A 288,358-nucleotide genomic window follows, 5' to 3' on the forward strand; every position below is an offset into this window, starting at 1 on the left:
GCTTTAGTAGAGCTCAGTAACACTGAGATAAATAACTGATCAGCACAGTGATTTATCAGTCTACTCAGGCTTTAGTAGAGCTCAGTAACACTGAGATAAATAACTGATCAGTACAGTGATTTATCAGTCTACTCAGGCTTTAGTAAATCTCAGTAACACTGAGATAAATAACTGATCAGCACAGTGATTTATCAGTCTACTCAGCCTTGAGTAGAGCTCAGTAACACTGAGATAAATAACTGATCAGTACAGTGATTTATCAGTCTACTCAGGCTTTAGTAGAGCTCAGTAACACTGAGATAAATAACTGATCAGCACAGTGATTTATCAGTCTACTCAGGCTTTAGTAGAGCTCAGTAACACTGAGATAAATAACTGATCACAGTGATTGATCAGTCTACTCATGCTTTAGTAGAGTTCAGTAACACTGAGATAAATAACTGATCAGCACAGTGATTTATCAGTCTACTCAGACTTTAGTAGAGCTCAGTAACACTGAGATAAATAACTGATCAGCACAGTGATTTATCAGTCTACTCAGACTTTAGTAGAGCTCAGTAACACTGAGATAAATAACTGATCAGCACAGTGATTTATCAGTCTACTCAGACTTTAGTAGAGCTCAGTAACACTGAGATAAATAACTGATCAGCACAGTGATTTATCAGTCTACTCATGCTTTAGCGGAGTAACTTGTTATCCAGAAAATGTTTTGAAAACTGTCTTTCTAAAGCATAACAGGCTGAATACAGATACTTAACTTCTGTATTCGTATTCCCAGTACTTGTTTGTCCACAGACAGGTTATGGCTTTTGTCCCAGGGCAGTGATCAATCAATGTGTCAAAGGACATCCCACAGCAGATGATACGTTCTTAGCGATTTAGCTCCACAATAGAAGTGGCACAGAAAGCCATCTGGGCCTTGCATCTGCCTTGGCCTACACTCTCTGACTGACAATACAAGCTCAATGTAGTAAGCTGAATTAGATTCACTTTAACTGGATTTTGTCCGGATATGCTTAATCTACAGCTTTATGTTTTACACACTCTCTGTGAGAAGACATTTTTGGTGTCCAAGGTTTTTTTGTAGCTATAATGCTAATGTGACTACAAAAATGAAAATCTCTCACCAGATAGTTTTTGGGCAACCTAGGACTTAACCTAAGACTTAAATTAGCCTCACAGCTCTCGGCTGACTATGTTTGAGGCGGGGTAATGGGGAGATATTAGCTCTTTGAGAGGCTGTCAAGCTAAATTAAGTGCTGTTTTCCTCCTTCACACACATCAAGGACATAAATTGTTAATCCAGCTTTTTTCTCTTTTCTTATTTGCTGACCACCCTCTGTGCCTTGTTGTGTGACCTTTGCTCTAGGCCTCCTTTGCAGTGTGTTTGGGTGAAAGGTGGCTGGTGACACAGAGGTCAAGGGAAGGACAGAGACAATACAGGGCCTGCATGAGAGATGAATGTGCATGGCCTGGGTGTTCCATCATTCAAAAGCAATATGCCTTGCTGGCCTGGGGGCAGCATACCATAACGCAGCCTACCATCAGCCCTCTCTGCAGTTCACTGTGTGTAGTTCAGGAAGTCTGTTTATGTGAGCTAAGTTCCATATGAAATATGTGGGGCATTAAAACAGACTGGTTCTTGCTGATGCTGACTCTTTTAATCTCCATCCTGAAGGCTGAAGCTGATTGAAATGCTAGTCTTAACGTTAGCGTCTGGCATTCTGTCCACATGACCACACTCTGCTTATTCACACTGCACCTCACCACACTTAAGGAAGAGCCAACAAAAAGATACTTGAAGTCATTTAATACCCCTGAAATCCCCAAGATAGACTTGCTTGGGCTGGTATGTAGTTCACTGAAGCTAATTCACTGGTGCATCAGCGAGACTGCCTCCACATGGGGAACGACTGATGTGGATGCAGCTGGTGCAGATTCATGACAATGCATGGTGACATCACCATGAGCAGTAGTGTAACAAATAAGTTACACATGCAGTTTTACACACACATGCACATTCTATTATTTCAGTTAGAGCTGATTCATGTTAAGTTGGACTGCTTTTCATTATTAATAAAAGAGTTACATATAAGCCATGAATTTCCACTGAGGTATTTTCTTTGACTAGGTGCCATGGAAGAGGTGTTTGCCTCCTTTCTGATTTCCCTTTGTATTGCATATTTTTAAGTCAATGCTTTCCAATCTTTAGATAGCATTCTAAAAAAACATTTATGTGGCCAGCATCACAGTGGGGGAGTGAAGGGGAGAGAGAGTACCATCCTGTCTACTCAGAAAGAGCTCTGGACTAGCTAATGCAAATGTTACTCTATTAAATCCTAATAAAATCATGAAGAAATAATCAATGCTGCCTGTGCAAAATGATGACACTCTAAATGTCACATAGGCTCAGATATTTTTGACAAGGGCTCAGACCTTGATCAGGCCAGAGGCACGACCAATTGTAATTAAAAACTGTCAGCTGTCAGAGTCAATTTTCCATGATTTATAAATACTCTAAATACTTTAAACTTTGTAGGAAGACTCATTAAACTCATTTAGCTCCTCTAAGCAACTGTCTAAAGATCTGAAAAATGAAGGTAATGAATGCCTACAGGGCAGGTGAAGGCTATTAGAAGAGCCAAGCGTACAATTTTTACAGTGTGGAATGTTATTAACAAATGGCAAATTCAGGGGAACTGTGGAGGTCAAAGTTAAGTTCTGGAAGACAAAGAAAAGTCTTGGAGAAAACTGCATGTGTGCTAATAAGAAAGGCAATATGACTGCCAATAACCTGCATAAAAGTTCAGAGGGGAGTGTACTATTCCACATAATATGAGTCCTAAAATGTAGTCTTCCCTGTGACATTATTATGTCTCATGTCTGAAGTATGCTACAGAACATCTAGATAAGTCAGATGGGTTCTGAAATCCAGTACTGTGGACTGATGAAGTAAAAATAGAACTCAGAAAAGATCGTTTTGAAAATATGCTGTGTTTGATTAGCTACAGAGACTGTTCTTACGTCTTTAATTGTAACAAAATTACAAAATGTGTCATTTGGCTAAGGGTGCCTGAACTTTTACACAAGACTATAAACACTATATGGACAAAAGTATTGAGACACCTGCTCATTAAATGTTTCTTTTAAAATAAAGTGTAATTTGTAGTTTGTCCTGTTTTTGTCAGAATACTGTTAGGCAAGGGTTTCCAACTAAGTTTTGGAGCACTGCTGTGAGGCTTGGATTGCAACAAGAGCGTTAGTGAAGCCAGGATGTTGGATGATCACCACCCCAACTCATCCTAAAAGTGTTGAATGGAGCACCTTCATACCAGAGAACACAGTTCTTCCACTGCTCCACAGCTCAATGTTGGGGGGTTTGTACCCCTGTAGCCACACCTGGCGTTAGGCAAGTTGTGTGTTCATTTGGAGACATAGTGTCAGATAAAACTGCTGCTAGCTGCTGCTTAAGTCCTTTTCCTTCAGAATCACTGAGCTTTTATCTCTAGACTGTCAGAAAAGGGACTGGTCTTGTCATTTACAGAAATGATGTATGCTCTGTGCATGACCAAATTAGCTATGTGTTCACTGGTGTTTTGTTAGCTCTTCATCTCCATTTTCTTTCCATGATTTCAGAACTGGAATCATGCCAGCACATTTGCGTCATGGGTTTTTAGATCTCTCCAGGTAAACTGTAACTCATTTCTGCCCCAAGGTGTTGTCACAAGGCAAGATACGTCTTATTTCCACTCTGACTGACAGCTGGGTTCATGGGGAGCAACTCTGGCTTAGCTCTGTTTCGTCTTTTTCCTTCCTTGCTGGAGAAGGAGCTGCCATTTGGACATCATGGTGTATATAACATGATGTCACTTGGCTCAGTGTAGTCTATTGTGTGCCTAGCCAGATCCTTTCCTTCAATTCCTGTGGGATGGTAAATCAGTTCAGCATCTAAATAAGTCTAACAGTATTTGTATTATGTTTCCTCTAAACAAGACTGTATCAATAGCCTCTTTACGCAATGCCCTGAAGACACCCAGTTTTGGGAGCTGGGTAAGTGTCTCTGTTGTACTGTTATTCCCCGATTCATTATGTAACTGTCCACTTTTTTGGGCACTACAGAAAAGGCCCTTGCCTCCCTCCTCCAGTTGTACTCTAAGATATTTAGTTGTGGAGGAGGATGGCAAGCTCCTGCTGCGGCGTAGGCAGATACAGTTATCACCCGCCACTTTCCCACACTTCCAGACCAGTGGTCCTGTACTGCTCGCCAAGCTCACGCAGGCAGTGCTGCCAAAAAGGTGCCAACTGCTGCCAACTAGGAGTTCTGTTTTCAAAATGATGGAGCACAGCCCCAGGGAGTTAAGCCACTGTGTCAACACGTCTGGCACTAACTGGCCTCGGGCCTGTAGAGGGGATATAAAAGGGCCAGAACGACCAGTACAGGTGGAGGACAGCAGCTGTACTTTACCTTCTTGCCTGTGTCAACTTCATTAAGCCCATAGACCCTGTATGTGAGCCCACACACAATTTATAGGCCCTAAAACCGAAACCCTGTGGGACTTTGTGAGATATTACTTGTGAATTGTGAATAATTATCTATAGTCTCTGCATTGTGATGAGAATGGCCTAAACTACTTGTTCATGTATTATGAACCAAAAAGAGGCAAAGCTCATGCACTGATTCATGAGCTTTTCACCACATGTAGTTAATGCAGTGCTGATCATCCCTTTTACTTGGGCAAAGCAGAAGTCTACAGTCACTACTGCGTAAGTCTACCCCACCTGCGTAACAGGGTTGTGCGCTTTTTGGCAGAATATATTTTGGCATGATCACAGTCTTCTGGACACCAACGATGCAACTCAATTTGTAGACGTGTTCCTTAAAGACTTTTTGAATGCTTGAATCACTGAGTAAGTTAACCAAAGCTTGTCACCCTGGCTAAACACATTATTGCTGAGCTGAAAAAGAGCAGCTGGCAGCAGGCTTTGTTAGGTTGCTGCCTCTCTAGCTCTCTGACAGGAGACAGACTCCCAAGTGCTGAGGTGCTGACCAGCTGTCACGTTCTGCAGAACAACTGTTTGCAAGCTCAGACCCCTACTGTGTGGTCAATCATTTACAGACTGCCCACAGACTGTGACTGATTTAATCACAGAATGAATTTGCATAGCTCTGATTGTTAACATACGGAACATCTGATTATATAACATATGTATATCTTCACGGTCACACAAGAACCTTGTATCTCAATGTTTGCCATTTTAGTTTGACAATTTGAATCAGACAGTTGTTCTTTACGCTGTGTGTATAAACGGACCAATAGAAATGCTCAAAAATTACTTGGAATTGAAAAGTTAAGGTCCCATTGAAAGTTAAGGTTTTTAACACATTCTGCAAAGTTTCTATTTTGGACAGATGTGTCTTTTGTGCTTGAACATTAGACTGCAAGAACCTGAGAACAGGAAGAATAAAACAGAAGCATATGGTGAAGTCACAGTTCTTCCATTTTAATCTCTGGTAGGTGTATTAAATACACTTAACATTGCTTTCCAGTTTTTTTTCTAGTGAATTAAAAATTAAGTTCACATTCATGTTAAGCTCATGGTTCTAAACTTAATTAATAACGCATGATATGAAACAGAAAAGCTTCTTATAACAAGGCAGTAGACTTTAAACAATTCATATTTACATAAAATACAAAAAATAGATATATATATATATTCACAAAAAGGCATTACTATGTAAATGTACATAAACCTCCTCTATACAATTACAAATAAATTTCTATAAAAAGCCATTTAAATAATCTTCCAGCTCAAGTTTTCCAGAGGGGGCACAACCAGTACTGACAGTGTGAATATGTATTGTGTGCAAAAGTGTGTGTGCAGAAGTGTGTGTGTGTGTGCGCAAGTGAGACACAGAGAGAGAGATATATTTATCAGTCTTGAGAGTTACATCATAGCTCAGCACGTTAGCCCATGCCACGTTAGCCCAGGCTCACAGCAGTCCAGTGTGTGTCCTGCTGCCTGGCTGTTGTCCCTCGTGTTGGGTCCGCCTCAGGCTGGACCCCACTGCCGTTACTACTCCAGCTCACATGCCTAAAGAAAAACAAGTACACAGAGGGGTCACAAGTTAATGTGGCTTCTTTGGTCTCTAGTTGTCAAGGCTATTCTCGGACTGAGGGGTTCTGCTTTAATGAACAGCCACACTGTAAACACTGCTGCCTAATAAATGTGCCAGTCTGCCCTGCTGCTTCTCACACTAGGGAACGCTCAGTCCATAGCACAGCCTTAATGGAAAAGCCTGTCTGTAGGACCACTGCCATTTTGACATTAACACACACATTCCATGCTCTCTGAGACAAGTTACAGCACTCTGAGCTACTCTACATTAAATGTACCGAGCACATGTAGTGTAATGTGTTCAAAAAATATGATATCAAGAACTTTAACAGTTAACATGCATCTCTTGATCATGTGCTGTCCACAAGCTACCCCCCCCTCCATTACAAAAGCAATGCAGTCACATAGTAATAAAGTTACATTGTTCATGCTTACTTGCTAATGTCTTGTCAAGGTCAGCGATGAAGTCTTCTAGTTCCTTTGTGTCACCAAGTTTAGCTGTAAAGATAATAGCCAAGTGTAAATAAACAATTCGAGAAATTATAGACCATTAGGGATTCACAGCAGATGTGCTACAATTCCTGTAATTTGATCATATTACTGCATTAGTAGCCCTATATTTTCATTACAACTTCTCTTGTCCAATCAGCCATAACATTAATACCATTATACCATTAATACCATGCCTATTATTATTGAGTAGAATCATTCTAGGTATGGACTCCACGAGACCTCTGAAGGTGCCCTGTGGTATCTGGCCCAAGCAGCAGATACTGGAGACTTGTACGTTTTGGAGGTGGGGCCTCCATGGATCACATCAATGAGACTTTTGGTAGGTACTGACCACTGCATAGCAGAAAAAAAAACTAATCTACAAGACCTGACTGATGTTTTGGACCCAGTCATCTAGCCATCACAATTTGGTCCTTGGACTTGACCATTTTTACACCTTTGCCTTTAAGAACTGATGGTTCATTTGCTGCATAATAAGTCCTCCCCTTTGAAAGATGCCACTGTAGATTAAGATAATCAGCGTTTTTCACTTTACCTGTATGTGGTTCTAATGTTATGGCTGATGTATGGTGTATATTTGAATCATGTCACACAGGTAGATGAATGAAGTGTTTGGGTAAGCCCAGGAAGTCTTATTGGCACAGTGTGGTGTGCTCGCCCAGTCTTGAAATCGGCCCCACAGGGACAGCACTATGCTACACTAACCACTATCTGCTTCAAGCTAATCCAGACACATGAAAGTCACGGTTTCTTTTAATGTATTAGCATCGGCAGAATATCGGCAGACTCACGTTTGGGTGACGTGACTAAAGGGCTGGTAGGTGAGGGGGAGAAGACGGTGGGAGAGTTGAGCTTTTCATCGCTGAAGCTGAAGCTGTTTCTGTTGAGCGATTCTGCACCTGTTGGCGAGAGAAAAAGAGATTTAAGCAGATGTCTCTGCCAGGCCCATTTAGCAGGTGAATTTTCAGGCTCCCCAACAGGTTTCCATTTACAGCACACAGACCTGTCAAACTCTGCACTGACCCATAGCCCAGGGGCTTCAATGTGTGTTAGTAGAGTGGGCTGAGTGTGTAATCAGTGCATACTCTTCAAACGACAGCCTTGTTCTCCACTCACGTACACACTTTCAGGTTCAAGCGTCCCACCCACTAGCAGGTTAATTTAAAGCCAAATGCCTCAGAGCAAGAATGCTCCCTCCTGTGTTGAGAAACACCAACCCCTTACTGCTTGTTTGCCCGTTCTTATCCCTGCTTGCACCTCAGGCGTGTCATTACTGGGACACTCAGCTTCAACTGTTCAACTTTTCCCTCAGTGTAGTCGTTCTTCCCAGTGCTGGCCTGAGTTGAGCTTTCTCCATTCGCTCCTAAGTACAGGCCTGCATTTGCTGCTCACAGCTCACTCACACCACAGGTCAAAAACAGCTACAGAGGTGCCAGAAGAGTGCAGGTTGCTCGCGTTCCGCACACGGCAGTAAAAACGGCCTGTTTCACTGCTGAATGACATAATGAACGCTTTGATTTTGCCAAGAGATATTTTAGCCCACCGCAGGATTCAACACATTTGACTGTTTGTTCTGGGAGGAAACAGGAGGATGAAGGAGGTTTTTGTATTTCGCGATTAAGCACAGGACTGCATGGCCAAGCAATGTAAATTTATTTTGGAACATATGGGCGAGAATGCTTCCGAGGCCTGTCCTTTAATCATTGCCCATGGAAAAACATTGTTTTCTGTACAGGGCACGCAAAAGTCCTCTCATTATGCCACTCATAGCAAGGCTCGAGAATCCTGAAGATTTCAGATAGTGAAAGAGCAGCAATTTACCCCAAAAAACATCCATTCATTGGCTTTCCAGTTCACTACTCAGGAGACCGAGAACAGGAGGCTTTAAACTAAAAGGATTCATGTGACCTAAAAATGACACCCTATAATCTCCAGGCTGTGCTGAAACCCACTAGGTTAGTTCTGGCTTTCAATGTAACTGCGTTCTGGTTTCTCCCAAGCCACAGGTCTGAGCTCCCCCTGCACAGCTCTGTGCAGTTCTAACACTGACAGAGTCTGAGCTGCACTGAGCTGAACTGCTGGAATGCTCCCAAAGAGACTACCTGTTCAGACAACGCTGTGAACATCTACTGCTGTTGTTCCAGGCATTACACAGCGCTTCAAGAACCTGACATAATCTGTACTAGCACCACACGGCACCAGGGCCAACTCTGAAATACAGACTGACATGTCTAAATATGTTGTCAAAGGACTGAGTAGAAGGAACACAAGCCCATGCCTTAGATAAACACCAACGGTTTTACAAGGGAGGGTTTGTGAGGCCTTCATCTGACCTCCATTTACCTGCTTTAAGATCACTGAGAAAAACCTGCCACATGAGGGCTTCAGGGGCTAGCCCACCCTTATTTTAAAAATGCCCCAAAGAAAGCTCTTTGGGGCATTTTTAAAATAAGGGTGGGCGATACATCAATACAGGGTACAAATAAAATATTGTGATGCGTTTGCGGAAAAAAAAAGCTGGGAAACACAATCAGATCAGCAGTGCCACATTTACAAAAATCTAATAAGAGTTATGCTACAGAAGTGAAGAACTGCTATCTGCTATCTGCTATTATGAAGTTACACAACACAGGTGGTTGTTTGTGCTTCAGATGGTAAAACTGAAGAACAACCTCTTGGTGAGGAAGAAGAACCTTTTAAAAGTCTAAAGAACCATAAAGTAAAGGTTTTTTTTAACCAGCTTAAATGTTCTTCACTCACACATCTCTATTACAAAAGGGTTTCAGTGGAACCATGGCATCCTTCAAAGACCCATTTGAAGCACATGTAGATATTAAGAGTGTGGGGCGCCTAAAGTCTGTCTAAGTGAAGTGTGATTTTATTCAAATGATATTTAACTTAATGTTTATATGATCTGCTCACAAAAACAGAATTAGTCGATAATGCTGGCATGTGCTCACATTGCCCCGTCCTAGTGTTTCCACAGGCGTTCAGTCACGCATCAGCCACAGCAGCAGCAGCAGCAGCAGCAGCAGCTTTATGAGGGCCCTCACGGTCCACGCAGTTCTTTAATAATCGGATCAGTGATACTCCACAATCCTCTCAGGATAACGGTGTGACTGCAACTCGACACTCACTTTCTGAGTCGCTGATGCCGCTGTCACTGACGCTGGCGCTGCTCCTCCTCTTCATGGTTTTCAGGTGCTCGTCGTATCTGAAGTGTCTCTTCTCCACGGGGGAGGTGAAGTCCTCGATAACGGCGTCGAACTCACACAGCACGGCGTTCAGGTCGTCATCCTCCTCCAGAAATGCTGGAAATGGCAAAAGGGGGAAAAGAGTTAAGACTGTGTGTGAAACCTTTCATAGCTCTAACTAAACCTGTACAGGTCATAAGCCGAGGACAACACACTAAACTCACACTTGCTCGGAGTCTTCATCTTTGGAGACTTCATGTTGGGCCAGGTATCCCAGTGCAATTCCAAATGATCCGATACGCAGAGAAAGTGTCCCAAAGAAAGACCCTCAACGTCCCCCTGTCCTGTCCTGCTCTGTCCTGTCCTGTCCTGTCCTGCTCTGCTCTGCTCTGTCCTGCTCTGCTCTGTCCTGTCCTGCTCTGTCCTGTCCTGTCCTGTCCTGCTCTGCTCTGCTCTGTCCTGCTCTGTCCTGCTCTGCTCTGCTCTGTCCTGCTCTGTCCTGCTCTGAGGTGTAGAGAGTCCTGCAGCTCAGTACATTCAGCCTGAGCGCTTTTAAATCTTCCCCGCCTCCTGCTGGTGGGCGGAGTCAGAGGTGGAGGCGTGAGGAGCGTGAGGTAAACTTCAGATCTGCTGCCTGTTTTAGCTTCACGCTGTGTGCCGTCATTTCTCCTCTATGTCTGAGTAAACTGTCAAAACATGCAGCACATAACGTGCAGTTCCTCTTTATTTTTAACCGTGGCTCAGCTCTTACATACCTTACACATAAACACGAGGTACGGTCACCATTACACTTTATCAGAGGAGCGCATCAGACAGAGGGACGCAGGCTTTTATTAGGAAGCCCCGAACCACAGAAATGCGGTGCCTTTTATATCACTGAGAAAAAAAGAAAAAAAAAAAGAGCAAAACATCCGAAACTTCAGGACTGAAAGGGATAATAGTTCGTTTTGGCAACAGTGTGGGTTAATATGAATACAATCAGCATAGGCACTGCTGCTGTTCCTCAGACACTGCAGCCTACAGCAGGGCCAGCCTCTCCTGAGTTTGTAGAGACACCTGCTGGTGTGAACCGGTAACTGCACTTATGGCTGAATGAATTTTGGGATGAAAAAGGGACCGTTTTTCCGAACGTGATGCATAAGATCAAGACTAAAACTGAGACTTAAGGGTTCACAAAGCATCTTAAGGATTCAGAAAAAAAACTCTTTATAAAGAATTTCGTATTGTGTAAAAATTACATGCTGCATGGACCAAATAAAACAGTCCAAAATGACTTAGAATAAAATTTCTTCCACTGGCCTCCATTGAAACTTAAGGTTTTTTCTTTCTCATGTAGAAAGAAAGTTGCATTTTGAAGGTACAGCATTGTAGTAGATGCATTAGTTTGTAGTTTAAGTCTATATATATATGGTATATATTTTCACTAAAGTGATTATTTAGCAGGAATATTGAAATGGCTCGGTTTTGTATTTTTTCTACCCCTACTGAGGTGTGAAATCCACCACATTTAGCATTTTACTACACCTACATCGTCTGGTTTAGCACGAAGACAAATGGCAAAACACAATGTGTGTTTGCATCTGCACCTTCCTGATGACTTTCAAAGGTGCTGTGTGAGATAATTGCATACGCAGTGTCACGCAAGGTGACAAATCTAACACCTACTGCATGGAGGACAGAGACTTGTTTAGTTCACAGGCCCAAAATGTGGCTTCACAAAGTCCACATTGCTGAGACTGATGTGCAAATGCACACACACAACTTGTTTAGCACATGTAGAAAAGTATTGCAAATAGAGTAAGACTCTCTCAAGCAGATAAACATGAACCTATTGCCACTATGCCTAATGCCAGGCGTGGGCTAGAGGGGTATAAAGCCCCCCAGCATTAAGCTGTGGAGGTCTCTGGAATGATGGAGCTCCATCCAATACTTTTGGGATGAGTAGGGGTTGAGGTGGGGTGGTTAATCATCCAACATCCTGTCTTTACTAACACTCATCATTGAATGCAATCAAATCCTCATAGCAATTCTACAAAATCTAGTAGAAAGCTTTCCTTGGACAGTGAAGTCAATTACTTCAACAAAAGCAGGTAATATCCTCAATTTTAGGTCTCCCAATACTTTTGTCCATATAGTGTATATCTAAACATGCATTCCCAAAATGACTTTTCCATGCTCTTTAAAGAAACAAGACACAATGAGTTATTTCCATGTTTATTTTGACATTGCATCAATTACATACACATTTATGACACATTATTTTTCACACAGTAAAGACTGGGTAGTGTTAAATTGAACAGACTTCCTCAAGAATGACAGACAAAATGCATCACCACCATAAGCTATCGCTTTCCATCATAATAGTCCACGCTCACATAAACAGTATCGTAAAGTATTTTCCTGTTTCATCTGTTGAAAATGGCTCCAACACCACAGACTCAATACTGCAATTTATTAAGCCTGTGAGACTTGAGTGGGATGCTGCACTATACTCGGTTGCCATGCTGATAAAGTGCCTTTTAGAAACATCCTTCAATTTTCAACTTAATTTTGATAAACAGTTATTGATTTTGATAAAAACTTGAGATAATGTTTACATCGATCAATAGCAGCACCCATGCTTGTCTTAGCTGTTCATAATTATGATACGTCACATTTGATCTAATTATTGTTCACTTCACATATTTGAGGCCGTATCCAATACTAAGCCTGTGCAAAAACAACGGGTCCAAAACTGGTCTTAAACGTGCAACAGCCGCCAGTCCATTGAGCTCGTCTCTTCTGTTCTTCTGAAATGATCCAGTATAATCATGTACAACAGGTATGGCACATCTTCAGGGATTGATGGTATGTTGTCTTGTATGAACACGAGTCTGGAGTGACTGACATGAATGTTTTATAACTATCTGATAGTAAGTGATTAAATGATCCACTGAACATTTTCAGTTGATTCCCTTTTAACTCCTAAACTAAGGCTGTATGTTATTTAGATATACTTCAGTTCCTTGTAAACCTTTCAACTGGCCTCAGAGAGTAATGAAAACTAAGGACATGTACAGTCTTTCTGATCTGCACCATAGCAAATTTCTTCATGCTTCAAAATGAAGAAAAAAAAAATCAAACTAAAAAGTCATCTTTTCCATTTAAAAGCACCGAACATTCAGAATCAGTGCCATCTTTACAGCCTCCTCAGGTGTTTCACGATGCTATTAAGGCCACATTAACTCAGCAGAAACAGGACTTCTCCTCCTGCTCACTATCTGGATCCACTGCAACGCTCCCGCTTGGCTGTTTCAGTCTCAGGGGCTTGTGATTCTTTAGCTTGTAGGCCAAGGTGAGGAAAATGGCATCCACATGCTCTTTCTCAGCAGGGTCCTTAGCAGATGTCTCAAAAAGCGGGAAATTGTAGCTGTCAGCTAGACGCTGCGCCAATGAGGTGGGAACCTCTCCTCTTCCCAAGTCACATTTGTTTCCTACCAAGATACGGGGCACCACAGGAGGGACGGAGTGGCGGCTGCATTCCTCAATCCACTCTGGCAGACTCTCAAAGGAAGCGAGATTGGTCACATCATACACAAAGATGACAGCGTGGACATTGCGGTAGTAATGTTCCACCATACTCTTTCGAAACCGCTCCTGTCCCGCTGTGTCCCAGATCTGCAACTAGAAATGGAAAAAAAAAAAAAAAAAACACAAATTTTGAGCATCCATGAAGAAAGCAGTGTTGTTGCAGCTCTGGCTTGAATTCATGAATTGATCTTTTATTTATGATTACTTATAGGAACAGATCCTAGATCAGGGGTTTGAATCAGTGGAGCTGAGCACAGGGCCTGACACTAATCTAGGACCTATTGCTGTCAATCAGGACTTCATAAATGAGAGAGGAATTTGATTAGATATAAGCACCATCACTCTGAGATGCTTTATGAGTATGGCCCATGTCATAAAAACGTCAAAAAGACGGTAAAAATGATCGCAAAAAAACAAAAAAGAAAAAAACGTGCATCTCTATGACCTTTTTTACATAATTTTTTAACCAGTTGTTCTGTAGATTGTGTCAAAATCGCATGATGAATTGATCAATATAAAAACTACTTGGGTTTAAACGTTGTATTGACTTCCACTGAACGTTAATGGGCTTTCCTTCTCCTGTAAAGTTGCCATTTTGGAGGTTTTTGCGTGCTACTAACGAAATGCGGGCCTACGGCTTATAATTCACAAGGGCCCAGTTGATCTCAGCTCTCGATCATGGACTTTATCGTCGACTCTCAGTGGTCTGTAACCAGGGATTGTTAATGTAGAACCCGTTTTAACCAAATGAGCCTAATACTGAACGCAGTGCTGTGTCTAACAGATCTACCAGCGCACTGTTTGGTCTCTGTACTGTTTTTACGCTCAGCCTGGTTTTCCCGAGTCTTCCTCTGTTTCCACTGCACTGTTCTGGTGTAGCGGCGCACAGACTACGACTACAGGACTAACTGAGAGTAAGCACAGCCCAGCCTTAAGCAGAATAACGGTCCAACAGCCTACGGCACTGACAGGGCATATTCCTTATCAAAAAAGGCACACAGCCGCTAGCTAAAATGATCTGACTAACAGCAGACTTCCTTACCTTGATATTTTCTCCATCTAGTTGGACGGTCCTTTCTCTGAAGTCAACTCCGATGGTTGCTTCTGGGTTTTTAAGGAATTTACCTCCACAGAACCTATAGCTCAGACACGTCTTCCCAACGTTGGAGTCCCCAATGACAATTATCTTAAATATTCGTGTTTGAAAGCTGTCTTGAAACGAGTCGTTCGCAAGACTGTCTCTGCTGTGAATCGTGGCGAAATCATTATCGGCATTTTTGTTTTCAACTGCCATAGTTCAGACAGTCCCATGGCGTATCGCGAGATCTCGCAGATCCGCGAGACAAGCGGAAAGGCCACATGGCCACGCCCCCCGATAGCCACCCTGTTCAGCTTTAGACAGACCCACTGTCTTTATTTTAACATGTCAAATAAAATTCAATAAATCATCAAAATAAATACAGAAATCATACCCAACGGACTACAGTAACTGCAGACAAAAGACCTTTACTCTGTTAGGAGCAAACTTATAAATAAGACAAATAAAAGACACATAAATCAGACACAATTTCCACATTCTCATGGAAAAATACTGTTTGTGTGAAAGTATGGAGTAAGAATGAATAAAACAAGAAACGTACGAGACTCAAAAAGAATATTAATACTGCAATTTAGCTGCATCTCTCAAATCATAAATAATGACACTGTGTATGTCGCACCAGCGGTTGACCAAGCCGGCTTTATAATCCTGAGAAAATAGCTATTCAACTTGTCGTGTTTATCATCACAGTACCTTTTGTTTCTATAATACTAATACCATGTAAATTCAAGTAAGAGCCGATGATCTGCACTGGTACACAACTGGAAAAAAGTCACTTATGGTTGCACCAATCATATCAATACAATTCAGTAAAGTTTACACATCCAGAGCAGATGTAGTACCTAATTTATCTCCCACACACAGCCCTGTGTTTGACACTATGACTGCTAAATACAGTGATCACTACCAGTTCTCATCAGAAAAAGAGCTCGAGCTGCCAGAATCCGAGTCTGCATCAGTCAAGCCATCAAAGTCCCAGTCTGCACTGGAGCCGCTGTCATCATCCTCCTCGGTGATGAAGTTCTGCCCTGAACTAAGGCATGCTGTATACACACGGGCAGAGAGGCTTATCGACCCAAACGAGGATCCGAACATGGTCACAACGTTCTTCCATGTATCTCTGGCAGAGTCATACTCATGTATGACAAGCCTGTTTTTGTTGTGATGCACGATGGCAAGCGTGAGCAGAAGCAGCTTATTGTTGTGCTGCACCACCTGGTAGTTGAGGGCGCTGCTGTCGATGGGTATGTCCCCGATGCGCCGCCATTCACCTCGGGCCGGGTTATAGGCCTTCACCACTGGAATGTCACAAAGACAGATGATCTGATCCTGGAAGACACATGCTTTGTGCAGCTTGTTGCGCTTCAAGGAGCCACGCTGAACCCAGTGGTTTCTCTTGGGCTCATAGCAGAGCATTCTTCTCTTGTTCACGACATAAAGTCGTTCGTTTACTGTCACAACCTGCATCTTGCCTAAGGAGTGAGGCAGAGGGGCAACAAACATCCACTGGTTTCTCTGGATGCTGTAGCACTCCACCTCCTTGAGCCTGGCATCAGATACAGGGTCCCTGCCACCGAGAATGTACAAGTGCCCATTGAGGTAGCCAAAATACGAGTGCATCCTTCCCAGCAGTCTCTCAGCCAGCTCCTGCCAACAATTCAACAATGGGTTGTAAACCCAGAAATGCTTGGACAGGTGTGAGGCCAGATACAGGGTGTTCTCTGGTGTGGCACAGACTAAAAATGTCTCCATGGGAGAACGTTTAAAGTTCTGATTGCTCAGATTAATGACAGGGGACGCCATAGAGTAGATCTCTTCGCTGTAAGGGTCATAACACATGAAAGGTTCATTCGGTCGCCCGAAGAACAGGACCATTTCTTTCGCACTTTTACCAATTCTGTGCTTTGTGCGGTTTGTGCCTTTTGAAATCACGCTGCCTTCTCCAGTACTGGCCGATTCGAGGAAGCCAGAAAGGTGTTTCTTTATAAAAGGCTTTGACTTAAGGCTGTCCAGGTAAACCCTGTCTTTCTCTGTGAACAGTGGCCATCGAACACACTTAAGGATATGCAGCACGTCCTCTGTTTCAGGAGTCAGGTTGTTTTCGATCCAGTGTATTGCAACCGAGCACACCTTTCGTTCACAGTCCACATCCAGAGAATCCAAGCTAAGGATCTCCTTCATTTGATTCATGTCCAACTCACACAGGTCCTTATCACTGGCACCGAGTTGGGCAAAGTTCTTTGCTATGAAAGCCTGGGCTGTGCTTTTCAGCTCAAGATTGTCAAACGTGTCAGCAAATTTCAAAACCCCTGTGCAGTTGGAGAGGTCCAGTCTTCTGATCATGAAATCAGCACAGGCATGCCTGATATACTCCAACTGCAGCATGTTAGCAGCTGCGTACAGCCGTTGCACGTTGCCTTCAGTGATTGTCACTTTGCCAGTGTAGCAGTAGTCGATTATAATGGCCATCGAGTCTGCGTCCACGTCGTGGATGGTGATCTTGCTCTGCGTGCTCTCGTACAGCCCCCCTGTAAACATGCTCTTGAAATAGGGACTGGCCGCGGCCAGGATGTTGCGGTTGCATTGGAAAACTTTCCCTGCCTCAGCCCTGGAATCACTACCTGAAGAGGCATCGTAAACCGAGCTCTCCTGCTCCGGCTCCACTTCTATGGTGACATCCACCAGAAGTCGAGAGTCGTAGAAGAATTTCAGTTCTTTCATCAAATTCAGGGCATGGTCTGAGTCCTGCAGCTCCTCCGGACCGCTGAAACAGTTTACTGTGGCCATGTTGAGCTTGAGAGGCATTCAGAAGCCCTCTCCAGCCGCAGGTAGCTAGGAACCCAGGAAAGTTAGCCAGCTGGTGCTAGCTAGTATGTCCTCGATTTCTGTGAAGTCCTCATCTGAACATTCCCAACGGTCGCCGGTGTAGAAATCAGCGAATTCACATTCCCAACCGACAAGCTAACACTGTCCCACGGCAGGAACGGGCATGTTGTCTTTGTTGGCTGATATCGAGATCATGTTTCATGAATGGAGCCGCGGTCACAGTGACCACGTTACTTTGTTTTTCATCATAAATGTGAGGTTTGACGAGCACCGCTCCTCTCACCGCTCCTCTCACCGCTCCGCCGACTCATCTTCTTCTTCAGACAGCGACGTAGCACGGCGCAGACAACCTTGCTAGCAGTAAAGTTGGAACGCAGGGCGCTGATTGGCTACACGCAGTGAGCACCGCGTCAATGGGTTAGGTTGGCTCGACGTGCCCTTGTTTACTGTGGTTAAACCGATCCCGACCGTTCAGCGGAGGGCTCACCCTGCGCCCGGCTCATTCGCCATGAGACCACATTTGGGTCATTTTGTCAGTCCCGAACATTTGCCATGTGGAGGAGGGTAACTAGGCTTTGGGCCAGCAGTGCAACCTTTTCAGTAGGAGAAAAGGTGATTCCACCAACTCTTATATTATATTACATTTAATGGCCATAATATTTATTTATCCTATGGCCTTAATATAGGTTGTTATTTATTGGACCCAGTATATCATCTGGTGGTTTCAATATATTATCTTGTGGCCTCAATATATTATATATATTTTAGGTCACTAGAAACTAAATAGTGTACCTCAGTGTATTATTATTTTGTGGGCATGTCTTATTAACAACAACAACAAAAAAAAAACATAGCATTTTAGAAGCTCAGTAACACATCCAAACTATACCATAACGAAAATAAATACATCCTATGATTAGACTTTTTTTTTTTATGTGGGGTTTTGGAGACGTTACATGGAAGCCTCATTGTTGAGATGTGCAACTCAATATGGAAGTTCTCTTAAAATACACAGTATAAGCCAATGAAAATACTTCATTTACTAGTAAAAACAAACAAAATCCTTCTACAAGTAATTTTGCCAATTTGCCATTTTTATTAAAGTATCAAATGGTTGCTCTCTCTCTCTTGTCCACAGGGAGGAACAGCGAGCTAGTCTAATATAACTCAGATATTATTCAGCTGTAGTTATAGCATCAAATACCTTTGTGTTATCTTCTATAGGGCTGAGTCCAGTGCTTCACAGTATGGCAATGGTAGCCTATCAGGAGAAAGATTTTGCCTATTTAAAAAATTAGTAAATAAAAATTGTATTATTGGACAAATGCACTTCTTTAAGCAACACAAATTGTAATTTTTTTTATTTATTAAAAGTCCTTTTTGCTACCCGCTCCTTTGTCAATTAGCCAGTACTTGCAAATTTGTAAAAAAAAAATGTAAATGAGAAGAAAAAAAAAACAGAAAAGCTTTATTTTGAGAGATTTAACAGATTTTAGAGGATTGGGGTCAATAAAACATTAATGCTGCTTCACATGGCCTGAATTAAGTGAGATCAGCAGCCTATAGCTGCCAGCCTGCAGCATGAGGACCCATAGGGACTATACATCAACAAAAATAGTGTTTAGATTTGGCTTTTAACTATTGGTCTTCATCATTACCTTTATGAAATTATCAGTTTAATTTATTCTGAGAACAATTTCACATCCTTATTTTCAGGGACACAAATCTCTGGACATAATGTTTATATATTTTTTGCCAACAGGTGACATTAGTTGTATCTGCGATTGAGTTCGTTGATTCTACGCAGAGCATCCTTATTGTCTATAGTTTTGTGAACTGTAATAAGAAAAGGAAAGGCAGAGGGAAGCTCCACTCTGCGGCTGAGTTTCTGGTGGCCCCAGTGCAGACAGCGTAGCCTCTCAGCCAGGTCCCGGCGACCAGCTCGCTCTAGACCATCCTGAAGCAGTTTAGTCTTGTTAGGCTTGTCCCAAGACCGGTCGTACCTATGTGATAACACAAAAAATGGAGAGCTCACATAAAGTGTCCTTGTTTTATTGTGAAAAGAGTGGTGGAGAAAGTGTTTTAAACATCAAAATCATTTGAATTGCTACTATTTCAATTGGTCTAAGACACACATTTAATAATAATGAATACTATTAAAAATATTGTCACTGTTGGAACAAAACCTTGTATTTCCAAAACAGTGCCTTTATAAAGAATCAGAAAGATGTTCTTAGCAGTTAGTGTAACTTAATTTTTACAGTACTATTTTTCCAAATAACAATAGTACCAAGTACCATTTCTATTGGTATATTGGTCATCATGAAAAACCAAAACAAAAATGGAGATACAAGGTTTTATTAGGCAAACATTGACTATTTACAGTATATATTCACATTATAGACTGATAAATGTATTTATTGTGTTTGTAGTTAATACCAGGATTCCAGCATGCTCTTGGCCTGAAGCCTCTTCTCTTTAGATGTGGCATGAAACTGCCTGACTTCAGTTCTGGTGAAGCCCAGTTCATACGCAAGAACTGTCCACTCAAAGCCCAGCTGATTAGAGATATCTTGTATTGACTTCATATTGATCACAGCATCCTGGGAGACACAGACGATTTTGTTTATGAAAAACATGTATCTCCTGTAACTCACTTTGTAAATAATTCTAGATAAAAAGACCAATAGAAATGCTCTAAATTATTTTACATTGACTTCCAAGAACATTAGCTACGAACATTTTTGCCTTCTTCTGTAAAGTCACCTCACCCACTGGAGATACATGTTTTTCAGTGGACAGTGGAGACATGGATTTTTACCTCTACTCTTCAGTTCTAATTTTGTCCTTAAATAAACAGATCACACATGACTTACCTCCTGAGCTTTACTTGGCATGTTGTCCTTACTGTGTCACCTTTGCTATCCTTGACTGCTTCATAAACAACAAGCAAAAGTCAATAATTGCTCTGATTTTGCTTAAAATAATATAGAATATATCTCTACTCCAGTTACGACAATACACTGTGGTTACATTAGCTTTTTTAAGGTAGCATTAAACAAGCACTTACTTTTTTTGTCGCCGCACATAAAAGTCAGTGCTTTTGCTCTGGCTTGGAGTCACCATGGAGACTCTCTGACACAAATGTGCTCTGTTAGAAATTAAGTCCTCATTTAGGCCGAGCTCATCCAGTTGAGTCCAGTGAACTTAATGTGGCATTAAGTCATGTCATGTGACTCACCTGCAGCATACTGAGTGCAAGTACTGTTCAGCCAATTAGCTTCTAAGGTACTGGAACTGAAAGTGAGCTTCAGCAGCGACTGTTACTGCAGCCTTTTGTTCATCAGCCCACATGCGCAACTACTCTCTCTACACCGATCTGCCATAATATTAATGCCACCTGTCTAATATAGAGTAGGTCCCACTTGTGTTGCCACAACAGGTCTGACTATTTGAGGCATGGACTCCACAAGACCTCTGAAGGTGTCATGTGGTATCTGGCACCAAGACGTTAGCAGTAGATCTTTCGAGGTCTGTAAGTTGTAGGGGGGCTCTATGGATCACATCAATGAGCCTTAGCTGACCATGACCATGTCACCAGTTTACCGGTTGTTGTTTTTTTTAACCTTTGCTAGGTGCTGACCACTGCATACCAGACAAACCTCACAAGACCTACCTGATATTTTGGAGAGGCTCTGACCCAGCTGTCTAGCCATCACAATTTGGCCCTTGTCAAAGTGGTTTAGATCCTTATGCTTCTTCCTTATGCAACTTAAATAACTGACTGTTCAGTTGCAGCCAGCTAAGTAGATGCCCACCCACTGACAGATGCCACTGTAGATGTGGTGTTAATGTTATGGCTGGTTGGTGTACATCTCTACATTCACTCTGATCCCTTACTTCAAAATCACCCTGTCCTTCCTTTCAAGTCCCTGACTGTCAGGTGCTCTCTTCTACAGTCCTGCCAATAATCTAACACCTCTTCTCTCCTTCTTTGTTACCAATAGTGCAACAAAAACACATTTTGTTCAATGGGAACACATTATTTTTTTACCAATACAAAACAATTTTTTTTACCAATCACCACCCCTTACACATCTCATCTCATCACACTGTGAAGCATGGATTCTGTGTGCACAAAAGTCAGAAGCTGATAATGATAATGGATGGCCCTTACATTCCCCTGACCTAAACATCATAGAAAATGTAAACAGACCTTAGACAAGCGTTTACAAACTTTGAATTCTGCCAGAGGGGGTGTTACTAACTTGTATGTTTTGAAACCTTAACCATATTTACATATAACTGCAAACTTCTTTATTTAACAAAAGCAGTGGAAGTTCATTATTTTATGAAATGGGCCTGCTGAAAGATTCACATTAGGTCTGGGGCCAGTGAAAGCACTGAAACTGAGATCACTTTGTTTAATGATCAACTAAAGCCTATCCATGGTACTACATATCTGTGCTTTACTTTTGTTGTTGTTCCATCTGTAGATACACATTATTGTTCACTCACAGACTAGTCACAGAACCTCTCCACGATGATGATCATGGTCAGTTGAAAAGCCTTTATTTCAATGTTAAAATACACGTCTTTGCATTCCCATCATGTTTTAACAAAAAGTGTTCTAGATGTGCAATTCATCAGCAATGCTCCTTCACATGAGCATCTTGTAAACATACAATTATGCATGTTGCATGTTGCATTAAGAGGCATTTGTATTTTTTAGACTGTTGAATTAAAGAGTAATAATTACTAAGAAATGACTGACTGGAGAGGGCAAGATTATGACGGGAGCTGTAATGTATGTGTAATATTGTGAAAAACCAAGCTGTCCATTATTGACATGGGTAGTTACTGAAATATCAAATCTTTGTATTCACAGTTACAGTTTAATTTCATACTTATCAAAAAGTGCTTCTTTACAAACTTTTAGAAAGGAAAGCTTCAGCAGTACTAGATGTGCTTTGTGAAAATAAACTTAACTGGCACTAATCTGCATGTTCTTCCTCAACAAACAGTAAAAGCGCAATTTGGGAGACTTATGGCATTAAAAACACTTGACATTAGGCACTAAAATGACCAATATTTGATCATTTTATCTAATTAATAATCTCACTTGATGCTTGGTTTCTGTAACAAACAGTAAAAGTCAATGAGAGGGGAGTAATTTGTATGTAAACAATTTTTATGCATAATGCTCTAATCAAAATGTTTGGCCAAAGGGCATATTGCAGGTATTTCTTTATATTGCATTAACGCAATTAACACTGCTAACCTTGTTATACCATCAATTATCACGAAAGTCCTTGTTTTTTTTGTTTCTGCTTCAGTTTGTGAACAACAGCTCTGCCCAGCCAGCTGGGCTTTAAAAAACTGTTGGACGTTGGCGGACAGCAGTAGTTATCCAGCATTAATAGCATCCATCCTTCCAGCTTGCATCACGCAGGGCGCTCAAAGCAGCCATGCTCTTTGGGGGCGTCAGTAAGCTATAATGATTAACAGATATTTTAGAATGTGCAAATAATATTGTACATAATAGATAAATAATAGCAGACAATGAAATAATCCATCAATCAAGCATGTAATGTAATGTAGGTTATGGTGGGAACTGTCAGCAGATGTGATTACCTGCGCACTGGCTGAGCAATTTTGCTGCGGGCGGTCCCAGTGGTCCCAATGAAGGAGGCTGGTCGAGGTAGAGCACTGCGACTCGTAGAGGCCGAGGTGCTGGGTTTACTGGGGAGAGGAATGCCACTGCTGGAGAGAGAGTTTAAGCTAACTGATGAAGGCATTGTGGTGGGACCCTGTATCGTTGGACTGACATAGGCTGTGGCCTTCAAAGGTTGCCGCGTTGCCATTGAGAAGTTGCCTATACTCTGTACTCTTTGCTGCAGCTGACCTGGAGAGGGAACTGAAATGTGGATATCATCAGAAGTGAAAAACAAAATTCAGAGCAAAATAAAGAAATAGCCCACAGAAGTATTAACTGCCCTCTAAATACTAAACATAAGCTGACAGTATTGCCCTCACTTGCAGTCTGAAGCCTGGCAAGCCCACTTGAAGAGTCGAAGCTCTGACTGCTGCGCAGCGCGGACGATGAAGATGAAAACGACGGGAAAGCTGTGGCAGGACTGGCAGGAGCAACAACGCTTGGGACACTGGGCACAGACAGCATGCTGGGAGCTCGTATGAGGTTTGGCATACTTCTCCGCAACTTGTCTTCAAGCACAAAAATACATCAAGTAATGCGAATGGTCAGAAAATAACTACATTAATAAATGTTAAAGCAACTCTGAAGACTTTCTGTTCTTATAAACCCTATTACTTTCATTTTAAACGTCCACTGAGATTTCAACAGCCCCTGCTATGTACTACCTGATCCAGCAAATGCTGTTCTCCCATTTTGACATAAAGATACCAGCATTTGGTGTCCTGGTGGCACTGGCCTGGTGGTCACTCAACCGCTCATAATGAGAAACTTTGCCCAACAATCTGGATACGTGAACATGTGGTATTTAATATATATATATAATATACTGATTGTGTGAATTATGACTGAAAGAAATATCAGTAACTTAGTATAGCCATATAAAAGTCAGAATGAATATGAATTAGTATAATATTTAAAAAAGGAGTAATGATTTACTGGGACAACTGCAGAAGCTATAGAGACACTATCAGCAAAACACTAAAATGTTGTGCTTAAAAATTCAAAAAGCAGTAATTGACTATTGCCTATGTTGTGGAGTGTGCTGACCTGTGCTGGTGCGGTAAGTGTGTGCTTCGTTGGCTGTATAGCTAGTTGTGCTGGAGCTGGGGCTGGGGTTGCTGAACTGCTGGTAGGACAGGCTACTGAGGTACTGAGGGCTGGAGGGGCTGCGACGAGCGTCTCTGGGGCTGGAAAGGTTGTGTGAGTGGGACAGGCTGCGCTGCATTGACCCCGTACGGAAGAGCCGGGGTTGGGGAGGTGGCAGATCATCACAATCTTCCTCTTCCTCCAGGTCCATGGCAGTCCTCCCTGGTCGACGCAAACCTGAGTGCACAGAGAAGCTGGAGCTGCGCCGAGCGACTGTGGCCGAGGTAGTGGCATACTCCTGACGCAGACCTAAATACACACACACACACAGATTAAGAGTGGGAATTACATAGTAAAGATACAATAGTGTGATGGTATGAAGGTATGTCTCTTTTTTCAGTAATTTCATTAAGGGTCACTTCACAGCTGATTCTGTGATACACAGTAGATCTCTTTTTCATGCTGCCAGGTCTGATATAAACATTCTTGTATGGGCATTATCGGGTTATATGCTTGCCCTGTTTACATGACCACTTAAATAATCTTATAACTGCAGAAATCAGATTATGAAGTGCATGTAAACACACTTATGGGCTAGTTAAGGTTTAAAATGTGTGGCCAAATTAAATTCTGTAAAGAAGAGTGGGTCTCCAAGTAGTCTCCAAGCAGTCAAGTAGTCTCCAAGATGTCTCCAAGTAGACTGATCTTTAGTAATATGAAGTATTTAGGAGCAGCTGTTCTTCCTAAAGGCAGCATAATCAGTTAAGTTTAGAGGGGCAAATGCTTTTTTCACATGGGTGTTATAGGTGTTGCAAAACTTGTTTTCTTTTAATTTATTCTTAATACATTTAATGATTATTTAAAAACAGTGTTTGTGTTTGATAGTTCAATAACCCTTGGGTTAGCTTCATATATTATGGCCCTGCTGAAGAGAGTGGTACAGTGACACTATAGCATCAACAGTTCTGAAGAGCTTTTCATACTTCTCAGAAATGTAACCAAACTAAGACCTTAATTACTGCATCTGATATCTCATATCTGCTCATCCTGGGCAGTATTAAGAGAACAGTCTAAACGGCTTGCTCAGCTAAGAAATACTTAGCATTCCTCTGAGAAATGCAAAGAAAGAAAGCTGAGGGGGCATAATTCTGCAACTGAGTCGGCACTGCCTCCTCGCACATCCCAACACCCATCCCAAAGGAGCCTAGCCTTATTCCTATGCTGAAAGATCAAAGCTTGTAGTAGTGTACTAGAAAGGACATACTCTCTTCTTGTAGTCGGGCCATGACCTGCACATCTGTCATGTCCTGAAGTTTATAGTCCATAGAGATTGAGTCATCCTCCAGCTCTGAGGTGCTGAAATCATTTTCCGTGGAAGACTGTGGGCTGACGGCTGCATGCGGACGGCCGTAGTCTATAAGTAAAAGGAGGGTAAAGTGGGTTACATTTGGCAGTTGCGTAGGTGATAAAACAAACTGCATATGACGTTCATACAAACTATGTATGAAGACCTCAGTACAGAATCAAAAATATATTTATACATATATATTTTTGAGTGGCAATTCCATATTAGCTAAACTGCTTGTAAAGCCCAGAGATGAACGATGGAATAGTATGGTCAGGCTTACTGTAAGTAGCCGTGTGATAGAGGAATGAGGGAGACCTCTCGGCCAGGCCACCGCAACTCCTCCCAGTAAGAGGCTGCTGCAGCAAGCAGTGGCTGGATGGAGAGGATGGCACTGGATCAACAGAGACATGAGAAGTAGCTCAGTGTAATGGATTCACGGTATTTGATAACCTGGATGATGAATATGAGATGCCTTCACTAAAGATCATAATGTGTGGCCACTACACATTCATAAAATAGAAGTTCTAAACATGAAAGATGAGCAAACCTTCTATTTGAAGCATATTGTGAAACTTCTCAGGATGCACACGACCATAAGTGCTCCATTAAGCCTGTGTGTAACACTATATGGCTATAAAGTCTTTTCTATAGGGGTACACATGCTCTTCTAGCCATTTCCACAAAAGACAATGTCACCAGACCTGATCAATAATGTCTCACATTTCGCTACGTCTATGCTGAGTTCTACTCAAAGACATCTGATATCTGTTCTTTCTAGAACAAAATCTATACAGATCGTTATGCATTTAGGTCAGCCGTGCATATATAACCATCACATATATCCTAAAGATGTGCAACTGTCATATAATTTAAAATGATTGCAATTCGTTGTTGTATAGTAAGTGCTCTGCACTCATATGAGACAAAAAGCTGGTGCAACTGTAGTGACAGTAGTGTTACCTGTTTGTTCAGTTAGTGTGGGTTTAGTAAGAGGTTTAACAGAAGCGCTTAATGAGTGGAGTCCATCTACAGGGCTGTAAGCAAGGGAGGATGAGGCATAGCCTGAGAGAACCCCTCTCCATCTTTTGGCTAAAGGAAAAAAGGGAAGGGATAGTAGTTAGTTGCTGGCTATATAGGGTACATTCAATCATACATTGACAAAGTTACTCTAGGCTTTCCTTCGATGGAGACACAAGGTTAGAGCACACAGTTATTTATTTAGAGTTTATTTTAGTGAAAACAGTAAGTAACTGCACCAAAAGCATTTCAGTTCCCACATCTGCCCCTCTGTCAATCTTCAATTAGTAATGCAATGGAATGAATTCTGCACAGACCATTTAGCTAATCTGGAAATATTGGTAGGCAAACAGAGCGCTGTGCTTTTGGCTTACCTTACACAATTAGCCCTGCCACAACTGCATGAAAACTAGCATTCAAGGCTGCCCACAAAAACAGCTTTTTAGAGACTGGCTGAACAAAGCTGTATTCATGACCTCCTAGCACAGAGCCAACCTTGCTCAATCTGGCCTTTCAAACAGCAAAGAGAACACAAAGCTCAGCAACACACTCCTCTTTGGATACATCTCATACATTATTGATATAGGGACTGATACAAATGGCCTAATTGATATCGCATGCTATCCTCATGCCTTGCATGTCCTAGCTGAGATATGTATTAGACCTGTGGAAATGCAAGTGCTACACTCCAGTTTAGCAGAAGGGTTAATATAGTCAAGGGTTTCTATGGTAACCCTCTTCTCCTCCATGGTTGCAAAACACAGGATTGAATATTTCAGGTCTAAAGAGAACCGAGTATAGGAGAAGGGTTTAGTCTGTTTCATAAGCAGCAATGTATAAACTATTAGAATTATACATATTATTATCATTAATTATATTATATTCTATAAAAAGTGTAAACATGCATGTATTGTAATGTTGTATGATGTAATATTGTGTATGCAGAAACCAAAAATGCAATAGGCCAGTAAATAATCTGTTCTGCTGCCCATTCTTGGTGCTACAAAACAAGCTTATACAGTAGCTCTTAAACAAAAGCCATTTCTGTGTGCATATCTTTGACTCACTCATCCGAGGCTGCACCATCGTGACCTTGCCTTAGTCCTTATTTGGCGCTTTTCTAGTGTCACTCAAACCACATGGTTTTTTATCTTCAGAGTATAATTATGGACTCTTTCCACAGGAGCATGATTCTATCCAAGTAGACTGACACTTACATAAGTGCATAATCCAAGCTTAATACCAGGGTCCTTCGTACCTTTTGCATATTTCCACAGTAGCTCTTTTCAAAATAAAAAGCAATGGAAAAAAGGAGCAAACATGATCTACTGACAACTGTCTAAGACGTGAAAATTGAAGGAAATAGTCAGGCATGTTTTAGCAACATCAGATTTCCCCGTCACAGCTGATCTCTATATCAGGACAGGCCGACGAAGTAAAGCTGATTATTGCTATCCGAGGTTGAATAGAGCTGCTATTATTAAACAGCTTTTCAAAGAGACTATGATGTCCTGACGATGAGCTTCAAGTCCAATGTCTGATTCTGCTTTCCCTGCAAGAGCAAGCTCCAGTTTTGTTCAAGAAGTTCAAACTTCTTTAGGTGTACATAAAAACACCACTGGTACTGCAGACAGCCCATAATCAATCCCTACTTCCTTGCTTGTATTTTAAGGCTGTGAGAAAGACACCATACCTTGCTCTAGTCGGTAGCATAACGAACGTTTCGCTAACTCCACCTCTGGGCTGGGGTTATCAAGCACGTGTCGACACCACTGCTGAGGACTGAGGAGGGACTGCGGGAACAGCTTTGCTTTTGAAGACACATATAACCTGGAGATATAAGAGATACAAGTCAGCGTATAGAATGCATGGGCTGCACTCGGAGATGTTTAGCTAGATATGGCTAAAAGGCATTTCAGCGGATTGATGGAGAGATTGGACGGACACTTTGCAAAACAATCAATTTGCCTTGCAGATTGACCTGTTACGGTGACACAATTTCAATACGCTGACTATATGTTACTATATAAATGTGTTTGAAGGAAATAGTAAATCTTGTCTGGTTTATTGTGAGCCACACTGTGGCAGCTTTTTGATGAATGGCACATTAAAGAGTAACAACACTTATTTTAAACTAAACTCAGAATTAAACACCTAAATCTGCATTATGTGAGAACTGGTATTTTTTGCTCCTGGGCTCTGCTTACAAATGGGAAGGGTAATTTGTGCTATGAGCACCCCAAAGGACACACTTTACACATGCATTTTTGAGCAAGCTGAGAGATAGAGAACTGACATCTGAAGTGATAGAAGCATGTGGGCTAACATGGTAGAGCAGTATTACAGGATTTTACACAGATATATTTACACTGTTCTCATGAGCGGTCCCCTGCCCGGTTCACCAAAATTACATAGTGCAGTCAGCAGCATACCAAGCCCAGAGTAGCAACAATAGAGATGCTATTCTCCAATGTGTCACACTTCTGGGTCTTCCTCCTGCCTCAGAGTCCAACAAATACAACTCCCATAATTCCCCCCAACTTGAGGACTCCGTTAAGTCAGCCCTCATCCAATCATGAACAGTTTTCCCGTTCATCTCCACAGTACTAATGCTTTTCGGCTGTGTCTAGTATAAACCTGTGTACATAACATGTCTCTTCCAAGCTCACCGTGCTACATATTGCCAACCTTTTGTTGTTTGTCCTCTCTTTGGTTGCCCTTGTATTTGTGCTCTGTTAACTGTCACAAGCTCCTTGTTATTAAACCTATTCTTACCTGTAATTCTAGCGTTACACAATGATTTCAAAGCAGGAATTTTTAAGTAAAAATGCTACGTAATGTTGCTTTAAGATGTGGTCTTATGTAAAATGCACTGTTAAAAAAAATTGAAAAAGTGAATAATAACTGTTTACAGCTGTGGTGACAAGAACCAGACATCTGATGAGTTTCAATTTAAAGCTGTTAAACATACCTCACAGAAACCTTTTCCTTCAGCTTTTCCACTAATCGACAATTTTCAACATATATATATATATATATATATATATATATGACACAGAAAATATGTGTGTTGGTTCACTGGTTGTTTTGGATAGTTATTAAAATGGTTATATCTAAACTATAGACATAATGACCGCTGGTTTCTATCACCACCACTGTATAGAAATTTGAGTCAGTAGGTTTCTCTACAATCAGTTATTAGTTTGTTTGTTTTTTATTAATAACAGGACTTTCCTCTAATTATGTCTCTAAAATAGATCATCCCATCCAATCAGAACGAGGTGGACGCACGCAACTTTGTAATAGTGTTTGATTATCAGCATAGGGATCTGGGCCTGGGGTATGAAGCCGATCCTAGAAGGTCTGTGAGAGGCGTACAGTGTGTGGTAACTGAGAGTGTGGCCTATTGAGAGGTTCCTTTCGAGTAAGCAAATCTGTTCTGCTCATTAAGATGTTCTCCATCAGAACCCTTCAGCCATGAGCATTTCAGATGTAAACAGACCTAACAAAGGACATCTAGAATAACACACCAGCACATCACTGCTGCAGCTGGACTTACCTCAGGGGTCACTAATAAACTAGTTAGCTACATGGTAAAAATAACAATGGCGAGCAGGTGTGTCAGTAATTCAGGTAATATTTCTGCATGGCTCCATCTCCACACAATTACTTTAACAGCTCATTGAAATAAGCCAGCACTGATATGATGTTAAACCCCGTGTAAATGAAGATTAACCCCGTGTTTTAATTACAAAAAACACATTCGTTTAGAATTGGGTCAGTGAAATGGAGCAGGGCTGCAGTACCAGGTGTCTTCAGCCTCTCCATCGATGCAAAGAAGAGCAGAAATGTCCAAAATCTCAGCCTCGTCCAGCGCTGTTTGCTCGCTGCCGTTGTTCTCAGCCTCCCTCTGAGGATGAAAATACGGATAGAGCTCCTCGGTCGTGTGGGGCACAAACGGAGCTGTGGCGGATGCAGGCGACACACAGTAATTCCCCGTGTAGAGCCCTAGCTGTCCAGCTGTGAGGTGTCCGGAGCAGCTCGAGTTTGAGCACAGATGGCCGGCTGAGGTGCAGCTGTTAGCCGTGTTCGCTCTGGTCCTCAGCTGCTCGTTTTGGCGCTCCAGCTTCCGTACGAGCTCCTGGAGCTTTTTCACCTCCAGCTCGGCGTCCATAACCTTACTGTTGCCGTTGACGTCCGCCATCATCTGGAGGTTCATCACAGCGGCTTCCATCGGACACCAACCCGCAAATTAGCCAGGAGTTAAAAATGGTGGCGAGGCTTTGAGCCAGCTTGGCCGAGTCCAGCTTTCACTGCTCGGCTGGCAGCGCCATGCTTCATTCAGATGCTGAATGTGATGTGCTGCTGAACGCAGAGCCTGGCTCTCAGTGTCTCCTCCCCTCAGCTCAAAACACAACACAACACAACACTCTCTCTCTCTCTCTCTCTCTCTCTCTCTCTCTTTCTCTCTCTCTCTCTCTCTCTCTCTCTCTCTCTCTTTCTCTTTCTCTCTCTCTCTCTCTCTCTCTCTCTCTCTCTCTCTCTCTCTCCATTTCTCTCTCTCTCTCTCTTTCTCTCTCTCTCTCTCTCTCTCTCTATTTCTCTCTCTCTCTCTCTCTCTCTCTCTCTCTCTCTCACACACACACACACACACACACACACACACACACAGGAATACTAGCCTGCCAGGCATTTTAAAAGACCTCTCCTATTGTTCAGTTTTTCTGGTGTGGGGATGGAGGAGAACGTGTTACACTGGACGATGCTTGTTGAGATCGTTTCATGGAGATGGCTTTTGCTTATTTGTCCTGTAAATAAAAGTAATTGGTTTAAACAAACATGTATATGTTTAATATAAATATTATATATATAAATATATATATATCAAATTCTTAAATGGAATATAGCATAATTCACAAATTCAATTCAATATTAAATTTTAATAATAGTAGGGGTGTAACAGTAGCACACAGCAATATAACTGCAATCTGCAATGCAAACAATGGGAGTAAAAGGCCTCATCCAAATACAGATAAATACATCCATATATATATCATGTCATGTATACATAATATGTCATGGCAATATTGGTCAGAATGCGTGCATTACATCCATCTTCAATAGTGATCCAGTTATAATAATTGTAATAATAGTTGTAATCATTTGAGATTATTCTGAAGAAATTTAAGGGTTAAACGTCTGTCTTCATTATTCTATCCACTATGTATCAGTTCCACTTATAGCAAAAACATCCCAGATCATGATGCAACCACCACCATGCTTAACAGTTAATACAGTATTCGTGGGGTTAAATGCCTCATCTCTGCTTTAACAAACATACCTCTGGTCAAAGTGACCAAACAACCCAATCTTTTCTCATTTGACCATAAAACTTTCCTCCAGAAGGCTTTTTCTTTGTCCGTGTAGTCAGCTGCAGACTAGTCGAGCTCAAAGGTGTCAACTTTGGAGCAGGGTTTTTTTTTTCTTGGACAGCAGCCTTTCAGTCCATGCTGATGATAAATTCAGTTGACTGTAGACAGTAACACTGCTCTTCTGGCAGCTTCCAATTCATGACAGGCCTGTGCATTGGTGGTTTTTGGGTTGTTCCTGACCATTCTGACAGAGGTCCTTTTCAGCGCAATTCAAACACCAAAATGAATGACATTTAGCGTTTATTTCTTCATTTAAATACAGAACTGTCAAATGGGGGACCTATTTGTGACCCCAACACTTCTTTACAGTTCTTTATTGATAAAACATATCACCATAGAGTGGCTTACAGCAGACATATTGCTCACTTCAGTTTTTAATACAGAATTTGAGGAATACGATAAAATATATAAAGCAATAATAAGGAAACCTCTCACCCACCCCCACCACTCACTGTAAATAAACCCACTGCCCAGATGGTCTACTGCTTGAGAAGAACATTTTCCTTCACCTTATGAAAGTAATTAAATATGTAAATATATGGAATTTCTTAATTTCTTTGCTTCTCATGTTTCAACCTCAGTGGTGACACATCTTCTAACTTCTGCGATGCCACTTTTCTGAAAAAAAGCAAAAAAGCAGATTTAGAAAATACCCTGTTAAAAAAAAACAAAAAAAAAACAGTACACTTATGAGCACTGGAGCACTCCCTTACCCCGGGTGACACCAAAGCAGCTCTCGCACTGCACAGTGCGATGATAGACCCACATGCTGTCTCCCGCCTTCAGGTGGCCCAGAGAACTCTTACACACCTCACACTGTTGCACAGAAATCCACAGAATGTGAGAGTGCTTATTTAATGAAAAGTGAAATGTAATAAAATAAACTAATTAAATGATCACTATCATATTTCAGTGATCTGTTATTAAATAAGTACAGGTCTAAACTAAAATAAAAGGCCTACCTTAAAACAAGTTGCATGACACTGTATATTCATGTCGTCCAGAATCATCTTGATGTCAGAGATCATTGGCTTGTGGCAGTATGTGCAAAGATCCTTCTCAGTGATCTTCCTACTGTAAAGTGATGTGCATTTAACATTTACTGTCCCAAACAAATGCAAAAACATGTAAATAGAGTGCAGGTCAGTCCTACCTGTCAGGTGATGTGTACACCGTTTTGACAGTTTTTGATGTAAGAGTATCATAAAGATGATCCACAGGCCTGCAGAAAAGACAAACCAATCATCATCATGTTCAAATCCTGTTAAATATTCAATTTTACATTGTAATTTAAACATGTATTAATCAGTTGCCCGTTCTCTGACTGTACCTGCTGTCTGTGTAAGTTGTAGTAGTAGTAGTAGTGTATGATGAACTAGAGCCGCCAATACTGCGCCGTTCATACCTTTGCAAAGAACATAAATGAATTCATTTGCAGGTATGGAAAAAGAGAAACTGTGTGGGTACTGCATTGAAAAAATCTTACTCAGCTAATAGTGTGGAAGTTTATGTAGCCAAAAGTGTATGTAAAAAGTATTGATATTTAAATATGCTCAAGCTTATGCAAGATAAAACTAAATGGTTTAACAGATGAAAAATGTACATTGTGTGTTGTGTACGGCACTGTGTCTCACAGGTCCGCAACACAGGTCCACACAAAGACAAATTTGCATAGATGTGGGAAGTGTGATTTCACACTGATATTAAATTACACATCAAATGTGCTGGAACTAGACTGATGGACAAGAAACATAGAAAAAAAGAAAGAAAAAAGAAAAATCCCATTATACATTTAAGGCCTGAATAAAAATGTAAAAAATATATATATATTTTAAATCTGAATATATAAATATCTAAGTAAAATTAATCTCACCTGTCAGGTGTTGAGGACACGGTCTTGACAGATCTGGTGACCACCGTATCAGGAAGGTAATCCTCGGTCCTGCGAAATCGATACAGTGCCATTGTAAAACAGGTGCAGTCTGCAATGTGACTGCGCTGTGAAGTTCCTTGAGCACGCTTATGTGAACACTGGAGCACAAATGACAATGCGTACCTGCTTTTTTTGTATGAGGTTCTGGTGTAGGTCGTAGGACTGGTTACGCTGGTTGGCTCATTGCTGTAAAAGACACTATATGTAAATGTCTTATTTGGAAGTCATCACAAAAGACTAGAGTACTATGGTAATATGCTGACCCCACCCTGCATGCCATACCTGCTGGTGTCAGGTGCGGCGTGCGCAGCCTTGATGGATGTCGGTACAAGGGTGTCAAACAACTGGTCCTCAGCGCTGTGAGACGGACGAAATGTAATGTGCTTACAATTATGCCATTAATATAACCGTGAGGTGGTTGGAACTGGTGTATTGGTGTAGTTATATTGTATAAAAATGCTGATATATGCTGAAAGACGAGCTCACCTGGATTTGGTGGTGATGGTGTGGGTTGTCGTCTTCGATGTTGGAGCATCATCATAGCTAGTATAGGTTTTGGTGCTGAAACTTAAGTTGGAAATGTGATTAAACCATAACCTTAATCCAAGATAATGTCAAAGAATTATCCTTAACATGAGTTGGGTCACCTACATCTCTGGATCAGTCTTCACGGATGACGTTCTGTAAAACACAAATGATTATCATGCCGTTTAGAGTTTGTGGTTCTGGTGTGGGTTGCAGGGGTCGATGTTGGAGCATTATTATGGCTAATGTCTGTTCCAATGCTGCTGATTAGGATAATGTTAAGCTAAGGAGGATTTTTACCTTGTGGTGGTTGTGATGGTTGAAGTTGGTGATGTCACTGGTTTGACAGTTTTTCTGTAATCTCTGAACACGAGAGTGCAAGAGTCAGTGCAACAGTTTTCTCTAGGAAGCTGTTAAATTGATTCAGACTTCACACACATATTCATCACTCACTGAGCTGTGGGTTCCTTGAGAGTAGTTTCAGTGATGATCTCCGTCTTGGAAACACTTGAGATTTTGACATAGATAGTAAGCCACATCAACCGTTATCACATCAATCAAATTTTTAACTTTCGATAATATTCAAATCAGGTTTTCATGCTGAATCATGTTCATACCTCTTGGTTGGAGTCTCTGTGGTTGTCACTTTAGGCTGAGTTTGAGTTTTCCTTTAAAGAGATAAAATGTAGCATTCCAGCTAAAATACCACTGTTTTCAAAATTACACAGGAAAGACAGTGACCTCTCTCCCTATATGCAAATACAGCTACCCCTAGCAGACAGCCGGTTAATGCAAAATGCTTGAGGGTAGATTTAAGATCTTTCACTTTAGGACAGCCAAACAAGCCCTAGGGCTTCTAGTTAACCTGTGAGCTACGTGCAGCAGGATTGTGACAGACATGCTGGCATGCAAACTGCAGACACAGGAAAGTGAAGGTGAGAATCTGATCAATATGGCCGTCTGCTTTCCAGAACAAGCAAACCCACAGAAGTATGAGGTACGCTGCCTATTTTAAGAATGATAAAACAGCATGGAAAAGCAAGCATGCCGTAGGGGGGTCAAGGATGCATGAAATGTCTGTAGTTGTACCGAGAAACACTTACCCGATATTGGTAGTATCAGAGAGGATCTTCTCAGTGATTGTTTCGGTTTTGGTTGGTGACTTCACAGAAGATGTCCTGAGGATATATGTGTAAAAACATCAGCAGTTTAACAAAAAGAGAGAGAGAGGGCAGAGAATGCAGAAATAGTTTTTCTGCTCAGTGTTTCTACCTGGTGGTGGTCACTCTGGTCTTGGGGCCATCTTTGACAGTAGTAGTAGTGCTGGTGCTGAAAGGGAAATGCAGTGTTATTTTAAAAAGTCCTTCTTCTTCCTGAGGGAAGAATGTGCCCCTAAACAGGGTGTGTCAGATGGGTGGGGAGTTGATATTTTAAATGTCTGAAATACTTTTCAAAGGGCAGTTTATTGTGCGTGCAGAAACCCAACAGATATGCATTTGAAAGGATCACGCTGATGCACTGCATGAATAGAACAGCAGCTAAACATGAGAAGGGTCACCTACATCTTTGGCTCAGTCTTCACAGATGACGTTCTGTAAAAACACAAGTGATTATGAGAGCGTTTAGAGTTTGAAATGCTGGTATGAGTTGTAGTCGTAGATGCTGGAGCATTATTATGTATAGGTTTGATGCTGCTGATTAAGATAATGTTAAGATGATTACATTTACCTTGTAATGGTTGAAGTTGGTGATGTCACAGATTTGACAGTTTTGCTGTAATCTCTGAACACGAGAAAAGAGTCAGTGCAAGAGTTTTCTTTAGAAAGCTGTTAAATTGATCCAGACTTCACATATTCATCACTCACTGAGCTGTGGGTTCCTTGGGAGTAGTTTTAGTGATAGTCTCCGTCTTGGAAACTCTTGAGGTCCTGGAACAGATATTAAGACACAACAACCGTTATCACATCAATAAAATCTTTAACTTTCGATAATATTCAGGTTATTAATCAGGTTTTCATGCTGAACCATGTTCATACCTCTTGGTTGGAGAGTCTGTAGTCGTTAGTCTGGGCTGAGTTTGGGTTTTCCTTTAAAGAGATCAAACACAGTGTTCAAACCAAATGACTACTCTTGTACTCTGTTAAACAGGACATACAGGGCCATATTTAAGCGATCTTAGGTCAGCCATCAAGGGCGTGTCAGTGTATCTTTGCTATCGCAAAAGGCGTGGACTAAGTCTCTTAATTATTCATGGGTGTGTTTTGGGCATAGTGTGCAATAAACCAATCAGCGTGCCACTTCCCATTCCCTTTAAGAGCCAGGTGCGGCCTGACTTTGGCGGATTGCTATGTCAATGGTGCATCTTGCACAGTCTGGGAAGGCTTGCAGAAGCGGTGGGGCGCCTTGCCTCTAGAATAGAAACTAGACTGTCGGTAGAGTGTAAGATAGCAATGAGCATCGCGACACACCTTGCGCAGGGTGTAAGATACACCCACAGAATGGTAAAACATAGATACTATAATGCCTTTTTAAAGACTAAACACTAACATAAAAATAATAATAATTCAAGCATATGTTACCCGCGTGAGTCCAGCTCATCCTGACTTGCGCTGAATCTTCAAAAAATAATAATAATAAATCAACAACAAACAATATGATGTGAAAAATATGGCATGAGTTAACACTACTTTACTTCTTTGCATGCCTTATATATATATAGATATTTAGCATGTTGCTCTGTGTACTGCATACTGTGTGGTGAGATGATTTACACAAAATACCTGTGTATTTACTATACATGTGTATGTATTTTTGTCAGCTCTATTACCTTCTAGTTAGGGTCTGGACTGAGGATTTTTCGGGTCGAGTAGTTGAGGTTTTGGTGGTGGTGGTGGCTGAAGTGGTTTTATCTGGAGAGCTATAAAAATATATTACATAATTTATAAAAGGCAGTACAGAGTATATAATCAATGTGCTTGTTTTAATAGGGCAATGTTGTTTTTTTTATAATAAAAAGGGTGAAAAGTTCAAAAGTCATACAGTACCTGCTAAGGTTTTCAGCAGATTTAAATCGGCTTAGAACGGTTCTACCAAAGTTTGAGTCCTGGCTGTAAAAAGACCAAAACAATATGTGGGCTTTAGCACACTTCAGCTTTTTTGGGACCATGAATGTTGTCATTGTACATTTGACACTGTTTATATGACAACACATTTCACTGACAAATACATCAGATGTTTCCCAATCACAAAATGTTTTTAATATATTATAATGTGAAAATGGCAAAACAAGTATTTGACATATATAAAAGTAGTCAATTAATATATTTTTGGAAATATTCAATTTTTTAATTACATTTTAAGTAATTGTTTTAAAAAGCAAGATGTACATCAAATGATCCAACGGGTCTTTACTATGAAACTTGTCTTTGCCATGCTATGTATATATTTGCTGATACTTAACTTTAAGATATGCATAAACATATATGTGTTTAATAGTTTGTTCCTCAGATGGTTTGAAATAAATAAATGTATTTTAAATTTATTTAGTATATAGGCAACACACTGAAAAACCTTTTAGTGTGTGACATGTATTTTGGAATGAAATGCAGTGTATTGGAAATTTCTTTGAAATGTATTTAAAAATGTATAATCATGCATGTGCATATGTTTATTGCATTTGTGGGGAAGTGTGTAGAGTGAGAGTTTTATTTTATTGATTTTTGTTATGTTGGAATGTGAACTCACTCCACTGGTTTATCATTGTTCACATCCTTATTGATCCAGCTGTTGTCCTTTAGAAGAGACTTTCTTTTGCTGTCCTCCACAGCAGTCTTGGTGCCGCTCTTGTCTGCAATTACACCGCATATGTAGTTAATGCATCTGTTCATATTAACAGGCTTTATCTATAGCTAAACTGAACCAATAACCTTCTAGTGGCCATGCCTTTAATGTACGGTTTGAAGTGTGAGGAGATATTGCATGACTGTAGGAAAAGAGAGAACTTTAAGAACTTGGATTAGAGTTCTCAAGAGGCTTCTGCTGTATGATCAACAGCTGGATCCCACTTGATGAATATGAAAAAACTAGGGACTAGGGAAGAGACAAGAAATGGGAAGGTGCAGAGATGGAAAAAATGAGGTCGGGGAAAGTAAAATTTCACCTCAGGATTGTGTTCCAACTGCCTGGGCACATTTTTACTTTCTGGACCTGATGTCGCTTTTGGCCTAATTGTGCTTCCAAAGTTGTATTATGTATTTTTTAATGGTTTATTATGGGTCCTGCAGTTACACATTTTTAGTTCTGGTTTCCAGTTCACTACACATCAAAACATCAGGAATGTCCCCAAAGTGTTCATTCTGAGTGTAAAATTCTGCACTTAACATGTTCTTTATTAAAGCTGAAAGTATCTGTAAAGTGGGACCACGTATGCTCCAGCTTTAAGTGTTGAATTAACAACTGCTGCATAACAGTACTGCCACTAAAAGGGGTCGGTTGATGTATCCTCCAGTGTGAATGAAGACTGCTGCCACATTTCTGACCAGCTGTTTACATATACATATTGAGTGTCAGATGACCAAAACCTAGACCTTTGGTCTAGAATAAAGACCAAAACAATTTGACACGTTATCTCACCTGTTTGGAGAGGGTATGACCTCCTGGTGGTTGTTGCAGACATGGTTTTACAATGGTACTCTGGAAGGGAAAAATATCACAATAACATTATGGATATGATTTACAATTTCTATAAAAATTCTAAGAATCTGTGAACCAAAGCGCAAACACTGTGGGATCATGTCTTGTAACAATGGGCGGTTAAGACTTCACCCAAACTTGTACCACAAAATATTTTATACTGATTAAGATTTCTCTTTAGATTGGTGTGACTGATGTCCTCTTCCTCCTTGATGGTGCCGACTGATCTCTAGACCCACCCAGCAACAATGTGTAACTCAGTGTCCTCCTTTGGTATTCTTCAACTCTCTGTCTTTTACCTTTTTGCAGGCAGAACTTGTCTATCTTGCCCATCATAAAGACACACCCTACTCAAACACACTCCTGGCAGCTCTTCTGGATTGTTCTTCTGCCTTTGATGACAAAGACTACATGGTCATATGCTCCATCACAGATGTTTGTGAGCCTCATACAACGTAGACATAAGAGACTGTACAGAGAAGCTAGATTCTGTCCCTGGATAAGCGAGCAAAGTATCTAAAATGTATCTATAATGCTTGTCAGTGGATTAAAGGGCTTCTGGGTTTCATCCATATTGGTACATTAATGCCAGAGTATACAGAATAATACAATAGACTATGCCAACAAAAATGATGAGTAGGGCCACTTGAACTTGAACATATACTAGTATGAAATAAATTGTATCTTAGCTTAAACCCTACTGTCTATTATTACCTTAACACACTCCCTGACTAGATCAGCTTATTTGCTATGGATTATGTGAATGACATGCAAGGAAATCAGTTTTTATGTCCAAGACATTAATAAAAGGATCTGTTTTAGCATTCAATCAGTATGATAAAATTTGGCAGCTTAATATTCTGTCCATAATTGTCTAGTGAGTGCTGACCGAGTCAGGCTGTACAATGAAAGTAGTTTGTAATATATGAACATAGTCACTCAGTAAAAACACACAGTGGATGAACTTCATTACTGTACTTAACTGTTACCATAGAAGAAGTATTTTACTCAACTGAATGAACTTATACTTATATACGTTTTCTACCTTCCAAGTACAAAGCTCCAACGTCAAACTGTCTATTATCTGTCTATTAACTGTCTATTATCTGTCTATTATTGTCACTATTCTATGTACCACACAAATATACAGGTAAGTGAGAAGTTAGTTATTCTGGATTAAGCAGAGTGTGATAAGCCGGTGCCCAGCAATAGAGTTACTTTAATTAACAAAGAGAGAGAGAGAGAGAGAGAGAGAGAGAGAGAGAGAGAGAGAGAGAGAGAGAGAGCGAGAGAGCAAGAAAATGCATGTCCTTTTGATTTTATGTTAAACCATTTGTCTCTATATATAAACATTTTCTAATGCAGATGTAATGTTAATATGTTTTGATCTTTGCTGAAGTCTGTTTTTGGCTCAATGCTTTTAACTTTTAAAAGCGTAAGATGTTCACACTTTCACTTAAGTACAGTCTCTCTGTCCTAGTGTTCACCCTCGCTCTCAGACAACTCTTTTTCTACTCTAAGAAATAATAATAATAATACTAATAATAAAAAAAAACCACCAATGAATTTGTAAATCAAGATTAGTCCTACCTTACAGCCTCAGGTGTACAAAGGTTGAATGCAAACAACTTTACAGCGTGTGTCTCTGCCTCTGTATTTGACCTGCTGGGAGGGGACGTGAGGGCGGCTAAAGGTGTGGCCTTCACTGTACACAAACCACCACCGAAACCTGAACAGTTGGTTGCAGACAGGTCGTTATGGAGATGTCAGCCTGTGATTAGTGTTCAGGTATGACAGGTGGATCAGTACCGGTGACTCCATAAATTCAGGGATGAGCCAGAAGCCCTTCAGAGGGTGTGAAAAATGCTTCAGCTGCTTCCTGAGTCACTCAGGAAAGTATTTTTACACATTTTTATGAGTAAGCATCTGTTATGCATAGCAGCACCATGTACACTAATTAACATATACTGGTGTTGCACATTTTAAAACACCAGCAAACCAGTCTGATATTGATGTATTTTGCCTTAATGAGCATGACTATGTGATGTGGAAATGTTCTTCAACGGAAATGTTTTGATCCTATCTTAACCTTTGAACTGAGGAGTGAATGCAGCCATGCCAAAGCTCCATAAACCAACTCCAAGTCCTTCATGACGGTTGAAAATGAGTAATTCCATGTTTCCTGTCTGATATTTAATTTTAATACACACTAAACGTATTAAAGACTGATGTAACATCATCAGCTTTCTAAAAAAGACAGACGTGTGAGTATTCCGCACTGATGTAATGTCTGTTCTTATCTCTGTCCACTACAGCAGTCTTTTAATACCCTTTGTACCTAAGATATGCAAATATGCAGTAGTTGAGGAAAAGGAGACAGGAGAAATATGTCTCTGTTATCATTAATATTGAACTTAATAGAATGTGTATTTTTTTGGTACAGGTACTGAAAACATTCCTCTGTGACCTTCTGAGATGTCGGGAATGGGAGGATCGCCAAGTGTTAAACGCAAATATGTCCACATACTCTTGTTGGGTGTGACAGTGCATTTAATTTACACACCCCGTTAAAAAAAGGGTAAGTTATACAGCATGTGGTGAAGAAACTGATAAACATGAGATCTGATACTGTAGAACTGTCTTACAATACAGATCTGTTGAGACATGTTACGCCAGACTACGCCAGGCCTACAGGTGATCCGAATGTCTGTATTTCTTGCAGATACCAACATACAGAACATACTCAGAACTGAGTAACAGTTGGGGTTGCAGTGCTTAATACAAGATGGCAAAGTGAATCAACTATAGCCCTGTCCCTGCATTTAACTGGACAGTGAAATATCCAATATTCCACTCTCTACGTTTTGGGAGGGTGTGCCTTCCTTCTGAACATTTGTGAGTGTAGACTGTCTCCAACTTCCACCACCACTAGATGGTGCAAGTAATGAAATTTACAGAGAAATGATTGTTTTGCTAATAAACATCCGTGTGTCTACTGTACAATTGTTGATCTATTATCCAACAAATAAAGAACAGAAATTCACGCATACACCTTTTATGAAAAATCCAGTATGAATTTCCTGTTTCAGGTGCCATGGGAACAGACGTCCACTGAGATGTTGATAACTGCTGATAAGCTCAATGTTTTTTCGGCTAAAAGTACATTGGTGCGAATATACCATCTTTGTCTGCAACAGTGACTTCAGCTATGACAGACTATCAGATCTGACTAGGCTTTTCAATGCACAGTGCTTATTTAATAATTGCATGTCTTAGCCCATTGTCCACTGAATAAATTTGTTCTCCATGACTGGGCCGTGGTGAACTCCTGCCCAACATAAAGTGTCCCTTCTTGCTTTGCAGACCCAGACCATGAGTGGCATGAAGAGCATTTGAAACTAATAGGGGTTAATTAAGTAACCCTGAGCCTTCTGGTGCTGACAAGGTTGCAAATGCTCTGTGTCGTCTGAGTGTGCAAAGGACAAAAGACACATGAATTAGCATTCTGCATGCAGCTTTTTTTAAATATATATATAATTGCCTATGTATTACTCCTATATAGTGAAATACACTTATATGTCCAAATGTACCTAGATGCCCCGTCTAATTAGTCAAATGAGTTGCACAGGCATTCATTTGCACCAACACAGCTTGTATATTCTTCACAGATGGGACATAAGGACCCTCCAGTAATGGGCTGTGGGGCAGTACAACTGTTTCTCTGGAGTGCTAAAGCACTGTTAAACACCTTTGAGATGAGTTGGAATGGTGATTGGGATTCAGAACAACAGAACCATAATCCAACATCAGTACCTGACCTCAATAATGCTCTTGTGGCTGAATGCAATTAAATCCTCACAGCAGTGTTTCAACATTTAGTGTAAGTGCAGTTCTACTGCTCCATAGCCCAATGCTGTGGGGGGCTTTACACCCCTCTGGACGATGCTTGGCACTGGGCCTGGTGACCTTAGAAGCATCCTATTCTATTAGCTAGACATTTCTATAGTAATTATACATAACAAATTATGCTCATCTTAAAGTAACTGAATTCTCAGATTCTCAGAGTTTTTGTCTTCAGTACACTTGATACGCATATCTAGTCTTATCTAGTGTTCTCTCTCTTTCTTTTGCTCATCTTGCGGCGATGCTCTAGTGTTGTTGCCATGGTTAGGCTTTTACTCAAACAGTCTGGCCCTGTGGGACATGCTCTGGTCCCTGTTCACTTGTGATGTTGCGCTGTCTTCTGCTTCCTCCATTTCCGTGCTTTAAAGAAGCCAGTCAGTGAGACAATGAGCAATTTCTAAATAATTTACACTATGAGTGTGGATCAGTCAGGGCTGAAAGCGCACTAACAGGTCCTAACAGGAGATGCTGACTGTTTTTTTTTTTTTATATCATATTTATGTCTTATGTACATTCATGCTAAATCTGAAGAGGCTTGAATCGATTACTGGCAAATGTACTCTGCTGGAAGAATTCAGGGATGTTGTATATCTATTGTATGCATGTCAAATGTTTGGTCTATGTGCATGTGAGGTCTAATTCATTTCTTTTCTCCTGTGGTTATTCCATGTTATTGCACCATCACACCCCCCATCCCCCACGGCCTGAAGATCAGTTGTGCTGTAGTGCTCCAGTGGTGAACACGTAACCAATTGTCATGTGCCTTTTTGTTTGAAACATCATAAAAGCTGGATTTTGCCGCAACAGGGATGTTCTTCGCTCAATACAGCAATTATTTTTTATTGGTCATATTTGCCTTGCAGTATGATATTCTTGCAATAAAAGTCCAGTTTTAAAAAGACAAACAAACAAAATCATTAGATCTGAGAAAACTGGCACATTAACATGGAATTTTCCTATTAAAAGAAAAGGCCTTGCTCAGACGAAGAGAGGATAAGTGTCTTAAATCCTGTGCATTGAGAAAAATTCTTAAAATCTTCTGACAGGTTAAAGCAAGATTATAAAAAAATAGCTAAGTTTAAATGCTGACTGAGGTACAATAGCTTAAAATGTAAAATAATAACTGTAAATTAAAAATAACTGTAAAATGTAAAATTACAACATGGGCAGACCCTTAATATTTTGTTTGCTAATTACAGGTTAATATTTCTAATAAAGGAACTTCCATTCCCTGTCTTTTTCCCTCAAAGCTAGTCTTTCTGTCTCGCTGGCCTGGAAGTTATTTAACATCTATTGAATGCAGATTTTATAGGAATATTTCAGAATTCCTCCACATTTTCACAATTTGCATCTGAAAGCAAGCATTTGTGTTAAGAGAAGACAAGTTTGTGGCTGAAATCTGTTTCTTTATTTTGGCACTGGAAAGGTAGCTAGCTAAAATTATGCTAGGTCACCCAGAAAAACAGCAAGCACTGCTTGGCTAGCTTACTGACTACGTTTGGAGTAAGTGTAGCTACATTTATAATAATTACATTTTTTTCTGTAAACCATTAAATTAATGACACTACATTTGTGTGACAGCTCGTGCACCACAACAGGGCCAATTGGTAGCCTGCAAGGTTATCCGTGTTAAAAAAAAAAAGCTATGTTCAGATGGTCAGTGTGATGTTAGCTAGCATTTGCAGCCTAGAGGAAAAGAATCGTCGGCCCGTGTGACAATATGGTTTTGATTAGATCTTATATATTAAAACTGAAGACATGAAGGAAGCAGAAGATGCGATGTTTAGTGTGTGTGTGTTTGTGCTGCAGTGAGCGGCGACGCTACGGTAACCCGTTGCCAGTCAATGCGGTAACCCTCATCACTACAGTGTTATTAGGATGGGAATGTATCCCGGCATGCTTGACAGTGAGTCGAACAGGGAAGGATGATGAAGTAAGATGGCAGCGCAGCTAGGGGAGCTGCCTGTCCGGGCTCAAGAAAAATGCAAGGAACAAACGAAAACAACGGACGGCAGCTCGCGTTTTTGAGAGACCAGTATTGAAAATGAGTATCTGGTTCGGTCTAAATCGTTCTTCTCACAGGGGCGAGGGTTAAATCGCTATCTCGAGAAAGCAGCTTATTTCGCAGTTGCAGCCGCGGCTAACGCGTATACCGACCTCCCTGCTGGAGTCGAGCTAGTGGATGTAGCGAACGGTTCCTGGACGGTTTTCCTATTTACATCTCGGATATATGGGGAGGACTGACCGCTTCCTGGCCGGGAGCACCTATTGATCTTCAGCTAGTGACTTATCGGTGTGATATATGCATTGTTCCCCTAAACGATGATGTGTGCTGCTGCGGCAGCTGGAGCCGGCGGTGGGATTCTGTCCTCCTCATCCCCCTCAATGGGGCTGGGTGTCAGGGTCATATCTGGAGCTGGGAACGATTTCTCCTTTTTCGGAGCGGGTATGGGCTCGGCTCCCACTTCGGGGGCTCAGCCGGACTGTCGGAGCCGATACCAGCTTCTGCTGTCAGGGCGAGCTTTGGCGGAAAAGTACCGGAGGATTTACACGACCGCTGTCAACGACAAAGAACAAGGCATAAACCTCGGGAGGTGAGTTATGGAAGATGGATTCGCTAACCTGCGCGATATATGACTGGTTTTATGTAGCTAAACAGCGTAACGTTATCGCAACAAACACGGAGGTTAACGGCGAGCTAAATGGCTAGCTAACGAGAAGCGAAAGCGAAGCCGCTGAGGCAGGAGCAGGGGCTAATCACACCGAGCTAGCGTTGGGGAGGTTAGCTAGCGGGTAGGCAAGCTAACTTCCTTAGCTATGGGAGGCTGAGTTATAATGCTAGCTAGCGTTGTTTTTTTTTTTTTTATTCGTGGCTGTGCTTGAACCGAGAAAAGCCTGTTCCTGGCAACTCCCTTAGCATTTAAAATTCATGTGCTGACACGATAACAGAATGAGGGTAGCATTAGTGAAACCTTCAACAACCGAGACGAGTAGAGCGAGTACAGCTGGATGGGCTAACAGTAGTCTCGGCCCAACAACAACAGTTCATCTAGCTAATAACCCGTGAGCCAGATGGTAATTCTGCACACAGTAGCTAGCTAGCTATAGCTAACTGGGTAGGTTTAACTAGGCCAGCCCGTAACATTAGCTAGCACTAGCTACTATACAACGTTATCGTGCACAGTACTGTTGAAAGTCGATGTAGCTAGCACCGTTGTTTAAACCCAACGGTTGCTGCTGTAACGTTATCTTAATAGCTGGCCGGCTGGCTAATGACTATTCAAGCTAGCTAGCTAATACCATCTTAGTGACAGCGTAGCCGGCGCTAGAGCTTATCCAGCCAACAAGCTGTTCATGCTAGCTAGCTATCTCAATGCAGCACAGATATCAGATATGTTGCTAGCTACGTATTTCCCTATATTTTTTCATAATGGACGTTTTATGTGGTGGCCTGGATGTAAGCTAGATTGCCATAGGTCTGCAGCTGGGTAGGTTCGTATTGAGTTATCAGTGCAAGTCTTTTAGTCCTACACCAGACAGCAAAGTGGAAGGAGGGTTTGGTTCACTTAAAACCACTAATGAAAGGAATCGACAAAATCTGATGTATTTATTCGTGAAATCAATAGCTTACGTGCAGGCAACGCTCATTTTGTTAGCTAGCTTGCGCAGGCTCGAGTGCGTTTGGTCTTACGTCACCCTGTTCACATCAGAGCAGAGCGCTGAAGAACCGGCGGCCTCTACTACGATTTAGCCACTGCGTGAGATGCCGTCTCCATTACACACCCCTGTCCGTTCCGCTCCAGCTAATAGCCACAGTGCTTTTAATACAACTACAGCAAAGAAAACGCCTTTTCGTCATCAGAAAAGTGTAAACAAGGGTAGCTCGCCTGCGCCACCCACATGAGGATGTGCTCTATGATCATTCAGACCAAATGTATGGAGGACGCCCGGTCTGCCCGTCCTGCCCGTCCTGCCCTGCTCGATCGGGGAGAGTTTGCATGGCAAATCTTCATGGCACTGGAGCGACATGTCGTGAGCTAGTAATCCTAGTTGGGGACTGCCCTTGTGACAGCACCCAAACAGATCCACGTAGGCTGTGTTATGCGAGGTGCCAGGCTACTCCAACACGTAAAGGCAATAAGGATGGAGGGGGACCAGGGATTTGGGTGTGTCGATCACGTCATTGAATGCCATTACTTGCATTTGTTGTTAGGCAGTGAAGTGCACTGTTTGTAGCTTTGTTGATTTGTTTACTGGGCATGACTTCATCTCTTTCCTCAAAGAGGATCTTCATCAAAGTAAATACGAACAGGTGCAACAGACGAACCGGTAATTCAGCTTACCACTGAAGCCTTGTTATGTCAACAGTTCCAAACATTTGCAGAATGCTTTACCATATTTCACCATGTTTTAGTAAATCTGGAGTGTGTGTCTGTTCACGCAATCACAGTGTGTGCAAATATTCTGTGCAAAATAAAGCCGTACAGATTTGGTATGTATTTGTATGTAAGATAACAGGTCTAAGGATCCATTCTTGACACTGAATGAAATGTGGTCAGTTTGTGCAGTAATTATTTGCTGGTTCTGTAATTATTTATTACCATAAATGTCAATGATCTAGCACAGCCTTGTGTTCTGAAACCTGTATTAAAGGGTGATGCAAGGCTGATGTTTTTGTTCCCAGAGTCTACAACAGTTGTTGTTGTTGTTAATGTAACATAAACACATGAGCAAATGTTTGTGTCGGTTTGCCAGTGTGCTCAGGGCGTTTCATATCACCACACCCCGAAAAAAAAAAAAAAAACTTTTTAGTATAACAATTATTCTATTCTACAGACAGGCTAGACGGACAGTTTTACAATATAATGTGTGGTGACAAATGTTGGCTAATGTGGCTTAAGTTTGTGTTCGGTTTCTGAAAATCAGCCACCCATGAATATGTTAGCTATGAAACCTGGGTTGCAGGATTTTATGTCCTTCTTGTTGTATGTTTTCCAGATTTGACATACACTGTGTTCTGTCTTAATGTTGACCATCTCTTTTTGTTTTGTTTTAGGGGCAAGAAAGCTTTGAGTAAGAAAAAACTGAAGAGACGGCAAAAAATCAGATCAAAAGTCAAAACAAGAACAAAGGTAGGAGAATTTTCTTTTTCTGGTACACTTGAACAGGAATGGGTGTTTGTCTGGAGCTGCTGATGGCATAGTCTGTAATGTTTCACTTTGTTTCACCTTGACGTTTCTTTTTTTCCTTTGAAAATTAGAACAGGATGTACCACACAGATATAATCTGGCTAGCGGTATAACGGTACGTTTATTTGTCGTGCACCGTATCGGTTTGGTACACATAGCCATGCAAGGATACACAGTAGCAGAGTTTCAACTAGAAACCTGAAGCTGTAAGCTGAATGCTGCAAGTTAGCAACGTAGAATGCTAAGCTTGGCTCTGCTTCTTTCCTCTGTCTTTTCTTTTGGAGAGTTGGTCTTAAGCTTTGAATGTTTAAATGCAGCATTTTATATTCTATTTATTATGTCTCTTTATAACATAAAAGATGCTCATTTGTAGCCAGATGTGATCTACCACCTTTTGGTTTGTAGTTAGCCCATGTGAGAGTGTATATTCACTTATTATATTACTAACAATATTATATTTTTAACAATATTACTGCCTAATACTCTGCAGGCTGTAGCAGGTACCTCTTGAGGGACTCTGCAACACTAGGTTGAATTTGGAGCTTATGGTGGTATACCTGTCTGTTAAAAAAAATAAAATAAATAAAAAGTAACCTAGCCTTATTCATTTGGTGCTTTTTTACCCTTATTGTTCAGGTTTTGTACCCAACTGTGACTTCTATGTACCATTACACCCCTGAATTCGGCACATCCTTATTGTTGGAAATTTCACACAAATTATGAAATAGAGTATTGTTGCTACAAATTTCCTATAACATACGTTATATGCCCTAAATTTGCCCCTGTAATTGCAGGGTTGCAACTTTCAGGCCCGTATTGTCCTCTGTCTGTAAGCCACACATGCACTCGCCCAGCTATGGAAAATCTGGTAAAGGGTGACTCATTTGATCACTTTGTACCCCACGTCTCTGAAGAGCAGGCCTAGTGGTTTTTGCACTATTGAACTATCAGATATACATTAACCTTTGTCATGAGGGGTTAATGCACTGCATCCTTGGTGTTATACTGCATCCTTGCTGTTATAATCAGACTAATGCATGAGCATCACAGGCCTTGAACACGTGCTGCACATGTTCAGTACACATAGAAATAATTTAATTTCAGCACTCATTTATTAGAGCTTTTCCTTCCTCCTTTGTTACTTGCCTAGATATGACCTATAAAATTGTGACTAGCATGTTAGTTTTGCACTAGCATACTATCTTGGAGTTAGTGTTTTAGATCAGGACCTTGCGAATCACAACTTATGTTTCAAATATTGGCTGTAAATATTTACTGAGAAATATACTTTTATAGTGTTTTGTACTTGAAATATTAACATAGTAACAGAAATCTGAACAGAAATGTATTTAGAGGAATATTTCAGCCTTATTTGCAGTATTGCAATTCTGAATTCTGAACTTCATTACATCTTTGTATACATTATATTTGTAATATTTATATTACATTATATTTGTATTATATTATATTATATTATATTATATTATATTTGTATACAAATGTGTTTTCAGAACCTGAAAGAAGATGAATTCTTTTCCACTTTAATGGTCGAAAAGCTTTGCTGTTTATGGGCCAGTTTCTCACACCCAGATTAAGTCTAAGCCTGGACTAAAAAGATTTCCCAAGTGGTGATTTGCCTTTAGCCTTGCTATTTAATCTAAGAATAGGTTTAATCCAATTTTCCTTTAGTTTAATACTGTAAATAATCTGTGTTCTGTGTTTTTTGTTACTTGTCATACGTGTTGCTCTCACCAAGACAAATTCCTTGTATGTGTAACATACTTGGTGAAATAAAGAGATTCTGATTCTGATTCTGATGTCTGGGAAAATGGCTTTAAATAGGGAACTGCTAAATGAAATACAGGCATGTTCAGAGCATTAAACAGTAGCAGTGCCTCCTCTAGTGCATGAGTAGTCACTTTTCAAATAACTCTGACACCAGGGTGATTTGGAGGCCGTGTGGATTTGGAGTTGGGCTAGTTTGTCCGTTTATGATCAGTGTGATTCAGGGCAGTGATGGTAAGATCATAATTCGGGTGTAATCATCCGTGATTGTAGCATCAAGGAGACTGTTTTAATTGGCTTGCTAGAGCGGAGCAGACTCCTGTAAACACTTGTGCACATGGAGGAGGTTGGGGCAGTGACTAGGTCACGATTGGCTGTTGCTGGGCGACCCGTGTTTCACATCTCCACAGCAACAGCTGACTCCATCTCCTGCTCTGAACACTTATAGTGTGCCAGTCAGCAGAGCTTTATGCCTTTATGGAGAGGGTCTCTGTGCATATACCCGAAAGCCCTTATACTAGAAGGTTTTTGCTTCTTCCCAGTTGTGCCTGTGTTTGGATATCACTTTTCCAGCACTTGTTTTCCCCCAGCGAGGGAGAGAATGGCTCATGGGAAAGGGTAAAAGGAGAGTAATGTGATTGTAACAAATAGTGTGCATATGCAGTGGTAATCGCCCACCCTAAAGAGCTGCTGGCTCTCTCTCTCTTTCCTCTTTCTCGTATCTCTCTTTGTCTTTATCTGTCCCTCTTTTACTGCTACAGCATACTGTGGTGGCTCCCAAAGAGATATGGGTGGAGTCTTTTCAGGAGGGAGGGTTTGTCTTGAAGACAGAAGATACAGTTGAAATAAGTTGAGCACCACAGTGTAGAACCTCTCCTTCTATTACGCAAATGATTTATTTATTTTTTCCTGCCAGAAGCTGTGCTTTTATTTCGGGAGAACGGAGTATCATTCTGTCTGATTTGACCTATTTTGCTGTGGGAATCGTTTTGACAGGCTTGTGACAGCAGTGTGCACCACATATTCTCTATGCTTGTGATTATTCTTCCTTTTTCTAAACAGTTCAACAAAGGTCTAAATTAAATTCTGCTGAATCTGATGTTCTACGTGTAGTGAAGCTTTGTGTAAAGAATAAAAGTGTTCAAATGATTTAAAGATACAATGTTTTTCCCTCCGCAGATGATTTGTTTCATGTTCCTTTCTTAATGCCTCTGTCTACTTATTTTTATGACTCCCTTTTTAAAAAAGCCTAATGATGGTCTTTTCTGTGGAGAAGAAACTTTATTTTTTCCTTAGTTTTGCTCAGTTGGATTTGAGTTAGTCAGGACTACATTTGATTTGATTTGGTCTGATGTCAGATTGAGCAAGAGTTAGCGATTTGTTAATATCACCTACTTGGATTCCACTAGAAAATTCTGCTAGTTTATGTAACCTGCAGCTCCCCAGCACACAGTGCGTCCCTAAAACCCAGCAACACCTGTGTTAATCTTGGAAACCAGCATATGTATCTTTTAGAAATGTAACCTAATGTAATCTTATCACCTTAGGATCCCATTTATTCCCTTAAATTCAGAACGAGCACTGCTATTTTGAAGTTATTCGAGTTTTTCTCTAGCTTGTTACTGGAGTTTTCCGTTCCACCTTAAAAATGAAACTGCGACGCTGTTTTAAGGTGGAATTACGTGAACAGCAAACGTTTCCTGTTTATTTCTTTAAAATACATTTTCTATCAGGCAGATCCAGTGATGTATTACATGAATCAAAGTGTCATGAAGTGTCACCACTATTAAAACATGCAAAAATAAAGTAATAATAATAACAATAAAAACCCCACCAGGTTCATGATGATTCTGGGGGTTACGTTGCTAATTTTTCACCAATCATTCTGCGAACTGACATGCCCTTATAGTTCTGAGCAGGCTGTATTTAACCATGTTAAACTGCATTGATATACATGTTCACATTGTTCCTTTTTTTGTGCAGAATCTGAGCTACCTTTTAAAAGATTCTCTCTCACTTTAGTATGTGGTATGAGTAAGCATGTGGATTTTATCTATGGGTTCTGACTTGTGCTCATAAGTGGCACATTGGTACTGTTTCAGTCTTTGTAGTTTGTAGACTAAATAAATGATCATTCCACCATATACACACTCCGCTAGCACTTTATTAGGAACGCCTCTAAACTTACTCATTTATGCAGTTATCTTATCAGCCAATCCTGTGTCAGCAGTGCAGTGCATAAAGTCATGCAGATACGGGCCAGGAGCTTCAGGCAGTGTTCACATTATCCATCGTGATTGGTAAAGGAATTCTTCTGTAACTGCTGATCTGGGATTTTCAGTCTCTGGATGGTGCAATAAAGAAGAAAACTTACAGTGAGAGACAGTTCTGCTCGCAGAAATGCCTCATTGATGAGCGAGGTCAATAAAGAATGGGCAGACTGGTTCAAGCTGACAGAACAACTATGGTAGCTCAGATAACCACTGGGCCTTTGAGGTGAGCAGAAAAGCATTTGAAAATACATGAAACATCCACCCTGAAGACAGATGGGCTACAATCGCAGAAGACACTTGAATTTGGCAGCAACAGCATGAAATCCATGGATCTAAAGCTTTGATAGTGATACCATTGATCACAGCTTGAATGCCACAACCTATTGGAATTTTATTGCTGACCATGTGCATCCCTTCATGGCTGCAGTTCTCCCATCATCTAAGCATAATATATGCATAATGTCAGGATCTGTTCCTTTATAATTACATGCTAGGTGCTAAAAATAAATGACATTTTATTTCTCTCAGCATTTGAATCTATTACAATGTTTCAATCCTAATTAGTCTGTAAACAGTTTAATTGAAATTGAATTTTGCTGGTGTTTTGTGAATTTCATCTTCTGATCTCTACCTGTGGTTAGACCATGTAAGTGCCATAGTAGCAGTTATGCATATGAGAAACTCAAAAACACAATGTGGCGGAGTAGATAACTGTTTACCACAGTAGATGTAATGCTTATGTCTGGCATGTAGGTGTTACTCATTTGTATTACTTTTTTATTGTTCTTTTTTGTTCTTTTAATGTAAAAACCAGTAATCCCTTGATCCAAACCTCCAATGCTGTACTTTCAGTGCTTTTCAGAATCTTTCAGTTCCAATGTCCTTCAGTGTGCCAGTTTTCATTTGCCATTTAAAGTCTGAGTCATTAATGTCTGAATGAGGGTGAATTCGTTTGTCTACTTCCACTTGTGAATCTGGAGCATTACTATTTTTGCCTTGTACTGCCAATAGCTGATCAGCCATACCACGAACAGTGGATTGTGTCGGTAATGGTCTATACACCAGGATGTGATGGTCATTGGCTTTCATGATATTTGATCCATTGGACGACCCTGATTATGCAGAGTGAATATTGTGAGTGTTTTAAGATGAACTTAAGAAGCTAAGCAATGATATTAAGTTGGAAGATTATTCTGTGTAATAATAAAATATAGCTCTCTTTACTAGACCTTAAATATTATTCCTTAGTGCTCAGTAGCTTAAACATTTTGGACACAGTTACTTTATTGATATGGTTACTTCCATGTTTTAGCTAACGATTATTACCAACTTTAATGTACTCTTGAAAAATGCCTGCCCCCTGAATCTTTTGTTCGTATGATGCTACTCTGCAAATTGCATATCCAGGAACAGAAGGAGTCTCCAGTTCCCAATGAATGTGCTGTATCATCTGAGACCTTTAGCTGGATTTTAGTGTTGGGGTTTCACTGCTCTGCATGCTGAGTAAAGGTGTAAAGGTAAACATACTGGTAAACAGATTTTCTAGTCAATTATCAAATAGTCTTTCTAAGTATAACCCATTTTCTACAGAGTTAGTCAGCAAGGGATTTCCCTGTCGATAACATTAATTGCTGCAGCAGTATTACATGTGCTGTATATCTATTTGTTTTAAAACACACTCCTCAAGCTGTTTATTTGGAAAACTACACTAATAATAGTTAGGGCCTTCTTTTGCTCTCAAAACATCTTCAGTTCTTCATGGCATGGATTCCACATGATCTTGGAAACACTCCTTGGAGATTCTGGTCCATGTTGTTCTACCACATCCCAAAGGTCCATAAAAAGATGTGCATGGTCAGCAACAAAGCTCAAATACTCTAGGATTCAAACAATGATTGATTTAGTATTAACTTGCTCAGAGTGTGCACAGAAAACATTCTCCACACTATTCTATTATCCCCACCATCCTGCACTCTTAACACAAGCTAGGTTGGATCCAAGGATTCATGCTGTTGGCACCAAATTCTGACCAGTTAATTTAGCATCCAAGTCTAGAGCTGAGCGGTATGACTGTACTCTTTGTTACTGGAATTGTGGTACACTGGCCATCCTGAGAGGGAATCACAAAAACAAACCAAACTCTACACAAACCGTGACTTTTCAGTGCTTCTGGCTTCTCTCAAGCTTTCAGCTCAATCCAGTTCACATACTTTTCCTTCCTCTACCATCTCTGCTTTGCTCTAAAGGGGCCCGTGCTGCCTCTGGCTGATCAGCTCCAGCTGATCTTAATCACGGACATAAACTGGGTCTGAAACTGTGCCCTGTTCACTATATAGTGCACTACTTTGGGACATCACCATTTTGTAGTGTTGTCCAAAAACACAGTGCAGAGAAAGCGAGAGAAAGCTCTGCCTCCTCATTCACCTAAAGTGGCAGCGAGGTTCAGGGTGTGACACTTGGGGACGTGGCGCCAACCCTTGGTCACACCTTTGCACTTTGACGGTAGCTTTATGGCCTGGTTTGCCGGTCTCTAAGTGTGCATGGTGCCAGCTCTTCCTAACTACATGTTTATTGGCTTAATAAGTTCAGGTTTGTGTGTGTGTGTGTGTGTGTGTGTGTGTGTGTGTGTGTGTGTGTGTGTGTGTGTGTGTGTGTGTGTGTGTCTGTCTATTCTAGCTGATCAGATGTGAGGAAAAATAAATATTATATATTATTATATACAACCATGGTCATGGGATATTGTATTGCTTATCTCTATTTGATTCTGCTTCTTATTTGTTGGTAATTGTTCATTTTGAGAACCGTGACTTGGGTTTTGCTGAAGGTATCCAAGTTCTGGTGTCTGTGGATTTACTGACTGCAGTGCTTTTATTTATTTTTTTGGGTGAATTGGTATATTGTGAGGCTGTGTTCTGAATTAAATTGCCAGTTGTAATCATGTGGTCTTTGTTGGTTTGTTTTCTTGACCCGGATTTTGGCAGCCTGTGTCTGTTCTCTCTGCAGGTGTGGTGAGCGCTTCATTCTCCTGTGTAAATATGTCTTAGGTAGTGTCACTGTGTACTGTCTTACAAAGGGGGTAGTAGGAATTCCCTGTACCCAAGTGAAATCGGTGAAGTTCTCTATGCCTGTTCTTCCTTGCCCTGTGTTCCACTTATATATGTATTTCTATTATTGTGATTAATATATTTTCTCTATATATCTGTCTGTCTTCTGCAGACCGAGAATCTGGATGGAGCCTTCCCAGTGCCAGACATCAAACTCCACAGTAATCCCTCTGCATTCAATGTCTACTGTAATGTACGGCACTGTGTGCTGGATTGGCAGCAAAAGGAGGCCTCCCTGGCCCTGGCCTCTCGGAACTCTGTGCAGAGCGGTGACTCGGACAGTGAGGAAGAGGAGGAGTGCCGGGAACCTGCTGTCAAACTGCCCAAGGTTAGTAGGACATGTCAGTGCATGACGACTGACTCTTGTTCTGATCTATGACAACTAAGGGTTCTTACTGCCAAACTAATATTGTTTTATAAATAGCAGCTTGTTGTCACATAGCCATGTCCTTTATTAGGTTACCAATCATAAAAATAAATAATATATTATTTAGTTATTTATTTTAAATATGAATAATTCATTATTGACAGTTTACCTTTTAGCAAGTGTGTTTTATTTTGATAACAAGGTGCATGTAATTGTGTAATGCAGTGCTAAACAAAATGTAAACAAAAGTTTACATATCCAGAACAGTCTTTATTTAAATCCTTATCAAAGTGTATTGGTCTTGGTCATTAAAACTTGATATTGATCTTGATATTTATGGCATTCCCTAAACAAAGAAATGTGTTTAAAATAATGGCAAAAATAAAATTCGAAAACAGTGTTTCTATGACAAAAATCCCAATCACCAATCCCAAGAAACTTATCACTTATTGTGCTTCATTCTGAAGGAGAACCAATCTGGCAGGTTTAATGCTCTGAGTAAACTAGGGATGCACCGATCCGGCTTTTTCAGTTCCGATACAGATACAGATACATAAACTTTGCATATCGGTTGATACCCGATACCGATCAGATACAATTGTTGAAATAATAAACTGTACACCTCACCATGTGGGAGAGTCTTAAGGCATCAGGATTGACTTTAACATTACTTTACTAACTTTGTAAAACAGAATATAACAAATTAGCACATCGATATAAATGTACCAAATTTGATAGAAAGGAGGTCAATACATGTTAATGGTGACGTAAGGACCTGTTTTCTGACTGGTTGCTGTCTTCCTGCGTCACTGCTCGTTTTCATAAATGATGCAGAAATGAACTACATCATGTCGCTGAGGTCAGTCAAGGACGTGTTGCTGCTCACCTCTGTACGTCTGAAAACCAGTGACTTCCAGCCTCTTTGATGCTTTTGTTTCCTGTGGTGTGCGCACAGTTAATGCTTGATGTAGATGTAGAAGAGTTTTCCGAGATACCATGCTTTTGAGTTCACCAGGTTTACCCTGGCTCCTTTTTACTGTTCTTGTAATTAAATCTACACGATCACAGGCTTTTAGCAGTCCTTGAAAGGATTAAAGGCAGAGCCTTTCGGTTCATCAGAACGCACACCATTGTGACTTTTTGAAAGCAGAGCACGTAAAGCACTCTGCTCTCTCTGCAAGGGAGACCAAAGGCAAATGCCGCCATGCATAACCATAAGCGAATGCAAAATTCAGTTTAACGTCCAGCCTGACTGAAGAGGGATATTGTATAATGACAATCACAACATCAAAGAGCACATGGCCAAGCTACAACCTGGGAGCGTGTGATTCTGTGATTAACTGACTTCATTGCGTTCAGCTTTAATGAATTTAACATAATGACTCTCGTGCAGTATTCACAAACGTCTAATAGGGCTAATTGCTACTGTGATGTCTGCTGAAAGAGGATTTATTGTACCTGTGTGTTGGCGAACATCACACAATCCTTAGGAGTGCTTAGGAATAATTTCAATCCTTGTTTTTAAAGATGTAACACCTGTGTTGGAGAGCTTTCTCTTTCTCTCTTTCTTTTGACAGAGACAGATATGAGAATACACACACACACACGTGTATATATATATATATATATGTGTGTGTGTGTGTGTGTGTGTATATATATATATATATATATATATATATATATATATATATATATATATATATATATGTATGTATGTATATATGTATGTATGTGTATGTGTGTGTGTGTATATATATATATATATATATATATAATGTATATGTATGTATGTATATGTATATATATATTGGCTTTATAGTGAACGGTTCATGTTCCTTCATTGAAAGCTATGTTTAATTGGTCAACGGTAAATGATCTGGGTCAAGGATCTTGTAAGTGTTCTACTTCAGTAGAGGTCCTTTGTTGAGTAAACGGTGGCATTCATATATATTAGCTTGATATCAAAAGATGAATGAAAAGTTTAGCTGCGCAGACTCTAAGTGACCTGGCTGGCATAAAATCAGGCCACCTGTCATGTGGTAGTTAGTTTCAGGCATATTAAGAAGGTCATTCTTCTTCCAGTGCAATCAAGGAACCTACTATGTTCCAAAATGAATAGGTCTCCTATGTCAGATGCAGTGCATAGCTGCTACAGGATAGCGTGCAGGTAAAAGGAAGAATTGGAAAAGTGGTTCTTGCATGTTTCAGCTGACCATGTGGGTAAATGTATTTGTGTGTGTGACACTGTTTTTTTCAGTGATGTAACACTCTGGTATGTTTTTGTTCTTGTCAGATCATTGGCATCGGATTGTGTGGGGTGTTTGAGCTGATCAAGGAGACACGGTTCTCGCATCCCTCACTGTGTCTAAGGAGCCTACAGGCTCTGTTGGACATGCTACAGGGACAACAGCCTGAGAGCTTCCAGACTGAACCTCCAGATGTACTGGGTAAGTCTCTCACTCTCGATCTCGATCTCGTTCTCTCGCTCGCTCTCTCTCTCTTTTTTTTTTGCTTAACATGATTTCGTTTCTCCCCCCCCACAGAGTCCCTCTTCCACTTGCTACTGGAGACAACAGTGCGAAGTACAGGAATGAATGACCCCACTGGTCAGGCCTTGACTGCCCTGTCTTGTGCCTGCCTCTTTAGCCTGGTGGTGGCCTGGGGAGACACTGGGAAGACCCTCCAGGCTGTATCTGCCATCCTCACCAACAATGGCAGTCATGCCTGCCAGACCATCCAGGTAAGAGTGGCAGTGTGTTTAAATGCAGAACGTCTGAGGTGCTCTCAGCTGTCATAGAAACACTAATATAGATTCACTAACTGTTGTCTAGATTAGCTCTGAATAGATATGTTGTATTGTATTTTGTAATGTATTGTAAATATACATTTAAAGCAGATTTAAATGGCTGTGTTTATTTATGTTTATGAGTTGCCGTGGAGCTTGTAAAAAGTCAAAGAGGAAGATTTAGAGAGACTATATGAAATGTCAGTGTTTCTAGCTGAAATGATCTGTGTCTGACCTTAATGAGACAGGCAGACTCTCAGCTGCATCTCTGCATCTGGAGCTCAGCAATTGAATTGCTGAAAATGCCAAAGCCTTCTGAGTTCGAGTCTGGTAACGTTATTCTGCCTGCCAAGAGTGCCTCTGCCAATTACACTCCGGTCTCATTAGAGTCTCTACTAGACTCTGTATATCTGTTTTGTCTTTTTCGTCTAGCTAAATCTGGCTTAATGATGTAGCCTATAGAACGGTCGTTGGATCTACCAGAGTTCTACAGAACTGTCCTGGTGCTGCTGCCTTCAAATAGACAGAAACACACAAAGATCACCAACTTAGTATGAACTTCATCAGTCACAGAAGATGTCTATTGGAGCAGTCAGAGTTATCCTTTGCTGTCCACAGTCTTTGTGTCATCTGTTCTTTTTAGTTTGGCCTGCAAGCCCTTAATAAAACATAGCTTCTTTACAGCCTGCCTAAAGAGTCTACAGACTGACATTTGGCCCTTTAGCCTGGTTGATTTTCTTTAGCAGCCGTTTTAGTAGTCAGTGTAAATGTCAGCGTGCTAAATCAAAACACATGGTTTAACCCTATGAGCCGTTGTTGGCTAATATCTTTGGGCAGTATGCAGCAGACACGAAGCTGAGCTTGGCTTTCACATGGTAAAGCATGCTTTTGAGAGTAAAGAAGCCTGTGAGCTGTGTGTTCGCTCCCATGAGATTACCGCATAGGAAACAAATTTGAGTCTTTAACTAGAAGTTTGTAGCTAACTGTGATACTTGACAGCTTTGACAGTTTTTTTTGTTTAGCGGTTTGAATTTGCTCACACTGTCAAACCCTGTATAAACTTGACATGACTGATCTTGATCTTTATTTGGGAGGGAGATATTAACAAGTGTGGCGCTAGATCTGAGCGGATAATTACCATTAAGGTGCAATACAGGGCTGAGAGATCTTCAACTAGATACTATCATTTAGTGGTGCCTCCTGGCCATTGCTGACTGATGACTGTATTGTGAAAGGTGTTGCTTGTTGGGCATCTTTGCAGCCAAATGACAGCCAGTTTTGAGCAGTGGCCAAAATCATAAAACATATGCATGCTGTGTATACCCAGCATGCTCTGTGAATACGCTGTTGTAAGTGCACGAAGGAGAAAGAAGCCGTTAGCCTTGATTTTTGTTATGGTTTGGTTGTTCCTGTTGTAAGTTTAATGCATAACACGTCAGACCAAAAGCAGCCTTGTTAAAGTTAGTCTAGAGGCTGCTTTGTTGTTCTCATCATTAATAAAGGGTCAAGAACAGCCTGCGGGCTTAGAGCTGTCAGTGGGCAATGCGTGATTGTGGACCAGACAGAGACCTGGGCCTCATAGAATGAATTAGTTTGAAGGGTAATGAGAATGTGAGTCTATTCATAGGTTCAAGGAAGACGGATTAGAAAAGAGAATTAGTCCATTTACGAAAGGACTCCTGGTGCGCCCATAAGTGATACTGAGCTAGAACATGGTGCCTAGGTGCACTTCCTGTTTTGCCAAGCTAGGCTAAACCAGCTACTTTTAAGCCCTGAAGACATTATTCTGATGTTAGGTCACTTGTGAAATGGCAATTTAAGTATCTTGTCCAGTCCTTTTACAAGATTTCCTGTGTCCGTGTGGTCCTGCTTCAATGTTTGTTTGTGTGTAAATGGGTATCGCCGCTTGGTAAATTAAGCTCTTGCTAAGCCGAGACTGTAAAGATAAACACCATCTCCCTCAAATAAAGGCTACAAAGCTTTGCTGTTGGTGTTCTCAGTGATGCCGCCCTATTCTGGTGTAATTAGTCAAATAGCACGGTTAATGAGAGCACTGCTTCCTTCATTTCTGGGCTCTTTGTTGCATATCACAGACTGGAATGCCATTTATCAGAACATACTGATTGGTCCAGCTAAAAAGGTAATAACAGAGATTGGCTAATCATGCAAGGCATTCTGAATTTGTGAAATGAAAAGAGAAAAGAGAAGCAGGTTCATTGCAGAATAGATGCAGGATATGTTCTGATTTGTCTGTTGTGCCACATAGGTTCCAACCATCCTGAATGCTCTTCAAAGAAGTGTGCAGGCAGTGCTCGTAGGGAAAATCCAGATTCAAGACTGGTTTGGGAACGGCATCAAGCGAGCAGCACTGATGAACAAGTGGGTTCTGAAGGAGGTGAGCATTGATGAGGACGAACGCTGCCTTCTGCAGACTGACGGATCCTTTCTTTATCTGCTCTGCAAGGATGGTCTCTACAAAATAGGCTCAGGGTACAGCGGCACCGTCAGGGTAAGCTTGTCTGTTATTTTGCCAATCCTTCTGTATAAGTTCATAAATCTGTGGTGTTCTGTATGTGAAGTGATTTCACCTTTTGGAATCGGTAACAAGGCTCTGTAGTGTTTAAATGGCCCCATATAGGGTTGGGTGGTATCTGCTTTTTAATTTTTTTAATTTTTAAATTTTATTATTTTTTTTTTATGTGCACTTATGGATAAAATGTTATTCTAGGGCCATGTGTACAACTCTACATCACGCATCAGGAACCGAAAGGAAAAGAGATCGTGGCTGGGATTTGCTCAGGTAACATGCTTCTCTCCTAATTTCCTAAAAGAGAGCTCATTTCTTATACCATATATATATGTATGCACATAGGTAGAGGTTAGCTGTATTTGCTCTGGTAAATGAAGACCGTTATTTATTTTTGTTCTTTGTGAGAAGAAATAATTTAGTACATATATAATTTGTTTCATTTCTGTGACCACAAAATCTTTGGGGTTGCCCTATTAGCAATATGTCAACCCAAAACAGCAGCTGTGCAGCCTGAGATGCAATAAAATTGCTTTGTGTGTTTGTAGGGCTCCCTGCTATATCGGGACATGAACAGTCACAGCATGGCAGCCATCAAGATCAACCCAGAAACTCTGGAGCAGGAGGGCACCATCACAATGCCTGGTAACAACATTTTAAGATTATATGTAGATTATACAGAATGTAGAATGTATGTAGTTTCTTTTCCCTTACCACTATTTGCTCTTTGACTGTCTCTTATATTACAGCTCTTTGCATGTGTTTGCATTGGCAGTGAGAGAGCTACAGTATGTGAGTGTGGTGCTTTTTGCCTCAATAACACTGTGTTTTTGGTTTTATTGTAAGGTCTTCAGTCTGATGGGCAGAACATAATTTTTACTGATGGAGAATATATCAACCAGATAGCGGCCTGCAAAGATGTGAGTAGACGCTTGTATTTACATACCTAAGTGTAACCTCTTCAGGCTGATAAAGCAGATTTTTATACCTGTAATTTTTTTTTATTATTATAGCTGTGCAAAACTGGTAGATAACCTGAATGCAAGTGTGAAAGAGTGAAGAATAACTACGTAACATACCATCTTGATCATCTGTGGGGAGCAGTTTCACTGTGGAAGTCATTTGTAACACTGTTATGAGCTGAGTCCAGTGACTGATTTACTAAGACGCTAGGTAACAGAATGATGTAGCCAGTCAAGACAGACCTGCTGTCCAGACGCCTTTGCTGAGCAGCGTGGGGGCAGGGCGTCTGTTCTCTTCGCACTGAAATGAAATGTCTGTAATACAGGGCAAACCGCTCCTGCCACACAACGGTTTGTCTTTTATGGCCTAAAAAAAAGCAGTAGCATCCTGTCCCTAGCTGGAGAGAAGATTTTAACAATCAGTGAGCGAGAGGGTAGCACTGCTTGTGTGCAGGAGTGTGAGCAACCTCTAAGCAAACAGCACGGATATCCTGGGGGAGGAGCATGTGCATTTTGCAATGTCAAAGCATGGAAATCAAAGAATTTTCACAGACGTCTCTCGCTCTCTCTTATTCAAACCTTGTATAATCATTTTTGCTGCTTTTCACTTTTATACATAATTTGAATCTAGCAGTTGTTCTTTATATTGTGCTAAACTTTCATGATGAATGGACCAATAGAAATGCTCCAGAACTTTCAATACAATATATTAATATACATTGACTTCCATTTGCAACATTTGCATTTGAGGCATTTAGCAGACTCTCTTATTCAGAGTGACTTACAAAGGTGTTTCACGGCATCTGAGCATACCTCAAGCTTAGATGCTGCCAAGTAAAGAAGTACTGCACTAGCCCTAAATGTCTAATTATGAGAACAGCTAATTTTCGTTTTCTTTCAAGAATGGAAAGATTTGAAGCCAGGACCGAAAAGAGTGGTGGATGGTGGTTCAAGTCGAATTGTACTCTAAGCTCAAAGGAACAGATCTGGTTTTGACCATTGCCATCAAGTACTGAGAGGCTGTTCCATTTTTGACTTTGTATGCCAGTGTCAGGGTTTTGACTCTGTGGAGGGCAGCTACAGGAAGCCAGTGCAGAGAATGCAGAGGAGTTACATTTCTGAACTTGAACATTTAAAGACAAGTCATCCTGTTGCCTTATTGATCAGTTGCAAAAGTCTGACAGAATGCATTGAGAGACCAGCAAAAAAATGAAGGGATTCGCAGTAGTCAAGCCTTGAAATGACGAGAGATTGAAGAAGCGCCTGATTCCCTGTCTAGAGAGAGAAAAGGTCAATTTTCCGGATGTTGTAACAAAGAAATCTGCATGACCGTGTCACGTTTGCAAGTCTGAAACCGCTGAAACTACTAAGGCTATTAAAGGCTTGAAAGGTATATGTACACATTCACATTTATATCCCTCTCCTTTTTCGGTGGTCTGCAGAAATGACCAGTGTTGGCCTACTGCTTTTTTGCCGCCTTTGCCGATTTACAAGCATTGACTGAGATCATGTCATTCTAATGGTGTCAAATACTTGAAATCTCCTGTGTAGGAAGTTATTTTAGTACTGCTCCAGAACAAACTCTGAGAAACAAAGTCAAAGTGAAATGGATTTGGATCCAAAAGTACTTTCATAATTTTGTGAGAGGGGAAATGGGAAATCTCTTTACATTTAACGTGCCTTAAAAGTCTGAATAGAATGGTGTTTCTTTCTCTTCACTTGAAAAGCCAATTTGGAAGTACAGGATTTATAATGACATTTTATGCCGTAGCATATTTGAATTGTTTAGAGAGGTTACTGCCGAGTTGTTATGTGTCTGAGAACTGGGTGAGCGCAAAGTGCTAATGGCCTAATTAGGAAGGCAGAGAAACTGACCTGCAGTGACGGTCCTCTTCTCATCTATTGAGTGGGTCTGGGATACATTATCACTGGTTTAACACATTCGCCATGATGTGGAAATGTCATGCACAGTGTAGCAGTACAGTGTGCAAAAATAAGTTTTATTTATAGCACCATTACTGCTAAACAGGCCTGCTTGTTGTGTACATGCCATGGAACTTAATTGCCCTATCGCAGAAATGCTTTTTTATGTATGGAAAAGAAACAGAGCTGCTACATTGCTAATTGTTTCCTTTGCAGGATGGCTTTGTAGTACGGATCTACGCCACCAGCACAGACCCAGCCTTGCAACAAGAGCTGCAACTGAAGCTGGCCAGAAAGTGTCTCCATGCATGTGGCATCTCCCTCTTTGACCTGGAAAAAGACCTGCATATAATTAGTGAGTTTACTTATTGCAGTGATCAGAGTTTTATCATACTAATATACAGTATATGGACAAACATATTCAGACACCTGCACATTACGCCTGTAGGAGCTTTTATGACATCCCATTCTAAATCCGTAGGATCCTTTTTTGCAGCTCTCACTGAACTCTGCAGTTATTGAGTCAGTAGAGTGTTGGCCACTTATATGCAATATGCACCTCCACACTCTGAGACTTCCAGCCACTCACAGTTGATCATGGAATGTCTAGGAGGGAAATTTCGCAAACTGCAGTTGGTGGCATCCTATTAAAGTACCACTCTCTAATTCACTGAGCTCTTTAGAATGACCTGTTCTCTCACAAATGTTTATAAAGACAGACTGCCTGGCTAGCTGCTTGATTTTATCAAGGCAACGTGGACTGAGTAAAACACCTGAATTCACTGATTAAAGAGTGTGTCCCAGTACTTTTGTCAATATAGTGTATCCATTTTTTTGATGCTCAAGCCAATAGCAAGCATGAGAAATCTGAGCATTGTTACCTGCTGATGCATCATTTTCTTTTTGTGTGTGTGTGTGTGTGTGTGTGTGTGTGTGTGTGTGTGTGTGTGTGTGTGTGTGTGTGTGTGTGTGTGTTAAATCTATCTGCAATCATGTCCTCAGGCACAGGGTTTGATGAAGAAGCAGCCTTGCTTGGAGCTGGCAGGGAGTTTGCTTTGATGAAAACCGCTTCTGGGAAGGTACGCCTTTAACATCATCTTACTGCTTTCCAGCTCATGGTTAGTCAGTGTTCAGGTAGCACAGCTGTAGCCTTCATTCCTTGCTTGCTAAACTACTAACAGGATTAGAGCAAAAGTAGTCAGGTATGCAAGAAACAAAAGGGGTCATGTTACATGCATATTAACTTTGCAGAGGCTGCAGACTTGGAGAAAGTGTTGAGTGGAATGTCTGTAATGGTGTGTTCAGGGTGTGGATGGTAGAGCACTTCCCTAAGTTTATCACTAAGTTGGACTAATCTGAAGCTTGGCCATATGTGGAGATTATCTAGCCCAGTGAACGTTGTAGTCGAAATAGAACTGGTTGACCCGTGACCCAACAAAAAGCTTCTTCACAACATTGCTTTTCTGACACTTCACCACAGTGCTCGCTGTGTCATAATAGTGCCTCTGAAGTCTTGCAGCATTTCATGTTTTAACCTAATGTTCTGATTAATCATCCTGGTTCTTGTTGTCTCTGGTTATTGTTCTCTTCAGCCGATCTCCCTTTATGGCCTCATTATAGAACCTCAGCTGCTTTAAACCTCTTAGCTGTGCAATTTAGGTTTCAATGCTTTAAAACTGTGGTCACCAACCTTGCTCCTTGACATGAACTTTCCTGCAGGCTTTAGCCGCAACCCTAATCAACCCCGCCTCATCCGTCTAATTCTTATTTACACATGTCCTTGATTAGCTGCATGAGGTGTGTTAGATTCAGGTTGAATGTGAAACCTACTGATCTCCAGGTGGAGGGTTGGGGATCCCTGCTTTAGGCAGTGTTTAAGACTGCCTTGGAGTGGTGTTGCTAGGGTTTAGCATTAGTAAAATGGCCTATAGATGTTGGCCGTAGTCACTTTTTTAAACAGAACAATTTTATTGAGACATATAAACCTGTGTTGGGGACAATGTGACATGTTTTCTCCCCTCTGCACCTTCTTGTAGATATACTACACTGGAAAGTATCAGAGCCTTGGAATCAAACAGGGTGGCCCATCGGCTGGGAAGTGGGTGGAATTGCCTGTAACCAAGTCGCCCAAGATCGTGCAGTTCTCAGTGGGACATGATGGCTCTCATGCCCTCTTGGTGGCTGAGGACGGCAGCGTCTTCTTCACTGGGTCGGCCAGTAAGGGAGAAGATGGAGAGTCAAGTAAGGCTTTGTTAGATGTTTCACCATCTAGGACAAGGATCAAGTTAAATTGTCAGCTATACAAAGACAAGTGCCTTATCTAATGAATTGCAAACATAATTTTCAAAATATTGACAACCTGTGGAGCCTTGCTTAAAATAGGTTAGCATAGTCTTTTCAGGCAATTCTCAGATATCTGCACCTTAAATTTCTTTTGGATATTATTTATCCTAACTGCTTGTGGTTGATGAAGTGCATTCCTAAATAGGCCTTCCATGTTTTAAATTCACTTTTCTTATTGCTTGCTTCCATGAAGTCAGTACACAACAAGATTTTATCCAGCGATTTTAGTTTTAGCCCAAATGAAGATGATATATTTTTTTCCGTCAGCAAAGAGTCGGAGACAGCCAAAGCCCTACAAACCCAAGAAGATGATCAAGCTAGAGACAAAGACCGCTGTATACACAGCCTGCAACAATGGCAGCAGCAGCATAGTTACTAAGGATGGAGAGCTCTACATGTTTGGCAAGGATGCCATTTACAGCGACAGCACCTGTAAGTGCTTATTCCTGTGGTCTTCACCAAAAAAATCATTTTCTGATAAATGATTAAAAATGACGTTTAACTCTGTGGAAGCAATTTATTCATTGTCTTTGCAGCCTGTTATGCTGCCTTTTCTCATTACGTTTTTTCAGATTGCCAGTTATGTTTACTGTATTTGCAGGGAATGACCAGGATTGGCATTGCTTTAGATCTGGCCCTGATCACAAACATGTGATAACGGTTAGTTTAAAGCTTTTGTCTTGTTTATCTCTCCCTTCAGGCCAGGTATCAGATCTGAAAGGGCACTTTGTAACTCAGGTGGCCATGGGGAAGGCCCACACCTGTGTACTGACTAAGAGTGGTGAGGTGTGGACGTTTGGAGTGAACAACAAAGGCCAGTGCGGCCGAGACACAGGAGCCATGAGTCAGGCAGGAAAAGGTAAGAACTGATCATACATCAGTCATTAAGTCATTAAAAGCATAGTTAGCAAGACAAATGAATTGCATTACAGTTCCTGGCTCATTTTGAGGGATTTACATTTTGTTGTCATTGCAGCTTTTGGAGTGGAGAATATGGCCACAGCAATGGATGAAGACCTGGAAGACGAGTTGGACGAGAAGGAGGAGAAGTCTATGATGTGTCAGCCAGGAATGCACAAGTGGAAGCTGGACCAGTGCATGGTCTGCACAGTGTGTGGAGACTGCACTGGCTATGGAGCTAGCTGTGTGAGCAGCGGAAGACCTGACAGAGTACCTGGAGGGTGAGACACACACACACACACACACACACACACACACGTCATCATAAAAACACATTGCTAGTGTGTGCTTTTTGAATGTGCTGTTATGTCTATGGATGTGGTGTTTGTTAATGCCACATGTACGTGCTATTGTTTGTTTATGTACAAGTGTGTATATATCCTCTTCAGAATCTGTGGCTGTGGCTCTGGTGAGTCTGGCTGCTCCTCGTGTGGCTGCTGTAAGGCGTGTGCTCGTGAGCTGGATGGTCAGGAGGCCAGGCAAAGGGGAATCTTTGATGCTGTGAAGGAAATGATACCACTAGATCTGCTGTTAGGTACAACACCAACTTTATCAGTGGCGATCCTGCCTCATGACTGTTTACAGTCACCGTCTACAGCCATCTCTAACGTCTTTTAACACGTTTATCATTTCATGCCAAAGAGCTGCTGTTTCTGTAACACAGTCATCGTTTGCCTGATAACACTAAGTGTGCAGCGTGTGTCTGTGCGTGCGAGCGTGTGCATGTCCACTGACTTACATTGCTTTTCCATGCTCATCATTCACCCTTCCCATGTTGTCTCTCGTTTGCCCCCTCCTTTGGCCCTGCCCATGCTGGACCGTTTTTATTTTAGCTGTTCCTGTCCCTCCCCCTCCAGGCGTCAATATAGAGGAACACATCCAGATCCGACAGGAAGAGAAGAGGCAGCGCATCAATCGACGTCACAGGCTGGAAGAAGGCAGAGGTAAGATGCGCTAATTACTACTCCTACACCCGCACACACACAACACAGCTCTTTAGATTTCCTCACCGGTCAAAGAGTGTCTGGAGCCTGAAGTGAAAGGCTGGGTTTCATCTTGATAACAGTTATGCATCCAAGTTTTCAAAAACTGGAGCTTTATGGATCCAACTGGTTCTTATAAGCGGCATGATTTCTTACATGCAGCTTGTTGACTTGAGAGATGTGCAATATGCCATTGGCTGAGTATGCAAAGTAGCCAAAACTGATGTAATGTATGGCTTAATTAATGGTGTCTATAAAGAAATAAGTGATGCAATGTGAGTGTGACTGCTCCCCAATAATCAATTTCAACGTGATGAGTAATGTGGTAATGTCGCACAGAAGACTCCTAAAACTGTATAATTCAAATATGGCCACAGACGCAGTGTCATTTCAACCGACCAGCACTGCCCAGCTGCTAAGGCTTCATCCAGGCTGTGCTTGGGGATTTGATAAACATATTACATTATGATCATGCTTTTGGGCAAAAATCCTTCATTTTTGATTGAGCCAAAATGATGCTTTAATGAGCTGTGATCCACAAAGCTGCTGCAATTACATTATCCTTCACTTGTGCTTGTGCTCTTTGGTAATGGTTGGATATCTTTTACTGGTGCTCCCCTTGCTTGTGTATTCTATGATTTGCCATGTGTTGTATACTGTTATTTTTCCATTTGTGAGATGCTTTGCCCATGCATGTGAAAGTTTCTTTCTCCCCCTTCATAGGCCCCCTTGTATTCCCTGGCCCCCTTTTTATGAACCAGCGTGAGCAGGCCCTAGCCAGACTAAGACCCCTTCAGGCCTTTAAGCTAATGCGGGACAAACTCAAAGGTACTATGGCCTTCACTACGGACTCCACTTGGAGACAAGCTGCCCCTTCTGTGCCCTCACTAGGCACTGCTCCTCTTCTCTTTGTGCCTCTTCTCTTCTTTTCTTGCCTTTTCTCTTCTCGCCTCTTCTGTCCTAATATCTTTTCTCCTCTTCTCTTCTCACCTGTGCCTCTTCCCTTTTCATCATGCCTCTTTTATTTCTTGCTTTGTCTCACCTCTTCTTTTCTTGCCTCTTCTCTTTTCCTTTTGCCTCTTCTTTTCTTGCCACCTCACTTCTCGACTCACCTCTTCTCTCCTCTTCTCGCGTCGCCTTTTTCCTTCTTGCCTTTTCTGTCCCCTTCTCTTCTTGTCTCGCCTCTTCTCTTCCTTTCTCTTCTTACCTCTTCTCTTATTTTCTCACCTTTTCTCGCCTCTTCTCAATTTTTTTTCTCGTCTATACCCTTCTCTGCTTTCCTCCTCTCCTTTCCCTCTGCTTTGTACACTGTAATAGTAGAGGAAGAGAAACTGCCCTATTATGGTTTTTTTTTTTTTTGGGTCACTTTCTGAATACTAGAACCCAGGTCTCACTATTCACTATTTTTTACTAATTATTGTTAATAGTATTTGTTAGTCATGTATAACCATGATTCATACAAAAAAAGGTTTGGTAGGTGATATGTTTGATTATATGAAGAACAGTATGCATGTGTGCTGAAAATAGAATGAGGAGCTGTTTTGTATAATTTTATGCACTGCATCAAACATCACTTTCACTTTAAAGCAGTCGTATCAACTCGAACACTTTCATCACCGGAGATTTCTCTGAAAATAATTCCCAGGGCACGGTCACTATAAATAGAATGTGGTGCACATGATGATATTAAGAAGTGTTAAATAAATGAGAACTCAAACTGTTTTGCATACCCCCTTATTCACCCAGTCAAACCAGATTTCTTGGTGGTGGCTAATCTGCTTCCTTTTTTGGTGTGTAGAAGTTATTTTTGTACTGAGTGGAAGGATTCTCACTCATCCACGCTTCTCTGATCAGGGCTAGGACAGCAAAAGCACGTCAGCTGTCTGTCTTCTCCTGCAGCGCTGGCATGAGTGTTATGGTTTTCACCGTCAACAAATCAGTAACTGACCTTTTGACCTTCCAAATGCCTGCTTTTTATGCATTCACCTCATGCGATGTGGCTTCTCTGGTGTCTTTTATTTGGTTTTTATTCACTGTGCATGCCTTTTATTCCCTCATTTTATCATTTTTCTCGAAGCTCCAGCCTTTTCTCCCAGGTGGCTGATGGCCCTTAGCCTCCCTCGCTGGTTCAGATATCTATCAGTGTTTGGCTGTCCTTCTCTGCCCTCTCTGTCCTTAGCAGCATCTAAACCTGTTCTGTATTGTAGATGGCAGCAGTGAGCGTGGGGACAAAGATGCCAGTAAGATCACTACCTATCCTCCGGGAGCAGTGCGCTTCGACTGTGAACTCCGCGCTGTTCAGGTCAGCTGCGGTTTTCACCACTCCGGTAAGCTAGAACTACACCTGACTACACGCTTTTCATGAATGTGATTACATACATATAATAGGCTTTATAGTGTTTCTGTTTCATCAACGTTGAGCCTTTCCTAGCTACAAATTGCACTACATCTATTGTGGTTGGTATGTAATTGTTTGTCATTCTATTACAGTGGTTCTAATGGAGAATGGAGATGTTTACACCTTTGGCTATGGGCAGCATGGTCAGCTAGGACATGGTGATGTCAATTCCAGGTAGAGATGTTGCACACTTTGTGCATCGGTATTAGTCATAAATTGTTGTCATAACTTGTGTAATTGTTTTGTTTTACACATCTACTAGTAAAATATGCTAAATTTGTCCCAGGTTGTTCATGGCTATTATGTTTCTTTTTCACAAAGGGGGTCTCCCACCTTGGTGCAGGCTCTGCCTGGCCCCAGTGTCCAGGTGACGGCAGGCAGTAACCACACTGCTGTGCTCCTTGTAGATGGACAGGTCTTCACATTTGGAAGCTTCTCGGTATGTTGTTCCAGTATTTTTTACCTTATTAGAGTCGCAGCACTGAGGTGTTATGAAGATTTGTAAGTTTGTGACTGCTGGATAAAAACAATACATGAAAGTTCATACTCCGAGACAGCAATTGCAGCACATAATCTTGCAGTTTTAGGAGTTTCTGTTCCATATTTACAATACTATTGGGAATGAGAAAGAAATTGCTGCTAAGAAGAATTTGTTTGGATCCGATCCTCTATTATTTTGTATGCTGTTGAAAAAATCTGTTGATTGGTCGCCAGGTGCCCAGGTCTTTGTTGCTTGTTATTAAATTATGGCTAAAAAATGCCTGCTAATTGGAATGCAGGGTAAGGGCTTCTTGTATTGTCTCTGTAGAAAGGACAGCTTGGTCGACCCATTCTGGATATGCCCTACTGGAATGCCAAGCCTTCGCCCATGCCCAATATCGGTGCCAAATATGGCCGCAAAGCCACATGGATTGGTGCCAGTGGAGACCAGACCTTCCTGAGGATTGATGAAGCGCTAATCAACTCCCACGTTCTGGCAACCTCAGAGATCTTTGCCAGCAAACACATCATTGGTAGTGTCCCTGCATGAGTCACTCCTAGCATTGGAAGGCTCTTGTCTCTAAATGTTTTTGATGAAAAATGTCCTCGTCTGCCCTAATCTAATTTTCGGTTCTCTTTAGGGTTGGTTCCTACCTCTGTATCTGAGCCACCCCCCTTCAAATGCCTACTGATCAACAAAATGGATGGAAGCTGCCGGACCTTCAATGACTCAGAACAGGAAGACCTTCAGGGCTTTGGCCTCTGTCTAGACCCTGTGTATGATGTCATCTGGAGGTAAGGATCTGGTTTCACTGTCTGAACTAGGGTAGCTTTTTTTTTTTTTTTTTTTTTTTTTTTTTGCTGCAGCCAGAATGTTCTGGTAACTGCAGTGAAGATGAGAATGCTAAATGGAAACCTTACATTGTACACATAACTATTGTGCGTGTCAGTGGCAATTCAGTAACATGCTCTTTATGGTTTGGATCATGAACAAGAGTACAGTCTGTATACTGAAGAGTAGATTATTTCCATTTTAGATTATTATTAATAGATTATTTTTTTTCTCACTAGTATGTGAAGCCATTTGAATTAATTTAAATGTGGCTTTCTTTCAGTCTGCATTTTTATTTATTTCCATAATTAATCAACCTAAACTGTTTTCTCACTAGGTTCCTACCTAGCACTCGGGAGATGTGGTGCTACAACGCTGTGATTGCAGATGCTCGCATGCCCTCTGCCTCGGACATCCAGTCTCGTTGCAGCATCCTGAGTCCTGAGCTGGCTTTGCCCTCTGGCTCCCATGCCACAACCACACGCTCCCACGGAGCTCTACACATCCTAGGTATGCCATCATCACAAACTCCAATCAGTAATTCTCTCTTTATCCCTTGTCACTCTGTCACTCCCATTCCTTCAGCTTGACTTCCATTCCTTCAGCTTCACATGCCTCTCATAGCCATCTCCTCCTGTCAGCCTTTCAAATTCACCACATGAATGATCGGATAGCTGCCACTTTTCATGGACAGAATTGAGCTATTATGTAGCCATCTTTTGTAGCGTATGTCTGTTTTAAGTTATGCTCATTTGAAGTGGACTCAAGGTTGAGGTTTTAAAAAGGCAGTAGGATGATGGAGAGGGATTAATGAGATAATGAATAAAAATATATACCTTTTATTTAATCAGAAGAATATCACTAAAACAGAAAATTTCTTTTACAGAAGTGTAATTGCCAAGATGGGCAGCAGCACATCTAAGAAACTGTTCTTACATAGACAGACATTGCAAACACTAGGCAAAAAACTTAATTTCAAAAGCATTAATGACACATTCCCTAAATTTGAAATGTTCCTGAATCACATTCCATTCAGAATGGAGTGCTTTGTTTTCCTAATTCAGTATGCACAACAGCTCCCTTTAGAAGATTTTTGAGAATGTACACCATAGTTACCTAATTATTTAATTTAAAATGATCTAAGTAAGAAAGTAATAGGCTGTGTATGGATTTTGTAAATTATACCAATGAATAAATCTGTTATAGCGAGGACAAAGCTTCTGCAAAGCAAACTGTTTTATAGAGAACACTGGTGGGTCACGATCCCACAGTTGGTTATAAATCTTATGTTCATTGGACACGGAATATAAAGGAGGCGTGAGATACACAAAGGTGCATGCATATAGATAACTTTGACATAATGAATTTTGTACTAAACAAAACAATAGATCTGATTAACCATTCATCCATCCAGAAGTCTTCATTGTACAAAAAAAAACATCCTGTAAATTACATTTAAACTAAACAATAAATGTTGGTATCATCAACATGGAAATTATTACCAAGAATAAATTATATATGTTTATTTAAAAAAGATTTTTTTGCATAAATTTCAAAGCAAAAGATTGCGTCTTCAGATAATCTATTGCCTAGATTTCATTACAATGTGATCTACTGTGAAAAAGACTTTGATTAATTAAACACAGTAGGACCCCCCTTTTTCAACAGTGGGACAACAGTTTCCAAATGAGTGTAATTTCATGTGTAGCTAATAAAAGATTTCATTAAATGAATCTTAATTAAATACGCTTCTAGCTTATCAGAGCCTATTGAGAGGACATTCCTGGATAAATATTGATACAAAATGACTCAAAAATATAATTGTGATTGGAGAGACACAAAGGGAAATGATAACCTATTTGTAACTCTCTAAAGGTTGTCTGGATACGCTAGCAGCCATGCAGGAGTTGAAGATGGGTGTAGCCAGTGCTGAGGAGGAGACACAGGCGGTGATGAAGGTTTACTCCAAAGAGGACTACAGTGTGGTCAACCGCTTTGAGAGTAAGTTTGCTCACTATGCTCTCAATTCTCATGTTGACCCTTCAGCAATACTGATCAATTTGTAAGCAGTTTGTCAATGTGCTGCTGTGTTATTGCTTGGTGTTCAGGTCATGGTGGAGGCTGGGGTTACTCTGCCCACTCTGTAGAGGCCATTCGCTTCTGTGCGGACGCTGACATCCTGCTGGGTGGTCTGGGGTTGTTTGGAGGCCGGGGAGAGTATACTGCCAAAATCAAGGTAACCTGTTGTTTATGATCAGAGCTCATTTATGCCACCATTTAAGCTTCGTTTTAGTTAATCTAGATTAGGTTAAGTATTGACAACCATGACCATATTGTGTGAATGCCCTGCTGCATGGTTTGTGATTTTCTTGCAGCTGTTTGAGTTGGGCCCAGATGGAGGAGATCATGAGACAGATGGGGACCTATTGGCTGAAACTGATGTTCTGGCCTATGACTGTGCTGCTAGGTAGTGAGCTAAATATTTCTGTTCTTTTTCTACATACACTTATTTTGTCAATTGAATGGTTTTCTAAATGACCAGGATTGTATATCAAGTATTGGGAGAAATATTTTGATAAAATATAGTTGATAAAATTGATTATAATCAAGTATAATGGAGAATTATGTTGTAGTTATCCAAGGAACAGTTTTAGAAGATGTATTATTGCTCATTTTTTCTAGAACTCCTGGCTGCTAGTCTGAACGTGTTTATGCTGCTGTGTAGTTAATGCCAGTGCTGTGTTGATCTGGCTAGTTCCATGTATTTTACACAGACACAGGATATGTAAGTTTGTGTTGGTGTATGTATGTGATTAAAAGAGCATGCAAAAGACTTGGGCCTTTGTCATCATTAAGAATCTGGACTAACTTGTATGCTTGCAGGGAGAAGTATGCCATGATGTTTGATGAGCCGGTGCTATTGCAACTGGGCTGGTGGTATGTGGCTTGGGCTCGAGTGTCTGGACCCAGCAGTGATTGTGGATCACATGGCCAGGCGACTATAACCACTGATGATGGGTACTAGTCTCTTTTATTCTTGCACCAAAATGGAAGCGTCAACCCTGCAGTATTAAGTCAGGAGTGTGTTTGTGAACTACTGTTAGGAAAGCGGTGGTGACTTTGTGTGTCTCTCTGTGTTACTTTGCAGCGTGGTATTTCAGTTTAAGAGTTCCAAGAAATCAAACAATGGTACTGATGTGAATGCAGGGCAGATACCTCAGTTGTTATACAGGTATGTGATGCGAGTGCTACCCTGGTACCCTATCTTTTGACATTTGCCTCAGTGACCGCTTCAGCTTATTTGATTTCTTAATTTGAATATTTCTTTTCAGGTTACCATCAAATGATGGTAATGCAGCAAAAGGTAAACAGCAGACCAGTGAGCCTGTTCACATTCTGAAGCGCTCTTTTGCCAGGACTGTATCAGTGGTATGTTTTTATATCTTAATGAAAGAAAAAAAATCTTGTTTAATCTGCTTTCACTTGCCTAGAACTAGTAAATGCATTCAAGTGGATTACAATTTAATTTGTTTCATTAATTTAATCTTTTGTGTATTTTGTATTGGAATTGGATACAAACAAACCAACAAGAAAACAAGACTTTGTATACTAATTTGCTAGCCAATAACTATGGCTGTAATGCTTCCATTTCAGGAGTGTTTCGAGTCTCTGCTAAGTATCCTCCACTGGAGCTGGACTACACTGGTGCTGGGGGTGGAGGAGCTGAGAGGACTGAAGGGTTTCCAGTACACAGCCACCTTGCTGGATCTGGAGCGCTTGCGCTTTGTGGGCACCTGCTGCTTACGGCTGCTCCGTGTTTACATCTGCGAGATCTACCCTATTTCTGGTACTCTTAAAGATGTTTCTATATGATCAGAACAAGAAGGTTCTGTGTATTAAAATAACTTGTATGTTGTTCAGGGGGTTCTGCCGTACTGTTAGCATTTTATTAGCATTTTGATTAGTGGGTTTTTTTCTTCTCAAACATGTTTGACCTTAGAGTGTGAGGATGTGTATAACCCATCCTCTTTCACTTTACACTCATAGGGTGCTCCCATATCACACTGTGAATGTCATATATAATTATATTTGTGCTTCATCTTATTCAGCTAGCACCAAGGCAGTGGTGGAGGAGTCAAGCAAGCTTGCGGAGTGTGTGGGAAAGACGCGCAGCCTGCTGAAGAAAATTCTGTCTGAGGGCATGGACAACTGCCTGACTAAGCTGGACAACGACCCGCAGGGCTACCTCAGCCAGCCACTCACACTGCTGGAGGCAGTGCTTCAGGAGTGTCACAACACCTTCACAGCCTGTTTCCACTCCTTCTACCCTACACCTGCTCTGCAGTGGGCCTGCCTCTGTGACCTGCTTAACTGCCTTGACCAGGTGAACACCTTGGGACACATAGTTAGTCATCAGTACTATCCCATAAATACTGTGAGCTGCTTCTGCGTTGCTCAACTTTACCATCAGTGTTCGTGGCAGAGAAAGACACAGTAACAATGACGACTAGACTGTTATGCTTGATTGTGTCAGTATGTAACAATGAAGGAGAGAGACAGTTATCACCCGGCCTGTTTCTTGTGGAAATGGATCACTTTCTAATCCGTCTTACCATCTGGTCCCAGCTGGCCCAGTTTTGATTTATTCAAAGTCATAGAATTCTGACCTATACTTGAACTACAGTAGAGCATCTGCTAAATACATAGGCACAAGTGTATACAGTACAGTACCTCATCATTACCCTTGTTGATTTTTCTGAATTGCCAACTACTTTTGGTCCTTGGGAAACTGCACCATTTTTGAGTCCAGTATATGTAGAAAATAATCATCTGACAGATTTAGGTCTGATAGGCTGGTGGCATGACATTGACATGCTCATTTAGATGTTTACTCTGAAAATGAGACTCTGAATTAGGAAATAATTCTCAGATTTCTCTGCTTCACACTTCAAACATTTAACATTAAATCCAATTCTGATCTTCTAGGACATCCAGGAGGCCAACTTCCGCACCTCAAGTAGTCGTCTGCTGGCCGCAGTGATGTCCGCGCTGTGTAACACGTCGGTTAAACTGACCTCCATCCTGCCTATTGCGTACGACGGAGAGGTACTGCTGCGCTCGCTCGTTAAACAGGTCAGCACTGAGAATGACTCGGCCCTTGCTCACCGGTTCCCCCTACTGGTGGCTCACATGGAGAAACTCAGCCACGTGAGTCCTCATAAGCATCTTACTTATTCAATATATCTACTGACTGGAAAACGAATTGACACAGACAAATACAGAGCTAAGGCATTATGTATGTACATAATGAGTTATGTAAGATTTCTAAATTGTGTACTTATATTTTGTGCCAGTATATAGTCTTTTCCTTTTATTTATTTATTTATTTAATATTAAATTAACATTTCTTATGTTTTGACTTGGCCAGACGGAGGAGAATCTAATGGGGATGACGAGTTTCCGGGAAGTTCTGGAAAAGATGCTGGTAATAGTGGTGCTCCCAGTGAGGAAGAGTCTGAGGAAAGAGATGGAGCTTTTTTCTCCTCATTTGGTGTCGAACACCTGTGGTCTGTTGGCCAGCATCGTCAGTGAGCTCACCGCCTCTGCTCTTGGCTCTGAGGTTAGACACCCACGTTTCTCTTTCTTGGTTTCTTCGTCAAGCTCTTTTTCTTCCTGACCTCCAGTCTGTTGCTTTTTTTTTCTTCTTATTTTTCATCCTTTTCCCAGAAAAAAAAAAACATGACCACTTTCCCACTTCTGCATAGACCCAAACAAGCTCTTTCCCCCACTCTCCTTTAATCTTATTACGACAGCCTGCTGGCCATAAATAGACTTTGGCTGCTGCTGGAGAGATGATATCATTCTGTTTATCAGAGATAGCCTCTCCTCTCTGTTTCTGCTCCCTCCTCTTTGAGTATGTTGCTGTAGGAAGCTGAGTCATGGGCACAGGTGTGTTCTCAACAGGACTGTCACCCCTGTATTGTCTGGTCCACTGCAGTCGGTCTCCCTTTTGCTTAGAAAACTGCCATCGACTGGTTGTCATGGCAACTAGTCTGCCATGCTGTTAGTCTGCTGGCTGTTAAAGGGAAGAGCCATTTTACTGTCCATTTCTGTCCATCTCTGTTTTTTTTTTTTGGAATATGTGATTAATCTACCTAATTGAATGACCATGACTGTTTTTACTAATTTCTTAAGGATGGTTGTCATCCAACCTGTCAATAACAAAAACACCCACCTTTTAGTTTACATTACTGCCACCTAGTGGGAAACTAATGCAATGTCACAATGCTATGATATTTATCATTACATGTCTTTCTTCCCCCAGTATTACATCATTACTTCTAGCTCTTTCTAGTTTATTTTATGGATAGAGGATTGGTGTTTTAGGTAATCTCCACAGAGCTGTGTTATGCATCTTTAAATTACGTAATGTTCAGCATTGCATTTTTTTTCATTTCTGAGTTGTACCTTATGTGTTCAGGTGGATGGTCTGAATTCATTGCACTCCGTGAAGTCCACGCCCAACCGTTTTACTAAGACCAGCCAGGGCCGCAGCTGGAACACAGGCAACGGCTCCCCTGATGCCATCTGCTTTACTGTGGACAAGCCGGGCGTGGTGCTGGTGGGCTTCTGTGTCTATGGGGGAGGGGGCATCCATGAGTATGAACTGGAGGTTCTTGCTGATGATGTAAGAACTCTTTCTTTGTTTCAGTTTTGTAACATTTAAGACCATTTTAAGTGTATCTCATTCCTCATATTGATTCAGTGATGATTGTCTTTTTCAAGCAAGCTTTTAGGAAGTTATACGTTGGGGGAGAAAATACAATTCAATACTTACTTTGATGCATTTCAGGCCCAAACAGAACATCCTGGAGACTCTGCTCACTCCCACCGATGGACATCTTTGGAGTTGGTCAAAGGTACCTACAGCACTGATGACAGCCCCAGTGATATTTCAGAGATCCGACTGGACAAGGCTGTACCTCTGAAGGTGATTAACTTCTTACTACTCGTCACGCTCTCACGCTATTCATTTTGCTTTACGGGACTTTGATTCAAACGTACAACATATGAACATACAACTGTTATGATCTCGTACCAGGAGAGTGTGAAATACGCTGTCCGTCTGCGCAACTATGGCAGTCGCACAGCCAATGGGGATGGAGGGATGACCACTGTGCAGTGTTCTGATGGTGTAACGTTCACCTTTAGTACCTGTAGTCTCAGTAGTAATGGAACCAACCAGACCAGAGGCCAGATCCCTCAGATCCTCTACTACAGGTTTGACATTTCATAATATGTTCCCTTCTTCCATAAATGAGCAATATGTTACTTTTGGATCATGTGTGATTCCAGAGCTCTTGTATGAGTCATCATAATTCACATATTGGGGGGATTGTTGTATAAATCTTTCTTTCCTTGCAGATTTTTATGCTGAATATATATCTCTATATATTTTTCTTTCCCAGAAGTGAATATGATGGAGATCTGCAGTCCCAGTTGCTGAGCAAGGCCAATGAAGAGGACAAAAACTGTAGCCGTGCTCTTTCAGTGGTTAGTGCTGTAGTACGGGCAGCTAAGGACCTCCTCCATCGGGCTTTTGCTGTGGATGGTGAGATTCATTGCTTTGCGATTGTGTTCTGTATTTGTGTGTGTTACTGTAACTAATTTTGTTTGACCTACTGCAGCTGAAGACATTCCAGAGTTGCTGAGCTCCTCCAGTCTTTTCTCTATGTTACTTCCCCTCATTCTGGCCTACATTGGCCCTGTGGCAGCCTCAGTACCAAAGGTAAATCTCTTCTGTCCATATCATTTATTTGTATTTATTGTATTATTAATAGACATTTGTATCTTATGAGATTTTATTTTACATCAGGTTTTAGGAGAATCTGTTGTAATTGTGCCCCTATTTTAACAGGCTGCCGTCGAGGTGTTTGGTCTGGTGCAAGAGCTTCTCCCTGCTGTGTCTGCCTTGAACCAGAAGTATGCCCCACCTGCTTTCAATCCTAACCAGTCTACTGATAGCACCACTGGTAACCAGCCTGAGCAGGGTCTGTCAGCTTGCACCACCTCCAGCCATTATGCTGTTATTGAGAGCGATCATCCCTACAAGCAGGCTGGTGTCACTCAATACAAGGTTCCTCACTCTTGTATCACTGATGAATAAAATTTCAATTGAAGAATACATTTAAAACAATTAAATGCATAATTTAATTATGATTTCTTTTTTTAATGTAGGTGTCCTTTCCAGACTGTGTGCGCTGGACCACCATCGAGTTTGACCCCCAGTGTGGCACAGCCCAGCCAGAAGATGTTCTGCGATTGCTCATTCCTAGTCGGTCACTGCACTTTTCCAGCCTGAGTTCGAGGCCCCTGGCCCATGAGACCATCAATGCCTGGACAGAGCTCAAAAAGTTCTCTGGCTCAACTGGCTGGCCCACCAATGTACTTGTACTTCCAGGTAGGAGCTCAGTCTTCTTAAAACTTTGAGTGCTGTTCAGACTAAAAGGATCCCATTCAGGTCCTAACCTGTTGTCAAATTTTACATTGAAATCTTTTCAGCTGACATTTTTTTAAATAAAATGTTGCTTATGATGTGAGACAAGACAAGCAAACTTTTGACCACTAGTGTAAATGTACCATTTTTATACATGATCATTTTCTCTACTTCATCATTAACGTATTCATCTTTCTCACTTTAATTTAAGGTAATGAAGCCCTCTTCTCCTTGGAAACAGCATCAGATTACGTGAAGGATGAGAAAGCCTGTTTCTATGGCTTTAAATGCGTTGCTGTGGGATATGAGTTTAACCCTGGAGCCGATGAGGTAAGGGATCAGTTGCTTAGGGAGACTTTGATTGCATTTCTTTTTGATAAAGCCCTGAGTGACTCTAAATGAGCTTGAATCTCATGATCTCATAGTTTTCATTTTTACCTCTTTTCTGAATTTGTATGGTTGGTTTTGGTATGCTAGCTACTTGGAGTATTAACTACAACAAGGCTTTATGAGCCCTTCTATTGCATGTTAAATTATAAATCTTTGTCATCTTCATGTGTGTCTCAGGGCATCATACAGCTAGAGAAGGAGCTGGCATATTTGGGAAGTGTGTGTGCTGCTGCTCTCATGAAGAAGGATCTAGCTTTGCCTATAGGTAAGAAAAGGCTGATTTTATTTATCATAGCATCTTACAATTGTGCTTTTTTTTACTGATGTCCACATGCAGCCTCTCATTTTTGTTAATTGCGTTATATTTTCATGTTTCACAGGAAATGAACTAGAGGAAGATTTGGAGATTCTTGAGGAGGCCTCCCTCCAGGTAATGTTTATAAAACATTAGTCAATGTATTACATATTTGGACTCCTTACAGTTGAGGCTACAGAATGAGGCTGCAATCTTGTTCTGGGATTTTGTGTATTAGGTGTGTAAAGCTCATTCAGGGATTCTGGGGAAGGGACTGGCTCTTTCTCACTCTCCCACCATTCTGGAGGCTCTGGAGGGCAACCTGCCTCTACATCTGCAGAGCAATGAGCACTCCTTCCTGGAAGACTTCATCACTTGTGTGCCCAATTCAAGTGGAGGTCGTCTAGCCAGGTCAGTCTTGAAGAAGAAGTAATCCCTGTGTAATTGAGGTTGAGAAGTGAATTATTTACAGGTAAACTGTGATATATGTTAATGTATATATGTTGTTTCAGACACAATGTAAAGTCAACAAATATTTAGAGAAGGTGAGTTAGAATGTGTTTACCTGCCTCTACCATCAGGTGGCTTCAGCCAGACTCTTACGCAGACCCTCAGAAGACCTCCCTTATCCTCAATAAAGATGACATCCGTTGTGGTTGGCCAACTACTGTGGTGGTGCAAACCAAAGACCAATATGGGGATGTGGTACATGTGCCAAATATGAAGGTATACAGTGTATTCATACAAAGTAACTTCTGTTTCAAGTGAACTCTATGAAAAGTCTTTTAAAACGTGTTCGTTCTGGTTTGCAGGTGGAGGTGAAAGCTGTACCTGTGTCACAGAAGAAGTCTATGCAGCAAGACAACATGAAGAAACTACAGCGATTACCTGGCAGCCCATCTCACTCTGCATCAGGCACAGACCTCACCTTTGGTGGATTGCCAGCACCAAAACTGGAGGCTACTTATGAACCCATGATCATCAAGGAGGCCCGCTACATTGCAATCACTATGATGAAGGTTAGCTTCTAGTGTTTACATGCACATAATAATTGGGATGGTACATACATGACATGTAACCAGGTAAGTCCATATGCATTATTTATTTGGGCTGTGGTCTTTTTTTTTTTTTTTTTTTTTTTTTCCTCCAGGCATACGAAAATTATTCCTTTGAGGAGCTGCGCTTTGCCTCACCCACGCCGAAGAGGTAAAGACTGCTCTTGTTATGTTCGTTATTCTGTTAAGTGGTAGCAACATTCTCACAGCATCTGCCCCTTTTCTCATCAGGCCCAGTGAAAACATGCTCATCCGGGCTAACACAGATGGCACTTATAGCGCCAACTGGACTCCTGGCGCTGTTGGCTTGTATACCATCCACGTCACCATAGACGGCATTGAAATCGGTAAATGGTCCTAAAAACAACCTTAGCATAGATAGATCATCGGCAGCAGTGTAAAGCAAGGGAAGAGCATTCCATCTGGCTATAGGCACTGGTAGTTTTACAGAACAGTATTAATATAAAAATCTTAATTTAAAGCTGCATTAATAAATCAAATGAGTGCTAAAAGCATGAGGTGTTCTACAGATGCTGGTCTGGAGGTGGAAGTGAAAGACCCACCCAAAGGGATGATTCCGCCAGGCACACAGATGGTTAAACCCAAAGCTGAGCCCCAACCAAGCAAGGTGAGATCAAGGCCTGGTTGTTTTGGTTTTGCAGTTTTTTACAACAGTTTTGTTTTATTTTTAAGTTTTTTTTTTTATTGCAGTTGTTTTGTTTTTGCTTTTTATTTTGGCCTTCTGTTTGCTTGAGTTTTAAGAACAGTATTCATACTTCGTATGCCGTTTCCTGAGTTGACTCTGTGAAGATCTTTTTAAGTGCCCCCTCCCCCCCATGTGCTTATTTACTGTAGGTTTAAGCTGGGAAACAAGCAACACATCCACAGCTGCACATAATCATGCAAGCTTTTTGTATCTTGCTGCTGGGCTTCACATTTCTTTTTATCTAAAAACTCTCAGAGCTTAGTTTAATTGGCTAAGATCTTTACATCAGATGAGCGATCTGACAAGTTGGGTTTAGAGTGGAGCTCACACTTTCTCTGCTACATATCCCTGCTGTGTGTTTGTCTCCCTCTCTCGTGATCTGCGGTGCTTTGCTTTCTCCTGCCATCTGCTCGCCTGTCTCACTGTCTCCCCGTCTCTCTCTCTCTCTCTCTCTCTCCGCTTCTCGTAGGTGCGCAAATTTGTCGCCAAGGACAGCGCAGGGCTGCGTGTGCGTAGTCACCCCTCCCTGCAGAGTGAACAGATAGGCATAGTCCAAGTCAATGGCACCATCACTTTCATTGACGAGGTAAAGCACTCTAGACTAGGGACACACTTAATCTGTCTGTAATGTTTCCCAGTACTGTGTCCTTTCCCCCCTCTTGTATTTCCCCTCCATTTGATCAGAGAGAGCCTGATGACTACTTATGTTTAATTGTATTATGATTCCTCCATTCTTAAATCACAAATAATATTAATCCTTTTAAAATTAGATCTGCAACTCTCTCTAAGCTTTTTTTTTTTTTTTTTTTTTTTTTTTTTTTTTTTTTTTTTTTTGGTTAAAACATTTCTTTGCCTTTCCTTTGCTTCACACGTGCAAGAGACTTTGAGGCTGCAGTTCTGTCCTTAGCTTTAGTCACAGGGAGTGCATCCATTTGAATTTAAATCTGACAGCTGTTTTAACATACTGTCACGTCTTGGATTTTGTTTTTTCTTGTGAATATGTCTATCATTGGCAATATATATTCAGACATTGCAGATGGATTAGTGAAATTCCTCACCCTGATTGGTAGAATCTTCTATTAGTTATAGCTTCTGTGTTCTGCAGCCTCTAAGGATCATGCAAGGGCCTGTTAGCAGTTACAGGAGGGCATGGCTCCGCTCTGTTGCTTGTTTCCCATAGATCCACAATGATGATGGTGTGTGGCTCAGACTGAATGATGAGACTGTAAAGAAGTATGTTCCCAACATGAATGGGTACACTGAAGCCTGGTGCCTCTCTTTTAACCAGCATCTGGGCAGAAGCCTTCTGGTCCCTGTTGACGTAAGTAAAGGATGCCCCTTTTTAGACAAGCTGGAGCCCCTATGCTGCCCATTTGGGATCGGGCATTATGCCTCATAAGCACCAAAGTTCACTTGAACACTGTGCCAGTGTGCTCAGTAATACTCAGGTCTTGTCTTCTCTCTTAAGTGCACAAGTGCACCCAGCAACCCAGTCCCAAATGCCCACAAGCATGAAGCGCTGATGACTTCCAAGTCAGCAAATTTTCTTGCATGTTTTAACACAGTAACAGAATAGCGTGTCGTTTGTCCTTGAAGACTTTCACTAAGACATGCGGACATCTGTTTGAAAGATACTAACACTTGCACATTTGGTATGTTCTCCATCATGTGTGGTGTGGGAAAAATGGCTTCTTGATGTCAGTGCACTGTGTAGTACTATTTCCTGATCATGGTTAAAAAAAAAAAAAATGGATGAGCTGTATCAATGTGACTTCATAGCTTCAGCTGCCCCTGTGACCAAACCCCTACCCCTCTGCATTCACAAAACCTGGCACAACTGCATGCAGTTCAGTCTGTAAGTAATGTTGTTTGTTTTAGCTCTGTACTCAAGCACATTGTGTTAAGGTCAAGACTGTCAGTTTCTCATCAGATGGGGTGTTTAGGAATGACACAACTTTGTGTACATAGTCCTCTCACTTCAGGAAATTGCCAGCTGTGTGTTTGTGATTACTTAAAAATCGTGAGTCTGGGCCCGGGAGTCTGGGCCCGGGAGTCTGGGCCCGGGAGTCTGGGCCCGGGAGTCTGGGCCCGGGAGTCTGGGCCCACTCCATTAATAGGGGACAACACATAATTTTTATCTGTGGTTAGTACATTATTAAGGAAGATCACTACATACAACACAGAGCATACCACCTCATATATAAACCACAGTGGCACTGGCATGTATGACATGCAGGACCGGCTCAAATTTCTTCATTTGTTTTCTATCCGATTCAAAGTATCTTAACTGCTCAGATGCAAGTAAGTGTATCAAAAGGTGATCTTACTGCTTAAGCAATTGTGGGGATTTTAAGACATCTAACCTGCTTCACCCAATACGGTAGGTAAGTATTTTGAGTATGTGGGAGTACAGAGCTCAAACAACACCCCCCATTACATGTCTAATTACTTTAGGACTGAACTGTGTATCTGAAGGTCATCTTACAACAGAAGGAGATTCATTTGCTTCATGGCACAGAAACCTTTGAATCAGATCTACTGATCAGTGACATTTGGTGGTCTCTTTGTATCTATGTACATTTAAGGATTAGTCAACAAAGGAGCCGGTCACACGTTGTTAACTGCCATGAAACAACTGGCTGTCAGAAGCCTGCTTTGCTGTGAAATGTGCCCTGATTCTCAAAGCACATTTTCTCACGGACTTGAAGAACTTTCATTAGGAGTCTCAATGTAAACAGCATGACACACCACAACTTTTTTGGAAGATTGTTAAAATGGTGTAATTGGTTGTTCAGTGACTCTTAAATAACTGGAGCATTTCTTTTGTTGCTTTGTATCTCTTATAATGCAGGAACTAATGGGTTGTAAATTGCAAGTGGTGATAGTTTCAGTAGAATTAACCTCCTACAAATCTCAGTACAATATTTTACGAAACAATATTTTGAATGCAAATAAAATCAGAGAAACAAACAGCTCTCTTCCAAAAAAAGAAAATCCATTCCGTCAGCGCCTCTTGTCTTCGAAGTACTTCCCTATCATGATTTGACTTTCTTACAATCTGTTGCTCAGAATACCTTTAGCACTAGCCAAGGAGTCAGGGATATCGACTTTTTGTCTTGGACGACCTTATCTTGTTTCCCTCAGGTGAGTTGTCACAAGGAGAGAGAGAGAGAGAGCGAGAGAGAGAGAGAGAGATGTGTATGGCTTGGCTGCTTCCTTGTTTTCCACCACTGTTTGTCATTAATTGTCCTCTTGAAATCTTGTCAATTCCTGCAGTTCATATGTAAAGCCTCAGATGTATTCTATGACGTATAAATGCATGTTTATTTTATTTTTATTATTTATTTATTTATTTATGTATGTCTGTTTGAATTGTGTGATCTAGGAATACCCAAGATGATGTAAAGGACAGCTGCAATATTTTTGCCGTTGTAGCTTATGAAGGATTATTCTTAATAGTCTTATAATGTGCTTTCGGGTTGTAGTTGAGAAGTCATCAGCATGATTGTTTACTAGAGTAAGAAACCGAGAGCATATGATAGCATGTCTTGTTTTGTTTTTTGTTATCTGTCCTAAAACATAAGCTAGCATAGTTCGGTGGAATCTATTTAACAGCATGCCTGCCCAGCCCTTCTCTGAAGTAGACCGAAATATCATTATTTTTGCACAAGTGAATGTCATTCATCCGCTCTGAAAATCCGCACTGACATTTTGCTGTAACATTAACTTCATACCCATCTGTGTTGTGGGTGGAGTAGTTAGGGAGTACAGTAAATATGTGTGTATCTTATTTATTTACTTCCCAAGCGCACTCACTGAGTTAGAACTACATCAGCTGGCTTTTGAGCTTGGATTTTTGAATTGATGACGGCCTGTTTGAACTGCCTAAACGTGTGTTATACAGTAGGGTACCATTTGTTATTGTGATGCAGATATTGACCTGTGATCTTTGGTTTTGCAGGAGGCCAGGCTCCAGTCAGATGAGTGTATAAGGGAGACCAATGGCCGCCCCTCACACGAAGCCCCCATGCGCAACCTGGACAGGGTGGGCCTGGGTGGCGGACCAGGTCTTTATAAGGTAGTGAAGACCGGCCCCTCGGGTCACAACATCAGAAGCTGCCCAAACCTTAGAGGTATCCCCATTGGAATGTTAGTTCTGGGGAACAAAGTCAAGGCAGTAGGCGAGGTATGGACTCCCAACTGTGTTCTTTTGGCTGCTAGTAAATAACTTAGTTCCCAGATTTCGTGCTGTCTTGCCAGTGCTGCAGTCACGGCCAAACCAGTTTCCTTTTCTTCTCTGTGTCCCTTAAAAGACTAGAAATTGACTTGTGTGTAACTTCCTCTTGAAGAGACAATACATTTATATGCCTCTGGTGTGGATGTGTGATCATTCTATGCATATTAAAATTCTCTCATAAGTAACACGCATGGCTTCAGCTTTTGCTCACGTTCTCTTTCAATAACAATCCAGTACATCTATTTGAAACCGGGTGAATGATACGGTGCATCATGTGATCTCTAAACCTTATGAACCAAAAGGCTGAAGTCATCTCTTCAATGACCTTCTCTGCCCACTCTGAGTGTTTCTTCCTTTAGCACATTTGAATGCTCTCCATGCTTTGCCATGGAGGTGGCGGAATGTGCCTCTTCCTGCTCAGTCTCTCCTTAGAGGGTGTGGTGTGTCATGCTGTCTTCTAATGCCCCTCCTCAGAACCACTGGCTGCTTCTCAAGTGTGCACTTACAACTTGCTTCACCAGTATTCCCCTCAACAGTCACATTTAAAGTAGAACAGTGTCCTCTGTGTATTTGTAATAAATCACTTGATACTGATGGAATGAATGGTAGTTACCTTACCTTACCCTAATGCATTTCATTTTTTAGTGTCCGTGTCATTTTTTTTTTTTTTTTTTTTTTTTTTTTGTCCTTTGAGAACCACCTTTTACACCAGTTTGAATGGTCCTGTGTTGTGAGGTGAGGTGAGGAAATAAATATGTTTTCTGTGTATCAGGTAATTAACTCTGAAGGTACATGGGTGCAGCTGGATAAGAATAGTGTGGTGGAGTTCTGTGAGAGTGATGAGGGAGAGGCCTGGTCCCTGGCCAGAGACAGAGGAGGAAACCAGTATCTACGCCATGACGAAGGTAAACACCACACCGCACCCACAAAGGAAGTTGTGTGTTAGAAGTACATTCCTAAGCCAGCCTTAGGCATACAGTACACAGGTCTGGTGGATAGGAATTGTTGGATGTTAAACATACCTTTTTTTTTTTTTTAATTTACAGAGCACGCCATCCTGGAACATGGTGCTCAGACTCCTCCTCCTAGCCCTTTCTCCGTGCAGGCCTTCAACAGGGCTGTGAGCAGCAGTGGAGGCTTTGATTATGGCATCTCCAACAACAAAGGTGAGAAAAGAGGATCTTGGGAACACAAGAAAAAAATGTGGTCTAATAAGGAGATTACCCTTAATTCTGCCTGGTTAACACTGCATAGCCCTACCTATTTCTATGCAAACCTTTGTATGTTATTTCATGACATCTCTCACCTCTTCAGATGATTCTATTATAATTTTTATTCATTATTTGATATTTGAAACCTCTTAAACTTCATTAAACCACCGGCAGCTCAAGAATTACATATCTTTGCATCTGTACCTTATGCAAATAATCTCTCTCAATAATCATTAGGGTGCAAGAAGGATCACAGAGGGTAACTAGTTTACCTGTTGTGTAGCACAGTGATCTGGGTGATTTTTTTTTTCTGGATATTGAATTGTTTCAACTAAACCATTTTTGTTGTGTGTATTTTTTTTGCTTGTTTTTTAATTGTAAAGCTCTTGCCGCCAGATTAACATACACAAACACAGTGGCTAATCTTGCAACCACTGACTAGCGGATGTTTTAAGGGTTATGTTTATAGTGTAAATTAAGTGACGGTGTAAATTGACAGCTCTAATTTTTCACGTTTCTTTATTACCCTTTCATTTATTTGTTTATTTATTTTATAGTTATTTATGCCAATAAGAGCAGGTTAGGGTAAAGTATTTATTACTGTATTATTCTAACTTGCACATTCTAAAATAAGTCTGTAGTCACAACCGAATATATAAAAGCAAGGAGAATGTTTTTGTGATTGAGGTCATCTGCTGCTACTGTAATATTTATAATATTCCAATTTCATATTTGGAAGAATGGCTACAAATCACAGATTACTGTGTTGGTACTCCTCCCCCCTACCATTCCTACAGTGATCCTTTGTTTGTTTGTTTTTTTGTTTTTTTTGTTTTGTTTTGTTTTTTAAACACAGACTAGATTAGCATTTATAAGAAAAGAAATGTGTGATTCAATTACACTATACCACAATTACAATTACACTATACCATGACATATATCGTATTCCTAAACATCTGATGCCACATATTATTGCTTTTTAAAAGGAATAGCATTTACTTGAGGGAAAACAGATAATTTTCTCGGGTTTCTGAAATCTTTTACTTCTGTTGTGCATGCTCATGTGTCATTGTGTGCCATGGCTAGCATCAGTGCCGTGTATAGCGTGCATGGGCAGAAAACTCTGTGTGCTGCAGTCAGGTCTTACCAAGTTTTGCCCCATCGCCTCTCTCAGCTAAAGACTTGGATTAAGGCCTGACTCTTTTCATACTTACTTACTTTCTTCATTCACTGCTGCTGAGTGGTGCTCCCATAGACCCTTGCTTTGGTGTCTTATGGGCTTTTCATCACTGCATTGAGCTTAGGTGTCACAATTTATAGTTCACGGTGATAAGCTTGTGATAGAACCAAAGTTAAACATTTTTGCTCTGCAGTTATGCCCTGCTGAGTCAAAGATGTCAATTAATTCTGAACTTCTCAAACAAATGTAAACCAGCAATGAAATTTGATCCACTAGGAAGTGATGAAAGAAAAGCTAAGAAAGTGTTGCAAAGGCCAGTGCCTTATCCTTGGCCTGGTATATACTGTTGCTGAACTTTCAGAGGTGTGATTCTTTTAAAGCCGTCTTACTGTCCCCAAACCCTTTACCTATTACCCCATAGTTCAACTGACCCACTGACACCCCCTTGTACTGCCAGTGAGTGTGTCTGTGTGGGTCGTTGACTAGCGTTTTTTATGGTTCCTCTTGAGGATCGTAAAAGCTATAGTCTTCCCGTTGTCTTCCACATTACAGGTGACCGGCTGAGTGCCATACTGAATTCCATTCAGTCTGGGCCTTTCCTCCCAGCTCCCTCCGTATTTGAGCAAGCCGCCAAACCTCCCTCTTCCCTTGTCCACAGCCCTTTTGTGTTTGGACAGTCCCTTTCCCAGCAGCCTCAGCCACAACCACAGCTTCTGAGTAAGTCTGTCTGTCTGTCTGACAGTGGTGGTGCTTGCTTGCACAGGTGCTGCTTGTATTTGTTTTTGATTTAGTGTTTTGGTTTCTGGGTTATTTGCATTCTGTTTAGGCTTAGGTCCCCTGCTCTTCAGTCTGTCTTACCCCTCCATACTGGCTTGCTGTATCTGCTGTATCATTAGGTCACACTTTTCCTTCTCATCTTGTAACCATTTGAACCATTTATTTTCCCCCCTAAATGTCTCCTGCTGTTATATTTGCTTTTTATTTTAAAAGGTTGTATTCACCTGACTTATTACACATCATCAGTTTATTGCTTTTTTGTTTAGTCTGATTTACAGCATATGCTTTCATTATTTCATTATATATATATTTTTTTTACATCCGACTTTTAACAGGATGAGGTATTAGACATTCTAACTCTCTTTGGTACTAAACCATCCGCTACGTAGTAGAACCGCACAACACTAATACTTGGTTTGAAAGTGTGAATATAGTAATTAGCTAGAATAGGTTTGAATTGAATTGATTGAATAGGTACGAGTCTGTTAGGTATGAGGTGGTTCTTCAACCAGTCGTTGTAGGTTCATGCACAATCTGAGATCTAAATACCACCCTACCCTCCCCTTGGCTTTAGTGTTTTCTTTCCCTTCCAATGCTTATATGCTCTTTTCTCTCCTCGCTTTCGCGGTCTCTCGCACTCTCTCTACTTTTTTAGTCTTCCTTCTCTAGTCTTTCTCCTCCTGTCTACCTGTCTGTCTTGTCCCTCTCCCTCCCTCTGATAGTTTGCTTTGGTTCAACCGTTGTTGCTTACTCTCCTTGCAACTGTTTTCCGCTGTAGATGCTTCATCACGCAGCCTCGCTTCACGTGAGCGTGTGCACAAAAGCAGTGTGACTGGGCCTGGCACCGCTCTCTCATCTCTTGCTCTCAGACAAAAGGGTGGGTAATGCATGCCTTTCCTGGGAGCACCCAGGGGACTCACTACTGGGATGGGCCTCGTCTCATCCACTGCTCCATGATCTGTGTACTTTCCCTTAGGTATCGGTATGGAGTATATAGCCCGTTATATTTCTACAGCATTAGAGGTACTGGCGCAATACTCAGCTCTGTCAGGGTGCGCTCTAATGACTGTAGAAATATTTTTGCGTCATTTAACTTTGATTCATAGAGTCGCAAATACATAATGTCATAATTAAATGCGAATGAATGAACTGAAGGTCTAACTAGGGTTTCGGTGGGTTATTGTCATGTTCCTCTCATTTCCGTTTTTTCATGCTTTCTGTCCCTCATGTTGTTTACAGTTTCCTTTTTCCCCCTTTTCATTTTCAGGTGTCATTTTATTTTAATGTATTTTAGATTTTATTTCTTCTGCCAGACTGTGAAATTTCTGAAACCGTAAAAAAGTCTATATGCTGTGGGATTCCTTCCCACATGTGCATATTGTATATTTTGGTAATCGTTGGTGTGTTATGGCATTTAGGTGAGCGAGGGAATGCAGCAGCACGATCCATGTCTCCATCAAGCAAGCACCATCAGGAGAGTCGCTCACCCAAACTTGACAGTCGCTCCAACCGCACTGCTGACCAGGGCAAGATCAAAACCATTGACGGCATGTCCGCCAGTGAGGCTCTCATCCTCAAATCAGATACAGGCAAACTGCGTTCTGACTCTCACAGCCGCTCACACTCACCCAACCACAACACTCTGCAGGCCCTGAAAGCTGATGGTAGGAACTCCGGCCTTCGAGCAGAGTCTCCAAACCCAGGTTCTCGTTCTTCATCACCCAAACAGAAGACACTCAATTCAGGCAGGTCAAGTCCCTCTGGCACAACTTCCCCACGATCTTCCTCTCCACATGATAAGAACTTGCCACTGAAAGTCAGTCCCTCCTCGAAAGCCCGTCTAGACCCTCCCCGTGAGCGATCCAAATCTGACTCTTACACCCTGGACCCAGACACGCTGAGAAAGAAGAAGGTACCCCTAACGGAGCCACTCAGAGGAAGGTCTACATCACCCAAACCAAAACTTCCACCCAAAGAGGGAAAAGGGGGAAGCAGCAATGCGGAAAACCGTGCCCCATCCCCTCATGTCGTCCAGGAGAACCTCCACAGTGAAGTGGTAGAAGTATGCACTTCCAGTGCACTGTTGTCTAATGATGTCAACGACGAAAATGCAGAGTTGCATAATGCTGAAGAGGGCTCCTCTAAAGTACACTTCAGCATTGGAAAGGCTCCTGTCAAGGAGGAATCGGAGAGTCGTTCTTCCCCCAAAGTCAGCCGCAAAACCTCTAGCAGACACGTGCGGCCAAAAAAGGACAAGTCGGGTCCACTCTTTAAGGGGGAGACTGTGCGTCTTACTGAGCCTGCCAAACAGGCCATGTCACCCTCTGTGGCAGAATGTGCTCGAGCTGTCTTCGCAGCTTTCCTCTGGCATGAAGGCATTGTACATGATGCAATGGCTTGCTCCTCCTTTCTAAAGTTCAACCCTGATCTCACCAAAGAGCATGCACCCATTCGCAGCTCCCTCAGCTGCCAGCAAGGCCTGGATGAGAAGGAAAGCAAGCTGAAGAACCGTCACTCCCTGGAGATCTCGTCTGCTCTCAACATGTTCAACATCTCACCTCATGGTCCTGACATCTCCAAGATGGGCAGCATCAACAAGAACAAGGTTCTCTCAATGCTTAAAGAGCCACCATTACCTGAGAAGTGTGAGGATGGGAAAGGTGACCTTGTATCGTATGAGATGGCCAGCCACTCATCCATGAGGTCTAAGTCTCTCCTGCCTCTCACTCTCCAACACCTGGTGGCTTTTTGGGAGGATATTTCTATGGCAACTATTAAGGCTGCCACGCAAAATATGATTTTCCCCAGCCCTGGTTCTAGTGCCATTCTGAAGAAGAAGGAGAATGAGAAAGATGGTAAGAAAGCTAAGAAGGAGAAGAAAAAGAAGGAGAAAGCAGAAGTCCGCCCTAGGGGGAACCTCTTTGGGGAGATGGCACAGCTGGCCATGGGAGGCCCGGAGAAAGACACCATTTGTGAGCTGTGTGGGGAGTCCCATCCATACCCTGTTACCTACCACATGAGGCAGGCCCACCCAGGTACAGCAGTGGCTTTTTATTCAAAGGTCCTTGAAAATATTTAGTATACTAAACCATTTTGTAAGAAGAGAAGTGGTGATTGGAGGTGGATGTTGTGGCTTCTAGTTGATTTTGCTCTGAACTCTTTCAGGCTGTGGGCGTTATGCTGGAGGCCAGGGCTATAACAGTATTGGCCACTTCTGTGGTGGGTGGGCAGGGAACTGTGGAGATGGAGGCATAGGAGGGAGCACCTGGTATCTGGTTTGTGATCGCTGCAGAGAAAAGTATCTGAGAGAGAAACAAACTGCAGCCAGAGAAAAGGTAAAGCTCTCGTTAGTAAATTTCTATATGCACACTCAGCTTGAATGTTGTATCTGTGCACAGTTTAAGATCTCATACCAACAAAGTCACACGGTTATAGTCAATAATGCGGAGACCCTCCTCACATAGGAAATGTCCTATTTCTTCCTTTTGTGGTGACACAAAATCTTAGATTGCTTGCACACAGACCAGACCTCAGGACTCTTTTTGGTCCTCCATGGACTGAAAGCAGCACTTAATTGACTATGATTCATATTGGACTGGTCTGTCTGCTAGAACACAAGACAGGAACTCTTTAGGGTTAAGTATTGAAGAATGTGACCCTGCTGACCCTTGTGCTACTACGAAGCTAACTGCCAGTCTGCAGTACCTTGACTACGGCAATTCAATTAGCTCCAGCATCCAACCACCCCCCCATAGAGCTGTAGATGGTTCCCTTAGCCTCAGCCGCTCTCACACCTTAGAAGAAGTTAGAGGGCTGGGACACATCTTGTTGACCAACAGCAGTTTTTTTAGGTTGGATAGTGAATACTTTTTTTTCTATAAATATAGTATGAAAATATTTAAATTATAGTTTTTTTTCTTTAAGCTTTCTAGGCAGTGGCACAGTGACACAGTAACTGTGTGATCTCAGAACAAACAATTTGGTGACTAGGAATTTAAACAAAACAAACTCAAACCATCTCATTAGTTTGGAAAGTTCTTCTGGTTTTATACAATTGGTGTTATTTTAATGTTAAGCCCTCCCAGAGAAGTAGATGTTGTTACAGCAGCAAAGGTTAATACTGTTACTATTTAAGAAAAAATGTTGGATGAGTAGATGTCTTTGCTTCATTCTGTTTCTTCTAATAGCCAGAGATGTATACCAAATACCAGTCTCATAGTCATTGCCTGTAATTTGTGTTATACCTACAACGTTTTGTGGGTTTTCCTTTTTTCTTTTTTTTTGGTTCAGGTGAAGCAGTCCAGGAAGAAGCCTCTGCAGGTGAAAACTCCTCGGGCACTTCCCACCATGGAGGCTCACCAGGTGATCCGTGCCAATGCCCTGTTTCTACTGTCCCTGAGCAGCGCAGCTGAGCCCAGTATGCTGTGCCACCACCCACCCAAGCCCTTCCACACACAGCTGCCTAGCCTCAAGGAGGGTGTTTCTGAAGAACTGCCCAACAAAATCGGCTGCCTGTATCTGCAGACCCTGGCTCGGTATTTACCATAATCCTGTTATTACTGGATTAAACGTTTCTCAAACATTTACTCAAAACGTGACCTGGTGCCTGACGTTTGCTTTATCACTTCTGTTGATGTCCTCTGTTGCAGTCAACACACTGAGAATTTTGGCGCATACCAGGACGAAAATCTGTTTCAGGATGAGATGCGCTACTTGAGATCGACTTCTGTTCCAGCACCGTATATTTCGGTCACACCGGATGCTTGCCCTAATGTTTTTGAGGAACCGGAGAGTAACATGAAGTCTATGCCACCTAGGTAACAGCCATGAGCCCGCTTAGTTATTCCCTTTACTACATGAAGCAAAGATGAGCTTTTGATGTAACCCTGTTAACCCCACCCCCCTTCACTCTTTGGTAGTCTGGAAACCAGCCCCATCACAGACAGTGACACAGCCAAGCGGACAGTGTTTCAGCGCTCCTATTCTGTGGTAGCTTCTGAGTATGACAAACAGCACTCAGCCTCCCCAGCACGAGTGAAAGCCGTGCCCAGGCGGAGGGTACACAGTGGAGATGCGGGTATGTTCTATGTGAAATCACTGGCATGTCCTTAGTACTGTTACCACTGGTTTATACATCAGTATTGCTTTCTTTTTTTAGTTTGCTGTTTACATAAAGGGTCATCTGATGTGCCACTAAAATTATATTTGATGTTTAGTAGTAGTGTAAATGGGAGAATTTCTGTGCCAATATTTTAACTGGTCATAATTTAGCTAGTTTAACTAGTTTAATACCAATAGATGTAAGTCCTGTTATAGCTGACCGCCTTTTTCCAAAATACACAGTTTCTGTTTTGATGACAAATGCACTTGGAGATTCAGCCTAGCCTGCCCTTATTTGTGCGTTGCCTTTAAATGTTTAGTATTCACATATCCAAGAAGCTGACTTCCAGCTAACTTCCAGCAATTTAGAGGAGTGTGAGGACAAACTCCCTATCAATTCACCTGACTTTAGAAGAAACATTTTAATGTGTACGTCTTTCAGTTTAAATATGTGTGGGCGTTGGTAGATCTAGGTGCTGATGATGTAAGGTATTGCTGGATATTATTGAAGATTTAAACAGGCTTCGCTCCAGTATGTTCACATTTTAACCTCGTTAAAAACGATAGGAATTACAGGTTCCGATTAAATGCATGCAATTGGTTTAGTTAAGTAAACATCCTCCAGCTTTAATTATGTTAATGTCTTTTTGTTCATGACCATCTATGTTTTAGTCAACACACTGATATGTGAATATTAAGAGCTTTAAATGTGAGGCGTTTTAGGCATTAACTGCATTTAGGTTAACTGTATCATTCCCTTTTCTTTAGAAGTGGGCTCCTCCCTCTTGCGACATCCTTCTCCTGAGCTCTCTCGTCTGATCTCAGCCCATGGCTCCCTCAGTAAGGGTGAAAGGAATTTCCAGTGGCCTGTGCTTGCCTTTGTCATTCAGCACCATGATCTGGAAGGCCTCGAAGTGGCCATGAAGCATGCTCTGCGTAAATCAGCCTGCAGAGTGTTTGCTATGGAGGTTAGTGATGACTTAGTCACATACTCTGTCTATTAAGGGGTACATTTAGCAACCCTCCTCCTTACTTTAAGCATATCCTTATTCTTGCCTTCACGTTGTACAGTTCCATTAAGTGGATTCTCTGTTTTTCTTGTCAGGCATTCAACTGGCTTCTGTGCAACGTGATTCAGACCACGTCTCTCCATGATATCCTCTGGCACTTTGTGGCATCTCTCACCCCATCTCCCTCTGAACCAGAGGAGGAAGAGGAGGAGGACAACAAAGGGAACAAAGAAATTGTGGAGCAGGTAAGGCAGATTGTTAAAACACTAGTTAATTCTTAGTCTTTTCGGAATCTAAAATGCTGAACATATTTTCATCATTTTGTGTTAACAAGAAAAACAAACAAACAAAGAAATGTGTTGCCCTAACTGCTGCCTCATCTGTTGTGTGTCAGGAAAAGGATTTGGGTGTATGTGAGCATCCACTCTCTGACATTGTCATTGCTGGAGAGGCAGCACATCCACTGCCCCATACTTTCCACCGGCTCCTCCAGACGATCTCAGACCTGATGATGTCTCTACCCAGTGGTAGCTCTCTCCAACAAATGGCTCTCAGGTAACTGGTCCTCTGCAAAATACTGCCGTGTAGCCACCCATGTGTTCTGTGCAACTCAAATCTCTTGATACTGAATTTTAAATTATTAATAGGTGCTGGAGCCTCAAATTCAAGCAGTCAGACCACCAATTTCTGCATCAAAGTAACGTGTTCCATCACATCAACAACATTCTCTCTAAATCGGACGATGGGGACAGCGAGGAGAGCTTTAACATCAGTGTGCAGTCAGGATATGAAGCCATCAACCAGGTTTTTTGATTTTCCAATCTGTGTAGCATATAGTTAAAGCTCAGTAGATTTACCACAATTTTGACTGTATAATATTGAGTAATATTATGATATGTAATTTAATAATACCGAAAATCAAATCCTGACCTCAAATTAAACATCTCAATTTGAAAATGTGTCGTTACACCCCTACTAATAATAGATGTCCTGAACATTTTACCTTATTTCTTTGGACACAGGAGCTGTGTGTGGTAACCTGCTTGAAGGACTTGACCAGTGTGGTGGACTTAAAAACTTCCAGCCGGCCAGCTATGATTGGCAGCCTGACTGATGGTTCCACTGAGACTTTCTGGGAGTCAGGGGATGAGGACAAGAACAAGACTAAGAACATCACCATTAGCTGTGTGAAAGGCATCAATGCCTCTTATGTGTCTGTACATGTGGACAACTCGCGTGACATTGGAGTAAGTTTGAGACATTGGAGTGGTCTTATAGTTCTCCCCTGTTTGTAGAAAACACAGATGTCCAGCTAGTTGACAATAGTGTGTACATTCATGTTCTATTTTTTTTGTGTCCATTAGAACAAAGTTACATCAATGACGTTCTTGTGTGGAAAGGCGGTGGAAGACCTCTGCAGGATCAAACAGGTATGTTAAATAATATTCACTTTATTCCTTTAATAGCAGGCCTGAATACCTATCTAAGCCAGTAAGCCCTTAGCTGTGTGGCTGTATTCACATTTTCAGAATTTCAAGGCAAAACCAGCAACTAATGTCAAAGTTATTTCATATCATCATATCATCTCTGTCCTTGGTGTATTCTTCTGCTGGTTTTTCATGATCTTTTTAATCAGTGTATATTTGTTGTTTCAGATTGACCTGGATTCAAGACACATGGGTTGGGTGACCAGTGAGTTGCCTGGAGGAGACCACCATGTGATCAAGATTGAGATGAAGGGTCCTGAAAATACACTGAGAGTTAGGCAGGTCAAAGTGCTTGGCTGGAAGGAGGGTGAGAGCATCAAGATAGCTGGACAGATCTCTGCCAGTGTGGCCCAGCAAAAGAACTGTGAAGCAGAGACCCTGCGTGTGTTCCGTCTTATTACTTCACAGGTTTGTGTTCAGATAAAAAATAAAAATAAACATCTGAAGTTTCTGAACTGTAAAAGCATGCAGCAATATTCTCTAGCTGTGCCATTACTTCCCCTTACGGCTCGTAAGATGCCATGACGCAACAAGAGTATTTCTCTGCATTTATTTGTGCCTTCAGAGTAGTAATGTTTGTTGCATTGTTTCTGTGTACTTCACTTCTGGTCTTAAAGGATCAGAGTCCAGCACAGTTTGCTGATATTCACTGCATAAACACACTTAATAGGTCTAATTATGTGTGTTTAAGGAAAGGAAATCATCAAGCTGTGTTGGATTTAACTTGTACAATAATTTGAACTTTTGAGTCAAACCAAAACATTCAGTGTTATTTTATAGGGGGAAAAATACTGAAGCTGTTTATGACCCCCCCCCCCCCAAACACACACACACACACACACACTTGCTTTACACTCGCACATAAAATAGTTCTTGATTAAAAATTAGAAACCAATGTCATTTGTGTAGGTGTTTGGGAAGCTGATTTGTGGGGATGCAGAGCCTACTCCAGAGCAGGAGGAGAAGAACCTGCTGTCATCTCCTGAGGGTGAAGATAAGGTCAGCATCACAGTCTGTCATAACCTCTAGAACTAATCTAACTGATTGTGTGTACATTTATTTGAATGTGTTTTGTTTTTTTGCCCCCCTCCCTAACTCACTCAGGCACCATCTGACGCTGACTTGAAAGAACACATGGTTGGCATAATCTTCAGCAGGAGCAAGCTCACTAATCTGCAGAAACAGGTACAAGATCACATTAATGTTGTCTGTAAGCTAATATCTTCCTTTTGTACCACAAAATTAAAAAATGCCAAATCTCTTCCACCTTTAATTTGTCCTCAGGTATGTGCCCACATTGTGCAGGCCATTCGCATGGAGGCTACACGTGTGCGAGAGGAGTGGGAGCATGCCATCTCCAGCAAGGAGAATGCCAACTCCCAGCCTAGTGATGATGATGCCTCTTCAGATGCATACTGCTTTGAGCTGCTGTCCATGGTACTTGCCCTCAGTGGATCCAATGTGGGCAGACAGTATTTGGCTCAGCAACTCACCTTACTACAGGATCTCTTCTCACTCCTTCACACGGCCTCACCACGCGTCCAGAGACAGGTATGTCTGGGTTCCTGACTTTATCTCGCGCTCACCTGAAACTAGCATAGTCAGGTTTTAGGGTTCATAACACTGTACTCCTCACAGGTGACCTCCCTGCTCAGACGCGTCCTTCCTGAGGTCACTCCTGTGCGCTTGGCCAGTGTGATTGGAGTGAAGGCTTTGCCACCAGCAGATATCAGTGATATCATCCACTCCACTGAGAAAGGTGACTGGAATAAGCTGGGAATCCTAGACATGTTCCTGGGTTGCATTGCCAAGGCCCTCACTGTACAGCTAAAGGCCAAAGGCACTACCATTGTTGGCACAGCTGGCATGGCAGCCGGCAAAGGCGTCACAACTGTCACATTGCCAATGATATTCAACTCAAGGTAAGCTAGTCTTGAAGTGCTACTTTAATCTTAAAAAGATTTCCAAGATGCAAGTCTAAGTTATGGAATGAGCCTAGATGTGTTAATAAGGATCTCTTTTGTTTCCCTTTCTGTTTTGTGTAGTTACATCCGACGTGGGGAGAGTCACTGGTGGATGAAGGGCTCCACCCCACCCCAGATTGCTGAGATCATCATTAAGCTGGTTAAGGATATGGCTGCTGTTAGTATTCATTCTCAAAATGTTGTTTTTTTTTTTTTTTACAGACTTGTTAATTCCAGATCTTGCTAGGTGGATCACTCACACACATTTATTCTTTGCAGGGTCATCTCTCAGATGCCTGGTCTAGAGTGACCAAGAATGCCATTGCTGAAACCATTATTGCTCTCACTAAGATGGAGGAGGAGCACCGCTCACCAGTGCGCTGCATTGCTACCACGCGGGTATGATTAAGCTTTTCATTACTCAGTTCATTCTGTTCCACTTGAGTAGAGGTCAGATTAGTTGGTGTTCTTTAGCAAATCTGGCCACTGAGCTGTCAAGCATGGGCTGGGTGGAGTGCACTGCACAGATGTCCTGTGTATCCTCAGTAGTATCAAGTATGGAATTGTAAACACCTAAAAGTCCTCAGTTCCAACAAAAGTAGAATGTTAAAAAAGCAAAGACTGGCAGCTACAGAGGTTGTCCTCTTTTAATAAAGATTGTAAATCTGATGTATTCATATTGTTTATCCACAGCTTTGGCTGGCTCTTGCCTCTCTGTGTGTGCTGGATCAGGACCATGTGGACCGGCTGTCCTCAGGCCGCTGGATGGGCAAAGATGGCCAGCAAAAACAGATGGTACAGCACACAAAGTCTAACAGGCCCCTGGATGAACAAAGAGCCATTAAAAAAATAAATAAATTATATATATAATATATATATACATATACACACACACACACACACACACACACACACACACACACACACAGTTACTTCATAATCCTACTGCTGAAAACGCCTTTTACCCTCGTTTATGTTTGTTCACAGCCTATGTGTGATAACCATGATGACGGAGAGACCGCTGCCATCATCCTGTGTAATGTGTGTGGAAACCTGTGCACTGACTGTGATCGCTTCCTCCACCTGCACCGCCGCACACGCTCCCATCAGCGACAAGTATGCTCTCATTCATGCTAGAACTGCATGAAATGGACATAACATTCAGGTCACATTACCAAAAAAGGAATATGTAAATGGCAGAGTGCGCGATGGAGGGTCATTCATGACTCCGAAAGTCTAAAAGTGTGAGAAAATTTCAGAAATCAGCTGAGCAGGGTAGCATGATGAGTAAAACTATGCTTACAGTCTAAAGGTAAAATTGTGTGCTCCAAAAATACTTGTTTCAGCCACAAGAAACAGAACTTTATCTCACTGTATGCTTTCAGCAGTGGAGATACTTAAAAATGCTGCCTATACACACCTGGTTATTCTCCTTTCACACTGGGTGAGCTGCTTCACGTAGCAGATGCCCTGAATGTATTAGTGTGGGTCAGTAAAATCCGATATAGTTATATGATTTTGCAAAAAACACAAACTAATTAATTTTTACTTCATTATTATTGAACAAATCCTTGAAATGGTGATGTATTGTTCTTGTTGAACCAGTCTAACCTAATTGCTAAAGCATTTATATGTAGATATTATGTTTCTGCTTCTATGGTAATTTTTTAAGGGTAAAACAGAAAATGAAGCACAGTTAGTATTGCCATTACAATTAACAACCTTTATATTGTGTAAACTCCCATCATGTAGTAAATTAGTATCTTCAGTAAGTACTATGATTTAATACTAGTGGAACTGAGGATTGTATTGTTCTGGTTGATATATCATCTGGCTGTTTGCAGGTCTTTAAGGAGGAAGAGGAGGCCATTAAGGTTGATCTGCATGAAGGATGTGGAAGGACCAAACTCTTCTGGCTCATGGCACTGGCTGACTCCAAGACAATGAAGGCCATGGTGGAGTTTAGAGAACACACAGGTATGGTAGCCTGATGCTTAGTGCTGGTGGAATTGTGTTATGCTGTATTCCTATGATGTGAACTGTTTTATGTTCACTCTTATGGCAATGACTCCCTCTGTGTCTCAGGTAAACCTGCTTCGAGCAGTTCAGATGCCTGCCGCTTCTGTGGCACCAGGAATGGCACGGAGTTGTCTGCTGTGGGAAGTGTCTGCTCAGACCCAGATTGCCAGGTACAAAGCTTTTTTTTTTTTACTTTTCTAATCATATTTATTTTAATAAACATATGGTGTATTTATTAATATGACCTATTTCGTTAAAATTACATTCCTTCATGGCATCAATGTATAGGTCGCCTGTGTAAAAATATTAATCTTTTACTTTTAAATGAATTAGCAAAACCCATGTGTTGGGCTGTGCTCCGCTCTCCCGTACATTGTAGTAGTACTACAAGTCTGTGCCAAATAAAACAAATGCATCATAAGGATCTGTAATTGTAATATGACCATAGTGACACCTTGACGTGTGATTGTGTGCGTGTGTGTAGGAGTATGCAAAACTGGCCTGCAGTAAGACCCATGCGTGTGGTCACCCTTGTGGTGGGGTGAAGAATGAGGACCTGTGTTTGCCCTGCCTACATGGTTGTGACAAGAGCACTGGCTGTCTCAAACAAGATGCTGATGACATGTGCATGATCTGTTTCACTGAGGCTCTGTCTGCTGCTCCTGCCATCCAGGTACTGGATTTCTTGTAAAGAAAAACAACTATTGCCACAGAATAAGCATCTGTGTCATTCTTCATTACAATGTCACAACTGTACTGTAGTTCTTTAAATGTTTCTGTCTGTTCTCAGCTGGACTGCAGCCATGTGTTCCATCTCCAGTGCACACGTAGAGTCCTGGAAAACCGTTGGCTTGGGCCCAGGATCACATTTGGATTCATGTCATGTCCTATTTGTAAGGTATGTGATAAGGTATAAACACATGAAGTGAAGAGTGAAGAATTTCAGGACCATTTGTAACACTTTTTTTTGTTGTCTTTCCAGAACAAAATTAACCATTCAGTGATCAAAGATCTGCTGGATCCCATTAAAGAGCTCTATGAAGATGTAAGGAGAAAAGCTTTGATGAGACTGGAATATGAGGGCCTGCACAAGAGTGAGGCCATCACAACACCTGGAGCCCGCTTTTACAATGACCCTGCTGGATTTGCTATGAATAGATATGCTTATTATGTTTGCTACAAGTGCAAAAAGGTGAGTTCCTCATGGTTCTAGATATTTAAATATTAATTTTAAACTATAACCTTTTAGGGACAGTGTCCCAGGCAGAGATTACGCCTAGTCTTGTACTACAGAGGGTTCTAAATGGTAATTCTCCATTGAAAGTAAAATTTAGTTTAGGACTAGGCTTAATCACTTTCTAGGAAACCAGCCCTTAAATTTGTATGTTTATTCTGGTCCTTTTAGATTCATAAAACATCAAAGTAAATATACACATCCATATCCCAGTACTATAGACCATAAGGCATGTTGTGAGGTTTAAAAAAAGCAGGGCATCACTTTTCTTGAAAGTTTTGTCATTAACATTAATTGACATTTAGGTCAGTTAAGGTTAACTACATATTGCAGTGCATTAAGCAAATTCTCAGCTGTAGTTTTATTATTTCGGCTGAATTGTGAGCTGAATGTTAAATATTCTGCAGGCCTATTTTGGCGGAGAGGCACGCTGTGATGCAGAGGCGGGACAGGGTGATGACTACGACCCCAGTGAGCTCATCTGTGGAGCATGCTCAGATGTGTCCAGGGCACAGGTTTGTGGGAAAAAATAATTATTAGTAGATTTTCAGACACGTTTGGGCTCCTGAGTAGTTTTATTAAATGGGCTTCACTTTACCTCAAGCCAAAGAAACAGATTTCTGATTGAGAGGGAGGGCTATCCTTTCCACCCAGAGAGAGTGAAGCGAAGTTGTAAGTCTCTCTGGGATTCCTGGCCAAAGATTGCTGTGAAATCATGGGGTATCAAACTGGTGATCTTACCAATGAAAAGGTCAATGCTTAGACAGCTGCATCACTCATGAGCCCCAGGCTACTTTTTAATTTAACAGTAGAATCCCTTCATTTTTAAAATTTTGCATAGTGTGACCCATGTGATAAATTTTATCAGCATAGGAATTAATTTTTAACATTTTTCTATGTAGTATAAAAGTGTGCACTCATTGGTCTTTGGAGCAGTATTGAGCTTTGCAAAGATATTATTTACCATTGTTGTGATTTCTGGTCACACACGTTGGTCTATTGAGGGTCATATTGAGAACAGTTTCTTTTTTGCAGATGTGCTCTAAACATGGGACAGACTTTCTTGAGTACAAATGCCGTTACTGCTGTTCCGTCGCTGTGTTCTTTTGCTTTGGGACCACGCATTTCTGCAACGCCTGCCATGATGACTTCCAGAGAATGACCAGTGTTCCTAAAGAGGAACTGCCACATTGTCCAGCTGGTAAGCTTCAGTCTATTTTCTTTGGAGAAATACACAATTATCCTCCATTATATAATGTATAATCTCATTACTAGTGAAGAGTGGGGGGCAGATTATCCAAATATTTAATACTTTTCTCTCCTTCTTATCTGACAGGTCCTAAGGGTAAACAGCTGGAAGGGAGCGAGTGTCCCCTACATGTTGTGCATCCTCCCACTGGAGAGGAGTTTGCCCTGGGTTGTGGCGTGTGCAGAAATGCCCATACCTTCTAAATAGTCAGGCCCAGTTTGACTCCCTATTTGAGCCCCTCTTTTACCTGTCCTGCTAAAACGGCAGACTCCTGCACACGCCTGGCCTGTGAGCATTCGCCCTGGATGTCTGGTTCTGAGGAGGCAGCGATGAGCCATTGTGCTTCAGGATTCAGTTTCTCTGTGTCAGTGGACCCTGAAGAAAATAGGAAATGAAAAAGAAAATCTATGGAGAAAACTTGTGTGACGTGTTTGCATGCAGCCGTTGTAACCCTCGGCTCCCATAAACGTTGCACACCACCCGATCACTGAAGTGTAACAATATGTAAACTGACTCTTTTTCGTAATCCTGTACAGTATTCTCCACAATTGAGTGCATCATTGCTTGGCAGAAATGATTCTGGTAAGATTATATAAGTGGACTGTCAAGAATGTTATGTTGGGAGGAAAATAGTGTACGATTTATCTAATCTTGTATATAATGATAGTATCCAAAATAGGTGTATTCAGATGTTGCTACTTTACACTTCAGTTTTGTTTGATATTCTGGGTTTTGTTTCGAGCCAGAACTTTTAATGAAGTGCAATACTGGGTGTGCCTCCTATCTTGCAGCTGTAAACATATGGAATGTATGTCAATAAAAGCCACTGTACATTTTTATACAGTGATACACGCCGTTGTGTTTTCCCCTGGCAAGTATAACATCGTCTCTGTGCTCAGAAAACGTGGATGGGCCCACATCTGACATGTCCGAGGGTCATTGTGAACCCTTTTAACTCTGCAATGGTTTAATGTGGTACAAACCCTTTTCTGTCTTTTCAAAAACGTTAAAGGTGAGTATGTTCTACCATTGTATTGTAAGAACAACACAGAATATTTGGGCTGGGGCCAGTCTTCACACCAAAAAAAAAGAAGAAAAAAAATAGAAATTGTGAATCTTTTTGGAAGTGTGAGAATGTGTGGAAGTGTGATGAACAGCTGCTGTAAAAGAAAAAACTGCTAATTGTAAATCTGCTCTGTATTATCTGTGGTGGATAGAGTTGGATGGTAATAAACCAGATTCTCTGTTCTGCAAGGTACATTACAAGGATGTCTTGTGTGGTTTTTCCCCTCCTTGATACAATAGTCATTCGTGTCATTTTCAGGAATGAGTGCCCCTTGTGAAGACAAATTATTTTTTTATTATTATAATTATTTATTTTATCCATTTCCATAGCTAATGCTTTCCTACGCTATCCAACACTGTTGTTCAAAACAAGGATATGGTCTGTCCCTGTCTTTCATATAGTTTTATACCCACTGCCTTTTCGGTGCATTAAAATACTCACTGTAGTTACAACACCACTTGAACAAAGTCCTGGGTGGTGCTTTACAGCACAGCTTAAGCAAATCAAGGGTCGTTATTAAATTCCCAATAGGTAAGTCATGCTTTAACCCATCTTCAGGTGAAACTGACTAGCAGTAGGTTTTAAAATCAACAGTGTTTATATATGGGTTAAATAATGGTTAAATGGCAAAATTGACCAAATATCATGCTACTCTAATATATATATAATTAATTTATTTATATATATATATATATATATATATAATTAATTTATATATATATATATAATTAATTTATATATATATATATAATTAATTTATATATATATATAATTAATTTATATATATATATATATATATAATTAATTTTTATATATATATATATATATATATATCATTAATTTTTATATATATATATATAGTTCATTTGCTGTATCATTCAACTGATTAAAGCTCCTTTCTTCGGGGTATTCAGTATTTCTGGTAGTGAGTAAACACGCTCACAGTGGGTCTCAGCCTCTCAGCACAGCGCCTGTCTGAACAGCCCGCCTCGTGTTTGAACACTTCCCATGATCCTTTGCTCGCCGTCAGAACAACATCGCCATTTTCAGGTCGGGGGCGGCAGCAGAGCTCCAGCGACGGATCGCGGGAATTAGGTCAGCTGGTAACGGACACGCAGAAACGGGCTCCCAGCAAAACAACACCTTCACACCAGAAGATTAGAAGCGTCCGGTTCTTTAGCGGACATCCAATGCCCCGGGTCTCTCTGGTTCGGATGTTTTGGAGTGTGGGTCCGGGCTGACAGCACAGTGACCGGGTTTCACCGCTTCAGATTCAGCGACGTCAACTGATTATAAACAGAGCAGGTAGCCGATGTTTATGAGACACTGCTTGACAGAAGGACCAGCAGAATGACGAGCTAGGTTAAACAGTCGAGCGGTTAATGTGACTAAATGTAGCTAGCAGATTTATTGAGCGTTGGATATGAAGGTGAGGTGAGCTAATGCTCCCCGGCTGAGTGGTTAAGCTGTGTGTCTCAGCCTCTGGCAGCTGGTCTCAGCCTGTGCGGTCGTTACGTGCAGTAAGCGCATGTAGCTCGCGCTAGCTGTGCTGGCTAACCTCGCTAGCTCGCTAATTAGGTACAGACAGTGCTGCGACTGACGAAGCTGCCCCAGCCAGTCAGTCTGCTTCACCAGAACTAGTGCTAGAAGTTTAGTTAGCCAGCTGCACATCTTATTGGATATGTAGCCAGTAGCTAACGTGCAAACTGTGTAAAGGGGTTATTCAGGCTGTTTAGTAAAGTCAGTGTTTATATGCGGAGGAAAAGCTGTGCATGGTTCAGGTGGCTGCAAGTCTTCATCTTTTTTGCATGTTTGACAGTTCTTCACATTGTATCATGACATATACACCAATAGAAATTACTTGGAATGTATATTTTTACATGTGCAAAGTTGCCATTTTGTGTAACATATTTGATATAAGCTGTATATTTTAATTTCCACATTTGTTTTTGCTTGGTTAGTTGTTTTTTTCCATGGTAGAAAACTTGCTGTACGTCGTTAGGAAATAGGTCTGTATGGCACACAAAAAAATGGTTGCTGTTACTGTTATTGTGTCTCTCTCCTAATAACCACTATTCTTGTCCAAAAATACATCTGTTCAGGTCAAGACTCAAGTCTGCATTGAAATGTAAAGAATAAATGTCTTTATTGCTATTCTTGTTTCACCTAAGAATGAAAAGAAGACTGAGCAGAGACCAAGAGGGCGGTAGCAGCTCCTGTGAGGAACTGACGGAGGTTTGCAAAAGAGCTAGATGTCCTAGTGAGAATTCTGGAGATCTGGCATCCGACTGGGCGTGGCTACCCCAGGAAATACTGCTGCGCATCTTTCAGTACCTGCCACTCCTAGACCGAGCCTTCGCTGCTCAGGTGTGTCATGGCTGGAACCAAGCCTTTCACATGCCTGAGCTCTGGAGATGCTTTGAGTTTGAACTCACCCAACCTGCAAGCTCCTACCTAAAGGCCACCCATCCTGATCTCATCAAGCAGATCATCAAGAAGCACTCGAATCATTTACAGTATGTCAGCTTTAAGGTGAGAGGGTTGTCAAGGTATTTCTTTCATGATTAATATAAAAAGGAACACTAGAAGGAATGCAAAAGTATACCATAACAGCTCCACAGGCTCAGGATACGTTCTGACTTAGCATGCGTTTTGTCTCCAAATTTTGCCGGATTGTATGTTTGCTTTAGTAGATTTTTGGTCCCAATGTTGCCTTCTGATTGTTTATTTTTCGCACTGTGTAAATTATGGACCATGCCTTTTTAGGTGGACAGCAGTACAGAATCAGCAGAGGCGGCATGTGACATCCTCTCTCAGCTAGTAAACTGCTCACTAAAGACCCTCGGGCTCATTTCTACAGCACGGCCGAGCTTCATGGAGTTACCCAAGGTAAGCTGTCATATTAAAATAAATGCAAAAAAAAAAAAAGAATGCTAGATGGCATTTTTTTGACCGAATCGCTTTCTTCTTAATATCCTCAGTCCCACTTTATCTCAGCGCTGACAGTGGTGTTCGTCAACTCCAAGTCTCTGTCGTCACTCAAGATTGATGATACGCCAGTTGATGATCCATCCCTCAAGGTCCTGGTGGCCAACAACAGTGATACACTTAAACTGCTGAAGATGAGCAGCTGCCCACATGTCTCACCTGCTGGTATGTCTTATTATTACTGATTTACTAAAGAAAGATCACTTTGCCACAGAGGCATCCCACAGAGTTTCTTGCAGTACATCATGGTTACATATGGTTTACATACATTACATCTCTTTAAATTTTATGTCATTAACAGAATTGCAAATTGTACCTTTACTGCTGTCTTCAGGTATCCTGTGTGTTGCTGATCAGTGCCATGGCTTGAGGGAACTGGCGCTGAATTACCACTTGCTGAGTGACGATCTCCTCCTTGCACTCTCCTCAGAAAAGCATGTGCATCTGGAGCACCTTCGCATTGACGTGGTGAGTGAAAACCCTGGTCAGCAGTTCCATACTATCAAGAAAAGCAGCTGGGATGCCATGGTCCGCCATTCCCCAAAGTTCAATCTGGTCATGTACTTCTTCCTCTATGAGGAAGAATTTGGTCCATTCTTCCGTGATGAAATTCCTGTCACGCACCTCTACTTTGGCCGCTCAGTCAGTAAGGACGTGCTCGGTCGCGTGGGCATGAACTGCCCCCGGCTTGTGGAGCTTGTGGTCTGCGCTAATGGCCTGCGGCCACTAGATGAGGAGCTCATTCGCATCGCTGGACGCTGCACGCACTTATCCTCCATCGGCCTGGGGGAGTGTGAAGTGTCGTGCAGTGCGTTTGTTGAGTTTGTGAAGATGTGTGGCCGACGCCTCTCACAGCTGTCCATCATGGAGGAAGTGCTCATCCCTGATCACAAATACAGCCTGGACGAGATCCACTGGGAGGTGTCCAAACACCTTGGCCGTGTCTGGTTCCCTGATATGATGCCTACCTGGTAAAACCTTTGCAGGCCAGTTCACTCCTTTGCCCTTTAGGCAGTAAACCATCATCCGCTCACCCGTTTAGTTTTAAGAAGTACTGTGGAACTTCCCTTCATGTGTTTGAGATCTTGATTTTTATATCAGTGGCTTTTGTGTTACAAAATTGAATCACAGCTTCTCCACAGGATCATGCTCTTCATTAGAATTGTATTTGTGCTTGTTTTTATGAGACTGCTGCAATTGCTGTGAGTATATGCTAAAAAGTATAATATAAGCTTGTATCCAGCTCATAATGAGGAAAACTACAATGTAGTAAAGCTTTTGTACTGTAATTGAATCACATAATAGAGCACACAAAAAGGCCAGCATAATTTTTAACCATGTTAGGCTAATCGTTTGTGTAGTCCCAGTGTCCACATTTTTAGTCATTCTTCTACAGCCTAAATTTAGGATTTAGGAGTGTTGCTCTTGCCTGACTCCTTGGGTTTGTATAAATATTGCAGTTTTCATTTATCTATGTTGTTTCAGATATTGTGGGGAGTGAGTTGTTGTCAACGATAGTGGAGGAATCGAGGATTTATTTATGAATTATACTGACCTTGTCCAGAAGGTAGTGCTACTGAGCAACCATCAGCTCCAAGCCAACAAGTCATGGGATTTAGTTTTTTGATAAAAAGTTGTTTTTTAAAGCGAAGCTCAAGGCAAGGAAGTGTGACTGGCTGCTTTCTTGGCTTTGAATAACTGTGGTTGACACAGAAGTGCATAATTTTAGAACGTTCTTTGCTCAGTAGCACCTTCTGTCTTGTACCATAAACATTTGCAGCTTTATTGTACTTGCTCTTCCTGCTTACATTCTCATTTGTTATTGTGTGTTTTTCTTCAAGTACATTATATCAGTCTCCTTGTGCTAAAGGGACGAACTTTGGCAAAAAAAGGTGTTTCCAAAAGCAGACTATTTGGCCCTGTTTTGAATGTATGGCTGTTGCATTACTAGTAGTGCTAAAACATGAAGGTAGGAATTGGAGAGAAAAGGCTCATTTATACTCCTTTATGTTTGAAAATGTACTGCCCACATACTTGTATAGAAGGGTTTATCAACACAGATATGTGCGCACAAGCAGGGGGCAGAAAGCAGCCTTCTTGCTGGAGAGCAACAATGACAAGGAGTTGGGAGCGAATATGGATAGAAAAAGTTTAATATTCCGAGGGGATCCAAAAATCCCAGCTCCTTAACCAAAAATCTTAGAAGATAAAACATATGAAACACAGAATAAAAACAGATCCAACTCTGAAATTGTATTTAATTATTGAGGTAATAAGAATTTACTAACAGTGCGAAATCTTCATTGATTACAGCAGCTGACTAATGTTACAACCTGCTGTTGTTTTAAAATCGGTTTGTAATCAGGAAACCATGCATCTATTCATCCTTTAGGTTGGCATGGATGACAAGGAACACATCCACTAGAGGGCAGTTCAGAGTCAAATATAGGGGCATTTAAGCCATGTCCGTTTTTTTAATGTTGAGCATAAATGAGCCTTTAATGAGGGTAGAAATAGCATAGTAAGTCATTTTGACTGTAAGGCCTGTATAGATCCACCATAAACAAAAGGAGAGTTGGGCTTAAGTCTTTGATGCACACAGAATTCAGATACTACCTATGAATTTTGTAATCTAATTTAAACAGATTTCCTCCTGCTAAGGCAGTGATTTTTGTACGGTTTTGTACAGTAAATATAAAGCACCTTAAATGCAAACCAAATGAATCATATATGATATGTATAATATCTAAGAAATTATGGTTTTGTTGGTTAATCTGTAAGTAAGCATTGAGTTCTCTTTGTCAGGAGAGCGTATGAGTGTAGCAGCAGTACGTAGTGAAGCTGAGGCCGCATAATAACACCCTCAGTTCAGACAACCTGAGAGAGTAGGGTAAGGTCATTTAACTTCGAAGGAATTTGAAAGTGTCTTAATGAATTTGTGGCATCTAGAACCAGTAGGTATGACTTTGCAAAACCAATAGACCAAGTGTGATCTAATTCAACATCTTGCATCTTGAACCTTGTTCTGGTTTTGTTTCACCCATTAAATAGTTTGTAAAATAGGAAATGTGTTCTGAATCTGACTGCATGTTTCAACATTGTTTCAGTTCAAGTAGCTCTCGTCGCTGGATTGAAGCACATCTTTTTTTTTTTCCTTTAAGAAGGAAGTCCTGTTATGTCTGTATATATAAAACGCTGTGTGTTTGATTATGAATAGAAATGTACTTTTATTTCTCTTGCATCCAAACTCTGTCAGGGTTTGAAGTTTTAAAGCTGATCTTTCGTTTGAGTGAGAATGCTTCTTAGGTAGATCTCCTACCCTTCCTTGTAATTAGATTTAATTATTTGTATAACTTATTCTTAAACCTTCATATTAATCAACCAATTGCATTATAATGTTTTCATCTTTTCAGAGGTGGTAATAGAAGCTTAAATATGTTGGTTTCTGTTAAGTTACACTTGATGAGTATACCTCTGTAGAGCTATCTGGTAGAATTGGATTTAGTCTTATGTTCAGTTTGTTGAGTCAAGATCAAGTTTGTCGATGCTGTGCTTTTGCCCACAATCCCAGCTGTCACTCTGTACATACCGATTTACGAGTGAAATCTCTGAAATTGACTCCTAGCCAGTGTCATTTAACATACACCTATAATTTTCAATTGTTCTAATAAATCCATCAAAAATAAAATTCCAGATGTTTAGACTGTTCATTTCAGAAGATACCAGATTTGTGCAGTTACATTAATAAAGCAGCTTGGATTTTTCATATATAGCAAAATATCACTGAAATATTACTCCAACAATAATTAAAGGGCATGAAAAAACTCCTCCTAGCTTTTAATAGTAATATGTAATATGTAAACACTGCCAAACTGTCCAAATGTACCATCCACTCCACAGCCAAACAATGGAAAAAAAAATAAACTTCATTCATTGTTTTTGTGATGTAATGAAGGCCAACACGTCACATCTTCAACCTTTTTCACTGACAATGTGAATCTAGTAGCTATTCTCCACATAGTGTCAAAATAAAACATGATCAATGGACCAGCTGCAATGTTTTGTGATTTAAAATAAAATTAGTTTACATTGCCCTTCTTTCAAAGCTCAGTTTGTTTCCCTTCTCCTGTAAAGTTACCATTTTGGAGAAAAGAGATTTTGCATATTGATGTCCACATACTCAGCATACAGCATACATAGCTAAGCCCCACCCATTTCCTCTGACGTTATAAAGAGCAGACTGTGTTTAGAACAATGCAACACAATGCAGCCAATCAGAACAGTGCTTATTTACTTATTAGTCTTAAAAAGCACAAAAACAAGCAGTCTGTTTCATTCTAAGGGCTAAAAAGTGATGATGAAAAATTAATAATCTGGTTTTGGTATATACAAATTGTCAAATATGAGCCCATTAGTCTGTAGTTAGTCAGACTTGTTAGATATTCACAATTAACAAGTAATTCACACAGCGTCTTTCTGACTGTAAACTTACACCATGATTATCATCCAATCCTGGCAGTAAAATCCTTTACGTAAAAAAGCAGTCATTAGTGTGGCAAAGGAACTTCCTCATAAGTAATTTGGATGTAAGGTGCCTTCATTGGTAAGTGCCAGTACTCAAAGTTGTAGTACAAATAGAAAGTCTTCTCCAGTACTACTTTTTTATAGGCTTCCATCAGGCTGAGGACGAACTGAATCATTGACTGATGAGGCTGGAAAGAGTGGTAAAACTTTCTGATATCTGCAGCCAGAGCTTTCATGGAGGATTGACCGAAGATAGTGGCTTCATCCCCGAGGTAGGTCGGCTCTCCGCTGTACAGGTATATTTTGGTGTAGTTTGTCTGACTTTTGCTCGAGAGCTTGGCTCCCAGCTCTTGTATTTTCCTGTATGTGCGATGCACAAACTGTGAGCAGTCATACGACTCAAACCATGTAGTGGAGTTGGGCTCTGGGTCTGACCGCACTGTCCATGTCTCATAATAAATCCCTGTCTCATTGTCCTCCTGAACCCATCGTGCCAGATTGTTAAACTGCTCACCTAGAAGAAAAGAGAAAAAACAGTGACCTTTGTTGTTTAGCAAGTGAACAGCACGGTTAACTCAAGGCACTAAAATCCTCTGCACTGAGCGCTGTACCTGACATTTCCCCCACTTTCTCCAGCGTTCCGTTCTGTTGCCAGTGCTCATCATCTATGCCCTCGAAGAAGCAGGCAGCTCCTTGATTACACCAAAAAGGAGCTGGTGTGTCCTCTTTTTCGTGAGGAAAAGTGCAGTTTCCAAGCTGGAAGAGCTCATACCATTCCATAGTATAATTTCTTTGCGTCTCTGAGCTGGAAAACCCAATGGCATCATGCATTATATGCTAAAACAAAAAAAACAGAAGCAGGGTATTCGTACCAGCATACTGTGATCCATGATATCCATGTTATCCATGATATCCATGATAACTTGTGTTATAAAGACTGTAAAATATCAGTGTCTGTGTGGTTAAGTAAGTTAGGTAAGTTAATGACATTAACTTTATCTGATCATGTGATCTCTCATAACAAACGCAATCTAGCTAACATGTCATCACTGTTATGCAAAAATCTCATATCTCCAAAATGGCAACCAGCATGTAGAAAGGAAAAAAAAATCTTCAGTCTAATTTAAAGTCAAAGTAACGAGACTTTACTGCATTGGAGCATTTCTATTGCTCCATTCATCATGACATCTCGCCACCATGTAAAGGAGAACTGCCAGATTCAGATTATATCAGAAAGTAAAATGAAGATGAAGATGCAAGATTTCTGCTTCACAGTAATGATACGTTGTTGTACTGAATATCTTCTGCATGAGGAACTTACAAACTTTCCCAAAAGATCCCCGTATTTAAATTCCCACACCGGAGTCTGCAGACGAAACACCGAAATCACATCAGAGTCCCTCATGTAGGGAATACGACCATCTGGGTCCCCGGTGGGACAGAAGGGATAGAGTGCTTGACAGTATGGGTCAGTGTCTGGACGACGGTCAAATCGCCTGTAAATGGGCCAACAGAGAAACACACAAGAGTGTGAGTGAGGCCTGTAATCTAATACAGACAAGAGCGCTTCCTCAGCCAATAGCAGCATTGTGGGCGACCTGACAGTGCAGGTCACTATAACGCCGGTCAGCTGAGCTGTGGACTATAAAACAACAGGCTAAGTATTGGTATTGGACTGGTTGAAAGATTAATGCTTATCTAGAGTGATGTTAAAAGTCCAGGTTAAAAAGCAGAAGTTACATCGCTGCAGAAACACAGCTCAAACAGAACTGTTAAGATAGGAGATAAAACACACAGTCAGCGCTCTTACCTATAAGGAACAGGCCAGACTTGCATCCCATAAATACTCTGAGAACTGATCAGAGCAAGGACCCAAACCTGGAAATGCGAGCAAACAGCGGACGCTGGACGTTTCATGTTGGACTCCGTGGAGCGAAACTTTCCTCCACTCCGTCCTCTCGCTTCCTTGTTTCGCTAAATGACAGCGATCACGTGGTCCTCACAATCTAATCAACATGTGTGTCACGAGGGCCTCCCTCCCGCACGAATTCCCTTAAGCCCCGCCTCCAGCTCCAGGATTGGCCAGGAGCTCAGTGTAGCACTGTAATTGGTAGGATTGTTTATGAATATTAATTACATAGCCACGCCTACGGCTCAAAGCGGAATATTTGTCAGAATACTAGATAATAAATAATCCTGTTATTTCGTGTTACAGAGAGTTTTTTTTTTAAATATATGACAGAATAAACACAGAAAACGCAGTGATATGTTAGTTACTAAAGTTGCTAAAATAACTCAATGAAAACCATGAAAACGTATCCATAAACGAGCTGACTTTAAAAAAAAAAATGTCTCGCAGCTGCACGTCTAGTCGGAGCAAACAGTTTAACCACAGTAGCAGCAGGTTAAAAATATCCTTTGGGGTTTTAAATGAAAGAAATGAAAGAAACCCCCCGGAAAAAAACACGGCTTCTGCGCATGTCTGTTGTAGCCCGTACACGCGCATTGCCATGGTAACAGTAAACGTTTCTCTAACGCTCCTCGACTGCCGCTGCTGTTTAGCGAGCACTAGCTCATTATTTCGCTCTTCTGTTACCTGATAATAAACAATGTCAGATTCCGGATCGGAAAACTTAGAGGATGAGCGGACTTATATTGGAGTAAGTAGCTAGCACCAGCTCTGTCACTTTCAGTAGTTTTTCGTCAGTATCACCAGATCTGGGGGTGATTACAGCTAGTTGTGTTTCAGGAGTATGAAGGTGAGAGGAATGAGGCTGGGGAGAGACACGGGTCTGGGAGAGCAGTGCTGCCCAACGGAGACATTTATGAAGGACTGTATAAACACGGGGAAAGATCCGGTCGGGTAATTTCTTTTGACACTTTAATCATGCATCAGCAAAGCGTGCATAGAGGATATCTAACTTCTAACACTTCGACGAGTTGAAACTTAGACCCCTTTACACTCAGTTTTACCCACTGATGAAATATTGGTGTAAGCAGGCTTGTATTAGTTACTGTTTACTGATTTTCAGGGAACATACAAATTTAGGAGCCGGGCTCGATACATAGGGGAATATTACATGAACTTGAAGCATGGACAGGGTATTTTCTACTACCCAGATGGTTCCAAATATGAAGGTGAGAGGTACTTTAGATTCGTCAGAATAAGGAAAGCTTACGACACCATAGGTGAATAATACCAACTATCTGGTTTGCTTCCTTTCTTTTCTCTGTTAGGCTCCTGGGTGGATGACCAACGGCAAGGTCACGGCATTTATACATATTCTAACGGGGACACATATGACGGAGAGTGGCTGCAGCATCAGAGGTAAGACTGTTTACTAGATGGCCATCTTTGCAATGCTGCCAGACAGTTATTTCAGTTATTTCCAGGCGTCTACCTCTATTAATGAGGAGAGACTTTTCTTGTCAAAAATCACTGATCAAATCTGAGCAAAACGTCATGAGTAGTTTGTAGAGTTTGGCTTAAAAAGGCAGTTTGAGGGTGGTTCCTCCACTCGTGGTGTAACCAGCATGCTGATTAGCTCATTTAGTTGAAAGGAGGGACTATAAGAGTAGACATGATGAGCGTTACAAGAACTCCCATTCATTTTTCAACCAGTGGTTGGTCTCTTCATTTATAATGTCTCTACAGATCACATACAGAGATGTTTTGGTACTTTTACTTGCTCAAGCCTGTCTGATCTGGAAGAGAAACTGGGGTTGTTCTTAAGAAGAACATTTCTCTTAAAGCCCACTTTTCACAAAGACTGTGACTGTCACCAATGTTTATTATTTTGGATTTGTTCAGTTTCCTTGGACAATGGTATTCATCATAGCTGAGAGTAGCTGCAAACAATTCTGAGGGCCTGTGACTGACAGGGCCCAAAAAATATTAGAAATGAATTTTTTGAAAGAAATTATTAACTTACTATCTTTAATATACTGTACTTGTAATGTACTTGTAAAACTTACCAATTCGTTTCTTGTTTTTGGAGAGAAAAGTAGCTCTAAATCAATGTTTATCAATACTAAATCACTAAATATATTTTATCTATCTATCTGTCTCTGTAAACTGTCACTGGGTAATAATAATAATAATAATAATAATAATAGTAATACATGAAGAAAAATCTCTACAGATCTATTAGACTATTCGTTATTAGACTTAGGATAAGTAATGTTAATCCATTTCTTCTGAATGAAAGTTTTATCCGCTGCCTTTTCTTAACCCTCCTTATCTGTCTGCCTCACAGGCATGGCCAGGGAGTCTATACGTACCATGATACAGGCTCTAAATATGTTGGCACATGGGTTAAGGGTAAGATGGAGTCTGCTGGAGAGCTTATCCATCTAAACCATAGATACCAGGGCAACTTTTTCAACAACTACGTAAGTCAGTTCTTTTCCTATAACATTCCCTTTGCTTAGAATGGATACATGTGTTTCTATTGCATCATTATTTCATTTTTCCCAGCCCTTAGGTCCAGGGAAGTATGTATTTGACAGTGGCTACGAACAGCATGGAGAGTACTTGCAGGTGGAGCAGGTCTGTTTTTGGCTCAGTACATATGAGTTGTATGGAAGATATTTTTTTTGTGGCTGCATTCCAGTCAGTCAGCTTTCTTCTCTGTTGGATTATGATGACTGAAAGTATGCACATGGCACTGTGAATTCAGCCACATGAAATGAAGACGTATGTGACCTAGTGAAACAATAATATAAACAAGATGCTGTCTTTCAGATATAAAGTATGGTGCACTTGATACATGTTCTAATTGATTAAAGTGTCTTCCCCTGCTGAAACTCCAGCCAGCACTAGACGAAGGGACCGTTAAGGATGGGAAGGCCTTGATGTTGCGTTCCCAGCATTCTCTTCAGGCTGAGCGCTATATCTCCATAACAACCTTAGGAGATGAGGTTCTACGCGACCAGATCAAGAGACTGTTGCTGTGCCTCTCTGTTCTAGTGTAGTTTGACTGTGGCCTTTGTGCATGCCAACAGAGGCTCATGAAAGTAGAAGATCTACCCTAACGTGCTTATTTCTGTCACTGCTAGAAGGTTTGGCCTTAGTGAATCCTCTTAGTTGAAGTTGGACACTGGAGTTTCAAATGTTTTAAAGTTTGATGTGTGTGTTTTTTATATAATTTATGCTTTACAATATCTACATTTTGGTCAACATGAGCAAACATACACATCAAGCCTTTTAAAACATATAAGTATCTTCCAAAAAACTGGAACAAAACTGTGTGAGTGCAGTAAATAGTAATAGTGTAAGTTTGCATTAGTTAAGCTCTTCCTGAATTGATCATCTTTGGATTGCAGGAGAAAGGAAATGCAGAGGAAGAGGAACCTGTCACCACCACTATACTGAAATGGAAACCCAAAGCTGTGACTTGTCTTTCATTCTGTACCTCAGCTAAGGACGACGTCTCTTCTGGTACACACATACAATACACACATACAGGAAACATCTGCCGTGGTTTGAAGTAGCTGAAGTTAGTTTGTATCTTGCTTTTATCACTTCATCGACACAGTCAACATGTGGAGGCCTCTGCAATGTTTAGAACTGATTGTTTATCATCAAATAATTTAAAGCATGTCTCAATTTAAAGCAAATGCCCATCTCTGGTTGTTGAAGACACATTGCCCTTCACATTTTAGTTCTCCCTATTTTAACACACCTGATTCAACAAACCAGATATCATAAAGGGCAAGGGGTGCTCCAGGATGCAGGATACTCTGCGTTGATGTCTAGAAGCAATTCTTGCCTGGAAGTGAATCGACTTTCATTCGCAAGGCATGGAACACGCCAGCAGTCCCTGTCTAGACTGTGTGGACTACAGATTTTTGCCACTGCTGGTAGACCTGTATGATCGTACGCTTCCACACACCTGCAAATTCAGCTACTTCCTTCACTCTATGGGCTTTGGCACGCCCGAATACAATCATTCATTGTTGATTCTCACTTTCCACACATCGAACGAGACATTCACTGCACTGGAATTAAATCTTTGAACCCCACAGGTATTTACAGTACGATCATCCTTGTGCAATGTCATCTGTAGGAGCCTATTGTTACTACCACCTTAAAACACACAAGGGGAGCTTAATAGAAGCCTGTGCCACTGAAAAAAAGCTTGGCAGAGATTCCATTACATTAGCTTTACAGCACTACAGCAATTCTTAGACACTAAACATGTATTGACTGATCAGCTGCACTGTGTTGATTTGTTCCCAATGATTTCTTTGAAAAGCAAAAGTCTTTGTTTTCCTTGTAGGTCAGGGTTTGTCTGAAGAGGGAACAGAACAGACCACTTACGAAGAACAAAAAGAAGAGCAGAGCCTCATTCAAGAAACTGAATAATCTTCAGGCCTAATGCTTGAGTGACTGTGTGGGAAATAAGACAACAGTGTGTTTATTTTTTCTGATGGTGGATATTAAACTCATCTTTACTGTCACTAGTGCCTGTCTGTTGTGTAGCTGAACGCAGGACGTGCACAGAAGGTACCCATGAATTTGTATGCTCTGATACAGATCAGATGCCAGTGGAAGTTGAATTGTATCCACCATCACAGAATATTCCTAATACAGTCAGCAGGGGGAGGCATTTACTACCTGGTGCCTGGTGGTTTTATGGGTGACTGTTTGTTTACTCAACAGTACAGCACAAAATGCTATTAATCACTCACATGCTTTTACAGCCTGGTTTCAGTTACCTACAAAATCCATATTTTATATTTATTGTTTAACAAATTACTGACATTAGCAGTAACAAATATATCAGTGACATGTACAGCATGTACACAGATTAATATACATAGAATACAACTACAGTTTTAAATGAAAGTCATTCGCTGTGCTCTATGTTAGAAAAACAATAATCATCCTTGATTAGATGGCTGCTTAGAAAGCAGGTGGACTGGCCGGGATGTGAATGTGAACTGGTACAAGTTTGCATTATGACTGAGTCACCATGGAGCTATGGTGGTGTGCAAACCTCGGTTACACCTTTCTTTACTCTTAGTACAATTTCTGCTTCCTCTTCAAGCAAGTCCTAATAACTGTTTGCAATACAATCACTAACAATTTACCTAAAGCCTGTTCCTGTATTACAGCAGCAAATGAAGAATACAACAAAAAATGATCAGTGGCAGATGCATGATTTATTTGTGCTAAAATAAAAAACCCAAATACAAAAATAACAGAAATAGCTTCTCTATATATGTCTTTACAATTGCCATTGTCACAAAGTTGCTTTACAGAGATCTCACAGATGTCTGCTAAACTCAGTTCTCCTCTGGCTGACACTGGATATCAGAGCAGGCAGAATTTCCTGAAAAGTAGGAAAATAGTAAGCAATGAAAGGAACATTCAGATTAATCAATGTTAAATAAGAATGAATATGAGCAATAAATCCATGTATGGACAGAATAGGATGGTTTGAACAGATGGGGAACTTAGTTTAGTATAGAATGTCTATGACTGAGGAGTTTTAGTGGGGCAGTCAAACCAGGCCCAAAAGTCCATATTATCCAGCTGCGGATAATAAAGATATTTGCAGGTGAGGCAAATAAAGTTGTCTCTGATGAAACTAGTTTACAGAACAGGCAAGAGGGAACACCCGATGAAGGTCTAAACTGGCACCAGCATCCGCCATGGTTGGAGCAGCCAATGATTCTGGAATGTCCTTGGAATCCTAGAAGTAATGACAACTGCTGAAAACTACTGAGCTACTCAGCTTGTTATAGTCATGGATCTATTGCTCATACTATTGTTAAACAGCCTCTAATAGTCTGGAAGATCAGAACTTTCTAAAAACTGCTCTAGGTTTGCTAGAAAGACAAAAACTCTGGAGTTCTGTGGACTGATAAAATATTTTGGTAAGGTATGTTCATGAAAAGAACACCTCTCCAACTGTTAGGCATGGGGTGGAGTGTTCAAGCTTTGGGCTTGTGTCACAACCAGTGGCACAGGAATCATTTCACTGGTAGAGGGAAGAAGCCTGTAAAAAGACTAGAGGCTTCTACAGCAGAATCCTTCTACACACACCTCAGAATCCTCATATGACTACCCCAGGGGCCCCTTAAAGGTTTCTCACAGTCCCAGACTTAAACTTCACCAGAAACCTTTAAATAGACCTCAAAAGATTGGCTTCCTGCAGCTGCTGCCCGCATCAGATTTAAAACCTTGACGCTGGCCTACAAAGCCAAGAACGGACCAGCCCCTCCATACCTGATGGCAATGGTCAAAAGCCGATCCACACCAAGAGCCTTTTGAGCCTCGAGTACGGCTCGGCTTGACCAGCCATCCCTCAAAATCCACGGAAGACAAACGTCCAGGCTTTTTTCTGTCCTGGCACCAAAGTGGTGGAACAAACTTCCCCTGGGTGTCTGAACAGCCGAGTCGCTCGCTGTCTTAAAATGCAGACTGAAGCCACCTCTTCAGAGAGCACTTGGACGAATAGTAGAGTGGTCACCTTATTGACTTGTGTTTAGTAGAGTCTAAACTTAGAGATATCTTAGAATTTTTTGTCTATTCAAACTAGCTGAGGTTATTTTTGGCTAAATAGCAAAGCCCTTTTGTAAGTGGCTCTGGATAAGAGCGTCTGCTATATGCCTTACATGTAAATGTAAATGTAAGAGCAGAGCAGCACAGGGGTGTTACTTTTTGTCAGTTTGGTCAAGTACTGACCAATCAAGGGGCTCGACTAGAATGAAACAAACACACACACTCACACGTCAAATCAAAAGCCAAGTTTTTAAATGTCTGGCAAAGGGGTACATTGAACTTGACTGCCCACCTTTTTGGGGTAAAGAGTTCAGCTACCACTGAGACACCACTCTACTTTCTGTAGAATATACACACAGTATTCATTACAGATATTCATTTGCAGTGATGTGATCATGTAAGGCTGAATGGTCTTTTCAAGCTGGTCTGAGTGTGTTTACACTTAGTCATTGTTTACATTTTTCCTTGCATGGTTTCACTATCCATTTAACATCTTCCCATGCCACTGTGACGAGAGTAGGAATGAAAGCAAGAAAGACAGCAAAGACAGAAGAGTTCGTTTGAAGGGAGAGTTATGTGGAAGTTCACAGGACTTGTGCTTTTTGGTCTAGATGGCAGTACAAGAGTGAAGAAATCGGCTTTCTGATAGACTGATCTCCCCTTATAACATCCCACTTCTCTTTATTAGAGCTGCTGGTTATGTTATCTAGACCTGAATGAAGAAAAACAGTGTGCGTTACTCTGTTCTGCTCTTCTGCTTATTTTGCCTCCTACTCATTTATCTATTTCTACAGAGGAAAACAACAATTTTACTCATTTACACTCATTTACACTCATTTTAACATTTTATTTGTGTCCTGCCTTTTTTCAGGTTGCCTTTGTGCAATGTTCAGTCACTGAAGAGTCACTGTTGTACTGCTCTGGTTCTAATACTGTCTGTCTTTCTTCGCCTGCTTTTCTTTGCACACACTCTTGGTTCATAAGCACAGCGGTGGTGATGAAGAGCTGGAGAAAAAAACAAAGAGGCTTTTTGAAAGATTTCCAACTATAGTTTGATCATTGCTGCACTGTTTTCTTTCCTGATTTGAATCCACTGAATGCATGTGAAAGCAAACATCCATGTAAAAGTTTGTAAAATCCTCTCCAGGTTTCTGTTTTCACATTCATAATTTGAGCTATTTTGAGATGCCAGGCAGTTGGAACACAACACTGGGGTGCTACTTTCTGGACCTGAACTACCCAACTCCATCCAGACCATACAGATTTGCAGAGTATATTTACATCTTTGTTTTGGTGGAACTGGTACATAAACATGAACACATACAGCTAAAACCAGAGGTTTACATACACTATATAAAAAGACACATATGCATTTGTTTCTCAGTCTGGCATGAAATCAGAATAAACGTTTTCCTGTTTTAGGTCAATTAGGATTACCAAAATTATTTCTATTCACTACAAATAATGAGAATCATTTGTATTACTTATTAATACTCAAAGTCAAACATTTAAATACATTTAATTAATGTTTGGTACCATTGTCCATTCCTCCTGACAAACCTGCTAGCACATGCCTTTTCAGCTTTGCCCATTAATTTTCAAATGGATTGAGATTGAGAAAACATTGACTTTGTTCTCCTTAAGCCACTTTTGTAACCAGTTTGGCAGTTTGCTTCGGGTCATTGTACACTTGCAAGCCCCATTTGCGCCCAAGCTTTAACTCCCTGGCTGATGTCTTGAGATGTTGCTTCAGTATTTCTACCCCGTGTTTCACAGTTGGGAAGGTGCTCTCAGGCTTGCAAGCTTCTCCCTTTTTCCTCCAAACATAACAATGGTCATTATAGTGAAACAGTTTAATTTTAGTTTCGTCAGACCACAGGACATGTCTCCAAAAATTAAAGTCTTTGTCCCTGTCCCTGTGTGCATTTGCAAACATTAATCTGGCTTTTTTATGTTTCTTAAGATTCTTCATTAAAATTCTTAATGGATAATGACACAGCTTCAGACAGCATCTTCACAAGGTTTTTTGCTTTTGTTCTTGGGTTGAAATGCACATTTCGGACCAAAGCACATTCATCTCTGGGACACAGAACCTGTCTCCTTCCTGAGCGGAATGATGGCTGGACATTCCCATCTATCAAGTCCACAATTCTCTTCCTGATATCTTGGCTGATTTCTTTCGACTTTCCAATGATGTTACACAAAGAAGCAGTGTGTTTCAGGTGTGCCTTAAACTACATCCACAGGTGTGTCTCTAATTAACTCAGATGTTGCCAATAAACCTATCAGATATCAGCTGTCCCAGTTTGTTTAAAGGCATAGTAATCTTAGTGTATTTAAACTTTTAACTTTGAAGAATGTAATAAAAATTGCATTACAAAATCCCCTCTCATTATTCTGGCATTTAGCAAATATAAATAATTTTGGTAATCCTAATTGACCTAAAACAGGAAAAGTTTATTCTAATTTCATGTCAGACAGTGAGAAAAAAATGCATATGTGTCTTTTTATATAGTGTATGGAAACTTCTGGTTTCAACTGTACTTGGTCAAAAAAGAACATTAAAAACAAACAAATCAAGTACACAGGCTTAAAGACGTTTAAATGAATCATTAAAAGTTTTGGTGGAATCAAATTGTTCTAACCCCCAGTGCAAATTAGGTTTGTTAGCAAAATTGACAAACTTTAAGCTATTTGCAATAAACCAACGAGACCAATTTAAATGTCTCAATACAACTACTATAACAAGTTCTTTCTTCAAATTCAACACATTTGCAAAATGGCAAATCAAGGGCTTCATTAACTACATCAGGTGTGCTTCAGATAAAACACATCAGATAACCTGGACTGGCTCAGGGTTTGTGACGCTTGACTGCATGTTAGGAATATGGCTCAGTCAAGAGAGTTGTCCAAAAAGTTCAGAGAAGAGATCATTGCTTTGCATAAACAAGGAAAATCATACAAAAAGACGTGGCAGAAAGAGGAAGCCATCACCGGCTGCCACTAGATTCCTGAGGAGGCAGGTGGTCAGAAACACTTGAGTGACTGCAAAAGACCTGCAGCACAACTTGGTGGCACTAAGGAGGCACTGAGGTTCACAGTAAGGCACAAACAAATGAATGAAACACAGCTTTTTGGGTGTATGGGTACTCTGGGGCTGCTTTGCTTCCTCTGACACAGGAAACCTATTTTGCAATGGGGGTTGAAAAATTTCAACTGTTTGATAAACCTAAATCTTCAAACCTCAATTGAACATATATAAATGCAACAGTTTTCCATACACCGTTATGAGGAGCAACGCTACTGACACTCCTCAAACAGGTTTGCCCAGTTGTGTTTCTTAATTGCGTACTTAAACACCTCACATTTAAATCTAGTGTTTGAAAAAGACAGAAAAAGCTAAAGAGAAGCCAGGACATTTATGTGTGTGTGTGTGTGTGTGTGTGTGTGCTGTGTGGGGGTGGAGTGGGGTGTCCTCTGCTGTATGGACTGAGGAATTTGAAACCCTGTCAGAAGTAATCAGAACAGTTCGATGAGCTTATTGTTGCATTAGGTCGCAACAGGTCCAAAAAAAAAAAAACAAGCAGCGCTTGGGCCACTACATGCACTCTTCCTGAGCTTTCTGTGTCACTCCCACTCCTTCACAAAGCCTAACAAGCTTCTCTCTCCATTGGTTAAACTGAACTCTAGCGGTGGCAGGAGGTGTGGTTGCAAACTAGCTCTACAAGATTTCCCAGCGGTCTGGACTGTATAACTGACACTAGCTGAGCTGAGACAGACATTTTTACCTCTGGGAGTTTCTCTAAATCCAGGCTGGAGCTGGGAATGTCTCTCTGTGATCCTGATTGCTACAAATTCCAGTTCCCTTTACAAAATTGTCTGAAGACATCCATGGTTGGGTGGATATTTGGGATGAAATCTGGGGCAGCTCATGATGATGCAGCGTGATTCAGTCCTCCAGGGCCTGAGGGACAAGAGGTAAAAACTTTTATTATCTATAGCACACAGGCTTAATGGAGGACAACAAAATATTCACAAATCCACAGTGTTTCAGTGTGTATCTACTGTCTCATTTTTCACTTTATTTTAAAAAGATGATTCACAGTAGTCTTTCTAAAAGTGATGAAAGTGTAACTATACCACAGAGCATCAAAACAGCTGAATGTAGTCCTATAGTCAGTGCTTCTCAATTGGTAACGAAAGATGTTCTATAATCAGATATTCTATAATTATCTTAATGAATCAGATCATCATAGTAGCAAATAAACAAAATCAAGTGAATTAAAAGAATAAGAATATTCTGTTCTGATCATAATCAAGCAGGTGGTTTGACTAGGACTATGGACTAGTTTTACAATCCATGCTTTGTTTAAGAATTTACTGATAGTACAACTCACTAAACATACCTAAACCCAATTCATCCAAACTTAACATATGTCCTAACAGTCTGTCCTTACACTGACAAACCAGCCCACAGATAAGATACAGCGTGTAAACACTAGGAGACTTTGTATAAACATGGGCAGAGGATCGTCCTGTGGGAGGTTGCAGACCATTTACAATTATCCATCATGAACTGTAAACTTAGTTTGTTGTAAAAATTCATGGTATTTAGAGCAGAGCCTTGTGAACTGAACGCTAGCAGATTTTGTGAGCGGTTGAATAACTTTTCTTGGCTATGTGACACTGCCTCAGGAGGCCTCTCACCCAGTACCAGAGTGAACAAAGCCCACTCTTATATTCATAAGCTCTACCTCTAAGGGGATTGGGTGGGCCACACACACACACACACACATCCACACATGCATACAATGCATTTTCAGTCTTGCGTGCTAGTAGTCCATCTAGTAATTGGATAGCTACTGCTTTGCACTGCTCTGGTAAATTTCACATTTTCTGTTGTCTGTGCTACAACATGCTACAGCTGTGTGTGTTGAAACTGAATAAAATGCATTAATGCAGTATTATAGTTGTTTTGTGACATACCCACTGTTGAACACTGCTATTAAAATGCTTCAGAATGCTTATTCTATTCATCTGGAGGTGGTGTGCTGCCTGTCCCTGAAAACTGACTAAAAGTAACTAAACTTCTCCCAATATGGATGTTGCATTTTGCAGAGTCAGAGTTTTAGGGCTTGAAAGGACGCTTGCTATTGGGTTGGCTGTATGTACATTTTGGGAGTGAAAAAAAAGAAGTGGCCCGTTTTACAGCTCTGATTTGATTATGCCAGAGTTTGAGGTTCATGGTACATCACTTCTATGTACCAAACTCACCATGATTATTTAACTACACAAATGAAAATACAGTAGGGAACCTTTAAAAGGTTTTTGAGAATGTATTTGGAAATGCCTTTTGCACCAATATTTTGGCTGTAAATGTACAAGGGTGAACTTAAAAAACACACTGTATGTACAGTGGGGCCCAAAAGTCTGAGACCACATAAAAACCTTTGTCCTCTCATGCAAATAATATAAATCATAATGAAAATATTGCTGCTGTCCAATGAAAAACATGTAGCTCCATTTTTGTCTGTTTTTAGTTTTCTCCATGGTTTGAACCCTGTAGCTGTACACTGTGTAAACAATTCTGTGTGAATAGACCAACAGAAATGCTTGAAATTACTTGGAATAAAATCTTATTTTCTATTGACTTCTATTCAGAGTCAAGAACATTTTTGCCTGTAAAGTTACTGTTTCGGAGATCCGTGTTTTTCATTGGACAGCGACGACAAAGGCTGTCCAATGAGAGTTAACAGCAGTCGATCATGTCTGTAAAGTATTTGCTCACTCTGGTTGTTCATGTTCAAGGTGTGCCTGTGTTCATGGGCATGCTCATATGTTTTCTTCTTCTTTTTGTCTGTTCAAATACAGAACACAGGCTGGAGGAGATTTCCAACAGGAACGCACCTCAGGCTCAAGACAGCTCTGCTAACATTCTCACCTACGGCTCCCTCACCGCATTGTGGCCATGAAGAACCGCATAGACGAGCTGCGTCAGCAAATGAAACGCAGTGAGGGACAACGGGAGGATAATTCCTTTACCCAAGATGAGGAGGATGACCCGGCCTTCTCTGTCGCTCTGCAGGCTGTGGTGTTTGAGGCCGAGCCTGTGCTGGATAACTTCCTGGAGGAGGCCAAGCGTGTTCGGGACAGCCTCGATGATCTGGAGGCCGATGTGAAGAAGTTCAGCCAGCAGCAGAGGAATCTGGTGGCCACCATGCGGCGCCTCAGTGTCATGAAAAAGGAGAGCAGCATCACCCGGGACATTAAGCTGCGGGCCGAGAGCCTGCGTAGGAGGCTGGACACCCTGTCTAAGCAGGCCAAGCGCAATGAAACCGAACTGGGCCCATCAGCTGCCACAGTCCGCATCCAACAGGCGCAGCATGCTGTGCTGTTCCGCCAGTTCCAGCAGGTCATGCGCCAGTACAATGACTCACTCCTCAGCAAGCAGGACAAGTGCAAGCAGTTCATCGTCCGGCAGCTGGAGGTGTCTGGCCGAGAAGTTTCAGAAGAAGAAGTGGAGAAGATGATGGAGCAGGGCAAGTGGGACGTTTTCAATGAGAACATCCTGCTGGACCTAAAGATCACGCGCTCGCAGCTATGCGAGATAGAGCAGCGCCACAAAGAGCTGCTCACCCTCGAGAATAACATGAAGGACCTGAGAGACCTTTTTCTAGATGTGTTCATGCTTGTGGAAGAGCAAGGGGTGCAGATTAACAACATTCAGGCCAATGTAGAGAAGACTCAAGACTATGTGATTGCCACTAATGAGAAATTTAAAATGGCCTCCAGATACAAGAAAAAGAACCCTCTACGAAGACTGTGCTGCTGCTGCTGCCCATGGAGATTTTGTTAGCGCAGAAAAGGGCTCAGTCTGATTAAACCCAGTAAGAATCACTGGAACTTCTAAAAACCATGATCACTCTCTGTGATAAAAAGCAATGTACTTCTACAGAGCAGCAGCAGCAGAAGTGTAAAGCAGTGAGGGCTGAGTGTGATAGAGTAGCTATCAGTATCTCATGATAGACTTATTTAGCTAATCACGTCACAAGTCTGTAAAATTGTAATTATACACAATTGATCTTATTTATTATTATATTTATTCATGAGAGAGGTGTGTTTTACTTCAACACTGATATATGGGTAAGCAAGGCACAATCTATCCTTGCTTTTTAAACAAGCGATCTGCGCAACTCTGCTACAAATGAAAAAGTAAACTAGACCAATTCAGCCGTGAGCAGCAGGACTGCAAATATTTGAACACCACCCATAGACAGGGTTTTCTTGCAACTGTCGCTAGAAAAGTCGCTTCTTATCTGTAAGTCTGGAGCCTAATCAGAAACACTGATAGCATGGCAGGAAGACCCCCTAGACCTGGGGTGAGCAACAGGGGGCCCGGATTCCAGCACAGTTTGCCGATTTCCCTGCACTGTTAGACCTACTAAACCTGGCAATTAACAGGTGAGTTGAATCAGGTGTGCTTGAGCAAGAAAAGCACAAATATTCTGCCCAGAGGCCCTTTAGGACCAGAATTATCCACCCCTGGCCTAGATAGAGCGCCAGTCAGTCAGTCACAGGGTACCACACACACACCCATTCACACCCATGGGCACATTAATATACAACCCCTGCTGATACAAGGATAACACACCAAACTTCTCACCTCACTGTACATATATGTGTGTGTGGGGGTGTGTATGAGGGGGAAAAAGTCAGTCTGGCTACCTACTTACATACTGTATTTGCCCTGCAATAGCTTATGCCCCGCTCTCTCCTACTTCATTGTGGTCAGACTCATTTCAGTTCCAGTCCTAATTCTAATCAGTCAGACATATACGGCACAGAGTTTTACAAAATATAAGGAATCATAATCGCAATATTGGCCTTTGTGATGCTAATTTCACAAAAGGCCATGATATGCAAATGAGCCCTCTAACCATTCACATAATTTTTTCACTGTGTGCTGTGAGCAGCTCAAACAATCTCAGGTGTTCCAGAGAAATGTTTTGGTGAATCAGCGCTTTCCCAATGCTGGCCAATCTTTAAGGCATGTTCTATCATGCATTCCTCGCAGTGTTTTAAATATACTGCAAGGCATGTCCGAGTATGAAGCAATGTAATCACAGAAAGAGTTTCGTCCTTATCATGCAGTCCAAATATGCCGTGTGTGCACAACCTCCTATTTAACAATGTGTCAAAGAGTGATAAACGTTTTTTTCCCCGTCATTGTCTGAGCAGTTTCACTATTCACACAAACAGGCTTCTGATGAACAAATGTGGCTGTGCATATGTGAGTGTATATTGTCAAACCGAACAATAACTTCATACAAATAAACGTTCTAGGTCAGGAGAGAGTGGTAATATAATAAACTCACATGTCTTTATTTGTCCACAGTTAAATCTCCATTATTCATTTAACTTGAAAGAGTGAAACTGGTACGTCACATGACAGACGGTATATTGAGGACACGTTAGTCAGCAGGGCAGGTGTCTAATGTCAGGGAAAACATTCACAAATGGGGATCTGGGTGTGTCTCTCTTTCTGTCCGACACCTGTTTGGCAGGAATATAAGGAGAACAATATTGTTCAGAGATACCACAGGGAAAAGTCAATGCTACTGTGTATAAACAGGGTAAGTAAACAAATTAGCCATTAGTTTTAATCCTCATCCTTACAAAGTGAATAATTTAGTACTTTTACAAAGCAGACTGGACTAAAGTCCATCAGCATTACATAGATTTCATGCTCACATAAAAAGTATAAGCTTCACATAATACTGATTGATTTTGGCCCCATTCCAGTTCTCTCTCTCTCTCTCTCTCTCTCTCTCTCTCTCTCTCTCTCTCTCACACACACACACACACACACACACACACACACACACACACACTAATATGTTGAATCTAATTCTAAAAAATTGCTTTCCTTTATTGACCGAATAAAATTGTGTGAAGTGAATCATTAAATGAAAGTCAATGTGCTTCACTTGAAAATCCTAAATCAATAGGCATTTGTCAAATTGTAGCAGAACTCTGCCACCTGTTGGCCCAGAAGGTCAATACCTGGGTCAAACCTAGGTTCCTCTCTGGTGCACAGATGACCTGCAAACCCTGGACCGCACTGCATTCACAACCTACAAACACCAGCCTGTGAATTTCTCCATAGCAATATTCTACCACCTGGTTCAAAGAAATCTTAGCTTGTGAATTTCCATGGCGATACTGTGGTGATTAGCAGTAAAGAAAGCAGTAAAGTAAAACACCGTTACGAGAAGAGCTATTAGACACTTGAAGACACACAATTCAAAGCATTCTGTTTCATTTTCACATTTTATTTGAATATAAGAAAAGAACATTTATTTAGAGTATCTGTTGTTTATAATTCGTCTATCTTAGTGTGCAAATGTGCAATAAATATTATTGAAATATACCGCATTGTAATTGTACTTGTTTTTGGTTTGATATTCAGCTGTTGACTACATACAATGTTGATGTAACTACTAGGCTTCTTCATTATACAGTGCATAGCACTGAATCATAATGCTAATTAGATGTTATGATATGCTGGACCTTGGCTTGAGGAAATTTCTCTAACTAGACCTTATTGAATTTTAATTCAATACCCCTGGTAGAAGTAACACTTGAAGTAAAGCAGTAACACTTGAAGTAAAGGTTCTTTACTAATTTAAAGGTTCTTCAGGCCCACAATTCTCAGTTACAAACATTTTCTTTAATTGGACCAAAAGTGGTTCTTCTATGGCATCACTTAAAGAACTATTTGTATCACCTTTACTACCAACAACAACAACAACAACAACAACAACAATAAAAATAATGTGTAGCACCAAAAACACAGCTCCGGTTGCTTCACAAATACGCTTCCATACTTTAACTGTGTCCCATCAAAGATTCAGCAATGCGTTTTCAATATACTGTAAGTTATATTTACTATGGTATATAGTGCCTATATATATCCCTAGCAGTTACTTTCATTTAATTTATAACAATATTCACATTGGAGAATTTGTGCTATCTGCCATGCGCTACAGTAGAAAACTACAACAGAAAAGGGAAAAATCAAACAGACTAATACTAAGAGGATTGAGACTGAACCCAAGTGTAAAAATGGATAAAACAGCTCAGACTGTGAGAGAAGAAAGACTACCCACTCATACTCAATGGAGGGTAGAATTGTGTGGAAGACATCAAAGACCTTTGAAGTATCCCCAGCTGAGGTCAGCATGCAGACAGAGCTGTCCATATTTTACAGCCTCATTTTACAACTGACTGTCAGAGGAACACCGACATACAGTGGAAACCTAAAATACAGCCTGTCGTAAATCATCACCTGAGTCAAAGAGGTTACAAGGGCCCGATCTGAATCGCCTGGCAATGTGAACCTCTGCACCTAAATAAAGCTACTGTATACAGTCTCTTAAAGAGAGCAGCTGCTGAAGACATCCAGCTCCAGAGAAGAGCTCCTCAACGCTTTTGACAGTTACTGTCTCTCTGCAGTCTTCATAGCTGAGGAAAAACAAGAAATAAAAAAAGGGTGAAGAAAAAGGTAATAAAATGAGTAGAGGACAAATTAGAAACACAACCATCAACTCAATGCAGCAAGTAAAATTCACATGTTCGCCAAATTTAACTAATTCGCCACCACACACTAATTCATTCTCACACAACAATATACTGGAATACTTGATCTAAACATCCCAGCTTAGGATTGTCAACTCAAGCATTTTTCTAAGGTAATGTGTATTTAAATCATTTTAAGTCATAGAAAAAAGACCCTGAGCAGTTTATAGCTCTCAGAAATGTTTTGCTGTATATTAAGACCAGTGAATCTTTGGTTTACAGCTTTTCTTTTCAGATATCTAGCTTTTAGATTTGGATCTCTTTGGAGCTTCATATTTCACTTAATATTTGCGTCAACAGCCAATCAAGTGGCTGGTGGCAGTACTTCTATGTAGTTCTAAAACTGATGAGTACTCCTTAACTGATTCAATGTATGGTTACATTTGTCAAGCTAACAGCAGGTGGCGCAGCAGGACAGGATGTGATCTGGAGTCCCACACTGGAACAATTATGCCTCACAACTCTCAGCTCTCTTCTAAACCTGGTAATGCTGATTCTGTGGATTAGGGAGAAAGGCAAGGGGAAGCAATATGCTTTAAATTAGCTTTAGAGTTAAAAAAAATCTATTTTAAATCCATTACTGTTTCTATGCTGAAATGACATGATGCCTGTAAATAAAAAGGTTTGGGTCTAGACAGCTAGAAAGCTGCAACCCATAATTTAAGCAGTTCAGTCATTAATCACAAACTCTTGCCATCAACTCAGTACGTTTTACCAAGACGTAAACCTTAGAAAAGTTAGATACCGAAACCCTGCCATCATATTCTACTCTTGTTTAATCCAATAAGACACAGATTTGAAATTGAATTAAAAAGCATTTACTAGAGCTACAGGCTATTGACATTTTGCTTCACTTCACCTAGATTGATGACCCAACAATATCATCAATCCATCCACAGCAAAAAGACTACAAGCCACAATGGCCTTTAATTATATTTACCCAACTGTGTAACTCCTTTAGACTTGGATATGGAATCAGAGGCAGTGGGCAGAGTGTACTCAGCAGAATTTCTGCTAACATAATCCCTAAAGAAATCTTACAGCCTTTTAATATCATGTAAGGCTAAACCTTAGCGTAATCGTCCTTGCCAGAGGACAGCAAAGTTCAGAGTATTCTCTCATACCCTGTTAATGCAGAAAAAAATAGAGGAGGAAAAGGATAAAAGGCTGTGCACTTCATAAAATGGTAGCTGGCTCTTGCAGGCCAATTATAATGAGGATCTGACCCATTCTGTGGCACAAAGTATACATTACATTCGTAATATGCATCTCAGTAGACCGAGTATGATTTCTAGGCGTCATCACAGGACAGTATTACAGAGCTAAGTGACCTTTTCAGCTTCCCGCTTCACTTGGGAGAACGGTCACTGAGCAAACCCTCATCCTCAACATTGGATTACATCTAGCGGATCTTCTCTGATTCCTCTCTTTATAAAAGTACATCAGAAGGTTAATAAACTTTCACAGGCTGACCACGGCACCATGGAATGAATGAAGTTCTCTGTCCTATGGCCTATCAGTAATTCTGTTGGCTGGGTGTGTGGGGCGCTGACGTGGTTCATCAGCGAGGCAGATGGCGCTGTACCTGGAACAGGGCTGGGAACAGATACACAACATGAGCCGCTGGAGCCCAGCTGGTCAGCCTGATTTACTGGGACTGGTGACACCCTCCATCTGAACCATGACTATTTGGGAGTGCTGTATTTTCCAGTTTCCTCTCATTAGGTTCCAGGGAGGCCCCAGAGAGGACTCCACGTTCATTAAGGAGCAGCTTTGGAATTGACTCGTGCAGTGGATGTCACCTGGGTGATGCTTTTCCCACAGTGTAAGAAAATGCCATTACTTGGCTTGGCTTGGCTTGGAGATATAACTACATTGTGTTTCCTGAAGCAATTACATTGATTAAAATGGTAGATAGTGTACTCAGAAAATTGGCAGAATTGAGGATCTTTAATAAAGAGCCATCTTCAATGATATATAATGAGTAATATGGCCACTTTCAATACAGCTTGTGAAAGCACTGAATGTAAATGTATGCATTTCTTTTTGTAAGACTTCTGTGACCAGACTGTTTGTAAGGCTACATTACCATTGGAATTGCCCCCTTTTTTTTACACACACTGGATTTGAATTCACACTGACAGGACAGGCCATAGAAAGGAGCAGTGATATATCACCTCCTCAATAGGCCTGATAGCGTGTCACAGAAAATGGAAGTGGAAAATGCTAATCGTGAAACAGATTCAACATGACAGAGAAATTTTATTTACAATATATCCTTTAGGCCTTTGATGGAGTTAAGGAGATTTCTGATGGGAACTGCATTTAGATCACTGTTCAGCCTTTGACTGAGCCTAACAAGGAGCACAGCGGCCAAGATGACAGTGTACCCATGATGGCATAAAATGGCTTTAGTGGGTAGTAAGGTAAAGGCAATAAGCAAAGCAATTAGGATAGAGACTGTGAGGCAGAAAGTCCACATGCCTGGTATCCCATCAGCAAGAAGAAAGAGAGGAAGGTGATGGTTTCTGAAGGAGTACTGAGGAGCAGATCACTGCCATGCTGCCAAACTGGGAAGACAGTGGGAATACTGAAGTGACACCACAGTTTGACAACTTTCTTAGCCATGGGAGAACATCACGAATAACAATGAGCTGCACACAGCATTTGATTGGATTGTCAAGGCTCAAGGGGCTTTTGGCACGTCACACAGAGATATGTTGGCCTTGGGCTTCTTGCCACTCAAGCCTTGAACTTCCTGGGTTTATCAATATTCCTCAGGCGCCATTCCAATAGATACGAATGAGCAGAGCTGTCCTGGAATTATGTTCAATTTACAGCTCCCTTCACTCCCTTGCACTACATTTCTTTGGTGGATGATTCCCGTTTAAAACATCAGATAATGCTTTTGTTAGATAATTCACATGAACGTGACTTGTTAAATTGCTCTTGAACTGTAGGTGCTGGAGGCAAAACCCACATACCGTGTGAGTCGGCAGGAGAGGAGCAAGCTGCATTAGTCACATGTTGTCCTCACTCTTTCCCAGCCTGTTCCTCTTCTCTCCCAGCAGGCCAGCAAGGCCAGTGGCTGCCCCAAGAGGTCAGGATCTGCTAAAACGCAACGTCTCTATCCCCCGATCCCCCTTCGTCTGAAGGCAACTGGATGCACAAGGGTGCAGTTCCGCCTGCCCAGGTTTGGGAGAGTGATGGAGTCTGGCTTCCACACTGAAACTGATACTCATGAATTCCAAGTTGCAGTCTGAAGACCATAGCTGTGACATTTTGATGTCACAGCTGCCACAGTTGTACTTCTTAAATTTCTTATTCAAGCAACACTCATAAATATTGGCTGGACATGTTAACATTCCTGCAGCTGTTTTTCTGTTACAGCAGCATTCTTCCTCAAATGTTTTTAAGCTTTGTTCACACTCACACTCACTATCTTGTGGGGACATTTTACTACAACACTGATAAAAGCAGAGGACACAGTTCCACCCAGCAACTGAGATTTCAGACACTGTTTGGAAGTCTTGATAAACCTGAAGTGGGGTTTATGTCCTGAAGAATTCTGTTCAGATTTTATCATGGGACAATGTTTACTGTTGGCCTGCATACTTGCATCTCAACCTTCTTCCATACTGTAACAGGCTGTAACTCATCTTGACGGTTAAATTGAAGAATCTTAATGGTGTAAATCAAAACTTCCAGTGACCTCAGTCTCTCTTTTCATACACAAAACTGACTGCAGTGAATCATTGTGGCCAGTGGCAATGCATGAATAATTTGAACTGATGCATTTATTATAGCAACACATTCAACCCATCAGTCAGATTACAGCAAGAGCGAGACTGTGATTAAGTGGTTCTGTCCTTTTAGGTCAGCAGGAGATCAGTTTCATGGTTTCTGTGGTTAAGGAAAGGATAATCTTTAAACCTAATCTAAGTCGTCTACTACCGTAATTCCATTTAGTGAATTACATGAGACCTGTATGGCAGTGCAAAATTGGAAGCATGCTATTTAGTTTTGGCAGGTGGCAGTGTATGCAGCTAAAGCTAAAATAAAACCATCATGACATTCATAAAAAAATGACAATGCCATTTACTACATATTGCTGTGTCTCAAACAACATCATTGTATAGAAGCTGCACATAAATCACTGTGTGAAACTGCATAAGCAGTGTTATACAGCTTCCAATAATACAAGCGCCAGTGTGAATGCCCCACCTGCACTGCCGATATGTGTATGTGTATCTACAGCATGTCTGAAAGGGGTACACAGGGCCTGGCCATAGGAGACATATCACAAATAGAACAGGGATAAATATATAGAAATAAAACACAGTGAAATAACAGTGGAGCCTTGGGATTGTGTGTTCGGTTGCTTTTTGAAAGGCTGTCGTTTCCTCTGAGCTCTTTTTCTGCAGGCTGTGTTGGAGGCAGGCAGTGACAGGCAGGCAGCACTCAGGCTGCTGCTGTTGCTGCTGCTGTCCCAGGAGCACTGGAGCTTCACCTTCACACCGCCCTGCAAATCTGACTGACAACCCTTGCGCCAGCCAACCCTGCTGACATCTGTTTGCCAACAGCGGCCATGCAAACATCGATCAGCCGCTAGCTTGTGTCCAAATATTTCAGAATGTTGTATATCAAAGTTGAATCAAAGCTCTAACTCAACACAATTACTTATTTATGGGCCCATGAATTATTCTCCCTGATATGAGCCACAGTCACGTAATGCTAATTTGAAGACGGTGCTGTGGAGGGCCCAGCGCTGCCTCTGCTGCCTGCGAGCCGTAGCCTCGTCCTAATGCTTTTATCCGCATACACACAGCCAGGGCTTTCCTAGATACTTAATGGCTAAGAGCACCTGGGAATATTACTGGATTTTACCTTCTTAATTTAGGTCACAATAGAGCGGACTGCTTTCTCTGCGAGGTCTAGATTCAGCATGCTAGCATGTAGCTGCTTCCCAAGCCTATTAGCAGAGCTGCTGGAATGGGAACAAGGCTTTGCACGGTTTTGATGTTTCTGCTCATGTATTGAAGTGGTAAACTAACCAGAAGTATTAAATCTGAAAAAGGAAACCCCACAACTTCTGCTGACTAATAAAATGCGGTTAATCTGATGCCCTTTGTTTTAATCAAATGAATTATTGCCTCCCTTAATGTATAGAAAACCACTGTCTTAAATGTTTAGTAATTGGGACACACATGAATGTTCAAAACATTGAGCTTTCCACAGAACTAATTTGTGCTATAATTTCCTTTTTACTGAACTCGTAAAATATAATTTCAAAGTTCTTGTTTTAGGATTTTATGTCTCAAACATTGTATTCCTGTCATGCTAATTAATTTATATGACAATAATCCTTGGTAAAGAGGGGGCTAATCAAACTATGCTTTGTGCTATTTACCAAATGATTCAGCACACAAACCCTTCAACAGTGCACATAAATGTATAAAAACAAAAGCCTTTTTTAAAAAGTTGATTTGCACAAACTAGTTGTCCTTATCTTGACTCCTGGTCCCAATAGACTAATACACACTCCCAGTTTTAAAGGCATGAAATATCAGCTTGTGTATTTACTGTGGCAGGAAAATGAAGAGTTACAAGAGAATAAAAATTCCTGTAAAAGCTTTAGTCCTACCGCAGAGTCTTTAAAGCTCGCACTTCTCTTTCCCAGACTGTCTGACTCTGGAATGACTCTCTCACAGCTCCTGGTCACACACGGATGGTTCTGTTAGGCGAAATTGAGCTCTCATTGAGATAATAATGTTTGTACATCCTTGAAATGTATAACATGCAAAATTACAGCAAAGTTAAAATAGTTTGATATTATGGCTTGAACCATTTTGACCATTAATATGAGACATTTCAGAACAGATTTTTTTAGGCAGAAATCTTACTTTTATTTTAAAATCACAGACACTTGAGAGCTCATACAAATACAGATGTATTACTTTTGAGTAGTAGCACCCAAACAGTAGCACCTTTTACCTTTCTGGCAGGCATCTTCATGTCTGGCATTTTGGTTGATAGTCCCAATTATTACAAAAACTTACAACTCAACCAACCCAGGCAATGTTTAAATGTTTAAATTGTTTGTGCTAATGAGAAAAATAAGAAGATAAACCCACCCCCAAAAATACAGGTATATAATATTATATTAAATAAAATTCTTAAATACTTTACATAAATAAATAAATAAAATACATAACTTTATATATCATAAATAATTATGTATTTTATTTTGTACATAAATAAAATACATAAACATTTTTTAAAACATCCTAAACATTTATAATTGTATTTTTGCAGTAATCTTCTTTTACATATCATTATTATCATATTATATAATTTAGGAATCAATGGCCTGCTCACATTAAGACAGTAAAACTGTTTAAAATTGAAATACTTGTCAAATCCAGTAGAAAACCTGCATATTAAAATGCAGAAAATGTCCTAGTATATTTCATCTGCTGCATTCCTAGTATGTTTCAACCAGGAGACATGTGACATTGTCGTAAATAATGTCTAGCAAACACACAGAAAAACATGCCGCTGCTGACAATAAAAGTGAAGTTCAAAACAACAACAAAACAGAAAAGAAAAGAAAAAAAAATAAAATTAGCTTTAATGAGAGTTTTACTTGTATGGAAACACACAAACATCCAAGCGGCTTTTTAGACACTCATTTGTTCATGAAACGATAAAGCTGCATTATGAAGTGAATAACAGTAACAGGCTGAAATATGAACATCTAATAATGTGTTGGCAAATTTAAATCCTGTAAATATGTGTCTAGAAATAGTACATCTTTATACCAAAAGATCTTTTTTACTATTTCATTTGAATCTTGTTTAGTTAATTGCTTTAAATAATGATGTCACGTGTGTTGACATTTACATACACTGATCCTGCCAATATTGTGACTTTAATGTTTTCCTTGATCTTTTTCTGTTTCAGATTGAGTGTGCAACACATCTTTAATAGAAAAATAAGAAGTAGGTTCACAACACAGTTTCTGAAATCAAGAACCCGTCCTCTCCTTTAAACTGTGTAGCTCAGTGTAGTTGGGTCCAGTTATTTACTGAATATTATTATCATACACTTTCAGCTAGCTCTGTGCATCTGCCTTTAAATACAGTCAGTGTATTTAAAGGCAAAAACTGTATATGAGGCTGTCATTCTTTTGGTAAAATCTTAAAAAATGCCATGTACTACATAATCACCACATACTTTCAAAACATAAATCATTGTTAGGTGAAATAATGTGCTTCCTACCTTGACATGCTATTTCTTTACCTGAAAAAATGTGTTATACAATTAGCCAAATTATATTAATCCTACTCAAATCAAATATCATTATTAATTTAATTTACATAAAAGAACAACTTGCAGTAATGTTGTCACTTGTTGATAATGAGTAGTTTTATCAAGCTGTGAAGAAACAGCCAAGCTTGCCACATAGACATGCTCTATATTATTTATAATAATATTTGATTCCAACTTTAGCTAAATTTAAACAGTCTACTACAATCTGCAACAGATTGTTAGCAACAAACTACTCAATTTACACAGGCTGCATTTGATTTGAGTAGTACACACCAATATTATAAGGTAAATACTATATACTTATCTTAACAATGGGGGTTTGGCAGGTTAGTACACAAAGTAATTACATACTAACTTGTTTTGTACTAACAGAAAGCGATAAAGTGTTGCTATGCAAACATACATCACTGTAATTTCTCCTGCCGCCACTGCCTCTTCACTGGCATAGTTATCTACCAATTCTGTCCTTTTTTTTAGATTTTAGTGGCTATTCTGAATGGAAGTTCTCGTAATGCTCAACATGGCATCTGTTTACAGACAAAGTCCCGCCTTTCAGCAAAAAGATCAGCTTGCTGGTTACACTGCAAGTGGAGGAGGGTCCATGCGCTAGTGTGGAAAGCCCCCCTTGATGTGGAGATCTGCGCAAGCTTAAAAAAATATATGTTTTTGTACCTTTTTAAGCTGAACGCTACAAACCATTTATGTTATTAGATTATGTTTGTCAGTTTTTACGTCAGATTTTATCAATGATTTAAAATATAAAACAATAATTTGCCTTTTCCTATTTATGCAGAGAGGGGCCTGGTCTTGTGTGACTGGAAATAACTGCCCAGCAGCACTGCAAAGATGGCGGCTGAGTGAACGGACTTGCCTATAAGTCACAAAATGACAGGTTCTAAGCATGCATCGTGAAGTACTTGAGTATACCATGCTTAGCATTACTTATTAGTACACAACTAGGATGCACCCATGGTCTAAGCTAGATAGGTAGCCAGCTGACTCCATTACTCGCTGGGCAAGATGCCGAAATAAATATCTTTTCAAATTGAAAATTGGATATTTAACAAGACTTACACTTCAAGGCAAATACTTTACTGAGTAGGATAAATGATTTTTAATGACTGAAAGAGTTCCATGTTGTTGAGCTGGTTGGCATGCTTGGAGTCGACTCTTGCAGGAGTATTTTAAAGGAGATGTGTGTAATTTTAAAAAAGCTTAACTACCAGACTTTGATACCGGACCACTGAATATGGGTAAGATGAGTTTAAACTACTGGTCAGCTGTGGTCATTTCATGATCTGTATTAACTCAACAAATTGTGCTGGAAATTTTGGAGTCGGAAAGTTTCCTAAAAATTTTTATTTTTTTTAAATAAGGAGTTTCCTTAACTTCACTTTTTTAAATTCCAGTTCAGTCAGCTTGTCTGTTAGGAGTCTGTATCATGAACAGAATAAAGACAGCTGGGCCAGTTAAACTGTTGTTAGCACTTTTTTAAATTGGCCAAACATTTAGTATTTTTTTGTACAATGTATCCTGAGTAAAACTTTCTCAGTAAAATTTTCTTTTTTATGTTTATACAAGTATGTAAAGAAAACAAACACACACACACACACACACACACACACACACACACACACACACACATATATATATATATATGTGTGTGTGTGTGTGTGTGTGTCAGGAGATAATAAAGCAATCATCTTCTGGATAACTGTTTCTCCAAATGCTCATCATGAGAGGAAATGGCTGCACATTTCATTACTACTTCATGCATTTTATCAGCATTAGCGATGGTGTTAACTTGATACATTCATTTCTCAGATGATGAGCATTTACAGAGCAGAATGGTGAGTGGGACATTAGTTCTAGTTATACATGATTCTGTAATGTGCTGTGAATCTTTCTTCTCCTGAGCTGCCTAATGGCCTTCCTCACTTTATTATTTCATAGCACGTTCTCCAACCTGTTGAGATGAATGGCTCAGTTCCTGAGCTTCGGCTCTATTTGGGTGGGTAGCAACAGGCTTCTTTGAGCTGAGAGTGAGAGGAGGCATTAGACAATGCAGCGGCTTAATCTCCGCCGCTGAATAAAGATTGGGTCATTTTCCTGCCTGCCCACAGGCCGTCTGGCTGAAAAGAGTGCTTTCACATCTTCTGTGATTGAGATCATGCTGGGTGTCAAGTGGTCTAAAACACAAAGGTGAACGAGCAGAGAAAGTTATTATAGGAAACCAACAAAGTCTTGTGCTAATTTCACGTAGCCAGTGTGCGAAAGCAACAAAAATAACTAACCTATTTAGAAAGGTATAAAGGTTTACAATTACATATTTGTCTTTCCGTGAATTTGTGACGCCCTCATTATGTCACGCAAATGATACATGCTTCACATCAGTTTTTCTTGCAAGACAAGTGATATCATGGCTCGTTTGAGTAGGCCTATTTTGCGCCAGGCGTTTTATTCTTCCCCCAGCAGTGTTAAAGGCATAACTCAGCAGGCTCACTCATTTTCTATGAGGAGTTAAGCCAAGCTGTGGAAACGCAGCCCCAGATATAGGGCTGAATTTATACACTCCCGAGTTACTACTAATACACTCCATGAATAAAGTGGCAGTGGTGTATTTGTCAACTGTTAGCTTGGGCCTGAATAAATAAAGTGTAGTGTGACTGGCACTTCCAATGTTTTGAAACAATAACTGTGAAGAAAAGTTATTTTAATAGCTCTGTTTAAGAGGAATTTCTGGATTATTCACAGCCTTGAGTTTGAGGAAGTTACAAGAAAAGGGTCATGTAGAAGATCTAAATCACAGAGCAATGTTAGAATCCTCCCCCGGAATCACCATAAATCTCAGTCATTTAGCCTCATATGGATATAAAATGAATTTTAATGATTGCCCCGTAACCTATTTTAAGAGGAAGTGTTGGGCCAACACCATGGCGAGAGCTGGAAAAAAACCACATTTAGTGGATGCTGGGACTATAATTGAGAGTGGAAAACTGTTAGTGCTAATAAAGCCGAATGGCTCAAAAGCTCATTTTAGAACATAATGCCATTCTGCCGTGCTAAATAGAATGTGGGCTGATGGTCTTAAGAGAAGATTGAATTCTCAGATCAGCCCTTTTCTCCATGGGAAATGACACTTTCAGATGAAACTGCCCTTGTTCTCAAACACAGACTATGTGAGCTGCCACCTAATCAAGAGGCTTTTAATTAAATGGAAATGTCTTCATTGAAACTCTGATTACAATAACATGTGGAGGGCAACTGAGAAACAGAGAGTCCTCATACCAGGGTTAAATGGTTTTTCTTATTCATTTATTTACTTATTTATTTGTGAGAATAAATAAGTAACCCTCAGAAAGGGTTGGAACGCAAGCTTTCTTGAGTGGAAAGGTAGTCATCATTTGAGATTACGAGCGGGGTACAGATATCATGTCGGGGACGAAGTGCCAGTGAGTCTCTTGAGAAGTATGAACAGTTTACTTTGGATCTTCATTCAACAGCTGAGAATGTAGAGGGAATGCCCTGCACCAGTTTGGCCCGCTTCATCATGCTGCCCTACAGGAAAAGGACACAGAGATGCCATACATCACCACAATATCTCAGTGGCTCCCCTCACTCATCACCTGAGACACTGACAGCCAAACAGCAGGAAGCTGGAGACAAGGTACTGCTCAAATCCACTCACCCAAAACACATGCTTGCAGTGTTGAAGTATCAGGGTTTTCCAGTAATGCATTTACTGACTTTTACTTTACCACAGATGTTAATTGTGAGCGATCATGGTGATAATTTATTACAGTGGATGTCAGAGAGCACACGCTACCCAGCTGCTCTTGACTTTGAGGAGGCAGAACATATTGAGCATGATTCATTTCAGTTATCAGTCTCACTGTAAATATAAAGCAGGAAGATCAGCTGTGCTCTAAGCTGCACTCTAAAACAAACAATAAAAGTGCGCTGCAGAGACAATAAAAGAGTGTCTCTGACAGGAAGCATGCCGAAAGTGTCATGTTTTAGGCACAGACATCTCCTGACGTTTCCAAACTCACTTTTGATGGATGACCCACAAACGGCACCCATGGCTATTGAATGCAATGTTTGAGAGCTTTTGTATGTCATAAATTAAGTCTGGTCGGATGTACTGAATAGCATGTCTGCCTTCTCGAATTGCGTCCAGATGTCACTGCGTTTCAATTAAATACAAAGGCAGAAGTACGTGTTTCATAACCGTCGAGTTTCCTGAGCAGGTGCAGGATGATCAGAGCGTTCAACAAGGCACCGGAGAGACTTGTTCTGCGTTGCCCAGTGATGACCAAAGACACAGGCCTCTCTGACTCAGTGAAATCCAAACCCACACACCACTCTGCACATGGGCATTCTCACGGATCAGCCTTTACAGATCTTTTTATTTCTGTTGTATTTTTGTGTTCCTTCTTGGAATTTTGTTGTGGTTCTAATAGCCATTTGGGCAAAAATAAGATTTCACTACAGAAATGCTCATTTCTGTTCTGTTCGTGCAGGGTTTAGTATTAAGTAGCTCCATGTTCTGTTGATGTCTGAAGTTTGTTTTCTTAGATATACGTAGATGAAAAGCAACTGAAATCTGAGCCACCAAAAATGTAAATATATTAAAGGTGCGCTAGAATGAAAAATGGTATTACCTTGGCATAATTGTTTAAGGAGAGTTGGATACATGAAAGGGACTATGCTGCTGCTTCAAATGCAAATCCTTCATAAACAAACAAAGGCAGTAAAACGGGCCAATCCCAAATCCCAAACTGTATTGTAACAATCTGGACTGATTATATTTATGTTCAGATACAATAAACTGTGGAATGTTGAAGGTACTGTGCGACCCAAGAGCTGGCTGCGAAAGGGTTTGGTGAAAGTGATGTGAGAAGAAACTATAGTGCTGATATCCAGGCTGTGCTAAAAGCTCAGCCTAGCTATATCTCTTCTCCTCTCCAACGTCCACTCCCTCAAAAACTGACTGGACTACCTCAGACTACAGCTACCCACACAACGTGAACTCAGGGACTGCTGTGTTTTTGATTGATGGTCTATTTTTTTTTGGCCTAATTGCAACATTCCACATGATGCCAATCAGCTATCCAGGCTAACCACACACATTTACAGACAGGATAGCAGCACTATCCAGTACGACTTGTGTTGGGGGCTTGCATGTTTACACTAGCAATAAAAGGTTTAAGGGATAATTACAAAAAATACAATTTAAGTTGACATGCTGATTCTGTGTGAGTCCTCACTGTGCCTCGAAATAAAATAAATGACCCTGTAAAACTGAACCTGGCTATTTATTGCCCCAGTCAATCTCACATGCTTTCTATGCAGACATCAGAGAACAAACACTAAATACATGCATTCTATGGTACCCTTAATCTCATACCTCCAGACTGGTGGCAGTTTTAGCTTGTATGGCACCACTCCGCCCCCACCCTCCAGATCCAGATTATGTCCTAACTGTATTTGTAATTAAGATATTTGGGACAAATAATATGCTAGTTAGGCTATATTTGTTTTGCTGCAGGACACAAACACATGTGTGACATTTTATCCAATACCCTGTAAACTAGTTTTCCAAAAAACATAAAATTATTATATTACAAATGTATAATTTGTTATAGCAGCTGCATACCTTCATCTTTCCTCTTTTTCCAAACTGGGCTTCTAATTGCTTAGTTCTCTTATCCATTTTAGTTTGACGCTCGAGTATCAATATAGCAGTACAATATAGTATAACAGCCCCCAGCTGTGTCAACCAGCAACTGTAGGACACAGCTATAGTTGTCAACCAAGAGTCAAGACTTAACCAGTTCACCTTGGTGGTGTACCAACTACAGACTGGTTTACAGAATTCTTATCAATTTCACACAAACCAGAGAAAATAACACCCTGACCTACTCCAACAACTTAATGAACGAGAACCCCCACTGTGACAAGATAATACTGTGGCACTGGAGAGCTCCCATGATGTTTTGGGGTACAGTTTCAGTTTGTATTAAGAATACAAAAGGACTTTTAGCAGTAGTTTTGTTAAGCATTGTCAAATATGTTATTTCATGTTCTAACAGACATTTTTGTGTGTTTGCTGGGTGTTTTGGGGGAGTTATGAGGGTCATCACAATATCAACTAAGCAGAGATGGGGCCTCATACAGTCTCAGCCTCAGTCTCTCCACAAAACATACAACATAACTGGTGCAGAAAATTCTAAAAGCTTCTCATGCCGCTCTCAGCGACTCCAACATCTTCTATATATAATTCGTCACTTCTTTAGCGCAAAACTTATCTGGCAAATTCTGTAAGGACTGTGGTGAAACTTGGACACTGAAACTAGTGCCAGCTGATCAACTGTGTTCGAGGTACGGGGGCAATTAGATGTGATTAGTTTTTTTTCCATGATACGTTTACTGTAAATACACACTGAATTATGCATCATTGTGCTTATGGTTTTAACCATTAACCATTTTCATTTGCTGACCCTAAACATTACCAATACAATCATCAAGGGTGAATGAATCTTAAATACTGTAAGTTAGTATTATAAACAGATACACAGTAAATCGAACACTTACTTGGAAACATAATCAAATCTTTTTGATATACCCCTGATTTATGTCCGTTTGCTGAGTGCGCTGTGATTCCCATGCTCTCCTGTGCTGGTCTCCAGACAGGCTCTTCATCATGGAGCCCAAGCCTTGGGAAGAAACCAGATTTGTTGCTTGTTAGTGACTTTGTCTCATGACCCCTTTCTTCATGACACATCATACCTAGAATAAATCAAGTCAATGAAAATTCCATTATGCACTTGCACCAGTGCCCTATAACTCAATAAGCAAATGTGAGCCATGCCCTTGCTTCTCTGTGCAGGAAGACACTTGGATGCAGCTTGTTACAAGTGCTCTAGCCTCGTGCACGGCCGCATACAAATGGGTAATTGTGGGACTGCTGTAGGCGATGTCACCAGAGGTCTCGCTCTCCTTACAGTACAACGCAACTTAAACAGCTAGACAGCCATTTTAAATCACAAATTCTTTCACACATGCACACACACACACTCCCACCGGTGAGTAGGAAATAAAGTGCACTTGGGTAGCAAAGAAAACACAATAAATTACGAGCATTATTCCAGAGTTAAGCTTTCACTTGCTCATACATAATGTGGGATTACCATTTCCAATCCATACATCACACCGATGGAGTCATTCAGCGAGCAAGCCACAACCACTAATTCAGGCCCACAAGGCAAAAGCCATACATTAAAAGCTGTGACGGAGAATGTGTTTGGAATGCTTTGCTGCAAATGTGTTGCAGTACTTGTTATGCATTCATATTGCAGTATATTACAACATATTCCTCCTACATGAAAGCCACCATATTGGCTTAAATCAACCAGCCACTCCATGCAATGTGCCCCACTTGACGAACGTATTCGGAGAGTTCAGAGTAGTCTGTGCAGTTCCTGTAGTTGAATCTCTCCTCGTCTATTGTAGCAGTCTGATAGCAGTGTCCTTACACTCACGTCATCTAGGTTTGTCTAGCTGGACAAAGGCTGGACAGATGACCTTCTGCTAAGATGTGTGTGCAGGCTGTGATTAGCAGCTGCAGAGCTATGTGATTATATGTGGTTAATTGCAGAGACCTGGGCTGCTCTCTGCACACTCACCTCATTCCCAGCTCTACCTCTAACCACCTGCTCTCCTCTGTCCACTGCAGCGCTTTCAGAACTCAGCCCACCAGTGAGCTACGGCCAGGTCAGCCAGTCACATCTGCCCTGAAGCAGGATGGGCAAACACCGGACAGGCACAGTCCAACCTGAAAAAGGAAAAAGAAGGAAAATGTTTAGCTTGTATTTGGGCAAAGGGACACGAAGAATACTTTTTGGCTGTAGTCTCAAGCTCATTTCCATTCATGTAGGATTGTATAGTTTTCTGTACTTGAGTACATTATAGACTTTAACATGTTTCTATAATGTAATATGTGATTTGTTGGAAGTTTATTCCAAAATTGAAAACAGAAATAGAATATTTGGAGACGTTTGGGACGTCCTGATCCGACCCAGTGGATTGGGATAGAGATCGGAGCGACGGCGCATGCGCATACCTTCAGGCAGGCGTGCGTGTAAGATGCTGGCTACGCAATTTGAGCAGCGCATTTGTGTTGCTTTACGATAGAACCCAAATCCGCACGATATGCGATAGATGGAGTTTTGTGCTGCAAACGATGGTAAAAGAATTCAAATGCTTTGATATTAAAGCCAGTGCGCATGATATGTATGCATAGTTATGTGTTGTCTGCTTTGTATGCTTATTAATTTCCTCTGTTTAACACAATGTTTGTGGGTAAATATTACACACTGTTGAATAAATTCAGCTTAATATTCATCTTAATTCAGCTGTATATTACTGGGAATTATTATCATACATCTAGAAATACGGTCGATTAAATGGACGACCCAGCTCTTACAGCTGTAATAAAAACGTGCAATAATCACACTGACTCACAAAAATACGTGGACTGTCGCCAGGTCATTCAGTGACAGGAATTGCAAATATTGACCTTTATATAGTTGCCAGTGCAGTTAAATAAAAAATGTTCAAACCAGCACTTTATTGTTATAATACATGGAGCATATGAACACATGAATTAGAAAACCACAACACAATACTAATGTACGAATGGTTGAACGCACTGTTTAGTGAATACACTTTAAGTATAAATGCTTAAATACATATTCGCATATTCATACATTTAAAATACATCTTGAAAGTGTACATGGAGAAACTTCACTGCTGTGTTTGTTTACTAAACTCAAATGCGCCTAAAACGTAGCTAGCTACCTCCGTGTACGCATGCGTGGTGTACGTCCAAATCAGGCAGGCCGGGCAGATCAGGTGGTGACAGAGCCATCTGGTGTCCTCGAGACGCAATGAACGGACAGATTCCCAGTCGGCAGCAGAAAGGACATTTTCAGAAGGTAAATAAAAGAGTTTAGAGTCTGCAGTGTGGAGCTGCTTTACAGTGGAACATGAAAATATATCATATGATATCTGAAACTAAACGGAAACGGCAGAAGTTTAACCTTTGTGTTTAAACCAGCACTGAAGCGCACATTCAGAAGTGGGAGGGTGCTAACGCTAATGCTAATGCTAACACACACACGCTGTAGAAACCCAAATCAGAGCCCCTTCACCTCATTGTAAAACATCAGTACAATATTTCAACAGATATAAGTACAAATAGTCGATAATAAGCTAAACAAATCAGTCCAGAATGTCTCATTAGCTATATAAACTCTTACTAAAAGAAAGTGATTTTACTTAAGTATTTATTTGCAGCTCAGCTTATCTAAACTGTGGCTGGTGTTATTGATATATATACACAAAGATACTTTAAGACACGTGGATTCGATCAGGGGACAAAATATCTGGACTGGGACATCCCTACTTTAAAAACCTATTATTATAACCTAACTATTTTGTGGTTATATGAAGAGTTTAGATCTGAAATGCATGAAATGCATTCTTACATTTTCAGAAAAACAAATAGTTCAGATCTTCTCATCAAAGAAGCAAAAGCGTGTGTCATCTGTGTTGCTGGGTTTTGTGTGTCTTGCTCATAATTTGTTCCTCTACTGCATTCCCTCCCTGATTGGTGATGATGGTGATACTTAATGTTACAGAACTTTCCAGAAATGTCCAGATTCATTGTGGAGGTGCGGTAACCTTGAAGGACAGTCGTGTTGGCGCAGAGTGAAAGTGTTCGTCACGTTTTCTGAACAATGGGGGACAATCAGGCCAGTGGTGGTGGAAGGTCAGTGTCTCCTGCTTTCACACATGCACAGCCATCAATTTCCCCCTACAGGGGCCTGCAGTTGGGCCTCCAGGGGTAGGCACAGATGCCTTAGCTGATGTCACTGCTGGCCACACATGAGCAACTCTGGGGTGAAGAGGTGGCCTTTCCTTAGCGTGGGCCTTGAGGCAGGGAGCTGCAGGACAGACTGGCCTGCGCTGACAGTGATGGCCGAGCCTGTGCAGGAACAAGTTAAGGGCCTGACTCACTGAGCCCTGACGTGGTGATCAGGACCTTGACCCAGGTCAAAAAAAACAAACAAACAAAAAAAAAACACCCCACACATAAACTGAATACAGATATATTGTTTTGATTATTAATTCCAAATGTGTTAGTTTCTTTAATCTCTATAATGTCCCTAGATTATTACATCCAAGGCTTCAGTATTTACACAGAAAGGAGGCCTGGACATGCCAGCTGGCCATTCAGGGTTAAACCTGAGCTCATTAACAAGGTTTTGCGAAGAATAATCAAATATTTAAATCTCTGTTTTTAGTAATGTAATTGAGTTTTTCCTGTGGTAAGTGCACCATATTGTGGCAGATTGTTTTTGAGGCTGCAAAGTCAAGCCAAGCTGCTCTAAACACATTAGTGTGAATGAGGTGATCAAACTCGAACTAATTAAATTGTGACGAAACAGAGACTTCAAAGCTCCCACAGAGAAGAGCTATTTTGCGGCCTCACAGCGGTTGATGAATATCAACTTTAATTCCCCTCATTTCTCCTCCTTTATTTTTAGACCTTCACCAGGGACTAATCCAAAGTCAAATTATTTACCACTGCTGGCCAGAAGAGGGCGATCTAGCGGCATGGCTTCTCAAGCCACTGGCATGATGGACTGTACGTCTGCTTAAAACAGTTTCATCTACAAGAATTTTCCTCTTTAGAGAAATGTGAAACGGACAAAATAACCAACCTAAAAATTGACCCCAATCTAAATCTGAGTCCCCATCACAATCGTCGCAAATACGTAGTCCTTAGCTACAGTTTACAGCCACAGCTTTTTACTGCAGAGCCAAACCTGATTGGTAGCTTTTATTTGAAATGAAACTACAACTACAGAATACTGGTAAAATGAGAGATGGCTTAAACAGAAAGTGTCTGCCCCAGTCTAGCTGATTTAGCTCCCCCCTCCCTCTGAAAGAACGTTCTGTGTTAAAATTCAATGGTGATAATTAGCTCTACATTGTGTTCTTCCGCCCCCTCCCACTCCTTCTCGTTCCTCTATTCTGCACTCCCTAGCTGGCCCAAGTTTTCTGCTGAAGGGTTTGCAGATGAGATTAATGGTCTAGAGGAAGAATAAGAATGATATGCAGGCCTTATTTGCACCGAAATGGCCTTGAGCTCACACCACATCTATTCATTACTGCATCAAAGGGCCTCTCCTCTCTCCCTTCTCTGGCATAGGTAAATAGTTGGTTGGCTTGCCCTTTTGAAATGAAGAATTGAATAATTTCTTCTCTCATCTCAAAAGATTTTACTTTTTTTTCTCTGCCAAAGCCATTTACCTCGCTTCTCTGCCACTGTAATGGTGTCATTTTGTGTTCCAGGCACTTTAAAACAGCACTTAAAGTGGAGAGGGTAGATAGTGGCAGAAATCAGGAATATATTTTGGGATCACATATAGATTTTTAGTGTGATTTAATGGGTTTGCTCTTAGTCCTTGCTGCAGTCTTAAATATGATGCTACAATTTGGCAAATTCCTATCCTTATTCTTTGAGTAGGAGATTCATTCTGGGCTCAAATAAATGTCTCAAAAGAATATGAATGCTCAGAGCGCAAATAAATCATTTTCACAGCAGCTGAATAAACATATCAAAACAACAGTCCTGAACAGGTTTTGTCAGGTGTGTCTCGCATACTTTGAACGACAAAAAATCTACTAGAAAGTCCTTTCAGACTCTACTATCTATTAGAGATTGTAACACATATGTTGTGTGTAGATGAAACAAGGTCAGCCTGAGCACTTAGCCTGAGGAGAACATACAGTATCTCTGTGACAGTGCTTGCTACATTTCAGCTTGAGGGCTGTAGTCAGTTAACTAGGTCAGCGGTGGCTGAGTGTACAGAATATAGCCTTCCTGCATGCTGCCTTTCTGGGAAGAAACAGAGGAAGGGGACACCTTGCCAGAGATGACCCCTGCCTTGTTCTAACAGCAGGAGAGGGCCGCATAAGCTGACCTCACTTGACCACAGCACCTTTAGAGCCTCTACATATAGAAGCTGGACCACATCACAGTGGGAGCATTATGCCAGGAATGCGTCTCACATGATTTTTTCCCACCGTGTAATAGCACGTAACAATCTGTTTGATTTGAACAGCAAAGGAAAGAAAGAAAGCATTTTCAGTGGCCATGGACTGTTGACTTGTATTTCATTTTTCAAACAATATCTATTAAATACCTTGGCATCACGCTAATCCTGTGCTACTACAATAATGAAAAACAGAAGCTGTGCTAGATTGTCTAACCTAATCATTGGTGCAGCTGGTATTTTACTTTATCTTGCTATTTACTTATCTCTATAGACACTAGTTTGACATCCACGGTGGATTTACAGCTCTGATATGTCGTATTTAAGGTGTAAAGGGACTTGTAGCCCTAACCCTCCAATAGGGAATGGATGTTACTTTTCTTGTACAATCTTAAGAAAGGTAAGCCTGGGTGACTTTCATTACGGGCCAAGCCGATTAACGCAGCGCTCTTATCGGATGGAAGATTAGCTGTGGATCTCGGTTTCTATGTGATGTCACAAAAGAGCATGGAGTGAAAGGTAGGATTAAGTCAGACTCGAGGAAGAGCAAAGAAAGAGAGAGAAAGTGGAAGGAAACAGCGTCTCTGTTCTTCAGCGTCTCTCTCTAACCAGGTTCAGGCCAGAGCTCATTGCAGTCGTAGCACACTCGTAGGCTTCGCAGACTCAGGGACACAGAGCCACATGCTGTCTGTCCAGCCCCACACTGCAACCAGGATCAGATAACACGGAGAAAGAGGCCTGCCTTCAACTCGCCATTGCAGAGAGAGAGAAAGCACTTTCCAGACCTAGCTATAAGCTTAAAACCAACATTTCAGAATGATCTAACCTCAAACTACATGTAGCCTTTTTGACTCCCATGTAAAACTTCACTCTTTCATGCCCTCCCACTTCATTAGCACACCATAAAAGTATGTAAGCATGCCTGTGTTGCTGTAAATTAGCCCAAAGGGCTTCTGTTTTCCTCCAGCTGAGTTACCTCACCATCCCTGTTGCTGGAGGCAGCTGAGACAGGACCATATATGCCAAGCTTGATTACGGCCCCATGCAGCTGTCTGTGTTCAGAACAAATTTAATGGCCTCCCTCCATGGCTAATGAGCATAGCCGTGTTACGAGCGTGGACATTAAGATGTTGTAATTTTGGAGATAATTAGTTTGCTTGTCAGTTTTATGTTTGGTACCTCCATGGCTTTTGGAACAAGGCCTCGGAGACACTCTTTGTTGTTTGTGAGTCAAGCGTCAGGGGATTTTACAGTTCTATTTAATTAGCAATGTCTATTCTATTAGTTTGGCTATTACTGTCACCGGTCCCTCTGACAGTGGATCATCCTGTGTTAAAGTCTGACATGGTTCATGGTTTATTTTACACATTATCAGCATAAAAATGCCTGAAAAATAAATTAAATAATTAAAAAGGTCCAATAATATATATATTTTGGTCATCAACAGTGGTCATTACTAACCTTTTTTTAAATAGTTAAAAATTGGTTGAATTGTAAAATTAAATTTTACAGTCTTTGAAGAGAGAGCAAGAGAGAGATCCTCCCATTTCTGCTAACTTGAAAATCAAAGCACTCACTGATTTTACTGTAGGCACATGATCAAAACTCATGGTACCTCCAAGGGCGTCCTGTGGAATCTGACACCAAAGTTTTAGTAGCAGATCCTTTAGGTCCTGCAAGGTAAGAGGAGGGGCCTCTATAGATCGCATCAATGAGCCTTGGTTGCCCTTTACCCTGTTTAAGGTCATTGGTTGTCCTTTCTCTGACCACTTTTGGTAGGTATTAATCAATATGTACCAGATATACCCCTGCCTGCCGTTTTGGAGACACTCTGACCCAGTCGTCTAGCCATCACAATTTGGCCAATTTGGAGTCACTTAGAATTTGATGCTTGCCTGTTTTTCCTGCTTTCAACACATAGCATTCAAGAACTGTTTACTTACTGCCTCATATGCACATTGTACCCCTTCATGTGCTCCTGCAACAAGACAATTAATCCTATTTACTTAACCTGTCAGTGGTTTTAATGTTATGGCTGTTTTGGTTGTAAGGACATTTTATTTTAAATATCATGTCAATTCAGATAACAAAGCTCCTATTAGCAAGAGGCAGACATGTCATTACATGAATAATGGAAAATATAATTCTTTTTCCTTGCTAACGACCCCCTGGTCATTTAATACTGAAGGTTTTAAGAGTCTGACCTATAGAAATAGTAGAGCAACATGCATGGTCAGTATGTCTATATGACCAAACCAAACATGTCCTTTGTCTCTCATTAATGCAAACAGTACTGGTCCCCTTGGTCTTGGCTTGTTGTTCAAAAACAGTTTCAGCCGTTGCATTGTGAATACACTGTGCATTTGCAAAGCATCCGGGACTGGACTTGGCAGTGTGTGGAAGCCTGAGTGCAATTTCCTTTCTATGAGTGGAAATTGCACTCAAGGCTCTGGGAAAAGAAAAAAAGAAAGAAAAGAAAATCCCTTTATTTAATTTAGACAATCTATCATTCTTCAAAGCTGCTGCAGCTTGTGAATTTCTTTAACACAATGTTAACTGGCCCAGCCCATTAGCTTGTTGAGGCTGCTATTATTCATTACATGATAAAGGAGAACAAAAGTAATCGAATTACACTCAGTATACGCAGCTAAGAAAGAGGAGAGTGACCCTAAAGTTTTCTGATTTCTATCATCAAATAACGTCTCTCGGCAAAGAGCCTAGACAGAAGGCAACACAAGAACACATACTGTTTTACTATTGATTCAGAAAAAGGCAGAACCTCCACACAGTTCCCAAGCAGAGACGTATAACTTCACATTGGTGTTTGTTTAAATTCCAGGCTGGATGAAGACTCCTGAGTGTGATTCTGGACTGGTGTTTTGACTAGGATGTTCTCATCCATCTGTAGTGGAAGTGTGAGGCAATGAATGTGCTAACCAGAGAGCAGTGCATTAGTGAAAATTTCACCCAGGCAAATCAGTCAGTACAGAGTATTTTTTTGAGCCAAGCTCACTGCCGCATGTGGAAAAGGCTGCAGGAAACTAACTCAGGAATTAACTTGTTTCTCTGTCATTTCTGTATTTTAAGAGAGGAGGAAGTGCTGTAAATCAAGAATGCTTTTCATAAACATGAACGATGATGATTTAATATGAACAATTTAAAGTGATATAAATCATTTGTGTGAAAATACTGTCCCTGTGCCAATGCACTCCTACCACCTGTGCTATTTCTCAGTGAGCAGTAGCCTTAAATGCTCAGCTTTAAGAGCTTTACATTAATTTTGATCAATGACTGTGCTCCCTCAATATGGACTTTTTAATAACAGTTTATTTAACTGCAATTTTGAGCTTGCACAGCCAAATTGATAGAACCACTGGACCCATCAATAGATTTTTTTTTGTTTTTGCTCCAGACAGAAAACCACTAAAGCCCCAATGACCTTTTTTCACACCAAGGAAATAGCACTGATTAAGGTGCTCGCCTCCCTTCACATCCTTTGTCCTTTACAACATATGGCAAACCCTGGAGTTCAAGGACACCACAGTCTCACACATAATGGGAGATTCATCACTGACACTAGCATCAATCTCTCTCCTCCCAGAGCAGCAGTGGGATCTCCACTTCAGCACCACCCACTCTCGCTTCTCAAACTACTGTCTGCCTCTGAGAACGTGATACAGTGTGAAAGAAATCCGCAACAAATCATTAACTCTATTGTTTTTTTGTTGATTTAGGTCATACGTTTCCTTGCTTAACATTTGCTGCTGTTATTGCATGCACTGAGACTACTAATGGGAGTTACTCTACTACATTACTGTACATCAAACACACAAAAATACTAATTCTATTAAAAAAAAGAGAGAAAGAGAAGGATGCTTACTATAGGTTACTGTATTTGAGTACTTTGGTTCTTAGATAATGACAGAGATGGGCAGAAGTAAATGTGTTGTGCTGTTGTATGTATAGTTATATGTAAATGTTTGGGCAACCCTTGTAGTTAACACCATTCTTGCACAAAACTAAAAATCTAATTGATATTGCTGCAAAGGTTAATAGACAGTATGTTTTTGTCTTTTTTGCAGAATTTAACATATTGATTAAAAGAATAATTTATATAATGATAACACTTTATATACCCTTTCAGTCTGCACTCAACCCCCTTTAGCAGTTATCACAGCCTCCAGACTGTTACCAGGGCTTTAACTGAACTTTTTCTAGGTCAGAATGACAACATACATCTTCAATAAAACACTTCAATAGAAACGTCAATGTTTTTTATTTATTTAATAAAGATAGAATATGAATTATGAAAAAGTGTCAGCATTTACTCTGTCTTAGCGATGACCTTACTTGCAAGTAATATTTTGTGATATTATAGCATTTGCAGACAGACATTGTTTTTGTTAGCTGGATAATGCATCAGTCTATGCAGGTTGCTAATTTGTGAGCAGGTACATTAGTGAATTAAGATACATGCTGTATCTCGTACCTAGGTAGCTAACCAATACCAGCTAAATAAGCTAGGTAGCTGTCTCTGGTATTAAATTGTTTAGCAAATATCCTCCAAAGATGAAGATGAGCACACAGTCAATGAATTAACCTTTTTTGGTTGTTCTCTGTTTTCTAGAGATGATAAAGCTGATTACCATGCTCGCTTTAGCTGATGTAAGCAGTGCCTTTTTCTGGCTTAGAAACTGTTTCTAATGGAAAATTTAGTTAGCTGGTCAGTCAGTAGTGTTAATAGACTCAGAGGCATCGCTAGCCCAGTTTTAGGGGGGCTTTAACCACTCAGCCAATTTAAGAATGGAATTACAAACTAGCTGGTAAAATATAGTTAGTTTCTGTTTTCGTTCTTTGTAATGCTTCTAGTCCTGGTGCAACCCTACTCTTTTAATGAAGGGCTTGGTTTTCCTCAGCATACAGATATCAAATATCATACAACTATCCTAGATAGTTTGTGCCTCCACAGGCTGGGAGAGTGGCACAGTGTAATCTAGGACCCCCTATTGCCAACCTAGGAAGTTGGGAGCTAAGCTTAGTGATCTGCTAAAAACTTTTCTTTCACTTTTTGGCATAACCTCCTTTCCACTCAGCCATGCCCAGCCCCCATACCAATGAAGTCCAAACACCACCTCTAAACAGCAGAGCACAGGGGCGAGGATAATCTCATCCATTTCTCTGGCACCGGCACAGCCCAGTATGTCAGCTCAATTACGTCATCAACAATGGTGGTCCCTTTTGTGTTGAGATTAGAGGCTGTTGGATCTGCTGCTGATATTGACCTAATGTTGACATAGACAGGACTAGAGACTGCGGAAGACTGTTTTACATGGACCATTCTGATGATGTTTGTCTCGGGAGGCTCCCAGAGAACACTTCCTTCCTAAAGGAACCTAATCAACATATTTGTTTGTTTGCCTCCAGTCATAACTGCAAGCTGTGAGGGGAGCGTAAAACAATAGAGATGAGACCCCAGTCATCCTGTCCAATGCTCTATGAATTAGCCGGTTCAGCATCACAGGATTGTTGAACCAAGCATGTTAAGGTCTGATAGCTGATGCAGGTGGTCAAATAGTAGTGAAAAACAGCCACTTTTATACTCATAGAACAAGAACATAGTACAAGAAGGGAAACCTTTAGCATTTGTTTAAATTCAGCTTGTAAAACAGAGCTTCTGAGGACTACAACATTCTTTTTAACAAAGTCGTCCAGGCCTTCTCCTCTTATCTTAATCAAACAAATTGCTCCGCCAATAGCAACTCCCTTTACGTTTCCGTTATTTGTCATAAGACTGTGTCCGCTATCCAGGATGTTTGAAGAAGGAGAGACACACTTGGGTAAATACAGGCCTATCAGTATTCCATTTATTTGAAAGATCATGTGTGCCGACGGTCCATCTGTTTATTAGAATAATACATTAAAAGTAACATCAACAATGGGCCTGTGAGTGATGAGGCGTATGAGGACGGTTAGTAGGAGAGTGGGATGTGTAATGCTTGTTTTTATCCCCCCCTCCTTTCAGTATCTCTCTCTCTCTTCTCTGTGTTCTATCTCCTCTCTCCTTGTCTCCTTCACACCCTGTCTGTGGCCATCTGGGCCCTGGCAATGTCTGCTTACTCAAGGTGAAAGTAAACTACAGCCCGTTCTGTCAGAACCTCTGTACCACCAAGACTGCTGCTTCTAATAGCACCACATTTGTGTCACGGAGCTATGGTGGACATGGACTATAGGGTCAGGTCCTATATGCAAGGTCACACTGCATGCCACGCGTAAACACGCATCACCTGCAATTTTTTCAAAACAAAGACAATGGGCTACAAGTGGTTAGTAATTATCATGTCTAGGTACAGCAGTAATATCATGATATGCCCAGAGATATTAGCCCTTGAGGTACAGGCCACACACAGACCAATGCATACACACACACACACACACACACACATGTACAGTCACACACAGAGCCTGAGACAGCCGTCCTGCAGAGGTGTTAATAGGCTGAGGGTGTTTTATCTCAGGTGGCTGAGGAGAAAATAGGTTTTGTGTCTTGGGGGCTGGGCCTGTTCTTTAATTCTCCACCCTTAACGCTTCTTTAGTTTTGCTCTTCTGTGAATATTAGGAGGAAAAAACAACATGCTTAAACTTGTTGCGAAACAACATTTGCCAGATGAAAGCCCAGTGAGCTGTTGCTCATAGGGACCTTGGTTGAATCTAATCAGTATGCATTGTTTTGCTGGGATCTGACACTATTTTTAGCACCCTTGAATAAAAAAACACATTGAATTTGACGCATGTTCTTTAATAACGTGTGTCTTGTAGGTGTTTCACATAAACGTTTCACATGTAATGTAATTCACGTCTTGTTTTTCATATGCAAGAGAATGGTCTATAAATTGTCACGTATAGTAAAGTGATGTAATATTAAATGGATTTCCACATGTGATCAGGGATGCAGGTGTTTTGAGCTAAAAACATTTTTGCACTCAAAACTTTAAGCAGCATATCATCGCTGTTCAATAAAAAAACATATATCTTATAAATGGTCTTAACTTTTAATGGAAGTCAGTGTAAGATAAGAGTTTATTCCAAGAAATTTAGAACATTTCTATTGGTCTGTTCTTCCAGAATTATTCACACAGTGTACAGATCTAAACAGGTTTAAACCATTGAGAAAACTAAAAACAGGGGGGAAAAAATGTTTTTAATTAGACAGCATGGCATCATGCATGACTCTATCACATTCTTTTATTTATTTGGATGTTAGATGCAAAAAATGTAATGTGCGCACCATGCTCACGCTGCATTTACACATATGTAAATGAGATAAGCAGCGGCCAATCAGGCCATTGATATGAGACAAATCAACCACATGCAAGTACAAAACTAGGCCCCTTTTACCTTGTTTAGCTTTTTAGCAATATCCATTCAAAGCCAGCAGCAGTTGCTGAAGAAAGTAATTTGTCTCATTGTGTTGAACATGCAGTGACGACTCCAACTGCAGATATAGAAAATATAAATACATTATAAATAACATTACAAACTCCATCCTAATCCAAGCCCACACTGGTCTTTTCTATGGTCAGATATGTAATTATTTTTAGTAGTTGCAGTTAAATATTTCTCACATTTCTCAAACATACTGTGTGATCACATTATTTATTCGATGTCAGAGGTGTTTACTTGTGAATACACATGACAAACGTACAGTATGACGGCATATGAAATGTGATTTTGTCCTGTAAGGGTGCTCCTCAGTGCTGCAGGAGCGGAGTACAGTGGATATCTAGCTGTGTCCGGAAAGGAAACTGAATGTTCCAGAAAACTTTGAGCTCAGACAACTAACTCCATTGAGGATGTACATTGCAACACTTTCAGAACACAACAGCTCTCTATGGAGAGAAACTGTATAGACATGGACGTGTGGAGTGGCTGACGGGTTGCCCTCTGAGAAGAACGTCTACATTTAACCTTTCTTCTACAAGGCAGAAAAAGATCTTGGCAAAGTGAAAACATCTTAAATACAGGCAGGATATTTAATATAACAATAATACTAAATATCCTTTTACTATATATTTCAAAAGTTTGAAGTCATTTTGTCTAGAAAAACTATTCATTGTACCGGCAGATTTGTAATATCTTGTTCAATTTGCGTGTTTTTCTTATAAACATTATCTAATCTTACTAGATAGAATTACTTCCATCCATTCATTGATCCACTTCTTCCTGGTCGGGGTTGTGGACGGTCTGGAGCGTACTTGGCATCATTGGACCATGTCCATCGCACTCAGTTACTCTCACATGTGGGCAATCTAGCATAGCCAATTCACCTACTAGGTGTTTTTGAGAGATGGGACACACATCCAACATCTCATAGGCAGTGACTAGAGCAAGGCTCAAACCCACAAATCCAGGCCTCTGGAGCTGTGCAGCACACACACTGAATACAAGACCACAGTGCCAAAGTCGAGTTACAAATGTCTACAAATAAGTTAACAAATGATCTTATATTATTGTATATAATATCTTTCAGGCATTAACATCTGTTTTCCACTCCCCCATCTGGTGAAGTCTTGCATTTTAGAGACCAAATAGGTGCTTAGATCGTCAGGTGAACACTGCAGTATAGAAGTGAGTGTGGAGGTCAGTGTTAATGCAGTGTCAGTGTAATAATCCACCCAGCCTGCACTCGCTGCCCTCCTGTGTTGTATAACTCCTCTTGCTCAGTAGCGTTACACATGCAATTAGGTTGTTTGTTTTACATGTATTTATGGGTCCTGGAGGTCTGACAGACACAGGGCAGCCCTCGCGCCCCATTGAGGACCATCTGCCACACAGCCAATTAATATTCAATAGGCCTTCTGCTAGAGCTCACGTTGCCTTTACCTGCTCTACTGAAGCTACTGATGAGTGGGTGCAGGCTCAGAGATTCATACACATAGTGCAGAGAGTGATGTTGCTACTGCACCGCCCCCATAGGTTCTTTAGCAGAACAAGGCATCCTCTGTGCAGCATAGTGGGTCAGATTGAGATTACGTTAATTTTCAGGATGAAGATTGTTTGGTGTCTGTCCCTTTTCAGTAATGCACATGTTGTTATGTAATCTTTGGCCATCAGCAGCAGAAAAGAACCCGAACATGAACATATCCTCACCACCTTGGCACACTGATGCAAAATTATTATATACAGTGACTATTTAGGAACAGTCTGTGTGAAGAGCTGTGTGAATGTATCTGTACACTTCGTCTAAAGATTTGTGGATATCTGCTTGTCCAACAATTCTTCTGAAATTGAACAGCCTCTACTCTTCTGGGAAGGTTTTACACTAGATGGGTTCACTATGATTAGGTGATTAGTTCTGGTTTACAAACTCATCCCAAAGATATCAGATGGAGCTCCGTCACTGCAGAGAATGTAGTTCCACTTCTCTGCAGCCCAATCCTGGGAGTTTTATACCTCTCGAGGCAACACATTCGGCATTGTAACCTTAGGCTCATGTGTGGCTCTGAGCACTGTGTCAGAAATGAATGCACCGTAAAGCAGTTGAATTGTCTGGATATATTAGGACTTAAAGTTCTTAAAACATGTGATTGACTGTGGTTATAGACTTTATGTGGTTAAATGGTGATATGGACCATTGGATGTCACAGTATGCAATTAAAAAGTCTGGTAAGACAGTCAGGTTTTTTTTTTTTTACAGACTTTCTTATTAAATTAAATAATGCACTTTGGACCTTCAAAATTCAATACCATGTGGAGAGTAAAAGAAAAAAAAAAAACCCAACACATTTCTACTTGAGATGAAAAAAGACGAGTAAAAATGAACACCAGCCTCTCTAAGCTCCTTCTCGCTTGACTAACCTTGAATGAAACCTCAGATGAGAAGAGAAGCTATTTTCACTTACCTTTCCAACGAAAGTGCCAATGCAGCGGCTCTGTGATCATCTCTCCTCTGCTAGGCTGTTTTCACCTGCCTCTGTTTTCAAAAGGAATTCACACAATAAAATACCAGCTAATTAACATTTCCTGTTTACATTGACACCAATGGCATGAGGGTCTGGCACACTGCAGCATATATCCAGTTCATGGTTTACATATTCATATGAGTTTATTTTTCAGCACAAGAAGATGGTAAATTCATGGATACTCTAAAAAAAAAAAAAAACAACAACCGTGGGACGCTAAATGTATTAAATAGTCCAATCCCAGTTTAATCTGTTCCCAGTGGGACAGCTAAGCAAGCTCTTTCATTGGTTGAGGCTTCACAAGCAGAAGTAAAAGCCTAATGCATAAGATAACTGAGAGAGAAATTAGCATATCACCACTTTAGTCTGGGAAAAAGAAAACATCACTAGGCTTTTTAGAAGTCTTAAATGTGTAACTGAGTATGAATTTGAGCACTAGTGTTACCAGTATTCAGTTAGTTTTTGGAAAACAGTGGCATTGGCTATGTACTGAGTCTCCTTGGTAATATAATTACATTACATGTTGCAGATGCTCTTATCTAGAGCGTCTCAAAACAGCGCTTAATCATTCACTCAGAACACTCAGAATAAGTTAGTGTTGATAGACCCAATAAGCCCTATGCAACAATTTGCAAGCAATACACGATTCCTCGAACCTGAATGTAGAGATTGATAAGGTGTTTAAACCCTGTTGAGAAGAACAAGACATGCAAATACTATAAAAGCTTTTATGTTAATATTAGTGCTTTATTACGAGCTCCCGAAAGAGGAGCTATAGTTGATGTCTGAAGAAAGTGATTCTGGATGCTTGTCTTCAAAGCATCCTAATAGATGGTGGGTCAATTTGTGGCTTTGTAGGCCAGCGTCAGGGTTTACAGCATATGGGCTGCTATACGATGCCAGTGAAGGGTACGCTGCCAGGGAGTGACATAGAGAAACTTCGGATCTGCTTCGTATTCTGGATCCGTCGCGGGGACCTATTGGCATGCATATGCCCCTGTTAATGTTTTATATAAGCTTTGAATGTTTGCTTTTAATCTAGAATGGATATTGTGACTAGCATGTCACTAATGCGCTACTAGAATACCATAGAAGTTGAGGTTTTCTTTCTTCTTTTTTGAGCAAGTTTTTACATTTATGCCCTGAGCTGAAGACCCTACTCGCCACTAGTATCCAAGATATTTTTTGTTTTGACAAGGAAACTGCTATCTCTACAGTGGGAGCAGCACACTGCCATTGGACACACAGAATCGTGTCAATTTTAGAAGTGTTGATGTTGCAAGGTGATTTTTTTTAATGATTATTTTCCTTTGTGTGTTTGAAAAACCTTTATACATATATGGCTATAGTCCATTTGGTTTTATTATGTTTGTTTTTCATGGATGATGAACGTGTCCGTGTCCTGTAGATATGTGTATTGTTGTTCCTTTGTCATGCGCGTTTGCAGTGTGGATATATCTATCTATCCACATAAAAAAAAGAATGTACTAGTATTTATATAGTTTATATAGAGAAGTATTGAACAGTAAGAGAAGTATTGAATGTGTAGCATATGCTACAGTTTACATGATTAAGATGGCTAATAATGAACATTATAATGAATTTATTATTGTTATTTATATAATGAAAAAAATATTTTTATATATATTTATATTATATTTTTATAATATTTTTAAATATGATTTTTTATTATTATTTTGTATTATGTCCTTGATGTGTAGCTGCTTGTATATACCTAAAGGATTCCTCTATCCTTAAAATTTATATATTTTAAACATTTTTCAGCTATTTTTGGTTCATGTGTCTACACTAGCATTCCTTTCCCTAAATGTGCAAACCTCTGACGATCATTGTAGGCAAAAGAACAGCACATTTATCTCTGACTGATCTGTCTGTCTGGAAATCACTCATTTGTAAGTTTCTCTTTGATCTCTACATTCAGAATAATACAAATTTTGGACATTTCTCCCAACTGATTCCACCCCATCAGCTTAGGAAAAGTGAAGCATAAATAGCACTGCTGGCAGCTGCTGTTGGTATCTGCTGTGGAGCAGTAGGCTATCTGATCTTTGTGTGAGTTCAGTGATTTGAGTCTGTTCCACAGAAAAGAGCTGTCAGCGATGCCTTTGTGGAAAATGGAGAGATGTTGTGAAAGGGTTGATGTACACTGTGTATTTCCCACAGCCCAGTTCCTCAGTGTACCGCCTATTTACAAGCCTGTTCCTTGATCTATCACATAGTTTTTGCGAAGTCTCAGAAGCACCCCTCTTCACTGGCGTGACCTCTGACCCGCATGGCCCCGGCCTCCCTCTGTCTGCCGCTGCGTCCGTGGCGTCTTGGAAAACCATCAGCTGACAGATTTACTGGCCTGAGCATTAGCTAAACTCAGCAGAGGGTACAGTCTCACAGGGTTACACCCCCAGCCCGTTCACCTCCTCTTCAGATTCGGAGTAATTTACTGTAAGGGCACCTCTCTGAGCTCAGCGCAGAATATATTGTTATTGTTCATGGAGATATGAATCGGACAGCTGTCCAGGGCTAATTCATTGCTGCAAAGACACCCTAATGACTCTGTTTGATGATATATGACACAGGCAGATTGAAATCCTGTTTTAAAGACATCTGAAGAACTTGATTTTCTCTCCTGCTCCATGCAGGATAGATCTGTGAAAGCCATTTTGCTGTGCCTCTCAGTGTGCTCCTCAGTCTGCCTTTGAAGATTACTCGAAATGACAGAAAGAGAAAGAAAAAAACATCATGCGCAAAGTACAGAGCCGTCATCAACAGCGAAACATACAGGAAACACGTCTCTAGAAGGATTAAAACATTGTCTGTGACTCGCCTGACAGGTATGATGTCAACAAGATACAATCCAGTCTTTGCTAAGAGAAAGAATTACATGATAATAGAAGCTTTTTAAAGGTTATATTTATTTGATTTTCTAATAATGATGAACCTGCAGCCTGTGAATGTGCTTGGGTCTGCTTCGCTAGCACACATTTTTGGTATCATCTAGCCAAATATATATTATCATAGTAAAGAACACTTATAATTGAACTAAACAGAATAATCCATCATGTCTTGAATACTTCTATCTTGGCTAAGCCATAAATAAAATGCATTGTGCGGAGGCTTGGATTTCCGAATTGACAGTTCCAATTAAAATTCATAGGAGTTGGATTTGCCAATCCAGTCTTTGAGGGAACAATGGGAAATTAATGTTTAATCCTATTAAGATAAGGATGTGATTTTGGCCTGGTCTCTATCTGCCTCTCAACAGAGAGCCTGTCATAAATTGAATCTCCTCTGTGACAAGCACGGTCTCAGACTTCCCTCAAGTCATTATCGAACCAGTGACCACAGCACACATGCAACATTGTTATGATAGACCACTTATCGGATTTCCAAAAGAAAATCACGTGTGAACTGAATCCGTTTGACTAACGGCAGCGATGGCGTTAAAGGGCTTTGCCTGACGGTGATAACTGAAACGGAAATATGTTCAGATGACATTCCCACCTTCTATGATACCATCAATATTACATAAAAACAGCATTTCAGGTTTTAGCAGTTCTTCTGTTTCTATAAAGTAGAATTTTCCCCAAGGCTACTGAAATAGAAACAAATTGGTTTGCTGGCTTTTTGTCCCCACCACTGCCTTTCAATGTGAGAACCCATTAACGCTCAAAAAACACATCTCAATGTGTTTAAGATTGCTTCAGTATGTAAAAATAAGGAGTGTCTTGTTCACAGAACCTCACAATGTGATATTAAATCAGCAGCTGCAAAAGTGTGCTGTTATTACATGCAGGTCTGAGACAGGAAATTACAATTCAAGGACAGCGTTGACAAGAATTTGGCGAAAAATGAAGTGAACCTGCGACATCTTAATGTTTGCGTGGAACTTTGCGCTAGCACAGCAATTAATGCAGCCCAAACACATCAGCAGAATCCCAAGGTGGCCTTTATCTTCCTCAGCTCCGCACCTTCCTCTCATTGTTCAACATTCAGCCCAATCAATCAGCCTAGCGCTGCTCGAATCTTCCTATCTCCAAGCTTTCTTTGCAATCTGCTCCATAAAACACTGCCGCAATTATGATCGTCCTATAATTAAATACCAAATAGCACAATTCATCTTTCTTTCCAGGGGATAAATGCAGGTTATTCTGCAATATTTTGGGTTGTGAATATTTTTTACTTTAAAATAGATACAGAATGTATGTGGATGTACATAAAACAGTCCTTCCAGGAGATCAGTGCCAAATAGATGTGATTAAATCAGATGTCTATCTGTTAGTTTCTTTCCAGAGCATTTAGCAGTGTCAGTTTTATTGTTCAAATTTTTTAAAATGTTCAAAATCTCAATGAGAATGTTTATTTTAAAATATTAACCTGACCACCAACTCCTTCTTAAAAAGGTTAGGCTTTATTTATTCATTCTTTAACAATGCAAAGTCATTTAACTTTGCATGATCTTTTTTCTGAATACTGCCAAAAATATATATATAATAATAATAAGAAGAAGAAACAAAAAGCCCCAAAGGCCCAGATAAATAATTTTCATCTGAAACTTTATTTTTTATTTTTTTTTTAATTATTCATAATTTATTATTAATAGATTACATTGCTATGTAGTAAAATTGTGTAATATAGAATTGAGTGGCAAAAGTTTGATGTTTATCACTTTTATTCAGTAATATGCTTCACCACTTTTATGCAGTAATGCTAAAATACCTGTATAATAGTAATGCTAAAATATCTATAACTATAGGTAAGATACATTTTCTCGGAATGTAAGCAGCAGCCCATCCAGTGGATTTCAGTTTTTAGACAGACAACCACATTCACCATTTGTGTTTGACACCGATGGAATTTGACTTCCGCCTTTAACCCATCAGTACAGCAAACACACATAGTGGGCATGCCCGGAGCGGTGGGCTGCCTCTGCTGTGCCGCCCGGGGGGCAGAGAGGGTAAGGGGCCTTGTATAGGGGGCCCAACAGTGGCAGCTTAGTGAACCAGGTATCACACCCACAACCCTGTCATCAATAACGTAGTGTTCTAGTCACTGAGCCAGCACCGCCCTGCCAAAAAGCAGCTCCGCAAAAATCCTTAAATTTCCTCTCCATGGAAATCTTTAGTAAAAGGCGAAAGATTTATACGTGGATGAAGAGAAACCTGAGCTAACCCGTCTGATGTTAGAAATGGAAAACAGCAGCGGCTCTATGCTAAGATAACTGTAAAACTGGAACTTACCAAGTATGTGCAAACATGGATTTAAATAAAACACAGGTTGTCTTTTACAACCTTTAAATATGTGTTACAGCAACATACTAACATAGGCTACTACTAGAATCCCATACGGAGGTTAACAGAAATCAGCAGTTTTGTGGAGCAGATTTTTTTTTAACCTATTATTTTATTTATTTATTTTTTTACAAAATTTTGTAATTTATGGTCTGATCTGAAAGCCTCTTTAATATGTTTTCTGCTGGAGTAAAAAAAAGAAAAGAAAAAAAAGTTAGCTTTACTAGCAGATTTTGTCTCTCATACATGGTCTTGACTGTTATAGACATGATGTTGTGGGAATGGCGTGAGTTACCTTCGAGAAGAATTTCAATGTGCAGTCTGTGTATTACCAAACATATTAGCAAACAAACTCAAGCCAGCCGCGTGTTTATACAGAGAGCAGTAGGACTCTCACTCTAGAGGTTTCAGTGCTCCACTGAAGCAGCCCAACAACCAGCTGTGCTCCATTACAACAGCAGTAGCCTAGATAACATTGTGTAATGTTCTGTTTTACAGAAAGTAAAACATGTGTAATGCAAGTCAAACATACGCTGTGAAGAATATTATCCTACACTCTGTGCACTGCATACCTTGCCTTTTTCAATTTCTACCCAAAGCAGGGAAAGAAGCAGAGAGGATCAAAGCTTTTCCGCATTGTGGGACTCCTTTTTCCTCGCCTTGCTGTTTTCCACAGTATAAATGTAAGGTCAAATCTGTGTGGCCTTTCTCACCTGTCACACTTTGTCACTGGCTAAATCTGCACCTTAAGTCAACCAGGGAAAGAAACCGACCTCCCTCTGTAGAATACATTAACAACTTGAGCAACTCGGCTAAATGCCACCGGGGCCAAAATCCACCGTGTCTTGGCGTGACTTATTGAAATGTAGTCCAGCATGAAATACCACCCACAATGCATTTCCCGCCATGCAGGACAGCTTCTGTTATTCTTGACTGAGAGCACTGTGTGACCACGCTCCTACGTCGTGGAGAGGAATGCACAATCAAGGATGGTCGCTAATGGGAGCCATTTAGCAAGCAGGCCGCGTCTCATCTTGTGTGTGCGCGTCTCTTTTTTTTCTTTTTTTTTTTTTGCATGTAAGCTCATTTAGTGTGTTGTTTACCCAGCCCTGGTCTGGCCATGCCAGGGTTCAGCCGCAGAGCCTTGGAGGGGGGGGGGGCTGTGGGGGAGTGGATGGTGAGCTAATGCCATGGTGGAAATGATCTGGATCTTGGTGTCATCCTGAATAGATTGAGGAATCCATCAGAGCAAATGGGGCCCGGGCTCTTAGGGCCTTGATGTGGGCGGATCTCAGAAGAACCCAGTTGACCTCCTCCAGGGCAGTCCTTTCTCCTGTTTACCCACAACATCGGCCTCCGCTGGCCATCAGTGTTGGGCCAATCCGCCACCACCAGTTGACTTCTACCCAATTAAACCAATTTGTGTCAGGGAACCGTGGTGAACTGTCAACATCCGGAATCAAAGCAGTGGGAAAGAACATCAGTTAGAGGAGAGTGCTCTGGAGCGTGTGAATGCCCAGGGAACAGCAAAGCTTCCTGCTGTTGAATGTTCAAATGGACACATTGTCCAAAGAGCTAAGATCTATATGGTGCATGCACTTATTACGCAACATGCTGCCACAATCCTGTGACAGCTTCTGGAGTTTCACATAAAAGAATCACTACTTTGACTTAAGTTTTGCATTCTTTAGACCCTTGGACCTATTGGAGCTAAAACTTGGTTCTTCAAGAACTTGGTTCTTAGTAAAGGCAGTGGTTCTATATAGACCCGTTTAAATGCCTATATGGGTCATGTTGTGTTCAGAACTTCCAGAAGGCCTAGACTTAATTTTTTTTCTAATAAAGTTGGTTAAATAAAATGTTAATTACCTAATTTAGTTGCTAGTTAATATATGATATGGAGTGCTTGATTAAAAAAAATCTGATTAAATACATTTCTGTTTGGTAGTTTACAAACGTATCGGTTCAGCTTCCAACTAAACCTGTACGATAAAACAAAAGTAGGATTGTAATGTTTGTGAAGTTCAAATACAAACATTTTATGTTAAAAGAACATTACGGACATGCATGTTTTAGTTCCCAGAAATCTCTGAAGGCCCTGAGAGTTCCCCTCTGATGAAAACATACTGTGCAGGAAGATGATTCATCTAACAGCATTAAATGATTCATTTCTATTTGACTCATATTCCTAAAGCTTTGTCTCCTCTTTCATGATCTTGTCTGGTTTGGAATCCTTTTAGGAAAACTCTTCTCACTTGTCCAGTCTCTCACCAGCCTGCCATGTACATATCTATACTGTCTACATATCAACCCCAGCATGACTGAGTTCACCAGCCATCAACTCCCTCTGAGCTGTGTGCAGTTGTCTCCACATCTCCAATTTCCTGAAACTAGTAGGCACCGGGAAAACATCCAAGGCCTCAACTAAACCTTTTATTCCTAACCAGTTTTCCAGTGGAAAACATCAATAAAGAATGGTGCATAATCCCTGTTGTTTATATCTTGGGGGAAACAATCGTTTACAGGGCTACAGGATCACTTTGTCACGATGATAAAGCGCTCAGGTGCAGTGTAAATGCTGGGCTGTACAATGGCCCCTGTTGACTGATGAGAAAACGGTATTTTAAAAGGCCTGAGTTGATGCTGAGCTGCTAATGGTGGGAATACTTAGTCATCTGAATGAAGTAGAGGAGCAAATGGAACGGTAAAGGTGTGGAAGTCCTGTTCAGGTGGAAGCACTGTGAGTGGATATCAGCGGCGCATAGTGAGGAGATATATCAAACTGCCAGGTGATAAAGAGAGCGCAGCTAAGTCATTTTTCATAGCGGGCTGTTGCTTAGAATTAAGAAACAGGGTAGATTACAGTGAAAAATGAGTGGGTTTTGGTTGAGTTTTATCTGGAAAGAGGTAAGCAGCTTTCGCCTGGAATTCTAGAAGTGAAGCACATCCTAGCGTGGGGTGAAATGTAACATGTTAAACAGATTCAAGTGGCTCATGCTTTTGGTCAGTTCTTGTGTCTCCCAAAGCAACATCATCTGCGATGTTTACATTCAAACCTTTTCCTCTATGATTCACCCTAATGTTTATTGCAGCATGAAAGTCATTTTGGGATTAATGAGTTGTGTGTATAAGTCATGGGATTGTCACCTATATTATGTTCCATGATCCTCCTCTTGATGGCTGTAATACAGCACCATTTGGAAATTGCTATGTAACATGGTGAAAGCCAAACCAGGCTCCACGCGACTGGGTTAGTTTTAGTTTAGTGTCGTGACTGCTCATAGAAAACAATATGTATGTTGAAAACAGTTTTACATTTACAGATTTATAATTAAGGCATGTAAAGCTAATACAGCCTGTTTTGTTGGTCATATATATAAAATCAAATCAAATGTATTTGTATAGTTTTTTGCATCTGTTGTCACAAAGCAGCTTTACACAATCAGTATATATATTTTTTGATGCATTTATTTAGTCTGGAAACCTAAATTATATTCTATTTTATTATATTTAAGTTCTGACAATTTAATTGCATTAAATTATGTGTCTGCATAATTTACTACCTGATTTATTGACTTGTTGCAGTAAACCTAATCTGTGGGCATGACCAACAGGATTTCAAGCTTTTGTAATGTTGCAAAATAAAATGGTTACATTTTTTAAATGCATTTAGTTCATCTCAATACATCTAATTGACAATTAGGCCTAAGTGCATATTTTACATAAAAAATATATGAATCATTCATATGTTTCTGTGTAACTGCTGTAACACTTAAAATGTATTAAATGCTTACAGCATTCAGTGGTGATTCATGACAGTAAAGTTTCAGTGATATAAGCATTACTATACATTAGAATAATGTAGGTTTTAGGAATTACTCATTCTGCTTTGGGCCAGATTGTTCACACACAATGCTGGAAACCATGGTTACCATGTGAACAGAACATGAGTACCGTCATGGCTATGATGTTATTCATAATAACATGTGTCTTTGGAATTTTATACAACAGTTTGGAAAATAAATAAAGAAAAAGTAAAAAAAAAGTTTAAAAAAAAAAAAATCTGAAGTCCTGAACCAAATATAATTTATCCTTCCACTAAATTATAGTAAGTATAGTAAGCCCTAAAACGCACATACTGCACAGCCTGCCACTCATTCTCCAGCTCCTCATAGATGCTGAGTATATATAGTAATATAGTTTGTAATCTGTATGTTATGCATTTTTTGGGCGTAATATAGAATAACTTAACAATTTTCCCGTGTATTATTAGAGAACTTACCAATAATGTCCTCTGGGTTTGTCAGACAATAGAGGGTGCTCTCGAGTGAGTCTAAAATTGACATGTAGCTTGACATTTACAGCATTTAGCAGACGCTCTAATTCAGAGTGATTTACAAAAGTGCTTCTCTATTTACTCAAGAATAGCTAGTTTGAATAGACTAAAACTCAAAGATACCTCTAAGATTAGATGTATGGGTTGTATGTATGTATGTATGTATGTATGTATGGGTCAATGAAGCATTTGAGTAAAATCCTAGTTTATAAGTGTTTGATCATTTTTATACTAAAAATGCCCTTATATTCTTAATGCAGAACAGCACTGCAGATTTCTTGCTCCAGCGTCAACTCTCTAACCAGTAGAATAAATGGAAATTTACAGATATGTAGTTTTTGTTTTTAGTAAAACACATCATTATACTTTCCAAAATTAAAAGTATATCTTGAAGGAGTAGTTAGACAATATTTTAACTTTGCTTCTCTAGTGGTTTAGCTCCATTCAACCCCATTCATTGAGGACTCGCTAGTTGGCTCCTTTTGGCCTTTTGCAGTCATTTTTGGGAAAATGTCCGGGCCATGAAGTGGACAGGCTCTCCATAAACTGGCTCTGGTGTCTGTCACAAATGTCATGTGTATATAGTTGTATATGATGGATAATGAAAACCGAATGCTTCTCATCCAGTCAGATTGCATGGCCTGGAACTAACCATTGTTCGTTTGTTACAGTGATGAGCAGATTGCTGTTTTTTTTTTTTTTTTTTTTTTAATCAACTTTATAAAACGGTGATTGCGCACAAGCAAAATGTACTCTTCCCAACTTTTACTTTTCAATTTGAAATCATTTTAGATGGGGCTCAGATTCCAAGATATTAGGATGCCAGATATTCTGTGTGTCTCATACAAATGAAATCACTTATGGATTTATGCTGTAACCGCATGGCTAGACTCCAAATCCGCAAGAAGAAAATGAGCACATGCACTACAGCAGACAAAAGCTTTTCAGCTCAAATTCAAATGAAATAGGACGACAGTCTCATCTTAAGGACAGATTAATGTATAAACATGAGTCTGAGTATGAACCACCAGACAGTTTCTTTTTCAGTGTTCAAAGCAACATGACAGCCTGGCCTGACAGTGTGGTAATATTTGATTATCATTTTTAGGGACACAGTTATTTACTTCATACGATATGTCAAAAATAAAAAAGAATAAAAAAAGAAAGCATATACTGTTCACTAAGAGCTGTGTGTGAGAAGACACATTCACCGGATCTTGTAACTGGTACTGGCAGCCCTTCCAGAAGCCCTGGTCCTGTTTAACTGAACTGGTTTAATGAGACTGTGCTGCTCAACTATGTCGCTGCTGTACAAATTCCTCTGATATTATGCACTAAATGAAGGTTAATACTGGGTGTCTTATGAAGAACAGATTGCAGGCCAGCAGTACAGGACTATGAAGATGTTGCCAGTCTGAAAACTCAAGTCTCTCCAACTCTCTTTCGCATGCCCCCCTTATCTTTCTCGTCGGCCTCCTTTTGTTTGGGCTCTGCTTGGTTTTGTTTATGAAAGAGTTCTGCTGTCCGTGCTGAACAATGGCCAGTCGCTCCGCTTATCAGAAACACCTGTCCTGTTTGAGGCTGCTGCATGCAAAGCTCTGTTCAAGCTCTCCACTCACTCAGTCTCAGGTGCAGATCCTACGCTGCATTCTCCATTGTTCTGACCGACATCAGGGTCAGGCAGGCAGGCATGAACAGCAGATGGCTAAGGTTTTGTTTCCTGAGTGAGGAAGCACTCATGATATGAATATGTAAGATCAAAGCATCCATGCATCCATAAATCATACAGAGTTCTGATATATATCTATCTCCAACATTAGTTCCTTGTTTTAATTATCATGCAATCAGTAACATTTAAAATGACGCAGGAGAAACAATCCACTAGATGAACATGCAGTAAAACTGGCTACTGGATGAACAAAGGAATGTGAATAGTTTTATTTGAGCATGGAGATTTTGGTCAAAATGTATTTACCTGAATCTTTAGAAGGAAAGGAAGGGGTTATTATCCAAAGCATACCACATTAATCTGACATCAAACATGGTGGAGGCACGGGTAGGACATGGGCATATGTAGTTCCTTGTGGAACTAGGTCACTAGTTTTTACTGATATGACTCTTAATGGAAGATGATTTCTAAAGGGATAAAAAATATAGTATCTACCTATAATCATGAAACAAACTGCAAAAGCTTCAAAGTACAGATGGAGAATGGCCCAAAACATACTGCAAAGCAACCCGAGCTTCTTGATGTCAAAAAAAATTAATGTTCTTAAATGCCAGTCATCCCACCTCAACCCAATCAAGCAGCTTTTTACTTACTGAGGACAAAACTGAATGCAGAACGTCCCACAAATAAGCAGCAGCTGAATGCTTGTAAAGGTCTGGCAAAGCATCTCAAGGGAGAAAACTCAGCCTTTGGGGATGTTCCAGACATCCGACAATCATTGTGTGCAAAGGATTTGCATCCAAGTGATAAAAATACTCTCTAATTTTATAATTGTTAGTTTGTCCAGTTACTGATGAGCTAGTGAACATTGGGGGACTGTATAAAAATAGCTGTAATTCCTAAACTGTTAATGCAAGAATTTGGTTGAAACTCTTGAATTAAAGCTGAAAGTCTACACTTCCATCACACCTTAATTATGGAATTCATTGAGGTGGTGCTCAAAAATGGCAAATTGCATTTATTCTAGTATATTCTAGTATATATAGTTCTAACTAAATTATTTTGCTCTTTATTAAGACTTGTGTGGTTCCATACATGATAAATTCAGCTTCTAAAAGTTGGAAATTTTCCTGGATGTTAATGTTAATGGTTTTAATCAGGGGAAAAAGGCATTTTCAGTATTGCTGTGTGAATTCAGAGTAACAGTCCATGTGAATGCAAACAAGGAAAAAAAAAAAACCTACAACTTGTCTTTTTTTTAGGTGACCAGAAAAAAATGACTGTGACCTACAGTACTGGACCCTACAGACCAGTTCTCTAATTAAAAGTAGTGTAGCACTCAATGCATGTGACTTATAAATGATTACACAAAGAATATCCAAGGAGAAAAATTATACACGCTGTTTAAAATTGGGCTGCAGCAAATCATTCACTCGTTTACTTGGCTTGCCTTTCTTTTTCCAAAGTGACTTACCCACTCTGGAATCAATCTTTCAGCTGAAGGCAAACGCTGAGTTCCGAAGGTAAAATTTTGTCTACATCTGAATCAGGCCTGTCCAAATTGAAAAGACATCTGCAACTTCATGACATCAAAATGGAAGGAAAACATCTGCATGCTGAGCTGGGCCAGAATTACATTTACATTGTCTAGCATTTACTGGCAGTCCAGCAATTAGACCATACTTATGTCCAAAAGTGATTAGGAAATCAAATGCTAATGATTTTTACATGGATATGGTGGACATAATAAATGTAATTATTTTTTCTTTCCTTTAGAGCCTTCCTTTATTTACATTTTAAAAAGGTAGATTTATCAGAAGTGACACAGACATAGAGGTGGGCAGTACTTGCATTTACTCTTACTTTAAAATGTTTAAGGATTTGTCCTTTCTTGTCAATTTTTAAATTACTTGAAATTTTACTAAATTTTAAGTATATAAGTAAGGAACAATAATGTGCTTTTTACTCTGGTTTTTAACTGGTGTTCTGTCTCTTGTCTTATTTTTAGTGGTACTTTTTATACCTTTTCATTCATTTATTTATTTGTATTATTTAAGTAAAATGTTATCAACTACTTTCTTTTTCTTTTTTTTTCCTTTTTTTTTTTTTACTCAAGTTTCTCAGATTTATTTATATATTTCTATATGCTCTACACGCCTCTGATAAAGAGCGTCCACTGTTGTCGCTGTTGACTTTAGCAGAAACGCTTTGTTTGTTTTTGTTTGTCTGATCCACCCCTCTCAGGAATAAGAGTGCAGGTGTAGAAGTGCTGGTTTTATAGAGTGAGCGCTCGGATGTGCTGCCCTCTCAGCAGCCCCCCCCCAATCTCACCATGTGTGAGAGAGAGCCAGAGAGAGAGCCAGAGAGAGAGCCAGAGAGAGAGAGAGCAGGCAGGCATGTGCATAGGAGCACATGTCCTCACACTGGAGTCTAATCAGTCACACAACACCTCTACGAAAGACGTACATCTTCAGGCCTTCAGAGTGACACCGTAGACCCGGGTGGTCTTTAGATGTGAGGACGCCGGAGCGGCATTTTGCTGGTAATAGCTTAAAGTGGGAAGTTAATGTATACTGCCGGATTCCTGCTGGAGTAACCAGAAACCTCTGTCAAAGTCACACTAAGCTGCAGGCTCATATTCCAAATGTAAACTCACATCAAGGGTGAATTGGCCTGGAATTTCCTGTGTCTTCCAAACTGAAAAACGGCACAATGGAAAAGAAGTAGACCTGACTGTAATAAGATCAGGAAGATAAACTCCAAATGCTGCTCTGAAAGGTAACGTTATTTTAAACAGGGAGCGACAATCTACGCATTTGATCAAGGTCCTCAGCCATAAGAGGTGTGCTTTCAAAACACTGTAAACAAAAATGGATTCCATACACAGGGCAGAAAGCTTGAGGCATTCCTTTCAAAGAGTGTATCCAGTTTTACGATTGGTTACACTCTAAACTGAATTAACAAACAGAGGATATGATTACAGCATCAATACCTGCTGTACAGACCATTTGACTTGTTTACATTTTGTGTGAGCGAAGCCTCAAAAACAGTGGTTGTATTCCAGGCCTGTTTCGCTGCAGTGCTAGCGTTTTAAGGGGGCTCAGATGTGCTTTTGAGCAAAATCCGTGGCCCACATACTGAACCAATAATGCGTTACAAATTAAAGCCATTGCCAGATCAGATTGGATAGGGCTGACATTAAATTGGGATGGTTTAGGACTGCCTTTGTCTAAATATACAGTCAAGTCTGATGAAGCCTGTAGTCTATGAAGCTTAGGTTAGATTAGGCCGCACGACTGAAGCGTAATATTAAGAGATCTGGAAATATGTAAGCTATAAATGCTCACATGGGTCTGCAAGCCGTGATCCTGTTACAGTAATTCACTATGAAAGGCACCATGTTTTAGAAAAGCTTGTTTGGCAGGATGTTTACCAACATGTTTAAGCAGTCAGAGACCTTCAATATGAACCTAGCAAAACACTGTTTTTTATGCACTGTTAGGGCAGTGATGGCTTTCCATTTGGCTGAAGTAAGGTGGATATTACCAACACTGTTAAGACTGGGGTTGTAGAAATGAGAGAGCATGTAAAGATAAGTCACATAACCATTACACATATCCACATTTCCCTCTTGCATCTTGCAGCTTTCTGCAATGATCAGATGGTCGGAGAAAACTGTAGATCAATCCAAATCAGAGAGGATTCTCACACTGTAAAAATTTCATGAAATAATGAAGTAATGGACGACAAAGCGTATAACTTAGTTTAGTCAGAAGTTCCCTTAACTCACATTTTTAGTTCTGCATTTCAGTTTGGTTATTAAACTATAAAATGTCCTGAATTTGTATATGTCTCCCTATGCAATTTTCTCTCATTCTTTCTTGGGCACAGTTATGTACATGATTTCACAGCTTGAGTGGTGTGACTGTCTAACTGACAGCTTGGCAAGAGACAGGGATCAATCTCGTCAACATCACAGCCCTCCATGGTCGAGAATCTGAAAATAGGAAGCCCCCCTCCGTGTGATAGGGGGAGTCTTAACCTACAGATGGGAATAAACATAAATATATAGGAGGGAGAGAGAATACAAGAATACATTTTTTTTTTTTTAACAGCTGCAGCTCATTTACTAATGCTTTTCAGTCGGCTCAACTGTTGACCAAACTCTGATGCAGTTGGGAGAACTTGCAGCCAAACAGTTAAGGTAAAAAAAAAACCCAAAAACAAAACATTATCAGTTACTTTATCGTTTTTAGTTAGCCTGCCTTTACATTTTTTTTTACAGTGAATACAACCTGGTCATAAGACATAATCCGTGTGTATGGTGGAGCTCTTTCTAAGCACGCTGTAGTGCAGTGTTGGCCACTTGAGCACAGAGAAGGAAGGAAGGAAGGAAGAAAAATAGCAAGGCACCCCTCCAAGCGAAGGCAAAAATGGAATCAGGGATATTTTAGCTGAGTGGACCAAACTAACTCTTATGTCAACATTTTCCATAGGCTGAAGTGTTAGTGGACCATCACATAATTAGTACTGTAATAGCCATACTTCGTTTCAAAGGAAAGTAGGCAGCATGCTCTGTTTGTTTGAAAGGATCTGCCAGAATAATCCCCAGATCATCCATGAGAACGAAACATCTCACTTTATACAAGTGTCTCTGTGGTGAGTCATCCAAGGAGAATCTAACTGTTGCAGCAGTTCCTCAAGAAACAAACAACTCTCCTTATTTCGTTCCCAGTTCGCACTGCTGGTCCTACACTGTCATCACTATCTTTATCATTATTCATCTGCATTTTAAAGCTTTAAACGTTTACAGGACATACAAACATGCTCAGACTGGATTACCTGTGTTTGCATTGAAGCCATTACTGATGCTGTAATTTCTTCAATTGTTTGGAATACGGGAATTGTTTAGGAACCGGAAAAAGATAAGTAAAGAAGGGCACAAAAAAATGACCTCACCCGGATCTGTCCAGGTTTGACCAGCACTGTTTTCTCTGCGCATGACATTAATAGGAAACGGAGAGCCTTTATCATTTCCCATTTGGAAATGAGCTGTGTCCTGTTTGAATGCCACAACATGCTTGTAAAAGGCCTCTAGTCCATGCACACTGTCCCCATAAAGTTCCCTGTGATCTGAGTACTTCTAACAGTGTTTGACAATCACCGGCACTTGTAAGGGAGTCACTGCCAGAATGGAAAGAGCCAGTAATTGTAAATGTCAGGCAGAATTAAGAGGGGAATAAATAGCTTTACCTTGGTGCAGCAGATCAACAAAGCAAGAAGAGGGAAAAAACACCCACTCTTCCCGACGGGAGACCTTTGTGTAGCGCTGCACTCAGAATGAGGAGGCCCTGTTGTGACAGCTCCTAATTGGGGAAACATGTTCCATTCAATGAACAACAGCATGATGAGTGATTTATGATTTGTGAATCAGTGTGTTATCAACATAAATAAAGTAATTTTGTAAAAGGTTAAACTGCTTTTCTCTCCTGTTAAAAAAGTCTGCAGGGTCAATGAATTAAGTCATCGTTAAGATTTTATAACTGAAACAAATATCTGTTAGTTATAATTAATGGAGATGAGCATTTTTTCCTATGTTTGTTTGGGAAGAGCAATGATTTTCCCCCCAAAACCGATTTGAAATCAGTCCAGAAATTAGATTAGGGACGTATAATTTCCCATGGAATTAGTGTTTTTGAGGTTGGGACTGGGTTTCATGGTGGAAGGGTGGAAAGGATTGGTCATGTCTGAACAGTATGGAAACATTCTGCACGCAAAGGGAGGGGCAAGCCCAGCTAATGAGAGGAACCAAATTAGTAAAAAAACAACTACATTCTTACAATTTTAAGATTTGTGGATTTGGAAGCCATCAGGATCTCAGAGCAATTAACATAAAAGCAGGCTTGCAGCTTGGGCTGCTAGAAGGGCTGTGTCTGTGGGCCTGAGGTCAGAGCAGTCACAGCATCATGTTGTTTTATAAGTGAGTTATGGCAGATTCCTCCTGCTTCCTCTCAGGCTGGTTAAAGATTGGACTCTTGTGGGCTCCCCTCCCAGCATGCTGCTTCCAGGCGGCTCTGTGGCTTCTTTGTCTGCTGACCGGTGGAGCCCGCGGGGAGCCCATCCACCCCATCCCCCTGGTGTCCAGATGTTGCCCTGTTTCTGCCTTGCCATACAAGCCTGATCATTCCGACAAGTGCTTACACTTCAGTGCAACACTGTAACCATTCCAGAATCATTTCATATGGTGAGGTGTGTAGGCTGCTTCACAAACTCAGAAGAGAAGAACCAAGCACAAGGATCTAAACAGATCAAAGATAATTGATAACAAGCCATGTCTGATAATGTAGTGTCACTGATTTGACAAAGAGAAAGCAAGAACTGAAACACTGTGCCTTAAGGCATCTCACTCTGGATCAGGAGGGAGGTTCTGAGGATCATAATAGCAACAGTAGCCAAAAACGAGAACACAGCAGGTGCCCAGCGTGTACCATAAAAGTTACAGGCAGAGCTGATGGCTGTTTGATGTCTGTAAATCTTCAGTACGGTTAATTTAACTGCTTTTGATCTGTGACGGTGAGAAATGAAATATATGTTCAATATGAGAACAGAGAGGGTGTGCTCAGTGTTCAGTAGGGCCAGCTTCTGTGGACTCTAGAGCTCTAAGGCCTGGGTCTCTAATGAAATATCACAATCAGGAGCCTATGCCAGGAGACAAGCCCAAGCTGTGAGTGCGGAATCCATGCCACCACATGACGAGCAGCCCTTCCCACTCACTGAGACTGTCGGAGTGAAAAGGGAGGCTCACAGGCGCTGGAGACTCACACACTACCCAGCTGTTCTGTTCTGTACTGGTTCACTCTGTGACTCACTCAGACACCCCCAGAACTACGGAAAAGACAAACGAGAATATCTGCCACATTTAAACACACTTGCAATCAGGTATTGTTGAGATTCGGCTTTGGCTTCGGCTTTGATCGCAACGAGTTCATGTCAGCAAGAGCAAAGTCAAACAGGGATGACGTAATGCTTCCAACTCCAATCCTCAGGGCTGCAGAATGTCTGGTTTCAGGCATGGAAATGGAAAGCGACTGTTCTTCATCCATAGCAAATGTTTGGAAAGTAGTCATTGTACTTGAGTGGTTTCTACTTCTCCCACTTCATATGACACAACATAATCTCCACATTAGCTGGCAACAGCCTACAAACCAGGGAACTTGAAGGAAGTCCCATGTAAACATGTTAACCCGTTTATGAAAGACTTACACAGTTCAAGGAAATTGGCCACAGATATTTTTTTCTGACTGACAAAAGGAGGTGAACATTGGTGTCAGGCTACTGTGTGCTACTGCCAGTTCACCCAACATGGCACATGTTAAGGAACCTTCACGAATAACATTCATTCATTCATTCATTCTTCTTACCTGGTACTTCCTGGTCAGAGATGCGGTGGGTCCAGAGCCTACCTGGATCACTGGGCAGGAATACCCCCCTGGACAGGGTGCCAGTCCATCACAGTCCTGACAGCCCTTCCGTATTTAAATAAAAAATGAATTCTTTCTTCATTCCGTTTTGATCTTTTCTAATAAAACGATAATCAGATGCTGTAGATTCTGCATAAATGCTCTTTTCAGTCAGTAATAATTTAACTCAGTTAAGAACTAATTGGGCTTTACAGATGGTAAAAACGAGTGTCTGAAGACCTTCCAAAAGATTTGTTCCTATGCCAAAGATGCAATATTAATTATTCTAAAAGCTGCACAAAAATGCAACATTAATTCTCAAAATGCCCCGCTGTGAATTTCAGTGCCTTGAGAGTTGTATGAAACGGAGATAGAGGGGAAAGCTTCAATCTTTCTTCATCCGTGGAGAGAAAAACATCATAGTGGGGGTATTTGTGATGATAATTTTCCTCTCTCTCATCCGACAGATCATTTGTTACACAGACAGGAACAGAGGATCGTGTTTAATCCTGGGACCTGTTTCGCACTTGGAGTGACATTGAGTTTTTTCCCTTGGTTAGCGAGAGATTGACGAGCCAGTCCTGCCAGAGGTACAACAGAGACTTTAGCCTTTGCATACTCCTCAACCATCATCCATCCTGGAGTGAACTGTATGTGCACACAAATTCAGTGCGTTTAATAAACGCTGTGACCAGGCTGGTTTGGCCTTCGGGGCATTCAGTCAAACATGTCACCAGTAGACAGACTAAATGCTTGTTTTCACCTTAGCCTTAAATCTCATTCCTATAAGCCGTACATCATCTTACAGCGAGTTCCTGATTATGACTGAAGAACAATCCCAAACGGCACAAAGGCTGCAGCAGAGAGCAGCCTGACTCTTGTGCCTCTTTAGGGACACGAGGGGAGAGCTGAATAACAGCTCTCAAATGATTAACACATGCCATCTCCAGCTTTATCGCTGACCCACGACCCCTTTGAGGAAGTGACTTGTGTGGATGTCATGCTCAGAGCCGAGGCTGCCAGAGCGAGGGCGGCTTATGGCTTTGCAAGGTGTTTGTCCGGCTTTGTGCCGCAGCTGCAAACAGCTGGAGACTTTTTAAAGACTTGAAGAGGGGACCTGGTGTGTCTCTGTGTTTTTCTGAAAACACAGCCGTCTTGTTTGGCATATGAACCATTGCGTGGATCTATTTGAGGTGTGGTTAACCGTTGTTTTGTACAGTTTACCTTCAAATTTAGCCAATTCCAGCGGAACTCACGTCTGGTACCATTATCTCACCAACCTCAATTTGCACCAGAACTCTGAAGTCCCAAAGGAAACTGTTTCTTATTTTCTTCTTTCTTTCTAACTTTTCCTTCTCTCTGGAGAAAGAAAGCAGATCTCAATTCTGTAGAAATGAAGGATCCCTGCTGTCTGAATTCTTTCTTTTAAACGTTTGTTAGGAGAAAGGAGGAGATTGACATCAGCAGTTAATTACGATACATTCTGGAGACAAATGAGGAAAGCATGCAGTGTCCTCCTACACTGATCTTACACTTTGTCTTATGCAAATATAAAGGCAGATCTATTATTATTTGGACAGTGACACTGTTTTTGGCGTTTTGCTTCTGTACTCCACCACAATAGATTGAAAGAAGCAACCGAGATGTAATTGAAGTGACTTTCAGCTTTAATCCAAGGTGTTTAACAATAATATTGCATAAACAGTTAAGCAATTAAAGTCATTTTTACATAGTCCCTAGATTTTCACAGGTAGTAGTTGGACAAGTGACTGATGAAGAGTTTTATGGACAAGCGTGGCCTGTTTCCTCATTATTTCATTACAAATGAAGGACTTGAGTCAATTCAAAGTGTGGAATTTGCAAGTGGTAGCTGTTCAGGGAAACTCCTCATATGCATGTTGATGTAACTAAAAGAGGCCATCATTAGGCTGGTACAAAACAAATAGAGCGAGCAAAAATTTTAGGAGTGGCCAAGCCATTTAAAAAGAAGGAATGTACCGAGTATCTCAGCAACACCAAAAAACATGGAAGACCACAGAAAACAACTAAAGTAAATTCTTTCCTTGGTGGAAAAAAAAACCCTTACAATTTATAGTCAAGAAAGCTCTAGAGGAGATTATAATAAGTCCACAATTAAAATGCATTCATGAAAGCAAATACAGAGGCTTTACATCAGGATGCAAACCACTGGTAACATTCAAGAACTGAAGGTTAGATTAAAGTGCTCAGTCGTAGAACAAGATGCTTCGATCCGAAACATACAGTGAAAACAACCCAAGAGCTTCTCAAGCCACAGTAATTTAATGTCCTTAAATGGTCAAGTCAGTTACCTGGTCTCAACTAAACTGAGCAGCTTTTCACTCACTAAAAAAACGAAGTCCCACAAATAGGCCTGGAAAAGCATCTACAGGGAGGAAACTCCGCATTTAGTGATGTATAATTATGTTAGTTTGTCCAATTACTTCTGAGCCAGAGGGATTATGTTAAAAATGTCTGTAATTCCTAAATGGTCAATGCAAATGTTTTCTTAACTCTGAATGAAAGTCTACACTTCAACCACACCATGATTGCTCCAATTCAAATCCACTAATGTAGTGCATGGAAACAAATGACACACTAATATGTCACTGTCTAAATACATATGGACCTAATTGTAGATCAAGTAAAACTGGGGTAATATTTTGTGATGAGACCAAATACCTACGCCATCTGTGAGACACTATTTAGATAAAAAGGGTTGTCTCTCCGCAAGCCGGTGTCTCAAAATAGGAGAGAACTGATCTGACACCGATTTTAAATAGACCTATATGTAGAAGTAAATCAAGTATAAAAAAAAACTTGTCACTGTGATAGAAAAACCATGCACTTTCAGTTTTTCCTTAATAATCCTATGATTATTAATGCCCTAGAACAACTTTACTGTTCTCCATTCCTGGGAATGCAGAAAGATGTTATTTAAGATGATCCCATGTGCTGTTATTCTTTGCACGTTCTGTCACTCTTCACTTCTTATCTTGCACTTGAGTTTATTGGTCCAATAAAATAATTCTTCATAATTCATAATTTTTCAAGGTCTACCATTACAATTTATTTAACTAGGTCAAGATACATCCTTAAAGGTTTTTTAAAGGGTTCTTTACAGATCCATGACAACTACTAGAACAAAGTGGCTATTTTCTTGGTTTAGTGGTTCCTCTCTACCACCTTTTGCATGCACTTACTGAGGACTTTGTTAGGAACACTGTGCTAATACCAGGTAGGGCCTCATTTTGCTCTTAACTCTTTAAGGCATGGATTCCACATGATGTTAGAAACACTCCTTTGAGATTCTGGTCCATGTTGACATCATACAATTCCTGCATTTTTCTGGAGCACTTTCATGCTGCGAATGTCTCGTTCTACCACATCCCAAAAGTGTTCTCTTGGATTCTGGTGACTAGAAAGGAGACAGAAGAACACTGAAGTCATTGTCACTTACAAATAAACCAGTTTAAGACTACTGTGAAATTGTGCATCATCATGCTGGTAGTAACCAGGTAAGACAGTAGAAGGTAAGACAGTAAAGTGGACGGTATGTTCAGCAACTATACTTAAATAGGCTGTGGCTTTCAATTCACATGATGTTGGTACCAAATATTGACACTTCCATCTGTGTCCCTCATTAGCCATTCATCAGACCAAACTATGTGACCAGTTGTCCAGTTTTGGTGAGCCTTATACAGCTCATGGTAGTTGCTTTTTCACACTAGTTTTTCATTACTATCCTACTCTACAGGAGCTTCTCAAACCCCCATGTGCGCGCACTGTGTTCCCATCATCACCAGAGCCCAGGAGGAGTTTCGCAATGCATCAGTGTGTCTGGGGGACCACATACAAGGCACACAACTCGCAATGTGCCAGATGAAATTGGTGTAGCTCACCCTGCCTTGCGACATCATGGTACACTACACTCCTGTGGCCTTGTTATGTGGGAGCGATATGGTGGATAAGCCTCCATACCTGTCGCCCAGCTTTACATCTCACTTCACAGGAGCTTTGCGAGAGCTGTGGGGGGCATTACAACACCCAAAGAACAAATTGAGGAGCACCCCACACACTATCTTCATTTCTTACCGGCTTGGGGGTGGGGTGGAGGGGGTTTGATGGACTGATCTCCTCCACTCTTCCTGTGCCTGTGAACTTCCCACACATCTGCCCCTCCACATCTGCTCGCTCTCGTGCTCTCTGGGTAGAGCAGCTTTCCCATCACTCTTTTCGTCAGACAGCCAGGTCTGACTGCGCTGGAAACCTTAAAGATCAGTTGCATTAAAATCACACAATAAATCTAGCTCCTAACTACGTATGGGAGAATAAGAAATGTTTTATTGAAATACGGCTGTAACATGGCCTTTATCGACCGTCTGTTATGTGCTGAGGACACAAAAGCACTACAAATGGAAACCACATGTATGATGCAAAACTCTAGCAAACATAAACACTAAAGGGTGCTTTCTTATAGGTAAGAATATATTCAAATGTAGAAACCTCCCGCTGGGATTCGCCCATTACAGGGCTTGCTGACCAACCCGGCAACCCAAATCATGCTGAATATGCGTCTAAAGTGGGTTCACTTTCAATGATATTTTTCCACCTTGGAAACAGCCATTCCACATCAGCTCTCATAAACCAGGAGTCATCTCATACTGGCAAAAAAAAAGAAAGAAAAAAAAAGTCTTGGCAGTGAAATCATTCTGAACCTAATCAGTATTTTTTGTTTTAAGACCCTTTATTTATTAATTTCTTGCAATAATAATTACAAACAGGAACACCTAGAAATAAGTTTATAATAATGAGAAATATTAAATGTATTTCCTAGATTTGCAAAGGAACTTCGTTTAAAAACAAACAAGCCCACAAAACTAACTACAAATAAGAATGAATGAAATCGATATTACTTTGTTTTCCTGTTTTAAATTGCTTCTTGATTACTGATCACATACATAATTTAAATGAATGGCAGCTGTAAGTGTCCTAGACAGTAATGGTGTTCAGTTGTCTAGTGCTGTATGTAATGTTTATATTATTATTAAGTTATTATATACATAAAAAAAATCTGAATTTCTAGTAAATCTGTATATTACTGACCTTACACAATAAAACAATCATTGTATACAGTTGTATGTGGGTATCCTTTGGTCAAATGACCTATTTAGTTGTTTTTTTTAACTGAGTTGTAAACAAGGCCTCTGTAGATAATCAACCATAAAACACAGTATTGCAAATGCAATTTATGTAAATAATAAGAAAGAAAGAAAGAAAGAAAATCGTCACTGTGGTCTGTGCAAATGTTTGAACACCCTAAGCCTCTGAAGGGCTCAGATTTCTTTTTTTTTTTTTTTTTTTCACAAGGTCTTAAACCTTGATTAGCTAATCAAGAACCAGGCACATCACCAACTGTAATTAGGAACTGTCAGCTGAATCAAACTTCATAAGCTTGACTTGTTAAACCGTATACCAACACTCCTTAAACGTGGGCTGGTTTAAGCAACTGTCTTAAGGTAAAAAAAAAAAAAAAAAAGAATCAGTGTGTAGAAGACAGAATATCAGCAAATCTTCGATGTAAGTAGCAAACCATCTGAGGTTAAAACAGCATTTGACCTAAACATCATAAGAAACTTGGATAAACAAGTTGCACATTCAAGAAGACCCAAGTATATCTCAGAACTAGAGGCCTTCTGCAACTACAAAGAAACACTAAGCTATAAAAAGCGTCTGCAAAAGGTCATGTTTCTAATCACTGGCTCTGTAAAGTGTTGAAACTTTAGCACTGGCCACATTGGTGGTTTTTTAGCTGTACATTAGGATTTGCTGGAAATATTGTCTTATACAGGCACCCAACTAGTATTCTGTCTCGGCCATTATGTTGTGTACACAGAAAATATACAATGTACTCGTTAAAATCTTGTAAGTTTATATTTGAACATATGGCTTCCTTTCCATAGAGTAGCCTAATTGGCTCCCCCCCCCCCCAGTAGAATTACACATTATGTACACACAGCAGATGCTAGAATCTGCAGGAACTTTTCACTCAGGCTGAAACGCTGCAATATAACCCAGTTTCTTCTCTCCACTTCAGACTATGTACGGCACAGATTTAAAAACAGAGACACAAGTCTTTATTCAAGAACATCGACATCAGCACAATTGTAGTCCCACTCTGCCCCGAGGCCGTGCCTCTGAGCTCTTTCACCTGGTAACGGCGGGAGCTGAGAGTTGGTTTGATCCTGCTTTGCTCAGATAAGACTGAGCCTATCTGTTATTTCTTGTCCTGAGGGAACACCATATAGCTGTTCCTCACATGAAGCTCGGCACCGAAAAGGAGAACACAGGCACTTTACAGTAGGTGACTAACAGATTTATTAAAACTGTCCCAGTGCATGGTCCGTACACGAGCTCTTGCTGAGCTCTTGCAACCCAGCACATGGGTCACAGGCCACTACAGCAGTGTGTATTGCACAGAGAGAGAGAGACTGGTCGAATAAAGCCACTAAGACAAAATCCTCTCCGCATTCCTTCTTTAGAAAATATTTTCAGACAGTTTATTATAAAAATATAAATGTTTCCACTACAAATCATTTTACATTAGTAGACAAGGCCATCTACATTTGCACACCCACCCACACCCACACGCACACACCAGTCTAAAGAAAGAGTAAAGGAGGACAGGGCGGGGGAGGATGGAGGAGGGGGGCAAAACAGTATTGCTCTTTAGAAGTCATGTTTCATAAAGTAAAATACAAAACACTGATAATGTCATCACGTAACCATGTCATAACTTACTGTATGCTACAAACAAAAACATTCAAATTGGCACGGTATACTGTTTGTTATCAAATAAATAGGTCATTGCCGTTGATGTTTTAATGTAAAAAAAAAAATATGATACAAAATAACATAAAATATAATACAAAGGAGTTTTTGCTCTTTTAAAGTTTGCACAGATTTTTCTTTCATTCTTTTATACATACAAACATTTGTACAAAGGGATGGCCGGGTAATTGACAGTACCGCTAGATTCACCATTGCTATTATTACAGGTCCTGTTTACATATGTACATGCTAATAGCTGAGAGAGCAGCAACATTTACAGGCAGATTGAACGGGAATAGAAGAAGAGCTCAAATGTTCCTTCATAAAGTGATGAGTTTTGGACAAAATCACGCTCTGCACGGCTACCTTTTGCAACTTTATGATCTGAATAAGCCTTATTAAGACACACTAATGAAATGTTCAAAAATGCCAAATGATGATTATTTTAATACAGTGACTATGCATCTCCTACCTCAGCAGAGGATTTCTACTTCTGCTCGTAGCCAAAAAACAAATCAACGAACGACGGCACAGAGCCTTAGACTGAAGTAGTCGGTTGCATGGTGTTCACTTCTCTCTTTTGCTTCTCAGAGACTGAACAAGGGCTGTGCATCCTGAGCTTCTGCAATAATAATATATTACACGACATTGTCCCTAAAGCAGCCCCCCCCACCCCCCCCCCCCCCCGATCTTACTGCCATTTGAAAATAAAATAAACAGGAAATTATAGGCTATGTTCTTCACAGAAGTCCTTCATTTTAACCTGTCACACCTAACGCTTCCATTCCTCCTCTACAGTCAGGGTGGTGTTCTGATCTGCTCTCTCACTGACCTAGCTGGACATCTGCAGCTGTCTTACTGTGATTCAGAATTATTAAACTATTATTTCACAATATTTCTTTAAGTGATATCTGAACGTTGAACGTCAGATACTAGGAATACAGTTTACAGTTGCATTGATTTTTTAAGTTGCTGATAAATTCATATGTTGACTTTTGGTTAATTATATCAGGGGTTTCCCTCAACGGTACAAAAAAAGCATCAGCTTTGTTCTTAAAGTGACATAAACCTCTCAGTAAAGGAGCACGTTCCCTGTCTGCACATCGACTTGTGAAGTTTCACCAAACGTGAAGGTCTGAGATGCGCATTCTCTTATAGATTAATAGTTAATCAAACACACTGCCCGTTGTGTCAGATCCTCAGAAGCATTAGCAAATTGCCAGAGCATCAATCTTGTCTTTATCACACAGTTCTGCTTTTATGGGCATCTGTAGCGTGGTTTACTGGAAGCAGTTTCCCAATTTCTCCTGTTCTCTAGTGAAATCTAGAAATTAAAGGGGGCTCTCGTATATTGGCAGGCTGTTTTTCTCCCACTAGCTTCAGACACACCCACTCCAACATGACCACAATTAGATCAGTGATTCGTGAGGATTGAAGAGGCCTTGAGCCACTTGGTCATTTCTCAAAGACTGCCTTCCAACAATGAGAGCTGCTGCTTTTGCAAGATTTTATTTATTTCATTTTTTACCGAAGGCATTTCACCTTCTCCCTTTGATACGGTAAGAGCGTTCATTTGTATCCACTTAGAGGAGACCTGCCTGGCTCGGGACAACTCCATCTCTCTCTCCACACAGTACTCTGCTGTGCCGTGGTGAGCGGAGATCCGACCAGAGCGTAGACTGACCCACAGCACAGGTTCAGCAGGCCCCAGAGCCACACCTATTCTCATCCTTCTTCGTCGTCTTCTTCTTTTTTTTTTTTTTTTTTTTTTTAAACATAAGGCAACACATCAACAGCCTGGGAGGCACAGTCTCCACCTGCCTGAGCACCATGAATAAGTGCTGGGAAGACACAGTCATTCTTCAGGAACATCACTATCCTATGCACTGCTTCCGTTACAGTGTAGTTCCTACTTCACTAATACATAATTCCTGTCTGTTAAAGCCAAAAGCAGCAACAGTCTCCTCTATGCATGCTTCTCTCATTGTTTCTTGTCCCTCCCTTTTTATTCCTTTATTTATCTAGATTTTTGTTATTTTTCATTTTTAAACAGGAACTGGGCCGTTCTTTGTGTGAGTTTCAAGTGCTTTAATGCTGCTCACAATCTTCTTCTGAGGTCCGACAATCGTTACGCCAACCTTCTTGAAGTCCCTGGGAGACAAATGAGAGGGGAGAAAGCATATGAGTGGTGCAGTAGTCTCTGAATGACATATGGTGACAGTAATGACAAGCCTTCAGCACTGCTCCGCCTCTACCCTCCTCAAGCGAGCCTCCGCTGTCAATCACAGTGGCTGGAGTATCCCAGAAGGACACTGTACTCCTACAGCTGTACAGTCAGCTGAGGAACAGGCCTGTCTGTGGACATCATGGACCACAAAATTCAGAATTCATGGATTCTTAGGTTGCTCAAACATGTGAGGTGCTGCTCCAGAGATCCAGAACATCAACACACGACACGCAGTTCCTCCGCCATGATTTGAGGGGAGCAGTACCTGACAGAAAGGAGTTTTCTTCTTTTTGTTTCCTTCATTTAATTAGTTCCATGCAGTGAGTGACACAAGCTTGAATTATTTACAGCCACTTACAAAATCTACACATTTGTAATATACATTACTCATCCCATGCACACAGACTAATGTTAGACTGGCATTGTGTTTTCTTGCTAAGAAATCTTGAAAAACATGTAGTACAGCACTGTGCAATAAGAGACTTGGCCAGTTTAAGTAAATAGGTGCAAAAACGTCACTTCCTGAGGCTTTGTGGACTTGGACGGACGTTACCAAAGCATATTAGTACAAGCAGATCTAGGTTAGAATTCGCATACGACTGGTCACATATGCTCAGTTAGACAGATCTTTTTAGCATGTGCAGTCAGCATCTTGTAGCGTCTTGAAAAATAAACATCAATGCAAGCAGAGGATTTAGGAGGGCGTCAGCACACAGCGAACCATGATCGAAACCCACCATCCGGTCTTTAAGGCCTACAGGGTCGTAATTCCCATGGACGGCTCCCACTCAGGACAAGTGGCTGCAGGCCTGACCTCAGCCAAGCAGATTCTATGGATAAAGCAAACCTTTAGAGTGACCTCCACACTGACCAGACTGGGTGCATTTGATGCCTCAACAAGCAACTGCACATATGATTAGCATTGGTACTAACAGCATCTAGTGGGTACAATAAATAAAGTAAAACACTGAGATAAAGCGAACAAAGTGAGTGCCCCATCGTCTGAGACTACAACCAACAAAAGAGTGCATGAGAATGAAAATACTACATCAGTTAATTAGAACGATGGGCTACGCTGTTTCTAGATAGCTCATTACACAAGCTAAACACCATTTTTACAATAAAAGGACATCTTAATGAGATGTTTAGACAGGAAACAGCACAGAGTGCACTGGTACTTAAAACACACACACACACAGAAACACGAATCTGTTCCTACAGCTAATACTAACTGGACAAAGGTAGGCCTGTTGCTGTTTTAGCTGTTAAGCAATAACGGTCAGCTCCTACAGCTTCCTACAGCTAATACTAACTGGACAAAGGTAGGCCTGTTGCTGTTTTAGCTGCTAAGCAATAACGGTCAGCTTTGAGGTTGTGTACATCCTGTATTGGGAGAACTGTGGAGGAATATCTGCCATTTTTATATACAGATAAAGGGTATGCTTTGCTGTTCCTTGGCTGTCTGCTCTGCATGATTAGCACACGAACAGGGGAGCTAACAAAACATCCAGTTGATTCTAGATGTAGCATCTGGAGCTTATTACTGTTGTCTTTCAACATGAGGGCTATAGAAGTGTCAATACCAGAAAGGCAGGCTGATCTGAGGTTGAAAATTCTAAATAAACTAATCACACACAGTCAAACATTTGGTTTTTCAAATCAGCTGTTTTATACATTGGTAAAAAGCAAAAATCCACTTTTTGGTGAGCTTAGCCATAGCAAACAATTTGGTGTACCACGCAAGACTACGATAGTGGACAACCGATCACCTTCAACCATGAATAAAAAAACTATATAAAAAGAAAAAACACTACTGCATGGATCAAGAAGGCTCTCCAGGTTGGAGGCATAGACGTGTCAAACAGTATCATAAACAGAAGAATACACCAGCATAACCCAACAGGACTCACTACATGATGCAAACCACTGGTAAGCCTCAAAAACAGAGAGTTCACAGAAAGGCTACTGTGTGCTAAGAAGTGCATTAAAAAGTCTTAAGAAGAACTCTGACAAAGTCTTAAAGACAACAGAGATCAAGATTAACCTGAACTAGATCAACAAAAATAGAAAAGCGAAAAGAGATAACCAATGGCTCATTATCCAAAACATAGCACTATGGTTCACCAAGTATGCATGTAATGTATAACCTTAAAATAAAGCTGTTTAACCCCAGAGCAAACTATGACCTGTTCAAGCACTTAAGAATTGCACAGTCTGTATCCATATGCATCACTAAATGCAGAATTTCATTTACTAACGTATCAGTGGGATAAACGTTATTACTAATGATTAAACAAAAAAAAAAAACATGACATTTTACACCCAGTCTACTTGAATAATCTCTAGCAATAGGGCGCAAATTACAGTCCACTTGGACATGGCATTTAATGTCATTTACACACCAGGACAGCCTAACACTCTGATACTGATCAAATAAAGTAGAGAATTGACAGGAGTCGGGTGGAAGCATGTATTGATTTTTTTTTTTCCTTTTTTCCCCTCTAAAATCTGCCTGTCACTCCAACTCTTAACTAGAGGCCACAGACTTGCCAACACATATACACATTCACCCATGAATGAAGGAACACTCCCAGCAATACTGATTGTACTGTAATAGTCTGGCAAAGGGAATGGTTTGGTAATGTTTTGACCGGGTGTGATTTATTCACAGTAATTGCATGCTGCTCTTCAGCCCAGACTTCTTTGAGGATTGAGGCTGTATTGTGTAATTTTCCACAACAACTGAGGTGTACAGGTTTAAAGTGACATGCCCTCTTTTTTAAAGGTATGTATGATGTTAAACTGGAAATTTGAGTGTCCTACATTTATTGATAACTGACACAACCATTTCATTTTCTTGTCAGTCACTACAATAAAATAAAAAAACCCTACCAGAAAGTTCATGCTTGGCATATTAAAAATATACATACTGTATATGTCTGTATATGAAATTTGTGGTTTGTGTGTGCTACCATGTTGACTGCGGCTGTGGGAAAAGAGCACAGTAGTGCCACAGCCTGCTACTGTTGTGGCTGGATGCAGCTTGACAGTTTCCAAACAAAATGTAAACATGTATTTAGAACATAATTTAGATAATAACCAACTGGATATGGGAAACCTTCAAACACAGAAACAAGATGTGACTGAAGAATAAACTAGATTCCATGCCTTTGCTTTCTCACAGTGCTAGTTTATGACAAACATTTATGAATTTTAAGCTTTGGGAGCTCATTTTCTTTTCAAAATATGTGTGATGACAGTATTTAGACATTACATAAGGAGAATAACAACTTAAACAGTAGAAACATTTTTCCTATTTTTCAAAAGTTAACCTCTGTGAGCCTTTTCTGGATATACACTGTCAATCTGAGCCATTAGCTATAGAAAACACCCATACTAACCATATATAGGACAAACCACATGTTCAAACATACCAAACAATTCCTTCAATTTCAGGATTTACATTATGCACTTCATCTCTATGAGGAGGGACTATTTAACAATATTGTCTACACAGAAGTCAATTCATCCTGTTTGTAAATTCAAAGATCAGTCACTGTTTTTTTTTTCTCTTGTCCGATCTCTCTCTACAGTAGTGTAGTCCACTCCCCATATAAGGCTAAGCGGTGAGGAGACAACCTGCATTTTAAGCCAGTCAATCTGGGTCATGGGTGAGGGAGAGCATTTCTCTCGCTATTTGCATGCAATTATTTACCCAGACATCAGAACCAAACATATGCATAAAGTGCTCTCAGGGGTTGGCATTTCGCTGTTTAACTGCTTGGTCCAGAGGGTACTGTGCAGTATAACAAAACCACCACTCCAAGGGCCATGGCTTTGATCATCTTGATTGTGAATGTCACATTATTTACACTGTCAAATACCTTATCAATTGAGTGGAAAAAGTGTCCCTGCAGATGTTGCGCAGGCTAGAAGAAGAATGCTGCCCAGATACTACACACTCTTTCCCACAGACCCAGATCAAGCAAAGCAGAGTTTATTATTCAGAAATGGAGAACTGAAATGAAGGAGCTGGCTGATTCCCTACACTGAGCCTGCTCACGAGGAGACACTTTGCCACATATGTTAAACTGCAAACAGAAGTAAGCGTGACTAAAGCTCAGTCATTGCTGATTAATATCAGAAAGTAGTAACCACGTTTAAAAGATTAACCAGAACTGGACTCAGTATTCAATGGGAGCAGATTTGTAAATAGGTTCCCCACTCTGTACAGTGGTTTTGGGTGGTCATAGCTTTCAGTTTACACATAAAAAGAGACCACACTCGCATGTCTTGTCTGACTTGCTTTGAGTTGCTGAAAGTTTGCCTCTATGTGACAGTCTTGTAAAATGGCAAACAGTTTTTGTGTGTCTGGTTTGTCGCTGCAAAAACAGGAGCTGCTGGAGTCGCTGGAACTGTTAGACATATCTAACTTCTGCTCTGTTTAACCCTACTCTCAAGAAAGTCACAATTACAAAAGCGACGTAGCTGTAGACGCATGACAAATACATCACTGTGTGTTTACCATTTACCAAACCTTCAGTGTTTCTTTAGTAACACTGAAGTGATTTCAATATGTGTACTGCTTGTGCATGTGCATAGAGTTCATGCAGTGCAAGAACAAGGAGAGCTTACTCTGCAGAGGTTTTGGGTAGCGTGTCACACGAGCTGTAGCTGACCCCGCTGAAGGCCTCTTTACAGGGCAGCGTCCTCACACTCTCTAGCCAGTCTCCCATGGTACTGAACGAGGCCATATCTGTGCTGTTCCGGTCCAGGAGCAGGTTGACCGGCCTAGGAAAGACAGACATAGACAAAAGCTCTGTTAATGGTTCTGTATGTATTATTTGCTGAATTATGCTAACACTTTCCTCAACATTACCTGCCCAGTGTAGAACTGACTGTAGAACAGAAATTACATCATAGCTTTCCAGTAGATGATGCACTAGTTTACTCTGAGGTTAGATTACCACCCTGAAGAAGATGTGAATTGCAGACCCCTGGACATCAGCCCTGAACAACGTGACTGTTTGAGCAAACAATCCTAATGAAAGTGTATGCAGTACAGAGTAAATACAAGGGTTAATAAAATGCAACTGCTATGTTGGGTTGTGGGGTCTCCATAAGCGAATACCTTTGGAGAAGTGCGACTGCTCGCTTCCATCCATGTTATGAAAAACATTCCCTTAAAATCGAACACATATTGGAACATTTATTTTAATGTATAGCCATATGTTTGCATGTCTAAATTATGTATAGATTATTTCTATGATTGTTTCCTATGTTTATTTGCAGATCTGAAGCACATTTATGAGGAACTAAATGTTAGAAACATGTAAAGTTGATCTATGATATGATACATTATAGCACTACAAAAAATAGCCAATTACATTTAAAGATATGAGACAGTTAACTTTTTGGCATGTTAATAACCTGTTATAACAGTTTTTATAACTAATGATAAATTATATTAAATAGATGCTACAATAATAATAATGTGGCTTTACTAAGACTTAGACTTACTAAAAAGCTAAATAAATAAATAAAAGTCAGTGTTTTTTTGACAGTGTGACCACCAATATTAATGATGGTTGATTGTTGTTTTGTGGTCTTTGAAAACCTGTCAATAGAAAACAGAATCTGGACTTTTTCTTACACAGGGGTCTGCTTTTCCAAATCAGGTCTCAGATGGCACAAAGGAACAATGATGGGCGTGTTAACAATTCAGCCAGTGTTATAAATATCAAGGTTGATGCCGGGCTGAGGAAAAACAGCATCTGCAATGCACAGCCCAGGGACAAGAACACCTGATCAAAACCAGGGGAACATAGTGAGGGAAATAAGATTATTGTCCCCCTGGAGATGGCTATTAATAGTAACATAAATAAACAAATTATAATACCAGGAAGTAAACCCTCCAGCCACATGCTTTCAGCAACAAATTTCAGACCATTATCTGATGACATAAAAGTCTAGGCAGCGTCGGCAGGTCGTTGCGGTCAAATGTAGATAGATTGTCAATGGGCTGAGTGGCAACAACATCTTCTATGGTTGTTCAGGTTTTCAAAGCAGAGGAGAGGAATCATACATGAAATACTGTCCATGGTAAATAGACAGAATTCAGTTTAAGAGTCGCCCTGAAGCCGTTTGCTAAATCCTTTAGTAAATGGCTGAAAAAAAAGAATGTGTGGCTAATTTGTATTGCAGGGTGTGGCTGGAAAATCTCTGTAGGATTTTTCAAGTGACATCTACATTGTTTTAAAATTAGCTGCGCAAACTGTAGTCTTATTGCAGACATCAGGTTATCAAAAGACAACAGCCCACTGAGCCTCTAGGCTCACTTGCAGGGGATTTGTGTGCTGAACCAGATGATCTCATTTTTTATCTCCGTAGGCCAAGGCTAGAACAGTACAAGTTTCCAAACCGTGATCTACTGAGATTATTGATCTGAAGGCATCACTCAGAGCTCTGCCCTTAAACCTACAGAGGATGCAAGTAAACTATGGATGACCTCTGTCTTTTTTTCTTTTCTGTTTTGATGCAGAGGTTTATTTTCAGACACCACACTGAATTTTCACCAAAACACATAAGGCTCTGAGGGAAGGTCGAACATGAAAAGAAACATCTTTGTTGTTGGGAATGTAAGTGATAGCCTAAACCCCTGCGTCTCAAAATCTGCTGGCTCCCCCACTCTGAGCGTTTTCTCTCTGCAACAGACACGTGGGAGAGGAAAAGGGGTAAACACTCGCCTCTCTGTCTGTTCCTTCTTTTTTCTTTTTGCTTTCTCCCTCTCCCCACTGGTGTACTGACCTCTAAATAACTGAGGCTGCATAGTATCTTGTTTTTAAAGCTCCCGGGGGGACAGAGGAAGGGAGGGAGGACTCTGCCCCTCTTCTTCACAGGAGAGACATCTGGGCAGTTTCGTCATGGACATGAATGCACCCCTGGCTGTGAAGGGGAGCAGGGTGCCTGCGCCATGTGTAAGCCGGGGTGTGCCCACATTTCACTTCCTACCTTCTGCATGGTACTGCATGGATCTCTCTCGCCCCTCCAGCAGAGGGTCAGGCCTCAGGGCCTGGGGTCTGGAGCTGGAGCTGACTGCACTGCTGCTCTATTACCATGTACAGCATGTAGATAAATGAGGTGCATGGGACCAGGCGCAGCTGTGGCTGTAGTCCGGCAGCGCCGGCACCTCGGAGCGTGTCTCGTTTGGAGAGCAATAAATCAGCTGAGCCCACTGCTCGCTGGCCAGCCGTGTTAAAAGTCAATCAGAAAAATTACATGCAAACTCCCTGGGACCTATTTGCACTTTCTTAAGAAATCATTAGTCACTGTTATGTAGTCGGACATCGTCATAATAAAGACACGACTACTGCTACACTACATACATCATCAACACCGCATAGGAAACGAAAGGTTATCCACTGACCAGTAGTGTAGTGGTACGTTTATGCAGGTACACATACTCTGATGAGACTGATTTATTAAATACCCTTCTGAATAAAGCAAGTGAATTTTGTTCTTGATTTTGAATTGACCACTACTACAAACAGTGTAAATGTTATTTTTAGAGCATTATATTGCTTTATAGTATTTTATACTGAGTTTATATTTATATTGACACGACTTTTAATCTAGATTCACTTTAATTATAGAGTGTACACACACACACAAGTTGAGGTAAGGATTCCTAAGAAGGCACAGTATGCCCCCATATCCAGTTACCACCACACCACTACCAGTGACCTCAGTCCTGTGGTATTACAACACATAAAGGGAAATGCGAGTGGAAGATGATGACCATTTCTGAACAGACAGGAAGTTTAAATGTACATTTCATCCACCGTCACTTTTGCTTGTGGACAAGCATGACACACTGAATAACTGAAACAACAATACGACTGCATCCTGGTCCTGGATATGAAGAAGCAGGAAGCAATGTCTGTTTATTGCACCACACTGTCTGTCTGAAGACAATTACTGCAAACCGGCTCCAAAAACAAACATGTCTCGTCTAGCAAAAATAATCTTCAGCAAGTACTGATTTTGTATATACAGCAAATATTGGAGCACAATGACCAGTGGCTGGTTGGAGAAGATGGAAAAGTGATGTGTACATGGACCAGAAGGAAGGACACAAGTCTAAGAAAGAAAAGGACTGTTTCCTTATGTTAAGGTTCATGTGAACACTCCTCACTGAGTAGCAGGATGTGACAACAGAGCATAACAAGAGGGGGCGGTGCTTTGTAAAAAGCACAATGTTCAGCACTGAGCTGCTCCCTCTGGTTGCAGTGGGTGGATGAACCATCACTTACCTGGAGGCGGTGTTGGCTGTGATCTTCAGACTGCTAGGGTTACGAATGAGCTTGTCCAGGATGCTGACAATCTGCTCAAACTTGGGCCGGTTGTTCCGGTCCTTCTGCCAGCAGTCCAGCATTAGCTGGTACAGGGCTGCGGGGCAGTCCATGGGTGGGGGGAGACGGTATCCTTCGTCCACTGCCTTGATCACCTGATGCACAAAAGAGACACCATAAAGGTCATTGCAAAGCCGAGGTCTGGATATGAAATGCCACGTTTATGATGTAGAGGAGTGCAATTTTATTGAACTATTTTGTCAATTTCCTGTCTTTGCTTTTTTTTTCTAGTTCCTAGAGACAATTTTTTTATTTGGCTCGCAGGCAGACTGAACAGGGCTGGATGAAAGCGGAACAGATTTGCTTTCTTCTTAGCAACAACATGAAATCAACTGACTCTTGAGAGCACCAGATCTGGCAATGTCTAGCAATGTTGTCATTTCTTCTCAACCACTGATCATCAAAGCTGCTGTAATTGAGTCAAAGTAAAATCTCATGGCTCCATTTCTGCAGAATGAAGTCACTGAACTACAACAATAAGGCCACTGCCTTGGCTAAGGGCAGCAATACAAGCAGAACTACAGACAGCAATCGGATTCCAAAGTGATTACACATTTCTCATGTGTTTTATTATCAGAATGCTGAAACTGTGAAACTTCTTCAGAAAGACTTCTGAATGCCTGGCTTACTGTTCTCTTTCTCCTTTCTGACTCTGCATGCCTGAAAGCTTTCAGGTGACAGCCTCTGCTGAGCCAACCGTCAGTAACAGGTTTCGTTTTGCCACCTGTCCCCTCCACGCCTCGCTTCCTCTCACAGTAGGAAGTTCATTAGCTTGCCATGCTGACGCCGCTCTACTCACATCCTGATTGGACATCTCCCAATAAGGCCTCTCTCCGTATGACATGACCTCCCAAAGCACGATGCCATAGCTCCACACATCGCTGGCTGAGGTGAATTTGCGGTAGGCGATGGCCTCTGGTGCCGTCCACCTAATTGGGATCTTGCCGCCCTGAGGAAAGACATTTGAAAGAACAGGCTCTTGTTAGTTGTTGTTGTAATTCTTTCATGCTTTGGGCGGTTTCGATTAAAGAACCTGCAAAATAAGCATACTGTTAAGTTAAGCGTAATACCCACACAAAAGCCAGGGACATTATTTCAAATAACTGTGCTAAATCTGGGTAATCTGCATGTACTCACACATTTTAAACAGGCCACATGTAATGTGTCACCGCACTCGCTGAGGGAGGCGGAAATGTCAGAGTGCTATGAATGTAATGAATGAAATTACACTATTGACGCAATCTCTGCAGAGGTAGTATTAACATTTGTCAGGTTTGAACAGGACCTAGCTACAGAGCGTCAGCATCACGGCAAGTGTGGCTGAGACACAAAGCTGTTGCTGCGCTGATCCTGGTCTGGGCTCTTAACGCTGGCTGGGCTTCTTTCATCTGCAGAGTGGCCTCCCTGAGGAGCTGCGCTGTATTTACCCAGCTCAGCCTGAGCTCGCAGGCAGGCTGCTGGAGTTACTCTGGGCTCCATGGCTGCAGCAGGGGTGGAAAGAAAGGGAGTGCTGGGGGAGCCAAAGCCAACCGGCTATCCAGCCAAGTCACACAACTCCTGCCCTGCTTTCTCCAAACACACAGCCCTCAAAAAATAAACCCACTTGCATGCAGGTTTCCCCAGTGAGCACACACAAACAGGCCCAGCTCTCCAAGCACCAAAATTACAGCTAATAAATGTAAAATGTGACATGCCCACTGTCTACTGTCCACTGGGTTTAATAGAGGGGGTAGGTGGAAGTGGCTGCCATCCTCATGGATTTGAAGCTCTTGTAGCCAAGCAATGAGGCAATACATGGGGAGGACGAGAGTGGTGAGGGGGTTTCAGCATTACTTTAAAGCCATATATTTTAAGTAGAAGCTGGAATGCTGATAGCTCTGAGTAAATGACGGGAAACATCTTTGGTTTCTTCCAAGTAAAAATGCAATAAACTTCCTCGTCTCAACACATGCTGTGTATCAGCAAGGTGTGAGGTAAAACCTCAACTCTAAATTAGGCAGTCGTTCTTTGGATTTATGTTAGCCTTATCAGCCTCAGAATTTATTTATATGTTGGCTATCTACTCTGCAGCAGCGAGGCTTCTTATGTGTGTGAGAATGACACATATGGTCATTAATTCACACAGTTATTCACAGAGAGGCTGGCTGAGGGGAGATAGTGAGGCGAAAGGTACTTCAGTCTCATAGCAACTAACCCCTTGAAATGAGCTTAGAGAGGAGATGGATTCAGCTGTTTTTATGATCATCTATTCACTTGTAAACAAACAAATCTGGGCTGTTATGTTAAAGCAGAATTCCACTGAATGTTCAGCATTTCTGCATAAATAAACCGTTCAGATGTAAACAAAGTCATTCAGAGCAGTCCAATGTGAGATCTGCTGTTGTAGAGAACTTTACCAAGCAAAATTGTTCCCAGTAGTGATGATAGGAACCAGACATCTGAAGAGTTCCATGCCTCTAAAAGCTGTTTCACAAGTTACTACTTGAAACAGTCACGAATGTACGTGTGAGACTGTTTAATGAAAAATATATTTTTCAAAAAATATACATGTTTAAATATATATATATATATATATATATATATATATATATAATGTCATCAATTATCAATGTTTATTATGTTTATATTTATATATATTTTTTGTTCTCAACAATAGAAAAAAACATGTCGGTTCACTGGCTCATAAAATGACTAAATTTATTTATTTATTTATTTTTTGTAGATATTGAAACCCCAGGAACAACACTAGCATGGTCAAGTTGTAAATTTAAATCCAGTATACACGTCACTCATTCACTTTACTGTTATGTTCGATTACTGATATGAAAATCAAACACCTTTAATGATACAGTAGGAACTTTCTTTCACACACATACACTGTATATGTGTTAATGCTGCTATACACCTCCAGGTCACTTAATGCAAAATTCTCAATGTCTCCTTCTGCTGGTGTTGTTTACAATCTACTGCTACTCGCACTGCGTCTTTGCACACTTTGCACATTTATTATTTTACCATATTCCTTCTTGTAATTGCATCATGTAACGTACCTCCTGTTGTATTCATCTTTAAATCTAATATTTTGTGTATAGTTCCATACATAGTCTCTTTCATGTTCTGTATATTTAGTATATTAAGTGTTATACCTCTGTAAAGTGATGACCTGAACATCACCACAAACATTTCATTGCATTCTGTGCAAATGACAAATATAGCTCGACTACTGTAAAGAAAATCTGCTAGTTTCTGTACAGTGTACCATTTTACTTTGTTCACATCTTAGCAAGTGAATAATGTAGAACTTTTGATAATTCAGTAGAATTTTCCTTTAAGCGACTGGTCTGTTGCTGTGCAGAACTTTCTGTAAATCTTTCATAACTGAAAGGTATAGGAATTCTTGGTTCAAACAGTAGAAGTTTTCAGTTGGAGCGTGTGTTGATGAAAACTATTACTCACTCTTGTGGTGTAGGCAGCCTCGGGGTCATCCTCAAGCACTCTGGACAATCCAAAGTCGGACACTTTGCACACCAGATTACTGTTGACCAAGATGTTGCGGGCTGCCAGGTCTCTGTGGACGTAGCCCATGTCTGAGAGGTATTTCATACCTGAGGCTATACCACGCAGCATACCCACCAGCTGAATCACTGTGAACTGAGCATCATGTTTCTGACAAAGAGAAGCAGAGACAGAATGAATGGTGAATTTTCAAGAAATGGAGAAAGAAACACACAGCAAGAGCGTGAGAGGAAAATAGAGGGTGAGGGAGGGAGTGTGAGAGAGAAGGAAACAGAGAAAAACGATCAAACAAGGTGTTTCATATCTACGTAGCATAAAACGTCTTTGGGAAAAACATTGGCAAACTGATGAGTTCATACATCAAAACATGTCTGACACTTTACGGAGCTTGAAGTCTCAGTGGCCTGAACAGGCAGAGAGCTGAGAAAATTCAGCATCGAGCTGATAAAACTGGAATCAGATAGAATCTGTCCAAGAGCTGCTAGCCAGTTGTTTCAATTTGGAGATACAAATAAGAGGCATACACAAAAACAGATCAGTGAGAGCACATCGAAACTGTTTTCTTTTTTTTTGTGTGTGTGTTTTTTTTCTTCGAGGCTCACTGGCAGCCTGCTGCTGTTTACACTGGCATGTGTGAAAAGGGCTTTTATATGCGGAGAGGTGTGTTCAGGACTCCGAGAGGAAGCTCTTCAGGAGGAGAGCAGAGGCAGACCGGATGAGTGAGATAGCATTGATTTGTCAGCAAGCTCAGGAGAAAGAGCCTTCTTAACTAAAAGCAGGCAAACTGTACTCTCGACAGACGGCCAGCGCGAGAGCTGTTCTTTTTCTATATGTCTCTTTTGGTTTTTCGTTCCCTCTCTCTCTGTCTCTCCTGCCTTCTGTATTTATTCTTTGCTTTCTGTGTGAATAAGAGAAAGCTGGGAGCTGTGTTTATGTACTGCATACAAAATAAGTTTGGAGGAAAATAAATCCTGGACCACCTGGAACCGACTGGAGCTCGGAGAGGTTCAAAGGCTTGCTAATAATAGTGACATGAGCAGTGGCAAGGAAACGCATTCAGGGGAGGATGACAGTTTTCTTTGATAGAGTGCAGGCCACGCTGAAATGCGCAGGAAATTGCTCCAGAACACTGCAACTGTTCTCTCTTTTTTGGGGGGGGGAAGTGAGATGCTGTGCAGGCGCATATGGAATACAGTTCAGATCGGCCTCTGCTAAATCTAGCCTGTCTCTGATCATGATGTTTTAATGCTATGCTAATTTCAATCATGCAGAGCCTGTAGTTAACTACAATTGCTGTGCGTAACTCCAGTGCTCTCCACTCCCTTGTCCAGATGCAGACGTTTTTCATCAAAACTAACTGGGCTGTGCTCAGTGAAATGGACACACAGCAAATCCTAATTTGTTTTACTGCTTCACTAAGTGCCACATACTATGAGTAGGAGGTGTGTGTGTGTGTGGTTGGGAGGGGGTGGGGGGGGTTAAAAAAAACAAAACAAAACATGAGCATTACATTTGAGTGTGATCATCTTGTTCTACAAATAGCAGATTGTCTGGCATGGCCCTGGTGGTGGTAAATGGTTGAAAAATGACAGAAAGGCTGGTAAATTCATGTCAGGTGTAGCAATGCCAAGGCCGGATTGTGGCAGCCAAAGGTTAAGCTGACCCATTTAATGAGCTCATTAGTGCATTTATCAGCACTTTTCAGATGGGCCGCCCCTCTGCATGGCACACGTGCTGCACGGCCTGTTGTTTGCTTGTTTGTTTTCGCAGTGCTTATGTAGCCATAATGAGAAGTCGTTTGAAGGACAGAGCATGCCCAGTCTGTTTAACTGGCATGGCTGGGCGGGCAGGCAGAAGGCCAGTCCCCCCGTGCTGTAACAACCTGTACATTTGCAAATCCATGCCCCCTAACTGTGTCTGTCTCTTTCTTTTTTTTTTTCCCTATTAGAACCCTAGTTTGTTCTTTGTGAGTGAATGGGGCCATTGTGCAGATGAGCTCAAGTAAACCGCTGCCATCTGAAAGCTTCTGAAGCTCAGGTAATGCCAGGATTTTAGTTAAAGAGGATTGTCTCCTGTTAGACGGGAAAATAAGACACAATAGCTGATCATTTTGTATAGTAACTGCCACCAAAAAAATGCAAAAAAAAAGTCTCCCAATCAATTCTTCACACAGCAAATAGACACAGAGGTGAAGCTGCAGACAGCAATTTGTGTCTATTTGTGCAAATGAAAGTAAAATGTTCTAAGCGGAAAGAACAGAAAGAATTTGGAGCTGGCTGTGATAAGCAGGTACTCTGCGGGGATGTGGGGGGAAAATAGGAGAGAGCAGGAGAGGGAGACGGGTATTTAAATCAGTTTAAGATGAGACCTCTCCGCCATTCCTCTGATCATACATAATGGAGGCTCATTAACCGCTCTCAGCATGTCATACTCACTCGCAGGAAGCTGTCCAAAGATCCATTCTCCATGTACTCTGTCACTATCATCACCGGCTTACCTGTGGAGAGAGAGCGAGAGAGAGAGAGCGAGAGAGAGGAATAGACAGTTAGCTAGCGACGATACGGGGGAAACGGAAGACTTTATCTGAAGCTTTGCCATGTGTTGACTGGGGCTGGATGTGAGCAGGGTTTGCTAATTTGAAAACTAATGAGCCATTGTGTGACACTTGAAGGCAAAATTACATACATTTGGATTAGTGGAAACTGTGACTCGTTTAATGGCGCAGTCACTATGCAGTAACTTTGCAAAGTTATTTTTATAATGATAACGTTTTAGTTGACATAAGATTTAGTGCTTTTAGTGTGGCTGCATAGGGGTGGTGTATATTAAAAGGCCCAGGTTTAACAGCTGCATTTTTTACGGGTTGGAGGACTGCATGGATCAGGTTGAGGCTGCAAACCGGACCAGCCCTGGAGCTTTCAACACGTCTGAGCCCCCATGACAATAGCATGGCTCGCGGTGCATGGGTGCACTTCTTCACATGACACAGTGGGGTCAGTCATCGTAACCATGACTTACTATGGCCCTGGGTTCAAGAGCGCTTCCTGCAGGATGAAAAGAGTCTCTGGCTGAATTTAGAGGGCCCACAAGGTCAGCTGTCACTGTCTGACAGCTTTATTCCCTCTCTCCGCTGGCCATAAATTACTGCTTTTATCCTCTGCACCTTATTCCAGTGCCTGTTGAAGGTTCACGTACGAAGGAGTCTTTAACCCATTAAAACCTGCCTAGTGGACGATCCTATAACTATTACACTGTGTAAGTGGGGTTATTAAACAAAATGAATGCTTTGGGAAGCACCAACACTGCCAGTGCTGCATATTGTCGCTGTCACATCAAAACCATGTGTTTCTATATATGTTCTGTCATCTCCTGTAAAGGAGTTAAAAGGTTTTGTTTAGACAGTGACGATATCCATGTTCAACATAATGAAGTGTTCTCTATCTACTGCTTAATAAAAGGAGTGAAATGCTGCTGCCATCATTGCTGGAAGCAGGACTTGCATATTTAGGAAGGACCAAACAATGGAATTCAGATCATTAAGGGTTTATTTTTGATTTGAGAAACATTTGTCCCATCTGGGTAACAATAAGATGCAACTGAAGTGTGAGGTTGATTCCATCTGCTCGCAGTGGGAGTTTGAAACAAAGGAAAAAAAAATCGACTACTGGCTTTCATCCACCATGTTCATATCTAGACAGGCATGGCAACAATAAGAGCTGGTGCTACTGAAAGACAAAGCAGAAACAGGCATTTGTACACCAGCATAAAAGGGTTAAGGTAGGGAAGTCCAGATTCAGGCATATTTTAATGGGTCAGATATCAGTTATTTTAAGCCTGTCCCCATCCAATTCTTTTTTTTTACTACTTTTACCATGGTGCTGTGCTGCGTTAGAGGCGCCATAAAATACATTAAAAGACATTTAAAAACATACAGGCAGTGCGGCCTGTTTCCAGAGGTTAACAAAGCAGTTTAAATGTCAGTGTACAACTAGAGATGGGCATGTAAAATGTGGGGATGTGGCTGTTGCATGGCCGTTTTTTGGCCATCCTGCAAAAACTGTGTGTGAGTGTGAAATATATTATAAAAATACACAAATTACTGCTACTACACTACCACTACAGAGATACAGTAAAACTATAATTTATTAATAAAATAATATATGTATGCTACAAATGTTATATATCAGTTATAATGTTATATAAATAGTGACTAAAAGCACTAAAAGCATTTTTACTTCAGTGTTATCGGCTAATAGTTAGCATCTATGTATTCAGATCTAGAGCATTTTTTAGTCTAGCATGTAAACACTGTTAGTCCATTCACTCTATGATTCATTTATGGTCCATAAATAAAAAGTTTTTAGTTTCAAACTTGTTTTTTGATATGTCACCTTTTTTAGGCCATGCATTCACATTAAAGCTATATGCAGTGTTTTAGCCAATCAGGTTTTTGGAATATATCACATTTAAAGGCACAGTAACGAATGTAGTCTGTAAAGACAGGTTGGAAAATCATGTAAAAATAAATTATAGCTGTTTTTCAGTCCGTCCACCCACACAAACATTATAAGTGCACCTCAGGGAAATAAATGAAATACAAGAAATATGCAGGAATAGCCCAATGAACAGAGCTGTTACCACAATATGCTTGCCTGACAGATGGCCTTATTTCCTCTCTTTACTCTTCCAAACATGTGCATGTAGCAATGTGAACTGCACACATCTGGTCACAGAAGACCTGAGCCGGAGCTGACAGCACAGCATAGCACAGTGATAAACGGTGTTTATAAAACACACACAATCAGCACGGGCAAAGTAGACCAACACGGCCTGCTTAATGAAAGATGTTGAGTCATATGCGGCTTGCTATCTCAGCCAGAGCTGTTTAGACCACACGGTTTACTCCACAGAGCAGACGAACAGTCCAACCTGTTACATGTCAAGATGGTTCTGCCCACCTCTTTCTCCAAACACGAGGTCCATTTTTACTGCAAACAGTCAGGGATAGTATTAAACACACTCTTCCATTTCACTGAACCGAGATGGAGGGTTCCTTTTATTTCATATGACAGCTTTTGTGGTTTCTGATAATAATAATAATTATAATAACTCTCCTGCTGTAAACGTTTGATACTAAATTCCAGCTCGTAATCAGTACTGCAGCCCCTGTGTCCCTCTGAAGCACCAATTGCAGCTCCACAAATATTTTGCCAATTGCAGGGCCAAGAGCAGCAGGTTAAATGGGGTGTGAAAGTCTCTGGATTATTAAGAATTAACAGGGCCGAGTTAATAAATCACATCACGTCACAGGCTATGGGAGACACATGCCAGCCTCCCCCTACATACACACTGCCAAAACCCTGCACAGCAGAACTGCTTTCAATCACACACATGTGCTGAATGTATAGCACTTCCCAATCTCTCCCTCTCTCTCTCTCTCTCGTTCTTTCTGTCTTTCTTTCTCTCACACACACACATGCACACAAATACATAGGCACCCATTCAACCCCCACAACATCAGTAACAACCGAGAGTCATTTACACAAAGCGCTCTTATTATTTACAAGCCTAATAAGTGAGACCATTGTAAGATTTATTAGACAAACATAATCCTCATTTTATGAGGAATTATGGACATGAAAGGACATTTCTGCATTCCTTTCTGGGCACTGTTCATGACAAAATTAATCAAAAACTTGGCCAGAGTTTGAATTGGATTTGCTGTGTAACTAGTCCAATCTGGAAACCCTGAGTTTTACGACATTCCCCATATCATAGTTTTAGACACACACCATAGGTAACAGCAAAGAGTTAAGCACAACTGCAGTAGTAAGCTAAACAAATCTTAAATAAAAGCTGCCTCTTGGTTGCTGCCTCTGTTTTAACATGATGTGCAAAATGTTGGATTCAGTTATGACTTCATTTGAAATTGGTCAGGGCCATGTAACAAGCAGAAGTGAGTCTAGGTTACGATGAAGTTTAATTGAAGACCAGAGTTCAAGCCAATTATTTCTATATTCCCCCTGACCGTAACATTCACTCCATTCGGGGGGGAAAAAAAGCATAATCTGTGAAAACTATCCAATTAAAAAGTCTCCTGACATTGGCTTTGATCATGCCCAATAATGGAGATTGATCTGCTGAGATTTACAACACCAGGTGAATTCTGTCTCTTTGGAAACTGGCCCAAGATTACAAGAAACAGGTCAATAAAACAGTGGCTTTCCTGAGAAGGGAATTTGCCAACTTCATGACATTTACTAATCTATAACTGGAAACAGCTAATATTTAATACAAGACCCTCCCAAAGGGGGACTGCACTTAATGTACAGTTTAAAACCAAAACTCAAAAAGCTAAAGATGATAAATGAATCCTACACGTGGATTAAACACACCATTCTGCACCAGAGAGTCATTATGAGCTATCCTTCCAGGCTTAGCGAAAGTAAAACATTCATCTCACTGCTTTTAGCAGGAGAGTGAAAAATGGCATGAGGTCAGAGGAAAAAAATTACAATAGTTTAAACATGTAGCTGAAATGCACAGGGGGAGACTCACTGCGAGTGACCACGCCTTCAAGTCTGATAATGTTAGGATGGTCAAATTGTCCCATGATGCTGGCCTCGCTCAGAAAGTCCCGCCTCTGCTTCTCGGTGTATCCTGCTTTCAGCGTCTTGATCGCCACACAAATTTCCTTCTTCGAGGGCAGTTTGAGACGACCGCTGCACACTTCCCCGAATTCACCTGCAAACATGCCAGTGTGGAAAACTGAGTCTAAAAGAATTCTTCTTTAGTTTGATAAACCCCCACATCACAGGAAAGGCATAATTAATCTAGTACATTGGAACATTTATTGCTGGGTTGCAATATTAGCTTAGATATTTGGATATTTCTGAAAGCACTGTGGCTTTAAATCAGGCATTACTGTCTTGCTGTTCGTGTACAATAATGAACTGATTATGCATTCCAGAATTAGATTTTTAGGGCATATTGCCATGCAGGTGTGATTTTCATAAACTGTGAGACCACTTCAAAGCTCTTTGCAGGAGGCCAGATATCTCTGCTGAGAGGAGTAGTGGTGACAGAGCCTTGGATAGACATTTGGGTAAAGATGATGTCATTGCACAGCCATCCAGGCAAGATTCGTGTTCTGCTTAGGTAATTCAAAGCGTAATTATTTCCCATGCAAGTTTAAAGAAAAGAGTGAAGTCTTGGGCTGATATCTGGAAAAACTTAACTGGAATATTTGCAAGCTGTCTAAACAGCCGCCCCTTAGATTTGGCCAGTGTACAGACAATACTGACCATCCTAACATTTAGCCTTACCTAATCCTCTACAGCACTCCGACTGATAAGCTTTGAAGAGCTGCACCAATTTCCATTCACAACAGCCAGTGTAAACACCAAAAGATACTTTTCTTTCAAATTATTTCTTTTTAACATTATAGCATCAAAACCTGCTATGAGAGTGGAAAGCACATATCTGTAATTCATAAAGCCTGATATTTGTGTAATGGCTTTACAGTGGCATCTTAAGAGCAAACCCACAAAGCATTTGCTCCATTATTTTCTGGGTTCCCCTGCATAGGTCTGTGCACCCATAAATCATGAGGCATTATCTTGATGTGTGCTCTCCTGTTTAAGACATCAGGAACGTGGAGAGCCCGGGAGAGAATGAGCTACGGGGGGTGAAAAATAATATCCCACCTGGAGGTGCGCTCCGCTTACCCATGCTCCCCCTGCTCCCCCTGCTCCAGCAGCAGGCACTCTATTAAAGGCAGTGAGGCGGTGAGGATGAGCACTGGGAGCGATGCTCTCCCCATCTCACCACTCACAATCAGAAGCACACACTTCCAGCTGAGGTACTAAATGATTCTCATTTACATCGCCTGCCACATCTGTTACAAATGCATCCTGTCCTCTTGCAGGTAACAGTGTATTATAGCTCCAGAGGCTGAGGGATGACTTTGCATACCTGCACCCACTACTTTGTCGATGGCAATGCAGGATGCATCGAGCTCTTTGGCAAATTCATGCACCGCCTGACTCGGGTCCTCGTACGTGTGCGGATCCACATAAGTCCTGATCCCAGGCAGGCGCACTGAAAACAAGGAGTTTTATATAAATGTTTAAATTTTACAACAGTAACTGAGAAATTGAACTATTTATACAGGTAGACATACATAAAAATATATATTTCCTATCATTCATATTCTTTATTAAATATTTCAAGGCCTTTTATAACTCTGAAACATTAAATGGGAAAAATATAGTGTACCCATTTCTGTAGGTAGAAAATTCATTCAATGCTTTTTAAATATAGGTTATTCTGAGAATTAATTTTATTATGCACTCTTAAATAAATATGCTATCTCGAATGCTTCTTTATGCGTTGCCATAGAAGAACCACTTTTGGTTTCATAAAGAACCATTGGTGTGAAGAGCCTATAAAAATGTAAGGAACGTTTTTTTTTAACCAATTTAAAGGTTCACTCACACATCTCTAGTACAAAACAATGTTCTTTAAGGAACCAGAGGGTGTTTCTTCTATGGCATTGATTAGAACCACTTGTAGCGAATTTATTGAGAGTGTACAGTTTTTTTTGTTTACGTTTCTTTACTGTTCTTCTGTTCTTCATTCAGAACATATCTAAAACATCTTTAATCAATAGAAAGCTTGTGAAGTTGTAGAGTAGTAGCATGATATTATATAATATTTATGCATCAAACTGATCTTGTATCATTGATTAGAATCAGAAAATACATTTTATGAATAGTGATTCCAAAATCTTAAATATTAGCACTTTTAAAAGGACTCTCCTGTATACACAGAATTTACCATCACTGTGCTTAGCTTTAACAACGTTTGCTTGATTTTAAGCACCCTCATAAATTAGCCTCTATGAAAAATTTATATCCCATACATGAGACATACAAAGACACTACGGTGGTATATACTTACAGTGGCCGTTGCCGAAGTGAAGTCTCTTTTCATCTGGGTGTTTGGATTTGCTGTATCCACAAAACCTGCCAATCAGAGTGTTGAAAGGTAGTAATTACCGACAAAGGCATTTGCGTGAGCCTTTTGCTACCTAACACTGTGCTGGAGAACATCTAATGACTAAATAGACAAAAGTTAGAGCCAAGAAAGGACCTGACTGTTTTGCTTTGCTATGAGGCAGAACAGTATTTTGGGGTCTTATAATAAGCCTGAGATTTATGCACTCTTTCAACAGTGCTGTCTGCCAAGATCAGCCCCTCTGCATGACTTGACACTCTTACTGTGCCCGTTACACTAAGTAAAGCGCAAAGGCAGGAAAAATAATACAGCTTCTGCCAAGTGAATCATCCAGAACTATATATAGGCAGTTGACATGCAGGGGCATGATCTTCTATGTGCACATCTTCATCCAGAAGATCCGAGGGGTAGGGAAAGGAAGGGGGAAGGGTGGGGAGGGACATGTATAATAAGGAAGTGACAGCTTCAAGACGACCACACTTAAGCCCTGTGAAGTTGTTGTCTGAGTGACAGACGGACCTGCCAATCACAATGTAGAGCACCACCGTAAGAAGGATGATGGCCACGGCAGAAGAGATGGCAATCAGCACCACCTGACTGTTCTCACTGGAGATTGAGAAAGCTGTATAGGAGAAAGAAAAGGAAAAGAATTAGACTAAATACTGCAATGAACAATGCTGCTTTGTTGCGGTCACACAAAAACCTTGTATCTTTAAAATGGCAACTTTATAGGAGAAGAAAAAATGTGGCTTAATTTCTGTTGAAAATCAATGTAAAAAGACCTATTCCATTTTGGAGGATTGCTCATGATATTTTGAAACAAAACAGACATTGTTTGTCAGACATTGTGCATATAGCATATACACACACTACTAAGTATATTGGCAAGTAAAGTGTTTTTGATGTTTTTTACAATTTTAAAAGAGTGTGAAAATTACTTTCTTCAAGGGGAATAAATAGGCTATAAGAGCATAAACGTGTTCTCCATATTATGAACATAGAACAGTATGAGAGTGTTTTCTTTTTGCAGTTCAATGCCAGGTTAAGTAACACTCAATTTAAGGACTACATCTAGGGCAAACAGTTCAGAACACGTTTGTCACCTTGATGATTCCTCAGTTCATCTATTTCTGACAAATAATGATTATTTTATATAATGATCACATCATATTTACTCCAAAGAAGCAATAAATTCTTTAAATGACTTTTGACAAACCACTAGACTTGAACTAAATAGAAGGAAAAATTTGGTAACTGAGAGGCAGGAACCCAAATTTAGAGCTCTTTCTGCCCAGATTAACAGATGAATAATGAGAGCTATCATCTCAGGGGGTCTACGCCATCATTTTACATTTTACCACATTTGCTATGCATGTGGAGGTCTATGGAGGCATGACCAGCTCTGTAACCTGTGGAGAAGAAAGCGCCTGCCGGCTGCACTGTATCATTCCATTCCATGACTGTGCATTGATTTCCTATAAATGTTTAATTAGGAAGAAGGGCATGGAGAAATGAGTGGTTCTGCTCTGAAAACAGATATACAGTATATCAAATGCACACGCTACTTTAAGTGCACATGGTTTAATGTTATAGTGATGATGGAATCTTCCTGCCATCAGTTTAGACACAGCCTGAAAGGAATCCAAGATTTGGGTGTAACCAAATACACAGGGTTATGTATTTAACATTAAAAATGGGTAGAGTTACAAAAATGGCATTTTGAGCGAAACTACTGCATTTAAGACCAAGTGTATCTAGTGTATGGACTATATCTAGCTGTTGGGAATTGTGCTCTGATTACATCATGTTTACAGTAACATGATAATTCCTACTGTAATGTCAGCAATTAGATCAGAAATTGCTGCACTCCGTTAATGCATTTTCCTTGTTTGACCTCAAACCATTTATAGTAGTGTAGACTGAATCACCACTGCTCACATGCTATATGTTGCTATGATGACTGACTGATGAGTGTAGCCCATAAACAAATTCAACAAAAATGTATTCTGCATTCTGCATTCTTGTGCATCCGAGGCTTCTGAGGCTAACTGAAAGTTGGTGAATTAACCTAACATTATGTAAGTGTTTTTTTTTTTTTTACATTTCAGAGGATGAAAGTTGAATTACTGAAAATAATATACAGAATAATATATTTTAATAAGGCTTATTCTGACCACTTATACAGCTTTAACAAACTGCATTCCTATTTATACACAACAAAAATAATGTGATTGACTGGCCTAATTACCTTTTTTGTATGCATGAGGAGGAAGAATAGTAACCAGCTTAACTACAGTTTAATTCACATTAAAGGTACCTTGTACCTTTCGTCTTGAGCAAAATGAGTTGCATAGAAATCAACACATACGCAAATCCTTTAGCATCTGAAGGAAATATAACATGTGGGTAACGTGAGTCTACGATGAGAAAAAAGTCCTAACATTGTACCTTCCTGAATGTTGGGAAATATGTGTGTGTAAAAGGAGCCTTTAATAATTTCCCACTGGAGCAGTGCTGAGATGATGGGAAGCTTGTTAGTGCTTACAATCTGGGCTGGTCTCAAACTCAAACTTTCGGCTGCTGCTGCCATAGCCTGCGGCGGTTCGTGCTCTGATCTGCAGCAGGTAACTGGTGTCTGGTTTCAGGCCGTTCAGAGTCACATTGGTGCCCTTGGATCTCAGGATGGTGTAGCTGGTCTCTTGTTCCTGCTTTAGGAAACAAAGGAGACAGAAGGGAGTGAGAAAGACCGAGAGAGCAAGAGAGATAACATCACAGAGATACAGAGCTATGCACACAGTTGAGATGAGCAAGTTTAGTCCTACTCAGAGCAGACTGTCTCATACAGAGCACCTGCCTGAGACTATTTGTGTAGGTGACGGGGGCTAGTTGGTCAGTCCCCCTCAAGCTGAAAAAAAACTGTTCATAATCAGGCATGTCGCAGACTGCTGGGGACAGTGCCAACTCTGCTTGATAAATTGCCACCTTTATTTTTATGGCTTTTCTAAAGATCTCTGTGGTACAATGATCCTCTCTACCATGCTTTAAAAAAAAGAAAAAACTGCTGTGGATTTATGGGGCGTCTTTGCTTTCAACCCATTGTTTCCAGATGTGCCTCTGATGGGGTAAAGAGGAGAGCAGCAGAATGAACAGGGTGTGGAGCATTAAGCCATTCACTGTAGGGATTTCAGCAAAGACGGATTTCCTGTGAACAACAGGATCACTCAAACTTTATCCTCTATATTTGCCCTCATCACCTATCTGCCTCAGGCCCAGGGAGTGTCATGACAGATTGGGGATTCAAACAAACCCTTTGCATCTTGTGCCATCTCGGGGCTTATAAAACAAGTTCACATGCCCACACTATTGTTATTATATCTCAATTATATAATTATATGGTCTTTTGAAGCTTTAGTGAACGCTATTGTATTTCATGTCTAGATACAAATGTGTAATTGATAAGAACTAGTGCACACTGAAAAGACAAGTGTTACCAGATGACAAGAATGATCTAGTTCCATATTGTTTCTGCTGGAATAAACCTTGTTTCCTTAAAATGATAACTTTTTTGCATTGTTAAACAAAAACACAAAACATGGAGTTATGACTGGATACTGATGACATGCTGAATAAAATGTTTTTGCTTATTTTAACAGATAATGCATAATGAATCCCCAGAACTGAGTGACAAATATGAACAAATTGCAGTGTTTAAATGCATACTTTTACTGTTGTTCTAATGCTTCTGTACAGTAGCAAACGTTGCTACTGGCTACTGCATTGGGACTTACACTGCAGGAATGCTCATATAAAACCCAAACACATGCAGTATTACTTAGCAAAGTCCACAGACTAAACCAAACATCATGAGCCGGCTCTGACTTCATCCCCACTCCTTCCTCTTAACAAAGAGAAGAGAGCATTTCAAATCACCAGACTTTAAACAGAAAGTACTGCAGAAAAAAAAAAAAAAAGTCTCGAACCTGCAAATGGAATGCATCAGGTTTTACGGTTCGACTCGCACTTTAAAATAAATTCACTGTTGATGTCTGGGAAGACGAAACCAATACCCTGCATCGTATTGTGTATGTCTTCGTTTAAGTCATAAATCTTTTCACAGGTTGTCAGCGTTCACTGCTCACGACACCGCGCGATCCCCTGGAAATCACACACAGGTGTGTCTGGCCTTCTTTTTTTTCCTCTGCTAAAAGTATTCTTACCATATGTCTCAGTTCTACGCCGGCCACCTCCAGACGCCTGGGTTTGACAAGGCATACGATTGTAACTTTTCGACATGTACGCTATTGGTGGAATTTAATATGCTTGTCATGTTCTGCTCTGACAATCTAAATACTGCAATCTGGGGTTAAATGCTTTAGTCTCCACTGAAACAAGACATTGTGTAAATATGAAGTGCATTTTAAATAGCATTCCTTTCTTCTTAACATTAGGAGAAATAAACACTCTCAAATTAGAGAAAACTTCACTGTTTCTTTTACTGTTTCTGTCTCAGATTAATATGATAAAACAGGAAAATAATCACAAATGTATATTCCCACCATCCCTGCTTTCATTAAGAGCACTAAGAAAAGGCACATCTTCTATTTGGGCTAATTCTGCAGACGATTTACTGGAAAAATATGTGAACTGAGTCAGAATGTTTAGAGACATTGTGGGCGATTATGCTCTAAATATATTTCATGGCATTTTACCTATGATGTATACCCATCTAGACGTAAACCATATAGAGCTTTATCTTAGCAGTATAGACATCTTTTCAAGGGAGTGTTGCATAACAGTTCCTCACAGAAACTGTGTTGTTTCAGTTAGCATGCATAGTTTATGACATTTAGAGTCATTTAGCACGGTTTGTTTGAATGTATGGTATACAATATTATGTACTGTGTATGGTATGTTGTGTTGAAGTAGATCAATTAATGCTATTCCTTCTTCGAAAAGTCACTTAGTGAATTGGGATGCCTTTTGTGAGGTTAATGTTGTGGAGTCTTGGTGTTCCTGTGGTCAGCGTCAGAGTCAGTGAGCCTTGTGAACAGATTTGGGGGGCCCCCTTTCACTCTCTGCGGGTGCGTTTGTATTTTTTTTTTTTTGTGGGAGTGGGGGGCACTCTGTTATCCTCTGCCAGCCCGGATCAAGGAGCATCATAGATTCCCTACCATGGGTATCCCTGGTTTTTCCACATGGCAGAGCCAGTTCTGTAGGATTGGGGAACCTCCAGCCATGCATGCTGAAGCAATGTCTCACTAGGGTGTATAATTAACAGGAATCAATGGGGGGACAGAGTAGATTTGATTGTGAAAGGAGGATACTGTGCCACCCAGGGTCAAACGAAACATGACAGATTTTGGAGGCCCCAGAGTGTACCTGTGCCAGACAGAGAAACTTGCCCCAGACTAGCCGACTTTGCTTGCAAATAAGGAGATTATGGGCGACCCACAGCATTTCACAGGCTGAGATTTGGAGCCTGGCTGATCACACTGAAAGACATTTTACAAAAGCCCTCTGTGGCAAGCAGAGGGGTCAACCACACCTCACTGGCATTCCTCTCTGCCCCCCAGACTGAACAGTGGTATTAGTGTATCTGAAATCAAAACTGCTGTAGCTACTTAAGACGTCCTCTACAAAAATGTCTGAAGCTTTCTGAAAAACAATAGTCTAATGAAGAAAAAAGAAAGAAAAAAAAAGGAAGTTGAAATGAACTTCCAAAAACCAATAAAACTTCAGCTTATTCTTGTAATGGCTCATTTACCTTATAGTGATTAAAACAATTTGTTTATTCATAATGTCCACACTATTTAAATGCACATTTGTTATTTCAAGGATGTCTAAGACCTGGGATAGAGAATGTATACATGAGGGGATCCCTCGTTAATCTAGAGCATACTGTCAAACTACTTAAGGGACTTTAACCACCAATCTGCATAATTCAAAGTAGACCATGTAGGCCAAGACTAACTGTTGGTAAACACTGCTGTAAAATTTTGGCAAAGACATTAGTGCATAAATCAGCCACATTCAGAGCAAGAGATTTTTGTCCTTCCTATTATAAACACTTCTCACTTTTTGTAGACGACAGAAGCCTGTCTGCAATTTGATACATTTTTATATGTGTGCGAATGTGTGTGTGGTCATACAGGCAAGCCATTTACCCACCAGACTATGGAATGTTTGTTTCTGTGGAGAGAATTCTGGCTGATTGCCATTGGAGACTAGGCTTTTCTTTCACACCCTCAGAACCCCCGCCAGTTTGGGAGAGGAGACTCCCACAATGTCAGAGCCCACTTAAGTGCCAAGCCTAGCTTATTTCAGCCTTTCCGGCCTAGGGGAGACATTACCCACTTCACGTAGGAGTAAAAGACATCACAGTGCCTGACAGCATGAAAGGGCTCCGCTGAACACTGACCCATAGAAGCTCTCATGGCGGCCCAAAAGAGCAGCACTGATGTGGGGCAACAATGCTCACCCTGCTATTCAGCATATTAAGTAAATCAGGGCTGAATCCCTGTATGCTTCATTAATCATATGGCAGACCTGGAGAGAGGCTGTCTGAACTAGGTCATTCAGGAGAGCAGGTCTTGTGATTAAAGTTTTTTAAAGGTGAGCGAGTCTGGGCTTTCATCACATGCAGGCTTAAAAGGCAGGTGGTGCTTAGATCAATTCTTTTCATTCCTAAAAATAAAGGTAGTTGAATGGTTCTTGGCTTGGATAGATGATTCTAGGAGAAACCTTTAATTGGTATAGAAATATACATCATATGTATGTTTATTTGAAACACTGAAAAGGTTTCAAACCCATACATTTAATTAAAAAGTCCATATTAGCCAAGAATAGCCATGCTGAATTTGTACCTAGCAAACCAATTAAAATGATCACTTAAGCAAGACAACTACCATTTCTAAAAACGCTAGCCAGCCAGATTGTGTCTACTGTGTCTACAGTGCTGTGTGAGAAATCATTTGACCCCTACATAAGTTCCAAAGAACCAGATCTACCTTAACAAGTATAATTTTGTGATGAGAAGTAGGTCCTTGTGTTTAAACCTATTTGGCCTTTTTATTTTCAAGAGTACCCCTGATACACTGCTAGTCAAAAAGAGTCGGTCAGATACACACATGTCAAACACTGATTTTTAGTGTCTGATGTGTTCAGAGAATCCAAAAAAAAGATACTGGATATGCCAACCAGACAACATTAGATGCCATGTCACTGATCTCGTGTTGCAGTGGCCTGGGGAGTGATGAAGTTCATGTGATGTCATGAACAACACCATCACCAGATTTAACAGCATTAAAAACTTGTGGTACTGTGCTGGGACCTGTGTGGAGAAGAACAATTAACCACGGCAGCTCTGTGAACAGCAGTGAAAAATGTATGGGAAGCAATTCATTCAGATCTTGAAAGAAAATATTCAGAGAACATGAAAGCAGTGTGATGTAGGCCAGAGTGCCAACAGAATACTGAGAGACACTCTTGGTTCTATTTTTGGTCTTTTTTTTCCTCTCCATTTGATTTGTATTACATCCGTGAGCAATTCATTCTGACTGCCAGTGTACAGTAAGATGATACACACAAGCTGAAATTATTTGACACTTCTACCGAGCAGTGAAAGGGCCATCAAATAATCCCTGTTCAGTAAGCGAGAAATCCCAGATTTAAAATTTATCCCAGTCAAAACAACAGCCTCAGCAGACAGAAACATGTATAATGTTATTAAACTAAGCCTCTGTAGATATGTCTTTTAGAAACTCCATGAACTAATGACCCGAAAAATGCCCCCAGTCATGTGTATCTGCACTTTCGATTAAGCCCTCTAATAAGGCCATAGAGAAGGATGAAGACCCAGTTTAAATGCTAATAGTGTTGAATGTCCTGGGCGGGTAAATCTTAAACTGCCCCCACCTTCTCATAGTACTTGACCTCGTAGTCCAGGATGATACCATTGGGTCTTTCTGGCTCCAGCCAGGACAGTGAGATGCTGTTTCGGGATGTTCTGTCCTTCTTGATGACCGTGACCGGTGATGGAGCTGCAGAGAGAGACAAAATGAAAAGGGAGAAGGAGAGAGAGGGGGAGAGCGAGCGAGAGAGCGAAAAAGAGGATTAGCTTCTTCCACTCTGCCTGCGACTGCATTACATGCACATAGAGCTGAAGTTCACAGGAAGTTCAGGGGACATTTTGATTCAACTATTTGCATCCTGTGAATTGGTTCCTGTTGACCTAATTGAGTTTGCTCTCCACTGGGGGCCGGTTTCAAAGTTGGGAAAATTGAGGATATAAAGACACAATGATGCGGTCGGCTGTAATTTGCTTTATCAGTCAACGGCTAATATGGCTTTGTCACAGAAAAAGAGGCCACTGCCTGAGCGAGTGAAGACTGTGAGCAAAGAGAGTCTTCAAACTTTTTCAATCTTTTAAAGGCAATGGGCTCCAAACACCAGTCTCTCATATGTCTCTGTGCTCTAGCACTTCACATGGTCTCAATCTGTGATCATAATTCAAGTCAGAGTTCTGCGCCTCCCTCCTTCTGCCTGGCTCGCTTGCTTTCTTTTTTCAATTTTACAGCTCTATAATTGCAAGGCGGCATGGAGGCCATGAAGGCATCTGACTGGCCCATGTTTTAATTTTATTAGACCACAGGAAAAAACATGTTGTTCTTTGAAATGTTCGAGCTTTTCTTGATTGTGATTATACTGATTTAAATGCCTCTTTTCCCCGTTGGAAACTTTTTTTTTTCCCTGTTAATGAACCCAGATGGAAACAGTCTGGTCCTGGTTGCATTCCTACACAGTATTCTGATAAGGTATTATTGGAGTTTTACAGAGACCACAGTTTACAGTAGGTACGATTTATGGTGCATGGACTATTGGCTATTTGACACTGTATATGGTTATGTGTATAAAGAACAACATATAGAGTATTCCACGTTAAAAAAAAAAAGACTCCATAAAATGTGCCAAAACTAGGTAAGCCTATGTAAGCAACTGGAGGAATATTCGGTTACAAAATTACAAAGACGAAGCCGCCTGACCAAGTTTCAGATAGATTCCACAACCTGCAGTGGATTAAAACCACATTACAAATCGCTGGCATTTTACAGGTGTGGCTAGAAGTATTGCTCCACCACTTTGTTGCGAGAGAGCGCCAGACATAAACATTTGTAAATGATCTTGGTGAAATGCAGGCAAGGTAATGACAATCTGCAGATCACTCGGTCACCAAATGTCCTCCACATGGCTTGGAAAACTGGTCTGTGGGAGAAAGAGAGAGACTCTCTATACTTTTTGCATGGACCCTTTCTTTCCCCAGCTCATTTTACTCCCACATTAGGCCCTTCAACGGTTGGGAGAGGATCTGACAACCAGAAAATAATAGTTTTTACAGAATAGATGTATGTAAGTATCTTCAAAACTAGCAGTCCAGTTAACCTTATCTTGTTTTCCCGCACAGTCTGCAAGACTAAATAACTGTTAAAAAAGACACTGCATTCAGCTCCGGCTTTCCTATTGTTATCAGCTTTGTTGAAAAACCTGCATCCTGTCCTGGCAACGATGAGCAGGAGGCCGTGTTTTGTCTGACGACACCCTGTCAAAATGGCGGAACACAAACGTTTTAAAGCTGTTGCGGGCAAGAGACTGTCCTAACACTTAGGACAGCTTGCTTGTGCTGTCTCCCCTCCCTGGGGCTGCGCCGCACATGCTAGCTGTGTTTAGACGGAGTGGGCTGCTACGTTAACATCCCTGTGAGCTCCTCGTAAATGCACTCCCTGACAGCGAGTGCAGCTGCGGGGCGAAAGCACTGGATTTGCTGTTCACACATCTATCTCCTACTTCCATTTGCATTTTATAGGACGATAAAGGTAGCTAGATTATTTCTCCAAGGTCGAGGGGGTAGAGCTCCGGCGAAAAAGGGGTCGCAATCTCAATTGTTTCGGGCTCTCCGAAGGAGCCCGAAGATGAAATGGAATACTTATTTAGATCCACTGTTTACACTGAGAGCTGAGAAGCCAAAAAGAAGAAAGCATTTCAGCCAATGACTGTCTCTGCACTCAGGAGCAAATGCAATCACAATGGAATGAAATAGAGAAGAGCTTTATTGAGTAAGATATATAGTGTGTGTAAGCATAGTGATGTGTCTGAATGTGTGTGTGTGTGTGTATACTGTATACAGAGAGACACATGAATACACCATTCAAAGTATCTGTATTGGTTGCTCCATGATTCTCACAAACTTGGAAAACTGATTTTGTCTCAATAAAATATTTTGGAATTTAAGGCAATTTAGGAAAAGCCTTCTGTCCGGTCCATTCTTTATCAAAAAAATTAACGGAGTAGGAGTATATTTTCTGCCTGTCCGATTGAAGGCCTAAAACCTTTCTAAAAGCATCAGTGTCTGGCAGTCCCTCCCTTAATAGATCACAGCTGTGACAACACAAAGAAAGCTAAAACCACACAAAAAAAAACAGAATACACTGAGCTTCAGCAAGAAAATGTCATTGGAATAATGGGGCAGCATACTATAAAATCCAACAGAGCAAAACTTAATTATACATGATGCAATGTTTGTTCAGAAACTTCCCATTTCTGTGGAAAAAGGAGCCACAATAAGCCAATAATAAGGAGTAAGAAAGTTTAAGCCTACTTGTATTATTATTAAAACACATCAGCATCTATGGAGCAGAAGCTGATACCACACAGATAAAAGATTAGCTAAGCATATCTCCAGCCTCCTCGCCATGACAGTAGGGATTTTATGAGGTTTAGAGCAATGTCAACTGCCCCCGTGGAAGAAAGGGTGCAAAACTATCAATCCTTAGCCTTTGATCTACAGTAGTCCTCTGCCTACTATTTTATGACACTGAACTCCAGAGCCTATAAGCTCAGCTCTAAAGCCTGTGCTAAATCACCCACTGGGTCCTGCACCTATAACTTTAAAAGACAGAGCAGAACTGACAGGGGAGACCGAAGCCTGGGCCCCGCAAGGCCTGAGAACACAAACGCTCATCTTCACAGAGGAAACCGTAGTGAAATGGAAGGCAGATGATGCTTCATTCAGCCCTCAGTAGTAACCTGAGAAATCATGACCGTCAGAGAGACAGACTGGACTGCAGCACCTGCAGACAGACGTGCACAGACAGCTCTGATAGCACAAGAGACATCAGAACAGGGGGGGATCAAAACTAGGCTTGCTGAGATATTAAACAGCTCTTTTCTTCTCTCCAAATGGAATGTTGAGCTTTGTTGCACATCGCTGCCAAGGAATTGATTCGTTTTTATGAATATGTTGCTACCAATCCAGCAGGGATACACAGACCTATTTTAGGAAAAATACATCCTTTTTTTTTTCTTTCATAATTTGTTAGTAGTTTGGCAGAGAGTTATCCACTTTTAACCAGTTGCTTCTGATTCTCTAGCTGTTCCCTAAGAGCTTAAGTAGTAAGGACAGCCTCACCTGCTTGGTTGGTAGTTATGGTGACAGCCGCATACTGGCGCAGTGCAGGAGCCAGAGAGGAAACTCCGTTCTGTGCCTCGATCTCAAATGAGTAGTTGGTGTGTGCCAGCAGGTCCGCCACAGTCACAGTGGTGTTGGTGAGGCCTGTGGCGCGGGGCAGGAAGCGCACAGCCCCTCTGCACGGCTCGCACTGCTTAGACCCCGTTAAACATCGCTTACACAGCACATTAAACGTAATGTCCTTTCTGCCTCCTGTGTCTGCCGGCCAGCTCCAGTCCAGAATCACAGACGTCTCGTTAATGACCGAGATCACGTTCCGAGGAGCAGAGGGAGGACCTGATGAGAAAAGGAGGCAGGTGAGGAAAACACATGGATGTCATGTCACTGCTTTTTGTTAAAATGCGTGCTGACATTTTATGTGCTTTTTCATCAGGATTTGCAATTTTGAAGTAGAGACCTTGTCCTTCACATCTCATGCTGTGTTATGGACATGGAATTCCGAAGTGCACAACTCTTGGCAGGACAAAGCTTCATTATTACTGTAGATTTGGTCAGAGGGGTCTCTCTTAGGACTACCTTACAGGAATGTTGTCCTAAAAAGGAAGCGAGAATAATGTGCATCCAAACTAGGCTTTCGCTTGATTGCAAAAGCAGGCTGAGCATTCAATTCAAGTGGCACTAGTCTTTTATCTAGGAACGATTTGACTTAGTTTAGAGTCAGGCAGGAATAAAGCAAAGAGCAAGAGATCCAGTTCTTCAAAACTTTAGTCTGACTAAAATATCAGGTCAATTAATTTATCTTTATTTTCCCTACGGAGCATTTCAACATTCCTGGCATTCAATATCAGACCTCTGGGTGCAATTACACCAAATACCGTTGCTCTAAAACCTTTGCTCTGGGATTAGAAGTAACTGTGTTGAGGGTCAAGAAGGGATTGTGCAATACAGGAAAAAAAGGAGAAAAAAACAGCGAGTGGCTGATTTGACATGAAGAATTTACACCTACAGCCTGAAGCACTGCTGTTCAGGGTCTTCCTAACTTCTCCCTAATATGTCAAACCAAGAATGAGGAGATGATTTAATGCCGCATTAAACAGCACATTACAAGACAGGGTCAACCCCCTTCCAGACAAATAAGTTTCAGGATGATTCAATTCATATCTGCATTCCCAGTTGATTCTGACAGCACACTAACTCAGCATTTCAGCTGGGTCAGGTACAGGATGTACCACACAAACTGCTTAATAACAACTTGCATCATCAAAGATCATCTTCCTTTCCCGTATTCTAGGGAAGTCTAAAGAAACACATTACTCATTACGTCCTTGAAATAAAGCAGATTTATATTTTATAAAAAAGCAGCACAAATATATCCAAGCATGCCTTTGTAAATGAGCAGGATTACAATAAAATGTGAGTCATTTTCAATATCAGAAGGATAAGAAGGACCACAACCAGGCAAAGCCATTAACCATCCTGTCTGCTTGCATGTCAGCAGGGGAAAAAAAGTGGCAATCCATTAAGGGTTAACATCTTTGCCAGAGTACAGCGTCCTTTGATCCAGACTTATAATAGAAATCACAGTGTGCCAGTTAACGTTAACTGACTGGCTGGCCTGCCAGCAGGAGGATGTGAGGTGTGCTGGAGTAAGCCATCCATTACACACACACAGCCCCTTCTGACAAGCAGCTCAGCTCCCTGCTCACGGAGGTGTGAATACAGCATTCAGGACCACTACAGCCTAAAATTACCACTGTCGCCTCGACGCTGGAACCACAACACAATCTGGGCCCACGACTTTGAGAGTATGACATGTGAGTGCTGTTCGCCTGGTGCTATTGATAAATGTTCCAGATATGCAACATATTCATTCCTGTCTACTGTGGGCGTTTTTCTCACGTTGAGGATTTATGCCATTGAATATACGAGCTTTATGGGGCTATAAAAAGGAGACAGGCAGAAATAAACATGCTTATTTATAAATACTAAAAGCAGGCATAAATATGTGTGCCTTTGAAACGTCTGACAAGTGAGTGAACACAGGATCGTACTGACAGTGTTTTACAGAATCCGGCTCAAACTGTATATATTCTGCACCAATAATTTATGGAATTAAACTTGGACTTTATATAATGTGGAATTTTGGGTACAAATTCAAAAAAATAGTTCAAGTTAGAATCTGTGAAGACTTCTGTATGACCTTCGGAATTAAAACTGATAAAATCACGGAAGGCCTTGCTTTAATTGCAGCACCACTCTCAAAGCCGTGCTAAAAGCTAATCTGTTCTAGGCAGAGTAGCATCCATGCATCTGGGGGAGATTCTATCTAGATAAATGTCTCTGCTTGAGGGCTATGACAGCATGACGCACTGAAATTAAGCCCACATAAGCTATTTTTGCTGTGTTCACCATATTGCTTCAACCTTTCTCTAAGCTGTGTAAAAGGGAACAGTGATAAGGCACGACTGCACCTATCAAAGACTGAAACGGGAACTGCCTGTAAGTGCCTGGGTGGAAAGAGAAGACTTAGAACCGATTTTGACAGAGCAAATAAACGTGCTGTGAGCATAGCATGACCGAATACGCTGACCACTTTTGTTGTCACGTAAGACACGCTTTATTAAACTTGGCCTCAGAATTCAACGCGTGAGCTGCGGTTTTTACGTGATCTGAATCAGCACTGATAGCAAGACCATGATTTATGGATAATGTGTTTTGGAATGCTTGGCAGTGGCTGTGTGCATCTGTGTACCATCTGCATCCTCGTCTATAAAAGAGAATGGGTTAGCTCCCTCCACGGTGCAGGCCCATGGAGACCCACTGGGTTACAATGGTTAAAAAATAAACAAACAAAGTCTATTCTCTGAGGGGATGCTTGGACTGAGTTAAGGAGGATCAGAAGCTTTGTCAGATTGAGCCAACATAAATTCATCAATCCCAGAACAAACACTATAAACCACAACACTTAAGAGAGTACGTTTAGGATTGCTTCAGCATGTTCGAGCTGCCCATGTAAACGGCTGTCTATAGAACTACATAAGATGTTAGCTAGATCTTTCGTTATGACTCTTATGGGCTTCTCCACGCTTTTTTGAGTATTGTGGAGTTCTCCTTGCAAACACAAGAACTCTAAAACTGGACTGATGTTAGGCAGGTTTTGGCTGCAGGTGCACAGTATGGGTGCAATGAAGAATACGTACGAGTGCAGGCCATGGAAACGGGGTCTCCCTCCGATCGGAAGTAGTTCTTCTCGCAGCTGCAGTGCACGGCGCCCTCCTGGTGTGTGTAGCTGTGCGGGGGACACTTGAAACACTTCACGTTCCCAGAGGAGGCCTTATAGAAGCCGGGCCGGCAGGCTGTGGAGACAAACAAGAGCAGAAGACAAATTAGGATGCTGGGAACCTTTAGCCAACAGAGTCATCTATTACCCCATTACCACGCTGCCACATTTAATGGACTGAATCATTTCACATGACCATATGCATCAGCGGACACACTGGAGAGACTTTTAATCATCTGACTTTAACATACCAGTGCAAGCAAAGTACAGAGATGTCTGTATGTTAACGTCCACACTGAACGTGTGAGGAGAATGAGAAATGCTAAAAGAAGGGGGGGAGGGAGAATCGGGCGCCAAGCCGAAGCCAGCCGATAAAGCACATTTAAAAATGAGGCGCTACTCGCTCCCTTTAGCGACACGTCCAGGGGATGTTGCATGAATTATGCAAATATACCTCTTAAAATGGAGAAAAGCTCCCTTTAAATATCTCTGGTATTAAATTGTACTCAGCAGCTCATCCGCTCCTATTCACCAGAATTCCATTCCATTACCCATAATGAGGAGAGGAAAAATCACGACGAGCCAGCTAATTACAGGGGCTCACACAAAATCTGTATTCCACACCTCTCTTTTTCACAGGTTCAATACTTGTCACTTGATACAGTTGGCGACCCAAAGCTTTCAAGTCAGCAATAAGATTGTTCTATACCCGATTCAATTGCGCTTCATGGCCAGACATGCGTGGGCTTTAAGCTCCTCTCTGGCTATGACTCCACTAGAGCAACGGTAGCAGAGCTGGATTCTACCTCCCTGGGAAAGCAGTACGAGAGACCATCTGAACAAATAACACACAGCCCTCCCAAGCCTGCCTGGCTGTCACCAACAGATGTGTGATGGTTATTATTTACTATCCCGTACTCACAGTTCTTTACTTGCCACCTACTATTGGGCATCTGAAGTGCTATTGTTTCTTCAGAGTGACCATGAGAAGGGCAGGGCAGCAAAAGGCCACGCATCCCTGGTTTACAAAAAACAGGTTTACATTAACCTGCTGCTCCTCCGAGATTCCCCCTGGCCACCGTAGAAAACCAGGCTGACAAAAAATCAGCAGTGCCTATTAGGCCGAGTTATGGGAAATCAGATGTGACGCAGTGTTTCCTCTGCAAATTGGCAAACGCACAGTCCCAAATGAGAGAAACATGCAGCGTAGCGTAGCCAGAAAACACCTCACTGCAGGACTGTTCGGAAAACACGATTTATTTGTAAGAACCCTGTGTATTTACACACAAAAAGACACTGAACTTCGGGCAAATGAACAGGAACACGTACTGAGCATGTAGTGTATACCTGTGATGCCACTGAAGTAGCGGATTTTAGTAATCAATATTGTAGTAATATTATTAATAATATTGAGGTTTAGACAAACTGTTGAAATGGTTTCAGTTCCTAAAACAGTCATAAAAGTGCATTTATAAATAACATGTGTCTAATAAATAACAAAATAAAATAAACACATTTAACTGTTTTCTTTTTCCTTTGGTCCTGGCTGACTTTAAAACGACTTGGCTAAAGGAGCTTTCAGTGGAAAACTACAAAGTATGTGTAGATATATAGTGTAGATATATAACCCTCTTGGAAATCATTGTAGAAAAAATAACAAACTAGGAGAGAGAGGGGAACAAACTAAAGAGAATTCTGACTGTAATCAGACAAACATTTCTCAACATTCATTTATTTAGGGTTGCATTACAGTAACCTTTTCATCCAATGTGCTTTTTAATTACTAAGCTGTGTGTAGAAATCACATTTTACACAGAATTATTTAATTAACCCTTTTGGACTCTATAACATAGTGAAGTACAGCCTTGGCACTGTGGGTTTGGTTGTAGTTTAAGAGCAACTGTATCGATTTGTGTCTCATTCTCACTGTTTCCTACATAGTACTGTCCAACGTCTAGCTTTGGTCATGTTTCCATGGTGTTTGGATGTGCAAAACACCATATAATGCACTGTTATTAACTTGTATCGCTAACAGTGCTAACCTTGGACAATGCTAACAATGATGGGACATAAAAAGTTGTACATAGTTTGGTTAGATTTGCTGTCCAAATATTATATGTAAAATACTGTCAAACCAGTTGTGGTAAACTCAACTGCTTTTTGGAAACGTTTGGAAATAGTGTACAACTATGGGAATGTTAAATTGGAATGTGGTCAGCTAGGGTGTAACATCATTCCCAGCTCCGACATCCAACTCTGTAGTTAAATGGAACGCAGCATAAGCCTCCCAATTAAGGAGGTTGTGCGCTGCTCTGTTAGGTTGTGTTTTTAACACATTTAGAGTTTATTTATTGAATTAAAAAATAATAAAAATAAAAAAGTTAGCTAGCTAGATGATGGGGGGGGGTCGTCTGGTTGCAGTCTCTGTTGCAGTGTTATGAGTGCAGCTAACATGCTAAAGAGCTTAATTATAGTTTAATGACAGTTAACATTGGACCAGAAAAGGTGGTAATTCCTCAGATATCAGGCAACTGTTAAGATAACCATTTTCACCTGATTCCCAACAATAATCAGATGACAGATGATAACCAACTCTACCCTACTGGTCATGAAAAGTAAGCGTCTTTGCCTCAATCATGCACTTGCAGCTTGACAGCTCTTTAATGAAAGCTTGAGAGGCAATCATTGCTAGTGACATGTCCTTCTCTCTCACAGCCTTTCTATGTACTGTATGATGAGGCTATGAATGACATTAACCAGCAACCTGCTTCTTCCACTTCCTCTACATCGCACACACACTTCAGTTGTTCCGGGGGTTCTTGTCTAAACGTGCAAAGTGTGTGATGAGATATAAAAGAGTGTGTCTCTAACAGGTCGTGTCGTGCAGGAAGCGCCTCACCTCTCCTGGCAGTGTGTACATGCGTGAATGAGTATGAGTGAGCGTGTGTGTGCGTGTGAGAGAGAAAGAGAGAGAGAGAGAGGGAGGGAGAGAGAGGGAGATTGGGTGCTGTTATTGATTGCACGTGTGCTGCAAGGAGACATTGGAGCTGACTCTCAGGCTAACAGGCAGGGGGAGGGAATGAGGCGGCTGTGGAGAGCCACAGAGGTGATTTCTCATCCAGGCCTTTCCCCGCACGTTACACACACACACACACACACACACACACACACACACACACACACACATACTCCGTCTTCATACGGACCCACAGACACTCTCCCAGGAACAGTGCTTAATCAGGATATGACAGATGATCTTATTATTTTGTCGATCTCCTCTTTGTTACTTTGAAAGTGTTTGATGGTGGAGCACTAAAGGACCACCAGGACTCGGAGGAGGGAATAATACAGTGTACAGTACTGTAAAATAAATAGCACATCGTGTTGTACTGTACTGTCAGTATACATTGTGTCATGCTATCTTCAGATGAACCATATATAGGAAGCGTTACAAATGTTTCTGTCTGTTTGTAGTTGTTGTTCACAACAATGTCCAGATCTAATTTGACAGTTTACAGTGCAATTTACAGTATAAAAAATGTATTCACCCCATTTGGATGTTTTCCCATTTTACTAATTGAATAAATGAAATCATGACCAACATAATTTGCCTTTTTTTCACAAGAATTTCTAAAAAAAAAAAACAGATTTCTGAACAGAAAAAGATCTGTAAAACAGATTTCTCAGAAATAATGTCAATTAACTAAAATATAAAACGTCAAATAAGTAATTGCATAAATATTCACCCCCTTTAAGTCAGTATTTAGTAAATGCACCTTTGGCCACAATCACAGCACTGAGACTGTGTGGATTGGTCTCAATCTGGTTTGCACATCTGGACACTGCAATTTTACTCCATTACTCTTTGCAAAATTGCTCAAGCTCTGTCAGGCTGCATAGTGATCAGGCGTGAACAGTCCTTTTCGAATCCAGCAACAACTTCTCTATTGGATTGAGGTCTGGGTTTTGGATTGGCCACTTCAGAACATTGCTGTCTTTAAATCCATTTCTTAATGGCGGATTTAACTGAACTACAGGGGATGTTCAGTGACTTGGATTTTTTTCTGCGTCCATCCCCTGACTCATGCTCTTCAATAACCCCTTCCCGGAGTTGTGTGTAGTGTTCTTTCGTCTTTGTGGTGTTTTTGTAGCCAGGAACCAGTGACTGGTCCTTTCAGACTGGTCCTTCCTTTATACTACAATCACTTGAGACCAGATCACCATATTGAAAATGATTTCTGTGCACTGATGTGTTGTCTATCACTGTACAAAACATTCCTTTATTATTGGATGCATTATTATATTCGATCGAGCACAAGATCAGAGCTTAGTTCGGATCAGTATAATCTTATTATTGTTTTGATTAATCTTAGTAGCAGTAAAATACAACTGATGTGTGACTTGATCCTGTTCATTTTTTGTTCCAAAATAGGATAATTTGTATCGGATTTTTTTGTTAGATTATGTTCTTCTGCAAATAAATACTAACAGCACAGAGAAAGCATGTTAATAAAGGAATACAAATGACAACAATGGGAAAGAAAATCATTATTTATATACAAAATAGTCCTCATATTCTAAGGACCCCTTAGTAGGTCCAGACCTTAATTTCTAACTCCTGTAACTACAGTTACTGAAAAACCCAATAGTTAATTATGCTTTTTAATAGCTGAAGAAGCCTAGTAGTTAGCACACAGTTTACAGGGTTAAAAAGTAATCGTGAAAATCAGCCACTACTCTCTACAATTAAAAGACAAGGTATCCCCAAACGTCAGACAGAGAGTGTCTGTTTGGTTGCTAAACATGGTGTGCCTATGTTGGTCCGTATTAAATTTTTTTCAACTGAGAGGGCAGACCGTGCTTAAAAGTCATTCCGCTGCTTTGTGTGCTTGTACAGCTTCTGTACAGCAAATCTAAAAACCTTGAAACAAAAGCAGAGAAGCTCCACTGACATCATAAAATGCTGGTGTGATAGAAACAAGCCCCAGCAGACTGCTACGCAACAGCTTTAAGTCAATCAATACGAGTGTGGTACGGACATGGCAGAAGGTGCCGGCTGGATTCGTTTACTGTAATGTCTGTACAGTAGCTCGCAATGACCGAGAGGCTGCGGGGAACAAATGCATTCATTCAGCAGCTCCTGTTCAGACTAATTGCCTGTGAAACTGAATCCTACTGTCTCAGAAGAGGGTCTGCTATAGACACTCTTCCTCTGGGGACTGGAGAACAAAGGCCAGGTCAAAATCGCACTCCAAGTCGCGCTTTGCAAAGTTCAAATGTCTGCCATATAATATGCAAGGTTTATTCTAAAAACCCTTCCTTCCTGAAGGCTGTCTCAGCTGGACTAAGTACAAAATAAAAAATAGGGGTGTACATTTGACACGCAATGTTGTGTTCTGATCACATAATAGTTTAATCTATAGTTAAAGTGATGACTGATTGTTTTCTTGAATTTTTAAGATAACACAGATGGACAAATGTTTGTATAGGCTGTTTGCAAGGATTAGGTATGTATTAAAATGCATACAAATAAATAAATACATGTATAAATCAGAATAAATCAAATATTGCTTGTTTTACAACATGAAACATTTTTTTTAATAAAGTGAAGCTCACAGTGAAGGTCACTGCTGCACACTGCGCTGTTACCGACTGTGCACAAGCATAATGGGAAACGCATCAAACTCAATTTCAAGCACATGCATGGGTTTCATCTCCTGTCCTAATCACATCACAACCAGCATCGACACCTCCAGAGCGCTCTGCTCATGTGACCTTTGACCCCGATCGATGTCCACCTCCCGCTGCCACAGAGAACGTTCGCTCCGTCTTTTGGGCACATTTGAATTGCACATGAAATTTGCTCTGCGCCTATGTGCTTCAACATTTCTGAACTGGGCTCTGCTGGGAGTTTTTGGACTAAATCACAAAGTTCCACAGTTCTTGAGAAAATGAGTCGACTGTCTTGTAAACATGCCAATAAGCCAAGAGGGACTCAGAATGGTAAACAAACTGAGAGGCATACGCGCAAACAACCGCGCACAGAACAGAGAAAAACACACTCATATCACAATCACAGAAACAAACTTGCACACACAATCACACACACATTTACACAACACAACACACACACACACTTTTATAGGAAAACACGCGCGTGCACCCGCAGACGGACTCATAAATCACAGATCCGAATGCTTAGCCTTGCATTCACATGAGCTATCTCGCACTCAGTGGTCCATTTGTAACCGCGGGCACTTAGGAGAGCCCAGCTGTAGCGCAAAGACAGAGAGCTGAAATGTGATCAGAGCGCCTCAGTGAGACTGTGTTTGTCCTGGAGCCTGTACAATGGCGCTCTCAGAGGAGAATGAGGCTACCTCACCCTGAATCAATACACCCTTGCCTTGTAAACAACTCCAATGACACCCCCACATCACCAGAATTCCCCCTCCACCACCCCATGCCTTTAGCAGGGGCCTTTTTTTGGATAGGAAACCAGGCCTGAAAACCTAAAAAGACTAAGAATGCTCAAAATCATATTATCCTCTGAATGCCTGTTTGGCTCCAGTAAAAAAAAAAACTGACATGCTGGAATAATACTCCTAACACGACCTGACTGCATGAGCACGGCAAAGAAACCCAACACTCTCGCTTTGGAGAGCGTGTTCAGGAGTAGAGTTCTTCATCAGCTCGCTCTCTCTCTCTCGCTCTCTCTCTCTCTCATGGTGAAAGGAGAGGTCAGCGAGGTTTCGCTCCACTTCAGCAATGCCAGCAGTAAACAGAGCAAGTAGTCCAGAGTGTTCACTAAACAAATGATTTCCTGGTTCCAGAGACTGGCTCCCTCCCCTTCTATTCCACAAGGTCAGAGGGACTTTCACCCCTCCTCTCCTCTTTCGTCCTTTCTTCTCCTCTGCCTCTGCCTCTCCCTTACCCCTCTCTCTCCCCATGCGCAGAGTAAAATTAGATTTGATCAGGCGTCCTGTGGGAGAGCCATTCTTCAGCGTTAGGAATGGCAGGCAGAGCCATGAGCGGCCCGAGCTGAATATTAGCATTGTGAAATGCGGCGAGCTTCAGGAACTGTTTACGGCTCCAAACATGTGTTTTTCCTGCCCACGTTCTCCCCCTACACTACAATGCCACTACTGTGCCTCCCGCACCTTTCCCGAGCTGCTCATCAGATGCCTTTCTCATTCAAATCAGGCCTCGGATCAGATCGCTTAATTACGCCGTCCGGAGCGTGCGGTGCCAATTTTCCCCAAAGTGAAGCGCCAAATGTGAAGAGGCTTTTCGAGGCCCTTTTGAAAATGAATGAGCCTCCACTTCAGTGCCATTACCTTGTAGTTACCAGCACAAACACCAATCTGCAGCCCTGAAGAGGCTGATATGAATTAGCGCTGCGGAAAAAAGCGCCTGCTCGACAACTCGCCCATTCATCGGCTGGCACGCTAACAGAGTGCATGTGTAATATGTTTTTGGGTGTTTAGTTCTGATTAGTTTTGGCTGGGGCGAATGCGGCGCAGCAAGGGCAACAATAAACATTTCGATCCCATCAGTGGGTTGCAAAGAACTAGCACTGGCTCCAAACAGTCGCTAATGGAGGTAAAACTCTGCTCTGCGATATCTTACAAGTGTTGTCCATTACTAATGAATACTGCTTAAATACAATTAACACACATTAAATGACACTATTCATCCAAATGTTTGTGGACACCCCTTCTAATGAATGCCTTTAGCTACTTTGTTGTTGACACAGATGTGCAAATGCACACACACACATACACAGCTTGTCTAGTCAATGTAGAGAAGTCAATAGAATGGGACTCTCTGAAGCAGTTAAACATGAACAGGGGTATTAAGCCCATCACCGAGCTGTGGAGCAGTGGAACTGTGTATTCTTGAATGATGGTGCTCCAACACTTTTGGGATGAGTTGGGGATGAGGTGGGGTGGTGATATACCAACATCCTCACCTCACTAATGCTCTTGTCATTGAATGCAATCAAATCCTCACAGCACTGCTCCAAAATCTAGTAGAAAGCCTTCTTCCCTGGGAAGTAAAGACAGTTATCCCATCAAAACCAGGATAAACTAGGACGTATTTGCCCTTAATCATCTTTCCAAATTAATTGCAGGACTCTGTGGCCTGTCCCGCTTCATAAATCTGTCAAAGTGAGTCAAAATATTGTGCCTGTGCTCTAATTAAGAATCGCTAATGACACAAATGCAGAGATATTAGAGCAGGTCAGTCAGGCAGAGGGCCTTAGACAATCTAGAAAGCATACTTCATCATTAGAAGCCAGAGCTCTGACACTTTTCCACCTCATTAAAAGCAAGATTTCCCATCCATTCAGTAATACACTCATGTCACCATGGACAACAGTGTTCTTAAGCTATGCAAATGCTTTGCTTCGTTAACAGCGATATCCTCTCTGTCTCAGTCTCACTCTCTACATCTCTGTTGTGACATCTCTGTTAGGCAGCAATTCTCATTCACACATTGTCACAGCAGCCAGTGGCCCTGCCGCAGGACAGACACACACATTGCAGACAGACACACACACACATACAGCTACACACTGAGGCTCCTTTACCATGATCCTGAAGGTGATGCAACGGTTGCAATAGCAAACAAACTCAAATCAAGCCATCAAATGCTGGAATACGTGCTCAAACTGACTCATTCACTTCAGACTCTTGTGGGGCCGTGGGTGATGGCTGGGTGCAGACTCTGGTGCTGGGTGGGGGGTCTGTTCAGTTTTACAGATTGCTGCTATGAGGTCTATCCACTAGAGAAATGCCCCAGCAAGCTTAAAGGGCAAAAAGTGCTGGGATGTTTGGTAATGGGCCAGCACAGCACACAGTTACCAAAGCTTAGCTCGCCTTTCGATGCCATTGTCAGCAGTTAAGGTCAGGAGTGTGTGCTCTGTGTGTGCAGAGCTTAGCTGTGTGCTCACAGCTGGCTGTGTGTGTATGGACTATAAACTAGATGGGGGGGCAGCTGGGGGCTAGGCTGGCAACTGTGCTTGGCAACACACATGTGCATGCTGGGATCAGCCAAACTGCACCCACACACAGAGACTAACAGACATGCACACATATACATTGACACACACAGACATACAAAGAGAGAAGCTCACAGATGCGCACGTGCACACATGCCAATAGACACGCACACAAACACTGTGACTGGGGTGCGCAATATATGAGTGGCTGATATATTGCTTACAGATGATGGGGGGCGCGAGGAGGGGGGGGGGGTTAATTTGTATTATGGTCTTATATTGGTACCAGGGTTTGATTCCCCATCCCTCTATTTTACAGTAGTTCAGTAATTCAGTTTTGTCTCCCGGTGATTGCTGTGGAGACAGGTGGCCGTTGTGGACAGTGTATTGTGAGAGTGGCAGCACAGCTAAGCAGCTGGAGAGAGCAATAAAAAGTCGAGAGTTTCACAATTTTATGCAAATGCCAAGCAGGTTTTGCCAGCCAATCACGCTGTTGAAGTGTGATATGGTGCATCTCGCCATCCATATTTAAACACTGTTTAAATTTCACATTTTAATAGCAATATTAACCTATTTTCTACTGTATTTTATCAGAGCATGGAGCAAGCTTAGAATCTAATAAACACTTATAGTGAACAGCAAACATTTGCTCACATTTAATCACAGTAGGGGTGTAATGATACAATCAAGAATCTGTGATTCTGGGTTCAATTTTATATTCTCACAATATTCATATATACATATATACACACGCACAAGAGGCATACTGTAAACTGTAGGTAAAAAGGAACAGTATAATATAACTAACAGTGTAATGTGGGCTGTTGATTGGAGCTGATTTACTGCAAATACTGCAAATTTACTGAGTTTAAACCATGCGGCTGTATTAGATCTCATAATTAATAAAATGCCTTTTCACCACAATGCTACATTTTTGGATTGCATTCGTAAAAACGTCTTTCTTATTTTCTACTGTCAATGGCTTTGGATATGACGATGTGTAAATGTGTAAAACATTCATGCATGACTTGCCTAAAGCTGCCATAAGCGTTGCGCATCAGAGGAGTTCTTTGGCTCATCTTCTGGATTTGACTGAGATTTGCCAAAGACTTTGCCAAAGACAACCCGAAGTACATTTATTTACATTTACATTTACATTTATGGCATTTAGCAGACGCTCTTATCCAGAGCGACTTACAAAGTGCTTTGCTATTTACCCAAGAAAACCTTAGCTAGTTAGAATAGACTAATAGTTCAATGATACCTTTAAGCTTAGACATTAATAAACACATGTCAATAAGGTGACCATAGTACTCTATTCATCCAAGTATTCTCTGAAGAGGTGAAGGTGAAGATAGCGGGTCGAGCCGAGCCGTACTTGAAGTTCGAAGGGCTCTAGGTGCGGATCGAAGTATCTGTGTCATGCACAACAAAACTAAATGCTTCCATGAGTGCCTTCATACTTAAGAGAAACTGTAAAAAACGTATTTTTTAGATTATTTACCCACAGATTATTTACCCACATGGGACGTGGGAGCACACAGTTTGTAAAAATGTCTGACATGCAGCATTAAGGCAGGACTAAAATCACTGAGAAACTCTAGTAATAAAATTACATTAGCTCACCATGTAAAACGAATTCTAATACTGTACTTTAAAAAGTTAAAAAAGTGTGATTAGCAGTTATAAATATTAATATCGACAACAGCAGACTGTCAGTTATTAGTTATCTTCATCATCATCATCATTGTATTTCCATATCAGCGCATCTCTAATTGCAACAGAGCAGAGCTAAAAAAAGGATGCTGCAAACCTTTTCCACATCATTTCCCCCCAAGCTGCCGGATACGACTGGGTCAATCAGTAATTTTAGGACACCATTTCACTGAAATCCCCCTGACACGTCTCAATAAGCCACCATGATGCCTACAGCAAATTGAGCAGATGGGGGGAGGAGGGGGGGAGGTTAAAGAAAGAGAGAAATGTAGCTTTGAAACAACTAAGCCTATTAGCATAATTTTCAAAGCCTCTTGGAATGTGATTCCCCCTGCCTGGGACGGTCCTTCTCCTTGGCTCTATTGTACAACATGTACAGCTCTCAGACAGAAGGGAGCACAATAGGAGCCCCTGCATTGGCCACCACCAAATCCCCTATTGTGGCAGGTTTATAGCCACCCCTTTCTGTGCCGAGCAGGTCCCTCCATTCCTGCGGAGGTGCCGGACCACACGGAATTCTCTGCCACTGATAAATCTCTCCCGCAGACAAAGGGAGAGCGGGGTCAGCCAAGGGTTCAGGGATTGTGCTGGTCACTTTTAATGTACGCCGACTGTCAGCCATGGCCATGACTGATAACAGAGGTATTATTTTCACAGAGGAGCAGTACTCAAACACCAGCCATAAAACTTCCCATTCGAATCCAAATGACCTGCTTCTGGCTATTGTGGCACTTCCATACCAGGTCCAACCACGATAACCAGGCCCAGCACAGTCGTGTGTGTGGGGGAGGGATCTATAAGCCTGTGAATTAATGCCTATCGCTCTTTTGTGTCCCAATGTGAGAACGATGGCTGCCAACAGCAACGGGAGGTGCTCCATATGTCCATTACATCTACGATGAAGGGACATAAAAATTCAGGCAGCGGATTTTCTATCTGCTCCGTCTTGATTATCCATCCTCCAGATCTCTCTCCAGGGTGACACAAAGGAAAGGAGAAGGGACGATGAAAAACGAGTGAAAACGGCAAAAGGCTGAAGTAATTATTCAAATTCCTTATGCCTCAGCTCCATGTGCTTTATAACTAGATGTATGCATGTGTGATGAGTGTCTGTAAGCATGTAAGCGTGTGTGTGTGCCTGTGTGAGTTTGTGTGTGTGTATGTAAACGAAGGGCAGCTGAGGCAAAGTGCACCACGAACAAAGGCTTGCCTGAATGACAGCAATAGTGAACTGGAAGTGTCCTCCTTTCAGGAGCGCTGAAATAGGTCAGTCAGAACACTCCGCAGCAACAACGCAGAGCCCGTACTGAAGAGATGGCCCACTTCCTCTATCACCAACAGCTCTCAAGCCATCTATTCACACTTCAGAATGATATCATCACTGCCACCCTTCCCCCTGCCAACACACACACATACAGCCTTATGCAAAAGCATCCTCGTCAAATTCCGTGTTGTGTTGATTTTTTAGGTGTAAATAAGTGTACATCCTCTACAGAGACACTTCTGCACATCCTAAAGCACCATTATTGTTTATATGCTTAATTTCATACACTGCAAAAACACAAAACAATAGCATTTAATGGGACATTAAATGCATTGTGTTATATATATATATATATATATATATATATATATATATATATATATATATATATATATATATATATATATTGTACTATTTCTCTGCTAGATGTTTGTATTTATTTTGTTTCCTGTAGTAGGAATACGTATATTCTCTTACATTCTACTTACATACAATGTATATTTTTCATGTTGGACCTGCTTTGCTCTTCAGTACTCAGAGCACAACGGACGCTCATCAACAAAACATTATATAATAATATAAAAATATATAATAATATTTGGGAACACCAGTCGGCTTAAACAGTGAAAGATGCCAGTTTGAGCCAGCCCACAATTTTCAATGTTTGTATTCTGTTTTTCATGATTTGTAAATAAATCACATATAATCATATTTTACATGTACATATTATTTTATAATAAAATACATATGTTACAATACGGCAAATGGTGATGTGTATACAAATACATACACAGCACCAAACAGGTGTATGCTAACGCCAACACATAATGAACAGCACATGCATAAGCTACACATTTCCACATTAATAATGAATGCTATTTAGACATGGTGGGATATAAATACCACCCTACGTTTTGACTTTGACTAATACATGCTCTTATGGTAGGTGACGTGAAATGAAATTTTCACGATTTATTTACACAGCTGAATCCCTACTTGGCTAATGTGTGCTCAGTAACTTTATCAAGGGGGACTAAGGTAATGTTCCACAAGGGGATTACGAAGCAGCGTTTAAGAACGTGCAGAATTTCTTGAATCTAATTTTAAAACCGCCACTTTTCATTGCAACCATATGGCACGTCCCAGCGGTCAACCTGCCCCAGCCTTCTCACCTGAAGCAGTTGTGCTTCAGACCAGCAGGTACTCAAATCCAATCTCAACACTACTGACGCGAAAGAAGCGATTATCAACACTTCTCCAACATCCTGATTGATTTACAAAAAGCACCAGCTAGAGATGTGTGTGTGCAGGTGGGGGAAGCACTGACTCTTCGACCAAACCACATGCAGATGTTCAAGAAGAAAAGCTGAGGCCTCCTACACATCACTTGTTCATTGTACATGAGGTTTAGCAGCACTGTAGCAGTACTGTATGTGCGTGGAACTGACAGTTCATGGCTGGGCCATAATGAAGCTGTAAACATGTAGGCGTGGAAGGAAGAACGCTAGGCTTCTGCCTGCTTGCGTATAAAATATCCCAGGAAAAGATCCGCTTGGTCAGCGATTGGCCGCTGAGAGCGGGGTCAGGGAGTGGGGTAACGTCGTCACCGTTACAGGGGCAACCGAGACCAGGCTGCTATTTAGATTCCTCAGGCAGGTGCCCCTGTGCTAGCTTGGGCAGAGGGGGCCCTGCAAATCAATCTCTCCTGGCAGGCCACTCGGCAGGGTGTCCACACATTTGTTAGGGCTAGCCTAGGCAGCCGGCCCCTATTCGTCTCTGTGCGGTGAAGAGGGGGCCGCGCTGGGCAGGCCGGGTACAGAGGAGCACAGTGCTATAAATCAGAGGCCCTGAGCATGGAGCTGCAGGGCAGGGCTGTCAGGGCCGGGGAAGACACGCCACCGCAGGTGATCCCCAGACACCCAGGCAGGACAGTACTGCACTTCAACAGTCTCTTCTTACCTAGCCACCGACAGCTGCTTCGATCGTCCCTCCTCCTCCTCTCTCTCGCTCTCTCACACACACACACACACACACACAAATATCCATACACATCAATTACATACTCATATACTCACTCAGACTCACACACACGCACAAACACACTCTTCTGTTTGTTAACATCGCCTTACATAAAATGCCTTCCTGTGGAGTTTTGGAACCTCGGATATTTTCTGATGACACAGCAGTGAGGGCGAATTTATGAGACAAAGTATAAAACTTTTATGAAAAACACGAGCGTCGCACAGTGAGGCTACATCCTCAGGATACGGCCCACATGAAATGTGAACAGAGTGGGCTTTCTGCTCCCTTCCCTTTCTTTAAAATAAAAAAAATAAAAAACTCGCTCTTGAGATCAGCAGCGCACCATGAGAGCTCCTAGAATATAGCAAAGCTCCTTTGGGTCCTCCTTAGATATCCTGAGTAGGGGAAGAGAGGGAATGCTTCAGGAGGGCTGACATTTTACACAAAAGCCTCTCGTCGCTCCCGTCTTCTTACAGGGAATGTGGCAATTATCAGAGTGTTTGCAGCAGTCAGGGGGGCAATTACCTCAGGGGAAGGTCAGCGGCAGTGTTCCACTCCAGCAGCTCACCACGGGATCGATTGCTCACCTAGGCCCCTGATCCACACAGCCTCACCTGAAGCTGTCCTCTCTGACACAGCAGCACCCCTAACACAACAGCTCCTACACCACTGAACCTCTAACACAGCCTTACAGGCCCATAATGACATGTCTAGCTTGGGGACCACATAAAGGAACACTGTGTCAGATTTTGATAGATTTTGACACTGGGGGAGAAAAAACTCAGACTTTAACATGAACACAAATAGGATGTGACAATACAAAGACTCAAAGCATTTTCATACAGTCCTGTAATATTTATGCAACTAAACAATTTAATCAAACTTCCAATACGCCAAGCTCAGATTAGCACTTTTTGCTGTAATCTGTGGGTGTTCCAACATTCTGAATTTGATTCTACATGATATGACAAAGCCTCAGTGATATTCATTGTTCATTAAAGCAAGAAAAGGAGTGACTGAAAAATATTTTCAGTTTATTGGAGCATTCAGCGTTATAAAATGCAATATTTTTTGAATTAAGAAGCTTTTATGATTTGTTATACTGTTACACTCCAATTTGACTACAATACCTACAACATATCTGCAATGGGCTGGAGGGAGAAGAGATGGGACAAAACATTCCTATTATAATTTTAGAGATTTATCACAGTTTTCTGTATTATTCCAATTAGGGCTGAACATAGCTGATACACTTGAGTATCACAATATTATATTAGGTTCATTTTGTGTTGTGTTTAATCCCTGACCACTCAGTAGTAGTGTTGTACTCTGTTGTCAGCCATTAGACTCTTCCACTCCCATTTAAACAGGTTTTTATAATAATAATTTCAATAATAATAATATAATCTAATTTGTAAGCACCTTTCAGGACACTTTACTATTCAAGAACAAAAACATTATAAAACACAATTATAGCAAAATAATATAAACAATGAAGCAATTCTAAGAGATGATAATTAAAGATTAAAGAATCAACAAACATCAAAAAACAACAAATCTGACAAAAGCAATCTTTTTTTTGCTAACCTCTTAAAAGTAGATTGTGACGGGCACATAGGGAGATATAGAGAGGGGGAGATTCCAAGAGTTTCATTGCTTTGGATCTACAACCTAGACCTGAAAGCTTTTTCCATACATGAGCAAATGAACATCGTCAGATAAGAGCAAACGTGAAGCATAATATCAGGGTAAAACAGGGTAAGGTAATCAGAAGCCAAACTGTATGTAAATTTTCAAAAAATAATATTAAAAAGTGATATTTTGCATCGTTCCCATGATCTGGTGTGTGTGTGTGTGAATTCTTGCTGGCGAGTTCTGTACATATTGTAGCTCCTTGTAGGGAGGCCAATGAGAACTGAGTAGCAATAATCCAGTCTGGATGTAATAGGTTTATACTACGATGGCCTTCCAAAATTTGATAAAAGAAAAAAAAATGCATGAATTGCCTTGCTTTCAGTACCACAATATATTGAATCATAACCCTGTATCATAACTCTGTATGTAGCCCTGTACTGTATCGTAATTGCCAGGTTCTTGCCAATACACCGTCCTAACTCCAATATGGTTAAAATACATTTAAAAAGTGTAAAAGTCATATACCACAGGTATTATGGGGATAGCCTTTTAATTCAACCCCTGGTAAAGTCAACCAAACTTTGAGTTAATGTTTCAACCCTACACATCCTGTGCCTTCACCCTTATCATCTGAGGTGCACCTAAACTGTCGGGGTCAGCTCTTATTCTGTCCCTTCAGCATGTCCTAAATTAAATAAATGCCATCTGGCTTATTATAAGAAAATGTGAGTTCAGGAAAGCAAATATGTGTTTTTCTCCACACACTGAGCAACAGAGCTCTTATCTTATCTCTCAGATTTACAAACTGTGTTGATTAACTCGCTAACTTACTGTCATTTCACAATCTATTAACCACCTCACTTCATCTCCACTCATCCTTTAGCCCTTCTAGCCTGCAGCCTATACTGGAGATCCGTGAGAACACCTCTGCGTCTCACACACTCCACGATGAATTACTGTAGCACGCTCACTCACCTCCCAGATTCAGTCTCTGAGCTGGAGCCTGCCTGGACTCAAACTTTTTTCATCCCTTTCTTTCTCTCTGTGGCTCTGTGTCCTCGAGGCTGGAGGCTCTCACAGAAGTGCTCATGCAGCAGAACATAACTTCACACACACACACACGCGCACACACACACACACACACACACACACAGACCTTGGCAGAGCTTAGAGTTGGGTGCAAAATAATGACCGATTCCATATTCTCATCATTGCTCGTCTGGATCCGTATCTGGCCTGCGTGCCTGCGCCTGCGCTTACTGTGCCCCCAGAGCAGAACAAACTCATTAAAGCTCACCTTGCACATTGCCTCACGGAATCATTGAAATTCCACCTCTGAGCTCAATAATACCTCCCAACCACCGTGCATTAATGAACGCAGAAACCATTCTGCAGCTTTACCCGGCACATACATCAACGGCGCAGTTCACACCAATACAACAGCAATCAATAAGCGCCTCTGCCCGTCTGCACGACATCATTTCACAATCTGATAAGAAGGTGCGGGGGGCTTGTACAGAGATGTAAGAGTTGCCATTGTCGCGAACAGGAGCAGCAGTTCCACAGGAGGCAGATTCTTAATGGCCACCTATCAGTGGATCAGCCTTTGTCCCTTGCCAGCAGAGGCTCACTATTAGTTACACTGATGGATCTCTTAAGACATCAGAGGGGAGATTAGAGCACACTTGACTGTGAAAAACAATCCCTGCAGTGGGCCCCTCTTCCCCAGCCTGATCGATGCACACTCCAACAGGGCTTGTCAGGACTGGGCCGCTTTGATTGGCCGGCGCTGAGATACAGACAGTAGACAAGTTGACAGCAGCCCACTCCCCTATGCCCCCCGCCCTCCCCCAATCGATCTTCTGAAGGCCCCACTCGTACACACTCACACCACGCATCCACAAACTGACTGCCCCACACAGTCGCATGGCTGCTGCGGCTAGCACACAGTGTGACCATACATTTCAACACACACACACACTTGCATTTGCAAGTGGCAAAAATCACACAAAGCACACATGGAAGTAGATACAGCACACAGGTTTCTAAGATTCAATGATTTTTTTTAACTTTTTGACATAATTTAAATTGATCAGCTGTTCTTTATACTGTGACTAAAATTCCATGATGACCAATAGAAATGTTCAAAAATGACTTGGAATAAAATATTTTACACTGACATCCATTGAAAGTTAATAAGTTTTTTTTTTTTTTTTTTTTTTTTTTTTTTTAAGTTGCCATTTCTGAGATACAAGGTTTTTGCGTGACAGTGCACAGACATTTTTACACAGACAGCTTGAGTATCATTCAAAGGGATCTTTGTGTAAAATAAAGCTGCACTTATGTGGTAGTCCATAATATCTCATTAATCACAGACACCCACCCTTTCCAGCATGACAAAGACTGGGCACACGCTCAGGAATGAACAATCAGAGGCCTCGCTAATCGAGCTTGGCCTCTATTAGAGCTAGCTTTGTTTGTGCTGAACTACAACCAACCACTAGAGAAGCCTACAGAGCTCACTCTGCCCAGGATTGCACAGCTGCCCATGACTGCTTATAAATAATAAATGAATAAAACAGATTTAAGCACTTTGTGTCTTCCACAATTTTTAAGGATGTCATATTTTAATCATATATGGTTTCTGTGCGTATTTGTTTTTGGCAGTCATGAAAATGGTTTATCTCAGCATTAACTGTGTTTTTTGCCTGTGAAAAATATGGGTTGGCTTCCTAGGCAGGAATTAGACCTAGTGCTGAACTACACAGCATCCTAAATGAAGACCAACGAGTCGAAAGGGGAGTGAAAGGAAAATGCATTCTAAGAACAAGCCTAATCCCTGTCTGGGAAACCATGTTAGACATGGTTACATATTACAAATGCACCAAAATAGGAATTCTGGTCTGATTTCAATATTTTTCCTGTACATATCTGCTGATGATAATACTGACACCCTCATGGCAATTTTTTTTTTTTTTTTTAGAAAATAAAGAAATTGGGAATAAATCTACCTGGATTAGCCATTACAAAAGTCAAATGCAGTCAAATGAATAAAACCGATATTTTAGAACAGTAGCCGAGCACTGCCTAAATACTGTTCAAACATCAGTTTAAAATATTGATCAAATCAACCTGATTTCTCTGTGCATTACAACCACTAGAGGTTTCCACCAAAAGTTTATCTGATTTCATGTGATGAAGGATGGATTACACAAAACTGCATGTTGGATGGTAACTAAATCCTTGTCTTGGAAATGGTTAACATACTTATAATTATTTAACTAATAATTACATAACTTATAATAACTTAAAATCACACTGCATTGTATCAAATTCTCCTTTTTCACATAGTCATTCAGCACAGGTCGTATTATACACATTACTATTTTGTTGCTAGATAACAAAATAGCTTATGAATTCTGGTGCCAATGTTGTGTGGAACACTATTAAATTATAGGCTCCACAAACTGCACAAAAGTCAGCTTTATTTAATGACTTTGTAGCTCCTAAGCTTTGGTGTAAAGCCATGAAACAGGAGGAGGATGTTCTTAAAAATAATCCAAGAAAATGCAAGTAGAACATCTGTCCAATAGCACTGAATAGGATGACATTCACTAATACTCTGAAATAGGGTTCTGACTGCTATCTATAAACTTAAATAAAATCTTCCAAGCTGTGGTTACACTTAAGCTCTGGGACGTACATCATCCTGTGCAAGGAAATTCAGGGTGGAGGAGGAATCTGCTGAACTCTTCTAGGTGGAACCTGTAACATTGCTGCTCTTTTCTCTACTTGACAGGACATGACATGCTGCTGATAGGGGGGATTGGTGGAGAGTTAGGGTTGAGGACAACGCGATTACAGTGGGGTTTCCAGTGGATGAATGTGCTGAATGTAGCGAGGAAATCACAGGGCTATAGGAATGTCCCCCTACTGGGTGCACACATGGTATTCCACTCTGCTTCTCCATGGCCCCTCTGGAGCTACAGCCTGGACAATGAACCCAGCAGAGCCCAGGACCGCTCTTATTGGTGTGGGATCACAGAGCTGTGTCAGAGAGCACTGGGCCTTGTAACTCGCCTGGTGAACTAGTGTGCCATGCACTCCATATGTTCCCCAGAATGAGAAAACAGTAAAGTTTCACATCAGGTTTTTTTTTTTTTTTTTTTACTAATGATGCTTACACTTCATTAAAATAATGAACATGTATTTGAACAGGTTTAACAGTGCCATAAATAGAGCCTGGAGTAGATTCAGTGACCCAGTGCGTCAAATGGCGTGAGAGCAGGCGATGATGATAAATGCCATCTATTTATTGCCATGGATCTCACTTAGTAAAAATGTTGGCTTTGGATGAACTCCCCTCTGCTCCGCTGATGTATTTCTGGACCTCCTCTGGCATTGATTTATCCTAAATACAGGCTAAACAGCAGCAATCATAATTAGGCCAATTAAAATGATGAGTAATAAGGGTGCCAATTCTTCATACACCTGGAGACAATTTTCTGATGCTTCATACACTATAGTGCAATAATTACCATTGATCCTGAGCATGCAATTTCCATTTGCGCATTGTTCTTCAAACTGCATCTGTAATTCACGCTGAACAAACAACAGCATTCCCTTCACAGTCTATGAGGTAGAACTTACAACAGAGTACACATTTTAGCCCTGCATTATGGTGCATTACATTACAGACTCAGTAGCTGATCATACTACAATCACAACACTGCCATATATTAATTCATTAAATAGAAGAAAAAAAACAATACTCATTTAAAGCACAATTTAAACAAAGTAAAGCCTCTAAAGAGCAATCACTGGTTCTGAGTCTGCATGTTTAATTTATGATTTGGTGATTAACACATTTTTGCTATAATCATATGCAACATGATCTTATATCTCCGTTAGCGAGGAATTTGCATGGTAACGACATGCAAATGACACAGAGAAGTAACCTTTCCTTATCTATTTAAATGTTAATCAATCTATTAATTGGTTTGTCCTCATTAAGCTTGGCAAGTTGGCAATGTCAACCTCCACAATTATAACCATCACAGGATTACTCTTCACTCAATTAAAGTCCTATGGTTGAAATATTGTAAACGTGATTTTGTCTGTGTGCATGGACTAAAAAAAAAGTGTGTTACATGCTCTAAATGTTCTGCTACCTGTTCTGCTTCCTAATCCTCTGACTGCTCGCAGTGCCATCCAACAGTGAAATGCAGAGGCTCACCTAATTAGTGACAAGAACATCCATACATTCAGTAATTAAAGATGGCTATTACTTGATTCACAGACATTTATATCTGTAATGTGGGCTGGTTTTAGCTGTGTAAGCGGGATGATCTTTTTACAGGAGGAAATTAAGTGTGTCTGATGTCATTGTTTTACTGTGCTCTGGGAGAAAGTCTTTTCTTTGGCATTCTAATCTCTGAGCATAACAATAAATGTGCACAGTCTTTAAGCATTAATTGTGCATGGCGAAGTCTCAGAGAGTGGCCCTTGGCAGAGAACTGACATTCCTGCGGCAAGCCCTGAAAATGAGGAGAGGGTGGTGATGGACAAATAATTGCACGTTTGAGTTCATCAATTCCGTCCACCACGTTTGTTTGAGACTGCCTGCAGATCTATCTTGTCAATCAAAACCAAAAGAGCACATCATGGCCCGAACTCTTCTGAAAAAAGGATCAGTTACCTTCCTTTAATAAAGCAGGCTTAGTGTACGTATAGGGTGCCAGCACAGTATACAGTCCTATACTGTAGACAAGTATCTCCATAAACCCAATAACTAGGTTGTCCATGAATTCAGTTCTCTTCTGTTTTACAAGTGCCTCTCTGGTGGATCTGAACTGGGGGAAAAAATGTTGGGAAAAAGAAAAGGTAGGATGAAAATGTCCTCCACTCAATTTCACATGATGGGTATATTAATCTTAGTTGACTGTCCTTTGTGGCATTTCACGTCCCTACGGTCCCTTGCCCAGGCCATATGTGTTTAAAGACACATCTCTCACACAGTGGCTTGCTGAAAGGTCACTGCTCATCTCAAAGGCATCCCACAACCTTTAAAGGTCTTCTCTTTTGTCCCCTCTTTAAGTGGCAGACACATCAAAGAGCTCCTGTTTGGAGCTTCTCACCAAAGCTAGATTACAAGTTCTGATCTGATGGCTGAATTAAAGCACAACGAAGCCTTGGGGTCTGGGCTTTATAGCACTGCTTGATAGCATCGCCACAGAACATCTTCCACCCAAAAAAACAGCCAGCTCTGTTGAGTCTCGGCTCAGACTCAGGGCTCCTGGCTTTCATCATCCTAAGCCCCAGAGCGCAGCGTTTTCCGGGTAGGCATTGTAGCCTCCACGCACTGCTGCCCTGGAAGATCCACTGTTATGCTTGGCATTCAAGGTGGAGAGCCTGCTAAAAGGTTGAAGAGCTGTGCAAGTGCACCGGAGCCTGAAATGCTTTAATAAGCTGAGGGTGCAGAAACTGTGGTCTCTCTGGAGAGATGCATGGACTCACCGGGCCGATCTACACTACAATGTAAAGCTATAGTATAGAGCCTTTCCTTTGATCTCTTGGCCCTCAGCAGCATGTTCCCACTTTCCAGCGCTGCCCCTGAATGCAACACCTGTTGCTTGTTACCTGCAATTACTGTATCCATAGAAATACTTCCTGGGTAAGGTCTTGCCACCATTCCAGCATGCAAGTCCCAGCCTTCCAAACTCTGTATTTCAAGTTCCATATTCTATTTTGCAGTGTTTCACATTTGTTGTTTTGTTGAACATGCGTCCTCTGAGAATTTTATTAGGACCTAAAATTGTGGCCTATCCCCAATTATAGCCTGAAAGAATGTCTTCTGAGTCTATCCTTACCTGACCAAAAGCAGAGTGTATCTAATCAAAACCAGACCGTGGGCCCACAAAATTCTGTTTGAACTCTGAATTGGCCAAATAGCACTCCCATTCCTAATGAAACTGGCTAAATTACCGTAGCGACAATGATAAGTTACCTACTGACAACGACAGCTATCATCAGATTACCAGCAACAAAATATAAAACAAGAGCAACACAAACCACTCTAGCCTGCCCAAATGAATTATAACTTGACTATGACTAAGTTAAGAAAAGTAAGAAGGAAAAAAAAATGTACTGTTAAAAAACTTTTGTTTTTTTCTATGGTTCTTTCAAGAACAATATCTGTAAATATCTGAGATGTGTGAGAATACCTTTTTAAATGTAAAGAATATGTACATAATGTAAGGTTCTATATGATTTAAATGTTTGATAGTACAATAGTACAATGACCATTTAGGAAGCTTTTAGGACTAGAAGAAAACACTAAAGTAAGGGAAAATGTAGGCTTAAAGTCATTAATGGTGGGAGAAAGCCTAACATGGAATTGTAACCCAAGCCAAGCCCGACAATTATCTAATAAATGATGTCCAAACCCAACCAAAACCCAATGTGAATAGCTGGGTCTTGTTGTCTCCTTGATACTGATCTCAGTTTTGCTCTCTCTGTCTTTCTTTCTCTCTCTCATGCTCTCTCTCACTCTCGGACACTCTTGGACCGGGCCTAGTCCTGCATTCCTTCTTATAGTGGAGTTTTTCTCCTGTGACTGCCATGTTTGACCTGAAACCATGAAGAAAAAAAAAAAACATCTGGGCACATGACTGAGAACTTACTCTGTGTTGCCAATGTAACAATCTCATGTAACATAATGTTCAGCAAAAGTAAAGGCCATTAGAATAACAAAAAGAGGGAACAGGGTGGAAAATCCTCCATACTCCAGGTTTCCCAGCAACATAGACGAGGAAGCTGCCCACTACTATTATTATTCTTTCTGCATTCATATTGTATTTCTCCAAAAACCCAATACACAGTAAGAAGATCATTACTGCACTCACCTACTGAAAAGAACAGTCTTGGAGAGGGTGTTCAGATATTCAGAGAATCTCTGTTGCTTGGAGCCTTCCAGCTCACAGTTGTTGATCGGGGCACAGCATGCCCACTTAATCACATGGACACTGGGAGCTATCCCAGGGGGCTTAGCGAGAAGCAGATATAGAAAAAAGTATGTGTGGGGGCCCATGGGACACAGCCACAAAAACACACCATGTACTCATTTACAAAAGAATAAACAAACACTTGCAAAACAATAGCTTAATGCTATTAAGCATTTTCCTCACACACCCCACAGTATAAATGATGAAGGCATTGTGATTACTTTGCAAGATAATATACTAACAATAATTCATATTAAAATAATAGTATGTGTTTTGTGTTGCATAGACACTCAGTGCAGCTTTTGAATCATGCCTCGATTATAAATGGGAGTACAAATTAAGGGTTAATGAGAGACAGAGCGATGGCAGGGTTAATGCTATAGCAACAGCACTAACATCATTCCCTCCTCTCTGATTTACAACAGTGTCCTGCCTAAGCAGATAGTGTTTTCTACAGCGCTGTGGAAACAAATCACAGCAGAGAGCTTACAATCCTACCACCTACCGCCTTGATGAAGATGAAACGCTTGAGACAAGCAAAACAATCCCAGCGCCGACTTCAAAGTGCAAGGTCAAGGACTCCAGCTCGGTCAGCGTGCGTCCTACAGAAGGGCCAGGGGGAATCCAGGCAGTCCAAATGACAAAGTGGATGGTCTTAGAGCGGAAGGTCTAACATACAAATACCAGCCTGGCCTCATATTGTTTTAAAATAGCCTCCCTCACTAGGAGAAGTGTCAAGCTAGGGTTATGATGGTGGAGGAATTTAGAGGACAGAGTGCTCGGATTTGCCCTCTATTTGAAGTTGTGCATTTCACAACACACACTGAATGTGAAGTCTCTGATGTTCCTTGCTCCGCTCGTCTTTTAGCCGAACAACATCAACTTACCATTCTTCAAACATGTGAGAGCAATAGAGGAGCATACCAGCCTAAGTGGAGTTAATTAACAACATTCCTGTCAAATGTGAAATATGAATTCAGTGAAAAAGCAGACATGCAGTGCTGAAAGAGACCACCATTGTGTTTGCACTAGTGAATGGTCCACTTCCCCCTGCGCAGAGCAAGTGAGGGGGGGGTGGGGAGTTGGTTGGGCCTGAAGTGGGCCTGCAACACTGGCTGTCAGAGAGGCCTTGTCCTGCTGTCAGGCTAGCACTGCGCTCATCGATCACAGTCACACCCCCCTCCAGCCCACGTCCCATCCACCACCGGGGGTCCATCCCAAATAAACAGCCCAATCCAGTGCTTGCATCTGCAGCCTGGGGCTCGCATTCCTAGGCCTGTGGTTACCATCTTTGAAGTAAAAAAACACCAGGCCCGCCTCAGAAAGAGCGCGCTATCCCGGCCCATTCCTCTCCGAAACTTGTTCTGAAGATGTGGAAGGTGAGGCGATGAAGGAACAGTTGGAAAAGCAAACACGCTTTTGATGAGGTGAAAAGACTCAGCCTGGCAAACCCTGGAGACAGTGCCGGGACCCAAAGCAGAGGCCCAGACACTCCACCCATAGCACCCACTGTGCTGCTAGGTTCTCTTCACCATAATTAATTCCTAGGTCAGGTTTTGAGAGTGGCGTCTTCGATGAAAAATGCAGTGTTTGTGAACTCACACTGTTATTTAGACTGAGCCTTTCCCACAAGAATCCCCCTTAGCTGATGCATGTGCTGTGGGGGTTTCTCAGATTTAATTAGTTTTTGTTATATAAAGTGGAATGATGAGATTTTCAAAAGTCAAATATCTCCTTGGGTGTTTACTTGGAAGCATCAAGAAAATGCAGAAGCCCACAAAGACCACAGAAAATAAATAACTCACTGCTGAATTGATTTATTTGTGGGGATTAAATTGAACTTTTCACACCATAACAAGACTCTTTCAGTTTTGTAACTGGGTTACATGGGAAACATGACTGACCCAAATAAACAAAAATCATCATATTCCCCTTGTCTTGATATCATCTATGGAAATCACATTGCTAACAGAATTAAAGAATTATTCTTGCCTTGACCAGTTTGGATTTCAAAGCCTTACAGCGAGTCCATCCTGAAATAATCTCACTTCAATTTGCCCATGGAAAATGTCAAGCCATATTCTTTATGGTGGAAAATGCTTTGGGGTCGGTGGAAAAGCAGCTAGAAAAATACTCGGGGAGTGAGTGTCCCCTAACTTTAAATTGATAGAAAAACCAAATGCAATGAGTCAGAGGTACAATAATGGCTTCCATCTGGGACCTGACCCCAGTTTATGAAGGATAATTCCAGCATAAAAGGCCCAAAGCAAACCTGGCAATAACTGCACTCTAAAGAACAAAGTCACCAGCCTGATGTATGAGTAGGCAGTGTGTCCTGCAAAGGTGTCAAACAATTACCATACGAAGTAGAGACACAAATAACCTGCCCTGCAGTCCAAGGCCATGAGTCAAAGCCTGACTAATTCAGCCTGGGCCTACTGGGGCAGAAAAAGCCAGAGGAGGCATAGTGACTGTGAAGTGAGTAAACCCTAAAACCTAGCCACTGCTCCCTCTAGCACACGCTCTCACACACACTCTATCTCCTCCCTGACTCCAGCTAAATGCCAGCAAATTCAACATTCGTGGGTCAGGGGAGATTGGATCAGGTCTGAGTTCATACAACAAAGCAATACAACACAAACCCTGAGCTGCGCAAGCCAGCTCAGCAACCAAACTCAAATCACAGAAACTTACTTTTGTGGCAATCTGTGCTTCTTTAGTGGGTCAGCATAAATGATAGCACTCTGCGCTCTGCTTTTGGCCTCTTGTTCCAAAAGCAGGAGATCATAATCCGGAGAGCTGTTTCTGAAGAATATGCACAATATAAACAAGCTTTAGAGGCAGTCACTCTTTATCACATGGCCAGGAAGCTATGCTTATTCCAGTTCTGGTATACGGCACTCACAACTACACACATATAATCTTTCAGTCACGAGCCGAACTTCCGAAGATGATTTATTGTGAGGGTGAGACTAAGTGTTATGGCAACCAACATAGTCTGAACAGAAAACAAACCAGTACTTAGACAGTCAGTGAAGCCAATAGCCTGTGTTTAACATGTAACATGTGTTCTTACAGATTCCAGTTAAATCCACTCAAATTCTGCTTTCTATCTAATCCCTCAATCGACGTGTTAATCAAAAACATACAGGAAGCAGAGATCTAGCTGATTTGTAGCAGTTCTGTCTGTACAAGAGTCCCCTTCTTTGAAAGTAACAGTAACCAGTGCATTCCCTAATAAAGTTAAGTGAATATTTGTCCCTCAACGTTGAGCAAAAACAGGCCTGGTCAGAAGCCCCGTTTGGGCTTCTCATTATTGCAAATAGCCCCAGCAGAGCTCTGGATGAGGATGAAGCCCTGGAAGCTCTGCAACCTCAATAAGCAGAACATCTCACACACCGTTTTTCATTCCATGTGGGAGCACTTTGGCCATTCCAAGGCTTTGCCATTGTTTAGGAGTAATGATGTGGACCGTCAGCAGTGGGATGACATGTAGTGATGTCTTGACAACATACATGAACGCTGCAAGCTTGTCTGAGAGGGAACAGAGGGAAAAGCATTTAGAGAGAGGGCGGAGAGTGATAGAAAACACGTGGCATGTGATCGACGCCTAGGCACGCAAAAGACGGCCTTTGATTCTCCAGCCAGGACCATCAGCCACTGGGGCTGAGCACCGCCACTCCAACCACCTCACAGAGCATCAGTGGAGACTCAAAGATGGAAAAAACGACAGACACTCTGGCCTTCTGCTCTGAACACACTCTCCACTGAGGATCCTTTAGCCTAATTCTGCTTGGGGTATTACTACTGTCACTATTGGTTACACTTTTATGACTGGTGCTCATAACTGCGCAAAATGAGAATATGTCTGAATGAATATCAATCACGACTCAAAGGTCGTGGGCATGGAGGGGGTTGGGGAAGGAGGCCAAGCTCTTTACGGAGGACCCAGAGTTTTATTTTGCTTTGGTGCATCATTAATTGTGTCCGCTGCGCTGAGCATAAAACTAGTCAAACCGAGCGCCCGGGGAGTTCAGGACTTAACAATCAGCATGTGAGAATTAATGAGCTCCTCTAATATGAAACAAACCAAGGCGAGCAAACACAGCCTCCTCCTGAGCAGGCTCTAGGCATTACAAAACTCACCGTCATTATCACAGAAAATCACCAGTCCCCAAAGTAGAACTCTCACGTAGAAATCTATTAAGAGTTCTCAGTGAAGCAACTCATTTCTCATGTTCAAAAAATGAACATCTAAAGTAGAACTGCTTCTGCTGAATGGACACATTTTGAAGCACACAGTTTGAAGATATCATCCTTTCAGTCTTTACTTTAATGTAAGGAGAACTTCTCATCTCCTCACAGATGAAGGCAAACAATAGAAGTAAAGCAGGGCCAGAAGCCTGAGACAGTGCATCACACAAACAAGATCAGTGCTCAAATCTCCTTGAGAAGTAAGAATAGTGTCAGTGTGCATTAAGCGCAGTCCTCCGACCCAGCACCTTTCATCCAGCAGGGCTTTAAGAGCTTGTTAAAATAACCCATTGCGCTTTCTTCGGCAGCATTAATAAGATCTGATAACTAATCAGGGATAGCAAGCGTGAGGATTGTATATCCCGGTAAATCCAGGAGGAATGTAAACCATTGCGACTCCCAAAGGAGCCCTGTGGCAGCTGCGAACATGGGAAGCCCTGCAAGCGCACACACATCCGGATCACATACTCCTTTTATTTGCTGTTTTAAGATCAAATTATGGTTAAAAGAATTTCACACACATCTTGGACAGTTCGTGCGCTCTGTTTCGTTATGATAACAGGTCATGCTTTCACGTCACCCGGCGACTTTCTCTGAGTGCACCTTTGCTCTGGCATTAAGGCTAAAGTCAGACTGAAAGCAAACGATCGAGGGTTTTAGGTTCAAAGTGAGGTGAAACGTTTTCACACTGTTATAGGGTTAATGCTGTAGGGTACAACTCCTTCCTGCTGAACAATGAACAACTGAAAATCCAGTTAAGGCTCGCCTCCAGGTTAATTTCTCTCATGATGCTAATAATCAAAGTAACCTTTCATTTTACCAGTGTGAAGTCTCTCTCTCTCTCTCTTTCTCTCTCTCTCTGACTCTCTCCTTCTCTCACACACACACATGTTGAGATGACATCTGGTACAGTGTACACATTAGGTGCAGACTTAAACCCTATACCTTGCATGTGCTTAGTACAGAAAAACAGTTCTTCACTGCTGTGTCAAAGCGGCCCTTATGACTCAGATCCCCAGTCAGAGTGTTGAAATGGAGGTCTACACACCTCAAAATATCGAACAGAGCGACACTCAGGCTCCCTGCAGTAATCAATCCGTTAACACAGCAGGCCTGCAGAGTGATCTCTGCGTTAGGCCCTTCCCCTACAAATGTGGCTATGAGGACGGAGGTGCAGCTGTCACAGTGCGGTAATACAAGCCCTTATTAGTGTCCATTAGCCAGTGCTGAAACTAATAAGAGATTGTCAAACACATCCAAACATTCACAGAAACTCCACACAAATAGTAGAACACTGTAAATGACGAGCTTAATCCAAGAACTGCTGCAATCCCTCACAATCAGTGATCAGGAGGATGCTGCACAAGGCTCCAATTACTGGATTACTTCAGACAATATAACTACTATAAATCACAAAAGGATTTGTCCCATCGTCCACTTTTTCACACATTTACTCATTTACCTGTTCATTCATTTATTCACTCACTCCATATAACTCACTCACTCATTCATTCACTCACTCACTGACTGACTCTGCTTGTCTTGTCTTCATCACGCACATCAAAGTAACACAATGAATCACTTGTCAGGCGCCTGTTTCTACACGCCACAAATGGGTGTTGGGATTGATAAATAGTTTGAAGCAGTCACCTTCAGAGGCATCAGGCTCTTGCCAAACCACAGGCTAGAATACTGGCCAGCAAAAATGCATGACCACGCACAACTATTTGAAATGTATGGTCAGGCTTCAGACATCAGCATTTGTATTTAGTTTCACTGGAAGAGTCATTTTGGCTGCTCCTACAGTTCACTCCACTCACAGAGTAAAATGAGAAAGGAAAAAAAATGCATGTGTTTCATATGATTTGCATTTGATGAATAATAGGTTTGAAAAGGTTTGAAAAAAAAGTCCACACTAAAAACTGTGTGAAAATACTTCTCAATAATAGTTGTATATTATTAGCAATAATTATTTACAGTTAGAATAATATATTGTTTATAGTATTTTCATAAATATTTTTACATTAATTATAAAAATGGATAAGTCTAAACATAAAATATGTCTAAAACATAACAACAATACATAATTATCATTCAAAGCATATACTAACTTCTTAAAAATAGTATAATTGTTAATAATAATAATAATAATAATAATAATAACATGGACATTTACTGGATTTATTTATTATTATAGTGTAAGTTATCACACTGCTTTAATGATTATGAAGCATTCTGACATTAGAAAATTGAGTACACTGAATATATACAATTACTACAATATACAAAAATATTGATTGCACTGAATTCAAACTGACTAACTTTCTGAAGTCAATAACTAGTAATGTTAATTTAATATTACATTAAGGGATGCACCAAAATGATAACTCAATGGCAATATCTGATATCACACATACCTGCTGACAGTGATAATTCAATAAATCAAATAAATAATATAAAATAAGATAACTGCAAATACTGTATAGCTTATCTAGATAAAATGCAAATACTATATAGCTTATACAGATACAAATGCAGATGTTATAGCATATGTATATAAATTAAAGATATTTTATAGCCTTCACAGACAAAATGCAGATATTTTTAGCATATACCAATTAAATGATGATCTTTTATAGCATATACTAATGATATGCAGATATTTTAGAACATATAAAGATAAAATGTAGATATTTTATAGCCTTTACAAATAAAATCCTGATATGTTATAGCATATACAGATTTTATCATAAGGCAGTCTAGTTTTACTGACCATGTACCACATGTTGTTGCACAAATCCTTGCCGTCTTCATTTTTGCACTTTTTGACATTAGTTAAATCAAGTAATTGTTCTTTACATTTTGTGACAATGTCATAATATATGGACCAATAGAAATGCTTTGAAATTCTGCAATAAAACTGTTTACTCTGTAAGGAAAGTTTTTTCTTTCTCCTGTGAAGTTTCTATTTAGGAGATTCAAAGTTTTTGTGTGAAAGCAACAATGTACTTCATCTAAAATCAGTATTTATTTTTCAATGCTAATGGAACGAATGCTTCTAGTTTTTTTTTTTTTCTTTTTGACCTTCATATTGTGTGAAAATGTCCTAATGCATAGGCTAGTAAAAATGGTCCACAATTGCAGGGCATTAATGTACATTAAAAGCTAACAATTGTCCTGTGAAGCTTTTCCTGTAAAGCTATTTTGGAGGTAGGATGTTTTGTTCCAAACGTGATGATACAGAAGCCATTTAGTTAAAGTATATAAACTCTCAATATGAGACAGCAATTAAAAAAGGGCCAGATTCATGGTCCTTAAATGTGCCAGATCTGAGTTCATGGTCCTTAAAATTGCCAGATCTCAGTCCATGGTTCTAAAAAGCAACAGATCTGAGTTCATGTCCTTCTATAACCCAATTCCTATCCATCAATTACATGCACAATAACAGTAAAAGTTGTTCTGGTCAAGTACCGCACTGCACTAATGAGAAAAACACTTTTACAACATCCAGCTAAAGAGCAACAGTATGCTGGATTGGCAGTGCGAGATGGGAGCCACAAATCTCATCATTTTCTTATCACATATGGGAGTTAGTGTGTTTCAGACAGGCCCTTGATCAAAACATGCTCATAGCCCCTTCAGCAGCTGTTCCACATATACTATTCCATATCTCTATTTCCAAGGCAGGCTCACACATGTACATACACTCTTCAAAACGAATGGCTTCCAATCATCGATACTCGCATATCCATGAGTACTGTGGAGTACAAAACAACATACCAAAAATCCCAAACATCTCAGGGCCCAGTTGGAGCAGAGAAGAGGCACACAGAGCACTTCATGAGCTGTAGTGATTTCTCTTGGGAGACGGCTTAACTCAAATAATACCACAGACAGGGCTGAGTCTCTGGCAAGCCAGCTGCCAGCCAATTTATTATCAGCCCTCTCAACCACAGCTTCTCTCACAATTATACATGCCAGCCAAAATATACGGCTTAGTACACATACTTTAAAACGCCTCTGCCTATAATGAACTTCTCCATCCAAACTTGAACATTCTTACTTAATCTGCCGATGTAAAGTGGCACACAAAACACTAGCCATACACATCTGTTTCCAAACCTGTACAGGAACATGAAACATTACCCTTCCTAATCCCTAGATTGCATTCACAAAACCAACACAGTGCAGAGTACATTTAGGAAAACCCCCAGAAAACACACACAAACACACGCACACACAAAGACACCTCCCACCCTGCTGTCTTGAATGCCAAACACATATCCATTCTGTGTGTCTCCTGACGAGGTGATACAGAGAAGTGTTTCACGAGCTTAACTACTTCAAGCTGCTCTTTGTGGACGCCTGCACCACAGATCTATTCCCTGACTGCTGGACAGAGCACTCATGTTCCCCTCTCCCAAGCACACACCCGCAATGGCTGACAGATCAGAGGTGTGTCTGTATCTCTGTGAAGGAGGGGGGGCTTTTTGCTCTCCAAGCAGAGGACAAATTCACCTCTCCCAGGAGTTTAGAAACATTTACATTCTCAGCTAAACAGCCAACCTCAGTTTGATGTTGCAGACAATGAGTAAATGAGTAGAATAAACAAATGAATTGAAATGAATGGAATTCCAGCAATAGATTCTGGTGTCCCATTTACAGCCTTGTCCACAGTATTGGTGCTAGTACATTACACACTGATGAAAGGGAGAAAATGGGCCGTGAAATGAAAGGCACTGCATGGGGAAAAGAGAGTGAGAGGAGAAGAGACTATACCTTGACAGGTAACTCCCCGGTCCTCGTAACCAATGTTACACAGACATCTCCCAATGGGTACCAGCCATTCTCCCTCTGTGCTACAGTACATTTTGGGTGTGTCCTCTTCCTTGGAGTTGTTGACGCAAGAGCCCCTCACTTCTACTAATGACTGAGTGTCCATGGGCACCGTGTCGGGGAACATGGCCAGGTTCCTCACTGTAAAAGGGCATTTCTTAAAGTATACTCGAACAGACACCAGGGCCACACAGGCCCCCACATCCTGGAAGGCCAGGTAAAAGCCTTTCTTGGTGACCGGACCCACCTCTCGCACTTCTGTGTTGAGTTTAAGGATGCGATCACCCAAGTCCATCTGAGTAAAGCTCTCATCGGCTGCGATGGTGTCTATTTTAGAGAACTGGTGCTCACGGAACTTACTGCCCTGGTCCTCATCCGTCTCCAGGTAGTGCAAGTTAAAGGTCTCTTTGCATGTCCCCAGCACAAGGGGGATACTGTTGCAGTCTCTCAAGGTGAACTTGAGCTCCACATAGATCTTCTGGGCAGAATTGCGAGGGATCCAGTTGGTCCTCAGCCAGTTGTTCTGGCTATACTCCATCACATTGCACACCTGGAAAGTCCGGATAGGTGTGTAGTGCTCATCCACTCCACTGATCTCCTCCCACTGGGAAAAGAGAAAGGGAGCATCGTTAGCCAGCTGAAGGACACATCAATGAAACCAATGACATCTGAGTTTCAATGAAACACTAGCCTATAAAAATAGAAACACAAAGATAGGATCATTTGTTAGTCCAACAACAGTGACATTAAGTTAAAATGAATGGCCTCAAATAAAAATGTTCCTCTTTCTGAATAATTAATGTGAAACATAATGAATAGGCCCTGCCACTTAGAACACTCGCTGCTGCACAGCGTGTTTGGTCATGTATGGCGTCCATAATCACACTGCAGCCAGAATCATGTGGCCCTCAGGTTTAACATACACAAGGTAGAATAAATGATGAACTGAGAAACTGTGTTTCCTATTACAATAATAGAACACTGTCTGTCTTTCTTTCAGGCTGAAGTTTATAAAAGCTCTTGGCCGAGTTAAGCACGCTCTCTTTAGCGGCCATGAGCTGTTCATTACCAGGCAGAACAAGTGTGCCCTCAGACTGAAGAATTGCCTATTTGTGTTTCATCTGTGGCAGCGGTTAATGAAACACCCACGAAAGAGTTTGAAGACAGTTTTATTTCCACACATGCTTGGTCACAACAGCTTAGAGGAACTCTTGAAAATTTATATGCATCATTTTTTATCACAGGTTTCTCATGATGGCCATACTGTATGTTTTAGGCACTGATTAAATACAGAAATGTAAAAACACGTCATGCATTATACAGCTGTCTTTTCAGAAAAGTTCACTTTAAACAAAAGCTCAAACAAAAGCTCTTGATTAAGAAGTCAGAGCTTTGGCTTGTCCACGATCATCGTCAGGAAAGGACACATAACACACATGTCAGAGATTTATAAATACTCTGACTCTTTAAACTTTGCTCCAACAATCAGCAGTCATGGGCTTCTCTATGCAGATCACTATTACTCAAAAGAAAATAATTGATGCCCAAAAAGCAAGTGGAAATACAGTATAAGAAAGCATAATTATCTCATTGAGCAAAGGGCACTTTTTTGGTAGCTGAGAGACAGAATCATCACTAAAAGTGAAGGAAGCATGTAAACTGACGTAGTAGAGTAATGTTACTAGATTTTACACAAATATGATTTGGGTACACAACGTTATGCAGTTCTCAGGAGCGTTATCCTGTCTGCTTCACTTCAAGTTAAATACTGCAGTCAGCAATCAAAAGAGCTTCACAATGATTTTAAGGTGATGATTAATGTGTAATTGCTAAATATTGTTACTTTAACAGACAAAGATTTGCTTCAGGACTCTGATTCTTAAAAAATGAAATATTTAAAAGCAGTCTTGTTTGAAATATTGGAAATCTGGTAATCCTTTATGCACTTAGATATTCACAGGAAAATCAATTTTGGCCAGGGATGTCCAAACTTTTGCATGCCAGATATGATGTTATGCGTATCTTATATGGAGGACTGAACTCCACTAATTATTGTGTTTAATGCCAGATGTTCTTTATTTCTGAGTTCTGTGGATAGAACTCAAGACTGAGAGCAAAACCCTTTCTTTGAAACAGCAGCAACAGTTTTCCTGGCTGACAGGCTTGTATGGTAAAGTGCAGTTTGTTCAATTTGGAGATCCAAATGAGGTGTTAAGACCACAGATGAATGAAAACTCTTCTTAATATCACGTGTTTATGAATTTCCAAGTGGACAACTACACTGTGAAGTGAAATATATCATTGGAAAGTTCAGGTGGTGATTTGTCTAAGTTACTTTCATTGCATGAGGTATTTTGTGAATTGCCAAGTTGTGCTCAACATTGTAGCTGATGCCCCAAATGAAATCCAGGTGCTTGGGCTGCAGTACATTATCATATTGCAAAGAATGACTGTGCTTAGACCATGGCTGCCAAAGCAAATGAAATGTCATATATGATGTGTAGATCACACACTTGAGAATAGCATATTACATGAACTGTCTGCTGCCACGTATGACATCATCATGGCACAGGCCCTCCTACTGTAGCACCCTTTTTAAAGTGTACTGCTGAGTTCAACAGAGTTCTCACCGCGTCTTCAGCCTGGATAATTCCTTTACCTGTTCCTCGGAGATTGATGATGAACTCTCAGAGCATCAAACTACCACTGGACACACTGTCTGTATGTCTCTATCCCACAGCAGGAGACATCATCTCTCTGCTTTGCAACTTAACGCTCGACAGGCAGAGTGAAGATGACTGTAGGTTTCTCTAAATATCACTTTACAACAGTAATCTCCCTCCAGCGAGGAAAGCAACAGGGAAACGTGGAAATCAGCAGTTGGTGCATTTGGCAGGGCTGTGGCCAAACTCCCCCTGTGTGTACGCTCACTGTGAAGACAGGCCAACTGGTAAATACTTTCGCCTAATAGATTCCCTGGCACTAGTGGACAAAGTGGAGGAGAGCTTATGTTTCAGAGATATGTAATAAAATTATAATCCTCCTCTTTCTCGTATTACAATGGAATTGCATTAGTTAGAGAAGATTGACATTTACGGCTGCTTTCTCCTGGTATCACATGCACATTTCCTGTATACACACACAGGACAAAATTCTCTCCATCAAATCCTGCCCTCTTCATTGTAATGCAAGTGAGGACAAAATTAGAGCCCATTTTGCTTCCAAGATCTCCATTACATGCCTGAGTGCTGACATGCCACAGAGGGCACTGAAGAGTAAAAGGGGTAGATATGCATATGGGTATAATATAGATCTACCAGGAGAAGTAAACTTGGATATGCAATATGGGGCAGCCAGTAACCTTGTGAAACTTTAAAAACCAAACTTTGTGACTCTCCATCAACGCAGAGGGCTCAAAAATGAATGCTGGCAATGGCATTAATGCATATCTAATTAGATTTTGAAGACAGCCTCACAGAATAAAATGAAAAATACAAAACCCATTTCTCTTTCAGTTCATTTTCTGCCACTATATAAAGTGGGTTTGTTGTAACTTATGTACAGCTTGTCATTCTCACACCAAGCCTGGAAACAGTAGAAATGACTACAAATGCTTCTCCAGCTAAAATTTCCTATGCTACGCTATGGTGACAACTGCAACCTATCCGTCAGTGCCTTTTCATCACCGCTTTACGACTGTGGAACCATAACACATTGTGCACTGCCCATTTACCCCACTATGGCCATATGATGTGCTAATCCCAGTTTATACAGCGGCTTTTCTTTGCACTCTGTACAGCTGGACACCTTTCTGTTTTTCTTTCAGAGCGCAGAAGAAATCTGTTATGAGCACTGGACCTCCTAAATGAGTTTGAGTACTTGGTTGACACTATTGTCTTTCCGGGGCTGTGGGCAGTGGGGGACTGAGAAGAAAAATTATAAAGGGAGTTGAGAAATGCAATACGAGAATCGCAGTTCACTGCCTAGTTTGTCTCACTGTATCAGGCCGCAGAGCAGCAGGCGGGACATTCTGGAGTGGCCGGGTCTTGAGCTTCTAGCAGATTATAGAGTTACTCATTATTTCAAACTTTCAAAAAAAATGGAAAGGGGATACTGTTTTCTCTGTACACAGAAACGTCTGTGAAGCCGTGCCGTTCAGTTTTGAAACAAAGTAGAATCTAATTTGCAAAGATTAGCTAGGAGTTTGCGGTGTTGTTCTTTTACCATAAAGCCTGTTCACGTATGCAGCCAAAAATCTCAGTCCATCCACATTTCCTTAGACCTCAAAAGATTTCTTGTCCGCAATCCAAAATGTCCACCATTGCTTGAGAAAAATTCCATAATTTATTCAAGAAATTTATGAGTATATAAAAACAAAGCTAAAGGCATGCTACTGAGGCTGTACGTGGCGTTTTTCCCTTCTAGAGGCGGGCCAGTATTAGGATGCCCAATACACAGCGATGAGGCGTTTCAAATCCCTAATCTACAACAGATAATCAAGCTCTAATCTATATCCCTTCACTTCCCAGCACAGACGATTTCCACTAGGCCAAAGGAGAGCCTCACGCACAGTTAGGCACGGCCTATCGCGGTGCACTGGGTAATCATGGCGCAAACACAGAGTAATCCAGCTGCCGGGAGTAATGAATCCCAGGCTGAGGCCTGATGCAATTTGGAGAGGCCATAATAAACAGTGCTGTATGTTTAAAGAGCTGTCTGCGCCGAGCCGATTTATATTTACTGTCCTTATCTGAGCAGGCGGCCACGCAGGGAGCGTCCGATGGGTTTAGCTCTTAATTTGCTTTAACCGCTCCGATTTGTGCTTACACCGGCAGAAGCCGGTAGGCCCATCCATCAGTGTCAGCGCTGTGCCGGCACATTATTTGAAATCATTTTTGAGGGCAGAGCTCTCAGGGCAAAATGCTTATCGCTCTAAACTAGGTAAAAGTCATAAGTAATTACAGATAATTCACCTTGAGGACTTGATCTTCTGCATAGTCTTTCACCAGTCCTGACAAAGGCACATACAAACTAAATCACAATATTTTCACATTTACCACAATAACCTATCATTCATCTCCCATTCACCTTTATGACTGGTATAAAGATTAACTGTGCGCTTGCAAAACAGAAAGTCTGCTTGTATTTCTTGCTAATTGATATTTGTATGTATCAGTAACAATTATTTTTTTCTTACATTAAACACCTACATACATCATCCTAAACACAGGGTTAATTTTCCCCTTCGTTTTAGTCTACCATTTTTCCTGCACACTAAACTTACGTTTCATATTTTATAGTGCCAACAATAAAAAGAGCAAGAGGAAACCAGATTTGGCAGCTATATGGAGCAAATTACTGGATTACCTTAAGCAACTGCCAACAAGTAATTTTAACACTTAATAAAGTTGTAAGAATTGCTGATTTGAGGAGCCCATGAGGCCAATTCATAGTAAAACAAATAAACACAGCCATTACCGGACACTGTGACCTTCGGGCTTTGACAACAGAAATAAATTAGTCTGGAGACTTTCTCCGTGCCTTAAGGGCTAGCCATTTGTGTGTGTGTGTGTGTTTGGGTCATTTATTAAATGTTATTTTTGGGCATAAATGCTGTAGATATATCTACTGTAAGCACCCTTTGTGCTTAACTACTTCCCCCCTGTTTATTTAGAATAATTATAGCATATTTCATTTTCTCACAATAAAAGAACATATTACAAACATGACAAAAATGATAAGAACAGAAAACAAACATTTAAAATTATTTGGTAAATTGCAGTTACCATTTCTCAATCTCATTTGTAGCCTGTCGCACCGAGCAGCATGAGTATGTGTTAACACTGATATACTTACCCCATGTGACGGATATGATATCCATCCCAGCTCCCCTTGGCTTGCTTTGGAATCCAACAGGTTAACTGCAGGAAAAGAGAAAGAAAGAAGACAAATGAGCATCTATCCCTTGTTAGCCTCAATTACCCTCCCACCCGTGCCCCATGAGACGTGTCCGTTCTGACCAACGGAGTATTTACTCAGCTGCACTACTCTCATGGCACGATCAAATAAAACAAACAGTGGAAGCCTCTCCTCTCAGCAGATCAGGACTCATCCTCCAAATGGCGAAGGCTGGTGCAGCCGTCGGGGTAACTGAGAAAGGTTCTCCACCTCGGGAGGCCAATTCAGCTCCAATCCCTGTCCTGCTGATGGTATAAGGATGCCAGTGGGTGGTGGTGTCTTACATGTCGATATCTTCCCCATCATTTCTTTGTGTTGTTTCACTGATAGGCATCATCAACAAGGCAAGGAGAACACAAATGGCTTCTATTATCTGACAAGCATCAGCCGAATGAAATCCAATATTTCTGATGTCTTGAAAAGATTATAACACAGATTTTCTTGACACACTACATGACGATCTGTGTCTGTCTATCTCTAGTCCAAATCATGTACGCGGCTTTTGCAGGATATTAGAATGCAGGTTTTTATAAATTATATATTTTTTTTAACGAACATCACCTCCATATTCCTATATCCTCACAGCCACATCTTTATTTATTTGTTCATTTACATATATATTTATTTACATATTTTAATTTAGATTTATTTTCTACTATTTAAATTATATTTCAAGCTGCCCTTCACATTGTGTAAATATATATCATAACATAAATATTATAATGTAACTCGGAATTAGGGATGCAAAGATGCAGGAATGTTAATCAATATCAATAACAATAAATAAACATTTATGAAATGTTAACACTGAAGCTACCTACAATTACAGTTAAGTATAAAATTATTTGTATAATTGTATAATTGCAGCAAAACATCAAAAAGAGGAGTAGCCCATCATCTAGACACTCTGCTCTTATGGGGTTTAATAAATACATCCTTGAATACCACTGATGTGTTTATTAAAAAGAATATGGCCCCAATATCATCTTGCATCCCTACTTTGAACAAAATCCCATTACATTAACTTGCATGAAACGTTTTTTTCTGTTGTGATATTACCATTTGGCAGATAATGCTCTACAATACATTGATTAATTCATATATTTAAAGACAAAATTACTTTTACAGCTTGTAAATGAGTAAAGCTAAAGTCCGGAAAGCCGTTGATTTCTCACTCTATCCACAAACCAGAAGGCAAACTAGAGGGTACCTTGGGGGGGGGCAACTCTGGAAGCAATATTGGGCCCTCAAAGAGGAGGGTGAATCTAGGACAAAATGGCTGTCTCCTTGTGGATGTATAAATCATGAGCACTATAGTGCACTATAGGAGCGAGGAGGTGAGTGTCTACAAAGGCACCCTTATTCTACCATCTTGACAAGCTTTTGACATCTCTCTGTCTTTTGCTCTTCTCAGCTTCAGCACTGTTTGATTGAGTGAAGCTCTTGCAGGCACAAAGAGAACAAAGGCTTCGTCGATGTACAATAAACGCATAATCACAGCTGACATGTGGGGCACTCAGCATGGCGCCCATGGCTGGGATTAATCACTATGCAGCTCACTCTCTCTGACGCGCTGGCCAGTAAACATTCAGTCCAGGCAAACTACAAGAGCACAGACACCGGACAAACGGCAAGGACCATGTTAATTTACTTATCAAAAAAATCTGTTGCATATAAACATTTTTTCAGTTAAAGCGCCGTAGACCGTAAACTTTGAAACACAAGACATCGCTCTAGTTCGGCTTGTACAAAATGATAGAGAGCAGTGCCGCTCTGTCCTGGCACACTGTGTGTATCTGAACCTAAAGGGAGAGAGGCCATTATCAGATTCCTGTGCAAAACTCTCAAATAGGGGCCGCACCTGAGAGACAGCCAAACAGCTGGCTGTTCCCATACAGTAGAGTGATTCCTATTAACTGTAATAAAGATATCTGCTTATGTCAGATAATGGCAGCTCACAACCAGCCCCATTGGTTCCAATTTAAATTTCTCAATGAGCCGAGCCAACGTCTCAAATTGAGCCGACCGGGGGAATTTGAGAAGAGAAAATTAGATGGCTACCATTCGTAAAGCAAATTCTCCAGCTGTAGGAGCAGGAAATCACAGCAAGAGACACCACCCAGCCAGCCACCTAGCAGCGTTGCTTCATCAGGCAGTCCTTCTCGACCCAATAACGGCCTGCCTGTGTACGGGAACTGGGCTTATTAATAGCAGTTCCTCTGCCTGTCCATGGGAACAAATAACACAAGGCAAAACAGGTAAATCAATACAGGAGAGAGACAATAATCTAGGATCACAACCACAGACTGCCCATGGGCATCCATTCTCCTGATAAATCATCCCTGCTCCAATAACTATAGTTTTCCTTTCATCAGCACAAGGCACCTTTATCGAACACGTCAGCAGCAGTGAGGAGGAGAAGACAATGTTTTCATTCACTACTCGAAGACGGCCCAGAATAAGACATTAACCCCCTGTGTGTTTACAGTATTTATCTATCTTCTAATTTATATGTTCAGCAATGTATATTTATTATAAACAAAAAAGTGCTTAACATTCAGTTAGTTACTGTATAAAGGCTGAGAGAGAACCATATGGCTCTCAAAGGACGAGAAAGACTTTTTCTCAGCTTTCCATGACCTTCACCCTTCTCAGGTAGCTAATTAAATCTGTTATTAAATTAAAATGGGAATCAGTAGACTCAGGTGGTGTAACACCTCAGAAGCGTAGTCCAAGGGGACGGGGCATGCTGAGGCCTGGCTTTATTAAAAGCTGATTGTGAGTGTGTGGGACACATGGTGGAGTTGGGGATTATTTTTCAAAGGATTTCAGAGAGGAGCAGAGGACGGCTCGGTGTGTGCGTGTGTGTCCCATAGAGCCTTCACTGATCCCCCACCTTAGCCTATAGGCCGGACCCACCCCTACGGCTGGTCAGCTCTCGAGCCCACTGTTCGTTGGACAATCTCCAAATTTCACATCAAATTCCCAACATCTAACACCCATGGCCTCTCCAAGACAAACAAATAATATCTCATATCTCATATCAGCAAAATATCTCCAGATGGATGATGCTAGTAAAAGCTGAATACATTTATGACATGTTATGTGTTCTTTTCAGAGGCCATGTTTTACACAGTCCACAGTCCATTTAGTAATTAAGAGAGATCAACAACAACACGGAGAGAATCGTATAGTTTCTTGTTTTACAACAGACATTAAACTAAGCCTGTAACCATAAAGAGGTTCTAATTGAATGCTATGAAAGCAAACTTTGCCTAAACTTCCTAACTATCTAAAAAGTAAAAGAAAATAGCTTCTTACATATGGCTATGCAATCATCCTAGGTCCCACCTACATTGGCCTGTTGGTAATGAAGTATTAAACTCTGGAGTATGAATAATTCAGCGGTGTCTCAGTGTGTCTGCTGTCCCAGCCACTGCACAGTGTTTTTTTTCTCCGCTCAGCTCCCTACACCAAGCGCCCGCCTCACTCCACACGCTCCTAACCGGCCTGAGCACGTTGCAGGCCCCGAATGCACTATTTTTACCATGAGCACATGTGTAAGCAGATTTTCGGCACCTCTGAAAGGTACCATCATTCACAAAACGCTGGCCTTCCCAGTAGGAGCCTAATGCACCTCCACAGCCTATGACAACCACAGTGACACTAACTCTAAAAATATGGTGCCCAGTGTCAGGGCCAGCCGTCAGGGCGGTGCATCACAAGCAAACTGTGTGCCTTCGGAAATAATCTTAATCAAAGCTTTAGGTGCCTTAGAGCAAGGAATATTTGTCTTTGCGTTGTAGCATACGATTGGGCCAAATGCTGCCTTACACACGCTAACCCACACACGCTCAGATATGCAAGAGAAAATAAGGATTGAAACTTTAGTCCCGCAGGTTTGCCCAAGCTGAGCTTGACTTACACAGGACCTGCTAAATGGCAGAAAAATTCATTTGCTTCTTTAAACAGAAGTATGTTTCACTAGGCAGTCTGCCCAGATGAAAGAAAAGATAGCAAAACGAGTCCCCGCTTTTTTCCTCCCATGTGTTGTTTATTATAAAGGAAAATATCAATCTGGCAGGAGACCTACCCATTGTCCTGCAACTAATTATGAAGATTTGCCAGCATTTATACAATAAACTTCAAACGGAGGCCTGTAAAGATCAAGCCTTTCAACTATTTAAGCCAAAAATTGCATTATCTGCCATTCAAAGCCTATTGATGCCAAAAATGCAGATATGGGCAAAAGTGGAAATTGCTAAATAAATGGTTGAATATCCAGTAATAGGTATATTATAATAATCCCAAGGCAAACCTAAAAAAACGGAGAGGGGGAAACGAGAGAAGGGTTTGAGCTTCAGCCGAGATCACAGCAGGCCTACACGGTGAAGAAGCCAGCTTTCCGAAAACGTCCAGATTATTTCTAACGCACATGTAAATAAACCAAAAATAAACCAAAATCAGCTCAATCAAATAAATGTACATTTAACCCAGATGACTGACAAGAACTTCGCACTGTGAAACTTATGAAATGTAATAGTCCATCGCGCGGGTTTCAGGCACACAAATAGAGTCACTGTGAGAGAATTAAAACAAGGAAGATGTTTGTTTTTCTAACCAACATGATTAAAGCACTTATCAATTGCACTTATTTTAGCTTGTAATTTTACTGCTTTTTTACATTAGATATGGTCGCATATCTAATGTTGTTAAGCTCCCGGCCGCGTTTCTCCTCTTCAGCTTCGGATTAGCCGTGTGTGTGAGAGCAGGTCTGCTCCTCTAATCGGGCCTAAAATCAGGTTTTACTGTCTTTTACTGCCCGAGTTGAAAAAACGGTTCCAGTTTTCTAATGTAATCAGTCCTCTATAAAATCAGTCCTCTATAAAATCAGTCCTCTATAAAACCTTCAGTCTTCAATCTGCGCCTTTAATCGACGCTAATTAAAACCGGGTCGCGCAAAAGTTTCACAGTTACCACGGCTCTCTCTCTCTCTCTCTCTCTCTCTCTCTCTCTCTCTCTCTTTTAACGTGTTGTTTCAGACAGACCGAGGTTCGGACACTTCCAGCGACAGACCAACAACACTCGCAATGGCACCACAAACACACACACACACACACACACACACACACACACACCACTCCTACAAATGCCATCAATCTCAAACACGCCGAAAACAGAGCAGCAATTACTCACTTAATAAATCACCACTGATGCTCATTAGAAGCTGCTGGGTTTTAGGTCTTTTCTACTGTCAACATTTGTTAAAAATCTGCAGATTAAAAAAAAAAAAACTTCAAAAGTCAGTAGAGCGCGTTTCCACCTGTAGACCAGCCTTACAGCTACACCAGAAAAAGAATAAACTAGAGGAACTATAATTCACCATAAACTCAAACACGGGGCAGGAAATTACGGGCCTTACAGCTAAACACCTCCAAAACCCTGATCAGACACAGATCATCTTTAACTGGCCCCCGAACTCAGATCCAGCCAGAAAACACGCATTTACAAGTTTCCCCGTTAGGGAGAGTGTGATCTGCAGAGTTTATCATATGGTTTAGGGTCAGAAAGCGTCGCTTTAACTGTATATGAAGCTCTCCGCGCTTCCTGGAGACCTGATGAAGACCACCTCGGGCTCAATGAGATTAAAGCAGGCGTGCGGCTCTATACTGACCCTCACTGGCGAGACCGGGGCCCTTAAAGTGAGCAACCTGCAGTTTAGACCCAAAACACCTCAAAACAACCGACAGAGCACCTGATGACAGGAAAGACAAGGCCAGGCTGAGCAAGACCGAGGAGTGACCAGCTTAGCTAATGTGGATACCTTGAGTCAGGCGTAAACAGGGCAGTGCCAGAAAGACAGACAGACAGAGAGACAGACAGACAGAGAGACAGAGAGACAGACAGACAGACAGAAGGAATAAATTAATGAAGCCTTTATAATTATTATTCTTAAATATAATGTTTTTAAGCTCAGATTCACAGTCAGTGTTTGACTTACGCACAATCCTTCAACAACAACAAAAACAGAGACCAGCCTCAACTCTGAAATATAAGAAATATTAAGGAATTTAAGTTTTTAAAACTTTTTGAAACTTTAATGCTAAAGTAAAGTAGGTTACACTGCTCACATGTGGACTAGAGCTCTTAGAAAAGTTCACTCCAGAAACTCCGGATTGTTTAGCTGTACTATTTTAGTCGATCACTAAAGGTCAGTCTGATCGATTAGACAGTCTAAAATATTAAAACACCATCGTTATATAAATGAGTAACAACTGGGTGTATTATATATATATATATACACACACACACACACACACGTTTCCTTTACTGTTTTAATGATCAGTTATTGTCCGCTGTTTAATCTAATGTAGTCTAGCATTTATTATATTACATATATTATTTGTTATAAATATAACAGCAGATTGTGCAAATGTGTAATATGGAGAAAGAGGCTTAATTAAAACTGGTAAGTTAAAGTTGGTAAGACTGAGTAAAGTAAGTCTGTAAAGTGTAGTTTTAGTGTTTCAGGTTTCTGGAGCGCTGAGCTATCTCTACATTAGCCCACATTTACCTTCAGGCTTTGTGATTTTTTGTAGCACACATAATTTCCAATTGTTATTTATAAATTAAAAACCGATATATATTTTTACAAATCCGATAAACGGTTCGAGTGAAACCTGGAGGGTCTAAAACAAGAGGACCCGGGATGTTTCTGGTGGGGTTCAGTGAGGTGAACCGCGCTACTCTCGACTCTGTTAAAAGCTAAATGAACTCGCAGAGCTCCGGCGGAGTCCTCAGAGCACACAGAGACACAGCCTGAGATCTCCAGTAAACCTGCCGCCGCTTCACGGCTCGAGTAGCAGAAAACGTTTCACTGACATAGAAACACGGACTGAGGCGACATGTCGAAATAACGGCGGCTGGTGATCGGCAAAGTGGTCCGAGTGGGGTGTCGGTTATTAAATGCGCTCGCGGTCCAGAGCGCGAGACAGCAGCCTCGAGCACACGGGCAACACGCTGTAAACTGAGTAAAAGCAAAGCAGTCCGGATTAACCGAGCATTAGACCAGATATCCCCAAAACAATAACACTGCGTTCAGCCACAGTAGCCTATATGGTGTTGTCATGACTTTATTGCATTCGTGTAAGTTAACAAACCCTCTCTCGCAAAAATGACCTAGCTATATGCATAATCGATCATCAATATTCGATGCTCAATATTGTGATTAAACTCCAGTGTGGCTGGATTTCACCTCACAGACTAAACACCTTCAGTTCACGCGCTTTCTTAGTCTGAAGACAGACGCTCGTGTAACTCCTGAGGAGACCACCACAGAACTACGGCTGGGGTCTTCGGCTCAAACACACTCACACAGTTCTGTCAGGACGTCCTTAACGACAAAGCCACAACACCGTACACACACACACACACACACACACACATATGCAGAGCGCCGCCGAGTCCGGGACCCATAACCTGAGGTGAAGCGCACCCTAATAGCCCACCTCGCGTCTCGCCCCCCAAACGTCTCCTTACCTTCATTGGACGGATAAAGGGTGAAGTCGGCGCGGGAAAAGAGCGAGAAGACGAAGAAGAAGAGTATCAGAGTGCTGCAGTCCATGATGGCAGTTCAGAGGGCAGCGCGAGGCACATAACTCCATGAAGCTGCCACTGATGTGAGGCTTCGATCCCGACACAACTTACCATTCTCGGCTCAGAGGCTGATGTCAAGTTTGACACCGGAGACGAGGAGGAGTCTGCGCGCGCTCCCGCCGAGGGGGTCTCCCTTTTTCCGCCGGGTCCTACCGCCCTCGGTTTGCAGCCTGCCTCACAGCTGAGGAGTTCAGGAGAGGTCGAGTGGTCTCCAATAGGAAAGGGGTTCCAACTGAGGTTAAGTCGCTGGATGTTCAGCATTAACCTTTCTCACTGTTTACCTTACTGTTTCCAGGTATATGACCTTTATTAAAACACTGCCTTTCATTCCAATACTTTCTGCAGCACAAACTACATTTTCCACAATATTGTCCCACTGTAGAATAGCTTCTGTACTATAACACTATAACATAATGCTTTTACTTTGTGCTATTTTACAAAGAGTATCTCTACATTCACTTAAGTACAGAAATTGTGTACTATGTTTACCACAGATTGTTGATTTGCTGGGTCGAGAAACACAGTTAGAAGAACACAGGTGTGTTCTGACCTCTTTATTAACTGTATGGTTTCGTTCATTTCCAAGAGCAGCACACCTAATTCACTTTAATCAAGGACTGATTCAATATTTGGGTTTATACTGGCCTTCCTCAAGGTTTGGTTAAGCTAACACACACACACACACACACACACACACACACACACACACATACCAACTATATTATTCATTTGTTTATCATATTATTGTTTTTTTTTCTTTTAATAAATATTTACTGCCTAGCTATAAAGGAAAAGCCCATACTAAGCCCACCTACATTTAAGTAAATGCATTTTGGATTTATTTATTTATTTTGTGATACCTTAAAATACCTCAGTAAGATTCATTTAAAAATAATGAAATAGAGAATAGAAAAAAAAGAAACAATATATATATATATATATATATATATATATATATATATATATATAAATAACCCTTTTAAAACTTGTCAGCTAAGATACTATCAGTCCACTAATCACACTTATTTTGTAAATTTAATAATTGGTTTGTTTACTTTTACTTTTCAATATCTCTTACATATATATATACACCAGAGATGGTGAGGTGTTTAACTGACAGATTGCAAATATAGAAAAAGAGTGTAAAGAAGTGTGTAAGCCACTGGCATGCTAAATTTTAAGTCATGCTTGTCATGTCAATGTTGAAAGTCACTATGCTGTATATAGTGTGTTAATGTAGTCATGTTTTAGATCCTGTCATGCATAGAATTTACATTATGAACAGCAAACTCAAGAGAGTCGCTATAATTCCTGTGCCCCTGTATTTCCAATAGACATTTTGGTTTGAATCAGTCTCTGTTGGGGCCTGCAGTGAGACATATAATCAGCTTCTGTAATTCAACACAAACAAGTAAAATCATATATTTGATTGGTTGCCCATATTGATAACACATAGATACAGATTTGCATTGATCATTTAAAATATTAACCTTTTATCCTAAAGTTGAATAGGCTATTAATCTATTATTTCACTATATTTTAACATTCCTCACACTTAACATTATTTGTACAACTTCTTTCAAAAAATGTTTCTTTCAAAAAGTATCTCTTAAAACAAAGTTTCATGGTGACTTTGCTGTGAGCTCAGGACAGTCTCTCTGCATTCATCCACATTCCACACCAAAATAAATAAACTGACCTTTTGTGTTTGTTTGTTTCATAATGCTGCACAATAAATATTCAAGCAGGTTTAACTAGTCGGTGGGTTTCTTAGGTGTTTTCCCCCCATTTCATTTTCACAGATTCCCAAGGCTTTTGTGCTGCTTTGTTTATCGGTTATAGGCCTTTTATTATTGTAAGTTCTCTGACAAAGCAAACCCTTGCCAGTGACCACAATCTCACATATTCTTCCAACTGCTTTGTTGACTGCACAAAACTTCCAAAGCTCCAGGCTCTTGTAGCATGACTCCACTAATAATCGCAGTGCCATGCCGACACAGAACGGCTGTGATGTCATATGTGCATTTCATAAAATTCTAAGCAGCTGCTGGGTGGAGTGTATGCTGTAGTTTTATCCAGCCTGAGAGAGAGAGAGAGAGAGAGAGAGAGAGAGAGAGAGAGCTCAGATAAATCCACTTTAACTGCTAACTGGGGACATTCAGAGACGTGCATTGTAAACAGCACCATATAGCATCATCATGAATAGATCAACTGAATACTCCACTGGTTTAGATTAGAGTACTGTTAAACGCTTCACAATTTTGTTTTTTGTTTTAGAATTACACTAAACCCTATAACAATCTTCAGTATTCACACTCATGCACACTCACTACACACTCACTACACACTCACTACACATTCATGCAATTATCTAACCAGCCTATTGTGCGGCCAACAGCTTCTGGTAGGATTCACATAACTATCAGAATTAGGGATAAAAATGTGATTTCTGGGGTTTTACCATGGCATGGTTGTTGTTGTGAATAACATCACAACTGTGATAACACGCTCCCTCATTTTCTACTGCTTTTAAATGTATTACTAACCCCTTTTTAAAGAACTTTCTTTCCTTAGAAAACAAAACATTGTGAAGATGTTTTAAAATATGTAGAAAAAGAATCTTGTATATATCTTACCCATGGCTTGTGGTCTTCACATCCAGGACAGCGATGAGCTGGATTATTTGTGATAATGGTTTCAAGGGCTGCCAGCAAGAAAATCTGGTTGGATTCCAGCAACTGAACGGCTTCCCATCTTGGGCAGGGAGCTTTCACAGCAAAACTCTTGTCGGCAGACCTGGGCAGGAGCCCAGACAGCCCGAGGGGACATACCAACACCACACTGACTTCTCCACAAGCACAAAATCAGCTGGTGTCATTTCACATTGTATTCCTCCTCCAAAAGTGCTAGCGTCATGGAGCATGAGCCCAAATTTAACAATCTGTTCCACGAGTAAACATGCCTGGAGCGTAATTTGGTGTGGAAAGGCTAAACACGGAGGCAAACCATCAAAAATGGCAGTTAAAAGAAGGGAAACAACATTTGGTTCTCTTGATGGCACTGAGGTTTCGTCTGGAGGCACACATTCCCTCAGCATGTCATGAGTGGTTCTTATTATAACGTGTGAAAGTTAGATGGAATTACTTTTGTTGATCTCATTATAGTCGGGTAATGAGAATATAACAAGCAGTGCACAATTTGGATATGCTCACATAATTCAGTGCATGACTGATTGATAGCCACCTCATGAGGCTGTTATTGACCATTATTAATTTTTAACAATTCATTCCAGCACCCATTCTCCTGCAATAAGAAGTTGCTTTCATTTTTTTTCCCAAGCACTGTTTGAGCTTGGCTTAAAGCCTGTTGAGTTTTAGTAATAAAGTAACACAGTAAGAAACCGAGGCACACTAGGAAGACCTCTTTTCCATTTTGTGCTTCAGTGGATTCACAGTTTTGTAGTGCCACATTGTGCTGACGATGCCAGCGTTGTCTGGATGCCATCCCTCCACCATCTGCTCTTGGAGTATGCCAGTCAGAGTTTGGAATGGCACCTCTGTCTTTCTAGCCAACATAACAGTTGCATTGCAGTTATTCTGCTGTAAATTTTGCCATGAGCCACACCCATCTCTTCATTAAGCGAGGACCGTTTTCCTCATTATTCAGCTGATCCTTTATTGCATGCGATGGAAATTTATAGCAAACACAATGGAGACCGTATTACTCAAGATTCATTATTTGCAAGATTAAAGGTTGAACATAACGCATAAATATTTTGTTTTTGCTAATCATAAAGTGTCAAAACATGACACCAAATAAGAACTCCATCACTTTGATATTGAGTCCCAAAGACCACTGTGAGAAGTGCTTTTATTTTATTTCATTCATTTATTTTATACTTTATTTATACATTTTTTAATACAATACTGTGGGATCTAAGTGGGTTAAAGAGTACAAAGACAGTGTCTGACTTGACTTGACATCCCATTTTATGTTGTTCTACATTATGTACTGTGATGACTAATGAGCTGTATTTCAGTGTTGCTCCCTCCCCAGCTGATGCTGACAAGTAGTACAAGTTGACAAGCTACAAATGGCTGAGCACACATTATTTATCAACACTGAATTGCAAGGATTTGGGTCATTGAATTGCTTGAGATGAATATGCAAGCTCCACAAAATGTAGAGGCAAAACGGATCATTTCTGCCACCAAAACAAAAATATTTTTTCATCTACGTATGTAGCAATTTGTTTTAAAAAGTATCTATCCTCCTGTAGGGATTTTAAAATCATATTTAATACAGATGACACACATAATTGGTGCCAAAAAGGGCACCATGTTCAGATGACAGAAAAAAACAACTTTCAATTAAAGGTTCTTCAAAGAATAATTTAAAATGTACTAGGAACTTCTTAAACTAATTAAATTAGAGATGACCTGCTACTGGGACGGATCGGGTGTTGGCTATTTTAATCCCAATCCAGTTCAGAGTCTTTGTTTAACCACAGTATTTCTGTGTATTTCCTGGACATCTGGTGTTCTCAGGGCATTATTAATGGGCATTATTGCCTAGCTGGCAGCACTGAGGAGCGTTTTCAGAAGGTAAATAATAAAGTTTAAGAGTCTTCAGTGTTTTCTTGACAGTGGAACATGTAATATAATATCTGAAACTTTATAAAACTATCACAGAAATGCTCTGTTTTACCGGCAGGAGAATCACAGATTTCTTTGTTTTTAAACCAGCACGAGGAGCGCATTCAGAACTGAGTGGAGGATAACACTAATGCTAATACACACACTATAGAAACCCAAATAATAGCACCTTCACCTCACTAAAAACAGTTACTTCACATCAGCAGTCGACAAACAACAGATAACAGATAAGAGTGTGTACCGCCACATACCCACGCACACACAAAGTTACTCGACTGCAGTGTTTCGAAGGAGCTGGAAGCTGAATGGTCAGGGAGGTGAGTCAGACTGGATTATAAAATATTAAACACACTATAAAACAGTCATTTTAAGAAAAGTTGCTACTAAACTAAATAAACCAGTCCAGAATGTCTCATTATAAAAACTGCTACAAAATAGAGTGCTTTTACTTTTTACTTTTACTGTAATAGTCAGCAGCACATCGGATCAGATTCAGGTAGGGAGGCAAAAGAACCTGATGGGGTTACTACAGAACACATTTCCCAATCAAATATTTATATTTATGCATATTTTTATTTTAAGTGTTATATAGTATAAACAATACATCATTTATAGGGCACAGGACAAAATGTAACTTGCAGAAAAACAGGTCATGGTATTTACATTATCTGGTACGTACAACCGAACAGGTCTCCAACATCCAAGCTTAAAAAACTGCCTTCAAAAGGTATCGTATGAGATTAGTGAAACCAGCCATGATGAGGTACAGGCCTCATCTCATACAGCACACATCATACGACAACTCTGTAAAAGCACCTTACCTAATAGCATGCTATTGGACCGTATATTAAGCCTCTGTTCGCTGAGCACATCTGTGTTCCCTAGATTGTAAAGCCAGGGGGTGCTTAAATAAGCCTGATACTGTGGAACTCTACCATTAATTTGCTATAGTCATTATACTATGAGAGTAGCCTGGATCATAGCCCCTTGCCTGGACAGCTTCTGCTCAAAGTCAGTGAATTATCCCTTACCAATTCATTAATCATGGTCTTCAATTATAGGTGACTGATTCACCCTCACACAACTGTGGTGACACAGGCCAATATTGAGATGGGAAAAGAGTGATACAAAGCAGTCCTCCAGACTTCCATTACGCATTACAGCATCTCTGTGATTACTCTTTTGACTCATTTGGTTTATTAAGCTACATTCCGAACCCACTGAGTGTACACAGCTGACTCGGAGGATGCCAAGTTAACAGAAATAACTCTTCTCTTTGACTCTGTATTATGTATTTTGTTTTATTTCATATGAAGCACCCTGACGCCAAACCTCTTTGGAGGCAAATTATTAAGAAAAAAGGGACCTCTCTGTAACAGTTAGCTGTGTCTACTCCTCATTTACAGTTGAGTGTAATTGTTTCCTTAATTAGACTTACAACCCTGCCACACAGCACTCTGCGAGACTCATCTGCTGTTCGTGTCTGGAGCTTACAACACTTTTAAAGTCTAAATGGCACAGATCTGCATCTAATAGTATACTATAAATGCAAAAAGGTACACATGATGAAAACAGCAGGGTTTCTATTAGCCCATAAATCAATTTACCAGCAATTTACCGGCATTGACTGGTAAAATCTTGGCAAGGCCATCAAACTGATATCCTGTTTGATAAAAATTCCCCCCAAAGTCCATATAAAATCTAAAGTAAGTAAAACATGTAAAGAGGTGTCCCCTTGTTGTTCTGTATGTGGGTGGATTGCCACTCCTGGACTGCAGGACTGAACTACACACTGAGACATTTAACACAAATAAAGTTTAAGTTGAGTAAACTTTAGATTTATCTTCCCATCATTTACTACCAATGCATGATGTTTTCCATCAAAAAGCCATGCCACTATAAATGTTGGCATACAAATGCTTATTTTAATGTAAGCATTTGTAAACATGGCAAGCAGCTACACAGGGTTCATTAAAGTCGCTACACATTTATATTTTCTCTTTCCGATTTTTTATAGATATGCTCCCATATAGCATACATAAAATCTATTTGATCATTTATAAGTGAGAATGCATTTTAAACAGATCTGACATTTTGCATTTTTGCAGTGAAATTTTACATGCTGTTCATCATAAGTTAGTGATGGTGAAAGAGGAAGACGTCTCTTGTATCTAGAAAGCAGAAGGGATGAGGAAAGATGAATTCTGGTCCTCAAGGGCTGGATTTGGGCACAATTTGGTGATATTCCTAACACACCAGATCTCATTCCGTAATCATTTTAGTAGATATTAATAGGTGAGCAAAACAATCAGCCACATCAACCAAAACTATGGTGGACCTTGGCCCTCTGTTCTTCGGTGTAGTATGTAAAATACAGAAATGTGTGTGGTTTGGGACATAGCATATATGTGACCATAATTTGGCCTATTTGCCTATTTACCCATTTCCAGACACCCCAGAGTGGCACCAAGAAATCCTAGCAGAAACTGATGCACACACAAGTTGCATACACACACACTTGTCTTGTGAAATATTACATGCTTTATTATATGCTTGTTAATCAATTTCATTGATGCCAATAGTAAAGGTGGACCCTAAAATGATCTAAAAAGGTTGTAGCCAAATTGCATCAGGTAAATGAAATCCTCAAAGAAAAGCTCCCCTGTCCTAGAATATGCTCTACAACCTGTAAGAATAATTTACTGAGAATATCAGCATTTTCAGTAAAAATAGCTTTCCCTCCCACTTAATCGACAAAAGCGATTTGCCAAGTGAACAATCATTTGGGCTCAATTGAAAGTAATCTTATCAACTAATAACAAGAAGCTGACAGACGAGGCCCCTGATTATAGGTTGTCTAGTTGATGGCATTTACATTTATCAAGGCTGACTTGTGGGCGAGTGCAACGTTACACTGAGGCACTGCTTGAGCTCAAGAGACACCCAAAACTTACACTGCTGACAGCAAAGCTCAGCGCTTTTGCTTTTTCACCCCCCCCCTCCTTTTTTCCCTGAGAAGCCCCAGAGTTTTCTCTAAATATAGCTGGGCATGCTCTGCTCAATCAGAGGCCAAGGGAAGAGGAGCCCTTGAAAACCTACAAAGCAGAGTTAATTACAACAGAGCAGCATCTGCATATTCAAGGGGACCTCCGCTAAAGATGTGGGTTTCAGGGGGTAATTAACTGAATACAGCATAATTACAGCTGTCTTGCGCTGTTCCCTTCAGCTTGGCCTGGCTGTGCGGGAGGTGTCTCGCAGTGACAGTCCTCTCTCCTTTTCCAGTGACAAGGTCCGTTAACGAGGACAGCCACCTCAGTTCTGCGCCAACTCTCTCAACCCCACCCAGCCCTGTTGCAAAACCCCAGGTCAGTGGGCCAAGCAAAAGAGAGCTCACAAATCCTCCCAGTCCTCGGGGGCTGTTTATTTAAAGTTTGAACTGTTCTGTTCAATCTTTGCTACAAGGTTCAGATTTCATTACAGCGCTGCCATTGGTAATGGGATGCACTGAATGACGGCCAGTTCTGGTTTAAATCAATGTGAACTGCGTCGTGACATACATGACATATTTTTAGCTCCAAGGTTTGAGACATGTCAGAGGCAAAGTGCCAGACCTCAACTGCTTTGGAAAGACAATGACTGCATGTAGCCCTGGAAAACACATGCTACTTAGCTTGTACTCCTCTGTCCTGCAGACCAACGAATGCACCAGCAAGCAGCAAGCTCTCAGTCACTAATCATCAAGCATTGTTTAGTGTTTGTTTGTGGATGTGTTTGGGAATCAGAGTCTCGAGGCGTTTTGGATTCGAATCCCTGCAGAGGACGGTCCTGTTGTTGGACAAACATTAGACCCACTCTCTGGCCAGTCAACAGCTATGCTTTTCGACAGGGAGGAGATTACCAGTATTTATCTTCATTACCATATTAGCTTACTGCCCCCTCGTCACAGCCCATGAGAGGCCACTGCTCTGATAGCTTGCAAAAACAACACAGTATGCTGAGAGAAAGCCCTGGAGTTCCAGAACTTCACCTTGACTGCTGTTCTCATTAAGAGGTGAAGAAAGAGGACAACATGGATATGAACCTCTTTAACCTTAGACTTTGTATTGAATTATTAGTCTTATGTCCTAATATCTGTTATGACATTACTATAGAAAGGTTTGCAGATACAAGACTGAGGAATGAAAGTCTGGGCCTGGCGACCAATCCTTAAAGATTATGAAATATTCAGATCACTTAGAAAGTACACAATATAGGTCATTTGAAAAAGTTTCCAGAAAAAAAACTCTCTAAATAATTGTGTTGACCAAATACAACAGACGGCCATAGACAGATATCAACTCACCAGCCACATCAAAGCTCTGCCCCTGTGTGAATAGCATCTTGGGCTGCGAATTCACAGTGCAGATGTTTTACTGCAGGGTGGAGATGCTCCATATCTTGTCTGAATTTCAGCCAACTTGAGTCCTGCATAGATACAAGATATCATGCAATTTTACTGTGGAATTGAGTGGAATAAATCTGAGTGGTGATGGGGATGCATGCTTGATGGGAAAACCTCGACTGGCAGCAAATCCCACCGTGATACATCCCCATGGCTACTTAATTTTCCAGAAGAAAGTGAATGAGCTGAAGCATGTTGGACAACTCTTACTGAACTCAGTGGTGGAGCTTGTCAAGGTTATACTGCCTGAAATATAAGCTAGGCAACCTATGGAGAGCCAATACTCTACAGAGAAAACACTAGACTCTTTCTGAGCCGACAGCAGTAGTTAAATGGTACATTTAATATTCTTTCTTCATTTTCCATGTGTTAGTCTCTGTCCCTAATCCTGCCTCATTCTCAGTGTTCCCACATGTGTGTATTCTGAAGCCCCATCATCATTTTATTAACTAATTTTCAGTCCCTCCTTGTTGAACAATTTCTATGTTACCATTTATTCAAATCCCCGCATGATTAAGTAGTTATAAAGTCATTCAGATTGGTTTGCTGTAAAACATTTTCTGGAATTTCTGGAGACATGTACCACATGTAGTTTACGGTGGTGGTGCCTCTAAACGTTACCTCACAGAATATCATTACGTATAAATCAGGTATCGCCTATTTTAATATCATCTATTTAATCTATTTCTATCCAAGGTGTTCAGAGCGCCATCTGGTGTCCTCAAGGCGACATTAACAGACATTTTACCCAGCTGGCAGCACTAAGGAATGTTCTCAGAAGGTAAATAAAAGAGTTCCCAAAGAAAGAGTCTGCAGAGTGGAACTATTTTAAAGTGGAATATGAAGACATAACAGGATATCTGTAACTATATAAAACTATTGAAACGCTCTGTTTCCCCAGCGAAATAAACATGCAGCTTAATTTGTTTGAAAACTATCACTGAACAGTGTGTTTAGAACCGAGTGGAGGCTAATGCTAATGCTACTACACAAACACTATAGAAACCCAAATCACAGCAAATTCTACTTCACTCTTATTAGCAGTATCTCTTATCTAAACTGTTTGGTTGTATTATTTAAACAAACACAAAGTACTCATCTTTCAGTTATTGTTTCTGGTATATGATTTTAAATCACATTTTGAAGAGCTGTTTTAGGAGAATTTAAAAACTAGTGATTTAATAATAGTTAGGAAATAGGAACAAAATCAATCAGTGGAGAGAGGACTAGATAAACTGTCCCAACTTACCTAAAAAAAAACAACAACAGTGAAAACAATGCTTAACTGTGTTCCAGCATCTGTAATGTCTGTTATGTGAAAGAATGTAGTTGTATTTTTGCATCGCTCTTTTTGCGTCTCTCTCTGCTCCCTCCCCTCCTGTCCCTTGTCTCCTTCCACAGGTGTACCTACTTAACTACATAAATCACATAAGGAACTAAGGTTCAATTAAGGTCCTGGCTGAAGTAATTGGGAGAGGTGCCTACTCTTTAAAGACAGGCAGGTGAGCTGGCTGTCAGAGTCAGTTTAGGTCTAGGTTTCCTGATTAGTGTAATCACTTATGCACTTATGATATGCTTTGTGTTAGGGATGGTCTTTATTTTAGGTGATTTACCTGCAGTTCCTTAATTTGTTTTAAGAGAGTGCTTTTGTCGGGTAAATTGCAAGTATATTGCCGCCTTAGCTTACAGGAGATGGCTTCTCTAGTTGAGTGTAAATTTTGAAGCACCCTAATTTTCTTGCCACCTGGGGTTTCAAACCAGTGAGAGAGGTGCACCTATACATTCCACGCCATGCTGAACTCTGCTCTGTTTATTTCTGCAGGCTAGTGGGTACCACTGCATGTATTTTTGCTCACTGGCCAGGGATGTTAAGAGTAGCCTTTCTTTATTTATTTTGTAGCCAAGTATATTTTGGTTTTCTGTTCCTTTCTTTGGCGCTGTCCATAGTTTGAGTCTCCTGGTGTTGTACTAGATAACAGTGGTTTTATTGTATGAGTGATGTTTGGTTTTAAAGTGGCTGTGAATAAAAGTGCCTTTCCCTGGCTTCACTATTTCACCATTCACCACTTTTGGTTCCATAAAGAAGCATGTTTGTAAATATAGGGAGTGAAGGACCTTTCAATTTGAAATGAACTTTTACATTGACTTTTTCAAACCTTATGAAAGGTTTTTACACCACCTACAAAAAATGACGCTTTATGGTTCCAAAGTTGGTTCTTCTATGGTCTCACTCAGAAAACCCTTTAGATGGGAGTTAACACTGTCCAAATTAAAATGGTGTTAAATATAGTTTCTAATGAATTGGCTAACCACCCTATCAGTGGCACATAATAAACCACACACAGGAGTGTCCCCCTGCCCTGCACCAGAATGGGTTGTGCACATGATAGAAAGCCAGTCAAAAAGCATGAAGAATGTGGGTGTGCCAGCATGCCCACCACTGGAAGACATAGGCCCTCCTCATACTCATCCACTCAGTGAAGCCACACATGCCAAGTGTATGTAAAATATGGACACACATATTGGGACACCTGCTCATTTATTGTTCCTTCTGAAATCAAGGCTATTAAGAATGTATCCTGTTTTAGAGTAACTGTCTCTACTAAGCAGGAAAGGCTTTCTACTATATTTTGGCGCATTGCTGTGAGGATTTGATTGCTTTTAGTGATGTCACAATGTTGGATGATCACCACCCAACTTATCCCAAAAGTATGGGATGGAGCACAATCAGCAATGGGTGCATTGTACATGTGCATTCATTAGGAGTGTCCACAAACATTTGGATATATAGTGTAGTTCACTCAGTTCATTTTTAAGTGGGTGTTTTTTCCCCCTCAAAGTGACATTTACTCAATCACCCCAGCAGACTGAAATGAAGGGAGGGGGCTATGAAAGAACTCATTAAATAGTGTTAATACATATTTAACATGTTTTTTGGAAATGATATGCTGTCATATAATGCATATTAAATGCACTAGTGTACACTAGTTGTTTCTGCTTTTAAACCCTGGCAAACCCTCAACAGTGTTTCAGCTCACACAGCCTCCCACTTCTGTTTATGCACCTCTGTCTTTTTAAAGAAACCTACTGTTCTGACATGTCAGGCAATGAGGCAAGTGAGAAAACAGTATCTGAGTCAGTGTTGGGGCTTCACCACTTAAAACAATCCCTTATTTTTAGACTAAATCAAGAGTTTCCACAGTTCTGAGAGATGATTGCAGTGCAGGCTGGATGCACTGGGACAGAACTCACAGGAACTCAAAGCCAGGGCCTTGGGACAGGGATCAGGACCAAGTGAGATTTCTTGTTTATAAATGCTTTCCCCACATGTCATAGCTCCAGATCTAAAAGTTCCTGTTACCTTAAGGTGATTATTTCATGGAATCCATGTTTTTTCCCCACTTGATTAGATCAAACCAGTGTGTACCACAAATGTGAAGATGCTTGTGCAACAGCACTTTCATTTTGTCTTCCAAGCATGAACCCCCCCACACACAAATAATAATACTACTACTACTACTAATAATAATAATAATAATAATAATAATAATTAGCTATACCTTTTTGTCAGTGCTAATTCCCAGCCACTAGCTCTTCCATCACAAGATTTCACCAGTGCTGGGAGAGTGTAGGCTAACACCTGGCACTTTGAGAACACAAACCGACAGTTCTGCCTCGTCAGCTAACAAACTCCTGCTAGCTCTACAGCTCTAAGTGTTAGGGGAAGAAGGAGACCAATTGTGCTTTTGGACTCCCAGACTCCCATGCATGACTGTGACATCATCTGGGATTGCACATGATCTCACAATGAGAGAACCAATTGTAGATACTGTGGTCAAACTTACAACTACTGTAAGTAAGCAGAAGCAGAAGATGACCCAATCTCCAGAAGGAATAAAGTTGACGATTAAACATTGGATTCAACATTGTCAACAAAATTAGTGTATTAATTTGTTTTTTGAGCTCTCAGATCATTTTTAGCATGTTAGTGCTATGGCTTGTTCACAGTTATCATTAGGAAAGGCCAGGTGATGCAAATTTTAAAGCCTTGTCAAAGCCCACCTCAAACCTTGTCCCCACAAGCAGCAGCTGCCTAGCACTGTGAAAGCAGAAGAAGGCTATGAGACGATAGCGAAGTAGTTTTAAAGTAGCAGCTTTCTCAGTCCATCATGTGATTAGGAAATGTCTGTTAATAAGAACAGTGGAGGCCAAGTTGAACTTCACTTCAGAGTGGTGGTACACTGTTCTACTGTGCAGCAATGCCGGCAGAAGAACACCTTTCCAGCTGTTAAGCGTGGAACATTTCACTGGTAGAGGGACTAAGGGATTAATTAAATACCAGCAAATTCTGGAAGAAAACATCACACAGTCTGTAACAAAAAATGAAGATAAAAAGAGGATAACTTATACAACAGGATAATGATCCTAAACACACCCCAAAATCCACAACGGACTGCCTTAAGGGGTGCAAGCTGAAGGTTCTGCTATCGAAAATCTGTGGACAGACCTCACAGCGATACCTCCCAAAAATCTCACAGAATTAGAAGCAGAATAGGTGAAAATACCCCAAGCAAGAAGCTGTGGTACCTGCCAAAGTGGGTGTTGCTAAGCACTGACCATGCAGGGTGCCCAAACCTGTGCTTTGAGCCCTTTCACATTTTTGTTATTTTGAAGCCGTAAAAGATGGAGGGGGGTGGGGGGTGGGGGGTTTTATGCTTAGCTCACTTAGCTGTTCTCAGTAACAAATACTTTGACCAGGGATGTCCAAACTTTTGCATACCACTCTATAAATAGCTTAACAACCCAGAAAGGGGTAAAAGAAAATACTCAAGTTGTTCCTAAGTTGCTTTTATTTTATTTTATAGTTTTATAGAACGTTTATGTTTTAATTTCATGTTCTATGAAAAAAAAAACTTTAATAAACAAAAAAAAAACTTTTTATTCTTATATGCAAACTGTTCAGCTGCTGTTCAGAAGCTAGGCCATAGCGGATATGTGTGTGTGATAAAAGTGCAATCTCCAAAACAAAGACAAAACAAAAACTTTTATATATATAAAATATATTTTCTCTTTTTATATATATTTATATATATAAAAAGAGAAAAAGACAAGAAAGTAATTGCTGCCATATGGCAATCTCATTCAGGGTTAATGGTGAGCATTCCTCGTCCCAGATATCTGTAAATAATGTATTCACCTCAGTTTTTGATTCATGATGCTCTATAACTGTATAAACATATTTGCTAGTTTTTCACATAAAAAAACTCAGGAATGTGGGTGTTAATGTTTCAGGGATATTCATTGAGGGTGGGGCACACCCATGAGCAAAATAGCCCTGGGCCCAATGGAGGGCTTGATTTAGCCAGTTGCATGCCAAAACAATGATGACTGTCCTGGACTTTATCACGGGTTTATAGACCTTTCTGAATATTACTGCAAACAATGAGATTTATTATTTTAGGCCCAACTGACCCATTCAACATTGCACATATTACACAAGTTCTAACTGCTAGTCATCAGACCTGGGATTAGTGATGATATGGGAGTAAATCTACTTCTCTAGACGAGTAAAAGATACAGCTTGACACCAAGACAACTGGGCACTTTCATATTGCTGTCAGCTGGGTAGAAAGCTGCGATGATGAGGGCAGCGTTTGAGCCCAGCGCAGGAAAAGAGCTCAGAGGGATTTCGACTTGCGTCCATCTGTGGTGGCACTCCTCCACCTCTCCTCAACACCGCTAATGAGAAACACACAGTGCCAGGCCAGACACTCCGCACCACTCCACACAGCTGTCCCCACCCCCCCAATCCCCTACCTCTCTACTTCCACAACCAGGGATGAGCACCATCCAGAGAATGCGAATGCTAAGCCCTGCTTATCACACAGGCGCATTTCTCAGCAGATTGTATATCGGAATGCGAGGCCACAGTTTACTTGCTTCATTTTTTGTTTGCCTTGTTTTGTTTACCGCGCGGCAGCATGCGCAGCTGGCGAGGGGCGCGACCCGCAGTCGCCGTGAAAACAGATGCAAAACAGGTACGATGTTGAGTTTGATTATTGCAGAACAAACACAGCCTCTCGACATTAATGAGCAAAGACAGTGCAGGATAAAGGCCTTCTCTCGTACACATACGGAACATGTTACACTCTTACCCAACGTCCTGTTCTCCATATGTATTTACATTTCCAGCTTGTTTATGACTGTGAATTGTCATCCAAGCCAGAAAAAAAGAACACCATAAATACAGCAAGAGTGTGAAGCACTGCATTTGAGATGCTGAGGTTTGCTTGCTTATTTACTGCTGTCTTTTGTCTCTTTGTATGGTACAACACCACCAAGGAGAGAGAACAGCTCAGGTTTCAGTGTAAGCGTTGGGAATGGTTGCTCAATCAGAAACAATGGCAGTAAATATACATTCTTTCAAAGCACCGCTGTCTCTTTCTATCCTCTATGCTGAATGACCTGCTTAGCGGGTGAACAAGAAGGAGACCTGACTTATGTGTTTCAGTGCATAATAAGCCCTTTATTACACTCTTAGCTTAAGGGAGCAAGAGCTACAGAGAGGCTGCAGAGCTGTTTCAAAGGGCTCTACACAGACAGGAGACAAGCAGAGGTGCCAGGGGCATTTTATCACAAACCTCCTAGTATACAGCTTTGATGTCCCCAGCACAAATCTCTGACATAACTCAAAGCAGGCCATGGGAGTCCAGTCCAGGCCCATCTGTGACAGGCCAGGTCCGACTGTCAAAGTCGTGCAGGTCTAATAATGCCTCTGTGGCCTTGTTAATCATTCAGACGTCCAGTCACTAAAGCATGACTGATTGCTTATCGCACAGCTCTCAGGAAATTAACTCTGCGTGTCTCTCTGTATGTGTGTGTGTGTGTGTGTGTGTGACTGCTACAAATCATGTACCATATTGCACTCATAAGTCTTCAGCGATGGTGGTAAGTGTTTGATAAAGTGCCACGACAATATCTCAAGGCATCAGTATAGCTCACTATAGACACTTGCTTTGAAACACAGAGGAAGACAGAGGCTCCCACTAAAAAAAAATATATATATATATTTATATTTTTATATATTTATATATATTTTTTTTTTTCTGCCAGATAATGTTTGACATACTGCTAATAACTGAACATCAAACATGTGTTGGAGTTAATTAAGAAAACAGAAAAATCAATACTTTTGACATGAGATGTGTACTAACTATAGTCTGTTTTAAATGACCCCAGTCGTGTCCAACAACACTTTATGTGATCTCCTGTGGCTTTGTTACAAATCCTGTCTTGTGACCAGAAGACTAAATATATATACCGAACAGCTTTAAAATTAAAACCGCTAATAAGTGGTTGTGAATAACATTATATACCGTGTTACAACGGCCTCTACGCTTCTAACAAAACAATACTTCTAACTAAGCACAAATGCTGCTAATCGTGCTAATGCTATATGATAAAAAAACAACACAGTGCGCCATTCACACACAGCCTAGTAGAATAATAAAGCCGTGATGAAGTTAGTTAGCAAAACACTTCCTTATTAAAACACACATATGAAGTCATTCATTTTCGAGACCCACTAGAGTACAATGTGCATGATTCAACACCCAACACAAGCCTACACCTCATTTCTGTCTACACAAGCGAGGTGGATCCCAGACTACTGCGAGCCTCACAGATGAGGTCTGCAGCCAATTTTATTAGGGGGGGAATTGGCAGCCGTAAGACAAGGGTCAGATTGTGATGGCCTGAAATCTCCATAACATCAGCATCTCCAAAACATCAGATCTTGTGATTTTTATTTCAGTACCTACCAAAAGTGGTCCAATAAAGGACAGGGTGATGACAGGGTCATAAGCACCTAAGGCTTACTGATGCAATCCATAGAGACCCCACCTCACAACTTACAGGACTTAAAGGATCAGCTGTTAACGT

The 288,358-nt window shown here is 40.9% G+C and overlaps 11 protein-coding genes, 2 long non-coding RNA genes and 1 other non-coding gene across 32 annotated transcripts; 6 read left to right on the forward strand and 8 right to left on the reverse strand.

The window, feature by feature from the left end:
* Positions 1 to 5,495: 5,495 nt before the first annotated feature.
* rgcc (regulator of cell cycle) lies at positions 5,496 to 10,375 on the reverse strand. The gene is made up of 5 exons (XM_072685142.1): positions 10,052 to 10,375; positions 9,771 to 9,944; positions 7,425 to 7,532; positions 6,556 to 6,618; positions 5,496 to 6,096 (listed from the first exon to the last, which is right to left on the reverse strand). Exons 1-5 carry the CDS (start codon positions 10,083 to 10,085, stop codon positions 6,089 to 6,091), a joined length of 387 nt encoding a protein of 128 aa, XP_072541243.1. The 5' UTR covers positions 10,086 to 10,375; the 3' UTR covers positions 5,496 to 6,088.
* A 1,650-nt stretch (positions 10,376 to 12,025) lies between these two features.
* Positions 12,026 to 14,770, reverse strand: LOC140561074 (ras-related protein Rab-33B). The gene is made up of 2 exons (XM_072685970.1): positions 14,440 to 14,770; positions 12,026 to 13,490 (listed from the first exon to the last, which is right to left on the reverse strand). Exons 1-2 carry the CDS (start codon positions 14,689 to 14,691, stop codon positions 13,053 to 13,055), a joined length of 690 nt encoding a protein of 229 aa, XP_072542071.1. The 5' UTR covers positions 14,692 to 14,770; the 3' UTR covers positions 12,026 to 13,052.
* A 117-nt stretch (positions 14,771 to 14,887) lies between these two features.
* On the reverse strand, positions 14,888 to 17,655 carry kbtbd7 (kelch repeat and BTB (POZ) domain containing 7). Its single transcript, XM_072685969.1, has one exon. It carries the CDS (start codon positions 17,299 to 17,301, stop codon positions 15,400 to 15,402), a length of 1,902 nt encoding a protein of 633 aa, XP_072542070.1. The 5' UTR covers positions 17,302 to 17,655; the 3' UTR covers positions 14,888 to 15,399.
* Positions 17,656 to 17,793: 138 nt separating this feature from the next.
* Positions 17,794 to 20,193, forward strand: LOC140561083 (uncharacterized). The gene is made up of 2 exons (XR_011980025.1): positions 17,794 to 17,934; positions 19,755 to 20,193. It is a non-coding gene; the product is annotated as an uncharacterized lncRNA (long non-coding RNA).
* LOC140561081 (THO complex subunit 1) lies at positions 18,646 to 20,219 on the reverse strand. Its single transcript, XM_072685999.1, has 3 exons — positions 20,199 to 20,219; positions 19,762 to 19,925; positions 18,646 to 19,325 (listed from the first exon to the last, which is right to left on the reverse strand). The coding sequence occupies exons 1-3, from the start codon at positions 20,217 to 20,219 to the stop codon at positions 19,091 to 19,093; spliced, it is 420 nt and encodes a 139-aa protein (XP_072542100.1). The 3' UTR covers positions 18,646 to 19,090.
* Positions 20,220 to 21,872: 1,653 nt separating this feature from the next.
* LOC140561078 (SLAIN motif-containing protein 1-like) lies at positions 21,873 to 40,731 on the reverse strand. Of its 3 annotated transcripts, XM_072685994.1 has the most exons (25): positions 40,662 to 40,731; positions 39,012 to 39,071; positions 38,124 to 38,226; positions 37,424 to 37,486; positions 37,207 to 37,296; positions 36,959 to 36,994; positions 36,416 to 36,466; positions 36,245 to 36,307; positions 36,108 to 36,161; positions 35,942 to 35,971; positions 35,652 to 35,708; positions 35,483 to 35,557; positions 34,997 to 35,047; positions 34,833 to 34,886; positions 34,680 to 34,742; positions 34,506 to 34,535; positions 34,341 to 34,421; positions 34,137 to 34,211; positions 33,978 to 34,040; positions 33,795 to 33,863; positions 33,252 to 33,326; positions 33,075 to 33,143; positions 32,884 to 32,995; positions 32,635 to 32,737; positions 32,145 to 32,539 (listed from the first exon to the last, which is right to left on the reverse strand). In XM_072685994.1, the coding sequence occupies exons 2-25, from the start codon at positions 39,052 to 39,054 to the stop codon at positions 32,517 to 32,519; spliced, it is 1,533 nt and encodes a 510-aa protein (XP_072542095.1). In that variant the 5' UTR covers positions 39,055 to 39,071; positions 40,662 to 40,731; the 3' UTR covers positions 32,145 to 32,516. The 3 variants fall into 3 exon arrangements, with proteins under 3 accessions (XP_072542096.1, XP_072542094.1, XP_072542095.1); XM_072685995.1 differs by lacking the exons at positions 32,145 to 32,539; positions 32,635 to 32,737; positions 32,884 to 32,995; ... (10 more) ...; positions 35,483 to 35,557; positions 35,652 to 35,708 and adding exons at positions 21,873 to 22,814; positions 22,957 to 23,239; positions 23,359 to 23,547; positions 24,086 to 24,096; XM_072685993.1 differs by lacking the exons at positions 32,145 to 32,539; positions 32,635 to 32,737; positions 32,884 to 32,995; ... (20 more) ...; positions 39,012 to 39,071; positions 40,662 to 40,731 and adding exons at positions 21,873 to 22,814; positions 22,957 to 23,239; positions 23,359 to 23,547; ... (4 more) ...; positions 28,183 to 28,319; positions 30,296 to 30,909.
* On the forward strand, positions 23,442 to 39,437 carry LOC140561082 (uncharacterized). Its single transcript, XR_011980024.1, has 3 exons — positions 23,442 to 23,521; positions 24,330 to 24,408; positions 39,381 to 39,437. It is a non-coding gene; the product is annotated as an uncharacterized lncRNA (long non-coding RNA).
* Positions 40,732 to 44,659: 3,928 nt separating the features above from the next.
* Positions 44,660 to 105,562, forward strand: mycbp2 (MYC binding protein 2). Of its 14 annotated transcripts, none has more exons than XM_072685973.1 (84): positions 44,660 to 45,568; positions 48,031 to 48,106; positions 55,438 to 55,653; positions 57,986 to 58,139; positions 58,236 to 58,432; positions 60,744 to 60,986; positions 61,206 to 61,277; positions 61,553 to 61,649; positions 61,851 to 61,924; positions 64,106 to 64,244; positions 64,892 to 64,968; positions 65,926 to 66,130; positions 66,500 to 66,664; positions 66,933 to 67,091; positions 67,209 to 67,413; positions 67,582 to 67,727; positions 68,026 to 68,136; positions 68,899 to 69,003; positions 70,383 to 70,502; positions 70,666 to 70,747; positions 70,895 to 71,012; positions 71,382 to 71,586; positions 71,695 to 71,848; positions 72,223 to 72,395; positions 73,761 to 73,886; positions 73,994 to 74,121; positions 74,261 to 74,352; positions 74,769 to 74,903; positions 75,034 to 75,117; positions 75,218 to 75,314; positions 75,540 to 75,732; positions 75,995 to 76,269; positions 76,872 to 77,093; positions 77,314 to 77,505; positions 78,367 to 78,573; positions 78,739 to 78,876; positions 78,988 to 79,166; positions 79,355 to 79,497; positions 79,574 to 79,674; positions 79,804 to 80,022; positions 80,124 to 80,346; positions 80,594 to 80,712; positions 80,950 to 81,037; positions 81,153 to 81,202; positions 81,306 to 81,478; positions 81,649 to 81,793; positions 81,880 to 82,086; positions 82,218 to 82,273; positions 82,354 to 82,469; positions 82,653 to 82,750; positions 83,298 to 83,414; positions 84,009 to 84,149; positions 86,790 to 87,014; positions 87,838 to 87,970; positions 88,112 to 88,231; positions 90,009 to 90,173; positions 91,652 to 93,268; positions 93,399 to 93,568; positions 94,524 to 94,768; positions 94,883 to 95,050; positions 95,153 to 95,310; positions 96,102 to 96,301; positions 96,439 to 96,588; positions 96,738 to 96,898; positions 96,991 to 97,147; positions 97,366 to 97,590; positions 97,708 to 97,773; positions 97,999 to 98,238; positions 98,740 to 98,829; positions 98,935 to 99,015; positions 99,115 to 99,381; positions 99,469 to 99,752; positions 99,876 to 99,972; positions 100,074 to 100,193; positions 100,488 to 100,589; positions 100,782 to 100,910; positions 101,639 to 101,771; positions 101,880 to 101,983; positions 102,298 to 102,486; positions 102,604 to 102,711; positions 102,796 to 103,005; positions 103,455 to 103,562; positions 104,083 to 104,248; positions 104,384 to 105,562. In XM_072685973.1, the coding sequence occupies exons 1-84, from the start codon at positions 45,297 to 45,299 to the stop codon at positions 104,497 to 104,499; spliced, it is 14,133 nt and encodes a 4,710-aa protein (XP_072542074.1). In that variant the 5' UTR covers positions 44,660 to 45,296; the 3' UTR covers positions 104,500 to 105,562. The 14 variants fall into 14 exon arrangements, with proteins under 14 accessions (XP_072542074.1, XP_072542076.1, XP_072542072.1 ...); XM_072685975.1 differs by having other exon boundaries at positions 68,050 to 68,136; XM_072685971.1 differs by having other exon boundaries at positions 66,933 to 67,090; positions 67,199 to 67,413.
* Positions 105,563 to 106,407: 845 nt separating this feature from the next.
* On the forward strand, positions 106,408 to 112,038 carry fbxl3a (F-box and leucine-rich repeat protein 3a). Its single transcript, XM_072685996.1, has 5 exons — positions 106,408 to 106,667; positions 107,534 to 107,894; positions 108,129 to 108,251; positions 108,344 to 108,515; positions 108,685 to 112,038. Exons 2-5 carry the CDS (start codon positions 107,535 to 107,537, stop codon positions 109,323 to 109,325), a joined length of 1,296 nt encoding a protein of 431 aa, XP_072542097.1. The 5' UTR covers positions 106,408 to 106,667; position 107,534; the 3' UTR covers positions 109,326 to 112,038.
* Positions 112,039 to 112,166: 128 nt separating this feature from the next.
* On the reverse strand, positions 112,167 to 114,834 carry cln5 (CLN5 intracellular trafficking protein). The gene is made up of 4 exons (XM_072685998.1): positions 114,685 to 114,834; positions 114,196 to 114,370; positions 113,486 to 113,711; positions 112,167 to 113,388 (listed from the first exon to the last, which is right to left on the reverse strand). Exons 1-4 carry the CDS (start codon positions 114,789 to 114,791, stop codon positions 112,898 to 112,900), a joined length of 999 nt encoding a protein of 332 aa, XP_072542099.1. The 5' UTR covers positions 114,792 to 114,834; the 3' UTR covers positions 112,167 to 112,897.
* A 584-nt stretch (positions 114,835 to 115,418) lies between these two features.
* On the forward strand, positions 115,419 to 120,022 carry rsph1 (radial spoke head component 1). Of its 2 annotated transcripts, none has more exons than XM_072685143.1 (8): positions 115,419 to 115,534; positions 115,624 to 115,737; positions 115,907 to 116,012; positions 116,112 to 116,202; positions 117,131 to 117,266; positions 117,352 to 117,423; positions 118,200 to 118,314; positions 119,156 to 120,022. In XM_072685143.1, the coding sequence occupies exons 1-8, from the start codon at positions 115,484 to 115,486 to the stop codon at positions 119,239 to 119,241; spliced, it is 771 nt and encodes a 256-aa protein (XP_072541244.1). In that variant the 5' UTR covers positions 115,419 to 115,483; the 3' UTR covers positions 119,242 to 120,022. The 2 variants fall into 2 exon arrangements, with proteins under 2 accessions (XP_072541244.1, XP_072541245.1); XM_072685144.1 differs by having other exon boundaries at positions 117,352 to 117,414.
* Positions 120,023 to 125,161: 5,139 nt separating this feature from the next.
* Positions 125,162 to 130,033, forward strand: stx19 (syntaxin 19). Its single transcript, XM_072685145.1, has 2 exons — positions 125,162 to 125,364; positions 127,258 to 130,033. The coding sequence occupies exon 2, from the start codon at positions 127,355 to 127,357 to the stop codon at positions 128,240 to 128,242; it is 888 nt and encodes a 295-aa protein (XP_072541246.1). The 5' UTR covers positions 125,162 to 125,364; positions 127,258 to 127,354; the 3' UTR covers positions 128,243 to 130,033.
* Positions 130,034 to 166,508: 36,475 nt separating this feature from the next.
* Positions 166,509 to 166,628, reverse strand: LOC140561512 (U5 spliceosomal RNA). Its single transcript, XR_011980069.1, has one exon. It is a non-coding gene; the product is annotated as a U5 spliceosomal RNA (small nuclear RNA).
* A 16,931-nt stretch (positions 166,629 to 183,559) lies between these two features.
* Positions 183,560 to 271,374, reverse strand: epha3 (eph receptor A3). 3 transcript variants are annotated; one of them, XR_011980023.1, is made up of 18 exons: positions 271,205 to 271,374; positions 263,564 to 263,628; positions 257,651 to 258,311; positions 224,897 to 225,052; positions 221,697 to 222,032; positions 218,150 to 218,274; positions 212,781 to 212,943; positions 210,755 to 210,857; positions 210,179 to 210,243; positions 209,192 to 209,317; positions 207,776 to 207,961; positions 203,653 to 203,714; positions 201,158 to 201,367; positions 198,501 to 198,650; positions 197,603 to 197,796; positions 193,926 to 194,081; positions 184,328 to 184,502; positions 183,560 to 183,650 (listed from the first exon to the last, which is right to left on the reverse strand). XR_011980023.1 is itself a non-coding variant. In XM_072685992.1 (18 exons), the coding sequence occupies exons 1-17, from the start codon at positions 271,287 to 271,289 to the stop codon at positions 190,045 to 190,047; spliced, it is 2,919 nt and encodes a 972-aa protein (XP_072542093.1). In that variant the 5' UTR covers positions 271,290 to 271,374; the 3' UTR covers positions 189,124 to 189,214; positions 190,028 to 190,044. The 3 variants fall into 3 exon arrangements, 2 of the variants coding, with proteins under 2 accessions (XP_072542092.1, XP_072542093.1); XM_072685992.1 differs by lacking the exons at positions 183,560 to 183,650; positions 184,328 to 184,502 and adding exons at positions 189,124 to 189,214; positions 190,028 to 190,120; XM_072685991.1 differs by lacking the exons at positions 183,560 to 183,650; positions 184,328 to 184,502 and adding an exon at positions 188,810 to 189,214.
* Positions 271,375 to 288,358: the final 16,984 nt, after the last annotated feature.

The sequence above is a fragment of the Salminus brasiliensis genome, chromosome 8, assembly GCF_030463535.1.
Source record: "Salminus brasiliensis chromosome 8, fSalBra1.hap2, whole genome shotgun sequence".
NCBI classification, from domain to species: Eukaryota; Metazoa; Chordata; class Actinopteri; order Characiformes; family Bryconidae; genus Salminus; species Salminus brasiliensis.

What these genes read in the sequence shown, in the direction of transcription:
- LOC140561081 (XM_072685999.1), bottom strand. Translation starts at nt 20,219, where the DNA reads ATGCCAAGTAAAGCTCAGGAG. An exon ending in TGCCAAGTAAAGCTCAGGAG is followed by an intron (nt 19,926 to 20,198) that starts GTAAGTCATGTG and finishes TGTGTCTCCCAG; the next exon opens with GATGCTGTGATCAATATGAA. An exon ending in AAGAGCATGCTGGAATCCTG is followed by an intron (nt 19,326 to 19,761) that starts GTATTAACTACA and finishes GTTATCACATAG; the next exon opens with GTACGACCGGTCTTGGGACA.
- kbtbd7 (XM_072685969.1), bottom strand. Translation starts at nt 17,301, where the DNA reads ATGCCTCTCAAGCTCAACATGGCCACAGTAAACTGTTTCAGCGGTCCG.
- stx19 (XM_072685145.1), top strand. Translation starts at nt 127,355, where the DNA reads ATGAAGAACCGCATAGACGAGCTGCGTCAGCAAATGAAACGCAGTGAG.
- fbxl3a (XM_072685996.1), top strand. Translation starts at nt 107,535, where the DNA reads ATGAAAAGAAGACTGAGCAGAGACCAAGAGGGCGGTAGCAGCTCCTGT. An exon ending in TACAGTATGTCAGCTTTAAG is followed by an intron (nt 107,895 to 108,128) that starts GTGAGAGGGTTG and finishes ATGCCTTTTTAG; the next exon opens with GTGGACAGCAGTACAGAATC. An exon ending in CCCACATGTCTCACCTGCTG is followed by an intron (nt 108,516 to 108,684) that starts GTATGTCTTATT and finishes TGCTGTCTTCAG; the next exon opens with GTATCCTGTGTGTTGCTGAT.
- rsph1 (XM_072685143.1), top strand. Translation starts at nt 115,484, where the DNA reads ATGTCAGATTCCGGATCGGAAAACTTAGAGGATGAGCGGACTTATATT. An exon ending in ATGAGCGGACTTATATTGGA is followed by an intron (nt 115,535 to 115,623) that starts GTAAGTAGCTAG and finishes GTTGTGTTTCAG; the next exon opens with GAGTATGAAGGTGAGAGGAA. An exon ending in AGATGGTTCCAAATATGAAG is followed by an intron (nt 116,013 to 116,111) that starts GTGAGAGGTACT and finishes TTTCTCTGTTAG; the next exon opens with GCTCCTGGGTGGATGACCAA.
- mycbp2 (XM_072685971.1), top strand. Translation starts at nt 45,297, where the DNA reads ATGATGTGTGCTGCTGCGGCAGCTGGAGCCGGCGGTGGGATTCTGTCC. An exon ending in TCCGTCTTATTACTTCACAG is followed by an intron (nt 98,239 to 98,739) that starts GTTTGTGTTCAG and finishes TCATTTGTGTAG; the next exon opens with GTGTTTGGGAAGCTGATTTG. An exon ending in GGAGTTTAGAGAACACACAG is followed by an intron (nt 101,772 to 101,879) that starts GTATGGTAGCCT and finishes TCTGTGTCTCAG; the next exon opens with GTAAACCTGCTTCGAGCAGT.
- epha3 (XM_072685991.1), bottom strand. Translation starts at nt 271,289, where the DNA reads ATGGACTGCAGCACTCTGATACTCTTCTTCTTCGTCTTCTCGCTCTTT. An exon ending in CCGGGGAGTTACCTGTCAAG is followed by an intron (nt 225,053 to 257,650) that starts GTATAGTCTCTT and finishes TTGTCTCCACAG; the next exon opens with CCTGCCGGCCCGGCTTCTAT. An exon ending in GGGAGATGTCCAATCAGGAT is followed by an intron (nt 197,797 to 198,500) that starts GTGAGTAGAGCG and finishes TTTGTGCATCAG; the next exon opens with GTGATCAAGGCAGTGGACGA.
- LOC140561074 (XM_072685970.1), bottom strand. Translation starts at nt 14,691, where the DNA reads ATGGCAGTTGAAAACAAAAATGCCGATAATGATTTCGCCACGATTCAC. An exon ending in TAGATGGAGAAAATATCAAG is followed by an intron (nt 13,491 to 14,439) that starts GTAAGGAAGTCT and finishes TTCCATTTCTAG; the next exon opens with TTGCAGATCTGGGACACAGC.
- LOC140561078 (XM_072685993.1), bottom strand. Translation starts at nt 30,723, where the DNA reads ATGGAAGCCGCTGTGATGAACCTCCAGATGATGGCGGACGTCAACGGC. An exon ending in GGAGAGGCTGAAGACACCTG is followed by an intron (nt 28,320 to 30,295) that starts GTACTGCAGCCC and finishes TTATATCTCCAG; the next exon opens with GTTATATGTGTCTTCAAAAG. An exon ending in TGCCAGGCTTCAGACTGCAA is followed by an intron (nt 23,240 to 23,358) that starts GTGAGGGCAATA and finishes TCCACATTTCAG; the next exon opens with TTCCCTCTCCAGGTCAGCTG.
- rgcc (XM_072685142.1), bottom strand. Translation starts at nt 10,085, where the DNA reads ATGAAGTCTCCAAAGATGAAGACTCCGAGCAAGT. An exon ending in CGGCATCAGCGACTCAGAAA is followed by an intron (nt 7,533 to 9,770) that starts GTGAGTGTCGAG and finishes TCTCGCCAACAG; the next exon opens with GTGCAGAATCGCTCAACAGA. An exon ending in TTTAGTCACGTCACCCAAAC is followed by an intron (nt 6,619 to 7,424) that starts GTGAGTCTGCCG and finishes TTATCTTTACAG; the next exon opens with CTAAACTTGGTGACACAAAG.
- cln5 (XM_072685998.1), bottom strand. Translation starts at nt 114,791, where the DNA reads ATGAAACGTCCAGCGTCCGCTGTTTGCTCGCATTTCCAGGTTTGGGTC. An exon ending in GGGATCTTTTGGGAAAGTTT is followed by an intron (nt 113,712 to 114,195) that starts GTAAGTTCCTCA and finishes TTTTTGTTTTAG; the next exon opens with CATATAATGCATGATGCCAT. An exon ending in GAAAGTGGGGGAAATGTCAG is followed by an intron (nt 113,389 to 113,485) that starts GTACAGCGCTCA and finishes CTTTTCTTCTAG; the next exon opens with GTGAGCAGTTTAACAATCTG.